This window comes from Bufo gargarizans, chromosome 7 (genome assembly GCF_014858855.1).
Source record: "Bufo gargarizans isolate SCDJY-AF-19 chromosome 7, ASM1485885v1, whole genome shotgun sequence".
Classification (NCBI taxonomy): domain Eukaryota; kingdom Metazoa; phylum Chordata; class Amphibia; order Anura; family Bufonidae; genus Bufo; species Bufo gargarizans.
The window spans coordinates 19,920,981-20,133,340 of NC_058086.1; the positions used below are offsets into that span (position 1 = coordinate 19,920,981).

The 212,360-nt window shown below is 44.4% G+C and overlaps 1 protein-coding gene across 4 annotated transcripts; it reads left to right on the forward strand.

Annotated features, from left to right (window-relative positions):
* Nucleotides 1–25,567: 25,567 nt before the first annotated feature.
* LOC122943069 (inter-alpha-trypsin inhibitor heavy chain H3-like) lies at nt 25,568–191,408 on the forward strand. 4 transcript variants are annotated; one of them, XM_044300477.1, is made up of 24 exons: nt 25,568–25,695; nt 35,172–35,189; nt 35,764–35,930; nt 36,619–36,723; nt 38,049–38,211; nt 39,980–40,090; nt 42,852–42,977; nt 47,127–47,243; nt 48,479–48,647; nt 65,291–65,416; nt 79,230–79,411; nt 104,169–104,354; nt 107,386–107,522; nt 115,695–115,855; nt 117,677–117,712; nt 126,080–126,115; nt 130,313–130,348; nt 134,476–134,493; nt 135,728–135,760; nt 154,062–154,175; nt 157,998–158,199; nt 158,865–159,037; nt 169,997–170,108; nt 191,014–191,408. In XM_044300477.1, exons 1-24 carry the CDS (start codon nt 25,603–25,605, stop codon nt 191,153–191,155), a joined length of 2,763 nt encoding a protein of 920 aa, XP_044156412.1. In that variant the 5' UTR covers nt 25,568–25,602; the 3' UTR covers nt 191,156–191,408. The 4 variants fall into 4 exon arrangements, with proteins under 4 accessions (XP_044156412.1, XP_044156413.1, XP_044156414.1 ...); XM_044300478.1 differs by lacking the exon at nt 134,476–134,493; XM_044300479.1 differs by lacking the exon at nt 130,313–130,348.
* The last annotated feature ends 20,952 nt before the right edge of the window (nt 191,409–212,360 follow it).

Here is a 212,360-nt window from a genome sequence, read left to right on the forward strand (position 1 = left end):
CGATTCTCCCTATTATGATATATGGCGATACCAACATGAGGAAGAACGTGACTATACGTTTATCTCCTCGGAGCATAGCTCCCAATCACAAATAGATTATATATTAGTCTCCAGAAACCTGCTGCGCATGGCCCTGAGGTCTGACATCAGAAGTGCTATGTGGTCAGACCACGCACCTGTGAGTATAATGAATGAGGATGGTTTTCCTACTCCCCCCCCCCCCCTCCACAATGGAAAATGAATACATACTTACTTAAATGCCGTGAAAGATTTGAAGGGTTTTCTGTCACCTTAACCCTAAGTTCAGACCTGAGCGTTTTACAGCGCGTTCCTACGCGCTGTAAAACGCTCAACAAGGAGAAACCAATGATTCCCTATGGGAATGGTTCTCACCTGGGCGTTTTACAGTGCGTACGATCGCGCTGTAAAACGCCCGACGCTCAAACAAGTTCTTGAGCTTTTTTTGGGGCGTTTGTCGCGCGTTCCCGCACATAGATATTCGGGAACGCGCGACAACGTGTGCACGCCTGTCTCTGTATGCGCGATTGTAAACAGAGCGCTCGTTTCAGAATGCTCAGGTCTGAACCCCCTGTAAAGGAGTTTATGAATTTCAATGATACCCCTAAAATTAATATAGACACTTTATGGCTTACACATAAAGCATTTATGAGAGGGGTCCTACTGCAGTCAGCAGCAAGCTTGAAAAAGATTAGGGACAAGGCAATGCAGGAAGCTCTCACACAACTGAATGAAGCAGAGCAGAGACATAAGTTTCATCATAATGCCCTGTCTTTAGCTGCATTACAGAACTGTAGGTCTTCTCTGAGGTCCATGCTTCTGTACCATCAGGAGTTAGGGATGAGGCGCCTAAAATCCAATTTTTATCATACGGGAGATAGAGCTGCTGCACTACTAGCACGTAGGTTAAACCGCAGGCAGGCAGAAGCTAGGATTGATGGACTGCATTATGCTAACTCACTGATCACCCACCCGCAAGACATAGCTAATGCTTTCGCATCTTATTATTCCTCATTGCATAAGGCTTGACCATAACACCGCCAGCCTATTTCAGCTAACATTTCCTCTTTTTTGGACTCATTATCTCTTCCCTCCCTGTATCCTGATGCCCTACGCACTTTGAACAAACCTATAACTAAACAAGAAATCCTTACAACTATTAAAGCCACACTAATCAACAAGGCACCGGGGCCAGACGGATTCCCAGTGGAATACTACAAAACATTTCACTCCACACTACTTCCCTATTTGGAAAAACTTTAAATTGGCTTTATGTCTTCTGGTTACATACAGTGGCCCACCTACAGGGGGGGTCCAGCGGGTCTGGACCCCCCCCTAGAACAACCAGACAAAATATAAATTTTTTTATCCTTCAGGGCCGCACCGCCGATCGCCACAGGTGCGCGCGGCCCTGGATGTAATTGCGGCGGTGGTGGTGGGAGGCAGTAGGAGATGAGCGCTTCCATTGTGGAAGCGCTCATCTCCATATCTAATCCATCTGTATCGCCACCCTTAGGACAGCGATACAGATGCCTGTGCTGCGTCAGGGGAGGGAGAGGTGTGTCCCTCCCCTGTTCTTCTGATAGGCCGCAGGCACTAATGCCTGCAGCCTATCAGAGGCCGGCTCAGGCGGCGGGATGACGTCATCATCGCGCCGCCTGAGCCGGGCAGCACACAACAGGGACACAGGCCGGAAGAGGCCTGCATCGCATCGCTGCTGATGGAGGTAAGTATCTGTGTATTTTTTTTTTTAGAGGGGGGGAGGGGAGCTGGCACTAAAGGGGAGAACGGCACTATGGGGCATCTGGTGGCACTATAGGGGCATTATTTGGGGGCACTAAGGGGAAGTGGGTGTTCTAAAGGGGCCTTTTTTTCTTATTGGCACATGGGGGCATTATGGCATCTTGTGGCACTAAGGGGGCATTTTTTACTGGTACATTATGGGAGGCACTGTAGGGGAGGGCGGCACTATGGAGGAGTGGAGCACTATTGGGGCATATGGTGGCACTTTGAAGGGGCATTTTTTACTGGCACATTATGGGGCGACACTATGGGGACGGGGGAGAGGAGCAATATGAGGGCATTTACTGGGGCACTATATAGGGGTATTTTATACTGGCATACATTATGGGGACATTAGCTCAACAGCGTGCACTTAGCGGGGGAATTTCATGTACTGTCATAGTGTAGGGAGAATTATTAGTAGTAGGAGTTATTATGCTGAGCTTTGCTAATACTGGGGGGCTATGAGGAACATGATTACTAGTATGGGCACTATAGGGGCATTATTACTACTAAGTGTGCTCTGGCAGAGAATTATTTCTATTTTGGGGAGCCTTGTTACTTTGGGGGGCACCCTGCCACAGTATCAGCTTAGCACAATAATGTTTGGGGGACATTATCTTTATACTATTAGTGTCTGGGCGCAGTTATTTTTTTTAGAGCACTGTGTGCCAATAATTGTTAGAGAGGACACTATCTGTGTGGTAGTAGTATTTCCAGGGGGATGTTTCTGCAGTATAGTATTGGGGGCACAGCGGGCACAGTATTGGGGCACTATCTGTGTGGTAGTAGTATTTCCAGGGGGACTATTTCTGCAGTATAGTATTGGGGGCACAGCGGGCACAGTATTGGGGTGGCAGGAAAGGGTGTTCAGAAGATGTGAAGATGATGGAAATGTGGGAAACTAATGTCTGTTTGTCAATCTCTGCAGAGACGGGAGATGGCTGAAAAATCACCATGGCGGTCTGGTCTGAATGGAGAAGATGAGGAAAGAGAACGTCTACAACAAAGGGGACATCACTGGATGTAAGAGGTATGGGGCGCTATGTAAGAGAGGAGATGCTCCGGCTCACCCCCTGCCATTTGCAGAAGGAGGATTCAGAGCTGGGTGAGGACGGTCAAGGGGGGCAGCAGGCCACGGGCGGGTGGCAGATGGTGGGGGGAATCACAGGCCTTGAGTAGGGTCTGGGGAGGGAGGAGAGTGGAGGAGCTTCCTGTCTGTAGCCGGCTGTCTATTGTATAATGTGAAGCAGGCAGTGCAGCCAGGACAGGTCTCCCCTCTCTCCATATGATGTGTAGAGACAGGCCACAACTATAGAATGTCAGCTGTACAGTTTTTGTTGGGAGTGGCCTATTATATGTAGGAAGGGCTTTTAATAATGGGCGGGGCCCAAAAAAAAAATCGCGCTTCGCATTGTTATTTTCCTACAGAGCTTTTAGAATCACCAAGTAAAAGAATCAGCGCAACACACTACACCCCTTCCCTGCATTTTTAAATATAAAGGGGGCTTTGAAAAATTGAATTAGCACAGCGCACTACACATGCCACATTTTTTTGACTTTCGGACCCCCCCTAGACAAAATTCCTGGGTGCTCCCCTGGTTACATATCCCCTGACATGCTTTCAGCCACAGTGGTTACCTTGCCTAAACCTGGGAAATCTCTTACCGCCTCTGAAAATTTTAGGCCGATTTTCTTACCCAATACTGATCTTAAAATATTCGCTAAATTACTAGCTGCTCATATCAACGCTTTTCTGCCTTCCCTGGTTGCCTCTGACCAGGTAGGCTTTGTGCCTGGCAGGCAATGCAGGGACAGTACTAAGCATATGATCAACTTGCTCCAGATCGCGAATTGGTCCAGGACCCCCATTGTCTTTGTCTCTTTGGACGCTGAAAAAGCATTTGATAGAGTTCATTGGGGGTTCCTGGACCAAGTGCTTAGGAAATTCGGATTCCAGGAATACATCCTACAAGCTATATCCGGGTTGAACTCCACTCCCTCCGCAAGAGTCTTGGCCTCGGGTTTTCTATCAGAGACTTTCCCAATCATTAACGGCACCAGACAAGGATGCCCGTTATCACCCCCTTTCACACTGGCTATAGAACCGTTGGCGGAATTATTCCTCACAAACAAGGAGATCTCAGGGGTTCTGGTAGGGGCACGTTCTCATTGTATTGGGCTCTATGCCGATGATGTTATCTTTACTTTATCAGATCCTCTTAAATCCTTAGAAGCGGCTTCCAAAATACTTACCCAATACTCCTCACTATCATATTATAAGCTTAATATCAACAAAACAAAATGTACTGCACAGAAATGTTCCGGATACTCTAAGACTTGAACTCTGTAACCATTATCAATATAAATGGGTTGAAAAATTGTTTACCTACTTGGGGGTGGAGTTGACTCACTTCCTCTCTGGGATGGTTCGCTTTAATATCAAGAGTCTAAGATCAGAATTGCAGAGGGATTATGCTAAGTACTCCAAGGTACAACTATCCTGGATTGCAAAAATAAACACGGTTAAAATGTTAATACTACCAAAAACTTTATATAAATTTTGCTGCGTCCCGCTCAAAATACCGAAACATTTAATTGAGCAGCTGCAAGAGGACATGTCCTGTTTTATATGGGGTAACTCCCGACCCAGAATTAATAAAAAGGCACTATACTCTCCCCCTCCGTCTAGGTGGATTAGGTGGCCCTGATTTGTACAATTACTATTTAGCCAACCTAATGGATCAGGCCATGGAATGGTGGTCTCCAAACGCACCTCACCAATTGTTACATATAGAGAAACACTTTGTTAATGGCAGCATATGGGCTGAAACCATATAATTGCTCTCTACGTTTAAACACTATGCAAGGTACCTTTTTTGCCTGGCCAAAATTGCTTAGGTCTAGAGCACAACCAAATTTGGACATCAGATCATTCCCTATCACGACTATAGAATATCATATCCCTACACTCTCACTTACTAACTGGTTGAATTGTGGTGTGGGTACCCTAGATTGCCTATTTAATGCCTCAACACTGAAGGATTCTGAAACACTACACTCTACTTATGCATTACTTAACTCTCTATTTTCTCAGTATTTGCAGATCCGTCATTTTCTTTCTAACATCCCCATTCAAGTAGAATTAGTTAACGAGTAGAGTTGAGCGGACACCTGGATGTTCGGGTTCGAGAAGTTCGGCCGAACTTCCCGGAAATGTTCGGGTTCGGGATCCGAACCCGATCCGAACTTCGTCCCGAACCCGAACCCCATTGAAGTCAATGGGGACCCGAACTTTTCGGCACTAAAAAGGCTGTAAAACAGCCCAGGAAAGGGCTAGAGGGCTGCAAAAGGCAGCAACATGTAGGTAAATCCCATGCAAACAAATGTGGATAGGGAAATGAATTAAAATAAAAATAAAATAAATAAAAATTAACCAATATCAATTGGAGAGAGGTCCCATAGCAGAGAATCAGGCTTCACGTCACCCACCACTGGAAAAGTCCATTGGCATATATTTAGGCCCAGCACCCAGGCAGAGGAGAGAGGTCCCGTAACAGAGAATCTGGCTTCATGTCAGCAGAGAATCAGTCTGCATGTCATAGCAGAGAATCAGGCTTCACGTCAGCCACCACTGCAACAGTCCATTGTCATATATTTAGGCCCAGCACCCAGGCAGAGGAGAGAGGTCCCGTAACAGAGAATCTGTCTTCATGTCAGCAGAGAATCAGTCTGCATGTCATAGCAGAGAATCAGGCTTCACGTCAGCCACCACTGCAACAGTCCATTGTCAGATATTTAGGCCCAGCACACAGGCAGAGGAGAGAGGTCCCGTAACAGAGAATCTGGCTTCATGTCAGCAGAGAATTAGTCTGCATGTCATAGCAGAGAATCAGGCTTCACGTCACCCAACATTGGAACAGTCCATTGGCATATATTTAGGCCCCGGCACCCAGACAGAGGAGAGGTTCATTCAACTTTGGGTAGCCTCGCAATATAATGGTAAAATGAAAATAAAAATAGGATTGAATGAGGAAGTGCCTTGGAGTACAATAATATATGGTTAAGGGGAGGTAGTTAATGTCTAATCTGCACAAGGGATGGACAGGTCCTGTGGGATCCATGCCTGGTTCATTTTTATGAACGTCAGCTTGTCCACATTGGCTGTAGACAGGCGGCTGCGTTTGTCTGTAATGACGCCCCCTGCCGTGCTGAATACACGTTCAGACAAAACGCTGGCCACCGGGCAGGCCAGCACCTCCAAGGCATAAAAGGCTAGCTCTGGCCACGTGGACAATTTAGAGACCCAGAAGTTGAATGGGGCCGAACCATCAGTCAGTACGTGGAGGGGTGTGCACACGTACTGTTCCACCATGTTAGTGAAATGTTGCCTCCTGCTAACACGTTGCGTATCAGGTGGTGGTGCAGTTAGCTGTGGCGTGTTGACAAAACTTTTCCACATCTCTGCCATGCTAACCCTGCCCTCAGAGGAGCTGGCCGTGACACAGCTGCCTTGGCGACCTCTTGCTCCTCCTCTGCCTTGGCCTTGGGCTTCCACCTGTTACCCTGTGACATTTGGGAATGCTCTCAGTAGTGCGTCTACCAACGTGCGCTTGTACTCGCGCATCTTCCTATCACGCTCCAGTGCAGGAAGTAAGGTGGGCACATTGTCTTTGTACCGTGGATCCAGCAGGGTGGCAACCCAGTAGTCCGCACACGTTAAAATGTGGGCAACTCTGCTGTCGTTGCGCAGGCACTGCAGCATGTAGTCGCTCATGTGTGCCAGGCTGCCCAGGGGTAAGGACAAGCTGTCCTCTGTGGGAGGCGTATCGTCATCGTCCTGCCTTTCCCCCCAGCCACGCACCAGTGATGGGCCCGAGCTGCGTTGGGTGCCACCCCGCTGTGACCATGCTTCATCCTCATCCTCCTCCACCTCCTCCTCCTCCTCCTCATCCTCGTCCTCCTCGTCCTCCAGTAGTGGGCCCTGGCTGGCCACATTTGTACCTGGCCTCTGCTGTTGCAAAAAACCTCCCTCTGAGTCACTTCAAAGAGACTGGCCTGAAAGTGCTAAAAATGATCCCTCTTCCTCCTCCTCCTCCTCCTCCTCCTCCTCCTGGGCCACCTCCTCTTCCATCATCGCCCTAAGTGTTTTCTCAAGGAGACATAGAAGTGGTATTGTAACGCTGATAACGGCGTCATCGCCACTGGCCATGTTGGTGGAGTACTCGAAACAGCGCAACAGGGCACACAGGTCTCGCATGGAGGCCCAGTCATTGGTGGTGAAGTGGTGCTGTTCCGCAGTGCGACTGACCCGTGCGCGCTGCAGCTGAAACTCCACTATGGCCTGCTGCTGCTCGCACAGTCTGTCCAGCATGTGCAAGGTGGAGTTCCACCTGGTGGGCACGTCGCATATGAGGCGGTGAGCGGGAAGGCCGAAGTTACGCTGTAGCGCAGACAGGCGAGCAGCGGCAGGATGTGAACGCCGGAAGCGCGAACAGACGGCCCGCACTTTATGCAGCAGCTCTGACATGTCGGGGTAGTTGTGAATGAACTTCTGCACCACCAAATTCAGCACATGCGCCAGGCAAGGGATGTGCGCCAAACCGGCTAGTCCCAGAGCTGCAATGAGATTTCGCCCATTATAGCACACCACCAGGCCGGGCTTGAGGCTCACCGGCAGCAACCACTCGTCGGTCTGTTGTTCTATACCACGCCACAACTCCTGTGCGGTGTGGGGCCTGTCCCCCAAACATATGAGTTTCAGAATGGCCTGCTGACGTTTACCCCGGGCTGTGCTGAAGTTGGTGGTGAAGGTGTGTGGCTGACTGGATGAGCAGGTGAAAGAAGAGGAGGAGGAAGCCGAGAAGGAGGAGGTGGCAACAGGAGGCAAAGAATGTTGCCCTGCGATCCTTGGCGGCGGAAGGACGTGCGCCAAACAGCTCTCCGCCTGGGGCCCAGCTGCCACTACATTTACCCAGTGTGCAGTTAGGGAGATATAGCGTCCCTGGCCGTGCTTACTGGTCGACGTATCTGTGGTTAGGTGGACCTTGCTACAGATGGCGTTGGCAGTGCACACTTGATTTTATCGGATACTTGGTTGTGCAGGGAAGGCACGGCTCTCTTGGAGAAGTAGTGGCGGCTGGGAACAACATACTGTGGGACAGCAAGCGACATGAGCTGTTTGAAGCTGTCTGTGTCCACCAGCCTAAATGACAGCATTTCATAGGCCAGTAGTTTAGAAATGCTGGCATTCAGGGCCAGGGATCGAGGGTGGCTAGGTGGGAATTTACGCTTTCTCTCAAATGTTTGTGAGATGGAGAGCTGAACGCTGCCGTGTGACATGGTTGAGATGCTTGGTGACGGAGGTGGTGGTGGTGTTGGTGGTACATCCCCTGTTTGCTGGGCGGCAGGTGCCAACGTTCCTCCAGAGGCGGAGGAAGAGGCCGAGGCGGCAGCAGCAGAAGAGGCCGAGGCGGCAGCAGCAGAAGAGGTAGCAGGGGGAGCCTGAGTGACTTCCTTGTTTTTAAGGTGTTTACTCCACTGCAGTTCATGCTTTGCATGCAGGTGCCTGGTCATGCAGGTTGTGCTAAGGTTCAGAACGTTAATGCCTCGCTTCAGGCTCTGCTCACAGCGTGCAAACCACTCGGGTCTTGTCGTCAGCACATTGTTTGAAGAAGTGCCATGCCAGGGAACTCCTTGAGGCTGCCTTTGGGGTGCTCGGTCCCAGATGGCGGTGGTCAGTAGCAGGCGGAGTCTCTTGGCGGCGGGTGTTCTGCTTTTGCCCACTGCTCCCTCTTTTGCTACGCTGTTGGCTCGGTCTCACCACTGCCTCTTCCTCCGAACTGTGAAAGTCAGTGGCACGACCTTCATTCCATGTGGGGTCTAGGACCTCATCGTCCCCTGCATCGTCTTCCACCCAGTCTTGATCCCTGACCTCCTGTTCAGTCTGCACACTGCAGAAAGATGCAGCAGTTGGCACCTGTGTTTCGTCATCATCAGAGACTTGCTGAGGTGGTATTCCCATCTCCTCATCATCAGGAAACATAAGTGGTTGTGCGTCAGTGCATTCTATGTCTTCCACCGCTGGGGAAGGGCTAGGTGGATGCCCTTGGGAAACCCTGCCAGCAGAGTCTTCAAACAGCATAAGAGACTGCTGCATAACTTGAGGCTCAGACAGTTTCCCTGATATGCATGGGGGTGATGTGACAGACTGATGGGGTTGGTTTTCAGGCGCCATCTGTGTGCTTTCTGCAGAAGACTGGGTGGGAGATAATGTGAACGTGCTGGATCCACTGTCGGCCACCCAATTGACTAATGCCTGTACCTGCTCAGGCCTTACCATCCTTAGAACGGCATTGGGCCCCACCATATATCGCTGTAAATTCTGGCGGCTACTGGGACCTGAGGTAGTTGGTACACTAGGACGTGTGGATGTGGCAGAACGGCCACGTCCTCTCCCAGCAGCAGAGGGTCCACTAACACCACCACGACCATGTCCACGTCCGCGTCCCTTACTAGATGTTTTCCTCATTGTTATCGTTCACCACAACAACAAAAATATTATTTGGCCCAATGTATTGAATTCAAATTCAGGCCTTTTTTTACAGACACCTAACACTATCTGGCTATCTATTTAGGTACCGTATTACACTAATACAGGCACAGCAGTAACCACAGATTTAGCTGACAATGAATTTGAGGCCTAGTATTTAGGCGTTGGGTGACAGGTATACGTTTTACGGACAGAATTAGACTTGGAAATGCACAGTAGTGTGTGTGTGAAGTTATTCAGAATGACCCTATGTGCACCTTGAATCTGATATACCCTTTTAGGGATAAATTTAAAGTAGGCCTGATACAGCAGAAACCACTAAATTAGGAAATTGCTAAATTGGGAATTGTATTTCAACCCAGAACAAAAAATGTGCTTTGACGGACACTAAATAACTTGCCCAGCCACAACAGTACAGCAGTAACGACAGATTTAGCAGGATATAAATTTGAGGCCTAGTATTTAGGCGCTGGGTGACAGGTATACGTTTTACGGACAGAATTAGACTGGGATATGCACAGTAGCGTGTGTGTGAAGTTATTGAGAATGACCCTATCAGCACCTTGATTCTGATATACCCTTTTAGGGATGTATTTAAAGTAGGCCTGATACAGCAGAAACCACTAAATTAGGAAATTGCTAAATTGGGAATTGTATTTCAACCCAGAACAAAAAATGTGCTTTGACGGACACTAAATAACTTGCCCAGCCACAACAGTACAGCAGTAACGACAGATTTAGCTGGATATAAACTTGAGGCCTAGTATTTAGGCGCTGGGTGACAGGTATACGTTTACTGACAGAATTAGACTGGGATATGGCCAAAAAATAACCACACTATTGATGGTTAAATGCACTTGGTGTGACAGCTTGACCAACCACACTACTGAGGGTTAAATGCACTTGGTGACAGGCGCAGCTTGCCCCTGATGTAGTATATGGCCAAAAAATAAACAGACTATTGCTGGTTAAATGCACTTGGTGTGACAGCTTGACCAACCACACTACTGAGGGTTAAATGCACTTGGTGACAGGCGCAGCTTGCCCCTGATGTAGTATATGGCCAAAAAATAAACAGACTATTGCTGGTTAAATGCACTTGGTGTGACAGCTTCACCCTGATGTAGGATTTAGCCAAAAAACAACCACACCATTGAGGGTTAAATGCACTTGGTGACAGCTTGCCCCTGATGTAGTATATAGGCAAAAAATAAACAGACTATTGCTGGTTAAATGCACTTGGTGTGACAGCTTCACCCTGATGTAGGATTTAGCCAAAAAACAACCACACCATTGAGGGTTAAATGCACTTGGTGACAGCTTGCCCCTGATGTAGTATATGGCCAAAAAATAAACAGACTATTGCTGGTTAAATGCACTTGGTGTGACAGCTTCACCCTGATGTAGGATTTAGCCAAAAAACAACCACACCATTGAGGGTTAAATGCACTTGGTGACAGGCGCAGCTTGCCCCTGATGTAGTATATGGCCAAAAAATAAACAGACTATTGCTGGTTAAATGCACTTGGTGTGACAGCTTCACCCTGATGTAGGATTTAGCCAAAAAATAACCACACCATTGAGGGTTAAATGCACTTGGTGGCAGCTTGTGCTGGCGCAACACAAGACACAAAATGGCCGCCGATCACCCCAGAAAAAAGTGACTGAAAAACGCTCTGGGCAGCCTAAAAACAGTGAGCAATTCAATAGCAGCAGTTCAATCATCCACAGCTGCAGATCGATCACTGGATGGAGTCTTTTGGAGGAGTTAATCAGCCTAATCTCGCCCTACTGTCGCAGCTGCAACCTCTCCCTACGCTAATCAGAGCAGAGTGACGGGCGGCGCTATGTGACTCCAGCTTAAATAGAGGCTGGGTCACATGGTGCTCTCGCCAATCACAGCCATGCCAATAGTAGGCATGGCTGTGACGGCCTCTTGGGGCAAGTAGTATGACGCTTGTTGATTGGCTGCTTTGCAGCCTTTCAAAAAGCGCCAAGAAAGCGACGAACACCGAACCCGAACCCGGACTTTTACGAAAATGTCCGGGTTTGGGTCCGTGTCACGGACACCCCAAAATTCGGTACGAACCCGAACTATACAGTTCGGGTTCGCTCATCCCTATTAACGAGGATTCACTCTACAGGCTACTTAAGGATGATAATATCCACCGCTCCAGTCTCTCAGTTTGGTACTCGATCTTCCTTTCAGCCGCTGGTAGGGGTAAATAACCCTTTATGCTAAAATGGGAGACTAAGCCGGGGGAAGAATTCTCATTGGATTCATGGACAGATGCTATGTACTGGTCTATGAAGTGCTCTAGGTGTATTAATCACTCGGAACAGGACAGGAATTTCACTCTGCCAGGAGTATCGTACAGGCGCAGTCACTCAGCGATACTGTACCTGCGCAGGATTTCAGAGGCCAAGAGAGGAGGAAGCAAGGACGGTGCAGTGAATAAATTAAATTACGTTGTGGGGAGGGCGGCGCCGTTCGGCAAGGATGTGGGAGGACATTTATTTCTTAGGAGGCGTGCTGGGCTTGGGAGAAATGCGGGCTGGGCACTGCAGGGGGGCATTACTGGGCACTAGAGCAGAGTAATAACGCCCCTCTGGGCAACTTGATACTTAATTTGCATATCAGAAAAATCGCTTTTTAATCAGAATGAAAAGTGAATAAAAGAAAGAAGACACATGCTGGAATGAAGGTACTTTATTGCACATTGCTATGTTAACGGTTTTATATGGTCAAAATAGGTGACTGATTCCCTTTAAACAGAACAGTTGCATGGAAATAGATATGCACATTATATAGGACCTCGAAAATAATACATGGGATGACATTAGGTTAACTATAGGAGATAGTAGCGAGGCGCAAAGGTGGTAATGCCATTCTGGGGAGTTACACATGCAGGGTTGTCAACCATCCCAAAATTTCTGGACAGTCCATAAAAATAGGTGACTTTTTTCCTGTGTCCGTGAAAACAATATTTGTGTTCATGATTTTTTTGAGGCTGATGTTACTCAACTACTTATTTTGGTGGTAATTATCCTCATTTTACAGCTCACGGTAAATGCTGGTAGTGAGTTATTATCAGTATATTGAGCTATAGACAGGTATTGCTTATAGGAGAAGAAAATAGGTTCTGGTCCGCGCTTCTCCCTGCAAACACGTAGCTACTTGTGCACACAGGAAAAAATGTGTTTATCACAGGCAGACGCCCTGTTCCTCGCTCCACGCTGCCCAGCGAAATCTCATACACTCCAGCACCTTTAAAGAAACACCAACATAGTGCAGCGTTCACGGCACTTTTAAATGAAAACCTATTTATTGTACTCACAAACAAGCACTTAATATCAGCCCGACCCGGGTTTCGCCCAATGGCTTCGTCAGGGGCTCTACATAGCATAACACCGGCACCTATTTAAGTCCTCCATTAACCACTTCCATGTCAAACCTCCTATGATGAGGTCAATCTTTTTTTTTTTTTGACAATTAGGTGGCTATACCTCCATTATATAGCATTAAAACATACAAAGTAATGTTGTAAAATCCACCATAATTTCATAAAAATCTTCTATAAAACATATTATCTAAAAATAAATAGAAAAACACTTAAATATTCACAGTTTCCAAGCAATTACCATTCCCTACTTCTATAGCTATATTTTACCTATTAGGGAGATAATTAAGAACTACCTATATAAAATCCTACATAGCTGCTCTGATGTCCCAATCGATGTTCAACCCATTTGGTTCGAGGGTGCCCATGTCATAAATCCACTGCGCTTCTTTTTTATTTATCTGTTTGACAGGGTCCCCACCCCTCCAATGTTTCACAACCCGTTCCACAGCCCTGAATTTCAGACCAAAAGGTTTTTTTTTATGGAAATTTTTAAAATGTGCCGAGACACTATGTGTCTCCAAACCTCTCTTGATGTTACCAATATGTTCACTTACTCTGATTTTTAATTTACGTAAGGTTCTTCCTACATATTGTAAACCGCAGGGCATAGATCACACCTGCGGTTTCACAAGACATATTGCCCTTAATTTTAAACTCCTTTTTATTCACTGCAGACACAAGTTTATTTTCATTCAGAATTCTTTTGTTTTTCTTATTCCTATTCTTGCAGCCCATACAGAAGCCACACCACGTAAAACGGTCAGTCTCTCTGGTGGTCTTTGTCTGTTTATCTATGCAGCTGTGGACGATTTTATTTCTTAAAACGGGTGCCCTTTTAAAAATAAATGGAGGTTTTTTGGGGACTAAGTCACCAATGACCGGGTCACTTTTCAGGATATTCCAATTTTTTCCTATTATTCTTTTGATCTCTGGACAGGCTGAGGAATATGTTGTTAAGAATGCATATTTGTATTGATTATTTTCCTGATTATTAGTATTTTTGGTTGCTACTTTGTTTTCTCTAGTATCAATACTTTCCCTAACTTTCTCACTCTGTCTTTCTAATAAATCTGCTGTATATCCCTTTTCTTTAAACCTTTCCAGAATAACTTCACTTTGTGCGTCATAGTCCTCCAATTTTGTGCAATTCCGTTTCATACGTTGGAATTGCCCTTTTGGGATATTTTTGATCCATGGGTTGTAGTGACAGCTGCTACTATCAATATAGCTGTTTCTGTCAGTTGCTTTAAAATAGGTGATAGTTTGTATCTCACCTTGATGGAGGGAAATTTCCAGATCTAAAAACTGCACTTTTTCTTTACTGATGTTTTCTGTGAAAACAATGTTCCACATGTTGTCATTAATATATACCAAGAATTCCCTTAAAGCTGACTCCTCCCCCTGCCATATGCAAAGGCAGTCATCTATGAATCTCTTCCATATGCATAGCCTTCCTTTTATTCTAGATGAAAACAGCAAGCTATCAATATATTTGTGTTCCCAATAGGCCATAAAAACTTGGTGCGAATTTCGCGCCCATTGCGACTCTGGAAATCTGCACATAAAAATCCTCCTCAAACCAAAAATAATAGTGTTTTAAACAATAATTGATGCACTCTAAAATAAAGTTTTTTTGAGCCTCACCCATCTGATTATCCTGGTCCATAAAAAGTGATCTGAACAGACCAAGAAGTGGAGCCTATTATTAGGCTTAGTGGTCAGTGCGAAAACTGCAGGATTTTATGATTCTTGTTTAAATATAGTTATTGACATCGAAAATTAAAAAACATATTTAAAAATGTGATTTAAACGATAGGTCACGTGCTGTGGACGCAAATTGTGGTCTGCAATGCACGGGCACCGACCATAAGGCCGCTGTATGCGGACAAAGGACCCATTTACTTCAATTGGGTGCACAATCCGCATCCAACGGTCCATACCGCAAAAAATAGTGCATGCACTACTTTTTTGCGGTGTGGCGGCATGAACAGAAACCAGACGGAAGCCCCCGGTAGTGTTGCCGTGGGGTTTTGTGCCTCCGTTCTGCACTGCACCTTTCAGATTTCGGACCCATTCAAGTGGTGCACAAACTGTGCACAAGCGGCAAGTGTCTGTATATTGCGGACCTGCTGTTTTCGGGCTGCAATACGGGCATGGTTGGGCAACGCTCATGTACATGAGCCCTGAGGTAGAGGAAACAAACCTTTTTGGTGCCCGAGGTGGTACTTTCAAAATGCCCCCTCCAGCCCTTGTACTTCTACATGATAGTTGTCAAATGGACTAGCACTAATTTAATTTACCCTTATGATAACACTTCCGAAAATATCATTTAATACCTCTTAAAGACTCCTCCTTAAAATTCAGGAATTTGGGGAAGGTAGAAAGAATTTTATCATGCAAAAGTAAAGTATCTAATACATGCAATCCCTGCAATAACAGACATGAGTAGGACCTTCTGACTCCAGGGAGTGCTGTCGCATGGGGGCGTAGGAAGCGGGGGGGGGGGGGGGGGGCGGGGGGGGGGACAGGGGGGGACGGATTCCCCCAGGAAATAATGCGGGGGGGGGGGACAGGTTTGGTCAAATCACCCGAGAAAGTACCCGGAATAACTGAAATATATGCCAAACGTTTGGTTAATTTCTGTGACCTGATAAACAAAGAACTGTTCCTTTTTGCATATTTTTTTGTTGTGCTGTGGGGGACACTTTACAAAAGAGACTGGATTACTGAAAGGACGAATATCCTCATCTCCATCTTTAATACATGTTCCATCGCAGTGAGTTTTACGCTTCAGATACTATTTTTGTGGTAACACTTCTATTCTGCAATAGTTCTGCAAAGCATTTACATTCAGAACTGCTTGTCTAGCACCAAATCCCCACTCCACAGCACACATCAATGTCAAGCAGGTTATATCATGACGAGGATAGAACAGAAACTTCCAAACACAGCAACAAGTCAGGCGATCCACATAGCACAGTCACTGACACTGACAGGTAGTTTTGGATTCCCTGGAGTTGACACCACACACAGTATTGCTAAAACAACAAAATAACAATAAAAAACCAAGATCACGCAGCGTTGTACATGAACGTAAAAACACCAAGTTGGAGCTCACCTCACCGTACACCCCCGAGGAGCACGGACACAGAACCGGAACCAAGGCTGAGAAATAGCGAAAAAAGTAGATTGTCCAGCTTCACCTCGCATATGTTTGTACGACACTGCAACACGTACAAATGCGGTGTCCGCATTTGAACATCCCTTTGGACCTAAGCCAACATTGTTGCGGTACCGTACCATCTGAAAACCAACTCGGACTAAGTTTTTGAGAAAGTGTTGGCGCCTTGCGGGCAACACATTTTATTCCCTTGTCCACAATCGGTTTCCAGGCGGCATCTGTGCGCAAAACTGTCAGATTCTTTCTGACAATCTTGCAGACATCCAGATATTCAAGACTATAGTTAGTTATAAAGAATGGCATTGCGGTCTGGCCCCCTTGTTTTAAACCTCTGTATTTTTTATGTTTAGAAAAAACAGGTCTCGCCTGGGTAATGCAAGAGCTGTTTTTTTATCTGTGTCTATTAAAAACTAGCCGTAACCTCTGATCTGCAGCCGGGCAGTCAACTTTTCTGCCTCTCTAAGGAAGGTGGAATCATCTGAGCAGTTCCTCCTTAATCTGAAAAATTCACCCCTAGGGATGTTTTTAACCACGTGTTTTGGATGACAGGACAGGGCTAATAAGGTGGTATTGCCCGCTGTCTCTTTTCTATAAGTGCAAGTGGTTATCTCAGATTTTTCCACATCACCATGGAGAGTAAGATCCAGAAATGAAATAGTATGCACATGAAAATCAACCGTAAAGCTCAGATTCATTTGATTATCTCTCAAACAGTGGTATGGCCGTCACATCCGACGACCAGATGAACAACAGGTCATCTATGTAACGGCCATACCACTGCAGGGAGGAAGACCACGGGTTACCACAGGAAAACAAAAAACGAGACTCCCACCAAGACATGTATATGTTCGCCAGTGAGGGCGAAAATTTAGCGCCCATCGAAACTCCAGTACATTGTGGGTATAGCTTCTGGTCGAACATAAACACATTGTGTTTGAGCAAGAACTGAATCACATCACAAATATAAGCAATGAATTCCAGGCTATAATCTGAGTACACATTTAAAAACCATTTGGTTGCGGCAATAGCCTGATCATGCGGGATGACTGTATAAAGTGATGTGACATCAGCTGTTATCCAAACAAAATCCGGGTGCCATTCGAAGTCATAAAAGGATTGTAACACTGACCTAGTGTCCAGCAAGAAACCAGGCAAGGTTTGCACTAATGGTTGTAAGAGACTACCCATTCTGACATTCTTTCAGAGTATGAGCCTATGCCTGCAACAATTGGTCGCATCAAAGGAGGAAACACTGGCTTATGTATTTTCGGGAGTGAGTGAAATATCGGAGTGATAGGAAAAGGAACATAAATATAGTCTGCTTGTCTCTGATTAATGAACCCTCCACTCACTCCAACATTTAACAACTCCAGAAGTTCCTGCTGAAAGCGGGGGGTGGGGTCACTGGATAGCTCTGTGTATGTGTCCGGAACCCCCAGCATAAGGAGATTGTGGGACCTATACACGGAGCGATCCATGACCACCACCGCACCCCCTTGTCTGCCTGTCTAATAGAAATATCTGGCATAGACTCCAATTTAGATAGAGCCAGTCTTTCCTCAACAGTTAAATTATTTCTGTGTTGTTGCTGACATTATCCTTTAACCGGAACAAATCGCGCTCCACCAACTCTTGGAAATTATCCAATGCAGGTGAGCGCGACTAAATCGGATAAAAGTCAGGATTATGTGTCAAAAAATCATCAGAACAATTAACAAGAGTATCAGTATCATTGCACCTTGAGCGACACTCTTGAAGTTGGGATGTGACACTAAGTTCCTGAAAACTGAACATGGTATGGAGTAAACTATTGTTGTCCTGTGAGGGACCTTCGGGTAATGAACCCCCCCTAGATGAGAGCTGATTATTCACAGTTACAGTGTCATCACATTCCAAATTCCCAAAAAGTTTTTTGACTGTCAAATCTCTGGCAAATTTATTTACGTCAAGAATGGTTTTATAAATGTCAAAATGAACTGTGGGAGAAAATGACAGACCCCTGGAAAGTAAGTCCAATTGCTGCTGAGACAAAATTTTAGCAGAGATATTCACAACTTGCAAAGTTTCTACATCTTTTTGTGTCGCGACGGATACCGCATACTTTTTCTGGTGTTTGCGGCCAGCTCGCTGTTTTTTTTAGGTCTTGCTGTCGATTCATTCTGGGCGATCGATGTAAACCGAGCTGTGGATGAATTATCTCTTGTGGCCCCCTCAGGTGCGGAATCAGACGAATCCGGTTCCGTTGAACTGAAGCCCACTTTCGGGGCTTAGAATTTTCTGTTGCGCTGTGATTTCCTCATGATTGAACGCGGTATGTTTGATTTATTTTCTGTTGTTTTATACACCACATTGGTTTTGTAATCCTGCAGGTCACGGTTGAACTTCTCCTGTTTTACTGAAATCAAAGTCTCTACCAATTTTAACAGGATCTTTTCTAACTTATCCAGATCCTGGAACAGGTCATTGTCAACCATAGGTGTTATAAGCTCCTGTAGCTTTTATTTCTTCCCGTAAATTGGAGAGTAAGGCCTCTTTCACACGGGCGTCTTTTTTTTGCCCGGATAAGAGCCGGGTGCGTTGCGGGAAAATGCGCGATTTTTTCTGCGCAAGTGCAAAACATTGTCATGCGTTGCACTCGCGTGAGAAAAATCGCGCATGTTTGGTACCCAAACCCGAACTTCTTCATAGAAGTTCGGGCTTGGGATTGATGTTCAGAAGATTGTATTATTTTCCCTTATAACATGGTTATAAGCGAAAATAATAGCATTCTGAATACAGAATGCATAGTAAACCAGCGCTAGAGGGGTTAAAAAAAATAAAAATTTTTTTAACTCACCTTAGTCCACTTGCTCGCGAAGCCCGGCATCTCCTTCTGTCTCCGCTGCTGATGAACAGGACCTGGGGTGAGCTGCTCCATTAAATACAGGTTAAGGACCTTCGATGACGTCACTCCGGTCATCACATGGTACGTCACATGATCTTTTACCATGGTGATTCACCATGGTAAAAGATCATGTGATGACCGGAGTGACGTCATCGAAGGTCCTTAAGCTCTATTTAATGGAGTAGCTCACCCCAGGTCCTGTTCATCAGCAGCGGAGACAGAAGGAGATGCCGGGCTTCGCGAGCAAGTGGACTAAGGTGAGTTAAATTTTTTTTTTTTTTTAACCCCTCTAGCGCTGGTTTACTATGCATTCTGTATTCAGAATGCTATTATTTTCCCTTATAACCATGTTATAAGGGAAAATAATAATGATCGGGTCTCCATCCCGATGGTCTCCTAGCAACCATGCGTGCAAATCGCACGGCATCCGTACTTGCTTGCGGATGCCATCCGATTTTCACACACCCCATTCACTTCTATGGGGCCTGCGTCACGTCAAAATCGGAAAATATAGAGCATGCTGCGATTTGCACTGAACGCACAAGTGATGCGTTAAAAACATCGCTCATGTGCACAGCCCCATAGAAATGAATGGCTCAGGATTAAGTGCGGGTGCCATACGTTCGCCGCACGGATCGCACCCGCACGGAAAACTCGCCCGTGTGAAAGGGGCCTAAAAGTTCTTCCTGTGTGATAATTAGTTGCATAAGTTTAAAAGAACATTCTGATAGAATTGATTGCCACTCAGAAAGAAAATCATCTGAATAAATAGTTGTTGGATATTTTTTCAACCTCAAGCCACGTGGAATAATTTTTTTATCCACATATTTTTTCAATGCAGTCGAGTCCCACCATGTGCGCATTTCGCGAACCAGCAGCAATTCAAGAGAGCTCATTTGGATTTTCAGATCCAACGTATGTTGTGAATCTATATCATCATCATTAAAAATAGAGTCCATTTTTTTTAGCCTTTCTTCACAATCCTCAATGCCTCGTAGAGAGGTATACGGAGCAGGAGTTTGGTTCATGTTCAGACAGCACAATATAATCCAAAGGTGTGGGAGCACACCAACAAGTTCCTTTGTACATGAACGTAAAAACACCAAGTTGTTGCTCACCTCACCGTACACCACCGAGGAGCACGGACACAGAACCGGAACCAAGGCTGAGAAATAGCGAACAAAGTAGATTGTCCAGCTTCACCTCGCAGTGCGTGTTTTATTAGGAAACGTGCTTAAAAACCAAACATCAGCCTCATTTCATCAACATGTTTCGGATCAATATATATTACAGATCCTTCCTCATGGCACAGAAAATAAGACTGACAAATCTTATATACAGAGTAAAAGCAGTGATTCAGCTGTGGATTATTAATTGGCAATTAGACTGCTTTCACCCCACCCACAGCATATACCACTGAGACACAGGAACAGAACTGCATGAGAAGAAGAGAAAAAAAAAAAAATATATATATATTTTCTCCTTTCTCTTCCTTCCATGCAAGAACTGTTCCTAAAGGACAAGAGAAGAGGATACATCTAATAATGCAATATTAAATCTTGTCTTTGATTAAGGCCCAAAGGTATACAGGACTGAAATCTAAAAATTCAATAAGCTTCTCTATTGAGAAGAGCTTTCCTATGGTCTCTGCCCCGTTTAGGAAAATTAACTCGTTCAATGCCCTGAACTTTCATGCCAGCAATATTGCCCTGATGGCAAAAGGCAAAATGCTGGCTGACTGCTGACACATTTTTTACAAAAGCATGAGATATATCTGAGATATGTCTGCATATCCGAACTTTCAGGGCATTGGACGTGCATCCCACATATTGCAATTGACATGTAGAACAAGACACACAATACACCACATGTGAGGTATTGCAGTTGATGTATTGTTGTATCTCAAATGACTGCTGGACTGCACCAGAGGCCACAACCCGTACAAATGCAACACGTAGAAATGCGGCGTGAGATTTTTCACACACACACTTAAAATTTAACGATATAAACAACTCGCAGTTTACTGAATAAGAATGTACCCAGCGAGCAAAAATGCTGTCCTCCCCCCCCCCCCAGATTTTTGGGGGTTCCTACACCCATGGTGCTGTGGGTGGGACACTTTACAAAAGAGACTGGATTACTGGAAGGACGGATATCCTCATCTCCATCTTTAATACATGTTCCATCGCAGTGAGTTTTACGCTTCAGATACTATTTTTGTGGTAACACTTCTGTCTGCAATAGTTTAGGAAGTTCTGCAAAGCATTTACATTCAGAACTGCTTGTGTAGCACACAATCCCCACTCCACAGCACACATCAATGTCAAGCAGGTTATATTATGACAAGGATAGAACAGAAACTTCCAAACCCAGCAACAAGCCAGGCGATCCACATAGCACAGTCACTGACACTGACAGGTAGTTTTCCCTGGAGTAGACACCAGACACAGTATTGCTAAAACAACAAAAGAACAATAACTCACAATAATACAGCCGCCTGGACAGTAAAGCATTGACATGGTCATCGTTATTTATATAGGACGGCCCAGCATTCCTTTCTAAATCTCTCGAATGCTGCTAAATCCGGACTACATTGCAGAAAGGAAAAATGTCTTGTTCTATATTTTGTAAAAGTTCCTTTCACTTTCACTTGTATTTGACATTTATTTATCTGAAATTTGCTTTTTGTTATAAAACAGCTGCAGGTAAATCACTGTAAACCAGACACAATACCATGTAGCGCTAGCTTAGCTGAATGTAATGATGCTTTTCACTTGCTTCATTCTGGAGAAACAGTACTTTTAATCCATATGCAAATGAGCAGTTAAGTGCACTGAGGGCGGACCCAAGCCGCTCTGTGCACCCTTGATCCTACTGCTGCTTGCCAGCCTCTCTCTACTGCTTGATTGAAAGGGCCAAGTTCCTCAATAATAATCTCACCTGGTCCCTGAAATAAAGAAGCAGAGGATGATCTGACAGCAAGCAGGAAGAGCAATGGTTTGGTCCCGCCCTCAGTGCACTAAACTGTTAATTTGCATATGTAGAAGTACTTTTTCTCTAGCATGTATCCTTACATACTAGTCCTACAAGGTATTGTACCTGGTTCAACCGCGACCTATTCCCTTAAAACCATCAGAGAGTAATGGTACATGATGATCATACAGGATCACAAATTACAATAAAGCATATCAGTTCCACAATACAATCTCATGTATAAAAGTATCATGTATTTCCTGTTTACCCTTCAGAATGAAGAAGTAAACCAAATTGGCTGTAATTAATCTTTTTATAAAAAAATATATTTAGAACTGGAATTTTTTACTGATTTTGTAACTTTTTGATATTTAATTTGCTTTCAAGCAGTCAATCTGTCAAATATTTATATTAATTGCAATGATAATGCATCAAAATACATTTTAATTGATTACAAAATATTCAATTTGTCTAGCCATTTAAATGCCATTTAATTTTTTATTTATTTATTTTTTGCTAATGTGAAGGGACAGTGACAGGGAACATTTTTGTAATATATTTTATTTAGGGAAAACGTTTATTTATGCTAGTTAACTTGGGCTGAAATGTCCCTTAGCAGCTCTCTCCCATGAGCGTTGCTAAGGGACATCCATCTCCTATAAGCATAGTACTGTGCGGACTAGAGAGACGGGCTGTGCTGGGAGCTGCGGGCCTCTGCCTGCCCTGCTCGCTCACAGCCTGGTGGGCACAGGAGCCTTATGTGTTAAAATTAAATATACATTCCCTCTTTTTATTAAATATAATGGACTTGTACACTCTGTATGCAGTGTGACCAGCGCTGTCAGTGAGCTGCTTTCCCTCTGCACTGCCGGCGTGCTGACTAATGAACCAGCCGCTGGGAGCGATGCAGGCAGGCAGGCAGGCAGGGGGAAGCTCTAATACAGTATATAAGGACAGTTATGTACAGTTATGTCCCCATCAGGCTGTGAGCGTACAGGGCAGGTGGAGGGCCGCAGCTCCCACACAGCATGTCTCTCCTATGCTCATAGATGGATGTGCCTTAGCAACACTCATTTGACAGAGTGCTGATAAGGGACATTTCAGTCCCAGTTTTCTACTAAAAATAAACGTTTTCCCTAAATAAAGTATATTACAAAAATGTTCCCTGCCACTGTCCCTACACATTAGCAAACATAAATACAATACAATCAGAGTGGTCCCTTGACGGCAATCGATCCGATTGGTTAGTTTGTGCAGACTAAAAAATCGGATCGCGGCAGTGAAAAAATGCCTGTTCCAGGCTCTGATCTGCACTCTCAGGTAGTATCCTTGTGCCCCCCGATCTGTGACCCCTTCCTGTGTGCCTCTAACCCCCCTGTCCCCGCCTGCACCTGATGCGGTTCCCCCCGCCTCCATCCATATTCATGCAGCCTGCCCCTGATGTGGTCCACCCCCTCCCAGCCCCATACATTCATCTTGCCCCCATTTGTGTCGCCTCAATGCTGGCCGTACCTTCCCCCTTTCCAGCGCTGCCCCCTGCCCTCTGCCCCCGATGCTGTGTTTGATGGCGGCGGCTCCATTTCTGAGCCGCCACCATCAGCAGCGAGTGTCAGCTCTATGCTGATACTCTGCTGTAACCCCTTAGATGCCGCGGCAGCGGCATCCATGGGGTTAATAGGGGGAGGGGGCTACCTCTCAACCATCGGGGCTGCCGCACTGCGATGGCAGCGCCCGATGGTTGCCATGGTGGGTGAACGTTGTAAAAATAAATAAATAAAAACTGTTCCAAAACAGCCAATTTTTGGGTCACCTTGCCCCATAAAGTGTAATAATGAATGATAAAAAAAATCCTATGTACCCAAATATGGTACCAATAAAAACCTCAACACTTTCTGTAAAAAACGAGCCCCTGCACAAGACGATTGGCAGAAAAATAAAAAACATATGGCGTTCAAAAAATGGACACACAAAAACATAATTTCTTTTTCAAACATGCTTTATTATGTAAAACTGAAACAAACAAACAAAGAAAGTAGACATATTTGATATCATTGCGTTCGTAGCAACCTGCTCTATAAAAATAGCACATGATCTACCCTGTCAGATGAATCTTGTAAAAAAAGAAAACGGTGCCAAAACAGCTATTTTTCGGTTACCTTGCCTCACAAAAAACGTAACATAGAGCAATAAAAAAATCATATGTACCCCAAAATAGTACCAATAAAACTGGCACCTTATCCTATAGTTTCCAAAATACGGTAACTTTTTGGGAGTTTCTACTGTATGGGTGCATCAGGGGGGCTTTAAATGGGAGATGACATCTAAAACCAGTCCAGCAAAATCTGACTTCCAAAAATCATATGGCGCACCTTTTCTTCTGCGCCCTGCCGTGTGCCCTTACATCAGTTTACGACCACATGTGGGGTGTTTCTGTAAACCGCGGAACCAGGGTAATAAATATTGAGTTTTGTTTGGCTGTTAACCCTCAATGTGTTAAAGAAGAAAATGTAATAAAATGGAAAATCGGCCCAAAAAGTGAAATTTTGAAATTTCATCTCCATTTTCCTTCTAACCTTCTAACGCCTTCTAACGTCCTAAAGAAATAAAATGACATTTCCAAAAAGATGCCAACATAAAGTAGACATATGGGAAATGTTAAGTAATAAATATTTTATTAGTTATGACTTTCTGTTTTAGAAGCAGAGAAATTGAAATTTGGAAAATTGTGAATTTTTCCAAATTTGGGGTAAATTTGGGATTTTTTCATAAATAAAGGATAAATATATTGACTCAAATTTATGACTATTATGAAGTACAATGTGTCACGAGAAAACAATCTCAGAATGGCTTGGATAAATAAAAGTGTTCCAAAGCTATTACCACATAAACTGACGCATGTCAGATTTGTAAATTTTGACCTGGACACTGGGGCATCAATGACCCTTAGTCATGAAAGGGTTAAACATCATCTGCCCTTAATAACGAACAATGTTTGGAAGCTTTGGAATATGAAAAAGCAAAACTTGTGCTGGCGTGGTGTGTTTTTAAACACGCTGTATGTTAATGCCATCAAACGTGCTTTTACCCATAGCTATGTATGTCAGTATCTCAGACACCATTTACTATTGCTGTCATTGTGTTCCAGAGCTTGAGGAGGGTGGAGGGAAAAAAAATTTTTTATAAAAAATAAATGTGAAGAAATACATTTTCCTAGGAGGCTAGAGGAAGTTACATACCAATTTTCAGGGCAATTGAAGCAGTCTGAACCAAAATTTTTCATAAATTTGGCGAACCTGAACCAAATCTCAGTGGTTTGCTCAACAACACCAGACCATAAATCCAAACAAATACAGACCCAGAACAAACTAAATGATTAAATCTAAACCTCAGAATAGTCCCCCTTAATAAATACAGACCTCAGACCACATTCCCTAAAGACATAAATACAAACCTCCGACCTGTCTCCCTAAATATATACACATTTCAGACGACTCCCTAAATAGAGACCTGAGACCAGACCCCCCTAAATAAATACAGACCTCAAAATAGATGCCCTAAATACATACAAACCTAAAACAAATGATCAAACCACCTAAACAGATACAAATCTCAAACCAAACAACCAAAGTAAACAATGATGCCAGACAAGTAGACCCTCTGCATTCAACAGAGTTTATATAAATAATGAATAAAGGGAGTGTTCACAGGGTTTTGCATAATGAAAATGTAACTTGCTGTTACTTATTAACAGTTTCTCGGACAGTTTGATATAATTTGGTTTCAAGCAGCCCAAAAATTTATTTGCAAAATGAGTCGTCTTCTGCTCAGTTTTGCTTTGCTGTTTTGTGCTTTATCTCCAATAAACAGCGACTTTGTGATCGATGGAATAAGAAACATTCAGGTTTGTATAGCTATTATATTGTGTTATGCTTACAATGTAATGCTCCAGAGGTTTATTTTAGAGGATGCTAAATGTAGACCATTGGGTTAACATAGTTTTTTTATGAATTTCTGATCACAGCAAATAGTTTTATAGATTAACTCCTTAAGAACCATGTAATCTTGGATTTTAAACCCATGGTACAGCAGAGGCTATAGTCCCTTTTCTGAAACTATATCTAGTGGCAGAGGATCACTAAGTAGAGAATGATCTATAAATTTAAGATCTTTAATAGTGGGACAACCCCTTTAACCCTGTGGCACAGTAATTTTTTTATTTGAATTTTTTTGCTAATATTCGAATATCAAATATTTTTTTAGAATATCGGCACTTCGCTAATTCATGAATATTTCGAATATAGTGCTATAAATATAAAATTTTTTTGTTATATTTTTTCTTTCCCACTTCCCTAAAGTTGTTCTTACCTGTCCTTAGGATTCCTGGCTTCCTGGCTGCTCCAGTCAGTGCCCGTTGCCACTTCTGCCGACTTCCGTGCTCATGGAGCCTCCCCATCACCATGGGAACGTCTCCATATACTAGAATGTACTGTCGGATTTGAGAATTACGTTGAAATCGCAATTCGATTAATTCAAGTTATAACAATCGAATTTCGATTTCAACTTAACATTGCTATATTCCATATCAGGTATTATAATTATTCTATTTATTTTTAAAAAAGCAAAGTAATATAATCGCATAGCGAATTAAACTTAGCTGTCTCTATAGTAAACTTTCCTATATGATTGCTAGAATTAGCGAAGTTGATGAATAGGTAGCTAAAACGAAGATGGAGAATACTTTGTTATCTTCGTTTTGTGGAATATAACGAATACATTCGTCATATTCGCTAATTCTACCAAGCCAACCATAGTAAACCAGGTCCAAGTTGAAATCGCAATTCGATTATTATAACTTGAATTAATCGAATTGTGATTTCAGCTTAGCACTGCTATATTCCATATTAGGCTAGAATTAACAAATATGGAATATAGCAGTGTTAAGTTGAAATCGAAATTCGATTATTATAACTTGAATTAATCGCATTGCTATTTCAATAGGAGAGTAGCCTTTAAGTTAAAATCGCGATACGCGATTATTTAAATCGCATATTAATCGCGATAACTAGAATAATTACGAATATTCGATTTCGACGAATATAAAACTAATATTCTATCGAATATTCGCGAATTTCGCCGAAATCAAATATGGCACCTGCCGCTCATCACTACTCCCCTCTTTGAGAGCCATAACTTTTTAAATTCTCTGTTCACATAGCCATATAAGTGCTTGATTTTTGTGGGATAAGTAATACATTTTAATGCCAAAATTAATTTAAATGATCATGTGTTGACAAACAGGAAAAATATTTGTGGAGTTAAAATAAAGAAAAAACAAACAAACAAACAAACAATTCCACCATAGTTTTTTTTGTTTTTTGAGCTTTGGTTTTTATGGTGTTCACTGTGTAAAAAAACTACATGTTACCTTTATTCTGCGGGTAGGTATAATTATAGTGTTCAAAGAAAAAGAAACACAGTCGGCACTGCACCGTGCGGTTTTTGAACAACTGACCGGATTTCACACTTGTCATGGCTGCTCACGCGGTACAATGGTGGTGCTCTGCTATATAAAGTGTTGAGCTTAATTATAAAAAAGTGAGATGATAGAAGAAAAGCGTCACTCGCCAATTCCTATACCAATACTAATTATAGCTATACCAAATTTATGTAGTTTTTGTTTTGCTTTACTGCTTTTAAAAAAATATGCCTGTGTCTCCATATTCCGATATCTATTACTTTTTTAGAATTGTGTGAGAAAATAATCAAATGCCTTGACTGCGTCTAGTGAAGCCAAAGCCCAATCCTTATTCAGAGAGTATCCCACCTGTGTAACTACCTGAACCCGTCTAATGTTCTCAGTAGTGGACTTACCTGGCATAAAGCCCCTCTGGTCTTGATGGACCAAAGACAGAATTGCCCGATTTAAGCGGGTGACCAATACTCTGGTCAGGATTTAGTAGTCTACATTCAGCAATGCTATGGGTCCTATAGGAGCCACACTCTAGAGGACTTTTATCAGATTTGAGTAGGAGTATAATAGTGGCTTCCATTAATGAATCCAGCAGGTGGCCCAGTTCCATGGCTGAGTGGAGGGTAATTAACAACTGAGGAGCTAGTACTTCTGCTCCTTTGGGAGCCCATCTGAGCCAGGGGATTTCCCTTTATTTAAGTCTGTTATGGCTTTCTGTATTTCTTCTAGGCTAATTGGCAAGTCCAATTGAGTTCTTTGTGCTACAGTTTGTTTAGGAAGAGATATACCCTCAAAATACGTGGCTATCTCTGTTTCAGATGTTGTTATGCTGGATTTATATAAGTCTTTATAGAAATGTGTAAAGGTGTGAAGAATTGCTTCCTGCGTGCAGAATTCTTGTCTTGTAGAGTTCCTGACTGCTAAAATTGCTGAAGAGGTTGAATTATGATGGATTAGTTGAGCCAGTAGTTTAGCTGACTGATTACCTAGCTCGAACGCTGTCTGTTTCATAAAACTTTGTTTCCTATCTGCTTTGTCTTTAAGTATTGCTAGGTATTGTCTACCCGCCTGTAGCCATGCACTCCTGTTAGTGTCTGTTGGATGGTGAATATATTGCTGTTCCAGTGTAGTGCACTGGGAATCCAGCTCCATCTCCAAGTGTTTAGTGTCTTTTTTTTAAATATAGGATATACTGGAGTGTAAGGACCCTCAAAGAAATGCTTTTAAGGTATCCCATACTAGGGCTAAATTGGGTTTGTCTGCATGTATCCGTGGAACCCAATAAATTTAACCAAAATGGATGTATATTCATTGTATACACTACTGAGGGGGTGCCACATATCAGGGTACCCAGCACCGGTGAGTGGTCTGATATCCCCCTTGGCAAGTATAATATAGAGCAAAGGTTTAACATTGCAGTCTCATTACCTAGCATATAATCAATTCTGGTTAGAGAGTCGCGACTGCCACTATGACAGGAGTATGTCCTAGCACTAGGGTATTTAGCCCTCCATAAATCCAGCCATCTAAAGCCAGTTAAGAACCTGTGGAGTGGTGAGGGACTTCCCGCACTTGTCGGATCCACCATATCCAAAAGACGATCTAGAGAGGAGTCCAATAGCATGTTTAGATCTCCCATACAAAGTACCCTAGCACGTGGGTAAGTAGCCACAAAAGTAGCTGCCAGGTGCAAAAGCTGCATAGAGCCGGGAGGAGGATTATAAATGCCTAATAATACATATTGTACATTGTCACTAAGAAAGTGGACAAAGACATATCTGCCTTCTGAATCAGTGACTAGGTATTTTACCTCGCAGCGTAGTTGTTTGTGAATTAACAGGGACACTAAGAGGAAGTGTGGTAAGAGTGTGCTGCCCATTGAACCCAAGGTTTCTGTAAAACCCGAGATGTATTAGCGGTAAGATGTGTCTCTTGGAGACATAGGATCTGAGGGCTTGAGTTTTTGACAAATGCAAGTACCATGGATCTCTTTTGCTGTGTGCCTAGTCCCCTGACATTCCATGATAAGATTTTAAGCTCAGCCATGGCTTTCTAGGTACACGTGTATCATCAGGACTGGGACATAGTGCAGTGGGTGTATTAACATGCAACAGTGCTACATACATAACAGTAATTAACCAAGGAAAACGTAATTTTTATAAAACCGGAAAACAATCTAAATCCCTGATGTTATTCTTCTGCAAGTATAGTGTTAGGTCTGGGGTGATCTCTTACTCTGGACTATAGGCCAGTAAACCGGGATGCCTCTGCCTACGATGATGATTGGCAGAAGCATGCAGCGGCATCTACAGCATTAGTATATCCATTTGGGTAATTGTATATAGTTATCAAGACCCTACATCTTTAGCTAATGTACAGTAGTGGCCAAAAGTTTTGAGAATTACATAAATATTGAAAATTGGAAAAGTTGCTGCTTAAGTTTTTATAATAGCAATTTGCATATACTCCAAAATGTTATGAAGAGTAATCAGATGAATTGCATAGTCCTTCTTTGCCATGAAAATTAACTTAATCCTAAAAAAACTTTCCACTGCATTTCATTGCTGTCATTAAAGGACCTGCTGGGATCGTCTTGTTAACTCAGGTGAGAATGTTGACGAGCACAAGGCTGGAGATCATTATGTCAGGCTGATTGGGTTAAAATGGCAGACTTGACCTGTTAAAAGGAGGGTGATGCTTGAAATCATTGTTCTTCCATTGTTAACCATGGTGACCTGCAAAGAAACGCGTGCAGCCATCATTGCGTTGCATAAAAATGGCTTTACAGGCAAGGATATTGTGGCTACTAAGATTGCACCTCAATCAACAATTTATAGGATCATCAAGAACTTCAAGGAAAGAGGTTCAATTCTTGTTAAGAAGGCTTCAGGGCGTCCAAGAAAGTCCAGCAACCACCAGGATCGTCTCCTAAAGAGGATTCAGCTGCGGGATCGGAGTGCCACCAGTGCAGAGCTTGCTCAGGAATGGCAGCAGGCAGGTGTGAGCGCATCTGAACGCACAGTGAGGCGAAGACTTTTGGAAGATGGCCTGGTGTCAAGAAGGGCAGCAAAGAAGCCTCTTCTCTCCAAAAAAAAACATCAGGGACAGATTGATTTTCTGCAGAAAATATGGTGAATGGACTGCTGAGGACTGGGGCAAAGTCATATTCTCCGATGAAGCCTCTTTCCGATTGTTTGGGGCATCAGGAAAAAGGCTTGTCCGAAGAGCTACCATCAGTCCTGTGTCATGCCAACAGTAAAGCATCCTGAGACCATTCATGTGTGGGGTTGCTTCTCATCCAACGGAGTGGGCTCACTCACAATTTTGCCCAAAAACACAGCCATGAATAAAGAATGGTACCAAAAAAACCCTACAACAGCAACTTCTTCCAACAATCCAACAACAGTTTGGTGAAGAACAATGCATTTTCCAGCACGATGGAGCACCGTGCCATAAGGCAAAAGTGATAACTAAGTGGCTCGGGGACCAAAACGTTGACATTTTGGGTCCATGGCCTGGAAACTCCCCAGATCTTAATCCCATTGAGAACTTGTGGTCAATCCTCAAGAGGCGGGTGGACAAACAAAAACCCACTAATTCTGACAAACTCCAAGAAGTGATTATGAAAGAATGGGTTGCTATCAGTCAGGAATTGGCCCAGAAGTTGATTGAGAGCATGCCCAGTCGAATTGCAGAGGTCCTGAAAAAGAAGGGCCAACACTGCAAATACTGACTCTTTGCATAAATGTCATGTAATTGTCGATAAAAGCCTTTGAAACGTATGAAGTGTGTGTAATTATATTTCACTACATCACAGAAACAACTGAAACAAAGATCTAAAAGCAGTTTAGCAGCAAACTTTGTGAAAACTAATATTTGTGTCATTCTCAAAATCTTTGGCCACGACTGTACACTAAATGTGATCAAATGCTGCAATGAAATATATCCAAACATGTCATATAGACCAAACCAGTTTGTTGACGTCTTCTAGTCACCAGTCCCTAGGTATGCCAAGATTCTCAGCGTCTTGGGGATCTTCGCCGTAAGGCCAGCCATTCAGAGACTTCTCTAGGAGATGTAAAGAAGACCGCTCTGTCGCCATCCACCACTCTGAGTTTTGCAGGACAGCCCATGGAATATGGGATGTTGGCTTCTCTCAGGCGCCTCTTGACATCCATAAAGGTGGCACGTTGTTTCTGCAGTTCCATGGAAAAATCTGGAAAGATGCACACCCTGGCATTGTCATATTTAATTTCATGCCGTCTTCTGGCTAAGGCTAGTATACAGGGAGTGCTGAATTATTAGGCAAATGAGTATTTTGACCACATCATCCTCTTTATGCATGTTGTCTTACTCCAAGCTGTATAGGCTCGAAAGCCTACTACCAATTAAGCATATTAGGTGATGTGCATCTCTGTAATGAGAAGGGGTGTGGTCTAATGACATCAACACCCTATATCAGGTGTGCATAATTATTAGGCAACTTCCTTTCCTTTGGCAAAATGGGTCAAAAGAAGGACTTGACAGGCTCAGAAAAGTCAAAAATAGTGAGATATCTTGCAGAGGGATGCAGCACTCTTAAAATTGCAAAGCTTCTGAAGCGCGATCATCGAACAATCAAGCGTTTCATTCAAAATAGTCAACAGGGTGGCAAGAAGTGTGTGGAAAAACCAAGGAGCAAAATAACTGCCCATGAACTGAGAAAAGTCAAGCGTGCAGCTGCCAAGATGCCACTTGCCACCAGTTTGGCCATATTTCAGAGCTGCAACATCACTGGAGTGCCCAAAAGCACAAGGTGTGCAATACTCAGAGACATGGCCAAGGTAAGAAAGGCTGAAAGACGACCACCACTGAACAAGACACACAAGCTGAAACGTCAAGACTGGGCCAAGAAATATCTCAAGACTGATTTTTCTAAGGTTTTATGGACTGATGAAATGAGAGTGAGTCTTGATGGGCCAGATGGATGGGCCCGTGGCTGGATTGGTAAAGGGCAGAGAGCTCCAGTCCGACTCAGACGCCAGCAAGGTGGAGGTGGAGTACTGGTTTGGGCTGGTATCATCAAAGATGAGCTTGTGGGGCCTTTTCGGGTTGAGGATGGAGTCAAGCTCAACTCCCAGTCCTACTGCCAGTTTCTGGAAGACACCTTCTTCAAGCAGTGGTACAGGAAGAAGTCTGCATCCTTCAAGAAAAACATGATTTTCATGCAGGACAATGCTCCATCACACGAGTCCAAGTACTCCACAGCGTGGCTGGCAAGAAAGGGTATAAAAGAAGAAAATCTAATGACATGGCCTCCTTGTTCACCTGATCTGAACCCCATTGAGAACCTGTGGTCCATCATCAAATGTGAGATTTACAAGGAGGGAAAACAGTACACCTCTCTGAACAGTGTCTGGGAGGCTGTGGTTGCTGCTGCACGCAATGTTGATGGTGAACAGATCAAAACACTGACAGAATCCATGGATGGCAGGCTTTTGAGTGTCCTTGCAAAGAAAGGTGGCTATATTGGTCACTGATTTGTTTTTGTTTTGTTTTTGAATGTCAGAAATGTATATTTGTGAATGTTGAGATGTTATATTGGTTTCACTGGTAAAAATAAATAATTTAAATGGGTATATATTTGTTTTTTGTTAAGTTGCCTAATAATTATGCACAGTAATAGTCACCTGCACACACAGATATCCCCCTAAAATAGCTAAAACTAAAAACAAACAAAAAACTACTTCCAAAAATATTCAGCTTTGATATTAATGAGTTTTTTGGGTTCATTGAGAACATGGTTGTTGTTCAATAATAAAATTAATCCTCAAAAATACAACTTGCCTAATAATTCTGCACTCCCTGTATTGTCTCTATCTTTGCAGTTGAGGAACCTTGCAGGCATGGGTCTAGGTGGGGCCCCTGGTGGAGGAGGTTTTGCTGGCACTCTGTGGGCCCTTTCTACCACATATGCTGAAGAGAATTCTGCATCTGGAAAAAGTTATTTCATCCATTTTTCTATAAACTCATCTGGTGCACGATCTTCCGCTCTTTCAGGGAGACCAATGATTCTGATATTGTTTCGGCGGAGCCTATTTTCTAGATCGTCAGCTTTCTGTTTCCAGAGCTCCGCTTTCGTGTTAAGATCAGATATGGATCTTGGAACAGTAGCTGTGGCATCTTCAATGTGGGAAATACGCTCTTCTGCATGTTGGACTCTTTCCCACAAGTTATGCAGATCTTGGCTTAACAGTCCCAGGTCAATCTTGACTTCATCTAATTTCCCTGTAAGGGATGTCTTACATGCTGTAATGGCTTCCAGGACTTGAGCGGATACTTGTTTAAGCGTGGGCTCCTCATGGTCTTCCTCAGAGGAGGTAATAGGGGTCGGTAATTCTGATGCCGTGCTTGCACTGGTATGCACATTTCGATGCGGTAATGGTGACTGTGCACCTTCATCTGGTTGTCTAGAAAATTCACGCAATTTTTCTGCGGCGCTCTGTGTTTTTTGTGGCCCCATTGTTATATCAGGTTAGCAGCCAGTATGCACTAGTGGAGGCCAGTTCCGGTAATCTAGGAGGTGCAGTGTATTTTATACAGTAAGTCTGCTGGCAAGTTCAGGATTTCCTCCCTATATACGTTTTGTGCTGTTATTTACAACCCAGTGGTCTGGGTATAATATTAGGCAGTCTGTATTCTCCACTTTGGTCTTATAATGTCAGAGATATTGTGTTTATATTACATAAAACAGGGGGTACTGTGCCCTTGTATTTAGGCAGGAGCCTGCGTTTATCTAATCTCCTTCCCCCAGCGCTGCTGGGATGTTGTTAAGATGGCTGCCTGGTGGGAAACCGACGGAGGCCCGCGCGCGTGGTTGGTTCCTGCTCCTCCACCTCAGGGATCGTGTCGGCAGCTTCCTGGTCTCTTCCCTTTACTCCTCACCAGGTCTGATGTGTCGGAGTGCGTGGCAGGTCTTCTGTCCTGATCACCTGCGCAGATCTTAGGTCCAGGTCTAGTGGGCCCAGGTGTTCCCCAGGTCCCCCTCCACATCCTCCGGCGTGGATCACAAGCCCTGACTCCTAGTGCAGCTCTTTCCATGTGGTCCGCCGGGTAGGTCTGCGCAGCGCTGGGTCCCGTTTATTGTAGGGCTCAATCAGGGGTCAATTTAGCTAGAAATGGCTGTGAGTTGTCCAGGATTTGTCCGGGTCTGCAGTGCCTACCACGGAGATCCTTCTACATGTGTCCAGCCATCTTGGCTGCTGGCCCCGCACCACCCCGGATACATAGAACTTTTTGATCACTTTCTACTCAGTTTGGTTCATGGAGTGAGGTGGCAAAAAATGGCAAGTTTTTTTATTTATTTATTTATTTTGGAATTCACTGTGCAGGATACTTTTATATTTTAATAGTTCAGACATTTCCTTTTATTTTTATATTGTTTTCTTATAGTTTTCTTATTGTTACATGTTACATTTGGAAAAGAGGTGATTTGAATTTGTAATATTTTAAAATATTTTTTAAAACAATATTTTACTTTTACATTGCATCTAGGGCACTTAAACATGCGATCGTTGGATGATATACTATAGTATTACAGTCTATGATGCTTGTGATGTCTTTTTGTTTTTACAGCAACATGATTAAGAGAAGCCTTGTTTTTTGAGCAACATGCTGTACTTTCTATTTTTACCATTTTGAAGTATGTAAACATTTATGTATAATTTTATTAATATATTTTGGATACAAGAAAAATAAATTCCTATTTCCTTGTTTTTTTTCTTTACCCTGCTTGATGATATAATGTGATTCTTCAGTGAGCAGGCAGCTCATCTTGTTTAGTTTAGGAAGGTGGAGAGCAAGGCATTTTCTCTGATAACACCTATTACAAAAACAATTTATTTTCTTTATCTCTTTTTGCTTTACAGAAAAGAAGCACTGAAGAGGTAAGATACAGTACAAACACAAATCATCTAGTTCTGTGTATACTGCATACAGTATATACTGCTTTAAATAAAAAGTCACATGGTGGGACTGAAATGTTGCATTTAACACAAGTTCTATACCATAGATTAATTCTGTCCTCAAGCTTTATTTTTTGGGTTATTTCTCCAACACACACTGCTCTAGCATTTTAAAAACTAATCCACATAGATAAAATTTTAATGCCTCCTTTCCATACAAAACTCTGCCCACTTTCCAATAAGCCCTGCCCCCTTTTTGAGCAAGTCGGAAAAGTGTAGAAACCCTAGTTGCGCCAAATTAGACCACTGTTTAGATAGATTTTAGTCTCAGACACATTAGTTATTCTGGGCCAATGTCAGTTTTCCTAAGTATGAACATTATAGTGTTGGCTAAAAGTAATGATGAAGGTGATAAACCATAACGTTGTTCTATCTGGTTAAGCATACGATTTACACTGTTACAGTAGCAGACGAAACAAAAAAGCAATATACATTGTAAATTAATTTCTGCATATAAATATAACTTACGCACATCTATCCATTCTGTGTCCTGCAGCCAGTAGATGATATAGAAGTCTACAGTATAATTATCAGCAGTCAGGTGACATCTCGCTTTGCCCATAATGTCATCACAAGCAGAGCTGTTAATCGAGACAGCGTGTCCAAAGAAGCCTTCTTTAATGTGGATCTGCCCAAAACAGCTTTTATTACAAATTTCAGCATGTAAGTACATGTAACATACAAATATGTGTGTTGCACATTTTATCTAGGGTAGATGAATGGTAATATTTGGATATCAAACACATCATGAGACCCTACATATAAGGACTGGTACTTATGCAGTTCCCTTACAATTTTTCACATTATAAAAGGAGTCTTCAGATAATTTTTTGATATATCAATCAGATATTTTCTTGCCGTTATAGCCCTGCTGAGCCATCTACAAGATGACCAATATAAGATTACCATATAATTAAAGGGCTTGTCCAACAGTTTAAAATTATAAAGTCTCAGAATGTTGTCAAATAATAAAATAAGCAATACCCTCCGATCCTGAACTCTCTCACCCTTATGACCCTTCCCAGTCCCTTGCTGGCCTCTGCTTGATCACTCATCAGTCATTGGCTGCAGAGGTGGCCCGCCTAAAACAGGGATCGGCTGAGGGGTTATTTCCTGTTTGTTTAGATGGGACCATAAAGCATTGGAATGCGAGTACCAGGGGCTCAGTAAGGTCCATTATTTTATTATTTTATACCATTTAGAACCCATTTTTTATCTCCCAGACAACCCCTTGAATATCGTTTGAGGGTCCTTTAAAACAAACTATTGTTAAGAATTGCCTTGCTATTAAATAGTATTTCATACATACATATATATACATATATATACCAATTTTTATTGGTTATTCCAGGATAATAGATGGAGTCACATATCCAGGAGTAATTAAGGAAAAGGAAGCTGCTAAGAAACAGTATGATAAAGCTGTATCAAGGGGTCAAACAGCCGGACTAGTCAGGTAAATGCTATTTCTTGTTGCGTGCAATCACTGCATAGATGGAACGTGAGGATATTAAAGGGTGATGACTGAAAATAAGGCTCAGATATTGCACTTACTTTGATACCACTGCTGAAATAAAGGGAACGTCACCAGGAAAATGCAGTGCAATCTGCAATTACCAAGTTACAGCGCAGAAGGAACTGAGCAGATTGATCGTTTTATAGGAAAAATACAGCAAAACTTGTAATTTATTCATTTCTGGACTCTGGTGGGCCAGTCGTACCCTGTGTAAATACAGTCAAGCATGTGCCATCTTTCCCAAGTGTATGAGCATTAAGGAACACTGCACAAGTACTGGACGTCATCTGTTCACACTTGCACAATTTCTGCACAGAAGAGTAAGGAGTAAAGATGCAGTGTCTTCTCTTTTATTCCCAAGGATCCAGCTCATTAATATTTATATATTCAATGCAGGACCCTACTTTTAGTAATGAGTAATAAAGCATGTTAAAGGAGGGAACTGCAGTGAATAAATGAATATTAATGAGCTGTATTCACAGGTTGGACCTTGTAGTTGTTAGAGCACGTTTGAATGGACCAACTCCTATTTTATATGTACCATAGTGCCATCGCCACAAAGAGGATACTGCTTATTACTATTCCTTTAAAGAGTCCCTCTCAGAAGGATCAACCCTATTAAACCAGGCATACTGTCTAATGGGGTTGATCATGCTGATGAAACTGATACTTGTCTTGTGGATATCGGTTGCGGTGTTCCCAAGAAATAGGAATTTCATTATTTATGCAAATGAGTGTTTCTATGCACTAAGGGGCGGGGCCAATCCCCCCTGTGCATCTTAGCTCCCCAGCTTTCCAGTGCTAGCCACGCCCCTTGATACACTGAAGTCCTCATTTGCCTAAAAAATAATGGTCTTTTTTCTCTGGAACACCATAACCAATTTTTACAAGACAGGTATCATTTTCATCAGCAGGATCAACCCTACCAGGCAGTATGCCTTATTTAATAGGGGTGATACAGTTGACAGGTGCTCTTTAAAGAGGGGCCTGAAATGGCCTGAATAACCTTATCCTTCTTCTGGTCACAGACAGCTGCCTTTACAGGTAGCTTGTCCACTGGACCTCAAAGACCTTGATGGGGAGCCTCAGGGTTCAACAGAACCTACTTTGGGGAAATTTGCCACTAGTTTTATTTTTTGCATAATTTTTCATAAATATGCCCCAGTGTGTTATCATGTGGGGAAGTACTGTATGATACCACATATATAGTGTACCACATATGTGACATACTAATATAAAGTTATTTTTACTGCGGGTCTATACAGGGCCTCTGGAAGGAAGACGGAGAAGTTCACTGTGTCTGTTAATGTGGCTCCAGAAAGTAAAGTCACATTTGAGTTGGTCTATGAAGAAATGCTGAAACGTCGCCTTGGAAAGTATGAGATGTTCATCAAAGTTCAACCAGAAACTCTTATAAGAAAATATGAGGTACGGCTCCTGCAGAAACATTTTAAATGAGATAAAAATATAATTCAGAACAAGTTTATTATTTCTTTAACTTAATAACATTGTCCAATAAATGTACTTTATGACATGTAGTCCTGGGTTTGAAATCCATGACACTGCAAAGATTTACCTCTACTCTGAAATCTAGAGATGGTCGGGAGCTCGGTTGTCAGAGACAGCCAGAAACCTTGGAGAGAAAACAGAAATGCATTGTTTCCGTCGCCTATTTCATTGCAAACATAGCACTTAACAGGATTGGTGAACTGTATTCATTTTATATATGGTGCACAAGAGGTTAAAAATAGTAAAAGAAGCCATACTCACCCTCACCACTCCCCACGGACAATGCTCCGGTCTCCACTGCTCTCCACTTCCTGGTTTAAAAAAAAAGTGAGTTGCCTTAGCCGTGATGGGCTGAACAGGACATTTTCAGCAGGTTGAATCGGGACCAGGAAGTGAAGGGGAGCAGGGACTGGGGCAGTGTCACAATGGGAGTGGTGGAGAAATTGGTGGTGGTGACTATGGCTTCTTTTTTAATTTTAACCCACTGCAAGCCACATAAAAAAAAAAATGAATACTGTTGGACAAGCTCTTTAATGAGTATTGAACCCAAAGATGTTTGTCAATTGCCCACTGCATGGCAGAGCTACTGGGAGTACAAAAGGAAAACCCATACAAGAAAAAAATTTCCTTACAAACCCATGACGCACCAAAATTACCTAGAACTAGACATATTGTATGACTGAAACTGCATTTTAACTTTGGGGTTTGATGAAAGTTGACTAAAAGAAAGATTACAGATACAGTTTTCTATTAGACAGTGTCATAAATCTCCCTCTTTGTTTTTATAGTGATTTTACTGAATAAAACGACAAAAATGCATGTTTTTCTACTTTCTGTAAAATTTACTCTAATAAACAAAAAATATATTTTATTATATTTATTCCAATAAAAAAAAACGCATAATAAAAAGCCCTCTATGATATAAGAAATATTAAAACACCGAAAAATATGTAAATAAAAATGTTTGGTCATTGAAGGGAATCTGTCACCAGCAACCTCATTATGTAACTATTGGCATAGACACATAGCTGTAGTTCACCATATTAAAGTGCTATTCTGTTGATCTAAGGATTTGTTTCTGAGTTATGATGCAAATTAGGCTACTTTCACATTAGCGTTTTCAATTCCGCTATTGAGATCCGTCATAGGATCTCAATAGCGGAAGAAAACCCTTCCAGTTTTGTCCCCATTCATTGTCAATGGGGACAAAACTGAATGAAACGGAATGCACCAAAATGCATTCCGTGCCATTTGGTTGCGTCCCCATGGAGAATAAAAAAATGCTGCAAGGAGCGTTTTTCTGACTACAATGTGGTGCGGAAGTGGTGCGGAGCAAGACGGATCCGTCCTAACACACTATGTAAGTCAATGGGGACGGATCGGTTTTCTCTGACACAATAGAAAACGTCATGGCTATAGAAGACATAATACAACTGGATATGTTCATGACGGATGCAAGCGGTAGTATTATCGTAACGGAAGCGTTTTTGCAGATCCATGACGGATCCGCAAAAAACGCTCATGTGAAAGTAGCCAAAGGTATTTGGTTCAATGACGGAGTCACTGTTGCTCTTGTTGCAGCCAAACTCCGCTCCTTTCTGTGAAATACATAAAAATATCTGTAAAAATCAGTTCCGCTAAATATGATTTCTTTAAACGAGTAACATTGTTACCACTTGTATTACAGATTGAAGTAGACATACATGAACCTCAAGGTATCAGCTTTCTAGATGCTCAAGCGACTTTTTTAACAAATGACCTACTACCTACTATACAAAAATCCTTTTCTGGAGAAAAGGTAATATGTTACGTGCTGTAGAAAAAGTTACATGTACCTGCAAAGAGACTTACCCATAACTATTTATCTATATAATATATACCTTTCGTGGTACCAATTGTTCCCTCCAACATTTTTAGCTGATGGGGCACTTAGGGACCAGGGCACCAAATAATTAGCCATTATTAGCTACTATAGTCATTAGGTTTATGGTAACATCCTGGGGTCTAGGACATTAAAGGGATTAATATCTGCAACCATGATAATATAAAGTAGTGTATGGGATTAATGTCTGTTTCCCTGGTGTCTTGGGCAAACAGTTTACTGACAAGATCCCTAGTGGTCTAGGTCTAGAACAGATAATTAGTTATTATTAACAGAGCAGGGAATAATAACAGTATCCCTTGTGGTCTAGATCAGTGAGGAGTTAATGTCAGTATCCCTGACCTCGCATAGCTGTTGTCCAGTAGTTTACTCACTTGGCCAGGTTCCAAGGTTTTCTGTGTAACAGAAAGTTTAACCCTGATTAGTCAGTTTCCTGCCTGTGTTGATTACAGAAATCAGTGCAAAGAGGGGATAGAGAGGACTGTGCAGATGTAGTTGATCAGCCACATAATTCTCTCAGTGATTGGCATAGATATATCATGAGGACTTTGCCACATTTCAGGGAGTATAGCCAGTATAGGCAGAGCACATTTTTACTGGGTAAGGGGAGATTCTACTCTATGCTTAAAGAGGGTGCTTCTGGAATTAAGAAAATTACAACGTTACTGAAAATATTGCTTTATTATAAGCATTTCCTCAAACACATTTCATTAGTTATAATGGTTTGTTTGTCTATAGAGTAATCATCAGGGAAAATAAAATGGCCGCCATCCTATTAGTACACACAAAACCTGTCCTAATCCCACAACAGGACAAGCTACTTCCCAACACTGAGCTAAAGAGCTCATCCTCCTCTCTGCTCTCCTTGTCAGGGGTTATAATCCTGAAAACAGATTATAAGATCTTCAGTTCAAATCTCTGTATGGAGTTCATGAGGAGACATGAAGTACAGAGAGGACGGACAGGACAGACTTTGGTAATGTGGGGCTGTGATAATGGAGACTCCATACTAGTGCTGCTGCTCATCAACCACACCCCACCCTCCTCTCTGTACTTCATGTCTCCTCATGAACTCTATTCCTACAGATATTCAGCTGAAGATCTTATTAGGGCTCCTTCACACTTGCGGCAGGACGGATCCGGCAGGCTGGTCTCCCTGTCGGATCCGTCCTTCCGCTGTTTCGCCGAGCCGCCGGACCGCCGCTCCGTCCCCGACTTCTTGCATGTCCGACTTTTTAGTCCGGCGGCTTATGCCGTGCACCGCCGTGCTGCACCGGAGCTCAGCCCCGTCCCTATTATAGTCAATGGGGACTGAGCGGTGGTCCGGCGATATGGCAAAACAGCGGAAGGACAGATCCGACAGGGAGACCAGCCTGCCGGATCCGTCATGCTGCAAGTGTGAAGGAGCCCTTAGCTATATTCAGGATCATAATCCCTGACAAGCAGAACAGAGAGGGGGATGAGGCAGCTTTTTACCTCAGTGCTCTGAAGTAACTTGTCCTCCTGTGTGATTAGAACAGGTTTTGTGTGTACTAATAGGACAGCTGCCATTTTATTTCTTCTAATCATTAATCCCTAGACAAAAAGAGCCATAATAATTAATGAAATGTTTTTAGAAAATATATTTATAATAAAGTAATAAGTATTTTCAGTCACTTTATCTTATTAATTCCCGGAGAGCCCTTTGAGCAATCCAGTTCAAACTCTTGTTTCTCTTTTTTAAATTCTTGCATTCCAAGAGTTATTCTTTATTTTTTCCACCCCTGAAGGCTTTTTTAAAAAAAAAATATTTTTATATGAGTCATATTTACTATTGGCATAATTTTAAATTGCATATAATTTATTTATTACCTTTTTGTTGTTTTTTTTATTTTTTGGGGGGTTAGAAAAAACCCTGAAATTTCCCTATTGTTTTTGTTTTTTCACTTTTTACATCATGGACTGTGCAATATAACAAACATTTTATTCTTATTTATAACTTTCATTTATTGTCAGGATAATTCTGGAATTACCAAAAGTATATAGGGGGACATGTATTAAGATCGGTGATTGATACACCCGTCTTAATCCCTGTGCTCTGCCGGTGGATGTGCCAAAATTATGTTGAGGCGCAGCCTCTACATAACTTTGGCATTTGCTGCAGCTCCCTTGCTGGCGTAGATATTTAAGATCATTTTCCACGCCATTTTGCCACAAAACACCTTCGCAACAAAATCTGTGACATAAATACACCAAAAAGTGGCTTGAAAAAAAGATAATTAATGACCCCCATAGTATTTTTTTACTGATTACTGTTGGTGAACAAAAGCATGTTTTTTTTGGCAAAATGTTTGTGCTTGTGCCGTCAACGTAGTTATGTGTTTGTTTTTGCGGGAGGAATTGTAATTGTTTACCACCATTTGGGGGTACATATTTAATGTTTAATTTGAAGGATTTTTTTGGGGGTGGTGCAGTAATTCTGCAATTGTTTTTTGTTTTTGTTTTTTTGCAGAAGACAATCGCATGTTCTGTAGCTTTTCTATTTAGTGGGTTTTGTAGATTGTCTCCGGTTGTTAATATATAGATTACCGTACCTGCCATTTAGAGCAATAGGTAATTGTACCTTCTCACATGTGTTAACATACAGACACTTTTAGGACACTAATTATTATGGTTTCTTGTCTTCTATTGTCTTCAGGGCCATGTCTCTTTTAAACCCACGATAGATCAACAGCGTTCATGTGCTGACTGTGATACCACGTTACTAGATGGAGATTTTACTGTGACCTATGATGTTAATAGAGAATCCCCTGGAAACATACAGGTGAGGTGTAATGATCACAGCTGGCCATACACAAAACATTCAGGCTACACCTGCTAATATGGATGAAAATGGAGCAGCATGGCAGTTCCCCGAATCTGTATAGTTGAAGAAAGACTGTCGGGACTTTTGGCCATGCTAAATTGGTGACAGCACTAGGAAGAGGCTGGGGAAAGCAGTACAAAAATACCATTTGAGGCATTTTTCTTATCAGGAGTAATGAGAATATGAAGGTTTATTGTGCCAAATACTGCTGTTGCAAGTGCCCAGGGGCCAGGGATTCATTGTGAAGTGCTCTCTGCATAGAGCTGCTTCACATCCCCTCCCTTCTGCTTTGAGTGACTTCTGTAGCGGTCTCCTGGTCGGATACTACAGCTGTCACTCAGAGCAGAGGATAAGCATGTGGAACAGCTCAGTGCCTAAACAACTTTAAAATGAATCCCCTTCTGCAGCGCACTTGCAAGAGCAGAATAAAACTTCTTATTCTTACCACTCCTGATCAGAAATCAAGATCCACAAAAGGTATATTTGTACTCTTTTCCCTGGCCCTTACTTTGTGTCCTAGTGGTGTCTACAGCTTAGCATGGTCAAAACTGCTGACAGATTCCCTTTTAGATTAATTCACATGCTGTCGGATTGGTGTGAGTCTTCAGTGCTGATTCCGCACTAAAAATCCTTAGCCATTTACAGTACAATATATCTGGATGAAGTTTAAAAAAACTTATTCACATATGCTAGAAAATATACATGCAGAACTGAGGGCATGCTGCAGATTTTCTAATTCTTTTGTGGTTTTGTTAAGGGTTTTCACCTTTGCTAATGCATAAGATGAAATTGACACCAAAATCTGATTGTAAGATATTCATATTTCAACATGGATTCATCACATATTTGCATCATATCTGCAACTTAAATTGTCCACCGCTTCTTTGTGTTGGATTTCAACACTCCTTTTTCCCAGGAGATAAGCCATTGTCAGAAATGTCTGTCAGCCTATACCCTTCTCCTTGTTGAGATAAACTTTCACATTCACTAGTCTAAGCATGCATGTTTATCAGAAAGTTGGGAGATATAACTTTCACCAACAGATTATCTGACCAATATCTGTCCAATCAGACCAATAGTTGGTGTTGTGAGGGGTAGCTTTCTTTTAGGGGATCATTCACACCCATACGGCCTCAGGACACCAGGTTTCAGGTCCAAACAGTGCATTTATTGTGATACACCAATAAAAGCAAAATGACAAAAATAATAAACACTCGCCCGTCCAGGCTCTAACTAAACATAATATTCCTGACTCACCTAAGTCCCTGTTCACACCCTGTGAACACATGTGGCTTTCTCAGCCAATGTCCCACAGCCTCCTGGCTGTACAGAGCACAGTACGCCCACTGTCTCCAGTCCAGTGTCTCTTGGGGAATAGTGGTCTCTCAGTCCTCCTGGCTTGGACCACACAGAGCCTCCAGGCCTCTGTCCACAGGCAACACACTCCCCCAAAGTTAAGGCTAGTGCCTAGCCTCGTGGCCCCTCAGCCCACACGGCTGAGACCACTCACACATAGCCTCACCAGGACTCTACTTCACCAAACACTCCAGAGTGAGCCACACCCAAGATCCAGTAGCAGGATTAAATAGGATCCCTGGACATGCCCTAAGTCCCGAAATGGAGCATGGGGAACAGGCACCCACCCAACACATTGCCTGTTCCCAGTAAAAGCTCGCTCTGAAATAGCTGAACCAGCTACACTATCTATATGGTGTCCCCCAACTACTTTAGTGGACACCTTAACAAGGGCTTTTACTCCACCAAGGCTGGGCCCCTTGCTGACACGCTCCCGGTGCACACAACACCCCTTTTATCCTGCTTCCCTGTAACTTTACTGCACACCTCAATGTTCACATTGCCACAGTGTGTATAACAAAATATCTGTGTGTTTAATTGGCCACCTGACCAATAATCGGTCAGATGATCTGCTGATGTAATATAGCCCTTAGAATGCTTCATGGTCCCGTAATAATTTATTAACCTATAGGCTTATTTTACATAAAAAAGTGACTAAATATGAAGCTAATATATTTGTAATGGGGTCAGAGTCAGACCATACAAAAAGGGTTCATTTTTTAAAAAGTGGCTTGCGTAGATCCCACTCTTGGATGGCAGAAGGAATCAGGCAACCAGTATATGTCCCTCAATGAGGGCACAGGGTTAGTTAAGGGCAGTAGGTTAAATCAGTGTACTGCCTCAATAAGAGGCAACAGCTCTCCTTCTGGTTTGGCGCTGCACCCAGCTCCATGGGAATCAACACTCTTGCTCTGGTCTCCTCCAAGTGGAAGCAATGAAGATGGTTGTATCTGCAGTTATCACCATGGCTTTTTCATCATCTGGCCCAATACCATACTGCACACTCTCCAGCTGGGTTGTAGTATATCTGTGCCCGCAACCACCGTGCACACATTCTTCATACATGATATGCCTTTCCTCATCATTCAGGGTGGCTTACAAGCAGCAGGTTGGCTGGTCTAGGTCACAGGTGACTATTATACAGGTCATCATCACTATCAGGTTGTGCAGCTTCTCTCTATCCCTCAGCTCCATCTTCAACTCCTCTGCGGTGCTAAGCTGCATCTTTTGACCTACTAAAATTTCCAGCTCAGGCATCTGACCATGATGATAGCCTGCACTTCTATTTATCCTTTCATAGTCATGTTTTCTAACTACAGCCTCAGGGCCTGCACAATGAAGTCATGTGACCAAAAAGTCCTTGTGCAGCTAACAGCATACTATCCAACAGAAATATTATAATTGGGCAACAGTTGCAGAATATTCCTACATTCCTGCCAGATTATCTGTCACTGAGACCTGCCTACACCCATTTTTATAATGTGTCAATGAGGCTGACTATCAGGCTTCCTCAATTTGGTCCTAATATGTGCCCTATAAAAAAAAAACACACTCACCTATCTATGGACCCACTGTGCCTGTGCTGCTGTCACATTCCTGGTCGCTTCTAGTCTCCGCAGGGCCAGGAAGTGTCTTGTGGCAGCTGCAGCCAATCACAGGCCTCAGTGGCCTCATATGTTTGAATAGTATGTATAATAATAGTATAGCATCACAACTGTGAGGTATCATAGGGTCCATATGGGTTTTTAACCCCCGAAGCTGGACAACCCCTTTAAGGAAATGTATCAGTAGTGTCATTGATGCATGCAATTAGAACTGGCCAAGACAATACAAATTACAACAAATATAATAACATAGTGTCACATGTTGCATGTTACAATTTGGTGTGCTACACATTTCTATAAACATTACATTTTGGGGAGCATATATTACCAGGACACATAAATTGGCTCACACCTTTGTGTAACATTGTCCGGGTTCAGAGCTGGCCCCATGCAGCCCCTCTAAGATGAGCATCAGAGCATTTCACTGCATTTTCGTTAGATCCGGTGACGTACTGCATCTCTGCTAGTCAGAGGCTTCCACCTAACAGTGTTCCCGGTGACGTCACTGGCACTAATGGGCTGGCTTTAGAGCTGCCTTAGCCTTTTAAACAGCTAGGGCAGGGCCGAAGCTCACCCATTAGTGCTGGTGATGTCACCGGGAACACTGCTAGGGGGAAGCCTCCGCCTAGCAGTGTAAAAATATAAACAAAAAATCCCTTGCCCTGCACATCGGCAAGGTAAGGGAGAGCATCGAAGCATGAAATGCTCCAATGCTTATCTCAGAGGAGCTGCCTGGGGAAAGAAGGGAATATGTGCAGGTTCAGCTCTGAACCTGGACAACCCCTTTAACTATAAGCATAAGTAAACATTTTAATAACCAGTATATTGTGATGGCCTTGCTTTCTATAGCCTGCTATACATACTAATTAATATTTTGCACTCACAAATAGTGTTCCTCCCTTTTCCAAAGCTCTCAAATTAAGGGTAAAAAGGGTCAAAAACACATCATAATTTGGTTCAAGCTATATAATCCATTTTGCCAAATTTTTTCTTAATAAATCTTCATTGTAAACTGGAGTTATATTCACTTCTCTACTAGGGGGTTAAAAGATGGAAAAGGTCTCAACAATGCGATACTATCTGCAGTTGCCCATAAAGTGTAGAATCACTTTTGATATGAAAATAACTTGCTATATTTGTTTTTTAGGTTGTCAATGGATATTTTGTTCACTTTTTTGCCCCCCCTAAATTGACTGGTGTACCAAAAAATGTAGTTTATGTTATAGACAGAAGTGCATCCATGTCCGGTAGAAAAATGGTGCAGGTAAGAAACTGCATTGTGTAAATCATTTTGTACTTTGTGTGTTGCAATATCATTCTTAATAACCACTTTAAAGTAAAATGTAAACCTTTTGACGTCTAGATGACTTCTGAAGATCACAAAACAAATCTTCACTATTAAAAAGGGTTTTCCAGGAGTAGAATAAGGATTACCTATTCTCAGGATAGGTCATCAATATCTGATTAGTGGGGGACTGACACCCTGGCACCAGGAAGCTCTGATACAGTGTCATTTTTCTAAAGCGATCTAAGACTTCCTATACAGTGTGATAGTATTCTATTGCAGTCTGTGGTACAAGCGGTCAGAAGATAGTAAGATCAAGTAATAATTGCATTAAAAAAATTGTAAAATATAAAAAACACAAAAATATAAAAAAAATATGAATTCACCCGCATTTCCCAATTTTATATATAAAAATAAACAATAAAAAATAAACATACTTGGTATTGCCATGTTCAAAAATACCCAAACTATCAAAATATCGAAAAATATTTATTGTAAGTGTGCAGTGAGCCCACAGGGGGGAAAGCTGGGTGGAGGGGAGTGGTAGTAGTGGGACTAATAGGAGTGATGGTGGTTTACAGTGGTTGTCCTCACTCCAATGATCCCTAGGGCCATGAAGTGAATGGAGGGGTGCTATCCTTCTTCCCCTCAGGGCACACCCTGGTATTGGGACTCCTGCCTGATGGTGGCTAGGGCGCCCTTAATGTTAAGTAGATGGGTGAAAGGCATGAGGAAACATGTAGGTAGGGGCCGGCGGATGATGATGGAGTCGATGATCAGGTCAATTAGATTACAATAAACACATTCTTTCTTTACTGAATAGATGGTGGGAGTTGCAGTACATATAGCAGTAATAGGCACAGTTCTGGGGCATATTACAGAGTTTTCTTTATTTCCACACACCACACAGTAGAAAAACTAAAAAGATAGCAAAACTATATAAAATAGAAACTATGTAAATTATATATATATTGATTATTTTTTTCTTTCTCCACAAGTGGTCTCTAAAAAATGTGTATTTGACATTTTCTTCAAAAGTTTAAAAATTACTGCAAACCTTACCAGACTATTAACATCTCCAAAAATGTAAAGGAGGTTAAAAAAATGATACCAATATAAAGCAGGCAACTAGTAAAGTTAACATATAGTATAGTAATTTGACCTGCTGGATCTCATTTATTATATATCAAATTAACCAATGTATCTGTATACAGACAAAAGAAGCCCTTCTCCAAATTCTGAATGACACGTCAGAACATGATCACTTTAATTTCATACTGTTTGACAATAGAATTTCTGTGTGGAAGGATTCTTTGCTCAAAGCAACTCCAGAAAACCTAAAAGAAGCTCGAGAATTTGTCAAGAACATTAATACTGGTGGCTGTAAGTAAAGCATATTTGCAATGTAAAATTCAAATTCTACTTAACTGAATGCAACTGCAGACCCACTGCACAAAGATTTAGACAGTGTAAACTATGGGTGCATTCACACAACCGTATGGCCGAAGAATGGGTCAGCGATCCGCAAGATACAGCAAAAAATAGAGCATCTCCTATATTTTGCGGAGCAAAGGCATGGATTGAAAGCCCACGGAAACACACGGAAGCCCTTCCGTGGGCTTTTGAGTCAATGCCTCTGCACTCCAAAAGATAGGACATGTCCTATCTTTTGCTGTATCTTGCAGATTGCAAACCCGTTCAAGTCAATAGGGCTGCACTGTGATACAGAGTGCACGTGGCCTAAACATGGGCACGTCGGGCATACGGTCGTGTGAATGGACCTTAAGGATATGGCTACATATTTTGGAAGCCAAAACCAGGAGTGAATTCAAAAAAAGAAAAGTCATATCTGTCAGTAGATAGAGGGTATATGTTTCGTCAAAGTGACAGGTACCACGCCCCTTTTACACGCCCCCTTTTATATCGCTTGATACCATTTTATATCAAATTGATAGTGTTTGATATAAATAGTATTCGCCCCTATTAAAATTTATAGGGGGGCTATTAAAATTTATAGGGGTGCTATTAAAATTTATAGGGGGGCTATTAAAATTTATAGGGGGTGCTATTAAAATTTATAGGGGGGCTATTAAAATTTATAGGGGTGGCTATTAAAATTTATAGGGGGGGCTATTAAAATTTATAGGTCACGCTATTAAAATTTATAGTGTCCGATATTTTAATATAAGAGTATTAAAAATCAAACGATGACAAATATAATTTGGTTAAAAAGCTTTATTCATTTTTCTTATTTGCAACATTCCTGTAGGGACAGACACGTTTGATTGTAATTACAGCATCGTATACATAACCGTTTCAGGCGTTTTGTTACAAATGATCTCACAATACGGTCATTTTTTCTAAAATCGTTAGTGAACATTTTTAACACATTTTCAAAAGATATTCCTTTAGCTAGACATTGCAAGATATAGATACAGTAATGGCCGCAGACCGTACTAACGGCGTCTTGTATTTGTCTGTTTTGATACCTTATAGTCTTAGAATTTTTATATAAAAACTGCATAAAGTCGCCCGGAAATATTTCATTTGCGGGGGATAAACCATAACTATCAAAAAAAATAGATATATCATTCGGGTATAATATAATTAAAACCCAATGCTTCCCCCGCTGATACGAATTATCCGTATTTACAATGTATGCTGCGGGCCGGTCGATGATTTTACCCCCCGGTAATAAATCACTCGGGAATACACCTTTAAATATGCGCCTGGCGTTAATATCAGCTTTAATAACACACGCAATTTCATAATTATTCATGTCTATTGAAAATCATATAATACCTCCCGCCGATTATTTATTTCAATAATATTTTCATGAACTGAATATACAATCATATTAATTGTGTTCGCAATCGGTTCGGCAAATCTAATTTCAGCTCGCAGATTGCCAGTTTTTACTAGAGAGAAATGACCGCCGGGTTCCTGATCCGGCGATAAATCAAAAGCGAACAAAGTGTAACCGTTCAAAGACTCTACGTCTCTAGCGTTTAACAGTCCCAACAAAAATACTGAGGGACAAATACACGCTACGCGTGACAAATGCACACGACTGATTACGCATCTTGACGCTCTTGAAAAAGAGCTGCTACGCCGAGACTGACTAGTGATGACTGGTGGAGGTGGACGCCCTTTTAAAAGCACAAAAACAACTGCTATGGTTAGAAAGTTAAAAAAGGCTATAAAAATCTGTTTTTCCGTTAAACGTTCTAAAAGAGCTAGAGAAATAAGGCGTCGCCGGCGTAACAATGGGCCGCCGGCTCGTCCGAACAAAATAGTTAGCAAAAAAAGACAGGAGGGTCGTAACAAGACTGGTGCGTCGGCTCGTCTGAATGCTGGCCAAACACATCAGCAACCGCAGTCCGCGCAAGCGGAGCACAGTCGGCCAAACAGCTCGCCCCCTAATAGACCTTCAAACACGCAATCAAAGCGCAGTCATTCAGGTGACAGGCCCTATAACACGGCTATTACAGACGACCCCCCTGAAATACAAAATGTTAGATCCGTTTATCTAGAACGTGTATATCAGCAACAGCGTGACTTAGCGAATTTTAACAGTACCATGTACACGGAACATTTCAGATTCGCTAACCTCGAAGCCATTCGCTCGTTTGTAGACGCTCTTGATGCAATACACGCTGCTATACAGACATTGCTAGATAGGATTTTACGGGACGCCGATCCGGGTGATTTCATACAACTGCGTTTAGACGGCGGCGAAACGTTTGATTCGATTTTTTCTAACAGGTATTCTAGAGATGGATTTAGAGCCGAAACATTTCTGGACAATATCGCTAACGCTTTACAGAGTAACGCGGAGTGCATAGCCGGTAATACACTTAAACTAGTTGTTATCATTGTCAGGTGCCGCCGTGGTGGGGCCAGAAGGCGTTTGGGCGGTGTAGCGTATAGTCGGATTATTGAACGTAAAAAACAACATTTATACGATTTTAATAATTACGATAATAACGTCTGTCTGGCCGCTAGTGTTTACGCTATTTTGGAGGGGGCTGCTTTGGGCGATGCCGCCTTGTTAGAGAAAGCGCGCCAACTGCATAGCGACTTACAAATACCCGAGGGGTATTTGGTGTCTTTTACTGACGTTGCTGAATTTGAAAAAAAATTAAACATCACAATTAAAATTTTGTACCACAATAGGGGACAGTGGCGTTATTATCACACAGCCCGCACCGTTAAAGAAAAGACCGTCTATATATTGCACCATGAAAAGCATTATTATGGCATAAAAAATCTAAAAGCCTTTATCGGCTTTGATTATTTTTGCGATGTTTGCTGCACTGTATACAAACATAAATACCGACACGGTTGTATGCAGTTTTGTAAAGCGTGCCAGAGCCCGAATTGTTCGGAGCAGTCTAATAATACACGTTGCCCGATATGTAGGACGTATTGCCGTTCAGCGGCATGTTTTGAAACACATAGAAACCTGGCACTTAGTGATAAAGCTCTTTGTAAGAAAAAAACTTTTTGCGGATTTTGTTACAGCTATATAGACAACGGCGATGAACACAAATGTAGCGGTTTAAAATGCACCATCTGCAGCGGGCAGGTTGACAAATTTGACGACCATGTTTGTTACATGCAGCCATACAACCCCCCAAAAATGACTGACAAGTACATCTTCTACGATTTTGAATGCATGCAAGAAACAGGCGTGCACATACCCAATTTCATTTACGCAACCGCACTATACGGCCCCAACTCCTGGCAGTTTAGCGGGAAAACCTGTACGTTTGACTTTGTACGATTTTTTGCCGACGGTAAGTTTTCGGGTTTCACGTTCATAGCTCACAATGCAGGCCGCTACGACGCTTATTTTGTTTTACAGGCGCTGATTAATGAAAAATTTAAAATTGATATTATAAATCAAGGCGGTCGGTTAATGTGCGTTACCCTGAAGGATTTAAAAATTAGGTTCATAGACTCTCTGAATTTCATGCCTATGAAGCTCAGCAAGATGCCCGAGGCTATGGGTTTTTCAGGCGCCAAGGGTCACTTCCCGCATTTTTTCAACACGGCCGAAAATCAAAACTACATAGGCGCCCTACCGGCCGCTAGCTATTATGGCGTCGAATACATGATGCCCGGTGAGAAAAAAGATTTCACAGATTGGTATGAGAAACATAAAAATGATACCTTTAATTTTCAAAAAGAGTTAAAAGCTTACTGTAAGCAGGATGTTGAGGTTTTGAGAAGGGCTTGTGAGTGTTACAGGGACACGATTATGGCCATGACTGAGCAAAAAGTGCTGCAATACATTAAACGTGAAAATAAATACAGAACGGTCACTAAATGTATTGATCCACTCCAGCTTATCACACTGGCATCCGTGTGCATGGCCATGTATCGGTTTAAATTTCTACCCAAAAATACCATAGCGATTGTACCTGCAGATAATTACCACAAGACCCAGAAACGCTTTTCAACACCCGCTATACAATGGCTCATGTACCTTGAACATGCTGAAGGCATTTCTATACAACACGCGTTAAAGGGCGGTGAAAAAAAGGTCGGTAAATATTTTTTGGACGGGTATGCTTTTGTTAACGGTAAACACACCGCTTTTGAATTTCAGGGGTGTTTTTATCATGGGTGTCCTGTGTGTTATAACGAGCGGGACAGCAATGAGCTTACTAAAACGTCCTACGGGCAGCTGTACCAATCTTTCCTAGTCAGGAAAAGTCGACTACAGCAACAAGGCTTTACGGTCCGTGTCCTGTGGGAGCACGAGTGGCGCAAAATGATTGCAAACGATTCGTTGGTCAAAGACTTTCTGATTAAAATGAAATTCCCGACTCCTTTGGATCCTCGTGACGCGCTTTACGGAGGGCGCACTAACGCCATTAAACTTTACCACAAGGTGCAGGCCGATGAAACAGTGCATTATTACGATTTCACCAGTCTGTACCCTTTTGTTAATAAAACTAAGACTTACCCTGTAGGACATCCAAAAATCATTTATGATCATTTTGGATACATCAAAAAATACTTTGGCATTGCACGAGTTAAAGTGTACCCGCCCAGAGATTTATTTTTTCCGGTCCTCCCTGTAAAGCTAAATAAAAAACTAATGTTTCCACTATGCTACACGTGCGCATTGAGCTGTCAGAAAGATATTTGCAGTCACACAGACGATGAGCGGTCCCTAACCGGTACATGGTGCACTATAGAGCTAGTTTTAGCTGTTGAAAAAGGTTACAGGATTGCCGAGATCTACGAGATCTGGCATTTTCCAAATACAACAGACGATTTGTTCGCCCCGTACATCAAATTACACCTCAGAGATAAACAGGAGGCTTCCGGTTATCCCAGTTGGTGTAAAACGGATTCTGAAAAAGCCGCTTACATAGCGGCATTTTTAAAAAAAGAGGATGTCTGTTTGCGCTCTGATAAGATAGCTGTAAACCCCGCAAAAAGACAAATTTCAAAACTGTTCCTAAACTCTTTGTGGGGTAAGTTTGGCCAGCGTTCTAACTTGTCACGTACCAGCATAGTCACGGACCCTGACGAGCTTTTCAAATTAGCTTTTGTGCCGTACTACGACCTCTCCGAGGTTAATTTCATCGATGACGATACGGCCTTAGTCAATTGGCGCTATGTAAAAGAGCGCTACACACACAACAAAAACACAAACATTTTTATAGCCTGTTTTACAACTGCCTATGCCAGACTCGAATTATACACGCTCCTAGACAGGCTACAGGAACGTTGCCTTTATCACGACACAGACTCCGTCATATTCGTGAGTAAGGGGTCTGACTGGACGCCAACCTTGGGTGATTTTCTCGGTGAACTAACTAGTGAAATACCCGACGATGCCCACATTACCGAGTTTGTATCCGCCGGCCCAAAGACTTACGGCTACAAACTTAACAACGGGAAAACCGTATTGAAGGTTAAGGGTATAACACTCAATGTCGCTAACACACGGCTTGTTAATTTTGACAGTTTAAAAGACCTTGTGTTGGATTACTCACACAACAACGACCCCGAGACGCAGAAAACAATAGGTATCGAGCAAGACGGCATTTTCAGAAATAGGAAGCGGTTGACCATAGAGACAAGACCATTACGTAAAACGCAAAAGTGCGTCTACACAAAGAGACAGCTGACGTTTGACTTTACAACGCTGCCTTTTGGCTATTAAACATGACTGCACAATTTCAACACCCTTTTTCGTGTATTCTAGCAGGACCTTCAAATTCCGGAAAGAGTTTTTTTGTTAAAAATATATTAATGCACAAGGATACGTTAATGTCGCACAAACCTGATAATGTCATTTGGTTTTACGCCTGTTGGCAGAAATTGTATGATGAACTAACCCGTTTGTTTACAAATATCAGGTTTATCGAGGGGGTCCCGCAAAATTTTACAGACGCTGATCTATTTCCAACGGACAAGGTAAATTTGGCGGTTGTTGATGATCTTATGGAGGCGGCTTGTGAAAATCTTGAAATACAAAACGCATTCACCAAATACGTACACCACAGAAATTTGAGCATTATGTATCTCGTTCAAAACGTTTTTTGTCAGGGTAAGAAAAGCCGAACCATAAATTTAAACACTAAATACATGGTCCTTTTTAAGAACCCTCGTGATAAATTACAGGTTATTACGTTGGCTCGGCAGATGTACCCCGGTAAAACACGTTTCTTTTTAGAAGCTTTTGAAGATGCTACACACAAGCCTTACGGTTATTTACTTGTAGATTTAAGATCTGACACGCCTGAGGACCTGCGACTCAGAACCGGTCTATTCCCGCCAGATCTGCCTGTAGCTTATGTGTGCAAACAGAAGCTCTAAAATGCGGTATCTCACATCTTTACGGTTATTTTTGTTAGTTGCGCTGGTGCTGTAAGGATGTCGAACAGGATCCGGCGTAATTGGGACCTTTTAAAAGCATTAGTCAAAACAAATCTGAAGGCCCGCAAATCAATATTACGTAACGCCAGTAATGATTTGATATCGGCTATTGGCGAGATAGCGCTCAACATCCTTAAAGGAAAGATCCCCCTTAAAGAGCGTCAAAAAAATATATTGAAAAAATGGCGTAGGGCTATAAAGAAATTAAGCGATAAAAAGTACTCCATTAAAGGAAAGAAGCGCATTGTGAACCAGAGCGGCGGTTTTATAGGAGCTTTGCTAGGCTTTGCTATACCTTTAATCACTAGCCTGATAGCTAATACAGCCGGTGGTTCATAATGCAGTATGCAGAGAAAATGTTCCTGGTTTCCAAAAATGAAATGGACAGGCTTAAAAATACCTCCGTAGATTCAATAGATATACGCCAAACAGCCATACGGCGCTTAGATGCTGAGATTAGCGAAATACTCCACAGAAATGACCTTTCAGATGATGCAAAAATTAAGAGCTACACCGTCGTGTTACAGAGGTACTTAATGCTCAACAAACAATCCGGTAAAGAAATGCCTGGTATAACCCTGATTACACAGCCGCAAACCGATCAACAACAATTGCCAAATGCAACCTCGAGCAGCCCCGATACTAACGAGATACTTGACAGTATTAACACACGTTATAGAAAAAATGCCGAACTATTGTTAAGTAAACTGTACCGCTCTGGTAATAAGCCGTACTGGAACGCTATGGGCGAGTTCATTTACAAAGAACAAACTGTGCCCGGATCCAACATTATTGACCTGATTCGAACAGCTACCCAGAGTCACGGCTTGCCTAATATTAAACCGCACGGTTGGGACTATTTTATGGAGACTATCGCACAGCTGAACGCACCTTCAACTGTTATCGGTAATACAAGAACAAGAGAACTTTTCGATAATTTGAAAAAGCGGTCGCTGAGTGAGCCCTTTGACGTTGCTCGAAGCCCTTTTACACCCCCGGGGTTATTAAGATCATCTACTGTATCGCCGCGTGGCTCATTACTACCTAAAAAGAGGCTATCGCCCTTGTTGCAAGCTGCTTGGTTAACGTTGTAAATTTTCTTACTTTGGCGATTGTATATAAATTTTGTTTGTATTAAACATCTTATAATGTTTTTATTTGTTTTACATAAATTTTTACTTTGTATGTATATAAAATGTATTTGTGTGTAATGTCTTATAATGTTTATTTTACCATACATAAACTGTTTAAAATAAAAATGTATTCAGTTTTTTCTTTTTACAATAAATATAATAGCTTGAGTATTTAAAATTGTATAAACAGTTAGGACGTGTTGTTGAGTAGACGCTGTTTAAAATACCGCTAAAATGACAGCAAAAAGCAAAATATTGCGAAAACAGTACTACACGCCAAAAGCTGCCGGCTCTTATGGGGGCATTGACGCCTTATTCAGAGAAGTACGGAAATTTGGAATAAGAAAAGACGCTGTCAAAAACTGGTTGAGTAACGAGGATACTTACACATTGTACAAGCCTGTTAAAAAATCCTTTACAAGAAACAAGGTTATGGTGTCTGATATAGATGCTCAATGGCAGGCAGATCTTGTGTCGATGATGGATTTTTCTAAAGAAAATAATGGTGTAAAATACCTGCTGACGGTCGTTGATATTCTATCTAAATATGCCTGGGTGGAGTGTCTTTCAAATAAGGCCGGGGCTACCGTGGCTACCGCTTTTGAGCAGATATTTAAGTTAAGCGGTCAAACTCCCCGAAAGCTACAGACTGATCGGGGCCGTGAGTTTATAAACAAACCTATGATGCGTCTTTGTGAAGCCTATAAAATACATCATTTTTTAACTACAAACGCTGTTAAGGCAGCGTTGGTCGAGCGTTTTAATAGAACGCTTAAAACTAAAATGTGGCGCTATCTTAGAGAACAAAACACGTACAGGTACATCGACAAGTTGCAAGACTTGGTGTATAGTTATAACCACACATACCACAGAACTATAAGGCGGCGCCCCGTCGATGTGACAAAAGAGAACTCTTTAACCGTTTGGAAAAATATCTACGGGTGTTACGATACTATTAAAAAAGTTAAACAGGTATTAAAAATAGGTGATCACGTCAGAATTGTTCGTTATAAGGGTGTTTTTACAAAGGGTTATGAACAAACCTATACGGACGAGATATTTAAAATTCACGCTGTAAACACTAGGGGCCTCAGACCCCTTTATAAGCTGAAAGACCTGGCCGATGAGTTCATTGAAGGATCGTTCTACCCGGAAGAAGTCCAAAAAGTAACTCTCGACAAGCTACGCGTTTACAGGATAGAAAAAATACTGAAAAAGAAGAAAACTCGGGGTAAAACGTTGTGTTTTGTAAAGTGGATAGGTTACCCTGACAAGTTTAACTCCTGGGTACCTGAAAAACAGTTGATGCGTCTGTAAACTATGGAGGACGGATCGTTTTTTATCACGCTACCTTGCAACGCCTCCGCCAAACTTTATCCCGAAAACAGCATAGCCGATTACACCACTAAGTTAGCAAAAGCGGTGCATCTTCGCGGCCCTTACGAAGTAGCTTTAGTGGAGATTCAGTATCCACATACGTGGGAAACCTTTGGCCCCGGAGATGGTGTATTCTACGTCGCACAGCGCGACGAGCCAATCAGCGAGCTTTTTGTTAAATCGGGTTATTACGCCAATATGCACGATCTCATCAAAGCCATTAATAGCAAACTTGAATCTATAAAAATACCTCCCGATCAATTGCGTCTAAGATACGACGATATTGACCGAACCGTTTATGTACTGAATTCACCAGCTTACAAGTTCATGCCTTGTGTGAAGTTGGGGAATATTTTGGGGCTGTCGGGGTATTCGAAAACGCCGCTTCTCAAGAATGTCGACACCGAGCACATCACTCTCCGCTACAAAGGACCAGGCTTACCTGTTTTAGAACATAATGTTGGTGGTATAAAGGGGCTCGCTCTAGTTTCATCAAAAGAGAAAAAAATTAATTCCGATATTAAAGCCGGTTTTTACACATTATTTGTATGCTCCGATATCGTCCAACATCAACTTGTTGGCGATAGTTATGTACAACTTTTAAGAACTGTCGAGTTAGGCGGCAAAAATGGTGATATAGTCACGCAAAAGTATCACAGGCCGGACTATATACCAGTTTGTAAACATCATTTTGACACGGTTACAATATCAATACTGACGGATCAGGCTAAACCTGTTAAATTCAAATACGGTAAGACTATTGTGCGATTACACTTTAGACCGCGCGCGGTGACGACACACTAAAATGTTGTCCCAGAGAGTGTACGGTGACCCGGACGCTTATACGCATTATTACATAACGCAAGCCGGTCATGGCTTGGACGGCTTTCACGGTACTGAATTCATGCATGGTTCTGGACTCGCCGGGTTATTTCGGGGCCTGTTCCGACGTGTCGTTCCCCTATTTAAGAAAGGTATTGAGCTTGCAAAACCCCATGTGAAAACAGCCGCCCGTAACATCGCTAAAGACGTTGTCACTACGGCTTCGACCGCCTTTATGGATCGTATAAATAGGTCGGCTCAGAACCAGGAGGGCTCTGGTGTCGTGCAAATACGTAAAAAAACGCGTAAAAGAAAACGTGAACGTGCTGCCATTGTCTTACCAGCTTTTATGAATAAAGTAGCACAACCTAAGAGACGTCGCCGCCAGAAAACAAGAAGTCGCTCACCGAGTGACATCTTCTAGGCAACCGCTATGGCTTTCGTGCATGACGCATCCGCCGAGTACGCCAAATCAGAGCTGGATATCTTTCAAATACCCCCTACTCAAACAAGCATTGAAAAATCGCTTTATGTGGAGGTGCAGCCAATCGCCGCAATCACTGACAATGCCCCTTTGGAATTCTACATCACGGGCAGCGGTGAATATTATTACGACCTTAATAACACATTGTTACACGTCGTTTGCAAAATCGTTAGTCCTGATAACACACCCATACCGGAAGGATCCCGCGTTGCACTTATTAACTACCCTATAGCGAGTCTTTTTAACCAACTGGATATAACGCTCGGCGACACGCTGATTTCAAGAAGCGACAACCTTTATACGTACCGAGCGTATATAGAGGCCCTAATAAATTATAATTCACAAACTTTAGCGTCCCAATTTACAGCCGGTTTGTTCTATAAAGACACAGCGGGCCATCATGATGACCGGGTTCTCGACGGGCGTAATGAAGGCTTCAGCAAGCGAGCAAAGTATTCAGCCCGCTCTAGGAGTGTTGAATTAATGGGACCCATTTACGCCGATATATTTAATCAACCGAAGTTAATACTGAACGGTTTAGATCTAAAGATAAAATTGACAAGAAACAAAGACACTTTCTGCCTTATGTCGGCCGAGGCGGCACATTTTAAAGTACAAATCCAGCACGCGTCCTTGTTTGTCAAAAGAGTACAAGTATCGCCCGCTGTAAGAATCGGGCACAGTCGCGCTCTGCTAACCGCTAACGCAAAGTACTCGATCGATCGGGCAGCGCTTAAAGTGTATAGCGTACCCGCAGGTACACGCATATGTAACCACGAGAATCTTTTCCTCGGCAACCTACCAAAAACAGTAATACTAGCGTTTGTGGATAACGAATCATTTTCCGGGAGTTACCAAAGAAACCCTTTGTGCTTCAACCACTATAATGTGAATTATGCAGCCTTATATTTGGATGGTCAACAGATACCGGCAAAACCTTTTCAACCTAACTTCCAAGACGAATCAGCTGTTCGTGAATATATGTCACTAGTACATATTTCGGGGAAACACAAGGCCGACAATGCTTTATCCGTTGATCGACACAAGTTTTTGAACGGTTACACTTTGTTTGCTTTTGATTTATCGCCGGATCAGGAACCCGGCGGTCATTTCTCTCTAGTAAAAACTGGCAATCTGCGAGCTGAAATTAGATTTGCCGAACCGATTGCGAACACAATTAATATGATTGTATATTCAGTTCATGAAAATATTATTGAAATAAATAATCGGCGGGAGGTATTATATGATTTTCAATAGACATGAATAATTATGAAATTGCGTGTGTTATTAAAGCTGATATTAACGCCAGGCGCATATTTAAAGGTGTATTCCCGAGTGATTTATTACCGGGGGGTAAAATCATCGACCGGCCCGCAGCATACATTGTAAATACGGATAATTCGTATCAGCGGGGGAAGCATTGGGTTTTAATTATATTATACCCGAATGATATATCTATTTTTTTTGATAGTTATGGTTTATCCCCCGCAAATGAAATATTTCCGGGCGACTTTATGCAGTTTTTATATAAAAATTCTAAGACTATAAGGTATCAAAACAGACAAATACAAGACGCCGTTAGTACGGTCTGCGGCCATTACTGTATCTATATCTTGCAATGTCTAGCTAAAGGAATATCTTTTGAAAATGTGTTAAAAATGTTCACTAACGATTTTAGAAAAAATGACCGTATTGTGAGATCATTTGTAACAAAACGCCTGAAACGGTTATGTATACGATGCTGTAATTACAATCAAACGTGTCTGTCCCTACAGGAATGTTGCAAATAAGAAAAATGAATAAAGCTTTTTAACCAAATTATATTTGTCATCGTTTGATTTTTAATACTCTTATATTAAAATATCGGACACTATAAATTTTAATAGCGTGACCTATAAATTTTAATAGCCCCCCCTATAAATTTTAATAGCCACCCCTATAAATTTTAATAGCCCCCCTATAAATTTTAATAGCACCCCCTATAAATTTTAATAGCCCCCCTATAAATTTTAATAGCACCCCTATAAATTTTAATAGCCCCCCTATAAATTTTAATAGGGGCGAATACTATTTATATCAAACACTATCAATTTGATATAAAATGGTATCAAGCGATATAAAAGGGGGCGTGTAAAAGGGGCGTGGTACCTGTCACTTTGACGAAACATATACCCTCTATCTACTTCTGTCCGTTAAACTTTTTCTCCTTTTATGACCACCCCTAATTTTTGCTTTCAAAACTAAATGCAGAAACCTGGTCATGTGGCCATATCCTAAGGCTAGTTTCACATCTGCGGCAGAGGCTCCGGCAGGCTGTTCCAGTAGGGAACAGCCTGACTAAGGTCTGTGGATCCGGCATTGCTGGATACTGCCTCTGGTCCCCCATGACCCCTTTTATCCGTCTGATTCCTGACACTCTATGCTGCAACTGCTAGCTGGATTACCCAGCCACTAGTGATGGCCTTGCGGTTTGCCTGGCGGTCGGTTCGTGACGAACTTTGCACATTCCCGATCTGCCGAACATGCAAACATATGGCGATGTTCGCGCGCGACATATTCTTTTGCATTGCGCCAAACTTTGACCCATGACACATCCATCATGTGGGACAGGACAGCCAATTGAGATGTTTCAGCACATGGAGACACGCCCACCCTATAACATAACCTAATCTGGCAGCCATTTACAATTCTGTATTTTGTCAGTGTAGGGACAGGTTGATTTGTGGAGCAGGGACAGGCTGTTAGGGACACCAAACACTAGCTAATAGGGCCACAAAAGTCCTTTTAAGGACTGGTATAGGTGTGCCATCGATAGGTGTGATACACAGAGGGGTGTGATATACTTATAATATACTTTTTAATATAGAAAGTATATTATAGTGCATTTGTACTGTGCAGCAGCTGTGTGCAGTTCTGCTATGATACCGCAGCTATATAGAGGGACAAACGCTATAGGAACAACTAATTGCAACAGGTGTGATATACCAGTTGTCCCCTAAAAAAACTGATTGAGGCAGGGGTGTGATATACCTATAATATACTTTCTATATAGTGCATTTGAACTGTGCAGTAGTTGTGTGCGGTTCTGCTGTGATACCGCAGCTATATAGAGGTTCAAATGGTATTGGAACAACTAATTGCAACGGGTGTGATATACCTGTAGACCCCCAAAAAAACTGATTGAGGCAGGGGTATGATATACCTATAATATACTTTCTATATAGTGCATTTAAACTGTGTAGCAGTTGTGTTTGATTCTGCTGCGATACCGCAGCTATATAGGAGGTTCAAACGCTATTGGAACAACTAATTGCAACGGGTGTGATATACGGTACCAGTTGCCTCCAAAAAAGAGCTAATTGAGGCAGGGGTGTGATATACCTATAATATACTTTCTACAGGTCCTTCTAAAAAAATTAGCATATTGTGATAAAGTTCATTATTTTCTGTAATGTACTGATAAACATTAGACTTTCATATATTTTAGATTCATTACACACCAACTGAAGTAGTTCAAGCCTTTTATTGTTTTAATATTGATGATTTTGGCATACAGCTCATGAAAACCCAAAATTCCTATCTAAAAAAATTAGCATATCATGAAAAGGTTCTCTAAACAAGCTATTAACCTAATCATCTGAATCAACTAATTAACTCTAAACACCTGCAAAAGATTCCTGAGGCTTTTAAAAACTCCCAGCCTGGTTCATTACTCAAAACCGCAATCATGGGTAAGACTGCCGACCTGACTGCTGTCCAGAAGGCCATCATTGACACCCTCAAGCAAATAGGCTGTTCCCAGAGTGCTGTATCAAGGCACCTCAGTGGGAAGTCTGTGGGAAGGAAAAAGTGTGGCAGAAAACGCTGCACAACGAGAAGAGGTGACCGGACCCTGAGGAAGATTGTGGAGAAGGACCGATTCCAGACCTTGGGGGACCTGCGGAAGCAGTGGACTGAGTCTGGAGTAGAAACATCCAGAGCCACCGTGTACAGGCGTGTGCAGGAAATGGGCTACAGATGCCGCATTCCCCAGGTCAAGCCACTTTTGAACCAGAAACAGCGGCAGAAGCGCCTGACCTGGGCTACAGAGAAGCAGCACTGGACTGTTGCTCAGTGGTCCAAAGTACTTTTTTCGGATGAAAGCTAATTTTGCATGTCATTCGGAAATCAAGGTGCCAGAGTCTGGAGGAAGACTGGGGAGAGGGAAATGCCAAAATGCCTGAAGTCCAGTGTCAAGTACCCACAGTCAGTGATGGTCTGGGGTGCCATGTCAGCTGCTGGTGTTGGTCTACTGTGTTTTATCAAGGGCAGGGTCAATGCAGCTAGCTAACAGGAGATTTTGGAGCACTTCATGCTTCCATCTGCTGAAGCTTTATGGAGATGAAGATTTCATTTTTCAGCACGACCTGCTCACAGTGCCAAAACCACTGTAAATGGTTTACTGACCATGGTATTACTGTGCTCAATTGGCCTGCCAACTCTCCTGACCTGAACCCCATAGAGAATCTGTGGGATATTGGGAAGAGAAAGTTGAGAGACGCAAGACCCAACACTCTGGATGAGCTTAAGGCCGCTATCAAAGCATCCCGGGCCTCCATAACACCTCAGCAGTGCCACAGGCTGATTGCCTCCATGCCACGCCGCACTTGTAGCAGTCATTTCTGCAAAAGGATTCCTGACCAAGTATTGAGTGCAGAACTGAACATAATTATTTGAAGGTTGACTTTTTTTGTATTAAAAACACTTTTCTTTTATTGGTCGGATGAAATATGCTAATTTTTTTAGATAGGAAATTTGGGTTTTCATGAGCTGTATGCCAAAATCATCAATATTAAAACAATAAAAGGCTTGAACTACTTCAGTTGGTGTGTAATGAATCTAAAATATATGAAAGTCTAATGTTTATCAGTACATTACAGAAAATAATGAACTTTATCACAATATGCTAATTTTTTTAGAAGGACCTGTATATAGTGCATTTGAACTGTGCAGCAGTTGTGTGCAGTTCTGCTACGATACCGCAGCTATATAGAGGGACAAATGCTATTGGAATAACTAATTGCAATGGGTGTGATATACCAATTGCCCCCCCAAAAAAACTGATTGAGGCAGGGGTGTGATATACCTATAAAATACTTTCTATATAGTGCATTTGAACTGTGCAGTAGTTGTGTGCAGTTCTGCTGCAAAACCGCAGCTATATAGAGGTTCAAATGGTATTGGAACAACTAATTGCAACGGGTGTGATATACCTGTAGACCCCCCAGAAAATTGATTGAGGGGTGTGTTATACCTGCTTCCACAAAAGACTAATTAAAGGGTAAGATATAACTGCTTCCACCAAATATTGATTAAGGCCTGCAATATACCTGCTTCCACAAATACTGCTCTTCTCTAGGGACTTAGGCACAGGGTCATTTTGAAAATGACAGGCAGAGGAAGAGGCAGGCCATTCCACAGGGGTGGTAGGGGTCAGCGCCGGTGCAAGTAGGAAGTTCTAGAAGGCGCGTGCGATTACTTCAAAGGAAGCACCAGAGTTGGTTGTGTGGCTCACTCACCCTTCCGCTTCTGCACCCTCCTCATCCTCTGTATCTGCACCCTCCTCACTCTTAGCTGTGTGCACTCCCAAATCCACCACCACCACCACCATTTCTTTTTTGAATTTGGACTCTCCTGAGCTGGTTTCACCATGGAAACATATCGCTCTGCTTTGTTTCCATCCTGTATGTAGTACTTCCTGTTGCTGTAGCCAACTAAACCCATGATGCATTTCTCCTTTCTCTGTCACACTTTGTGCAATGACCCTAACAACACCGAGCTAGTTTATAGCTCCCTTCCACCCAGATAGTTTCATAGACACATGTCCCTGTTGCTGCTTTGACAAGCCCATGGACATAGCATCACAGGAAATAAGAAAGGGCTCCATGGACATGGTCATGTGACCACAACCCAAAACGGGACATAGGAGCAACAAAGGTAAAAGAAATACGTTACAGAATTACAACTAACATTATAAATGGATATTTTAAAGGATGTTGATACAAATAAAAAAAGAGTATGCAATGGTAAAAGGCAATATAAAGTGCACATGTTCTTTACAGATAGAGGTTGGACCCTCAGAACTATTTTCACTGATGGGCACAAGAAACCTGATTCCAGTTCTGACTGAGCAGATTGATTATTCCATTTGGGTTACTTAAATGTATAAGTCATTGTCAGCCAGCATGCTACGTATGTGTTAACTGTATACATTGATTGCATACATTAACATGAACATTAACATGTTCAAATATCTTGCTTCACCATAGGGACAAACATTAATGACCCTCTACTGAAGGCTGTCGAGTTATTAAATACAGCACACGAGAATAAAACTGTTCCTGAAAGAAGTGTTTCCTTAATTGTCCTCCTCACAGATGGTGAAGCCAATGGTGGTAAGTAAGACAATATATGCTGTTTTGTTCAGATCATTGAAAAAGGATATTCTTTAGTAAAGACGTTTCTGAGTGATAGATATTGATGACCTATCCTTAGGATATGTCATCATTATCAGATCTGCGGGGATCTTACACTCGACCTATCCACCGATCATCTATTTGCAACTGATTCCAGACCTAACATAGAGAACAGAGCAGAAGCAGAGAACCCCATACACTGTGTAGAGACCATGTGCCGCAAGCCCCGATGGAGCGGAGTGGAGGATGGGAATGGTAGTGGTTCTGGCTGCAATACTTATACACACAATCCTCACACTTAGGCTGAGTTCACACAAGCGTGTCCGGATTAGGTCCGGATGCGTCCTGGTGTATTGCGGCAAACCCGCGCGAGTATGGTGCAATGTGGTTTGCACGCGCGTGATAAAAAACCGACTGTGGTACCCAGACCCGAACTTCTTCACAGAAGTTCAGGTTTGGGTTTGGTGTTGTGTAGATGTTATTATTTTCCGTTATAACATGGTTATAAGGGAAAATAATAGCATTCTGAATACAGAATGCTTAGTAGGTGGTCAATTGAGGGTTAAAAAATAAAAAATAATTAACTCACCTTCTCCTCTTGATCGCGTAGCTGCCGTTCTCTTCTTACTTCTTTAATAATGAGCTGCCGGCTAAAGGACCTGTGATGACGTCAGATCACATGGTCCAATCACATGGTCCATCACCACGGCATAAGTGATGCGTGAAAATCACAGCTCATGTGCACAGCCCCATAGATATGAATGGGTCCAGATTCAGTGCGGATGCAATGCGTTCACCTCCCGCATTGCATCCGCGTGGAAATCTCGCCCGTGTGAACTCAGCCTTAGTCTTCCTAGATGCAGGGCAGTGATAGGAGGGTGTGCTCTTTCTTCCCTCCGGGCATACCCTGATGTTGGGGCTCCTGCCTGCTGTTAGTTGGGGTGCCTTGATGTTAACATTTTGTATGGGTGCAAGGCAGGGCATGCAGGTGCTGTGGCTGGCGTTTGATGCTGGAGTCAATAATCGGGCCAGCTGTAGGAAAATAAGCATCTCATTTTACTTAAGTGCAGAATGGGAGTTGTAGTACGTCCAATGGTATCAAAACAGAGCTCCAAATAATTCACAGTGCAGATCTCCCCAAAAAGCAATGCATGGATTTGAGCAAAGATGAGAACTGTAGTACTTTTTCCCTCTTTCTCCTTCTGCAGAATCTATGGTTTGCAATATTACTCTTGCTGTAATTTCCAACTAAGGCATACGGTGGGCCAGATCGTGTGAAGGGTGTTTAAGCAATGTCCCTCTCACGGAAGAAAAATCTGTAGCAGCCTTAAACAGCAAAATACCTTACTGACTGACTCCAATGCTCGGCCATGCAGATTCTGGACCTTCTCTTTCTATTCCCTTTTCCTGGAGTACTGTAAAGTACTGATGGCTTGTTTGATGCAAATATCCTCAGAGGCAGTGATTCTCTGAAACCTCGTATTCTGGGAAGTGAGCACATGTCACAGCTCTCACTTCCTCTACTAAATCACAACTACCCAGACTCAGCTAGGGTCGGATCCACACCTAACTTTCTGCAGGGCTGAGTCAGAATTATTAACCCCATCTGATCCTCACAAAAGCTATACTGTGTACAAGGCATTGGCAGATGATATTAAACAGCATTAAATAGATTTAAATAACATGGGGTACTGCACATGCCAGGGTACTGCGGCCTAGCTCAAATTCACTTGATGGAATTTTTTTTTCATTTGGTTTTTACTGGACAAAAATGCAGCAAAATGTAAATCCAGTCTCAGTAATAAAGAGCTAAAGTAAAAAGTAAAGTAAAATATTCAGCAATAGCAGAAATATTCATTAGGGTACTTTCACTTTAGCTCTTTATTCTGTCACCGGAACTGCCTGCCGGATCCGTCAAAACGTATACAAACTGATGGCATTTGTCAGACGGATCAGGATACTGATCCGTATGACAAATGCATTGAAATGCTGGATCCGTCTCTCCAGTGTCATCCGGAAAAACGGATCCGGCATTTATTTTTTTCAAATTTTTTGTGGTGCAGACCAGAATACCGGATCTGTCAATCCGGCAATTTGAATGCCGGATCCGGCACAATTACATTTCAATGGAAAAAAATGTGTTCCAGAATTTTGGACAAAGATAAAACCACAGCATGCTGGGGTATTATCTCCGTCCTGAAAAGTCAAAAAGACTGAACTGAAGACATTCTGATGCATCCTGAACGGATTGCTCTCCATTCAGAATGCATTAGGATAAAACTGATCAGTTATTTTCCGGTATAGAGCCCCTAGGACGGAACTCTATGCCGGAAAAGAAAAACGCTAGTGTGAAAGTACCCTAACAATTTAACTGCTTTCCGACCATCTGTTGACGATATACATCCAGGCAGTCAGCATATACAGTGGATATAAAAAGTCTACACACCCCTGTTAAAAAATGTCAGGTTTCTGTACTGTAAAAAAAATGAGACAAAGATAAATCATTTCAGAACTTTTTCCACCTTTAATGTGACCTATAAACTGTACCACTCAATTGAAAAACAAACTAAAATCTTTTAGGTGGAGGGAAGAAAACCCCAAAAAACTAAAATAATGTGGTTGCACATCCCCAAAAACCTCTTATAACTGGGGATGTAGCTGTGTTCAGAATTAAACAATCACATTCAGAATCCTGTTATATAGGTGTCAGCATACACCTGCCATCATTTACAGTGCCTCTGATTAACCCCAAATAAAGTTCAGCTGCTCTACTTGGTCTTTTCTGAAAGTTTCTTAGTCGCATCCCACAGCAAAAGCCATGGTCCACAGAGAGCTTCCAAAGCATCAGAGGGATCTCATTGTTAAAAGGTATCAGTGAGGAGAAGGGTAAAAAAGAATTTCCAAGGCATTAGATATACCATGGAACACAGTGAAGACAGTCATCATCAAGTGGAGAAAAGTGACATTACCAAGAACTGGACGTCCCTCCAAAATTGATGAAAAGACGAGAAGAAAACTGGCCTGGGAGGCTACCAAGAGGCCTACAACAACATTAAAGGAGCTGCAGGAATATCTGGCAAGTACTGGCTGTATGGTACATGTGACAACAATCTCCCGTATTCTTCATATGTCTGGGCTATGGGGTAGAGTGGAAAGACGAAAGCCTTTTCTTACGAAGAAAAACATCCAAGCCAGGCTACATTTTGCAAAAACACATCTGAAGTCTCCCAATAGCATGTGGGAAAAGGTGTTATGGTCTGATGAAACCAAGGTTGAACTTTTTGGCCATAATTAGAAAAGATATGTTTGGCGCAAAAACAACACTGCACATCACCAAAAGAACACCATACCCACAGTGAAGCATGGTGGTGGCAGCATCATGCTTTGGGGATGTTTTTCTTCAGCTGGAACTGGGGCCTTAGTTAAGCTAGAGGGAATTATGAACAGTTCCAAATACCAGTCAATATTGGCACAAAACCTTCAGGCTTCTGCTAGAAAGCTGAACATGAAGAGGAACTTCATCTTTCAGCATGACAACGACCCAAAGCATACATCCAAATGAACAAAGGAATGGCTTCACCAGAAGAAGATTATAGTTTTGGAATGGCCCAGCCAGAGCCCAGATCTGAATCCGATTGAAAATCTGTGGGGTGATCTGAAGAGGGCTGTGCCCAGGAGATGCCCTCGCAATCTGACAGGCTTGGAGTGTTTTTGCAAAGAAGAGTGGGCAAATCTTGCCAAGTCAAAATGTGCCATGCTGATAGACTGATACCCAAAAAGACTGAGTGCTGTAATAAAATCAAAAGGTGCTTCAACAAAGTATTAGTTTAAGGGTGTGCACACTTATGCAACCATATTATTTTATTTTTATATTTTTTCTTCCCTCTACCTAAAAGATTTCAGTTTGTTTTTCAATTGAGTCGTACAGTTTATAGGTCACATTAAAGGTGGAAAAAGTTCTGAAACGGTGTGTAGACTTTTTATATCCACTCTCTACATGGACTTTTCTAAATGTCCTTGCAGAGACCACAGCTGCATGCTAACTGTGCAGCTGCAGGAGCAGGGAGCCTGCTGTCAGTGATAGCAAGGCTTCCCAAAGAAAAAGCAGGGATGGTTTCCCACCGTTCCTGCCTTCCCTATCACTCTAAACACAGCGCTCAAATGAGTGCACTATATAGAGTTCAAGCAGCGGCAATGTTGCTTCCTGCTCCAGTTCCAATGGTCATGTGATTGCAGTCTGCTGGGAGCCTGCACAACCTACTGGGTCTTAGCAGACCCAGATGACCTTTGCATTGAGGTTGTAGAGCCCTCTCTGGGGGCTGTATTCCCCCTGTAAATGGAGCTACTGTGTCAATCCAAGTTACAGGAGAAACCAGCAAAAAAGTTAAAAAAAAGAATATAATGTTAGATGTCCTCCAAGGGTTTTGTATGACCTAATTGGGGAGGGGGGGGGGGGGGCACAAAGTGTCAAATAATAAAATAATAAAGAGAAAATGCAAAAATAAAAAAGCTTCCACACAGCAGCTTTTAGCCCCACAATCTGCGACTATAACCTATACTTCTCATATATTAAAATGACCAGTATGGAACGGGGATATAATTAAAAAGAAATATTGCAATCGCACACATCCTATTAACAAATAAAATTCAAGAACTGTTAAATACTAAAAAAAAAATTTTATTTTTTTTTATTTTTATTTTTTACATTTTCTTCTTTATAAAAAGCCTCGTGTATGGCTTTAAAAATGAGCAATTTTTTTTTACAGAACAGTAAAGGACACATTATGGCTTTCAAAGATACATGTACTAAAAAAAAAAAATGAAAACGTACCTAGTCAGGAAGGGGAATAAATAGCCTGGTCTTGATCTGGTTAAAGGGTTTGTCTCATTAAAAATATTCTACAGTTTTCAAACCAGCACCTGAATCTAAATTCTGTTGTAACTGCATGTAATTACAGATATAGCCACTGAGTTATTCAATAACATGTATCTGTATAGCGCCACCTGCTGTTTATTTATTTATTTTTCTTAATTCTTTGCCTTACTCACTGAGATGGCCGCACATGATCAGTTAAGTTTCATCCTTTACGCCCCCTGAGCTGTGATAGAGAGAGCTGAGACACGCCCCCTGAGCTGTGATAGGGAGAGCATGGACACGCCCCCTGTGCTGCAGCACAAAAGACACTCCCCTTGAGCTGCCAGCTTGATATAAAATCTAGCAGAGCAATGACTGGGGATATCTCTGGATCCATGTGATGTACAGGGCTGGTTCTAGTATTATTAGAAAGAGATTGTCATCGACTATGTTATATCTGATTTTCATTCTTTACATTAATCATGGGATAACCCCTTTAAGCATTTCAGATGAGTGTGTTCATCCCATGAAACACACTCTGTGTTAAAGGTCAATCCAAAGACCTAGAGCAACGTGTAGCAGCATCCAAACAGTAAGGGATGGAGCTATCTCAAGGTAGAGGTTAAGGTTCAGGAGATAGTACATAAGGCCAAAAAAAGACATTTGTCCATCCAGTTCGGCCTGTCATCCTGCAAGTTGATCCAGAGGAAGGCAAAAAATTAAAACCCTGTGAGGTAGAAGCCAATTTTCCCCACTTTAGGGTAATAAAAAATTCCTTCCCGACTCCAATCAGGCAATCAGAATAACTCCCTGGATCAACGACCCCTCTCTATTAGCTATAGCCTGTAATATTATTACACTCCAGAAATACATCCAGGCCCCTCTTGAATTCCTTTATTGTACTCACCATCACCACCTCCTCAGGCAGAGCGTTCCATAGTCTGACTGCTCTTACCGTAAAGAATCCTCTTCTATGTTTGTGTACAAACCTTCTTTCCTCCAGACGCAGAGGATGTCCCCTTGTCACAGTCCTGGGGATAAATAGATGATGGGATAGATCTCTGTACTGACCCCTGATATATTTATACATAGTAATTAGATCTCCCCTCAGTTGTCTTTTTTCTAAAGTGAATAACCCTAATTTTGATAATCTTTCAGGGTACTCTAGTCCACCCATTCCAGTTATTACTTTAGTTGCCCTCCTCTGGACCCTCTCCAGCTCTGCTATGTCTGCTTTGTTTACAGGAGCCCAGAACTGTACACAGTACTCCATGTGTGGTCTGATTAGCGATTTGTAAAGTGATAGGACTATGTTCTTATCACGGGCATCTATGCCCTTTTTGATGCAACCCATTATCTTATTGGCCTTGGCAGCAGCTGCCTGACACTGTTTTTTGCAGCTTAGTTTGCTGTTTATTAAAATTCCTAGATCCTTTTCCATGTCAGTGTTACCAAGTGATTTACCATTGCATTATTTCTTCCCATGTGCATAACCTTACATTTGTCAGTGTTAAACCTCATCTGCCACTTATCTGCCCAAGCCTCCAGTCTATCCAGGTCCCTCTGTAGTAGTATACTGTCCTCTTCAGTGTTAATTACTTTGCACAGTTTAGTGTCATCTGCGAAAATTGATACTTTACTATGTAAGCCTTCTACAAGATCATTAATAAATATATTGAAGAGAATAAGGCCAATACTGACCCCTGAGGTACTCCACTAGTGACAGTGACCCAATCTGAGTGTGTACCGTTAATAACCACCCTCTGTTTTCTATCACTGAGCCAGTTACTTACCCACATACAGACGTTTTCTCCCAGTCCGAGCATTCTCATTTTATATACTAACCTTTTATGTGGTACAGAGTCAAATGCTTTGGAGAAGTCCAAATTTACGACATCCATTAAATCGCTGCTGTCAAGTCTAGAACTTACCTCCTCATAGAAACTGATTAAATTAGTTTGGCATGACCGATCCCTCACGAAGCCATGCTGATATGGCGTTATTTGCTTATTTCCGTTGAGATGCTCTAAGATAGCATCTCTCAGAAAACCTTCAAACAGTTTACCCACAACGGATGTTAAACTTACCGGCCTCCCATGTATGTACTGAATGTATTTCTTTGTTCGTTACTTTATGATTTATTTTTGTTGTTTATTTCATGCTATGTATTATTTTACCGTAATACGGTTCGGTTGGCGCTGCCAATGTGGCTATGTGAAGTGCCAACTATGTAACTGTTCGTTGCTGATCAGTGTTATGTCCAAAAAGTCAATAAAAACGTATTGATTGAAAAAAAAAACTTACCGGCCTATAGTTTCCAGGCTCTGTTTTTGGACCCTTTTTGAATATTGGCACCACATTTGCCATGCGCCAATCCTGTGGGACATTCCCTATCAGTATAGAGTCCGCAAATATCAGAAATAAGGGTCTGGCTATGACATTACTTAATTCCCTTAGGATATGGGGGTGTATGCCATCCGGTCCTGGCGATTTGTCTATTTTAATCTTTTTAAGTCGCTGTTGTACTTTTTCCTGGGTCAGACAGGACACTTTTAATGGGAAATTTATTTTTACATTCAGCATTTCATCTGACAGTTTATTTTCCTCAGTGAATACATTGGAGAGAAAAATATTTAACAGCTTTGCTTTCTCCTCGTCGCTCTCTGAAACTCCCCCCTCATTACTCTTTAAAGGGCCGACACCTTTAGATTTATACTTTTTAACATTTATATAATTGAAGAACATTTTAGGGTTAGTTTTACTCTCTTTGGCAATTAATCTCTCGGTCTCTAGTTTGGCTGCTTTTATTTGTTTTTTACATGTTCTATTTTTTTCCTTATAGTTTTTTAGTGCTTCCGTGCTACCCTCCTGTGTTAGTGATTTATATGCTTGCTTTTTTTTTTTGTCATTTATTGCTTTCTTTACAGTTCTATTTATCCACATTGGTTTCTTTTTGTTCCTTAACCTTTTATTCCCATACGGTATGTACCTCTCACAATTAGATTTTAGGATACTTTTAAAGATATCCCATTTTGTTGCTGCATTTTTATTTTTGAGGACTTTATCTCAGTTAGTTAGGCCTATGGCCTCTCTTAGTTGGCAGTTTGGTATTTTTGTTCCTCCCTGTAGAAACGCTCTTTTGAATGATAATTGGAAGGTTATTACTTTATGGTCACTATTTCCCAGGTTTCCCCCAACCTGCACGTATGTTGTTCTGTCAGGCCTATTGGTTAATACTAAGTCCAGTATGGCCGTCCCTCTAGTCGGGTCCTGAACCAGTTGGGAGAGGTAATTGTCTTTGGTTATTGCCAAGAACCTGTTTCCTTTATGAGATATACAAGTTTCAGTTTCCCAGTCTATATCTGGGTAGTTGAAGTCCCGCATAATAACCACCTCATTATGATTTGCCGCCTCGTCTATCTCGTTTAGTAGTAGATTTTCTGTGGACTCTGGTATATTAGGTGGTTAATAGTAAACTCCTATTAGTAATTTATTATTGTTTTTAGCTCCATGTATCTCTACCCACAGTGACTCCACATGTTCATGTCCCTCACTTATATCTTCTCGGACTGTGGGATTTAGACAGGACTTTACATAAAGGCAGGCCCCTCCCCCTCTCCGGTTTTGACGATCCTTTCTAAACAGACTGTAACCTTGTACATTAACTGCCCAGTCATAGCTATCATCCAGCCATGTCTCCGTTATTCCCACTATGTCATAGTTCTCCTCACACATCACTAATTCCAGCTCCCCAGTTTTATTAGTCAGGGTTCTGGCATTAGTATACATACATTTGGTAGGTTTATGTATATTTTTTTACCCTACACCTTTCCTTCTGAACTGTTCTAGTCCCTCCTTCGATTCCTCCCCCAGTCCTATTACCTTGCCCCCGGTCTCTATCTGCACTATCTTCCCCTCCTATAATGAATTTCCCTCCCCCAGTCCCTAGTTTAAACACTCCTCCAAACTTTTAGCCATCTTTCTCCCCAACACAGCTGCCCCTTCCCCATTAAGGTGCAGCCCGTCCCTACGATAGAGCCTGTAGCCGATAGAGAAGTCGGCCCAGTTCTCCAGGAACCCAAACCCCTCCTTCCTACACCAGTTCTTGAGCCACTTGTTAATCTCCCTAATCTCCCGCTGCCTTTCTTGTGTGGCCCATGGTATAGGCAGTATTTTGGAAAATACTACCTTTGAGGTTCTTGCCCTAAGCTTTTGACCTAAATCCCTGAAATAATTTTTAAGGACTCTCCACCTACCTCTAACTTTGTCATTGGTTCCGATATGGACCATGACCGCTGGATCTTCTCCAGCCCCTCCCAGTAATCTGTCAAACCGATCCGCGATGTGTCGAACTCTAGTGCCAGGAAGACAGCACACTGTTTGGCTATCACGGTCTTTGTGACAGATTGACCTATCTGTTTCCCTAATAATGGAGCACAGTTTTTTATTTAAAGAGCACCAACTGGCCAAGGTGATGTCACTTACAAAATTAATACAATATAAAGAGGGTTGTAACCTGCGTTCCATCTCAGTTCGCAGGGTGTGATTTATGGGGCTAACCAGTTCTAGCCAACGTCTCAAATGTATCATTCACCTGTTAATAGACAATCTCAACTAAAAATAACCAAGGGATAGGTTCCTTTGGAGTAGGGTACCAAAAATTTTGAAGATTTACTGTAAGTACCCCCAATCACCATATTACTTTTACGTATTGTGGTTTATGCATTAAACATATATAAACTGTGTTTGGTTTGATGACTGACTAGTGGTGCCCCTGTATGTTTATCCACTAGCCGGGGCCACCTACTCTAGGGACCTTTACCCCTGTGTTATTTTTTTGGTGATATTTTCATCATTAAATCAATAACTTTATGCAGTTTACTCCCTTTGGAGACCAGTGATTTGTTAACTGTTCACCAATCACCAGTCATCTGGCTTTGGAAGATGTAGTAGAGGAAGGTAACCAATAAAGGGGTTGTCCGGGTTCAGAGCTGAACCCGGACATATCCCCATTTTCACCCAGGCAGCCCCCCTGACTTGAGCATCGGAGCAGTTCATGCTACGATGTTCTCCCTTGCCCTGCGTTAAATCACGCAGGGAAAAGGCATTTGCTGGAGTTCCGGTGACACACATAGGGCTGCCAGGCGAAGGCTTCCACCCAGCAGTGAACCCAGTGACGTCACCGGCACTGATGGACGGGCTTTAGTGCTGCCCTAGCCTGAAAAACGATCAGCAGGCACCCTGGGTCAATGCCGAGGGAGGTCCTGTGACCCCCCATATCGCTGCGGATTAACTCCTTCTATGCCGCTGACCGCGGCATAGAAAGGGTTTGTGTTTGAGTGAGCCCATCGAATCCCTGCGCTGCTGTGGCAGGGACTCAATGTTTCAGAAGGCAACCCAATGCCGTGCAGAGGCTTCCCAATGCCTTGCACGACATCGGGAACTGTCTTCTACGGGAGTCAAGGAGATCCAGCCTCAGTGTCATACACTAACAGGCAATGCATTACAGAGGGGATCAGAAATAAAATAAAGAAAAAAAAAGTTAAAAAAATGTTTTTAATAAAATTAATAAAGAAATAAAATTAATAAAGTAAAAAACTGAAAAAAAAAAAAAAAACACACATATTAGGCATCGCCACATCCGTAATGACCGGCTCTATAAATATATCACATGATCATATATCACATGATCCACCCTGTCTGATAAATACCATAAAAAAAATAAAAAATAAACGGTGATAAAAAAGCAATTTTTGTCACCTTACATCACAAAAAGTGCAACACCAAGTGATCAAAAAGGCGTATGCCCCCCAAAATAGTACCAATCTAATCTTTACATCATCCTGCAAAAAATCAGCCCCTACCTAAGACAATCGCCCAAAAAATAAAAAAAACTATGGCTCAGTATATGAAGATACTAAAACATCATTTTTTTTGTTTCAAAAATGAAATTATTGTGTAAAACTTACATAAATAAAAAAAGTATACATATTAGGTATCGCCGCGTCCGTAAGAACCTGATCTATAAAAATATCACATGACCTAACCCCTCAGATGAACATCGGAATTTTTTTCAATGTCAGACTAATGCTGTGCAGCCACAAAACTAATATTACTATGCTTTGCCAGATTTAGCATGAAGTCATTTGTGTCAGTCACAGTGCTACCATAACAGTGACAGTGCTTCCATAAGAGCTATGCCATAGTGTATCTGTTAGTGCAGCTATAATGCTGCCCTTAGTACCAGCCACATTAATTCTATGAGTATGTGCCTCAGTGCTCCCATTAATGTTTGCTATTATACCTCCCATGTGGAAAATGTGCTCCTGAATTGTTTTTCCAATCATCAAGAGAACTGTGCAGTTGTACAATAGCTGCAAGGTCCTCTCTACCCCTCCCTGCACCCATCTCTATGATCAGTGCAGGGCAGAAACATCAATGTTCAGCTTCCTGCAATGGACTATTGAGCAGTCTGTGTGAGGGGAGGGATGGGGAGCAGTCTGTGTGAGGGGAGGGATGGGGAGCAGTCTGTGTGAGGGGAGGGATGGGGAGCAGTCTGTGTGAGGGGAGGGATGGGGAGCAGTCTGTGTGAGGGGAGGGATGGGGAGCAGTCTGTGTGAGGGGAGGGATGGGGAGCAGTCTGTGTGAGGGGAGGAATGGGGAGCAGTCTGTGTGAGGGGAGGAATGGGGAGCAGTCTGTGTGAGGGGAGGGATTGGGAGCAGTCTGTGGGGGTGGAGCCAATAAGAACAATATGTCGGGAGAGGGAGAGAAGTCTGTGATGGGGCCATAAGAAGCAATCTGTGGGGAGGAAAATGGAGAGCAGTCTGTGAGGGGGTTGTAAGAAGCAGTCTGTGTGAAGGGGCCATGGGAGTACTATATGTGAGAGAGTAGGGGGCATGTGGGAGCAGTCTATGTGAGAGAGTAGGGGGCATGTGGGAGCAGTCTATGTGACAGTGTAGGGGCATGTGGGAGCAGTCTATGTGAGAGAGTAGGGGGCATGTGGGAGCAGTCTATGTGACAGTGTAGGGGCATGTGGGAGCAGTCTATGTGAGAGAGTAGGGGGCATGTGGGAGCAGTCTATGTGACAGTGTAGGGGCATGTGGGAGCAGTCTATGTGAGAGAGTAGGGGGCATGTGGGAGCAGTCTATGTGAGAGAGTAGGGGCATGTGGGAGCAGTCTATGTGAGAGAGTAGGGGCATGTGGGAGCAGTGTATGTGAGAGAGTAGGGGCATGTGGGAGCAGTCTATGTGAGAGAGTAGGGTCATGTGGGAGCAGTGTAGGTGAGAGAGTAGGGGCATGTGGGAGCAGTCTATGTGAGAGAGTAGGGGCATGTGGGAGCAGTCTATGTGAGAGAGTAGGGGCATAGGGGAACAGTCTATGTGAGAGAGTAGGGGCATGTGGGAGCAGTGTATGTGAGAGAGTAGGGGCATGTGGGAGCAGTGTATGTGAGAGAGTAGGGGCATGTGGGAGCAGTCTATGTGAGAGAGTAGGGGCATGTGGGAGCAGTGTATGTGAGAGTGTAGGGGCATGTGGGAGCAGTGTAGATGAGAGAGTAGGGGCATGTGGGAGCAGTCTATGTGAGAGAGTAGGGGCATGTGGGAGCAGTCTATGTGAGAGTGTAGGGGCATGTGGGAGCAGTCTATGTGAGAGAGTAGGGGCATGCGGGAGCAGTGTAGGTGAGAGAGTAGGGGCATGCGGGAGCAGTCTATGTGAGAGAGTAGGGGCATGCGGGAGCAGTCTATGTGAGAGAGTAGGGGCATGTGGGAGCAGTCTATGTGAGAGAGTAGGGGCTTGTGGGAGCAGTCTATGTGAGAGAGTAGGGGCATGTGGGAGCAGTCTATGTGAGAGAGTAGGGGCATGTAGGAGCAGTCTATGTGAGAGAGTAGGGGCATGTAGGAGCAGTGTATGTGAGAGAGTAGGGGCATGTAGGAGCAGTGTATGTGAGAGAGTAGGGGCATGTGGGAGCAGTCTATGTGAGAGAGTAGGGGCATGTGGGAGCAGTGTATGTGAGAGAGTAGGGGCATGTGGGAGCAGTCTATGTGAGAGTGTAGGGGCATGCGGGAGCAGTCTATGTGAGAGAGTAGGGGCATGCGGGAGCAGTCTATGTGAGAGAGTAGGGGCATGCGGGAGCAGTCTATGTGAGAGAGTAGGGGCATGCGGGAGCAGTCTATGTGAGAGAGTAGGGGCATGCGGGAGCAGTCTATGTGAGAGAGTAGGGGCATGCGGGAGCAGTCTATGTGAGAGAGTAGGGGCATGCGGGAGCAGTCTATGTGAGAGAGTAGGGGCATGTGGGAGCAGTCTATGTGAGAGTGTAGGGGCATGTGGGAGCAGTCTATGTGAGGGAGTAGGGCATGGGGGAACCTTGAATGAAGTTAATCTTCATGTGGATCCACCAACACAACCACTGCGCATCGGTAGCAAAAATCCAAGTGTTAGACACAGAACATCTTCGCATTTGTGATGTATAAACTAAGCCTAAAATAACCAAGATAATTTCATAGAAGCAGCAACAGAACCAACCTTACTGATTAAATCAGGCTATATTCCCATCTGTGTTGAAGGCTTCATTACAGATTTATTCACGTTTGACAGAAAAATAAAAAATACCTAGGAGTGACAGTCTCTTCTTCAATCAGCTCTCCCATTCAGTAGATACGAAGAATGACTCTACCAGCTGCTTAGAGCAGTCCAGCCTCCAAGCAGCAGAATCATCAGTTGTCCCCACCACCCCTTCTCCTTCATCATTTCAGCTAAAGAAGTAGTGGCCAGCTGCCTGCCACCTGGCCAACATTCATACCCGCTGTGTCCCTGAACCAACCATCATCCAAATTTCTGGCACAGAGCCCTTCCACCTCCCGTCCCCCAAGTAGGTGCACTCGTTCATACCAGTGTATAGAAATACAGGTGACATGTGTAAATATTTTATTGACTTTTAGGTGAAACAAATCCTTCAAAAATCCAGGAAAATGCAAAGAAAGCCATTCAAGGCAAATACACCTTGTACAGTCTTGGTTTTGGCAGTGGAGTTGATTATGCTTTTCTGGAGAAGTTAGCACTGGAAAATTCAGGAATCGCCCGTCGCATATATGAAGACTCGGATGCAGACTTGCAGTTGCAGGTAATGTGATGTTCTGCAATGTTCATCATAAAGGTAATGTGTGACCTATATATTTTTTTTCTGCCAGTTTAACCCAGATAAAAACACATATTCTTATTTTAAATCTGTTTTTATTTCCTCAATTTAGATTTTTTTTTTTAATCCTATTTCCTGAACATGCTTATGCCATTTTACCTAAGGCTACTTTCACACTAGTGTTTCGGATCCGGATAAGTTAAGTATAAGTACAAGGGCATGTGTATAAGACACAAGCAACTTACCGACTTCAGACTAAGTTCCGGAGTGTGCGCAGTGAAAAGATCTCACCAGTAAAGGAGCTTAAGTTCTGGCTCATGCGCAGTGATAACACTTCACTGGCAAAGGAGCATAAGTCTGGACACATGCGCAGAAATTTGGCCCGAGCTTAATATGAGTGAAGTCCCATGACCTGCGCAATGTTAGATAACAGTGTCCTCACTTTCTAAGTTCAAGCGCAATAGCTAGTTCAAACTCAGCGTGAACATGAGTTCTATGACATGCGCAGTAAAGATAGAAGAACCGATCTGTATTTAAGTTGTAGCGCATGAGCAAGGGACACTAAGTGATGATTGGCGCACAATGAGAAAGGAGTGGTTAAGACACACAGTGGACATTCTGATTGGAGAGGAGAATCAACTTTGAAACAAAGTAGTCACTAATTAGCTACTAGGGCAGTAACATCACAATAGGGAGGTTTTAAAGCTTGGATCCCGCCCCTTCCTTCACTAGCAGACTGCCCGAAACCACTGAAGACTCCAATGAGTTGGCGAAACATGTCGGGGGGGGGGCAGCTTGTAAAATGTTTTTAATCAGCGAGCGTACCTCTGATCTGGCTGCACTGTACTGATAGCATAGTCCAGAAGGGTTCTGGTCAAAAGAGATAGGGACACACACTACGCTTCAGTATCTTTGCTATTCAATGCACTGTGAATAAACAGTGCCAGCATTGGTTATAGGGCAAATAAGAGTCAGTTCGGTGGCACCGCTGAGAGTTTTAAATTACATTTAAGTTAGAGTAAACAATTTCATGATAGGAAATAAATGTTACGTTTTAGGAAGCAATACTGGTAGCACATGTACAAACCGGGTTCCAAAAAAGTTGGGACACTATACAAATCGTGAATAAAAACTGAATGCAATGATGTGGAGGTGCCAACTTCTAATATTTTATTCAGAATAGAACATAAATCACGGAACAAAAGTTTAAACTGAGAAAATGTACCATTTTAAGGGAAAAATATGTTGAATCAGAATTTCATGGTGTCAACAAATCCCCAAAAAGTTGGGACAAGGCCATTTTCACCACTGTGTGGCATCTCCCCTTCTTCTTACAACACTCAACAGACGTCTGGGGACCGAGGAGATCAGTTTCTCAAGTTTAGAAATAGGAATGCTCTCCCATTCTTGTCTAATACAGGCCTCTAACTGTTCAATCGTCTTGGGCCTTCTTTGTTGCACCTTCCTCTTTATGATGCGCCAAATGTTCTCTATAGGTGAAAGATCTGGACTGCAGACTGGCCATTTCAGTACCCGGATCCTTCTGTTACGCAGCCATGATGTTGTGATTGATGCAGAATGTGGTCTGGCATTATCTTGTTAAAAAATGCAGGGTCTTCCCTGAAAGAGATGACGTCTGGATGGGAGCATATGTTGTTCTAGAACCTGAATATATTTTTCTGCATTGATGGTGCCTTTCCAGACATGCAAGCTGCCCATGCCACACGCACTCATGCAACCCCATACCATCAGAGATGCAGGCTTCTGAACTGAGCGTTGATAACAACTTGGGTTGTCCTTGTCCTCTTTGGTCCGGATGACATGGCGTCCCGGATTTCCAAAAAGAACTTCGAATCGTGACTCGTCTGACCACAGAACAGTCTTCCATTTTGCCACACTCCATTTTAAATGATCCCTGGCCCAGTGAAAACGCCTGAGCTTGTGGATCTTGCTTAGAAATGGCTTCTTCTTCGCACTGTAGAGTTTCAGCTGGCAACGGCGGATGGCACGGTGGATTGTGTTCACTGACAATGGTTTCTGGAAGTATTCCTGAGCCCATTCTGTGATTTCCTTTACAGTAGCATTCCTGTTTGTGGTGCAGTGTCGTTTAAGGGCCCGGAGATCACGGGCATCCAGTATGGTTTTACGGCCTTGACCCTTACGCACAGAGATTGTTCCAGATTCTCTGAATCTTCGGATGATGTTATGCACAGTTGATGATGATAGATGCAAAGTCTTTGCAATTTTTCGCTGGGTAACACCTTTCTGATATTGCTCCACTATCTTTCTGCGCAACATTGTGGGAATTGGTGATCCTCTACCCATCTTGGCTTCTGAGAGACACTGCCACTCTGAGAAGCTCTTTTTATACCCAATCATGTTGCCAATTGACCTAATTAGTGTTAATTGGTCTTCCAGCTCTTCGTTATGCTCAAATTTACTTTTTCCAGCCTCTTATTGCTACTTGTCCCAACTTTTTTGGGATTTGTTGACACCGTGAAAATTTGAATCAACGTATTGTTCCTTTAAAATTATACATTTACTCGGATTAAACGTTTGATCTGTCATCTACGTTCTATTACAAATAAAATATTGACATTTGACATCTCCACATCATTGCATTCAGTTTTTATTCACAACTTTTTTGGAATCCGGTTTGTAACTAAGAGACAATTTTTGGTCCCTAGGACCATCTGTAAATAAGGATTGTCAAAGTGTCTCAACATGTGTGAATGGGTCAGCTTGATAAAGTATATTAGGACGGATCCGTTTGACTGCGCTTCGTCAGGTGGACAGCAAAACGCTGCAAGCAATGTTGTGGTGTCCGCCTCCAAAGCGGGATGGTGACTGAACGGAGGCAAACTGATGCATTCTGAGCAGATCCTTTTCCATTCAGAATGCATTAGGGCAAAACTGATCCAATTTGGACCGCTTTTGAGAGCCCTGAACAGATCTCGCAAACGGAAAGCCAAAACGCTAGTGTGAAAGTAGCCTAAGCTGTGCATAACAGCTTCCAGATATATGCTTCACAGCAGGCACCATGGGCGGATTGGCTATAGACCTTACAGGGAAATTTCCTGATGGGCCGATGCCCAGGGGGCCGCCTGAGCCCTCCTCACGGCCGTCCAGTGGATGTTTTTGGGGATGTATTTTGTGCTGCTGGCAGTATTTTGTGATGGACTGTGGTATTTGGCTCTGTTGGGGTGGTATAATGTGCCACAATATGGTATTGCTGGCCCTGCCTTTTTTAGGGCAAAACCCCTACTTCTATGACCTGCTGGGGTCCAAATCAGATAAAAGTATATTCGGGAGAGATAAATGACACAGGTTCAAGGTTGTATCAGAATGATCTCTCACCTCTTTATTGGGCGGATACAAAATATTTATACCCATTTTCTAGAACTCAAGCCAAACACAGATATCGTTATTTTACGTAAGCATCACATGATTAACCCTTTCACGACCGCAATCTGTATATATACGTGATAGCTGCACATACCCCGTGCAGCTACCACGTATATAAACGTTCTGGCAGCTCTTTAATCCAAGCGCTGCAAAGCGCTTGGATTAAAGCTTCTGCCCCTGCCCTGTATGCTGTCACGGACAGCATACAGTGCAGTAATGCCGGCAAGGGACCAATCGGAGTGGCCCCTTGCCGGCAATCGATCCGATTGGTTAGTCTGTGCAGACTAACCAATCGGATCGCGGCAGTGAAAAAATGCCGGTTTCAGGCTCTGATCTGCGCTCTGCAGATCAGAGCCTGAAAGCCGATAGTGTTCCTCATGCCCCCCGATCCTCCAAGCCTTTGGTGCCCCCCTGTGGTCCCCCCCTACCCTGATCTGTGCCTCGCTGATCTGTTCCCAGCCGGCGCTCATGTGCTTCCTCCTGCCCTGATTGGCATGCGGTCCGCCCCCTCCCCGCCCCCTGCATTAATTTTCTGGCCGCCCCTCCTGCCCCAGCCTCCCTCAATATTGTCCCTACCCCCCGATTCCCCATTCTGTGTGTGTGATGGCGGCGGCTCCATTCCTGAGCCGCCGCCATCAGCAGAGTGTCAGCTCTATGCTGACACTCTCCTGTAACCCGATAGATGCTGCGGTTGCGGCATCCATCGGGTTAACAGAGGGAGGGGGCTCCCTCTCTCCACCATCGGGGCTGCAGCGCTGTGATCGCAGCGCCCGATGGTTGCCATGGCAACCGGACGCTTTGCAAAAGCGTCCGGTTGCCATGGCAAAGGTGTCCAGTGCTGCCACCTACAGGCAGTCTGGAAGTATTATACTTTGCAATGCAAGAGCATTGCAAAGTATAGTACAACTATCAGCCCCACTGGATCTTCAAGATCCAAGAGGGAACTGATAAAAAAAAAAGTGAAAATAATAAAAGTAAAAATAAATCAATAAATAAATTAAAATGTAAATAAAAAAAAAAGACTGCCTTTTCCTATAAAAAAATGAAAAAATAAAATAAAATACACATATTAGGTGTCACCGCGTCCGTAACGACCGTCTCTATAAATATATCACGTGATGGACCCCGTCCGATAAACACCATAAAAATAAAATAAAAAAAAACAGTGCCAAAAAAGCTATTTTTGTCACCTTACATCACAAAAAGTGCAACAGCAAGCGATCAAAAAGGCTTATGACCCCCAAAATAGTACCAATCAAACCGTCACTTCGTCCCGCAAAAAATGATACCCTATTTAAGACAATCGCCCAAAAAATAAAAAAGCTATGGCTCTCAGACTATAGAGACACTAAAACATCATTTTTTTGGTTTCAGAAATACTATTATTGTGTAAAACTTAAATAAATAAGAAAAAGTATACATATTAGGTATTGCCACGTCCGTAACGATCTTCTCTATAAAACAATCACATGACCTAACTCCTCAGATGAACTCTGTAAAAATAAATAAATGAAAACTGTTCCAAAACAGCCAATTTTTGGGTCACCTTGCCCTATAAAGTGTAATAATGAATGATCAAAAAATCCTATGTACCCAAAAATGGTACCAATAAAAACCTCAACACTTTCTGCAAAAAACGAGCCCCTGCACAAGACGATCGGCAGAAAAATAAAAAACATATGGCGTTCAGAAAACCAATCCAGCACAATCTGCCTACCAAAAACCGTATGGCATTCCTTTCCTTCTTCGCCCTGCCGTGTGCCTGTACAGCAGTTTACGACCACATGTGGGGTGTTTCTGTAAACCGCGGAATCAGGGTAATAAATATTGAGTTTTGTTTGGCTGTTAACTCTCAATGTGTTAAAGAAAAAAAATATATAAAATGGAAAATCTGCCAAAAAAGTGAAATTTTTAAATTTCATCTCCATTTTCCCTTAATTCTTGTGGAACGCCTAAAGGGTTAACAAAGTTTGTAAAATCAGTTTTGAGTAACTTGAGGGGTGTAGTTTCTACAATGGGGTCATTTATGGGGGTTTCCACTATGTAAGCCCCACAAAGTGACTTCAGACCTGAACTAGTCCTTAAAAAGTGGGTTTTGGAAATTTTCTTAAAAATTGTAAGAATTGCTTCTAAACTTCTAAGTCTTCTAACGCCCTAAAAAAATAAAATGACATTTCCAAAATGATGCCAACATAAAGTAGACATATGGGGAATGTTAAGTAATAAATATTTTATTAGGTATCACTTTCTGTTTTAGACGCAGAGAAATTGAAATTTGGAAAATTGTGAATTTTTCCTAATTTTTGGTAAATTTGGGATTTTTTCATAAATAAAGGTGAAATATATTGACTCAAATATATGACTATCATGAAGTACAATGTGTCACGAGAAAACAATCTCAGAATGGCGTGGATAAGTAAAAGTGTTCCAAAGCTATTACCACATAAAGTGACGCATGTCAGATTTGAAAATTTTGACCTGGACACTGGGGCATCAATGACCCTTGGTCATGAAAGGGTTAATAATAATAATTTATTTTTTGATGTTTGCAAGTCAAGCATATTTAATTACAAAAACCCCTTATCTTATCCTTCAGTTATTCATCCTTGAAAAGTATCTAGAACCAGTTGTACTCCCAGAACATCAGGCACACATAGTTCTGAGAACTAACAAGAAATTAACTTTGTTTGTCTCAAGTACACACGGCTCAGCAATTCTCAATTCTGACCTAAAATAAACCAGCAAAGTAAGATGGAATCAAGGAACAATAGACTGGAAGGGACCTCATTGATGTCTATGGGAGAACATGAGCTGTGACTAGGCTTGAGCGAATCGAGCTTCGGATCATAGATCTGAAGTCGATTCATTCAAACACTTTGGTTTTAATGCTGTCCAGGGACCTGTCTCTATACGGCATTAAAATGTATTGCCTCCGTGCAGGCAAAATTTGTTGCACCCAAAGTCGTGCGATACTTCGGTAAATTAATTCGGTAATCACTTCTGCATCATTAAAAACATATATATATATTTTTTTTTTTACATTTAAAATGAGCAATCCCAAGGCAAAACATTTCAATGTTGTACGGAGCTCCAGACAGCATTAAGATCGAAGTGTTTCGATTTCAGATCTATGATCCGAAGCTTGATTCGCTTAGCACTAGCTGTGTCCTGTGCAGAGGTCAGGAAGGTTAGATAAACTGTGATATCTATCTATTGTGAATAGTGGATCCTGTGTTATCTAAACAAAGGTGATATCTGTTTTTGTAATCCTGCCTGTGATGATAATGAGAGAACTGCTAAAAAGTGATCTGTACAGAAAAGGAAGTGCCTTGTGCAAAAACTGCAGGATTTTAGTATTTTTTAAATGGAAAATAACATCACCAAAGATTCTTTCAAAATAAGTTTAACATAAAAAAACTGATTTAAACTATAGATCATTTTCTGATCATACATTCCCTTTAATATATATTGGGCCTACCTTGAAACAGTGGAACCTTGCACTGCAACCAAACTAGTGTCGCCTAAAGTGAGGTACAGGGTCTTAAACTTAAAGTGGGGTAAAAGGAGGTTTAGATTTAATTATTTGTATCTCTGGGTAACAATCCTCAGAATAGACACTGAAGGTCAGTGAGACATATCAGAGGTGAGGCACAGAAAGGTAGTCAGGAAGCAGCCATGGGTCAGAACTTGGAGGTCATTGAGATACGTCAATCCAGAAAATTAGGCAAAGGCAGAGTTAAAAATCCAAGCTGGAGGCCAAGCTTGATATACAAATAGATGGCTATAAATCCAGAGTTTCTAGGAGTGGCACTGGAGTTCGGAGAGATATGTAACAGTATTCCCTCCTCTTAGGGCCCACTCCAATGAATCCCTTGTGTCTCTTGACATAGTCCTTGTCTGTGACCTGTTGCAGTCTCTGTTTCCAGAGGGAACTTAGATCTGTGAAGCAAGCATTGACCGTGAGTTCAACATACAATTCTTTTACAAAGCAAAAGAAAGAGTTAGTCACATGCAGCGAGCCCAGGAGGAGCCCAGTGGATCTGGCCATTACAGCCAATCACAGCAACTTTCCTCACACTGTTGCTCCCTAGGGCTGTGAAATGAAAGGAGGGTGCACCCTTTCTTCCTTCAGGGAACACCCTGGTTCTGTGACTCCTGGTTGATGGTAGTTGGGGTGCCTGTGATGTTAAGTGTTAGTATGGGTGCAAAACAGGATGTGTAAAGTGTAGAGTTGAGCGAACACCTGGATGTTCAGGTTCGGCCAAACTTCAAAAGAACTTTTGAGCACTAAAATGGCTGTAAAAATGTAATGGAAAGGGCTAAAGGGCTGCAAATGACATCAAAATATGGTTAAGAGTATGGCAAGTGCTCTGCAAACAAATGTGGATAGGGAAATGACTTTAAATAACATAAAATACGTTTACATTTTTTTTAATTTTTTTTAATTAGGGTACACCCCAAAACATTGGGAAATACAACCTGTGATAACCCCCTCCAGTAGTGATAAACACACGTTCAGACAATACACTGGCTGCAGGGCAGGCCAGTACCTCCAAGGCATAAAGGGTAAGCTCAGGCCATGTGCCCAATTTGGAGACCCAGAAGTTCAAGGGGGCAGACCCATCATTCAGTACTTGTAGGCGTGTGCACACATACTGCCCCACCATGTTGCACGTCCCCGTGATGTCCACGATCTAATTGGATATCTTCTCTATCAACTTTCGATGTTCTTTTATGCGCCTATCATGGTGATCACGGGTGGTGGGGAATCAGGGTTCCAGGCCGGAGAGGGAGCCTGAGAAAGGGATACCACATCCAAGGGAGGTCAATGGATGAAATTAAATGTAATTGAGCGGAAATGTGGGACAAAGTATTGAAGCATAAGCTTCCAAGTCAAGGAGGGGGCGCGCAGCAATTACCCACTCCTGACTCGGGGAGTTAGTGACGATAAATAACAATACAGGACTCTTAAGATGCCCTGTTATTGGAATGATTAATAAAAAAATATAGGGAATGTCACTGGGGTATTTTGGATTTGGAAACGTTAGCCAGGAGAGGCCCTGCTGCCGCTTTGTTGAATCTAAATAACTTCTGCCTGATCGCACATCCCTGTGATGTCCATGATCCATTTGGATATCTTCTCTATCAACTTTCGATGTTCTTTTCTGAGCCTACCATGTTGATCATGGTTATCAGCGAATCAGGGTTCCACGCCAGAGAGGGAGCGTGAGAAAGGGAGACCTCATCCAAAGGAGGTCAATGGCTCCAATGGGATGAAGCAGAAATGTGGGACAAGTTATTAAAGCAAAAGGATCGAATGAAAGGGCCAATTAAAGACGAATTTTAGAAATTTAAGTCTCTGTCACCTATGCAGAGCAGGGGTTTTTCATCGCCAGAAATGGATAATGTCACCCACCAATGGAACAGATTATTTTTAAAAATTCACGGCAAAAATTGTAAAATGTCAACCCAAGAATGTAAAAATTAGTGAAATTTATTAAGCTGTCAACTAGGTATAGCAGTGGTATATCACACCTAAAAATTTGTGAATTTCACCCGAAAATGTAACAGACAAATTAGTGAATTTTTTTAACCTGTCTACTAGGTAGAGCAGTGGTATATCACACCCAAAAATTGGTGAATTTCACCCGAAAATGTAACAGACAAATTAGTGAAATTTTTCTACCTGTCTACTAGTTATAGCAGTGGTATATAACACCCAAAAATTGCTGAATTTCCCCCAAAAATGTAACAGACAAATTAGTGTATTTTTTTTCCTGTCTACTAGGTATAGCAGTGGTATATCATCACACCCAAAAATTGCTGAATTTCACCCAAAAATGTAACAGACAAATTAGTGATTTTTTTTCCTGTCTACTAGGTATAGCAGTGGTATATCATCACACCCAAAAATTGGGTGCAGACCCATCATTTAGTACGTGTAGGCGTGTGCACAGATACTGCTGGACCATGTTGGTGAAATGCTGCCTCCTGCTAAGACGTTCCATATCAGCTGATGGTGCTGGTTGTTGTGGCGTGCTGACAAAGCTTTTCCACATTTCGGCCATGCTAACCCTGCCTTCTGAGGTGCTGGTGGTGCCCCAGCTGCATTGGCGACCTCCTCCTCCTCCTCTGCCTTCGTCTTGTGCTTCCACTGTGCCCCCGCTGTCAGGTGGGAATGCCACAAGAAGTGCGTCTACCTGTGTGCGTTTGTACTTGCGCATCTTACGATCACGCTCCAGTGAGGGACTTAAGGACGGTACGTTGTCCTTGGAACGGGGATCCAGCAGCATGGCCACCCAGTAATCAGCACAAGTTAGAATGTGGGCAACTCGGTGGTCGTTTCGGAGACACTGCAGCATGTAATCACTCATGTGTGCCAGACTGCCCAGAGGCAACCAAAAGCTTTTCTCTGTGGGAGGTGTATTGTCTGTGTCCTCTGTATTCCCCCAGCCACGCACCAGTGATGGCCATGAGCTGGTCTGGGTGCCACCCTGCTGTGAACATGGTTCCTCCTCCTCCATCTCCTCCTCCTCCACCTCATCATCCTCCAGAACTGTGCCCTGGCTGGACAATTGTGTACCTAGCGTTTGTGGGTGCAGGAACCCACCCTCGGAGCCACTTGTGAATGACTGGCCGGAAACCCTATGAAATGATCCCTTTTCCTCCTCCTCCTCCTCCTGTGCCACATCCTCTTTCATCATCGCCAGTAGCGTTTTTTCAAGGAGGCATGGAAATGGGATAGTAACGCTGAGAACGGCGTTATCGGCACTGGCCATGTTTGTGGAGTACTTGAAACAGCGCAACAAGCAACACAGGTCTCACATAGAGGCCCAGTCATTGGTGGTGAAGTGGTGCTGTTCCTCAGAGCGACTCACCCGGGCATGCTGCAGCGGAAACTCCACTATCGCGTGCTGCTGCTCGCACAGTCTGGCCAGCATGTGCAAGGTGGAGTTCATCCTTGTGGGCAAGTCGCATATGAAGCGGTGAGCGGGAAGGCCGAAGTTACGCTGCAGCGCTGACAGGCGAGCAGCAGCAGGGTGAGAACGCCGAAAGAGAGCACAGATGGCCCGCACTTTATGCAGCAGCTCAGACATATAGGGGTAATTTTTAAGGAATCTCTGCACCACCAAATTCAGCACATGCGCCAGGCAAGGGATGTGCGTCAAACCGGCTAGTCCCAGAGCTGCTACGAGATTTCGCCCATTATCGGACACCACCCGGCCAGGCTTGAGGCTCACTGGCACCGACCACTCATCGGTCTGTTTTTCAATGCCCGTCCACAGCTCCTGCATGGTGTGGGGTTTGTCCCCCAAACAGATAAGTTTTAAAATTGCCTGCTGTCGTTTACCCCTGGCTGTGTTGAAGTTGGTGGTGAAGGTGTTACGCTGACCGGATGAGGAGCCAGTAGAGGATGAAGAAGTGGAGTAGGAGGAGGAAGCAACAGGAGGCAAACTGAAGCGCCCTGCAATCCTCGGTGGTGGAAGGACATGCGGCAAACTGCTATCCGCCTCAGGCCCAGCCGCCACTGCATTTACCCAGTGTGCTGTTATGGAGATATAACGTCCCTGACCGTGCTTACTGGTCCACGTATCCGTAGTGAGGTGCACCTTGCCACAGATGGCGTTGCGCAGTCAACACCTGATTTTGTTCCCCACTTGGTTGTGCAAGGAAGGGATGGCTCGCCTGGAAAAGTAGTGGCGACTGGGCCCGACGTACTGTGGGATAGCCACCGCCATAAGGCTTTTAAAACTCTCCGTCTCCACCAGACGGAATGACAGCATTTCAAAGGCCAGTAATTTTGAAATGCTGGCATTCAGGGCCAGGGATCGCCGGTGGGTAGGGGGGTACTTCCTCTTCCGCTCCAATGTTTGGGAGATGGAGAGCTGAACGCTTCTGTGGGACATTGTGGAGATGCTTGGTGACCCAGATGGTGGTGTTGCTGGCAGATTCTCTGTTTGCGGGGTGGCACTGTCACTCCAGAGGTGGATGAAGAGGCCGAGACTACAGCAGAAGGGGAAGCAGGAGGAGCCAGAGACCTTTCTTGGTTTTTGAAGTGTCTACTCCACTGCAACTCGTGCTTTGCACTTAGATGCCTGGTCATGCAGGTTGTGCTCAGGTTGAGAACGTTTATGCCTCGCTTCAGGCTCTGATTGCACAGTGTGCAAACCACTTGTGTCTTGTCATCAGCACATTGTCTGAAGAACTGCCACGCCAGGGAACTCCTTGGAGCTGGCTTTGGTGTGCTCGTAACTTGCTGCAGTGGGCAGTAGAAGGCGTACTGTCTAGGGGACGGCCGTTCCGCTTTTGCACCCTGTTCCCTCTTCTGCTGTGCTGGTGGCTCTGTGTGACCATCGCCTCTTCCTCTGAACTACACAGGTCACTCGCATGACCTTGATTCCATGTGGGGTCTAGAACCTCATCGTCCTCCACATCATCTTCCACCCAGTCTTCACCCCTGCCCTCCTTGTCGGTCTGCACACTTTCGAAAGCCCCAGCAGTTGGCACCTGTGTTTCATCATCATCCAAGACGTGCTGCGATGGTCCTCCCATGTACTCATCTTGAAACATAAGTGGTTGGGCATCGGTGCACTCAATCTCTTCCACTTCTGGGGCAGGGCTAGGTGGATGGCCCTGGGAAACCCTGCTAACAGAGTCATCAAAAAGCAGAAGAGACTGCTGCATGACTTGGGGCTCAGACTGCTTGGCTGATTTGCAAGGGAGTGAGGTGAAAGACTGATGGACATCGGCTGCAGGTGCCAACTCTGATCTTTTAGCAGGAGACTGGGTGGGAGACAATTTGAAGGATCTGGAGGCACTGTCAGCAACCCAATCTACCATCTCCTGTACTTGTTCTGGCCTCACCATTCGTAGAGCCACATTAGGCCAGACCAAATACCGCTGCAGGTTCTGTCGCCTACTCGCACCTGAGGAAGGTGTTTCACTTGTGCGTGTAGCTGGCACAGATCGACCACATCCTCTTCCTGCAACAGGAGCTCCACTAGCAGCACCACGACCGAGGCCACATCCCTTATTTGATGCTCTCCTCCTATTTCTCAAATTTAGGATCTTGGACTAAATGGGTGTTTTTTTAATAGCGGAATAGAACAACAGTATCTAAATGGTGTATCTCACACGTACAGATGCAGACTAGGACGCAATTTAAGATTTTTGCCCAAAATGGATGTTTTTCTAATAGCAGAATAGAACAACACTATCTAAAGGGTGTATATCACAATGACATATGCAGCAAAGGCTGAAAAATGTAGTTTTGTGCCCTAAATGGGTGTTTTTTTAATAGCAGAATAGAACAGCAGTATCTAAATGGTGTATCTCACACGTACAGATGCAGACTAAGCAGCAATTTAAGATTTTTGCCCAAAATGGGTGTTTTTCTAATAGCAGAATAGAACAACAGTATGTAAAGGGTGTATCTCACAATGACACATGCAGCATAGGCTGCAATATTAAGTATTTTGCCCAAAAAGGGTGTTTTTTTTACTAGCAGAATATGACAGCTGTATATAACGCTTGAATTTCAGACGTGCAGATGCAGCAAGGGCTGTAAAATTGTATATTTTTCCCAAAAAGGGTGTTTTTTAAAACCCAGAAAATTATAGCTGTAGTTCTAGCTTAAATTGCACACTGACTAATGCTGAAAAGGCACCAGATGTAGGATATTGCCAAAAAAGGGGTGTTTTTTTAAAACAGATTATTATTGCAGTATTTCAAGCTTGGATTTGAATGTCACAAAAGCACATATGCAGTGCTGGTGCACTGAGCTTGCATAAAATGGCCGCCGCCGCCTAACTAACAGACTAATAAAAGTTATTTTTCTCTGTCACTGGGCTCAGGGCAGGGTAAAAAAATTGTGCACTGCACCCACACAACAAAATCTATGTAGATCGCAGAGTTCAATTGGAGTTCTGATTAAAGATTCTGTCCTATTCTCTCCCTCACAGCAGCAGCATCCTATCCCTACACTAAGCACAGCAGAGTGACGTGCAGTGCTACATGACTCCAGCTTATATAGAGGCTGGGTCACATGCTGCACTGGCCAATCACAGCCATGCCATTGGTAGGCATGGCTGTGATGGCTTCTAAGGGCACACAGTTAAACGCTTTTTAGACAGTTAAACGCCTTTCAAAAAGCGCCAAGAAATCGCCAAACACCGAACCCGAACTTTTACAGAAATGTTCGGGTTCGGCTCCGGGGTCCAAAAATAACTTTACAGTTCGGGTTCGCTCAACCCTAGTAGAGTGCAATGCCCGGCATATGGTACAGGAGTCAGTAACCAGGCCTCTCCTTACTGGAGTGCAAATTAGGAGTTGTAGTACATCCAACAATAGCAAAAACACAGTTCTCATAATATACAGTGCGTATCTCCTCAGATGGTTTAGTATGGAAAATTTAGTATGGAAATTATCGTACTCTTTCCTCTCTATCTTTCTCAAGTATCTTCCTGCAGAACCTAGTTCTAGTTATCTAGTAAACAAGTCATGTCCAAGTGTGAAGGGTGTCCCAACAGTATTCCCCTCACTGCAACAAAGTCTAAATAGCTTAGGTAGCAGAATCCCTTACTGATTTCAATGCTCAGCAATGCAGATTTCTGAATTTTCTTGTCTCTTTCTTCCTTTCTGTAGATCTATGTAGCTTTAATCCAGTCCTTGGAGGAATTGAGTAAATGCAGTTGCTGCAAGCCGTAACTCTCTAGGCTCAGCAATGGGCAGATCCAACATCCACACCCCAGCTTCCTGTAGGGGACTGTGCAGGTGTTGATTAACCCTGTCACTCCCATCCATAACCTGCGCTGCCGGAGGATGTGCCTAATTTACGACAAGGTGTAGGCCTCATAATAATAATAATAATCTTTATTCATATAGCGCCAACATATTCCACAGCGCCTTACAATTCAGGGGTTCATGTACAAACAAAAATACCATAGTAACAGACAAGTCGATTATTACAACAAGAGGAATGAGGGCCTTGCTCGCAAGAGCTTACAATCTATGAGGGGATAGGGGTGACACAAAAGGTAGAAGTGCTTGTTATGTATGATAGTCCAGCCATCTTGGGAGAATAGGGGAGCAGATATAAAGCCACATGAGCCGGTCAGCAGCCAATATACGAAGTGCTTCTGGGCGCAGTGGAGGCTCAGCTTCAGGGAATGATAAATGGGCTATGGAAGGTTAGATCAAGGGAGGTGATAGACCACCCTGAAAAAAATGTGTTTTTAGCGAATGCTTAAAACTGTGCAAGTTGTGATTAAGCCTGATTTCTTGGGGTAGAGCATTCCAGAGAACCGGTGCAGCTCGGGAGAGAGAGGTTCGGATTTTTGTGGAAGTCAGTCGTAAGTCATTGGCTGAACGGAGAGCACGGGTAGGGTGCAGTGGCGTAACTACCAGGGAAGCGGCTGCTTCGGGGCCCGGGCTGCCAAGGGGCCCGGCGCCCAGCGTGTGTGTGAAAGTTTATTTTCAACTTGATTAATTATTCGATTCTCATTCTTCACAGCAGGCGCAGCGGCGGCCGGGCCCCCCCCCCCCCCCCCACCTAATGTGATCGGATCAGATCATGATCTTTCAATCATCTTTCTATTCTTACTGTCTCCAGTCTCCTGAAGTCTGCGCCTCCTGTCACTTACTGCTGCCGCCTGCCGCTCCCTGCTCTGCTCTTAACCATCAGTATGTTGGTGGGCTTAATACAGTCTGCGCGCTGCGCAGACTTCAGGAGACTGGAGACAGTAAGAATAGAAAGATGATTGAAAGATCATGATCCGATCCGATCACATTAGGTGGGGGGGGGGGGGGCCCGGCCGCCGCTGCGCCTGCTGTGAAGAATGAGAATCGAATCATTAATCAAGTTGAAAATAAACTTTCACACACACGCTGGGCGCCGGGCCCCTTGTCTGCGCAGCGAAGTCTGCGGCCCCGAAGCAGCCAGGAGGACAGGAGGAGCTGCGCAGGCGGCAGCAGTAGAGAAGAAGAGGCAGAGCACTGAGAGCAGCACCACGTCCACGTCAGGTCCGGCACCAGCAGTCCAGCGCCCAGCCAGCCCAGAGCCAGAGTGTGGTAGCTAGTAAGTTGAACTTGTAACTATTTTGTCTTTGTGACTGACTGAGGTTGGGTACTAATGGAATATGGCTACTCTGTGGGGGCTGGGGCAATAAAGGGGCAATGGGCATTCATTGATTGGCATAACTAGTGTGTGAACACTAATGGGGAATAATAATAACAACATTTTACTGTGTGGCGTGGGGGCAATAAGGGATGCTGGGCCTGGGAGCATAACTACTGTAAAGGGGAAATAATGGAGCATAACTACTGTTTGGGGGTACTAAGGGGCATACATACTGAGTGAGTGGGACATCCGACGTTGTGTGGAGAGTGTAGGAGTCTTACAAGCTGCTGCTGAGGGAGGGGTTATGGGGAAGTTGCTCTGGGCATTCATAAATTTGCTCTGGCTGGGCCCCATACATTTCTAGCCATTGTCTGCGCCTCCCTGGCCCCTGGCCCTTATCTGTGCCCCCTGCCTTTGTCTGCGTACTGGCCCCTGTGTGCACCTCCCTGGCCCTTATCTGCGCCCCCCCGGCCCCGGCCCTTGTCTGTGCCCCCCTCCCTCCGGCCCTTGTCTGTGCCGCCCTGACCTGTGCCCCCCTGCTTGCTGTTCTGCCATCTACTACTGCTTATTTTATTGCTCTTATATATGCAGAGGGTGTGCGCTTATATGTGCCATAATAACCACTAGTACATGGCAGAACTGCGGGCAGAAAGGGGAGGCTGCCATGTACTGCAAGCTAAAGACATTATCACCCCCCTTGCCAATGTTTTATATAAAGATAAATAAATAAATAAACAAAACAAAAAAGTCTTCCCTATTAAAATATAAAAAAATACTAAAAACATGGTTTTGGTGACCATAAACCCCCCCCCCCCACTCCTCCCCAACACTCACACGCACACACCAAACAAAAAAAAAAATGAATAAGGGCCCATGCACACGACCATATGCCCTTATGGTCGAAGCGCGCTGGGGGGGGGGCCCTTACAAAAATTTGCTGTGGGGCCCAGTCACTTCTAGTTACGCCCCTGGTAGAGTGGTAGACAGAGATGAGGGAAGAGATGTAGGGTGGTGCAGCACTGTGAACGGCTTTGTGGGTGAGGAGGACGAGCATTGGATTCTATAGTGTATGGGTAGCCAATGCAATGACTGACACAGGGCGGAGGCATCAGATTAGCGGTTGGACAGATAGGTGACCCTGGCTGCTGCATTAAAGGGAACCTGTCACCTCAACTATGCTACCCTCACTGAGCGTTTCTAAATGATCATTGTGTTACCCTAAACATATAAATTTAACTTTCAATTTTATTTGCAGACGAATTCAATAAGTATTATGCATTTATATAAGTATTCCCGCCTTTTATGCAAATTAACATAAGAGTCAAATCTTACTTGTGGGAGGAGCTAAGCGAGGGACAGAATAGGCATGCCTACCGATTGTCCTAACCCAACTGGCTGGAGTGTGCCCGGCGCCAGTGACGAGGTACAGCCTGAAATAGTGGCCAAAAAGAGAACTGGTACGTAGTAGGGAGTGAAGCATTTATTGAAGCATAGTGTGAACTATAACGCCAAGGAACAAAAGGCTCTGGAGATCTCCGCCCGTGGATTCGGAATGTACCTTGTGAAGCAGGACGACCGCCAACGACCCATCTTGCGGATGACATGCGCTGGTACCTGGTGACTTGATGCTGCGGATGCGGCCCCTATGCGGAAGGAGTGCCCGGATATCGTGCTAGGATTGAAACCCAGCCCTGCGGCCAGGGTACGGATGTTGGAGATGAACAGGGTAGAAGACAGGGGCCTACCGTTGATCGGGAGCAATGGGTCGTCTAGATCAGAAGATTGAAGGGAGGCCAGGAGCTCCTTGAGCACCTTGATAGGACACCAGCAGGTGGCCGTCGGGAAAAATTCCATCTCTGTGGGAGGACCGGTCTGACTGGTCTTTGAGGAGGGGATGGATAGGATGAAGTGATCAGAGTGCCAGGTGAGATGCCGCCTGAGCAGGGTTGTGCGGGAGATGGCGCTGCAGGTGAACTCCCCGGGCCTGAGGAACCCATAGAACCCGAGGTACATGGCCGCTTTGGTGATGATGCTTGCTGGTTGCCCAAAAGGAAGACCGTCTAGGGCTGCGGATAACTTGCGGAAGAGCTCACCTGACACCGGCTGCCTGCATACCTGGACCGCCGTGCTAACCTTCTGAATGCCCCTGAGGGTGGCTTTGATGGCCTGATTAGAAAAGATGGATCTGGCAGAAGGGTCGCTGAGCCTCCGGTGGTGCTGGATGCCGGCCAAATACAGCTTGATGGTATTAAAAGAGAGGTGGCGGTGGGTGTGGCAATGGGCTATGAAGGCCATGATAAAGGTGACCTCGTCCACCTCCCCCTGTGGGTGGGTGTCAGTGAACTGTTTAAACAAGCTGAACCCGGCGTCGTAGTTCCTGGCGGTGTTGGCGGCTAGCGACCGCTGGACTAATGACCGTGCGGTCGCTATCAAGGGCTCTAGTTCAGCAGGAGGGCGCTGTATGGCGGAGCTGGAATGCCGACGGGATCTGCCTCCGGGAGTTCCTGGAAGAAAATATCGAAGTTAAACCGTGACAGGGCGTCGGCCGCCACGTTCTGCGTTCCCTGGACATGGAAGGCGAAAACGTGGAAGTTAAACTCCAGGGACAGCCAAACAAGCTTACGCAGCAGGGCCATGATCCTGAGGGATTTTGCCCTTCCCTTTGAAATGACCTCAACCAGGACCTGACTGTCCGTTCTGAATATCACTGACCTGTTTGCCCAGAGCGGACCCCAGATGTGGGCAGCCGCCACTATGGGGTACAATTCCAATAGCGGCGAGGACCTCATGGCCTCAGCCTCGGACAGGAGCTCCACAGGCCAACTGCCGACCAACCACTGCGGGTAGAAGATGGCTGCGAACCCGCGGGAGGCCACGGCATCGGTGAAAACCGTGGGGGACGCCGCGTCCGGGGATGGTACAAATAACGAGATACCGTTCCACCCGGTCAGGAACGCTCGCCACATTCGAAGGTCCGCCATGGCGTGACCGTCCAGCCGGACGGTGGAGTCCTGATCCGGAGCGGTTGGCAGGAGGTGGAGGAGCCGGGAAATAAAGGACCTGCCCTGCGGCATAATTTTGAATGCGCAGGTGAGGAACCCTAACAGGGACTGGAGCTCCCGCTTGGACAAAACCCCGGAAGAGGCCGCGGCTGAAACGGCGGCTTTGATTTTTGCCAGCTTGACTGCGGGGAGGCTGGCCTGCATGCGGACCGAATCCAGGGTGATGCCCAAGAAGGTAACCCTGGTGCCTGGACCCTCTGCCACGGGGACCTCGAGGCCGGCGAACAGTTGGAGCAAACTCGCCAACCCCGAGGGGGGGCTCTCGGGCCTCTCGACTATCAGGAAATCATCCAAGTAATGTATGACCATACCTAGCCCCCCATGATGGACAAGGATCCAGTGCAGCGCACAGGCGAACCTGTCGAACAGCCACGGGCTGCTTTTTGACCCAAAGGTGAGCCGGTCAGCAAAATAGAACCCGTCCGCCCAATGCAACCCATAATATCGCCATAGCTGAGGAAGAATGGGGAGCAGCTTGAAGGCGTCCGCGATGTCGGCCTTGGCCAACCAAGCACCCTCCCCGGCCATCCGGATGTATTGAATGGCCTCATCTATGGATGCGTAGGACATCGAGAATTCCTCTGACGGGATCAGGGAGTTGAGGCTGGGAATCGGCGACATGTGAGGCGCTGACAAGTCGTAAATCTAACGTTTTTTATTTGAGGCCTGCTTGGAGACCAGGCCAATAGGGTTTATCCTCCAAGTAGCAAATGGGATGACTTTAAACGGGCCTAGGAGAAAACCCTTCCGAACTTCGTCCTGCAACAGGGTGGTCACCGCTTCTGGGTCTTGAATGGCAGACTGTAGGTTCCTTCCCTCCCAGGACACTTGAGGGAGGGCCACAAAGCCGGTATCGAAGCCCCCCTTGAAGCCGGCGAGAAGGAACTCCACCGCCTGGCGATCGGGGTGGTCTTGCAACAGGATGCCCAAGAGCTCAATATTGATGTCGGCCAGTCATAGCGTCTTACGCTGCCTCTTCGGGCAGCTGGAGCGGGGGTGGGCCCTGAAGCAGAGGGAGCAGACGTGCAAGGCCCTGCAGCTGTTGAAACCACAACCCCCGGCGTTAAAGTTGTTGCAGACCTGACTTTGTCCTAGGTAAGCAATGGGCCTTCCCAGCTTGTCCGTGGACCCTTGGAACCGCTGTGCGCCGGAGGGGCCAGGCAGGGAACCTTCCCGGCCCGAGGTGGGGAGGTTGGGACACCAGTCGGCCGTGTGCTGGATGGATTGGCACGCTGCGCACGTGGGGGCCTGCAACCCGGCAAAATGACGACAGAACAGCTCCATGTCCAGGTTCAGCCCAGTCCGTGATGAACTGGAACTGGGCGAGGGCGGCAGCCGCCTTGGCTGAAAAAGACCTGTGGTAGTCGTAGAAGTTCGACCCGCCGTATTTGTAACCTAAGTCAGTGACCCGGTATAAATAGGAATCCAGCTCCTCACGCCTGTGTGGCTGGCTGCCGCAGATGGTATCTCGGTAGAGGCTAAACGCCAGGACGAATTCGGGGATTGAGAGCTTACGGTTCAGGCGGGCATCCTTGGCCCGCAGAACCACCGATACCTCCCCGCAATTAATCACCTTATTTTCTGACACATCTTGTGATGCAATGAGAATGGACGCCAGGTTGACGTCCCTCCCTGCTAGGATGTCCCTTTTCAGGTTGTCTGGGATGAAATGCGAGGGGGCAATCTGGGAGCTGGTACGGACCGTACCTGGCGCCGACTCCTGGGATGTAGATGGTAAGGCCGGAAGGGCTGGGGAAGGTGGTGCCGCCGGCCGTGACTCCAATTCCCCCATCCTGGTTTGGATGTCCGCCACCGAACCCGCCAGACTGCCGATGGTGGCCTGCAACTGCAGGAGGGCTAGCTGGATAGAGGAGAGAGAAGGTTGGTCACTTGAGCCTGACGGTGCCGTCATCAGGAGACGGTACAGCTCCGCTTTCCTCGCGGAGGCGGGATGGTGAATTCCTCTCCTATTGAGCTCTGCCACCAGTTTCGGGATGGTCCAGCTCCGTAGAGAGGGGTTGCTGGCGTGCCCTGATACGGAGGTCCCGGGTAAAGATAAGTTGTCATCCGACTCCGGGGCCTGCGACATCTTCAAGCTGCATGGAGGAGGCATGAAGGTACCAGATGAGATTCCATCCCCCTCCCCCAGATGACCGAAGACGCGTTGCCGGAGAATGGTCTGACCGCGTGGAGGTGCTCGCTACTTACCTGAAATGGAGCGAACCGCGCTACTGATTTCCGAGGTGAAATGGAGACCTATGAACGGGAGTTTGTGACAACGAATACGTAACGCAGCGGCAAGGTGTACAGCAGCCTCGTGGCTGGATCTTACCTGGACAAGGAGGAGACTTTGGCGTAACGAAAGTAGCTAGCTCGCAGTCCTGGAGGCCGAGACCCTGTTGTACGTGAAGAAACAAGCTTTGTTTGAACCGATACCCGGCGAGGGATACGAACAGCTGGACCCTTAAGCAGCGAAAAGGGTGCGTGACCCTGACCCAAGTGAACTTGGGCCGGAATCACGCGTGAGTGACCCCGGGAACACATGACACCCAGGTTGTACTGCTCATGCCCCCTGACCCACACACCCAGGGAACACATGCCCCCTGAACGGACAGGGAACCCATGCCCTGAACGCACAGGGACACTAGAAGCCCGGCCAACCACGGGGATCCATGCTACCCGAGCGAACAGGGCACGCATGACCCTGAACGAACAAGGAACACCCGGCCCCTGCGTGACCCAGGGAACACGTGACCCAGACATAGGGCCGGCGGACACCATGCCCGAATGACTTAGGGAATATGACACCAGAGCGAATCGGGGAGACCTTGCACATGAGCGCTTCAGGAAGACATTACACCCGAGCGATTCAGGAAGACATTACACCTGAGCGATCCAGGAAGACATTTACACCTGAGCGATCCAGAAAGACATTTACACCTGAGCGATCCAGAAAGACATTTACACCTGAGCGATCCAGAAAGACATTTACACCTGAGCGATCCAGAAAGACATTTACACCTGAGCGATTCAGGAAGACATTTACACCTAAGCGATTCAGGAAGACATTTACACCTGAGCGATTCAGGAAGACATTTACACCTGAGCGATTCAGGAAGACATTTACACCTGAGCGATTCAGGAAGACATTTACACCTGAGCGATTCAGGAAGACATTTACACCTGAGCGATTCAGGAAGACATTTACACCTGAGCGATTCAGGAAGACATTTACACCTGAGCGATTCAGGAAGACATTTACACCTGAGCGATTCAGGAAGACATTTACACCTGAGCGATTCAGGAAGACATTTACACCTGAGCGATTCAGGAAGACATTTATACCTGAGCGATTTCAGGAAGACATTACACCAGAGCGATTTCAGGGAGACATTACACCAGAGCGATTTCAGGGAAACATTACACCTGAGTGATTCAGGAAGACATTACACCTGAGCGATTCAGGAAGACATTACACCTGAGCGATTCAGGAAGACATTACACCTGAGCGATTCAGGAAGACATTACACCTGAGCGATTCAGGAAGACATTACACCTGAGCGATTCAGGCAGACATTACACCTGAGCGATTCAGGAAGACATTACACCTGAGCGATTCAAGAAGACATTACACCTGAGTGAAACAGAAGACATTGCCTGAGTGATCCAGGAAAAATACACCTGAGCGAAACAGGGGGACATTGCGCCCGGGGCGAATCGGGGAGGCATTTACCTCTGAGTGACCAGGTAGACCAGTACCGGAGATGCAGAACCGGGGAAACGGCCCCCCCCCCTCTCTCCCCCCTGGGAGACCCAATGGCGGCCGCACCGGGGGGAGGCCCAGGCACCGCCGGACCCCGGAACAACCGCCCCCAGTCACCCAGGGGGTGAGACTGGCCAATGGCCTGGTGTGGGCGGCAGCTGGCCTGCCTGTCATTGAAACGATTCAGCTTGTTTACATAATTTTTTTATTTATTTTTTTGGCATTGCGGGAGTTAATATGAGCAACCACCTGCCGAACATCTTACTCCATTTTTTTTTTCTTTTTTTCCCCTTGGCATTGCGGGGGTTAATATGGGCAACCACCTGCAGACATCCTTACTCCATTTTATTTATTTTTTATCTGCCGCCGGCCGGCACCTGGACGCCGGGCGCCGCTGATCCCGGCACCCCCGCAATGGGCTCCTGGCACTATAGGGATAGAATAATAACATTTTATTGCACCAGCCTCAACGCACTGGGGGAGCGATTCCCCAACACCGTATACACACAAAGGAAGCATCGGCCAGTATGGCGTGGATGCATGGGCACAGCGGCCGTGAGCCGTCTCCGCCCGCCGGCCAGCCTCCCCGCCCTCCCCCCGCCCCCAGGCGGTGCGTCATCTCGCAACGCCAAGCGCCGGAGAAACAGCACAGGGAGCGGGGAGCCCCGCAATGAGCACAGACTGGGGCTGCAGCGGAGGGCAGAGCGGGGCTTGACGGGCAGAGCGCCGCCGACCCAGGAAACGAGTTGCCGGTGGCGGCGCGCCTGGCCAGCCGCAGAGCGGCTATACTTACCACAGGGAGATGCGGCTGGCTGTACGACGACACACCGACGAGACGACCGGAAGTGATGTCAGGCGCTGGGCTGCTGCTGCTCAATCCACGAAAAGTAAGCAACAACGGGCGCCCTTCCTGCTTGTAGGAGGGGGTTTATAAAGGGTGAGCACACTCCTCCCACAATTACAGGCTGCAAGCAGCCTTCAACATTTGTGTGACCAGAGAAGAGTCATATTTTCAAGCTCTGACTCATCTCATCTCAGGTTAATTTGCATTTGTATCAAATCGTTTTTTTTAACACAATAAAAGCACACAGAGCTATGGGGACTGGGTATTGCGGATGTGCTAGCGGCCATCTAGCAATCCATGTCCTCAGCTCTATACACAAAATCCCGGTGACAGGTTCCCTATAAGAATAGATTGGAGAGGGGAGAGTCTGGTGAGGGGGAGGCCAATTAATAGTGAGTTGCAGTATTCAAGGCAACAATGAGAGTTTTTGTTGTTTCCATAGTGAGAAAGGGGCGGATACTAGAGATGTTTTTGAGGTGCAGGCGACATGAACGGGAGAGAGATTGAATATAGGGGGTGAAAGAAAGATCAGTGTCAAAAGTCAACCCCAGACACCCCGGGCGTGCTGCCTAGGAGTGATGACGGTGTTGCACACCGAGAGGCAGACATCAGGTTTAGGTAGCTTAGTAGATGGAGAGAACACAAGAAGTTCAGTTTTTGAAAGATTTAGTTTCAGATAGAGAGAGGACATAATGTTAGAGACGGCAGAGAGACAGTCACTGGTGTTCTGTAATACAGCAGGTGTGATAGTCATAAATTAGGCACATCCTCTGGCAATCCATACACCTAGATTGAAATCTACTACAGCCACTGATTAGAGTAAACTGGTGTAAATGATAGTGAATTTGCTGGGGCATACATCATGCCCCAACCCAGCCCCCACCACTGCCCAGTGTAGTGAGGACAGCGCAGAAACATTGCATGCGCTTACATTTAGACACACAGGCATTTGAATGGAGGAGACGTCACATGGAGGTGATTTGACTGGTCATATGACCCTCTATCAGCAGCCATTTTATAGATAGGACCTCTGTGTGCATAGCACAAAAAACTTGGCAAACAAGAGAACAAACCTTATAAAATATAGAAAAAGGCACAGAATTTCAACAAAAGCTATATTATCAGTAACCGCCATATAGTAATCCTACAGACACATTGGTCACAAGCAGACAGACACTGGCCAACCCCTTTAACTTTCAGCAAAAAAGGTTGTATATTGCACAGTAATGTATGATTTTCCAATACACTATCCGTATCAATTATTCACAGCTTTCCAAATCTGAGTTACTTCATTGGACAAACATTTATACTGGGCTATGAATGGTCAAAGAGATGCACTGCTCATTACTATCTGTAAAATCATCAGGGCTATGTCTATGAGCCGAGCACCATTATGTCCATTACATGTCCAGGATAATGAAGGGTTTTGCTGAATAACTCCAAGCAGAGATTTTACAAATTGTGAGATATTGATGCTGACAGTATACTGACGGTATGTGGATCATACATACTCGTTTCTTTACTTTTTTTTCTTCTTTTTTGCACTTTAGGACTTTTATAATGAAATTGAAAATCCAACATTGATTGACATAGAAATGCAATATCCTGAGAATGCTATCGCTGACCTCACTCAGAACAACTTCAAACATTACTTTGAAGGGAGTGAAATTGTGGTCGCCGGACGTGTAACAGATAATGACTTGAATTCATTTACTGTGGATGTAAAGGCAAAGGGGGTAAGTGCAAACTGTATGCTGTAAGCACATACAATGTTTTCCAGGCTTTTCAAATTGATGACCTTAGAATAGGTCATTAATATAAGATTGTTGGGGGTCCGACACCTGGCACCCCTGCCGGTCAGCTGTAGGAAGAGAAGGCATGCGCTCCTGCCTATATTCATGCTCACTGTGGATATAGCAGCGGGGAGCAGGAAGAAAGACGCGGGACAGAACGTGTGCACGGCGTGTGCCTTCTCTTCATACAGCTGATAAGCGGGATGCCAGGTGTCAGAACCCGACCGATCTGATATTTATGAGGATAGGTCATCAATATGAAAAGCTTGGAAAACATCTTTAACTTTCTCTATGAAATGAGACCTTTGGTCGAATGGTATGATGGCCAATGTTCCTAATCACTGCTTTGAGATGTTCTTTTACTAAATATTTGACTCAAGCAAAGGTCTATTAAAATCAATAGCAGTTGAAATGTTGCCAGATTTTCAGTAACAGAAATTTCTGACCAGTGCCAAAGAGATTTTAGAGCTGCTTTATTCAGAAAACCCAAAATACAAGATAAAAAATTCAATATCACAGACTCCAGCAATGCGATCTTCTCAAATGTATCTATTGCAAATAAAAAAATAGTTTTCCCTTTTAAAGCTAACATTTTCATCTTATACAGAATTATGCAGGTGAGAGCTGGGACTGTGCCCATAAGGTTTTTTTACCCCATTTTTCTTCTCTCTATTTACTGACATAGATGAGTGCACAAAGTTATCCTAAAGGGTTTTGTGGAATTACTGTGGTGTTTAACACATATGCTCATGTAGTTACATATTCCCCTTGCTTTTTTTTTTCAATTTTGACTCTCCTGTATGAATCCTCTATGTTGCGCTTCCTGTTGCTTTATCCAACCAAACCCATGACGCTCTTCTCCTTTCTCTGCCACAGTTCCAGCACCCCCACTAACACCACCCAGCTAGTTTATAGCTCCTCCCACCCAGCTAGTTACATAGGCACTCCCCTATCATTGCCCCTAACAACACCCAGCTAGTTTATAGCTCCTCCCACCCAGCTACTTACATAGACACTCCCCTATCATTGCCCCTAACAACACCCAGCTAGTTTATAGCTCCTCCCACCCAGCTACTTACATAGACACTCCCCTATCATTGCCCCTAACAACACCCAGCTAGTTTATAGCTCCTCCCACCCAGCTACTTACATAGACACTCCCCTATCATTGCCCCTAACAACACCCAGCTAGTTTATAGCTCCTCCCACCAGCTACTTACATAGACACTCCCCTATCACTGCCACTAACAACACCCAGCTAGTTTATAGCTCCTATCACCCAGCTACTTACATAGACACTCCCCTATCACTGCCCCTAACACCCAGCTAGTTTATAGCTCCTCCCACCAGCTACTTACATAGACACTCCCCTATCACTGCCACTAACAACACCCAGCTAGTTTATAGCTCCTCCCACCAGCTACTTACATAGACACTCCCCTATCACTGCCACTAACAACACCCAGCTAGTTTATAGCTCCTATCACCCAGCTACTTACATAGACACTCCCCTATCACTGCCACTAACAACACCCAGCTAGTTTATAGCTCCTCCCACCAGCTACTTAAATAGACACTCCCCTATCACTGCCACTAACAACACCCAGCTAGTTTATAGCTCCTCCCACCAGCTACTTACATAGACACTCCTCTATCACTGCCACTAACAACACCCAGCTAGTTTATAGCTCCTCCCACCAGCAACTTACATAGACACTCCCCTATCACTGCCCCTAGCAACACCCAGCTAATTTATAACTCCTCCCACCAGCTACTTACATAGACACTCCCCTATCAGTGCCAATAACAACACCCAGCTAGTTTATAGCTCCTCCCACCCAGCTACTTACATAGACATAGTCTGAAGAAGGAGCACTGTGCTCTGAAAGCTTGCAATATGACTTTTTCTGGTTAGCCAATAAAGGTATCACTCCTATAATGGTTATTTCACATGAACGATACAGATCGTGTCAGGATCTGTTCAGAAAAAAACTATGGTTTTGTACACAAGTTGAATCCGTTTTTTCTGCAATTGCATTCAGTTTTTCTGTTTTTTTTTCTCCAAAATTGTACCTGGATGGCATGCATTTTTCTAGAGCGTGAAGAAAAAAAAAATGGAAGAATCTAAATCTCCTAGAAACCATCAGTGAAAAACGCATTACATTCAGATGCCTTCCGTTTTTCACACAAGCCCTATTCACTTCTATGGGGTCAGAGCTGTGTGAAAAATGCAGAATATAGAACATGCTGCATTTTTTCCTGAAAGCAGAGATAAGTGAAAAACAATACTGATGTACACAGAGGATTCAGGCCAGATGCTATGTGTTCACTACACACATCACATCCGGACAGAAAACCTGCTCATGTGAAAGAGTCCTAATGCTTTTGTATTCATTAACACAAAAGTATTCAACATCACATAATAAAACGTCTACAGAGGATCCAAAACCTCATCCAATATAAAACATCCACACAAATTGTTGCAAAATAGAGATATAAAATGGCTCAAATGGTAAAATTTGACAAAAAAAAAAAACAATACACCAAAAAATTAACCGAATAAAGATCAACCAGTAAAAAAAATAAACAAAACTAGATATATAAGATCTGGGGGCTACTTATTTTTCTTGTTTTATCATATTATTATGAGCAACAGGGTGGTGAGATGATATGGATAGCGTGTAATTTCTTGGATGGGATGATATACAACATGGTGTACATTTTGGATGATATGAAAATAAACAAAGCCTCCCCCTTTGTCTCTAGTGGCCTCTCAAGGATTTGAAAGTTAGGGCGCTTGCACAGTTGGTGGGACTGTCTAATCACCCTTACCTTTAAAAAATTCATAAACCTAAATATTATATATCCATTGCATATATGATAATTGTAAATCTTCACAACAAATGTGATCAGTATCCATGCCCCTTTATTCCCAGTATTTCGGTAATGTGACTCAATGTTGTATTTGTAATAGGCGGATGAATCTAAGAAATACACTGAAAATGCTCACGTTCAAAGCGAGGATGATGTGAGCAAACAGAAATACATCTTTGGTGACTTTACGGAGAGACTCTGGGCATATCTAACCATACAGCAGTTATTGGAAAAACGGTAAGTGAATGGCTCAAGTAAAGTAGTTCATATTTCAGCATTTTTATTTTTTTATATTTTTTTTAATATATAAAAGCCTTCTCAAATTGGAAATGCCAAAGAAGGGTGAGGCAAGATACTTTAAAAACTTTTGACAGATCCAAAGGGTAGGGCCAGTAGTAGTCCTATGAAACGTCACTTGAGGAAGAGAGCCACGAGTAACATATAGAAAAACTCCAGGGGATCGGAGAAAACCTCTCTATGAGGGGGGCACCATAGCAGAACTTTGTATGTGTCTCTGCCCCACCAATTTTTCCAGTATGCGTGCGTCAATTACTCCCAGTGTCACAAACTTAACTGTCTGGGCCCCAGCGGTGATATCTCCAGCTTCAGTGCGACCATACCGGGAAAGGCGGGCTGAGTTGCCACGTCCCCTGTTGACGCAAGAGCATCCTTAGCAACAGGATGTAATGCTCTGTTTCTCCCCACAGCGGGCATGTGTTGGAGGACATTAGCAGTGGGTTGATTGCTCAGCTATAGGGATGAGCGGACCCGTGGATGTTCAGGTTCGCCGGGTTCGGCCAAACTTTGGGTCAAAGTTCGTGTTCGGGACCCGAACTTGACCCAAACTCGAACCCGGACCCCATTGAAGTCAATGGGGACCCGAACTTTGGTGCACTAAAATGGCTGTAAAAAAGTCATAGTAAGGGCTAGAGGGCTGCAAAAGGAAGCAAAATAGGGGTAAGAGCGGGACAATTGCCCTGCAAACAAATGTGGATAGGAAAATGACTTAAAATAACAGAATATAAAAAATAAAAATATCTTAAACTAGGAGACGGAGGTCAAAGTGGAGTAGGAGGAGGCGGTAGACGTGGTGGTGTAGGTGGAAGCGGCGGTGGAGGAGAAGATATCCAAGACTGTTTTTTGTTTTATTTTCTTCTTTTTATTTATTTATTGTAAAAAAATTTGGAAGGCCCCAAAACATTGGGAAATGGAAAAGAGAACGCAAAGAAAAGTGCGTTGCAGTATAACTGGCTGGGTGCAGCCGGTATACTTGTCTATTCAGCACAAGGTACGGACAAGTCCTGTGGGATCCATGCCTGGTTCATTTTAATAAACGTGAACTTGTCAACGTTGGCTGTGGACAGGCGGTTGTCTATGATCAGCCCGCCTGTAAAAGTCTCAGTCTCCACCAGACAGAATGACAGCATTTCAAAGGCCAGGAATTTGGAAATGCTGGCATTCAGGGCAATGGATCGATAGTGGGTAGGGGGGTATTTCCTCTTTCTCTCCAGTTTTTGGGGATGGACAGCTGAACGCTTCCATGGGACATTGTGGAGATGCTTTGTGACGGTGGAGGTGGTGGTGTTACTGCCACATCCTCTGTTTGCAGAGTGGCAGGTGCCACTGTCACTCCGGAGGGGGAGGAAGAGGCTGAGACTGCAGCAGAAGAGGAAGCAGGAGGAGCCTGAGATCTTTCGTGGTTTTTGAGGTGTCTACTCCACTGCAGCTCGTGCTTTGCATTTAAATGCCTGTAGGTTGTGCTCAGGTTTAGAACATTTATGCCTCGCTTCAGGCTCCGATTGTAAGGCGTGCAAACCACTCGTGTCTTGTCATCAGCACATTGTCTGAAGAACTGCCACACCAAGCTCCTTGGAGCTGGCTTTGGTGTACTCAGTCCCTGGGTGCGGTGGGCAGTAGCAGGCATAATGGCTAGGGGACAGCCACTCTGCTTTTGCACCCTGCTCCCAATTTTGCTGTGCGACTGGCACTGTGACCACTACCTCTTCCTCTGAACTGCACACATCACTCGCATGACCTTGATTCCATGTGGGATCTAGGACCTCATCATCCTCCACATCATCTTCCACCCACTCTTCCCCCCTTGCCCTCTGTGCTGGTATGCACACTGCAGAAAGCCGCAGCAGTTGGTGCAGGCGTGCTGCAGTGATCCTCCCATGTCCACATCCTGAAACATAAGTGGTTGGGCATCAGTGCACTCAATCTCTTCCACTTCTGGGGCAGGGCTAGGTGGATGGCCCACAGAAACCCTGCCAGCAGAGTCATCAAAAAGCATAAGAGACTGCTGCATGACTTGGGGCTCAGACTGCTTGGCTGATTTGCAATGGGTGAGGTGAAAGACAGATGCCCATGGGCTGCCGGTGCCAACTCTGCGCTTTCAGCAGGGGACCGGATGGGAGACAATGTGAAGGAACTGGAGGCACTATCAGCCACCCAATCTACTACTATGCTTGTTCTGGCCTAACCATTCGTACCCCGGTGTTCGGGCCTACAAAATAACGCTGAACGTTTTGCCGCCTACGTGCACCTAAGGAAAAAAATGGGTATATGTCACCCACCGATCTAACAGATGGATTAACTATATTATTTTCCCTGTCACGGACGCAGTGCAGGTGTACCTCACACCAAAAATGGATATGTCAGTGTCACCCACCGAACTAACAGACGGATTAACTATATTAATTTCCCTGTCATGGATGCAGAGCAGGCTTACCTCATACCAAAAATGGGTATATGTCACCAGTGTCATACTGGGGTGCCTAAGATCCATCAGTAAAATTTATTTTGGGGGCCCACCCTATGGATACATTAAAACATTACCTGCTGACGCAGCAGCAAGATGCTGCCAGGTGATTTAATATGGGGCTCTCTGCAGCAACTTTGAGAAGGTAGGTCCTTGGGAAAAGAGAATACTGGCTAGCTTTACTCTATACCTGTCACAACCAGACAGCTGAGAAGCTCTGACAGAGGCCTTTCAGAACCTCCTCCTTGAGTTTCTGTGTTGTGGTATTCAGCTCCTCCTCTCGTTAGCCTCTCTCAGCTGTCATGTGTTGGACTAATTGCTTCCCTTTAAATTCCTCCCCAGAAGGCTTTTCTGGGCGGCTTATACTACTTCCTGGAGTGTGTGTGCATGCTGACTTTGTTCTCCTGTTTGCTTCAAAGCTAAGTGTTGTACCTTTATCTGTTATTTTCTGTTTGCTGGATCCCAGGTGACCCTGACTCCCTCCGTATCTTGTGTAGGGAGCCAGTGGTCGTGTCCCCTCACTATTGTAGGGTGCTCAGGGCTTTATAGTCAAGGTTCGTGGATATGCAAATCTCCACCATTAGGATCTTTGCAGAGGCTGAGCAGCCAGGGAAAGTGCCAGGTCTTCTGCAGGGGTCTCCCTTGGTTCCTTAGCTTTTGGATCCAGTGAGTCATTTATACATGTTGCTTTGCCTTGTTTCCTGTACACCGTCCGTGACATTATAAGCCGCCATAACCGTCTCAAGCATGGATCCGGTTTCACTTTTGGCTGAACGCTTCCAGGGTCTTTCATTGGAGGTAGCTGATCTCCGTAAGACTTTTTCTCAGCTTCAAGTGACCGGTTCAGCTTGCGTTCATGGAGTTTGTTCTGAGCCTAAGATCTCGCTCCCGGATACGTTCTCCGGGGGTAGTGAGAATTTTGTGCGTTTTAGAGAGGCTTGCAAACTCCATTTTCGCCTTCTTCCCCACTCCTCTGGTGATGAGGAACGGAGGGTGGGGATCATTATATCGCTGCTCAGAGGTAACGCTCAGTCCTGGGCCTTTTCGCTGCCGGAGGGGGCACGGCCTCTCCGTTCAGTGGATGAATTATTTTTAGCCCTGGGTCAGATATATGATGATCCGGATCGCATTGCTCTGGCTGAGTCTAAACTACGTCTATTATGCCAGGGTAAACAATCCGCAGAAATGTACTGCTCAGAATTTCGGAGATGGGCAGTTGATACTGGTTGGAATGATGCTGCGCTCCGAAGTCAATTTTGCCATGGTCTTTCAGAGGGATTGAAAGATGCATTTGCCTTTCATGGGAGGCCTATTTCTTTGGACTCTGCTATGTCTCAGGCCGTTCGTATTGACAGGCGTCTTAGAGAGAGAGGAGAGATGTCCCCTTCCTGTCATACTCAGTCCCAGGACAGTGCAGCGGTCCCATTCTGTGCGCAGGGGTCTCAGTCGCCGTCAGCCTTCTGGGGAGGAATTTAAAGGGAAGCAATTAGTCCAACACATGACAGCTGAGAGAGGCTAACGAGAGGAGGAACTGAATACCACAACACAGAAACTCAAGGAGGAGGTTCTGAAAGGCCTCTGTCAGAGCTTCTCAGCTGTCTGGTTGTGACAATACCTAGAAGTCATCTCAGCTCTGGGGAGTTTCTTTAATAATCTATCAAGTTTTTTATATGAACATAGGCTGGTTGAGATGCTGTACATTGAATATATGTATGTAGTGCAGTGAGTCTACTGTGTTATGTGCCATTTGTGCAGGGGGAGGGAGACTAGGGGCCCACCTTGCTCAGGGGCCCACTGGGGGATTCACCTGTACCCCTGTGGGCCAGTCCGAGTCTGTATGTCACCCATAGAACTAACAGACGAATTAACTATATTAATTTCCCTGTCACGGATGCAGTGCAGGTGTACCTCATACCAAAAATGGGTATATGTCACCCACTGAACTAAAAGACAGATTAACTATTATATTTTTGTGTCAGAGGTACATTGCACCCACAAAAAAATCACTATAGGTCACCCACAGAATTTACAGCCAGATTAATTATTATATTTCTGTGTCAAGGGTGCAAAACTGGTGTATTGCACCCACAAAAAAACACTATAGGTCACCCACAGAATAAATAGCCAGATGAGATTCCTAACACTCTCCCTCACTTTAGCTGCCTGCTTCCTGTCCCTGCACTACTCAGAGCTGATGGGCGGTGCTACACGTAATCCAGCTTGTATAGAGGCTGGGTCACATGATGCACTGGCCAATCACAGCCATGCCATTAGTAGGCATGGCTGTGATGGCTTCTAAGTGCCCACAGCTTAAAGGATTGTTGATTGGCTGCCCTGCAGCTTTTCGACAAGCTTTATTAAATGCCCGAACACCGAACTTTTGCTGCAAAGTTCGGGTCCGGGTACCCAAACTCGCAAAGTTTGGTACGGACCCAAACTTTGCAGTTCAGGTTCGCTCAACACAACTCAGCTGCTCTATTCCTGTGTGTTGTGTTCTGACTATTGGAGTGCCGAGTCCTGACTTATCGGGTTCTGATCCCGGGATTCGGTGCTTTAAACCCCTTCCTGGCCATATACCACTGCCAGTGATAGGTTTTCACTCCCTAGCTGTGCTCCCAGTGCGTTAGGGCTTACTGGCTGTGTTCCTGCCTACTGTGCTGATACCCAGGCAATGCAGAATGCAAAGAGCAATACCCCAGGTTTCTGATGAGTTTAATTGTTGTTTTTAACTATGCCTAAGAAATTTTAATTAAAAAAAGTAATAAAAAGTCGCCCTCTGCCTCACCTGCTTTATACTACTTCTATGTCAGAAAAAATGGAAAAGGTGCTTCATAAACATAGCGCTCATTCCCAAACATCATATTTCTATATATTTACACAAGACAAACTGGCATAAATACATGATAAATCTCCTGGTTTCCTTCTATTACAATTAAACCTACAACACACCTCTCTGTCTAACCTAGACAGCAACGCACACCACCTGTATATCATCTAATCTATAAGCAAAAAAACTCAAGTGGGAAAGATATATCAAAATATCACTTTATTCTCAAATATAATAAATAAGGGAAAAGACAGGATGGAAAACAGAATTCAGAGAGCCGTAGGGCAGTATACACAATGCGGGACCATGTATGTCCACACAAATAAGCATTGATAGCCTACAGGTAAAAACAATTATCCCTCGACGCGCGTTTCACCTCAGCGTTTCACCTGACGAAGCCGCTGAGGTGAAACGCGTGTCGAGGTCTGCGCTCTCGGGCTTACACTTGCGCTCATCATGTCCTCAGGTACGTTCCATGTATAGTACTATGGTGTATCTAGACATGGTTTCATTTCACATCCATATTAGGCCCATGATATCATCTGTGGGATATTGTTGTAATCTGACATCCAGTGACTGCACTTATATGTGATATTCATTGTATTATACATGCTGGAGTCTTGGAAGTCTATATATGTACACATTACTTCTGTTGATGTGAGGTCCATGAATAATCAGTAATCTAATTGATCCTGCTGCATAGGATATATCCCCTTGTTGGTTCCTATAATTATCCATTTTCTTCTTTATCTTCTATGCAGGATTGATTATTCTTGAGCCATAATTGTTTTTACCTGTAGGCTATCCATGCTTATTTGTGTGGACATACATGGTCCCGCATTGTGTATACTGCCCTACGGCTCTCTGAATTCTGTTTTCCATCCTGTCTTTTCCCTTATTTATTATATTTGAGAATAAAGTGATATTTTGATATATCTTTCCCACTTGAGTTTTTTTGCTTTTTTTCCCCCTTATATTACAATGCTGTCTGCCTGTAGCCAGGAGTTTAGGCAGATACAGTTGACACCTATAAGTCAACTTTCGACCCTTTACGTGGGCCTTGAAAAATGACTTGGATATTAAATAAGGCAGCACCTCATCTGCAGAGATCTGTTTCAGGGTGTTTGCCCCTCATCAGTGCAGAGCAGAGAGTACTGGCTTAACTGGGTTTGAGGCCAAGTCAGGATTTGGGGGATACTATTTAAAGGCCCATTTAAAGGGTTGAACATTGACTTATAGGATAGCTGCCTTACATCTGGTGGCATTAGAGGCAGAGCTTAAGAGCTCATTTGCATCCCTTTCTTTCCCAGAATTCCACAGGAACTTGTATGGCCTATAAGTCTCCTTATGCGATTAAGGCGCTCTCTCCTCAAGGAGAGATAGTACCCCCCAAATCGAGGATTGATTGACATTTTGTGTAACTTGTAATATATTAATTTAAATCTCTGCTCTTTCTGGGGTTATGAGTCCAACGGGTGCAGTGACCCTCTGTCTGTCAGCTTTCTCTGTATAAACACAGGGAAGGTGGTCAATAATTAATCCCACTGGAATTATGAATCCAGAATGCAAAGAGAAAACTTGTTATACTAAATCATTACCCACAAAACTGTATTTCAATCATCTCAGCTTACATTGTTCTATAACGTGATGCTTGCAAATACGGCAACATGTTCATTGTGAAAGGCTAGTTTTAAAGGGGTTTTACCACCACTAAATGTTTTAATCACTTTTGTAACTGACTGTGTTATAAAAAAAAAACTCTCCAGTTGTGAGATTTTCCCTTTGCTTTTATTATATTGGTGCCCCTGGTGTTTAATCTATTTTGTGATGTGCCCGTCCACCTAGTAAGCTGGATGAATATAGTTGCACATGCTTTGTTCCATCCTTCACCTGTCCCCAGCCATATGTACTGTTAGAAGCTGTAATAGCTACATGGACAGACATGCAGCAGAAAGGACATGCCCCCTGAGCTGCTAGTCTGAAGAGAACCTAGAAGAGCAACTGGAGCAATGACTGAGGAGAGCTCTGGATCCATGTGAGGTACAGGACTGGTTCTAACTTAATTAGAAAGAAGTTATGTATAATAATGTCTGATTTTAATTTTTACTAAGTCTTATAAAGGGCACATGAAAAAATGGCGCATACGGACGAATCACATGATTAAATGCCAAAATGTATTCATATCTGAAATACGATCACAAAAAATGTTAAAAACCATTTCAAACAATGTTACATTGTCAGACAAAGACCCAAATACATGAATGTATAATACTTGGTTGTAGTCCTTTTGCACATGAGCAGCACCCTTGTTTTCAATAGGTTAGTGATTGTGCCCACTTTCTACTACTCTTACATTGATTTCAATTTTTACATAAGTCATGGCATAACCCCTTTAAGTATTCTAGTATTTTTTAATATCTATTAGCATGAATGGTTTTTGCACTGTATATATTATGTTATATGGCAAGCAAACATGATTAAGGGCTGTATTACACTAGCCGATTTTTCGGCCGATGATCGGCAATGAGTGTTTACATAAACGCTCATTAATGATCATCTTGCAGTGTAATACTGCAATCATGCTGTCTAATAACGATCTGTTGCCGGCAAACAACTAGGCAGTATGGGGATGAACGATGGCATAGCAATCGCTCATCCCCATGCTGCGGAGGAGACCCCTGCAGGTAATATCAGCGGTCTCCTCTGCCAGCTAGCAAGCGAATACCGGGAGGGAACCTGACAATCACTTGCTCAATTGGTCTGTCTAATACAGGCATTAGTGTCCACTGTAGATCTCTGAAACTATTTTACTTAATTTAAGGCTTTATGCAGACCCATCAGAGAAAGCAAACCTAACAGCGCAAGCGCTTGATCTGTCCTTGAAGTTCAAGTTTGTCACTCCTTTAACATCAATGGTGGTTACAAAACCAGAGGAAAAAGACAAGGAAGAAGAAACATTAATTGCTGATAAATTTGTGGACGGTAGGAACTTTTCATATAATCAACAATATCAAAATACAGTCAGTAACCTAAAGGGGTGTTGTGGTTATGTCAAGTTATCACCTATGCAGAGGATGGGAATAACTATTAGATAAGGTGTGCGCACCGATATGAATGCTGGTGCTTGTCAAGCATGTGCTACGCCACTCCATTCATTCTCTACGGGACTTCTGAAGATTAAGGAATACAGCAAAAGATGAGACTAGAAAAGTCGATTTTGTGGATTTTTTGCCCCTTAAATTAGGCACACAAAGCTTGATTACTGACAAATCTACCTAGGTTAAGGGTATCCAGGCACTAGGTTAAGGGTATCACAAGATATGGCCTCATGCACACGACCGTTGTGTGCATCCGTGGCCGTTGTGCCGTTTTCTGGGTTTTTTTTTCGCGGACCCATTGAAAGTCCGAAAAAAAATCGGAAAATGCACCGTTTTGCAGCCGAGATCGTGATCCGTGTATCCTGTCCGTCAAAAAAATATGACCTGTCCTATTTTTTTGACGGACAACGGTTCACGGACCCATTCAAGTCAATGGCCCCCCTCCCTCCCCTGTAGTTAACTCATTGGTGGCCAGTGGGCCCCCCTCCCTCCCCTGTAGTTAACTCGTTGGTGGCCAGTGGGCCCTCTCCCCTCCCTCCCCCTCCTAATTAAAATTTCCCCCCCTATCATTGGTGGCAGTGGAGAGTACCGATCGGAGTCCCAGTTTAATCGCTGGGGCTCTGATCGGTAACCATGGCAACCGGGACGCTACTGCAGTCCCGGTTGCCATGGTTACTTAGCAATTTGTAGAAGCATCATACTTACCTGCGAGCTGCGATGTCTGTGTCCGGCCGGGAGCTCCTCCTACTGGTAAGTGACAGGTCTGTGCGGTGCATTGCCTAATGATCTGTCACTCACCAGTAGGAGGAGCTCCCGGCCGGACACAGACATCGCAGCTACGGACCCCGTTTTTGCGGACCGTGAAAAAATACTGTCGTGTGCATGAGGCCTATATCCCCAAATTGTAACCAATAGCAAGTAGGAAGTGCCAATCACAGCATATAGACAGTACTCAATGGATACTATATTGTTTTGAAATATATTGAAATATATCGAAGTGTATTTTAATGCTGAATTTTATGTATATTTTTATGTAATTTACCATTATATCGAGTAAAATATCAATTTAGACTATACCAGATGGTGAGTGCCTGTTTTTATTGAGAATTTTGGATCTACAAATGGAGTTCATCACCCAAATCACAAATCAAATCAACTAAAAAATAGCTGAACAAGAATATAATTTGTGTTTTGGAATGGCCAAGTCCGGGCCCTGACCTTAACCATATGGAGATGCTGTAGCATGTGCTGAAGATGGCTGTGCATAACAAGGCCTCCCAGAAATATTGATGAACCGAAACACATTTACAGGGAAGAATGCTCTAAATTTTCTCCTAAATGTTTTGCAAATTTAATTTGCAGCCTCAGAAAACATTTGGTTTATTTTTTTTATTTTTTTAAAGATATTAATTGCATTATATATTAGAAACAATACAATTATTCCATCTTTTGCTATCTTTGTCTTATATTCAGCCATTGTATTAAAAATACTGGGACAGATTTACTAACGCTGTCCAAAAGCAGGGCTGTGGAGTCAGTGAGCCAAACTTCTTGACGTTGAGAGATCTAAAAGTTCAGCTGGTTCCAGGGGATTTATACTATAAATTAATGGAAACTACTCAACAGTTTTTAGGTTTATGTTCATGTATACCAACATTTCTTTACATACACCCTTTAATATTTCTAATGTTTTTCTTTTTAACAGGACAAACATCATCTTCGCATGTTTCACAAAGTCAGAGTAAGATAGCCTTTATCTACGAAATGTTAATGCAATCAACTAGTAATGTATGTGTGTGACCTAATTTTCACTCTGTGTTCTGTTTACACACAGCAACCATTTCAATTAGATGCACTGTCATCATTGAGAGATTTTATAGCTTCAAACCACCAAAGTAATCAATAACCTTACACAATGTGCTACTAATTAAAGTTGTTATTCAAGACTAAACTTTTTTTTATCAGACCTCTTCGTACTTACCTGGTCCCCACTGTTTGATTCCGGCTGCATAGCCCGTACAACTCCCAGCAATACTGTTAATGGGGTTATCCCATGAATGATGTAAACAATGAAAATCAGACATCTTATAGTCCATGACAATCTCTTTCTAACAAAGCTAGAACCAGCCCTGTACCTCACATGGGTCCAGAGATCTGCTCAATCATTGCTCTGCCAGATTTATATCAAGGCAGTGGCGTAGGGATCGCCATAGCAACCATAGCAGTGGCTACGGGGCCCTACGCCACTGGGGGCCCGTCCGGTCCTGTTGATTTATTTAATTTTTTTACATCCACTTGCCGGCCCGTCCATGTTCGGTCTGCGGCCCGCGCCGGCTCGGGCCTGGCTGGGGACAGGGAGAAGGAGTCAGGAGAGAGCAGGGCAGTGAGGGCACGATGGGGCCGGGCAGCAGATGAGAGAGGCCGCGGTGGAGGGGGTCGTGCCGGGGTCACGGGGGTGTGTACTATACCTGGTCCTGGAGTCTAGGAGGGAGTGGCCTCAATTCCTGCCACAGCAGTGTCTGAGACTGTTCAATAGTGAGATCACAGCATCTAAATGGTCAAAAACCCAGACGCTTGCGCTTCTAGGGGTGTTACCGGCATCCTCTGTGGCCAGTGAGGATGGCGGTATTTGATTTGAAGCATTCAAATGGCAATTCTTATTTTGGCCACCAGGTGGTAGGCCAACATAAGCAATAAACAAAAAAAGTAAAAAAAACTTTGAAAAAAAATGTAAAAAACCCTATACAGATGGGGTATCGTAATCGTACTGACCCAGAGAACGCTGTGGGAACAAAACCCGTAAAACAGTGGAATTACGTTTTTTTCCAATTCCACCCCATCTTGAATTTTTTTACTGCTTCCCATTACATGGTATGCCATAATTAATGGTGGCATTAGAAAGCACAACTTGTCACGCAAAAAATAAGCCCTCATACAGCTATGTGAACAGAAATATAAAAAAGTTAAGGCTCAAGGAAGATAGGGAAGAAAAATGAAAACAAAAAAACCTCCGGTATTCTAAGGGTTAAATCTAGCTGTATAGCACTACCTGCTGTTTTCTCTTTTTCTAATTTCTCTGTCCTGCTCACTGATTGGTTCTACAAGTTCTTGATTCGGTCTGAATTTCTCAAAGTATGGATTCACACAAAACCAATTTTTTTATGGTTCATGTCAGGCAAAGTCACAGAAAATAATGCACTATAATAATAGATGCAAACATAACATATGGACTAAGCCCTCACTCTAATGATAAAATCTGAGACTCTTAGCCAATACATTTTTATACAAAAATACATCTGTGCTCACTAGGGATGAGCGCGAATATTCAAATAGAGAAATATTCGTACGAATATTACAACTTTGTAAATTCGCAAATATTTAGAATGTATCAAGATATATTCGTTATAACGAATATTCGTTTTTTCTCCATCTGAACCCATTAGTCATATTAGTAATTTACTTTAATATCACAAAATTAATGCTAGTAATTTACTATCACAAATTTTGTGATAGTAAAAATTACTACTATCACTAATGGGTTGGCTTGGTAGAATTGTTGAATATAGCGCTATATTCTCTATCTTCGTCCATTCGACCAAGCCAACCCAATAGCATACAGCCCTTATGCGACCCGATTCACTCACATATTTAAGATCCGATTTATCGCATGACATAAACTATCCTGCATAAAGAGGAAAATTATAAATCAGTAACGATTCTCATTACTGATTTATAATTTTCCTCTTTATGTAAGATAGTTTATGTCATGCGATAAATCGGCAATTACACAACTGTGCTATTGGTTGGCTATGGCTATGGCTAATAAGTGTATTTTAAGAATATTCGCTATATTACTATAACTTTGTTTTTTAGAATATTCGTAATATTCTAAAAAACAAAGTTATAGCAATATAGCAAATATTCATAAAATACACATATAGACTGTAAATTAGCTAATATAGTGCTATAGTATTTTTTTTTTTAATAGTGTACATTTTTCAGTTTAGAAGTTCAGAAGAGGCAAAAAAAATTAGACTATAAAAAAAGATTATAGCATTATATTAGCTAAGTTACAGTCTATATGTGTATTTTACGAATATTCGCTATATTGCTATAACTTCGTTTTTTAGAATATTCGTAATATTCTAAAAAACAAAGTTATAGCAATATAGAGAATATTCGTAAAATACACATATAGACTGCAATTTAGCTAATATAGTGCTATAGCATTTTTTTTTAAATAGTGCACATTTTTTCCAAAACTGAAGTTCAGAAGAGGCAAAAAAAATTAGACAAAAAAAATAATATATATTATAGCACTATATTAGCTAAATTACAGTCTATATCTGTATTTGACGAATATTCTCTATATTGCTATAACTTTGTTTTTTAGAATATTCCGAATATTCTAAAAAACAAAGTTATAGCAATATAGAGAATATTCGTAAAATACACATATTAGCCTAGCCATAGCCATAGGAAAGTTGCCTTATACAGTTAAAAGAAAATTCACAATACGCGAATAATTAAATCGCATATTATTCGCGATAACTAGAATAATAACGAATATTCGATTTCGACGAATATAAGACGAATATTCAATCGAATATTTGCGAATTATCGCAAAATCGAATATGGCACCTCCCACTCATCACTAGTGCTCCCCTGCCCAGCGCCAAGGTTGTCTCAGTTCAGGCAGGTCCTACTCTAAACCTACCTATGCCGTTCTGCATTTGAAGGAGTGGCACCTTCAGGTGTGAATGCGCTCCTACTTTGGGAGTAGCATTCATGTGCACTTTTGCCCCACCTCTCTAAGAGGCGACCTTGATTAAGGTGCTACATATAGGTGTGTGTGCTCCTCCTCTCACCGGCTGCTGATGCACATAGAGGTAACTAGGAGCAACACCTATATGTGCAGGGTATGTGCTCGTGAACGCAAATGCATAACGGCATAGGTAGGTTTAGCGTAGGACCTACCTGAACTGAGACCACCTTGGGGCTGGGTAGGTGGGCACAGATGTATTTTGATCAAAATGTATTGGCTAAAAGTCTCAGATTTTATCATTAGAGTGAGGGCTTAGTCCATATGTTATGTTTGCATCTATTATTATAGTGCATTATTTTCGGTGACTTTATAAATGTAGCCATGTACATCCGCAACATTCATTATCATATTGTGCAGGATGTTTTATATCTTTTTTTCAGTGATTCATGTCAGGCAAACCAACAAAAGAGAGAGAGAGAAAGAATAGATGGAATCTCTGGTTGGGTACTATTTCTATTATGGAGACCAGTTGATATAGATGATGGCCATTGTAGGCTATACAAGCTCCTCTTGATTTCTGGGGAAAATATATACAAATTATCATAGTAAAACATCTGCTGGCATCATATAGGTTTAGGAACGCTAATTTAAATATCTTTCTCAGAAATCCAGAGGGGTGTTGCCTGGCCTGCAATACTGCGCACGTGTACTCGTCATACTAGGGGCTCTCCATAATAAAAAAAAAGATTATCCCCTAGACTAAATATATATATATATATATAAATGATAGAAATGAAGGCAGCACTCCAGTAAATAGTGAAAAGTGGACGATTTATTCACTCATCAGCTCAGCGACGTTTCAGCTCTCACTATGGAGCCTTTTTCCAGCTGAGTAACATGTGCCAAATTACATCTATATATAGTGCAAGTAATTAATTTAGTACAAATTGGTATAAAACATAATAAAGTGCAAATGCATATATATTACAACCATATCGTCAAATTGATCAATGTGACAAGGTAATTCAAAATCACAGCGTTTATCGATACAGTAATAAATGTTTCATAAGGTGAAAAGCCAGTACAAAATGACAAAAAACATCATAATTAATAATTACAAGTGATCAGTGAACATGTGTTAGATATAAAAAATTAAAACCTTTCGAATGTATCACAGCAGGCACGGTGAACATGGTTGGAGCTTGTTGGCGTCCGGAAAGGAACAAGGCGCATGCGCCGTTCCCACCACTATCGCGAGATTCGCAGTGAAAGTATGAGAGGTAAAAAACCACATCAAAGATGGCCACTTCGGAACATAACTTCAGGGCGCATGCGTGTGCCGAAACACCGCCCATATGATTTTGACAGATAGTATCATAGTATGTGAGCGCCGCAGAGAAAAAGCAGAAAGAGCTGATCCAAACATCAGGGGCCGGCGGGTCAACGTCGGTCACCGATGGGAAATCTGTATTTGCATGACGACACGGTTACCACACCGTCATCATCAAGCAATCCAGAATCACAGCATATCCGCTCCAAAATCCTCATAACAGTGTGGCGGAATCTATATACATAAACCACCACCATCTGCCAGAGGACCATGGAAAAAACTGCATCAGGGCTCAAGGTGTATCAATATCATCAATACAATATTTATATAATAAGCCAGCAACTGTCAGCGCAGTGCAGCCCAAGTCCCAGGAGGGGCTGAGGCTGTACCAAGTCTGACAGCGACCGCTCCAGAATATCAATTATAGATACCATAAGGTAAAAAAAGGAATAAGTAGAGAAGGGTCGCCAACAAGAATCCTACAATCATCGCCATGTGTGAGCATTCGTAAGTTGTATTTCAGAATCATATCCTACAGAGAAAAGGAACAAGAAGAAAATATTTCAGTTAATGTATAGCACATATAATTCTCCCAATACGTTATCAAACAATTGGAGAAAACAGCACGAAACGTGATTAGACAATCCTAAATTCTACATTTAGGCCATGTGGCTTGAGGGTACCAAGTGTGTAGATCCAAAAGAGCTCACGTTTTTTTAAAAGTTTAACTCGATCACCACCTCGCCTGGAGAGAGATATTTGCTCCAAGATCCTAAAACGAAGGTCATTCTGTGTATGTTTGGCTTCGGTAAAGTGCTTAGATACAGGGAGATCCATTTTTTGTTTTCTAATGGAAAATCTATGTTGGTTAAGTCGAGTCTTGACGTCCCATGTGGTCTCTCCCCGACATATAGGAGGCCACATGGGCACGTCAGTAAATAAACAACATAAGAAGAATCACACGTTAGGTACTGTCTGATCTTGAACCTCTGCCCTGAAGTGGGATGCACAAAGGAGTCACCTTTCTGCATCAATTTACAATTGATGCAGTTATAGCAGGGATAACACCCTTTCCGGGTAGAACCAAAATAACTTTCACATGTCTCCCTGTTGGAACCGATATCTGATCTGACTAATCTATCTCCTAAATTGGGACTCCGTCGATATGAACATAGGGGTGGTAGCTTGAACTCTTGTACTTTATCAAAATTGCTGGTGAGAATTCGCCAATGCTTTTTAATTATAGCGGCAATCTTGCCACTATTTGTGCTGAATTCTGAAACAAAAGGAATTCGGGCCTGGGGGCTTTTGTGTTTATTTAATCCACCTCTAATGGCATCTGTGGTGAGTGATTTAACTCTATTGATCTGGTCATGAATCAATTTCTTAGGGTACCCACGTGACTGAAATTTGGACCCCATTTCCTGCAATCTTCTATCTATTGTAGCAGGATTTTGGACAATTTTTTTGACCCTCAAGAGCTGACTAAAAGGAAGGGACCTAATCATGGGTTTAGGATGATGACTATCATAACGTAATAGCGTATTTTTATCTGTCGGTTTCACATATAGATCCGTTACTAGTTTATCATTGTGAATGCTGACTTGGGTGTCCAATAATTGCAAAGAGGTCATTGAATGCACCAATGTAAATTTGACACTAGGGTCAATTGTATTCAAGAAGTTGTGGAATGCGATGAGGTCCTCCGCGGCGCCGACCCAAACCAGGAAAATATCATCAATGTAACGCCACCACCCCAGTACATGGCTGAAGTGGTGGCTTACATAGATGAAAGATTCCTCAAGATGTGACATGTAAAGATTTGCATAGGTCGGCGCCACGTTGGACCCCATCGCAGTTCCACGTAACTGTAAAAAGAAGTCATCCTGAAATAGGAAATAATTCCTAGTCAGGATGAACCTCAGCAGAGAAATCAAGAAACGTTGGCAAATGGTACTATAATCGGTTTTGTGTAAAACCTGTTCAATAGCCTGTAGGCCCAATTTATGCTCAATGGAGGTATAAAGGCTTACAACGTCAAAAGACGCCAACCAACATAGATTTTCCATTAGAAAACAAAAAATGGATCTCCCTGTATCTAAGCACTTTACCGAAGCCAAACATACACAGAATGACCTTCGTTTTAGGATCTTGGAGCAAATATCTCTCTCCAGGCGAGGTGGTGATCGAGTTAAACTTTTAAAAAAACGTGAGCTCTTTTGGATCTACACACTTGGTACCCTCAAGCCACATGGCCTAAATGTAGAATTTAGGATTGTCTAATCACGTTTCGTGCTGTTTTCTCCAATTGTTTGATAACGTATTGGGAGAATTATATGTGCTATACATTAACTGAAATATTTTCTTCTTGTTCCTTTTCTCTGTAGGATATGATTCTGAAATACAACTTACGAATGCTCACACATGGCGATGATTGTAGGATTCTTGTTGGCGACCCTTCTCTACTTATTCCTTTTTTTACCTTATGGTATCTATAATTGATATTCTGGAGCGGTCGCTGTCAGACTTGGTACAGCCTCAGCCCCTCCTGGGACTTGGGCTGCACTGCGCTGACAGTTGCTGGCTTATTATATAAATATTGTATTGATGATATTGATACACCTTGGGCCCTGATGCAGTTTTTTCCATGGTCCTCTGGCAGATGGTGGTGGTTTATGTATATAGATTCCGCCACACTGTTATGAGGATTTTGGAGCGGATATGCTGTGATTCTGGATTGCTTGATGATGACGGTGTGGTAACCGTGTCGTCATGCAAATACAGATTTCCCATCGGTGACCGACGTTGACCCGCCGGCCCCTGATGTTTGGATCAGCTCTTTCTGCTTTTTCTCTGCGGCGCTCACATACTATGATACTATCTGTCAAAATCATATGGGCGGTGTTTCGGCACACGCATGCGCCCTGAAGTTATGTTCCGAAGTGGCCATCTTTGATGTGGTTTTTTACCTCTCATACTTTCACTGCGAATCTCGCGATAGTGGTGGGAACGGCGCATGCGCCTTGTTCCTTTCCGGACGCCAACAAGCTCCAACCATGTTCACCGTGCCTGCTGTGATACATTCGAAAGGTTTTAATTTTTTATATCTAACACATGTTCACTGATCACTTGTAATTATTAATTATGATGTTTTTTGTCATTTTGTACTGGCTTTTCACCTTATGAAACATTTATTACTGTATCGATAAACGCTGTGATTTTGAATTACCTTGTCACATTGATCAATTTGACGATATGGTTGTAATATATATGCATTTGCACTTTATTATGTTTTATACCAATTTGTACTAAATTAATTACTTGCACTATATATAGATGTAATTTGGCACATGTTACTCAGCTGGAAAAAGGCTCCATAGTGAGAGCTGAAACGTCGCTGAGCTGATGAGTGAATAAATCGTCCACTTTTCACTATTTACTGGAGTGCTGCCTTCATTTCTATCATTTATCTACAGTTGGGATCTTGGTCACAGGTCTCGTTGGAGGATTTTTTGCACCCACACATAATTTTGTGTGCTGCTTTCCTTTTTTCTCTTTTATATATATATATATATATATATATATATATAAATATATAAATATATATATATATTTATATATTATTTTATTTATTTTTTTCAAAACGTTTTGAAAATTTAATTTGCAGCCTCGGAAAACGTTTGGTTTATTTTATTTTATTTTTTAAAGATATTAATTGCATTATATATTAGAAAGAATACAATTATTCCATCTTTTGCTATCTTTGTCTTATATTCAGCCATTGTATTAAAAATACTGGGACAGATTTACTAATGCTGTCCAAAAGCAGGGCTGTGGAGTCAGTGAGCCAAACTTCTTGACGTTGAGAGATCTAAAAGTTCAGCTGGTTCCAGGGGATTTATACTATAAATTAATGGAAACTACTCAACAGTTTTTAAGTTTATGTTCATGTATACCAACATTTCTTTACATACAACACCCTTTAATATTTCTAATGTTTTTCTTTTTAACAGGACAAACATCATCTTCGCATGTTTCACAAAGTCAGAGTAAGATAGCCTTTATCTATGAAATGTTAATGCAATCAACTAGTAATGTATGTGTGTGACCTAATTTTCACTCTGTGTTCTGTTTACACACAGCAACCATTTCAATTAGATGCACTGTCATCATTGAGAGATTTTATAGATTCAAACCACCAAATTAATCAATAACCTTACACAATGTGCCACTAATTAAAGTTGCTATTCAAGACTAAACTTTTTTTTATCAGACCTCTTCATACTTACCTGGTCCCCACTGTTTGATTCCGGCTGCATAGCCCGTACAACTCCCAGCAATACTGTTGATGGGGCTATCCCAGGAATGATCAGACATCATATAGTCAATGACAATCTCTTTCTAACAAAGCTAGAACCAGCCCTGTACCTCACATGGGTCCAGAGATCTGCTCAATCATTGCTCTGCCAGATTTATATCAAGGCAGTGGCGTAGGGATCGCCATAGCAACCATAGCAGTGGCTACGGGGCCCTACGCCACTGGGGGCCCGCCTGGGCCTGTTGATTTATTTTATTTTTTTACATCCACTTGCCGGCCCGTCCGTGTTCGGTCCGCGGCCCGGGCCGGCTCGGGCCTGGCTGGGGACAGGGAGAAGGAGTCAGGAGAGAGCAGGGCAGTGAGGGCACGACGGGGCCGGGCAGCAGATGAGAGAGGCCGCGGTGGAGGGGGTTGGGCCGGGGTCATGGGGGTGTGTACTATACCTGGTCCTGGAGTCTAGGAGGGAGTGGCCTCAATTCCCGCCACAGCAGTGTCTGAGACTGTTCCATAGTGAGATCACAGCATCTAAATGGTAAAAAACCCAGACGCTTGCGCTTCTAGGGGTGTTACTGGCATCCTCTGTGGCCAAGCATTCAAATGGCAATTCTTATTTTGGCCACCAGGTGGTAGGCCAACATAAGCAATAAACAAAAAAAAAAACTTTGAAAAAAAAATTTTAAAAACCCCCATACATATAGGGTATCGTAATCGTACTGACCCAGAGAACACTGTGGGAACAAAACCTGTAAAACTGTGTAATTACGTTTTTTTTCAATTCCACCCCATCTTCAATTGTTTTTACTGCTTCCCATTACATGGTATGCCATAATTAATGGTGGGATTAGAAAGTACAACTTGTCCAGCAAAAAATAAGCCCTCATACAGCTATGTGAACAGAAATATAAAAAAGTTATGGCTCAAGGAAGATAGGGAAGAAAAATGAAAAAAAAAAAAAACTCTGGTATTCTAAGGGTTAAATCTAGCTGTATAGCGCTACCTGCTGTTTTCTCTTTTTCTAATTTCTCTGTCCTGCTCACTGATTGGTTCTACAAGTTCTTGATTCGGTCTAAATTTCTCCAAGTATGGATTCACACAAAACCAATTTTTTTATGGTTCATGTCAGGCAAAGTCACAGAAAATAATGCACTATAATAATAGATGCAAACATAACATATGGACTAAGCCCTCACTCTAATGATAAAATCTGAGACTCTTAGCCAATACATTTTGATACAAAAATACATCTGTGCTCACTAGGGATGAGCGCGAATATTCAAATAGCGAAATATTCGTACGAATATTACAACTTTGTAAATTCGCGAATATTTAGAATATATCAAGATATATTCGTTATAACGAATATTCGTTTTTTCTCCATCTGAACCCATTAGTCATATTAGTAATTTACTTTAATATCACTAAATTAATGCTAGTAATTTACTATCACAAATTTTGTGATAGTAAAAATTACTACTATCACTAATGGGTTGGCTTGGTAGAATTGTTGAATATAGCGCTATATTCTCTATCTTCGTCTATTCGACCAAGCCAACCCAATAGCATACAGCCCTTATGCGACCCGATTCACTTGCATATTTAAGATCCGATTTATCGCATGAAATAAACTATCCTGCATAAAGAGGAAAATTATAAATCAGTAACGATTCTCATTACTGATTTATAATTTTCCTCTTTATGTAAGATAGTTTATGTCATGCGATAAATCGGCAATTACACAACTGTGCTATTGGTTGGCTATGGCTATGGCTAATAAGTGTATTTTAAGAATATTCGCTATATTGCTATAACTTTGTTTTTTAGAATATTCATAATATTCTAAAAAACGAAGTTATAGCAATATAGCGAATATTCGTAAAATACACATATAGACTGTAATTTAGATAATATAGTGCTATAGTATTTTTTTTTAATAATGTACATTTTTCAGTTCAGAAGTTCAGAAGAGGCCAAAAAAATTAGACTATAAAAAAAGATTATAGCATTATATTAGCTAAGTTACAGTCTATATGTGTATTTTACGAATATTCACTATATTGCTATAACTTCGTTTTTTAGAATATTCGTAATATTCTAAAAAACAAAGTTATAGCAATATAGAGAATATTCGTAAAATACACATATAGACTGCAATTTAGCTAATATAGTGCTATAGCATTTTTTTTTTAAATAGTGCAAATTTTTTCCAAAACTGAAGTTCAGAAGAGGCAAAAAAAATTAGACAAAAAAAATATATATTATAGCACTATATTAGCTAAATTACAGTCTATATCTGTATTTGACGAATATTCTCTATATTGCTATAACTTTGTTTTTTAGAATATTCCGAATATTCTAAAAAACAAAGTTATAGCAATATAGAGAATATTCGTAAAATACACATATTAGCCTAGCCATAGCCATAGGAAAGTTGCCTTATACAGTTAAAAGAAAATTCACAATACGCGAATAATTAAATCGCATATTATTCGCGATAACTAGAATAATAACGAATATTCGATTTCGACGAATATAAGACGAATATTTAATCGAATATTCGCGAATTATCGCAAAATCGAATATGGCACCTCCCACTCATCACTAGTGCTCCCCTGCCCAGCGTCAAGGTTGTCTCAGTTCAGGCAGGTCCTACTCTAAACCTACCTATGCCGTTCTGCATTTGAAGGAGTGGCACCTTCAGGTGTGAATGCGCTCCTACTTTGGGAGCAGCATTCATGTGCACTTTTGCCCCACCTCTCTAAGAGGCGACCTTGATTAAGGTGCTACATATAGGTGTGTGTGCTCCTCCTCTCACCGGCTGCTGATGCACATAGAGGTAACTAGGAGCAACACCTATATGTGCAGGGTATGTGCTCGTGAACGCAAATGCATAACGGCATAGGTAGGTTTAGCGTAGGACCTACCTGAACTGAGACCACCTTGGGGCTGGGTAGGTGGGCACAGATGTATTTTGATCAAAATGTATTGGCTAAAAGTCTCAGATTTTATCATTAGAGTGAGGGCTTAGTCCATATGTTATGTTTGCATCTATTATTATAGTGCATTATTTTCGGTGACTTTATAAATGTAGCCATGTACATCCGCAACATTCATTATCATATCGTGCAGGATGTTTTATGTCTTTTTTTCAGTGATTCATGTCAGGCAAACCAACAAAAGAGAGAGAGAAAGAATAGATGGAATCTCTGGTTGGGTACTATTTCTATTATGGAGACCAGTTGATATAGATGATGGCCATTGTAGGCTATACAAGCTCCTCTTGATTTCTGGGGAAAATATATACAAATTATCATAGTAAAACATCTGCTGGCATCATATAGGTTTAGGAACGCTAATTTAAATATCTTTCCCAGAAATCCAGAGGGGTGTTGCCTGGCCTGCAATACTGCGCACGTGTACTCGTCATACTAGGGGCTCTCCATAATAAAAAAAAAGATTATCCCCTAGACTAAATATATATATATATATATATATATATATATATATAATATAAATATAAATATAAATATATATTTATATATTATTTTATTTATTTTTTCAAAACGTTTTGCAAATTTAATTTGCAGCCTCGGAAAACGTTTGGTTTATTTTTTATTTTTTTTTTAAAGATATTAATTGCATTATATATTAGAAAGAATACAATTATTCCATCTTTTGCTATCTTTGTCTTATATTCAGCCATTGTATTAAAAATACTGGGACAGATTTACTAACGCTGTCCAAAAGCAGGGCTGTGGAGTCAGTGAGCCAAACTTCTTGACGTTGAGAGATCTAAAAGTTCAGCTGGTTCCAGGGGATTTATACTATAAATTAATGGAAACTACTCAACAGTTTTTAGGTTTATGTTCATGTATACCAACATTTCTTTACATACACCCTTTAATATTTCTAATGTTTTTCTTTTTAACAGGACAAACATCATCTTTGCATGTTTCACAAAGTCAGAGTAAGATAGCCTTTATCTACGAAATGTTAATGCAATCAACTAGTAATGTATGTGTGTGACCTATTTTTCACTCTGTGTTCTGTTTACACACAGCAACCATTTCAATTAGATGCACTGTCATCATTGAGAGATTTTATAGATTCAAACCACCAAATTAATCAATAACCTTACACAATGTGCAACTAATTAAAGTTGTTATTCAAGACTAAACTTTTTTTTTATCAGACCTCTTCGTACTTACCTGGTCCCCACTGTTTGATTCCGGCTGCATAGCCCGTACAACTCCCAGCAATACTGTTAATGGGGTTATCCCATGAATGATGTAAACAATGAAAATCAGACATCTTATAGTCCATGACAATCTATTTCTAACAAAGCTAGAACCAGCCCTGTACCTCAAATGGGTCCAGAAATCTCCTCAATATTTGCTCTGCCAGATTTATATCAAGGCAGTGGCGTAGGGATCGCCATAGCAACCATAGCAGTGGCTACGGGGCCCTACGCCACTGGGGGCCCGCCCGGGCCTGTTGATTTATTTTATTTTTTACATCCACTTGCCGGCCCGTGCGTGTTCGGTCCGCGGGCTGGGCCGGCTCAGGCCTGGCTGGGGACAGGGAGAAGGAGTCAGGAGAGAGCAGGGCAGTGAGGGCACGACGGGGCCGGGCAGCAGATGAGAGAGGCCGCGGTGGAGGGGGTCGTGCTGGGGTCACGGGGGTGTGTACTATACCTGGTCCTGGAGTCTAGGAGGGAGTGGCCTCAATTCCCGCCACAGCAGTGTCTGAGACTGTTCCATAGTGAGATCACAGCATCTAAATGGTCAAAAACCCAGACGCTTGCGCTTCTAGGTGTGTTACCGGCATCCTCTGTGGCCAGTGAGGATGCCGGTAATTGATTTGAAGCATTCAAATGGCAATTCTTATTTTGGCCACCAGGTGGTAGGCCAACATAAGCAATAAACAAAAAAGTTAAAAAAAACTTTGAAAAAAAAATGTAAAAAAAACTATACATATGGGGTATCGTAATCATATTGACCCAGAGAACGCTGTGGGAACAAAACCCGTAAAACAATGGAATTACGTTTTTTTCCAATTCCACCCCATCTTGAATTTTTTTTACTGCTCCCCATTACATGGTATGCCATAATTAATGGTGGCATTTGAAAGTACAACTTGTCCCGCAAAAAATAAGCCCTCATACAGCTATGTGAACAGAAATATAAAAAAGTTATGGCTCAAGGAAGATAGGGAAGAAAAATGAAAACAAAAAAACCTCCGGTATACTAAGGGTTAAATCTAGCTGTATAGCGCTACCTGCTGTTTTCTCTTTTTCTAATTTCTCTGTCCTGCTCACTGATTGGTTCTACAAGTTCTTGATTCGGTCCGAATTTCTCAAAGTATGGATTCACACAAAACCAATTTTTTTATGGTTCATGTCAGGCAAAGTCACAGGAAATAATGCACTATAATAATAGATGCAAACATAACATATGGACTAAGCCCTCACTCTAATGATAAAATCTGAGACTCTTAGCCAATACATTTTGATACAAAAATACATCTGTGCTCACTAGGGATGAGCGCAAATATTCAAATAACGAAATATTCGTACGAATATTACAACTTTGTAAATTTGCGAATATTTAGAATATATCAAGATATATTCGTTATAACGAATATTCATTTTTTCTCCATCTGAACCCATTAGTCATATTAGTAGTTTACTTTAATATCACTAAATTAATGCTAGTAATTTACTAAATTTCACAAATTTTGTGATAGTAAAAATTACTACTATCACTAATGGGTTGGCTTGGTAGAATTGTTGAATATAGCGCTATATTCTCTATCTTCATCTATTCGACCAAGCCAACCCAATAGCATACAGCCCTTATGCGACCCGATTCACTCGCATATTTAAGATCCGATTTATCGCATGACATAAACTAACCTGCATAAAGAGGAAAATTATAAATCAGTAACGATTCTCATTACTGATTTATAATTTTCCTCTTTATGTAAGATAGTTTATGTCATGCGATAAATCGGCAATTACACAACTTTGCTATTGGTTGGCTATGGCTATGGCGAATAAGTGTATTTTAAGAATATTCGCTATATTGCTATAACTTTGTTTTTTAGAATATTCGTAATATTCTAAAAAACGAAGTTATAGCAATATAGCGAATATTCGTAAAATACACATATAGACTGCAATTTAGCTAATATAGTGCTATAGTATATTTTTTTTTATAGTGCACATTTTTTCCAAAACTGAAGTTCAGAAGAGGCAAAAAAAATTGACAAAAAAAAAAAAAGATTATAGCATTATATTAGCTAAATTACAGTCTATATCTGTATTTTACTAATATTCTCTATATTGCTATAACTTTGTTTTTTAGAATATTATGAATATTCTAAAAAACAAAGTTATAGCAATATAGAGAATATTCGTAAAATACACATATTAGCCTAGCCATAGGAAAGTTGCCTTATACAGTTAAAAGAAAATTCACAATACGCGAATAATTAAATCGCAAATTATTCACGATAACTAGAATAATAACGAATATTCGATTTCGACGAATATAAGACGAATATTCAATCGAATATTCGCGAATTATCGCAAAATCGAATATGGCACCTCCCACTCATCACTAGTGCTCCCCTGCCCAGCGCCATGGTTGTCTCAGTTCAGGCAGGTCCTACTCTAAACCTACCTATGCCGTTCTGCATTTGAAGGAGTGGCACCTTCAGGTGTGAATGGGCTCCTACTCTGCATGTGCACTTTTGCCCCACCTCTCTAAGAGGCGACCTTGATTAAGGTGCTACATATAGGTGTGTGTGCTCCTCCTCTTCACCGGCTGCTGATGCACATAGAGGTAACTAGGAGCAACACCTATATATGCAGGGTATGTGCTCGTGAACGTAAATGCATAACGGCATAGGTAGGTTTTGCGTAGGACCTACCTGAACTGAGACCACCTTGGGGCTGGGTAGGTGGGCACAGATGTATTTTGATCAAAATGTATTGGCTAAAAGTCTCAGATTTTATCATTAGAGTCCATATGTTATGTTTGCATCTATTATTATAGTGCATTATTTTCGGTGACTTTATAAATGTAGCCATGTTCATCCGCAACATTCATTATCATATCGTGCAGGATGTTTTATGTCTTTTTTTCAGTGATTCATGTCAGGCAAACCAACAAAAGAGAGAGCGAGAGAAAGAATAGATGGAATCTCTGGTTGGGTACTATTTCTATTATGGAGACCAGTTGATATAGATGATGACCATTGTAGGCTATACAAGCTCCTCTTGATTTCTGGGGAAAATATATACAAATTATCATAGTAAATATCTGCTGGCATCATATAGGTTTAGGAACGCTAATTTGAATATCTTTCCCAGAAATTTAGAGGGGTGTTGCCTGGCCTGCAATACTGCGCACGTGTACTCGGCATACTAGGGGCTCTCCATTATAAAAAAGAGTATCCCCTAGACTATATATATATATATATATATATATATATATATATATATATTTTTTTTTTTGAGAAACACACATTTGTATACTTGTCTCTTTCACTCACATATCATCTCTATCTCTTTTGGGACAAATCAAATTGACATACTTGAAATGAACCGAATCTTGCCTGGTTCACTCATCTCTACCCAGTTCCAGCTTTCAACTGCCACTAGCTGCAGCAGACAGGACATGCCCTCTAAGAAAGAACACAACCCTTAATCTGTCAGTTTGAAATAAATTTGGTAGAACAATTGGAGCAATGAATGGGGAGATAGATCTCTGGATCTATTTGAGGTACAGGGCTGGTTCTAGCTTTGTTAGAAAGAGGTTATCATGTACTAGAGTATGCATTTTCATATTATTTATCGGATAAACCCTTCAAGTATTCACAGCACTAAGATGAGTACTATATAATGAGATCAGTCAAAAGCAATTATCCTGCTACACAGTTTCCAAATAGCAGCCAGTTGGGTTGTTTACATGTACTGGAGAGAACCGAAAAACTAATTTAAATTTGCAGACTGAACCATTGCTCATCAATGGTGGAGCTTCAATATAATGAGTTGGTCAATAATAATGTGCTATTTTTATTTTTCCCTAGCGCAAATCGTTTCGACAGGTGAGTCTTTTTTAATTTTTATGTTCTTCGGCTTTAGGGGCACAGGTCCGCACCAAATGGGTTGTTAGATCCAAGGTTTGGCAACCCCTTTAAAACTGGCTATATGATTTTAGTTAGTCCAATTTTTTTTAATGAAAAGTGGGCTTCACAATATAATGTTTGTCGTGTGTGTGACACTGTTGCATTGGGTTGGACTTGGGTACCTCTGCAGTGTTTGCATGAAGTGCCACTTTTTTAATATTGCATTGTACTTATTTTAAAGAGGTTGTCTCATGAAAAATATTCTACAGTTTTCAAACCAGCAACTGGACCTGAATTATTTTGTAATTCCATGTAATTAAAAATTTAGTATAGTCACTGAGTTATTCAATAAAATATATCCGCATAGCGCCACCTGCTGTTTTTTTTCCTTATCTCTTTGTCCTGATCACTGAGATGGCCGCACATGCTTTTTTTCATCCTTCAACTGCCTTCTGAGCTGTGATAGGGAGAGCTGAGACACGCCCCCTGAGCTGTGATAGGGAGAGCTGAGACATGCCCCCTGAGCTGCAGACACTCCCCTTGAACGTTCAGCTTGATATAAATCTAGCAGCGTAATGAATGTGGGGATCTCTGGATCCATAGGAGGTACAGGGCTGGTTCTAGCTTTGTTAGAAAGGTATTGTCATGGACTATATGATGTCTGATTTAAATGTTTTACATTATTCGTGGGACAACCCCTTTAAGCTAAAAATCTTTTTTGCTATTAGTCTTTATTAAAAATATGGCTTCCTTTTTTGTGTACATAGCTGAGATGCTGTAGTAGCAGCCTGTGGATTTTTGTCTTTTCCATCATCTGGGGAGCAGACGGACTCCTTATTTCTGTTCTCTGCCCTTATAAAAACTAATTATAGCTCAGTTCTTATCTTACTGATAAGAATGTGGTTTAAATTAAATAAATATATTTGAAACATAAATTAAATAAATATATAAATATAATTTTGACGCTTTAGATGCCGTGATCTCACTTGATCATGGCATCTAAAGGCTTTAATTACCGCGATCTGCATTATGTACGGCACTGGTAGCAAAAGGGTTAAATTACAATTTCCAAATAGCAGCCAGTTGGGCTGTTTACATGTACTGGACAGAACTGAAAAACAGATTTAAATTTGCAGATTGAACCATTACTCATCAATGGTGGAGCTTCAATATAATGAGTAGGTCAATAATAATGTGCTTTTTTTTCCCCTAGCGCGATTAATTTTACATAAGCCTCCAGCTTTTGGTAAGTAATTCTTTACACTTCTAAAAACAACATAAAGCTTCGCACACTCATGGGCATATTTCAGCATCATACAACTGCCAAGATTTTGATAGATTTATACACAGGATTACTATATAAAATGTAAATATCCCTCAAACAAGTTGTGAAGTTATGCAATTGACTAAAGGGGTTGTTCAGCTTTGGAGCCAACAACCCCTTTGGTCCAGACCTGTGCACCTGAACATAAGAAAAGGAAGACTCACCTGTCTGCGGCCTTGCTGCTGCTCCATTTTGGGCCACTTCTGGTCTTTACCAGGCCAGAAAGCAGCTGTGTCCTGTGACTATTGTGGCCAATCATAGGCCTCAGTGGTCCTAGAAGCTTAAATGGTGCATCACTGCTGTGACTTAGTGTTCAAACCATTGTTTTCTCTGAGCCCTGTGACTGCTTGGTCCTGGTCCTATAGGGATCGGAAGCAACCAGGAACAGACTAGTGGTGGGACCATGGACAGGGGAGTTTTCTTTTTTTATGTTCTTCGGCTTTAGGGGCACAGGTCCGCACCAAATGGGTTGTCAGAGCCAAGGTTTGGCAACCCCTTTAAAACTGGCTATATGATATATGAAATACTGTAGTGTAAGTGTTCTTAAATAAATGAGTTCCCTTAATAAATATGGTTGTTAAAGGGGTTCTACGGGACATATCTTTCTTTTAGTTAGTCCAATTTGTTTTAATGAAGAGTGGGCTTCGCAATATAATGTTTGTCATGTGTGTGACACTGTTGCATTGGGTTGGACTTGGGTACCTCTGCAGTGTTTGTATGAAGTGCCACTTTTTTAATATTGCATTGTACTTATTTTAAAGAGGTTGTCCCATGAGAAATATTCTACAGTTTCCAAACCTGCACCTGGATCTGAATTATTTTGTAATTCCATGCAATTAAAAAATCAGTATAGCCACTGAGTTATTCAATAAAATGTATCTGTGTAGCACCACCTGCTGTTATTTTTTTTCTCCTTATTTCCTTGTCCTGCTCACTGAAATGGCCGCACATGCTCATTTTCATCCTTCAACTGTCTCCTGAGCTGTGATAGGGAGAGATGAGACACGCCCCCTTAGCCGCAGCAGAAAAGACACTCCCCTTGAACTTTACGCTTGATATAAATCTAGCAGTGCAATTAATGTGGAGATCTCTGGATCCATAGGAGGTACAGGGCTGGTTCTAGCTTTGTTAGAAATGTATTGTCATGTACTATATGATGTCTGATTTAAATTTTTTACATTATTCGTGGGACAACCCCTTTAAGCTAAAAATCATTTTTTCTATTGGTCTTTATAGAAAATATGGCTTCCTTTTTTGTGTACATAGCTGAGATGCTGTAGTAGCAGCCTGTAGATTTTTTTTGTATTTTCCGTCATCTGGGGAGCAGACGGACTCCTTATTTCTGTTCTCTGCCCTTATAAAAACTAATTATAGCTCAGTTATTATCTTACTGATAAGAATGTGGTTTAAATTAAATAAATATATAAATATATTTTTGACGCTTTAGATGCCGTGATCTCACTTGATCACGGCATCTAAAAACTTTAATTACCGTGACCTGCATTATGTACAGCGCTGGTAGTGAAAGGGTTAAAGACCTCTTGGGGGACATATTGTGTGGTAAAAATATATTTAAGTACAAGAAAAAAATAAAAAGGAAAAAGTGCAAGATAAAATTGTTCACTGTTCCCCAACAGTCTTATTTTTTCTATTTTAAAAATAAGTAATAAAGTGAGTATTAAAATAAAATATTAAAAAATACAAAACAAAATACAAATAAAAGGAAAAAAAAAGGAAAATGTGCAACATAAAAAAAGTCAGCGTCCTTCAAAGGTCTTTGAACCAAAAAAGTTACAAGTGTTTGAACCATGTGCGCTAAATCACAAAAAAGTGACTGGTCATTAAGGCTTTTTCAGGCCCGGTCATTAAAGGGTTAACCAATAAGTGCTTTCCCCACTAGTAAGGCCTCATACACATGACGTACCGTGTTGTGTGGTCCACAAAACACAGATTCCAGTCATGTGTGCTCCGCATTTTATGGAACGGAGCATAGTATGTGCAACGCACGGGTGGGTCCTGGGCTCCCTTTAAGAAAAAGTTTTTGTTTTGTTGTGACGCCAGTTGCATTTCAGCCATGAGGGACTGAGTCCCCCTAAGTAGATGGTATTGGTGATGGGTACCCAGGGTAGGAATGCCAGAATGGTGTAGGGAGGCCTAATGTCCCTTGGTGGTGTAGCACTTGTCACGGTGCTCCTACCTGGATATGCTGGAATCCCAAGCGTTGCCGTCCGTTGCAGAAAATGTAATGATTGAATGGAAGGAGGAAGAAATAAATTGGAGTCCAGACTTGGTATAACGTTGAACAGCAGCTTTACTTGAATAAACTTTCATCAGAGAAACAATCTTCCAACTTTATCTTGGCAACTAGCAGACTTTGGCATAAATTCTGGCAGGCGAACACATTCAGCACTGCTACATCAGTTACTCTTTGGCTCTGCTGTGCTATCAGGATTAAATAGGAACTTTTCCTTTCGGCTGTATGCTGCAACTTAACTTTGTAGTCTGACTCTGTCTTTATCTTTATCCAGGGGACTATACTTCCTGGCTTCTGAGGCTCTTTGCTCTTTTCTATTGTTCCAGCAGAGCTGACGGTGCTCTGCTGGCATTAGCATGCCTCGTCCAGCAGGGAGGAGCTCTCTGCAGCACAACCTCCCCTGGCAGGGGGTACTCCTGAACTGAACTTCCCTATCTAAACTCCTCCCTCTGACTAAAGAGGGCTAGAATTAAAAGAAAGGTTTCATTCTAGGTAAACTAATACTGCCAATGTGGTCGCCATCTGCTGGTGAACCAGGCACATTACATCAAACATAAAAATTGCATAGAAATACATACAAATATCTTGCAGGATCAGGAAATAAGTGCACATCATGACATTAAGTGCACATGATGACATTATGTTAACCATATATGATAGTGGGGAGACGTAAAATGTGGTAATGCCACTCCGGGGCGTTACATATGTGCACGAGCCCTTAGGGAAAGTGCTTACTGAGTATTGCAGGGCACCTACAGTATATCAGGGGGCAGGAGGTGGTAAGAACCAGTGAGCGCTGTCCTCTGCAGTGAATGAAAGCACTCAATTTTGAATAGCAGGCAGGAAGGAAATGTCGCCACTTAAAGGGGTTTCCCATTAAAAAATATTTTTTGACAAGTTCCTGTAACATGGTCCCTGAAACAGAAGATTCATAGTTTCCTGTTCCACGACGCTCCCACTATCTCCATCTTCCGGTCCAGAGCACCTCTCCAGCAAATGACTGACTTCAGCGGTGCAGCGCTTCTTGTGGCCACATAATCACTGAATCCAGTCATTGGCTGGAGCGGAGCAAGTGACTATGCCCATAGCGAACCAGATGTAAACAGGGTCAGGATCGGAAGATGGTGAGAGCGGGAGCGGCAGGGAGCAGGAAAGTATGAATCTTCTGTTTCAGGGCCATGCTGCAGGAACGTGTTAAAAATCATTTTTTACCGGGAAATATCTAAGTTCCTATTAGGGTCCATTCACACATCCGTAGAATGTGTCCGCACCCGTTCCGCAATTATCCGGAACGTGTGCGGACCCATTCATTCTCTATGGGGCAGGAATGGATGTGGACAGCACAGTTTGCTGTCCGCATCCGCATTTCCGGAGCGTGGCCCCGAACTTCCGGTCCAAAAAAAAACAAAACATGCCCTATTCTTGTCCGCAATTGCGGACAAGAATAGGCAGTTCTATGGGGGTGTCATGACCATGGTCATGGTCGTGACTCCTGTATCCGCAGGCTGTTGCCTGCGGTCTGGTTTGGTTGTTCAACCACAGATGAGGGCCGCTAGTATGTTGCCTCACTTGTGGTTGCCGCTGGCAACATGTAGCTATTTTGCAGTTTAGCAGCCTGAGCTGGTGCTAGGCAGCTTGCTGCAATGTGCATGCGGTTGCACCTGGAAGCCTATCTTTTTTAGGTGTGTCTTTTGTATGTCTGGTGTGCACAGGGTTTTAGTTATGTGTGCACTTTCTCCTTTAAGTGGCTGTCTTCCCTTCCCAGGTGTTAACTCCCTTCTTTGTGTGAACACTGGGTGTGTCTGTGTGTGGGTGTGGCTACATGGGCTATAAAGCCTCAGTTAAGATCAGTAGTCTGAGGGGTACTCCAGCCTTGTTTGTAAGCTGGAGGCACCCTCCTGGTCCCTTATACCATCTACCAGTGAGGGCCACCCTTGTGGTCATAAATGTTGTTATGTGATGTTAAGTTATGTTTATGTGGTGTCTGTTATAATTGCAGCTATGGTTCTGGGTTCCTGTGTGTTTGTGTGCTGTGTCCTTTTATGTCTGTGTGTGGACTTCAGCACTTGTGTCCAGGGATCCAGTCAGTGTGTCTGTGGCAGGTAGAGGTGGAAGTCTTTCACTCTCCTGCCATATCCATAGTCTGTTTATGTTTATATCCCCTTGCAGCTCGGTGTCACCACCAGACATCTGAGAAGCTCTGACAGACGTTCTTCAGAACCTCCTCCTTGAGGTTCCTTTTGTTTTGCTTTCGTTTTCTCATCTCGTTAGCCTCTCTCAGCTGTCATGTAGGTGCACTGATTGCATCCCTTTAAATCCCTTCCCATACTGCATCACTTTGCGGTTTATACAACTTCCTGGAGTGTGTGCATGCTGGATGCTACTACTGAGTCTTCTACAGATAACTTTTGTTCATTCATTTGTATTTTCCTGTTTGCTGGATCCCAGGTGGTCGTGTCCCCTCACTATTATAGGGTGTTCAGATGTTATACAGTCGAGGAACGAGGATATGCGATCATCTACCATTGAGATTTTTGCATAGGCTGAGCAGTTAGGGAGAGAGCCAGGTCTGTTGCAGGGCTATCCCTTTGGTTCCTTAGTTTTGGATCCAGTCAGTCGGATCTTCATTTTGTGTCTTCTAGTTTTCTGTACACCTTCCGTGACATTATAAACCGCCAAAACCGTCTTAAGCATGAATCCGGTTTCAACCTTGATTAACCGCATGCAGGGTCTTTCACTGGAGGTAGAAGATCTCCGGAAAACTGTCTCTCAGTTGGAGGTGACCGTTTCTGCTTGCGTTCATGGAATTTGTTCTGAGCCTAAAATCTCGCTTCCGGATACGTTCTCCGGGGGTAGTGAGAATTTTGTTCGTTTTAGAGAGGCTTGCAAACTCCATTTTCGCCTACTTTCCCATTCCTCTGGTGATGAGGAGCGGAGGGTGGGGATCATAATCTCGCTGCTCAGGGATAACGCTCAGTCTTGGGCCTTTTCGCTGCCAGTGGGGCCACGGCCCCTCCGTTCAGTGGATGAATATTTTTTAGCCCTGGGTCAGATATATGATGATCCGGATCGTATTGCTTTGGCTGAGTCTAGACTACGTCTTTTATGTCAGGGTAAACAATCCGCAGAGATATACTGCTCAGAATTTCGGAGATGGGCAGCTGATACTGGTTGGAATGATGCTGCACTCTGAAGTCAATTTTGCCATGGTCTTTCAGAGGGATTGAAAGATGCATTTGCCTTTCATGAGAGACCTACCTCCTTGGACTCTGCCATGTCTCGGGCCGCTCGTATTTACAGGCGTCTTAGAGAGAGAGGAGAGATCACTCCTTCCTGTCATACTCACTCCAAGGACAGTGCGGCGGTCTCATTCAGTGCACAGGGGTCTCAGTCGCTCTCAATCCCTTCTGAGCAGGGACCCATGCAGCTGGGTTTGCTTGCCTCTGACAATAGAGGATTCAGCTCTCATAGGAAGGTTTGTTTCTGTTGTGGAGGTATAAATCATTTGGCAAATGTTTGTCCCTCTAGGAGATTCAGGCAGTTTTTTGAGAGTAATAAAGAAACAAAAAGAAAAAAATCCTCTAAAAACGTTCCATCTGTTACTATTGGCAAGGTTAATGCGGAAATTGAAGGTTTTCCGTTTGCTTGTAGTTCCCGTTTTGTCCTACCTCCCAGGGTGGCGCTAGAGAGCAAGAACATTTTTTGTGAGATTTTTGTAGATAGTGGAGCAGCTGTCAATCTCATGGTTTCCAGGTATGCACTTTGGGAAAGGATATACCTGTTTTTGCTATTGATTCCGTTCCACTTTCTCAGAAATCGTTAAAGGGCATAGTTCACAATATCCATTTGATTGTGAGTGATACTCATGTTGAGGATGTGTCATGTTTCGTCCTAAGCGGGTTGCCTACTCCTCTAGTGTTGGGGCTACCCTGGCTCACTAAACATAACCCCACCATTGATTGGCAAGCGAGGCAAATAAATGGTTGGAGTGACTTCATGGCAAATGGACATAAATTTTTAGAATTTAGATTTTTTGGAAAATTTTCCAATATAATCAATTTTTTCCAGGAAAAAAACAAGGGTTAACTGCCAAACAAAACTCAAAATGGGTTGCCCTGATTCTGTAGTTTGCAGAAACACCCCATATGTGGTCGTAAACTACTGTTTGGCCAAACGGGAGGACATAGAAGGAGGGGAACACCATATATGTTTTGGAAGGCAGATTTTGCAGGACTGGTTTTGTTTATACCATGTCCCATTTGAAGCCCCCCCTTGCACCCCTAGAATAGAAATTCCAAAAAAGTGACTCCATCTAAGAAAGTACACCCCTCAAGGTATTCAAAACTGGGTTTACAAACTTTGTTAACCCTTTAGGTGTTCCACAAGAGTTAATGGCAGATGAAGAAACAATTTAGAAATTTCTATTTTTTGGAAAATTTTCCATTTTAACCCATTTTTTCCAGCAATAAAGTAAGGGTTAACAGCCAAACAAAACTCAATATGGGTTGCCCTGATTCTGTAGTTTGCAAAAACACCCCATATGTGGTCGTAAACTACTGTTTGGCCAAACGGGAGGACATAGAAAGAGGGGCACGCCATATGGGTTTTGGAAGGCAGATTTTGCAGGACTGGTTTTGTTTATACCATGTCCCATTTGAAGCCCCCTGTTGCACCCCTAGAATAGAAATTTCAAAAAAGTTACTCCATCTAAGAAAGTACACCCCTCAAGGTATTCAAAACTGGGTTTACAAACTTTGTTAACCCTTTAGCTGTTCCACAAGAGTTAATGGCAGATGGAGAAACAATTTAGAAATTTCTATTTTTTGGAAAATTTTCTATTTTAACCCATTTTTTCCAGCAATAAAGTAAGGGTTAACAGCCAAACAAAACTCAATATGGGTTGCCCTGATTCTGTAGTTTGCAAAAACACCCCATATGTGGTCGTAAACTACTGTTTGGCCAAACGGGAGCACGTAGAAAGAGGGGAACGCCATATGGGTTTTGGAAGGCAGATTTTGCAGGACTGGTTTTGTTTATACCATGTCCCATTTGAAGCCCCCTGTTGCACCCCTAGAATAGAAATTTCAAAAAAGTGACTCCATCTAAGAAAGTACACCCCTCAAGGTATTCAAAACTGGGTTTACAAACTTTGTTAACCCTTTAGGTGTTCCACAAGAGTTATTGGCAGATGGAGAAACAATTTAGAAATTTCTATTTTGTGGAAAATTTTCCAATATAATCAATTTTTTCCAGGAGTAAAACAAGGGTTAACTGCCAAACAAAACTCAAAATGGGTTGCCCTGATTCTGTAGTTTGCAAAAACACCCCATATGTGGTCGTAAACTACTGTTTGGCCGAACGGGAGGACATAGAAGGAGGGGAACACCATATGGGTTTTGGAAGGCAGATTTGGCAGGACTGGTTTTGTTTATACCATGTCCCATTTGAAGCCCCCTGTTGTACCCCTAGAATAGAAATTTCAAAAAAGTGACTCCATCTAAGAAAGTACACCCCTCAAGGTATTCAAAACTGGGTTTACAAACTTTGTTAACCCTTTAGGTGTTCCACAAGAGTTAATGGCAGATGGAGAAACAATTTAGAAATTTCAATTTTTTGGAAAATTTTCCATTTTAACCCTTACTTTATTGCTGAAAAAAATGGGTTAACAGCCAAACAAAACTCAAAATGGGTTGCCCTGATTCTGTAGTTTGCAGAAACACCCCAAATGTGGTCATAAACTACTATTTGGCTAAACGGCAGGACATAGAAGAAGGGGAAAGCCATACGGTTTTTGGAAGGCAGATTTTGCTGGACTGGTTTATTTACACCATGTACCCTTTCAAGCCCCCTGATGCACCCCTAGAGTAGAAACTCCATAAAAGTGACCCCATCTAGAAAACTATGGGATAAGGTGGTTGTTGTTTTGGGACTATTTTAGGGGTAAATATGATTTTTGGTTGCTCTATATTACACTTTTTTGAGGCAAGGTAACAAAAAAATAAAATTCTAAAATTTTTCTACATTTGCTATTTAGTTTTGTGGAACACCTAAAGGGTTAACAAAGTTTATAAAGTAACTTTTGAATACCTTGAGGGGTGTAGTTTCTTAGATGGGGTCACTTTTTTGGAGTTTCTAGTCTAGGCTACATCAGGGGGGGCTTCTAATGGGACATGGTGTCAAAAAATCTGCCTTCCAGAAACCATATGGAGTTCCCTTCGTTCTATGCCCGCCGTGCGGCTATATAGCCATTTACGACCACATATGGGGTGTTTCTGCAAACTACAGAATCAGGGCCATAAATATTGAGGTTTTTTTGGCTGTTAACCCTTGCTTTATTACTGGAAAAAAAGGATTCAAATGGAAATTTTGCCCAAAAATGGGTGTTTTGGCACCGTTTTTATTTTATATTTTTAACGCTGTTCATCCGAGGGGTTTGGTCAAATGTTATTTTTATAGCGACGACTTTTACGCACGCGACGATGCCCAATATGTATGGCTCTCAGACTTTGGAGACACTAAGCAGGCATCCTAAAACTGCGGCCCTCCAGATGTTGTAAAACTACAATTCCCCCCATGCCCTGCTGATGGCTGTAGGTTGTCTGGGCATGCTGGGAGTTATAGTTTTACAACATCTGGAGGGCCGCAGTTTGAGGATGCCTGCACTAAAACTAATATTTTTTTGGGGAAAAAAAATTGTTTCTGTGTCTCCAAAGTCTGAGAGACATAGTGTTTTATGTTCTCTAGGGGACTGTTGGAGATTATAAAAATTTAGTACTCCATGGAAGTGTGATACTCCCTGATGCAATCGATAACGCAGAGGCCCGGATGATCGGGGCAAGTGTCACACTGAGTAGTGGTGTCCTTCCGTATCCCCCTCTTGTGACACACTCTGCATCTTTTTTGGGTTCGTCCCTTCTTTCCAGTATGGGGGACCACACCTGGAAAGTGTTGGCCAGGGACGATCCGGGCGCCTCCAGTTCCCGAGGTACTCCGGCCTGCTCTTTCCCGGTCCGAAAAGATCAGGTCTTTGAGGACTGCCTCATAGAACTGGAGGAATGTCCCTGTGCTGCCAGCGCTTCGGGATAGTACAAAAGAGTTGTACATGGCAACCTGTACCAAGTAGACCGCAACTTTTTTGTACCATGCGGGGGTTTTGCGCATGGCATTATATGGCTTGAGGACTTGATCAGAGAGATCAACTCCTCCCATATACCGATTGTAGGCGACGATACAATCGGGCTTGAGGACCGTTGCCGCGGTACCTCGCACAGAGACGGGGGTGGTGCTGTTACCGTGGATTGTGGACAGCATAAGGACATCCCTCTTGTCCTTATACCTGACCAGCAACAGGCTTCCACTGGTAAGGGCACGGGTCTCACCCCTGGGGATAGGTACCTGGAGGGGGTGGGCAGGGAGGCCGCGTTGATTTTTTTCCGCACGGTCCCACAAGCGAACGTGGATCTGGCGGCAAGGGACCTGAACAAGGGAATGCTGGTATAAAAGTTGTCCACGTACAAGTGGTAACCCTTATCCAGCAGTGGGTACATAAGGTCCCACACGAGTTTCCCGGTAACACCCAGAGTGGGGGGACATTCTGGTGGTTGAATCCGGGAATCTCGCCCCTCGTACACACGAAATTTGTAAGTGTACCCTGAGGTACTCTCACAAATTTTGTATAGCTTCACGCCATACCTCGCCCGCTTTGTGGGAATGTATTGGCGGAAACTGAGTCTCCCCTTGAACGCAACGAGAGACTCATCAACCGCGACCTCCCTTCCAGGTACGTAGGCCTGCTGAAATGTGGCCCCAAAGTGATCGATGACCGGCCGTATCTTGTACAGCCGGTCATAGGCAGGATCACTTCGGGGGGGACATGCTGCATTATCGGAATAATGCAGACATTTCCGGATGGCCTCAAACCGGGAGCGTGTCATGGCCGTACTGTACAGTGGGGTCTGGTAGAGTATGTCCCCACTCCAGTAATGCCTGACACTGGGTTTTTGCACTAGACCCATATGCAGCACGAGGCCCCAAAATGTCCTCATCTCGGCTGCACTGACCGGCGTCCAGCCACCGGGTCTAGCCAAAAATGAGCCCGGGTTTTGAGCGACGAACTGTTGGGCGTACAGTTTCGTCTGCTCCACCATCAGATTCACCAGTGGGTTACTGAAAAAAAAACTAAAAAAGTCAATTTCAGTAAACCCCACTGTGGGAATCTGGATTCCAGGATTGCCAGCGAAATCCGGAATCTCAGGCTCAAAGTCCACTGGGGGACACCAGCTAAGTTCATCGGCAGGGGGTTCCGGTGAACTTATTTGGTGGGCCGGGAAACCAGTACGAACCCCAGGGCGGCTCGTACTAGGGTGGGCCACAGGATCCCTAGCATGTGGGGCCCCTGGCTCCGCCTGGCGGCGTCTCCGCTGGTGGGGGGGGGGGGGCTGGTGGTGGGGGGGATGCGGGGGGCAAGTGGCAGGGGGGTCTGGGGTCTGAAAGCTGAAACAAAAAAGTTTAGAATAAATGTGTTTTTTTTTTTTTTTTTTTAACTTTTCCCTTCTATCCCTGCCTAAAGGTGCCTCTCCCTCACTGACCCTAACCTACCTGGGTGGCGATGGGTGCAGGAGGGTGATGGATGCCGATTAGGGGGACACAGGAGCTGGTGCTGGACGATGCTGCACGGTCAGGGTGCTGGACAGGAAGAGGAGGGGAGAGAGGAGCGCAGGAAGTTTGAATCTCGCGCCTCTCTCCCCTGCACCAATCAGCACCCTGGACAGCGGCATTCAGCACCAGAGCCAGCACCGCCTCTTCAAATCCTCGGACTGCGATAGGTGGTGTATAATTACGCCACCGATCGCAGTCTTTTTCCGGTTCATCGGGTCACAGGACACCCGAATGGACCGGAAACGCAGAAAACCGCAGGTCTGAATTGACCTGCGGTTTTCTGCGATCGTCGATGCGGGGGGGTCAAATGACCCCCCCCCTGCATTGTTACAGGATGCCGGCTGAATGATTTCAGCCGGCATCCCGTTCCGATTAACCCCCGCGGCGCCGGCATCGCTATTTAAAGCCATGACGTACCGGTACGTCATGTGTCCTTAAGGGGTTAATACCCCTGAGGGCCATTTTGAGAATTTGGTTATGCCTTTTGGTTTGATGAATGCTCCAGCCGTCTTTCAGCATTTTGTGAACAGCATTTTTTATCATTTAATGGGGAGATTTGTATTAGTGTATCTAGATGACATTTTGATTTTTTCTCCTGATTTCAAAACTCATAAGGAACACTTACGTCAGGTCTTGCTCATCCTGCGGCAGAATAAATTGTACGCTAAACTGGAAAAATGTGTGTTTGCGGTTCCAGAAATTCAATTTCTGTGGTTTCTTCTCTCCGCTTCTGGTTTTCGCATGGACCCCGAGAAGGTCCGCGCTGTGCTTGAGTGGGAGCTTCCTGAGAATTAGAAGGCGCTGATGCGTTTTTTGGGTTTTGCCAATTATTACAGGAAGTTTATTTTGAATTATTCCTCTGTTGTTAAACCACTCACTGATATGACTAGAAAGGGGGAAGATTTTTCCTCCTGGTCGGTAGAGGCGCGTAAGGCCTTTTCTAATATCAAGGAAAGTTTTGCTTCCGCTCCCATCTTGGTACAACCTGATATTTCTCTACCCTTCATAGTTGAGGTTGATGCTTCTGAGGTGGGTGTGGGTGCGGTCTTGTCTCAGGGTCCCTCTCCTGTCAAATGGCGACCGTGTGCCTTTTTCTCGAAGAAACTCTCCTCCGCAGAGAGAAATTACGATGTGGGAGAAAGGGAGTTGTTGGCCATCAAGTTAGCTTTTGAGGAATGGCGCCATTGGTTAGAGGGAGCCAGACACCCTATTACCGTGTTAACTGGCCATAAGAATCTGGCATACTTGGAGTCAGCCAAGCTTCTGAACCCGAGGCCAGATGGTCTTTGTTTTTTTCAAGGTTTCATTTTGTTGTCACGTTCCGCCCTGGGGTTAAGAATGTGAAGGCGGATGCCCTGTCACGTTGTTTTTCGGGAGGTGGGAATTTTGAAGACCCGGGTCCCATTTCGGCTGAAGGTGTGGTGGTCTCTGCTCTTTATCCTGAATTGGAGGCAGAGGTTCAGGTAGCCCAGTCAGAGGCTCCTGATCTTTGTCCTCCTGGGAGGTTGTTTGTGCCTCTCGCTTTAAGACACAATATTTTTAAGGAGCACCACGATACTGTCCTTGCTGGGCACCCGGGGGGCAAGAGCCACAGTGGATCTCATCGCTCGGAGATTCTGGTGGCCGGCGCTTCGTAAGTCGGTTGAGGGTTTTGTGGCAGCCTGCGAGACTTGCGCTCGTGCCAAAGTCCCTCATTCACGGCCATCAGGTCCTCTCCTTCCGTTACCCATTCCTTCCCGTCATTGGACACATCTGTCCATGGACTTCATTACGGACCTGCCTAGTTCCTCGGGGAAGACTGTGATTCTGGTGGTGGTGGACCGTTTTAGCAAAATGGTGCATTTCATTCCTTTTCCTGGCTTGCCCAATGCTAAGACGCTGGCGCAGGCATTTATTGATCACATTGTCAAATTGCATGGTATTCCTTCAGACATAGTCTCTGATAGGGGCACACAGTTTGTTTCCAGATTCTGGAAGGCTTTCTGTTCTCGCTTGGGGGTTCAGTTGTCATTCTCTTCTGCTTTCCACCCGCAGTCGAATGGCCAGACAAAGCGCGTCAATCAGAATCTGGAGACATATCTGCGCTGTTTTGTAGCGGAGAATCAGGAGGATTGGTGTTCTTTTTTGTCCCTTGCTGAGTTTGCTTTAAATAACCGTCGCGAGGAGTCCATTTTTTGGTGCATATGGGTTTCATCCGCAGTTTGGAACATTCTCTGGAGAGGGGTCTTCTGGTTTACCTGATGAGGACAGATTCTCCTTGTCTTTGTCATCTATTTGGCAAAAGATTCAGGATTATCTAAAGAGCATGAGTGAGAGATATAAGCGTGTGGCGGATAAGAGACGTGTGCCTGGTCCGGACCTGAATGTTGGTGATCTGGTGTGGTTGTCTACTAAGAATATCAAATTGAAGGTTCCCTCCTGGAAGTTGGGTCCTAAGTTTATTGGGCCTTACAAAATCTTGTCCGTCATCAATCCTGTTGCCTACCATCTTGATCTTCCTCAGACTTGGAAGATTCATAATGTTTTTCATAAGTCCTTATTAAAACCTTATGTCCAACCCATTGTACCCTCGTCTTTGCCTCCTCCTCCGATTGTGGTTGATGGTAATCTTGAATTTTAGGTCTCTAGGATTGTGGATTCTCGTGTTGTCCGCGGTTCTCTCCAGTACCTCGTTCATTGGGAGGTTTATGGTCCTGAGGAGAGGATGTGGGTCCCAGTGACAGACATTAAGGCCACTCGTCTCATCAGGGCTTTCCATAGGTCCCATCCTGAGAAGGTGGGCTCTGAGTGTCCGGAGTCCACTCGTAGAAGGAGGGGTACTGTCACCACCAGACATCTGAGAAGCTCTGACAGACGTTCTTCAGAACCTCCTCCTTGAGGTTCCTTTTGTTTTGCTTTTGTTTTCTCATCTCGTTAGCCTCTCTCAGCTGTCATGTAGGTGCACTGATTGCATCCCTTTAAATCCCTTCCCATACTGCATCACTTTGCGGTTTATACAACTTCCTGGAGTGTGTGCATGCTGGATGCTACTACTGAGTCTTCTACAGATAAGTTTTGTTCATTCATTTGTATTTTCCTGTTTGCTGGATCCCAGGTGACCCTGACTCCCTTCGTATCAAGTGTGGGGAGCCAGTGGTCGTGTCCCCTCACTATTATAGGGTGTTCAGGTGTTATACAGTCGAGGAACGAGGATATGCGATCATCTACCATTGAGATTTTTGCATAGGCTGAGCAGTTAGGGAGAGAGCCAGGTCTTTTGCAGGGCTATCCCTTTGGTTCCTTAGTTTTGGATCCAGTCAGTCGGATCTTCATTTTGTGTCTTCTAGTTTTCTGTACACCTCCCGTGACACTCGGCCAGTTTAGACTCCTGTTCCTCCGCATCCAGGGGGAACAGGTGGTCTACCCAGCTCCTAGTTCAGGGATCGGCGGAGGGTGAGTAGGGATCCGAGGTTCCTGAGCATGAGCCCTCCTACCTTCAAGGTCGGCTCATGCAGCTATGAGTCAGGGTTGTATTAGGGATGCGTTAGGAGGTGACCTGCTCCCTTATTCTGTTGTCCTGGCCGAGCAGCGACTAACATCTCGTGGCATTGCACGGCTGAGGGTTTTCTCCATCCTCAGCCGTGACAGGGGGTTCCCGGCCGGGTGTATTGCGGATCCGCAATACACTACGGATGTGTGAATGGAGCCTTACACTGCACAATATTCGGGACAATTACTGGGAACAAGTGTTCATATATACACTCATTCCTGATATCTGGTCGGCTGATTTACATATTATATCAGGATGAAAGATGTACGATAATCGTCAGCACATCTCCCTGTGTAATCCGGAACGTACTGCCGATAATCAAGAGAACTGAATGAGGGAGAAATGACTGTGGTAGTGATTATTCCTCCCCATTCACTTTGCATCGGCCTGTGTAATAGGCTGGTGCAAATGAGCACTGATTAACCTTTTTCTTTCTTTTTGCGGCCCCTTGAAATAGAGCAATGTGACCATGGGGCCCCCAGACCAAAAAAGGTTGGGCACCCCTGCTTTAAAGGAATACTATGTGTGATGTGTGTAGATTTTTAGGTCATTTTTTTTACAATGCACAACGCATGGAAAATAAAGTTTTAGCTGGAATGCAGATTCTGGCAAAAATGAATTATGAAATACCACTACATGCAGTGGATGGTAGTTCTTCCGAGAAAATGCCAGTATTCACCACATTATAGGCAGGGCCGCATCTACCATGAGGAGAGATGAGATGGCCAACCTATGCAGAATTGCTGTATATTGTTTAATGGTAACAAATAGTGGAAAAGATCTGTGCACCCATAATCCTTTCCATTTAACACCTGCAGTGTTTCTAACCATCATCATCATCATAATTTATAACATCAACATATTCTACAGAGATGAACAGGTGGGATATAAAGTCAAATGACAAGTAATAAAACCAATTGAACTAACAAGGACACAAGCGAGAGGTCCCTGGAAAGCATACAGTCTAAATTCTTGCTAACATATTATACGTTTTATACGTTATCAATAAGTGTTGGGAAGATGGGAGGGAGCCTAGCTTCAAGATGAGACAACACAGTGTCTGTAGTCTGTTAACCATTGAAACACATAGGCCTGCATAGGAACTGTATACACAAATGCATTCGAACCATAAAAATAAATAATTGCAAAAGTGGACATAGTCTTTAACTCCTTCCCAACATATGCCAGGAAGGAATGTTAAAGGAATATTCCCATCTCTCTAAGATATGTCATTGCAGTATCCCAAACCTGGGGGTATCTGCAATTGCTGTGTATATAGTTTTGTAATGTATTACAATGTATGAATATTATATTGTTCATGTTGGCCATAACTTTCAGTAAGGAATAGCAAAGGAACAGGGCTAACCAACCTGTTCCAAACCCTCTTGGTAGGAGTGGGCAGGTCCTGCTTCCTGCTAGGAGGGGGAGATCCTGCTGAGAGACAGAGGAGAGAGGAAGCACACACCAGAGCTCTTCCTCTTAAAGAGGATTCTCCAGAGAGAAGACATTCTCAAGCAGATACTTGAGAGGAATCAGACAGCGGAAACCAGCATTAAAGACACTGCTGTGAGGTGTGGGACGGCAGCTGGGACACACATCACCCAGAATATTACTAGGCCAGTACTACGGTACATTAATGCCAAATTGCAGCCATCCAACCTGCCTCCATAATCCTTACTAGTGCCAGAGAGTTGCACTTGGAAATTGCTGTTTATGAAAGTGTCACGGACACTCCCTTGACAGGGGCCAGGAGATCACAGAGACTGGCAACACGTGGGTAATCTGAATGGTTCCTGGTTCCTTGGGGATCATTTGTGTCTGTGTTGTTTTGGTAATGACCACACCTCTGGCAGGTGTTGCTGATTTGGTCATTTAACTTCCCCTATTTATTACTGCTTACCCCTTCTAGGGGTGCGTTTTATAGCTTCAGTTTCTGGACTCTGGGCTAGCTGAGAGTGGGTGATTCTGTGTGGCTGTCTACAAGAAACATTAAGTTGAAGGTACCTTCTTGGAAGTTGGGTCCAATATTTATTGGTCATATAAGATCACTGCTATAATTAATCTTGTAGTATTTCATCTTGAACTTCCCCAGGCCCTGAAAATTCATAATGTATTTCACAAATCTTTGTTAAAGAGATATGTTGAACCTTTGGAGCCGTCTTCCTTCCCACCTGCTAGTGTCATGGTAGACGGTAGTTTGGAATTTCAGATCGCCAAGATAATCGTCTCTCTTCAGAATCTTGTCCACTGGAAGGGTTATGGACCTGAGGAGAGGATATGGGTACCGGCATCCGATGTGAATGCCAGTCGCTTGGTGAAAGCCTTTCACAAGTCTTACCCGGATAAGGTTGATCCTGGGTGCCCAGAGGTCTCCCGTAGAAGGGTGGGTACTGTCACGGATACTCCTGTGACAGGGGCCAGGAGATCAGAGAGACTGGCAACACATGGATTAATCTGAATGGTTCCTTTTGGATCATTTGTGTCTGTGTTTTTTTGGTAATGACCACACCTCTGGCAGGTGTTGTTGATTTGGTAATTTAACTTCCCCTATTTATCACTGCTTACCCCTTCTAGGGGTGCGGTTTATAGCTTCAGTTTCTGGACTCTGGGCTAGCTGATTGTTGGTTCTCAGTTGAGCTCCTGGCGCTGCCTTTACTCCACATGAAGTTAAGTGTCGCGTTTCCTATTTGTATTTTGTGTGTTTTTTCCCCCTATCTGTTGTATCCAGGCCGGAGGGAGAATCCTGTTCATCCTTCTGGTGGAGGAATAGGTTGTCTCAAGTCCTGTCACTATACCTGGGCCCTACAGGGTGGGTTAGGGCTCTAGGTTCCTGTGTATGAACTTTCCTACCATCAAGGTCAGTTCATACTGATAGTTAGTCAGGACTTAGATTAGGGTTGTTCTAGAAGGTGACCTTCTCCTTTACACTAGTTTCCAGGCCACCTGTGCTCGGTGTGGAGTATTCTACCCACCCGCATCCCTGACAGAAAGTATCACCTACTAGAAAGACTGTTCTGTTTACTTCTGGCAACTTTCTTCAAAATTACCTTTTCACTGCACTGATCCCTATGGACCAATGGCTTGAGGGAGTACCACTGTGACACAACACTTAATAAGGGCCACTATCACACCCATCCTCTGCACTGGCTCCGCAGGGTACGCTGCACCATCACTTTATGATCAATAGGGGTCTAACCTCTGGGTCCCCTGCCAATGCTGAAAATGTAGCACCTCTCTATTCAAATGAATGCATCAGGGTGCCATTTCCTGCATAGACAGGTGGCCAGGAGTGCCCAGAGGTTGGACCCCTACAATCATAAAGTGAGTGCATATGCTATTTTTATACTATCACTTCATAAGATGGGAATACCCTTTGACTATTTTTATTTATTTTATGCACTTATATAGCGCTACCATATTCCGCAGCGCTTTACAGACATTAGAATCCAACTGGCCCCAATGGGGCTCACAAGCTATCAGTATGTCATTGGAATGTGGGAGGAAACCGGAAAAGCCACGCAAACACGGGGAGAACATACAAACTTCATGCAGATTTCTTTCTTGGTCGGATTCTAACCTAGGACCCCAACGCTTCAAGGCACCAGTGCTGACCACTGAGCCACAGTGATGTCACATCCATGTATATGATGTAATTGTATAACTGTATTGTACCTGAGCTCTAGCACTGTGCGCTCATCTGTGCTTTCTTATAATACCCTCTGTTTCTCAGCAATAACTTTCATAATTGGATTATTCTCCTAACTGGATATTTCTATTAACAGTGGATTCTGACCCTCATTTTGTGATAAATGTTCCACAAAAGAATGACGTACTGTGCTTCAATATTCAGGAGAAGCCGGGTGTGATCCTGAACCTTATTGAGGATAGACAACTAGGTATGTAATGAAACCTGACAGTCAGGGCTCATGCACACGACCGTATGCCCTCCGAGAAATACAGTCCGTGAGCGGGCCATATGTCCCGAAGCGGCATACATCGTGCGCACGGGAGTACACAGCATCATAGATTACAATGATGCTGTGCACATCGTGCTGCCTGCGGGACTATTGTCCTACACTCATATGATCTTATGAATGCGGGACTATTGTAATCTATGATGCTGTGTACTCCCATGCGCATGATGTATGCCGCTCGGGGACATATGTATGGCCCCCTCACGGACCTTATGTCTCGGAGGGCATACGGTCGTGTGCATGAGCCCTTAACGCTTAAAGTAGTTTACAATATAGCAAAAAAAAAAACATCTGAAGGCAAGGAAAATGTGATAAAATAACAAAAGAACTTATACTCACCTGATAAACCCCACTGCTCCAGTGCTCTGTGTATCTGGTTGCAGCGATGACATGCCCATATACTTACGTAACCACTGCAGCCAATCACCAGTCTCAGTGGTCCTGTGTCATGCTGCAGCAATCATGTGTCTATACGGGCATGTCATCTCTGCAGCCAAATACATAAGGACTGGCGGGAAGCACTGAAGCTGCACGGGATTTAAAAAGCTTCTTTGAGATTTTCATCTGTGGATAGTTCTGTGGAAAGAGAAATATATAGTATTAACTGGTATGGAAATAGACAGTAGCAGCGGTACCCTTAGGGGAGTAGGGTTAAACTCCTAAATAAGGTAAAGTTAAAAGGATGCGGGAACCGCGCTCTAAATACAAAATGAATGTCAGTGAGTCTATCCTGCAAATATACGGGAAAAAAAGAAGTCCAGTTAATGAAGATGGAAAGTTCTCTGGAACAAAATGTTCATAAGATATTTAAACAGTTCCCCTGCTACTGATCCATAAGTAGCATAACTCCGGACCCAAAAGAGAGGTGAACGCTGCTGGACAAATGTCAGTAATTCGTCCACAGACGACTCCTGCAGATCCACAGATCTCACGCTGAAAATCCAGCCTCTGAATCCAACCACCGTACCTTCAAAGGAATAAAGACAGATGGTGCAGTACCCTCGGTATCTTCAATAGTAAGATTTTTATTGTACTTACAATCAGGAAGTATAAAATTTGCACATATAAAAGGCCCGACCCGGGTTTCGCTGTTCGCTTCGTCAGGGGCTGCGGTATACTGACCGCTGCAAACCACGAGTGGAAATACTCTCCCACCCCGGAACTGAAACGGACTTCCGTAATCAGTCACATGACAATCACAAAGTCGGCTGTTCAGACTATAAAAGTGCATTCAAAATAACAAACACATATAAATACAAATTCACATATAAATATAAATAGACATATAAAATGTTCATAGTATAAAATTCATAAAAATCCATGTATAAAAAATCGAATATATAAAACGGAAATATAGATATCATATGGATCAATAAATAAAATAGAAGCTAAGTGGATTTTTGAGTTGGGCACTTTACAACCGCGAGGACTGAATATCGAGTGGGATATTAAATCAGTCTGTATGGCTTGATCCATATGATATCTATATTTCCGTTTTATATATTCGATTTTTTATACATGGATTTTTATGAATTTTATACTATGAACATTTTATATGTCTATTTATATTTATATGTGAATTTGTATTTATATGTGTTTGTTATTTTGAATGCACTTTTATAGTCTGAACAGCCGACTTTGTGATTGTCATGTGACTGATTACGGAAGTCCGTTTCAGTTCCGGGGTGGGAGAGTATTTCCACTCGTGGTTTGCAGCGGTCAGTATACCGCAGCCCCTGACGAAGCGAACAGCGAAACCCGGGTCGGGCCTTTTATATGTGCAAATTTTATACTTCCTGATTGTAAGTACAATAAAAATCTTACTATTGAAGATACCGAGGGTACTGCACCATCTGTCTTTATTCCTTTGAAGGTACGGTGGTTGGATTCAGAGGCTGGATTTTCAGCGTGAGATCTGTGGATCTGCAGGAGTCGTCTGTGGACGAATTACTGACATTTGTCCAGCAGCGTTCACCTCTCTTTTGGGTCCGGAGTTATGCTACTTATGGATCAGTAGCAGGGGAACTGTTTAAATATCTTATGAACATTTTGTTCCAGAGAACTTTCCATCTTCATTAACTGGACTTCTTTTTTTCCCGTATATTTGCAGGATAGACTCACTGACATTCATTTTGTATTTAGAGCGCGGTTCCCGCATCCTTTTAACTTTACCTAGTTCTGTGGAAAGGTCCTCAATATGAGATCAGCAGAAGTCCAACTCCTAGCACCCCCAGAAATCCGTTGTTTGAGGAAACCGCAGTGCTCAGCAGAGCTCTTCTGCTTGGTATTGCAGCTCAGCCCATTGCACTTGAATGGGACTGAGCTGCCCCTAGGCCATGTGACCAATTAATGTGAAATCACTGGTCTAGGAAGAGACCTAAGCTCTCACACAGCACCGCAGCCTCTTCATACACTTGATCGGTGGGGGTTCCAGAAGTCGAACCCCCACTGATCTGATATTGATTACCTATCCTGAAAATAGGCCATCAATATCAAATTATTGGAGAACCCCTTTAAGGCCTCTTTCACACTTGCGTCCCAGATTTGCTCCGGATGAGTCACGGGTGCATTGCGGGAAAACCGAGCGAGTAGGCATGCAATTGCAGTCAGTTTTGACTGCGATTGCGTTCCGATGTTCAGTTTTTTCCACGCAAGTGCAATGCATTAAGCAACCGCGTGAGAAAAAACTGAATGTGGTACCCAGACCCGAACCTGGACTTCTTCACTGAAGTTCGGGTTTGGGTTAGGTGTTCTATTCATTTTATTATTTTCCCTTATAACATGGTTATTCTTAGTTTGCGATTTATGGGTCAAACTTGTACTTAACCAGTATGTAATCTGAAGACTGTGCTCCATATCCCTCAACATAATGCAAACCGTTTTAGGAATATAGAACGGCTTTTGAGCTATATCAGTTATAGTGCACTGACACTAAGTAGAAATTGTTTTTTGTGTGTAATAATTAAATTGTCTGCAACTTGGAACTTATGGCCCTTTATTTGACACTTTGATATACTCCTTGGTGTCCTCTACCATATAAAGTTGGTCTGCTGCCAAAATGCTCTATATCCCCGCTTTCATGAAAACTGCATTATTCCCCTTTCTTGTTTTAGTGACTGCCTCTCACAAACTCAGTTCTCAGTGTCTGCCAATACCCAACAGTTAGCTCAGTCAAAAAAGTGACCCCTTAGTATGTCAGGAAAAACCCATACTTTCCATTTTTCCAGGAGGTTCAGAGTTCCCACCCTCAGCCCCCGAAGTATTATCTACCACAGTAGCCTCTTCCACTGTTTCCAGAGCCTCCCATCCTTACTCTGCACTATTCTGTTAAAGGAGTTTTCCCACTTTACCCTAAGTTCAGACCTGAGCGTTTTACAGCGTGTTCCTACGCGCTGTAAAACGCTCAACACGGAGAAACCAATGATTCCCTATGGGAATGGTTCTCACCTGGGCGTTTTACAGCGCGTACGATCGCGCTGTAAAAAGCCAGACGCTCAAACAAGTTCTTGAGCTTTTTTGGGGGCGTTTGTCGCGCGTTCCCGCACATAGATATTCGGGAACGCGCGACAATGTGTGCACGCCTGTCTCTGTATGCGCGATTGTAAACGCCCGTACAATCGCGCATACAGAGCGCTCGTTTCAGAACGCTCAGGTCTGAACCCCCTGTTACACATTGATTGCACATCCATACAATCTCCCATAAAAGCTTGATCACACCCCATGAATCCTCCATGTCTTTTCTAGGTATTGCAGTCAATGGGGAACTTATTGGAAACAAGAAAATCAATAATGTCATATCAAATGAAACCTATTTTGGAAGATTTGGGATCGTAAACAGAGAGATCAAGATAGAAATTGAGGTGACCACTGACAAAATCATAGTTCTGAACCATAAAAACAAGAAAACGTTCTCGTGGCAGAAAACAGGCTCTATAAGCAAGGAAGGGTAAGAAACATATTACTGTAATATTCCTATAGGCGATCTCTAATTTACAACCCTTTTTTTAAGAAGTAAGATGCAGCAGTGATCTGCTGATTGATTCCGGTTGTGCTCCATGAAGTTGCTACCACCCACATGGGTCTTCATTGCAAAGTCATCTGGTCCACTTAATTGGTTAGTCTACTGTAAATGTTTGTTCACTTCTATGTAGGGCAAGGGCTCCTGCACACGACCGCGTGCCGGCGTTGCCTGTGCTGCGGACCACAAATGCACTTGAATAGGGTCTGTTACCTGCATCCGACAGTCCGCACCACAAAAAAGTAGTGCATGCATTACTTTTTTTGTGGTGCGGAGGCTTGTACAGAAAACTTCTGATCCAAGCCTCCATTCCGCACTGTATCTCCCAGATTGCAGACCAATTCAAGTAAATGGGTGTGCATCCGTTATACAGTGTGCTCACGGCCGGTGCCCGTATATTGCAGACCCGCTGTTTGCGGGCTGCAATATGGGCATAGCTGGCACATTGGCATGTGCATGAGCTCTAAGGTGGGAAGACCTACATGGATCCCTGTTCCCCAAGCTGGTCATTTAGGTAGCCAGAAGTAGCAGAAATTATGCCATACATTTCAGGTGAAATAATCTGTATAATTTCTATATTTCTACTCTTCCAGGTTTAATCTGGTGGTGAACAAAAGAAGTAATGTGACCTTGTCATTTGGAGAAGGAGCAACATTTGTTATAATTCTGCATGAAGTTTGGAAAGGTCACTCTCTCCACAGGGATTTCTTAGGTTTTTATACCTTGGATGATCATACATTTTCTAAAGGAGTCCATGGACTTCTAGGTAACATTTAATTGTGTATTATACAGGCAGAGTGAATTCACACATTGCATATTTGCTGAGGATTTTTTGTGCGTCTTTCACAGTGAGCATGAGCATTTTTTTGTCGAAGTTATTCATGCTGTTTTTGAGCCAAGATCAAAAGTGAATTCAATAGGAATGGAAAAATACACACTTAGAGCAGCACAGCACCAAATTAAGAAAAAAAAAGGCAAAAATGTGCAGCAAAAAAGAAAACGGTTGCATGCCTCCAAAGATGCCAAATCCAAGTCCTCACCAATTCCAGATGAACACAGAGAAGGCAGCACTCCAAAAAGAATTGAAATTTATTTACCCTATATCGGCAATGTTTCAGCTGCTGAATGCAGCCATTTTCAAGCATACAAATGTGGTAAATACTCAGGTATATATAGGTGGAATACAATCAGTGGCGTGTCTAGCTTTCAAATTTTGGGAGGGCACACTGGGGGCCAGGACAAAAGTAGGGGGGCAGCTATAACAACGAGTACGCTTAGAAATGCTGCGATACTTTACCCAATACCTAAAACCGCAACAGGGAAGAAAAGTCCTGCTGTCTGTGGTTTAAAAAATAAATAAAAATCACTCAGATTTCAACATGTCCTAGTTGACTGTGGTAGACACTTTTATAGGGAGGGGGATCTGTGGATGACACTGCTATGGGGGGGGGGGATCTGTGGATGACACATACCGTATATAGCATCTTATGCTATATGTGTCAGCCACAGATCCACCCCATGACAGTGTCATCCCCATTTCCCCCTCTATAACAGTGTCATCCACGGATCCCCCTCCCTATAACAGTGTCATCCACAGATCCCCCTCCCTATAACAGTGTCATCCACAGATCCCCCTCCCCATAACAGTGTCATCCACAGATCCCCCTCCCCGCCTCTCACAGGAGTGTACATTTGACATTTCTAAACTGTAATCCATATCCTGCCGTAACTTTAACTTTAAATCAGGATTAAGCGGCCGCTCATCTCTACTAGTACATTAACCTTACACCACTCGGCTAGCTTCGGTAACAGGGCCAGGCTACAGCCTACAGGCACTGCCTGTTAGTTGTGCAGTTCTGCAGGTCAGAGCATACGGATTACACTCCTGTGAGCGGTCCAGTGGCGGATCCAGAGCCTGGTCTCGGGAGGGCCACTTCCAGATTATTTTCTGTCCGCCACCACAGAACAAGGGTGCTTATAGAACAACCTACACAGTGTAGAGGTATACTGTATATTGTGTGGCACAGTGTAGGCTATATGTGTATAACATAAACATATTTCACATGAAAACTTACAATTACTTGGCTTGGCCCTTGGGGATCTCGGACACCACTTCAACACTTTGGCCAGGGGCTCGGCAGAGCTGATGTGTTTTATCCTAATGAGAAAGATTTCATAATAAGGATTTGGAGAAGGGGCAGAGGGATAGCAGAGCAGAGAGAGGCTGGTGCTGCTACTAGGGGGTCATACCATGGGGGAGTAATAAAACCCACCATAATGCCCCCCCAGTATAAATAATTCTCCTTATAATGTGACAATGGAAAAAATACCCCCTTGTAATGCCCCCAGTTGAGCTAATGTCCCCCATAATGTGCCAGTATAAAATACCCCTATATAGTGCCCCCAGTAAATGCCCCCATAGTGCTCTTCTCCCCCCTTCCTCCTAGTGCCCCTCATAATGTACCAGTATAAAATGCCCCATATATCGTGCCCCAGTAGATGCCCTCAGTGTCCCCCATAATTTGCAAGTATAAAATACCCTTTCTTAGTGCCCCCCGTAGATGACTCCATAGTACTCCTCTCCTACCTTCCCCATAGTACCCACCATAATGTGTCCCAGTATAAAATGCTACTGTACAGAGCCCCCCATATAAAATACCCCTTCTTTGTGGCCTCAGTAGATGCCCCTATAGTGCCCATCAATAATGTGCCAGTAATAAGTGCCCCCAATAACGTGCCAGTAATAAGTGCCCCCAATAGCGTGCCAGTAACAAGAGCCCCCCATCACGTGCCAGTAACAAGAGCCCCCCATCACGTGGCAGTAACAATAGCCCCCCAATGTGCCAGTAATAAGAGCCCAGCCCCATCACGTGCCAGTAATAACAGCCCCCCCAATGTTCCAGTAACAAGAGCCCCCCATCATGTGCCAGTAATAAGCCCACCCATCATGTGCCAGTAATAAGCCCCCCCATCATGTGCCAGTAATAAGCCCCCCATCATGTGCCAGTAATAAGCCCCCCCATCATGTGCCAGTAATAAGCCCCCATCATGTGCCAGTAATAAGCCCCCCATCACGTGCCAGTAATAAGCCCCCATCTCGTGCCAGTAATAAGCCTCCCCATGTGCCAGTAATAAGCCCCCCCAATGTGCCAGTAACAAGAGCCCCCCTAATGTGCCTGTAAAACTATTGTAAAAAACAAACAAAAATAAAAACCCACTTATACTTACCTTCATGTCAGCGATGCGATGCAGGCCTCTTCCGGCCTGTGTCCCGCGCTGTATGGCTCAGGCGGCGCGATGACGTCATTGCACCGCCTGCGCCGGCCTCTGATAGGCTGCAGGCACTAGGCCGGCAGCCTATCAGAGGAAGGGGAAGGGACACGCCTCTCCCTCCCCTGCCCCGCCGCAGCACAGGTAGATGACTATGGAGATGAACGCAATGGAAGCGCTCATCTCCCGGTGCCCGACTACGGCGGCTCACTTGGGGGGGCATTTTAGTTGGGGGTGCACATGGGGGGCACAGCGTCATGTAGGGGGGGCTGTGGCCCCCTCTGGTCCCCCCCTGGCGACGCCACTGAATACGATTAACATCAATTAATATAATCAAGATAAAAACACATCAAATATCATACACAGAATCAATTCCAGTCAGATGCATGGTATGCAGGAGCGTAACTATAGAGGAAGCGGCTGCTTTGGGGCCCTGACCCAGAAGGAGCCCATCCAGGTGAAGGAGGACTAAAAGATTTTGTCAGGGCCCCCTCAACAGTATTACAAAATGAAATTATATATAGTGACAGTATAGAAAGTGTAAGAAATGGAGGAACAGCTGCCGGGCCTGGTCTGAGAGAGCGATCTTAACTAGCCACAGGAATGGGGGCGGCATGAAAGGAAGGGGTTGCAAAAAAATGACTGGGGGAGAGGGGCCCCATTCAAAAATTTGCTGTGGGGCCCAGTCATTTCTAGCTATGCCACTGATGGTATGGTAGTGTAAATCAATATAATCCCTGTGATATAATAATGTCACAGTGATTATATTGATTCACACTCTCATACCATGTATCTGACTGCGTATGATATTTGATGTGTTTTTATCTTGATTATATTAATTGATGTTAATCGTATTCCACCTATATATACCTAAGTATTTACCACATTTGTATGCTTGAAAATGGCTGCATTCAGCAGCTGAAACGTTGCTGATATTGGGTAAAAAAAACTACAATTCTTTTTGGAGTGCTGCCTTCTCTGTGTTCATCTGGAATGGGCATGGAAAATATAGAAAAAAGACTGCTGGACCCACTTTCGCCTTGGGAAAAAAAAAAAACAGAAGGCGAAATTCCCTTTCCTCTAAAAAGTAAAAATTTTATATGAGAAGCCACTCTCGGGATACATGTCCTAAAAATGAAACGTCAACATGTGCAGAGTTTGTATATTCAACTTTTTAGAGTTCAAGAGTTATCAGTCCTGTACATGGAATCTGCTGCGTGAAAGAGCCAAACCCCGTTCCGGACAGCAGAGACACGGAGTAATAACATGACCGATAATGCTCCGTGCCTCTCTGTGATCTCTTTACTATGAAATCACAGTGACGACTTTATCTCACTGTGATTTTGTAGTAAAAAGATCACAGAGAGGCACGGAGCATTATCAGTCATGTTATTACTCCGTGTCTCTGCTGTCCAGAGCGGGGCTTGGCTCTGTCACGCAGCGGATGACACGCACGGGATCCGTTCGTGTGAAACAGCCCTTAGGATTTCAACAATACCAAACACGTATCTTGCGTTTTCTTTTTCTATTACCTTAAAGCAGTGATGCCCAACCTACGGCCCGCGGGCCAAATCCGGCCCGCGATGCTGTTTCATGCGGCCCGTGCGACTCCCTGAAAAAAGTCTAAGGCGTAACAATACGCCTTAGACTTTTTCCCCACATTAATCAGTGCAGTGAGCGCTGTGAACGGCACAGGCAGCGCAGCGATGCTGCCTGGGCCTGACATAACCAATAACAAAGCTCCTTACAGCAAGAAGCTTTGTTATTGGTTTGTATGAGTGCGCCACAGCAATACAAGTCGGGTCAGGCAGGGTAAGCCGGCGGGAGCTGGAAGGAGGAGGGGCCGGCTCCCGTGTTGGCTGTAGTAAGGAGAGCGGGGCACGCTGCCGGAGGACCTTGGGCAACATGACAGGGCTGCTGGAGAGGTAAGGAGCGTGGACTCATGTGACTGGTCCCCGGTCACCCTCTCCCCCCCCCCTCCTACTATCACCCCACTAGTGACCCTGCTCTCCCCTCCTTCTGTCACCCCACTAGTGACCCTGCTCCCTCTCCTCCTGTCACCCCACTAGTGACCCTGCTCCCCCTCCTCCTGTCACCCCACTAGTGACCCTGCTCCCCCCTCCTCCTGTCACCCCACTAGTGACCCTGCTTCACCCTCCTCCTGTCACCTCACTAGTGACCCTGCTCCCTCCTCCTCCTGTCACCCACTAGTGACCCTGCTCCCCCCTCTTCCTGTCACCCCACTAGTGACCCTGCTCCCCCCTCCTCCTGTCACCCCACTAGTGACCCTGCTTCACCCTCCTCCTGTCACCTCACTAGTGACCCTGCTCCCTCCTCCTCCTGTCACCCCACTAGTGACCCTGCTCCCCCCTCCTCCTGTCACCCCACTAGTGACCCTGCTCCCCCCTCCTCCTGTCACCCCACTAGTGACCCTGCTTCACCCTCCTCCTGTCACCCCACTAGGGACCCTGCTTCCCCCTCCTCCTGTCACCTCACTAGTGACCCTGCTTCACCCTCCTCCTGTCACCTCACTAGTGACCCTGCTCCCCCCTCTTCACCCCACTAGTGACCCTGCTCCCCCCTCCTCCTGTCACCTCACTAGTGACCCTGCTCCCCCCCTCCTCCTGTCACCCCACTAGTGACCCTGCTTCACCCTCCTCACCTCACTAGTGACCCTGCTCCCCCCTCCTCCTGGCACCCCACTAGGACCTGCTTCACCTCCTCCTGTCACCTCACTATGACCCTTCTCCCCCTCTTCAACCCGACTAGTGACGCATGTTCCACCCTCCTCCTGTCACCCCTCACTAGTGACCCTGCCCACCATCCTCCTGTCACCCCACTATGACCCTGCTTCACCCTCCTCCTGTCACCCCACTAGGAACCTGCTCCCCCTCCTCATGTCACCCCACCCACTAGTGACCGCTGCCTTCACCCTCCTCCGTGTCACCCACTAGTGCCCTGCTCCCCCCTCCTCCTGTCACCCCACTAGTGACCCTGCTTCACCCCTCCTCCTGTCACCTCACTAGTGACCCTGCTCCCTCCTCCTCCTGTCACCCCCACTAGTGACCCTGCTCCCCCCTCCTCCTGTCACCCCACTAGTGACCCTGCTCCCCCTCCTCCTGTCACCCCACTAGTGACCCTGCTTCACCCTCCTCCTGTCACCCCACTAGGGACCCTGCTTCACCCTCCTCCTGTCACCCCACTAGTGACCCTGCTTCACCCTCCTCCTGTCACCCCACTAGGGACCCTGCTTCCCCCTCCTCCTGTCACCCTCACTAGTGACCCTGCTTCCCCCTCCTCCTGTCACCCCACTAGTGACCCTACTCCCCCCTCCTCCTGTCACCTCACTAGTGACCCTGCTCCCCCCTCTTCACCCCACTAGTGACCCTGCTCCCCCCTCCTCCTGTCACCTCACTAGTGACCCTGCTCCCCCTCCTCCTGTCACCCCACTAGTGACCCTGCTTCACCCTCCTCCTGTCACCCACTAGTGACCCTGCTCCCCCTCCTCCTGTCACCCCACTAGTGACCCTGCTTCACCCTCCTCCTGTCACCCACTAGTGACCCTGCTCCCCCCTCCTCCTGTCACCCCACTAGTGACCCTGCTTCCCCCTCCTCCTGTCACCTCACTAGTGACCCTGCTCCCTCCTCCTCCTGTCACCCACTAGTGACCCTGCTCCCCCCTCTTCCTGTCACCCCACTAGTGACCCTGCTCCCCCCTCCTCCTGTCACCCCACTAGTGACCCTGCTTCACCCTCCTCCTGTCACCTCACTAGTGACCCTGCTCCCTCCTCCTCCTGTCACCCCACTAGTGACCCTGCTTCACCCTCCTCCTGTCACCCCACTAGTGACCCTGCTCCCCCCTCCTCCTGTCACCCCACTAGTGACCCTGCTCCCCCCTCCTCCTGTCACCCCACTAGTGACCCTGCTTCACCCTCCTCCTGTCACCCCACTAGGGACCCTGCTTCCCCCTCCTCCTGTCACCTCACTAGTGACCCTGCTTCACCCTCCTCCTGTCACCTCACTAGTGACCCTGCTCCCTCCTCCTCCTGTCACCCACTAGTGACCCTGCTCCCCCCTCTTCACCCCACTAGTGACCCTGCTCCCCCCTCCTCCTGTCACCTCACTAGTGACCCTGCTCCCCCCTCCTCCTGTCACCCCACTAGTGACCCTGCTTCACCCTCCTCCTGTCACCTCACTAGTGACCCTGCTCCCTCCTCCTCCTGTCACCCACTAGTGACCCTGCTCCCCCTCCTCCTGTCACCCCACTAGTGACCCTGCTTCACCCTCCTCCTGTCACCCACTAGTGACCCTGCTCCCCCCTCCTCCTGTCACCCCACTAGTGACCCTGCTTCACCCTCCTCCTGTCACCTCACTAGTGACCCTGCTCCCTCCTCCTCCTGTCACCCCACTAGTGACCCTACTTCCCCCTCCTTCTGTAACCCCACAGGGAAGGAGCTGAACAGACTCCACCGACTATGATGGGATCCCTTCAGTTTCCGTTTGCGATCCTGTCTTTTTACCGGACACAAAAGTGCTGTATGCAAGACTTTTTTGTCTGGTCTTTCAACAGAATCTGCAACAGAGGCTCCAAACGCAGATTTGAAGGCTCCGTATTATGTATTTTAGTAATGCTCACACGTGCCCCCTCACAGTGTTTGCATTTCTTTCTGGCAAAGCTACCTGGTTCTGGCCCGCGAAATTTTTTACCATGTCTAGTGCGGCCCTCAGACGAAAAATGGTTGGGCACCACTGCCTTAAAGGGTTTGTCTGGGCTAGGAGCCAACAACCCCAATGGTTGAACTAGGGATGAGCGAATCAACTTCGGATGCTGCATCCAAAGTCAATTCGCATAAAACTTAGTTTTAATACTGTACAGAACAAGCGCTCCATACAGTATTAGAATGTATTGGCTCCTATGAGCCAAAGTTATTACTTTGCAAAGTCTTGTGAGACTTCGGGTAATAACTACGTAAATTAATTTCTACTTTTAAAAACCTTTGTACTGAACTTGGGTTCGGTTCCAGGCTCAAAGGAGCCAATACAGTCTAATACTGTACAGAGCGCTCGCTCCATACAGTATTCAAACAAAGTTTTATGTGAATCGTCTTTGGATGAAGCATCCGAAGTCGATTCGCTCATCCCTAGTTGGAACCTTTGGCCAATAAAAAAAAAATCAAATCACGTCATAGGCTTGGTTTCCTGACTACTTCGGCCAATCTCAGCAATCATGGGACCAAAACACTTTGGGGGTCATTTTTGACCTGATATATGCAACTTTTATGGCGTATATCTGGCGCAGATTCTGCGACTTCTTTCCCGCTCACTCCAGGTTGGGCCAGGCCGGTAGGTCTGTCTCAATCAAAATTTTCTACGCCTGGTTTAGGTGAAGAAAATGGTCTAAATGTAAGACAGCTAAGAAGCTGTCTTACATTTAGAATCGGAGCTGGATGTGCCGAAGTTATGCAGAGGCCGGTGCCACTACATCTACCGTCACCTATAGAGCTTAAGAAAAAAAAAAATGCCATAGAAACTGCTTGTCATTTTTCCATCTTGCATGTAGTTTTATGTTTTTTTGTGGCTACATTTTTCTAAAACGGACAGATAAATAAAAAACACTACCTAATTAAATAACAAAAACACCAGTAGTAAAAATTAAATGCTTGTGCGTCTTGCGTTTCATATTTCCCATCGACCTTCAGCTAACATCAGAGGCTGCTGTTTTTACTGCAAGAAAAAAAAAAACACCACTAAAACACAAATGTGCAAAAAATGGCATTAAAGGGCTTCTGTCACCCCACTAAAGTGATATTTTTTTTTTTGGGCTAGTGAAATTAGTTATATTGTGATATATGACAATATAATTGTGTTACTTACTTTGATCCAGCAGTTTCTGCAAAAAACGAAGTTTTATAATATGTAAATTCGGTCTCTACCAGCAAGTAGGGCGGCTACTTGCTGGTAGCTGCTGCAGAAATCCGCCCCCTCGTCGTGTTGATTGACAGGGCCAGCCGGGATCTCCTCCTCCGGCCAGCCCTGTCGGCATTTCAAAAATCGCGCGCCTGTGTGGATTCGGCGCAGGCGCTCTGAGATGAGGAGGCTCGTCTCCTCAGAACTCCCTCAGTGCGCCTGCGCCGATGACGTCTTCTATTTCGGTGATGTCATCGGCGCAGGCGCACTGAGGGAGTTCTGAGGAGACGAGCCTCCTCATCTCAGAGCGCCTGCGCCGAATCCACACAGGCGCGCGATTTTTGAAATGCCGACAGGGCTGGCCGGAGGAGGAGATCCCGGCTGGCCCTGTCAATCAACACGACGAGGGGGCGGATTTCTGCAGCAGCTACCAGCAAGTAGACGCCCTACTTGCTGGTAGAGACCGAATTTACATATTATAAAACTTCGTTTTTTGCAGAAACTGCTGGATCAAAGTAAGTAACACAATTATATTGTCATATATCGCAATATAACTAATTTCACCAGCCCAAAAAAAAAAAATCACTTTAGTGGGGTGACAGAAGCCCTTTAAAAACCTATGTGTGAACCTACTCTATGAGCGGTTTCACATGAATGACTCCATTGCGAGAATCTTGCTCCGTGTGTGAGCGTGATCCTCAGTTTTAGACTTGCAGGATTGCACAGCATTAGGTGTGCTGCCCGTTGCCGTATTGCGGACCGCATTTGCGGCTGTGGAATACACAGGCACCGTTCCGTGTGCATTCCGCATCACGGATGCGGACCCTTTCACTTCAATGGGTCCGCAAATCTTGAGATGCGGAACGGAACACTATGGAAGCACTACTGAGTGCTTTCTGGGGTTCCGTTTCGTGCCTTTGCACTGCAAAAAGATAGAACTTGCTATATCTTTTTGCGGAACGGACGGATGGCGGACCCATTCAAGTGAACAAGCCCTTATCATGATTTATAATGCTGTGCGCCTCTGCTTGACCTTACGTCTAAAGGAACATAGTGACATAATGCTGTCAGTAAGATCCTGTAGCAGAGGCACAAGGGCATTATAAATCAGCAATGGACTCGCTTGTGTGAAACAGCCCTAACGTAATAAAACGCTTTGCACTTGCGCAGAAAAATAGCTCATTTTCCAGCAACGCACCCGCATCTTGTCCAGCCCTCACACGCGACGCCCGTGTGAAAGAGGCCTCAGAGGATTGAGTTCAGGCCAGAGGAGTTGGTGGGGGAGAGGTTTAGTTAGCTTGATCAGCCTGCCTGAAAAGATGTGATTTTAAGGCACGTTTGAAGGTGGAGAAGTTGTGAATTGACCTAATATTCCAGGGCAGAGTATTCCAGAGAGTAGGTGCAGCTCGAGAAAAGTCTAGAAGACGAGAGTGAGAGGTACGAATTATGGAGAATATTAATCTTAGGTCACTAACAGAACAGAGAGCACGAGTAGGGTGGTAGACGGAAATGAGGGAGATGTATGGAGGTGCAGCACTGTGGAGAGCTTTGTGGGTGAGGGTGAGAAGTTCTCTATTCTGTGGTGGATGGGCAACCAGTGAAGTGACTGGCACAGACTAGTAGCATCAGTGTAGCGGTTGGATAGATGAGCCTGGCTGCAGCATTTAGGACAGACTGAAGGGGGGAGAGTTTAGTGAGAGGGAGACTGATTAGTAATGCGTTGCAGTAGTCAAGACTAGTGTTGCTTGCGAATATTCTAATTGCAAAATTTGCGAATATCTAGAATATAGTGCTATATCTTCGTAATCGCGAATATTCTAGATTTTTTTTTCATCAGTCCTCATGATCCCTCACTGCTTCTTGCTTGTGGGCCAATGAGAAGGCGGCAATATCTTTGACTTTAGGAGTAGTGTTGATCACAATTTTTTGTATCTTGAATTTGTATCACAAATTTTCCAATTGCCAATTTTTGCAAACAAGAAAATAATGACTGGAGATCACGAATTCTCGAATTTGCGAATATATGATTAATATTTGCGAAATATCGCAAATTTGAATATTGCCCCTGCCGCTCATCACGGGTCAAGACGAGAATTAATCAAGGCAACAACAAGAGTTTTTGCCGTTTCCACCGTAAGAAAATGGCAGATTCTGGCGATATTCTTGAGGTGCAGACGATAAGAGCCTGTAAGTGATTGAATATGGGGAACAAAGGTAGCGGGCTGCCCCGGAGTTATGATAGTGCTGTAGACCGAAATTGAAATATCAAGTTTAGGTGGGTTAGTAGATGGGGGAAAGACCAGAAGTTTAGTAAATCACAAATCCATGAAACTGCAGAAATACAAACTCTGATTTGATTTTTTTTTACTTACAAATATATGGTGAAAGCATGATCTTTACAGATACATGGTTCCTGCATTCCCCCACCATCTGTGGCTGTGAAAGGTTTATAGTAGTATTTACAATGTGCCAACTATTTTTGTAATTTAATGTAATCTATTGTTATGTGTTTTCTCACTCTTGGGTTAATAATGGTTTACTTTTCAAGGACAATTTTTTCATGGAATCAATTATGAAATTTCTAATATTCACGAAACTGAAAATCCTGACAAACCGGATGCAACAATGAAAGTGAAGAACAAGCTGCTGACAGTGACCAGGTAAGGAATATTTATGGTTTCAGTAGATAATCACAAAACGTGAGTAATAAAGTGGGCAACCAGTAGATCAGAATCTGCTGTTGAAAAGAAAATCTTTCAGCAGGATCCACCCCATTAAACCAGCCATAATGCCTGGTAGTAGGGCTAACTCTGCTAGTTAAGAACATACCTTCCTTTCCCAGATCCGTTGCTGGGTTTAAGTGCTTTCAAAAATATGCAAATAAGGGCTTAAGTGCACTGGGTGTGGACCCTAGCTCCTCCACTCTGCTTTCCTGGACCCCTCCCAACCTATATGTCCGCCCCTGTCAATCAAGTGTTTAGGAAAGGAGATTGGAGGAGCTAGGGTGCACAGAATTTAATGTAATGTAATTTAATTTAAATACACTTATTCCTCCTAAATGCAGCAATGGATAGGTGAAAAAAAAATTCATTTTTTTTTGCGGTGCGGACGGATCACGGACCTATTCAAGTGCATCCCGGCCGCCGCACGGACGTTACCTGTGTATTGGGGACTGCAAATTGCGGTCCCCAATGCACAGAACGGCCGCACGACGGCCGTGTGCATGAGGCCTTTGTGTGCGGTCACTTTTCCCACACAGATTAGTACAGTGTGACGACACACAATGCTATGTACACATATAAGTACACAGGGGGAAGATTTATCAAAACTGGTGCAAAGGAAAACAGGCTTAGTCGCCCATAGCAACCAATCAGATTCCTCCTTTAATTTTCCAATGAAGCTGTTAGAAATGAAAGGTGGAATCTGATTGTTTGCCTGGGGCAATTAAGCCAGTTCTACTTTACACCAGTTTGATAAATGACTATATACAATATATAAAGAAAAAAATAACAGCACCCTCAAACACTTTATTCACTCCTGTGGTCGCAATGTTTTCAGCTCATTCACAGAGTCTCCTTTTAAGCTATAAGCTAAAAACGATGTGACTAGCTTTGAGTGAATTTGTGTTTCAAGTTCAGCTACCACGGACCACAAGGGTCTATTCACACATCCGCAACTGTTTTGCGGTCCGCAAATTGCGGATCTGCAAAACACGGACACCGTTCATGTGCATTCCGCATTTTGTGGACCGCACATTGCCGGCACTATGATAGAAATGCCTATTCTTGTCCGTGGCTGCGGAGAAGAATAGGACATGCTCTATTTTTTTGCGGAACGGAAGTGCGGATGCGGAAAGCACATGGTGTGCTGTCCGCATCTTTTGCAGCCCCATTAAAATTGCAGAATGGACCCATTATTCAGACGTTTGAATGGAACCTTGGTTATGGTCCGTGGTAGTGGAATCCATAACGGAATTCTTACATAAACCGAACCTGAACCTTGTGCGCAAAACTTGAAACACAAGTTCGCTCATCCTTAGTCGCGACCACAGGGGTGAATAAAGTGTTTTTATTTTTACTAATTTTTTGTGAGAGTGCTGGCATTTTTCTTTGTAATTCTTATATTGTCCTGGATTTGTTGCTTAATCCATTGGCCTGCACCTCCATATTTATATTTGGATATATATATATATATATATATATATATATATATAGTAAATAATTATTTTGCTAGAGGTAGTTGTGTATATATTACTCTTTTTGTGAGGCAAGGTAACCAAAAAATGGCTGTTCTGGCACAGTTTTTATTTTTAGTTTTTTACAATGTTCACCTGACAGACTAGATAATGTGATAATTTTATAGAGCAGGCCGTAACGACGCGGCAATACCTAATATGTCAATTTTTTTATTTTATTTTGAATTTACACAATAAAAAAAAAATTACAGTATGTTTTTGTGTTTCCATTTTCTGAAAGTCATATCTTTTTAATTTTTTGGGGCGATTGTCTTAGGTAGGGTCTTATTTTTTGCTGTATGAGATGACAGTTCGATTGGTACATTTTGGGGCACATATGACTCTTTGATCGCTTGGTATTACACTTTTTGTGATGTAAGATGATAAAAAATTGCTTTTTTGGCACTTTTTTTTTGTTTTCGGCGTTCACCAGACGGGTTGGATCACATGCTATTTTTATATAGCAGGTTGGTATGGACACAGTGATTCCTAATATGTGCATTTTTTTAATTTTATTTAATACAATAAAAGCATTTTTGGAAAAAAAAATCATGTTTTTGTGTTTCCATTTTCTAATAGCCATATTTTTTTTTATTTTTTGGGCAATTGTCTTAGGTAGGAACTCTTTTTTTGCAGGATGAGATGATGGTTTGATTGGTACCATTTTAAGGCACATATGAATTTTTGATCGCTTGGTAAAACACTTTTTGTGATGTAAGATGATAAAAAATGGCTTTTTTGGCACATTTTTTTATTTTTTTTATAGCGTTCACCAGACAGGTTAGATTACATTATATTTTTATAGAGCAGGTCGTTATGGATGTGGCGATACCTAATATGTGCATTTTCTACATTTTATTTTACACAATAAAAGCATTTTTTTTAAATGTTTTTGTGTCTCCATTTTCTGAAAGCCATATTTTTTTTTATATTTTTGGGCTCATTTTTTGCGGACTGAGGTGACAGTTTGATTGGTGCTAACTTTGGGTACATATGACTCTTTTGATCACTTTTTATACCTTTTTTTGGGAAGTGAGGTGGGCAACATTTCAATTCTATCATAGTTTTTTTTTGGGGGCGTTCACCGTGCAGGGAAAATAACATTATCCTTTTATAGATCAGGTCGTTACGGACGCGGCGATACCAAACATGTTTAGTAATTTATTTATTTTTTAACCAATTACGGTGGGTTCATATCTGCATTCTGGATTCCGTTAAGGCTTTCCGAGTATAACGGAAAATAACGAAATCCATAAGACGGACGTCAAAAACCAGGACATATCCGTTCTGCTGCCCATAGACTTGTATTAGGACCGAAGTCAAAACGGAAGCCTTTATAAGGTATTCCGTTTTGCTTTCCGTCCTAATACAAGTCTATGGGCAGCATAACGGATCCGTCCTGGTTTCCATCATGCAGAATGGACAAAAAAGGCCTGTCGACAGGACAGGACTTTGTTTTCTGTCTTGCCTAACAGGAGCCAGACGGATCCGTTATGATTACCATAGACTTCTATTAGGAAGGATCAAAACGGAATGCTTCTTAAAGGGAACCTGTCGCCTCCAAAACACATTGTAAACCAACATCATTACCTTACGGTAGCCCCTAGTGTGTTCCAAATCATGTTTTTCATACCTCCACTGGTTGTTGTATACTTTATAAAAACACAGTTTTAATCTGTGTTTTCGCTATCCTCAGAGTCAGCTTGAAGTTAAGGGGGCAGCGGCCTCCTTGCTTCAAATCAAGCTAAGGCCGCCCTTACCCGTCCTCCCTTTACTGTCATTGACATCCTGCTGTGAGGCTGGGATCGTGCAGGCCTCGCGCATGCGCGGTGCGCTCCTTGTCACTGCGCGATCCCGTCTCTGGCTCCCGCACTCAGCCGACCTCTTTGCTCTCTCTGCGCATGCGCCGGGCTTTTTCCATCTTTCATGCGTGCCCGGCGCATGCACAGAGAGAGGAAAGTGGCCGGCTGAGTGTGGGAGCCAGAGACAGGATCCCCTCTCTGCGCATGCGCCGGGCACGCATGAACGAGGGAAAAAGCCCGTCGCATGCGCAGAGAGAGAAAAGAGGTCGGCTGAGTGCGGGAGCTGGAGACGGCGGCCCGATGGTTAGCCCCTTATATAAAGCGGACCCTAGGAACCAAAGCATGGATGGGGTTAAATGGCTGACATGGGTGACAGCACCAATGTCGGCCATTTCAAGCAGATTGTCAGCTGTGTTATACATGCTCTCCTTATCCATCCTGAACAGGGGAGGGGGGTCTTGGCTTCTGCGCTGTCCTAAAGTAGGAGTAGGGGTCTCCACTCGGCTATCCTGAACGGGGGGTAAGGGGGCGACTTGCACAGCTCGCCGCTCAGCCATCCTGTACTGGGAGGGGGTGGTGTTGTGTCCATACTGAACAGGGGGGATGGGGATAGGCGCATGTTCCCTACACTAACTCATTAACCATTCAAGCATCGGGCCGCTGCCACAGCAGAGCAGCTGCCCAATAGTTAGCCCCTTCCACACTCAGTTCCCTAATGACCACGGCATGGAAGGAGTTATGTCTGCAGTTTGAAGCAGACTGTCAGCTGTATGTTACAGCTGACAGTCTGCACTGCTCTGCCATCCTGAAAGGGGGGTAGGTAGAGGAGGGAGAGCCGGGCTGGGACAAGGTCCACCACCAACAGAGGCTGAGCTGCCCAAGTGCGCCCCCCCCCATCTACCCCACCAGACAGATGTTATTTATTCCTGCAGCTCTAATGCTCTGATGATCACTTATCAGTAGATGACTCAAGTCAAGCCCCCCCACCGCCATTTAGATATGTATGTTTGTTATTAATCCTCATCCACCCCATCAGATGACGGATTCTCTGTAAATTCACTGAGTGCATAGGAAGCACAGCAGGCTGTAGAACAAAAGCGACAAAAGAAAGCTAAATATAACTAATTGGAGAAATGATTTTCTCCACAAAATAAATAAATTAGTGTAAAAAATTATTATTTTTTTTACAAAGGTGTCCAATATCCTTTTAAGGGTTTCTGTCACCTAAAAATGGGTATTAAACTGTCTGACATTAGCGATAAGTGCTAATGTCAGCTGAATATATCTATATTAGTGACATCTCCCTGCCTGAAGTCATTACTGAGAAAAACTAACTTTTATAATATGCTAATTTTAGACATTTACTAAACTAAAAAAGAGTCTAAAGATGTGATAAATCTTGAAAATTATCTGTCTACCGTCAATTCCAGCGGCTTAAAGAAGTTTTGAAGTTTTGCAAGAAATGTAGGGTTTCTGCCCCCTCCACCACCACCACACACATACACACACTTGGCCAGACCTGTAAAAGGGAAAGAATACTTAACTGTTCCCCAGCACCGACTCCCTACGCCTTCTCCTCTAGGCCTGGGCTCCCTTGATGTCAATATTCAGTTTGACAATTTCATGATTTTCCTATTACATGACGTAAAGTCATGATTTTATTAAAGACACGGAGGCGAGTATTGCATATAACTCTCTTTACTGTTACCATAGCAGCAAAGAAGAACATGTCAATCAAAAGAAAAAACCATAACAACTGACTCCTCCCCTCTATCCCAGTATATATTGTCTCTCCCCTCTGGGATCATCCTCTTTCTTTGAACAGCAAAAAACCGCAGACATCGACGGAAACTGGAACCATCCGCAAGCCGATTGATATTCCTGACCCCGAAACGACCAGGAACTCGGATCCACCGAAAAACCTAAACGGCAACAGCGCCAACAGAACTGGAACCATGGATGAAGAAATCAATCAACCTGCAGGATAAAAATAAATACGAGGTAAAATCACATGAACATGGCACGAAACCAAGAAAGATGTAGTGTACACATGAACACATCAAAATGGGCAGTAGTATGAACAATAGGACAAGTACAACAATACAGTTGAACATAACCAAAAACTGGGTGGGAGGGTGGGCAATACTCGCCTCCGTGTCTTTAATAAAATCATGACTTTACGTCATGTAATAGGAAAATCATGAAATTTTATCACAAGACACGGAGGCTCCTATTGCAAGTTTAAAGCTGAGATACGACAGAATGAAAGGCATGTGACTCGGGACGAAAGTAAAATTCCCTAAAGGTGGAGACCCTGGACCAATCCGCCACGCGCAAAACGTCCTCCAGCCGGGCACCTGAGACCGACATGGACGTAGCGGAAGCACTGCGAACCGAATGCGCCGTGAAGATAGAGGTGTCAATACCCGCCAGACCCAGAATCTCCTTAACCCAACGAGAGAGGGTGACACTAGAAACGGGGGCATAAGGCCTCCGAAAGGAAATAAACAAATTAGGGAAAGAAGGATCCCGCAGGGAAGCCGTCCTAGACTCATACTCCTGAAGGCAGGCCACCGGGCACAAAAGTGGGGACTGCCGGAACGCTGGGTAAGACACAGAGCGGATGTTCGTTTTGGTGCGCCTAGAAATGTTAAACAAGACCCCCTCCGGAGTGAAGGATCGGGCATCGTAATCCAGAGCCCGGACATCCGACACCCGCTTACAAGAAATGAGGCACAAAAGTGTAACCAACTTGGCAGACAAATGTCGCAGAGACAGCTGGTCATTGGGGGACCACGAAAGGAGAAAGGACAGAACCAACCCCACATCCCAAGTGGTAGAAAAGCGAGGTCTGGGAGGACGAGACAAACGAGAACCCTTCAACAAACGGCAGACTAGAGGATGCTGTCCAGCAGGACAACCCTCAAAACCCTCGTGTCGTGACGAGATGGCCGACCTGTACAGATTAATTGTACGGTAGGCTTTGCCCGCATCGAATAAAGAGGATAAGAAAGACAGGACCGACACTACAGGTGCTCGAAAGGGATCCAGATCCCGTTCTCCGCACCAGCGAGCCCAAGAGTCCCAGGCGGCTCGGTAAGCACGTCTGGTCCCTGGAGCCCATGCGTTTTCCAGAAGGAAAACAGTCGTGTTCGAAACTCCCGACAACATGTCGGAGCACCCGAGATCCTGCAAGCGAGAAGACGAAGAAGGCGTGACTGAATGCGGGGGTGGGAGTCCCCCGAGGGGGCCCGCAAAAGATGCGGAAGGTCTGGAAGGAGGAGCGGAGTGTCCACCAGCATATCCAGTACCATCGGGAACCAGGGCTGAGACCGCCACAGAGGTATGATCAAGATCAATTCCGCTCGTTGGCGCTGAACCTGAAGGAGGACCCGGGAAATCAGGGTAAAGGGGGGGAAAGCGTACATCAGTGAACCCCCCCACGGTTGGAGGAAGGCGTCTACTGCCTCCGCCAACGGGTCCGGCCGCCAGCTGAAGAACCGGGAGGTCTGGGCGTTCAAGCGGCTCGCGAATAAATCCACCGATGGAGGACCCCAGCGAGATGACAAAGCTAGGAACACCTCCTCGTCTAGCTTCCAGTCGCTGGAATCCGAAAAGTAACGTGAATTCCAATCCGCCACTACATTGCGGAGGACGGGAAGGTGTTCCGCAACCACCACGATACCCCTGGCGAGGCAGAACTCCCAAAAGTCCTGTGCCAGGTACGTCAGAACTGACGAGCGCGTTCCGCCCATCCCGTTGACATATCTGACTGCGGATACATTGTCCATCCGCAGTCTGATACAAGTCGTGACAGTGCCATTCGCAAAACTGCGAATCGCCAGTGACCCTGCCAGCAACTCTAGGCCATTGATATGAAGACGAGACTCCTCCGGGGACCACGGACCCCCGGTGGAAATCCCGTTGCAGTGAGCTCCCCAGCCGTGTAAGCTGGCGTCGGACTCGATGATCAGGTCCGGCGAAGGACCCAGCAAAGCCTTGCCATTCCAAACCGATAGATTCTGGATCCACCACCTCAACTCGTCCCTCGTCTCCGTGTCCAACGTGACCAGGTCCGAGTATGTGGATCCCGCCCGAAGATGGGCAATTTTGAGCCTCTGGAGAGCCCGATAGTGCAAGGGTGCAGGGAAAATGGCCTGGATAGAGGATGCCAGCAGGCCAATAAGACGCGCCAGGTGTCGCAACGACAACTGCGGTCGAAGAAGAGCGTGGCGCAGCTCTTTGCGAATGGACCGGACCTTGGACAGAGGAAGATGAAGAGACAGGGACACGGAATCCACTCTGAATCCCAGGAACTCCATGGACGTAGCCGGAGTGAGGCAAGACTTCTCGTGGTTTATGATAAAACCCAAGCGGGAGAGGAGGTCGGTGGTCAAGGTGAGGTGAGATCGGAGAAAGGATGGACTGTGCGCCATGATAAGGATATCGTCGAGATAAATTATCATGCGCACCCCTCTGCTGCGGAGCCAAGATACCACCGGTTTCATCACCTTGGTGAAACACCACGGGGCGGACGAAAGACCGAATGGCAGGCAAGTGAACCGCCAAATCTGGTCTTCCCAAAGGAAGCAAAGCAGGTCTCTGGAAGACGGGGCAACCGGTACCGTAAGGTAGGCATCTTTGAGGTCCAGTTTGACCATCCAATCGCCGGGTAGTAGCATATCCCTTAAAAGATGGATGCCTTCCATCTTGAAATGCCGGTACTGAACCAGTGAGTTGAGGGCCTTCAGGTTGATAACTGGGCGCATTTGACCGCCCTTTTTCTGAACCAAAAACATGCCACTGACCACCCTGTCGGGGTGAGGAGAGGTGCGCTCTATCGCCCTCTTGTGGACCAACCCCACCAGCTCCCTGTGTAAATGACGCAGAAGGGAACCGGTTAAGTGGATGGGGCGGGGAGTGGGTAGTTGGCTCGGTGAACCCACCAAGTCTATCGTGAATCCCCTGATGGTCTGGAGTACCCACTGGTCTGAGGTGATCTCGGACCAGGCATTGAAACAGAAACGGAGTCTGCCCCCGACACAACCTGTTGAAGAAAGCACAGGAATCACTGGTTGGGGACTCACCAACTGGACGGCGATAGGACGGGGTCCCGCGGTAATTCCTGGATCGACCCGAAGAGCCCCTGGATGGGAAAAAGGACGGCTGGTGCCTTGGGTCCTGGAGGGAGGATCGATAGCTGAAGGAGCCTCGTCCCGTTCCGCGGGAGTGGAAATCCGACCGGCCGGACAGACGGCCCCTAGAACTGCCGGCCCTGCTGGAAAAACGGTTGTTGAAAACGCGTTTCATTGACGTTTGGGCCTTGTCTAACGCCGTAAAGGCCCCGACGTATCTGCCCAGTTCCTTAATGAATGAGTCTCCAAATAAGAGACCCTGGGCATTCTTGCCTGCCTCAGACAAGGCTAAATTGGACAGCTTCGGTTCCACCTTCATCAGAATGGCCTTTCGTCGTTCGATGGCCAGAGAGGTGTTCACGTTGCCCGTGATGCAGATGGCCCGTTGGACCCATCCGCCCAATTCAACCGGGTCGACTGGCCTGCCCTCCGACTTAGCGGACTCCGCCATCTCAAAGATCTTGGCGAGGGGCCCCGTGATGTCAAGGAGTTTGTCCTGAACGGCCCGCAGAGCGGAATCCAACCCCTTTTTCGGGTTGAATTTCGTTTTGGTGAGGAATTGGACCATCTTCGGGTCCACCGTTGGCGTCTCACATACTTTATTCAAAATTAGAGGCCGAGGGCATTCTGCCCGCAATTTGTTCCGGGACTCCTTACTCAGAGGAGTACGGATTTTTGCCTCTAAATATTGAGCCACCGGAGTGGTGGGGAGCCATTCCGCAGAGCGGGGATGATGGAGTTCGTCCGGGTTAAACAAAGGAGTACCCAGGGAGTCAACCATGAGGTCGTCTGGGAGAGGCTGGTTTCCCTGTACGGAAACCGCTGGTATGGACGGCCCGGGGACAGGTGATATATCCAGGGGATCAACCTCAACATCCTGGATTTCATCTAAAGAGTCGTATAGAGACTCATTACGCGCCTCCTCGTTCGATTCTTTCTCAGAATCAGACAGTGGCTCAGGCATAGTCCTGGCCGATTTCCATGCACGAGAGCATTCTGCCTGTCGTGCGCAGGCTCTTTTCCGCGGGACAACCGCGTGGTCACGTGATGGATTACCATCGGTTCTTAGAGTTCTGGAGGCAGATGGTCTGGCGATATCCACAGCCTGGTCCTGCATGGAGCCAGCGGGATGTGCACTTAGGGCCTGAGAAATCGACTGAGACAGTGCTGAGGACATAGAGCCCATCGCCGCCATGATTGCGTCAGAAATAGACTGCTGCAGCGCAGTATGTTCTGATCCCTGCGGATCTGCATTGCGGGTGGGGGCATTGGTGGGGACAGGGGGCGTGCTAGGGGCATCCTGCCTGGAAGAGGAACTACGGCGAGACATGATAAGTGGTAGGAGTTAGTCACCCCAGACCACCAGAAGGACAGACCTGTAAAAGAAGGAAAAACGCTAATGAGGGCCTGCACTCAAGAAAGACAAACTAAAAGCGCCGATAAGGGAGCCCAAGCTTACCGAAAAAGTAGCAGGTAGATGTCACAGGGACCGGAGTGGGACAGCAGTCGCAATATGAAGAGCGCTGTGAAAAGCGCGCGTCACAACCGGAAGGTAGAAGGCGGGAGGCGGGAAGAAGGCCCGCGATGCAGGCAAAAAACCCTAGAGCCGTGGGAGTCCGAAATCCCGCCTATCGCGAGATCTCGGGCGAGCGCTGGGGAAAACTAAGATGGCGGCCGAAATCTCGCGAATCGCGAGACTTCGGCCGCAACGGAGAGCACAGAGGCAAATAGCAGGCACTGGAGACCGGAGACCGGGACTGGAACGGAGAGATGAAATGGGTAAAGCCCGCGGGTAAATAACCGAGTAACCGCAAGTAAGGGGGAAAACAACTGACCCGGCGAAACACCAAAGAAGGGGCAATAACTATATAAACATAAAATTCAGTAAAATTCCCGCAGAACCACAGGTCCCTGGGGAATAAGGTGACCAGGGGATATCTGGGCAAGTAAGCAAAGAGGAGAAAACCCTAAAAGGAAAACTCCAACACACAGAATGATATATAGCAAAAAGAAACTACTTATCTGCCATGGCAGCAGCAAAGAAAGAGGATGATCCCAGAGGGGAGAGACAATATATACTGGGATAGAGGGGAGGAGTCAGTTGTTATGGTTTTTTCTTTTGATTGACATGTTCTTCTTTGCTGCTATGGTAACAGTAAAGAGAGTTATATGCAATAGGAGCCTCCGTGTCTTGTGATAAAATCAATGGCTGCAGCTGAGATTGGATACCCTTGCTTGATGTGATCATTAGTCATGATGTAAGGGAAGACCATTAGTCATGATTAGAGTTGAGCGAACACCTGGATGTTCGGGTTCGAGAAGTTCGGCCGAACATCCCGGAAATGTTCGGGTTCGGGATCCGAACCCGATCCGAACTTCGTCCCGAACCCGAACCCCATTGAAGTCAATGGGGACCCGAACTTTTCGGCACTAAAAAGGCTGTAAAACAGCCCAGGAAAGAGCTAGAGGGCTGCAAAAGGCAGCAACATGTAGGTAAATCCCCTGCAAACAAATGTGGATAGGGAAATGAATTAAAATAAAAATTAAATAAATAAAAATTAACCAAAATCAATTGGAGAGAGGTTCCATAGCAGAGAATCTGGCTTCCCGTCACCCACCACTGGAACAGTCCATTCTCAGATATTTAGGCCCCGGCACCCAGGCAGAGGAGAGAGGTCCCGTAACAGAGAATCTGTCTTCATGTCAGCAGAGAATTAGTCTGCATGTCATAGCAGAGAATGAGGCTTCACGTCAGCCACCACTGCAACAGTCCATTGGCATATATTTAGGCCCAGCACCCAGGCAGAGGAGGGAGGTCCCGTAACAGAGAATCTGTCTTCATGTCAGCAGAGAATTAGTCTGCATGTCATAGCAGAGAATGAGGCTTCACGTCAGCCACCACTGCAACAGTCCATTGGCATATATTTAGGCCCAGCACACACACAGGCAGAGGAGAGAGGTCCCGTAACAGACAATCTGGCTTCATGTCAGCAGAGAATTAGTCTGCATGTCATAGCAGAGAATGAGGCTTCACGTCAGCCACCACTGCAACAGTCCATTGGCATATATTTAGGCCCAGCACACACACAGGCAGAGGAGAGAGGTCCCGTAACAGAGAATCTGTCTTCATGTCAGCAGAGAATTAGTCTGCATGTCATAGCAGAGAATGAGGCTTCACGTCAGCCACCACTGCAACAGTCCATTGGCATATATTTAGGCCCAGCACACACACAGGCAGAGGAGAGAGGTCCCGTAACAGAGAATCTGTCTTCATGTCAGCAGAGAATCAGTCTTCATATCATAGCAGAGAATCAGGCTTCACGTCACCCACCACTGTAAGAGTCAATTTTCATAAATTTAGGCCCAGAACCCAGGCAGAGGAGAAAGGTCCCGTAACAGACAATCTGGCTTCATGTCAGCAGAGAATCAGTCTTCATATCATAGCAGAGAATCAGGCTTCACGTCACCCACCACTGTAAGAGTCAATTTTCATAAATTTAGGCCCAGAACCCAGGCAGAGGAGAAAGGTCCCGTAACAGACAATCTGGCTTCATGTCAGCAGAGAATCAGTCTTCATATCATAGCAGAGAATCAGGCTTCACGTCACCCACCACTGTAAGAGTCAATTTTCATAAATTTAGGCCCAGAACCCAGGCAGAGGAGAAAGGTCCCGTAACAGACAATCTGGCTTCATGTCAGCAGAGAATCAGTCTTCATATCATAGCAGAGAATCAGGCTTCACGTCACCCACCACTGTAAGAGTCAATTTTCATAAATTTAGGCCCAGAACCCAGGCAGAGGAGAAAGGTCCCGTAACAGACAATCTGGCTTCATGTCAGCAGAGAATCAGTCTTCATATCATAGCAGAGAATCAGGCTTCACGTCACCCACCACTGTAAGAGTCAATTTTCATAAATTTAGGCCCAGAACCCAGGCAGAGGAGAAAGGTCCCGTAACAGACAATCTGGCTTCATGTCAGCAGAGAATCAGTCTTCATATCATAGCAGAGAATCAGGCTTCACGTCACCCACCACTGTAAGAGTCAATTTTCATAAATTTAGGCCCAGAACCCAGGCAGAGGAGAAAGGTCCCGTAACAGACAATCTGGCTTCATGTCAGCAGAGAATCAGTCTTCATATCATAGCAGAGAATCAGGCTTCACGTCACCCACCACTGTAAGAGTCAATTTTCATAAATTTAGGCCCAGAACCCAGGCAGAGGAGAAAGGTCCCGTAACAGACAATCTGGCTTCATGTCAGCAGAGAATCAGTCTTCATATCATAGCAGAGAATCAGGCTTCACGTCACCCACCACTGTAAGAGTCAATTTTCATAAATTTAGGCCCAGAACCCAGGCAGAGGAGAAAGGTCCCGTAACAGACAATCTGGCTTCATGTCAGCAGAGAATTAGTCTGCATGTCATAGCAGAGAATGAGGCTTCACGTCACCCACCACTGCAACAGTCCATTGGCATATATTCAGGCCCAGCACCCAGGCAGAGGAGAGAGGTCCCGTAACAGAGGATCTGGCTTCATGTCAGCAGAGAATCAGTCTGCATGTCATAGCAGAGAATCAGGCTTCACGTCAGCCACCACTGCAACAGTCCATTGTCATAAATTTAGGCCCAGCACCCAGGCAGAGGAGAGAGGTCCCGTAACAGAGGATCTGGCTTCATGTCAGCAGAGAATCAGTCTGCATGTCATAGCAGAGAATCAGGCTTCACGTCAGCCACCACTGCAACAGTCCATTGTCATAAATTTAGGCCCAGCACCCAGGCAGAGGAGAGAGGTCCCGTAACAGACAATCTGGCTTCATGTCAGCAGAGAATTAGTCTGCATGTCATAGCAGAGAATCAGGCTTCATGTCAGCCACCACTGCAACAGTCCATTGGCATATATTTAGGCCTAGCACACAGGCAGAGGAGAGGTTCATTCAACTTTGGGTAGCATCGCAATATAATGGTAAAATGAAAATAAAAATAGGATTGAATGAGGAAGTGCCCTGGAGTCCAATAATATATGGTTATGGGGAGGTAGTTAATGTCTAATCTGGACAAGGGACGGACAGGTCCTGTGGGATCCATGCCTGGTTCATTTTTATGAACGTCAGCTTGTCCACATTGGCTGTAGACAGGCGGCTGCGTTTGTCTGTAATGACGCCCCCTGCCGTGCTGAATACACGTTCAGACAAAACGCTGGCTGCCGGGCAGGCCAGCACCTCCAAGGCATAAAAGGCTAGCTCTGGCCACGTGGACAATTTAGAGACCCAGAAGTTGAATGGGGCCGAACCATCAGTCAGTACGTGGAGGGGTGTGCACACGTACTGTTCCACCATGTTAGTGAAATGTTGCCTCCTGCTAACACGTTGCGTATCAGGTGGTGGTGCAGTTAGCTGTGGCGTGTTGACAAAAGTTTTCCACATCTCTGCCATGCTAACCCTGCCCTCAGAGGAGCTGGCCGTGACACAGCTGCCTTGGCGACCTCTTGCTCCTCCTCTGCCTTGGCCTTGGGCTTCCACTTGTTCCCCTGTGACATTTGGGAATGCTCTCAGTAGCGCGTCTACCAACGTGCGCTTGTACTCGCGCATCTTCCTATCACGCTCCAGTGCAGGAAGTAAGGTGGGCACATTGTCTTTGTAGCGTGGATCCAGCAGGGTGGCAACCCAGTAGTCCGCACAGGTTAAAATGTGGGCAACTCTGCTGTCGTTGCGCAGGCACTGCAGCATGTAGTCGCTCATGTGTGCCAGGCTGCCCAGGGGTAAGGACAAGCTGTCCTCTGTGGGAGGCGTATCGTCATCGTCCTGCCTTTCCCCCCAGCCACGCACCAGTGATGGACCCGAGCTGCGTTGGGTGCCACCCCGCTGTGACCATGCTTCATCCTCATCCTCCTCCACCTCCTCCTCATCCTCGTCCTCCTCGTCCTCCAGTAGTGGGCCCTGGCTGGCCACATTTGTACCTGGCCTCTGCTGTTGCAAAAAACCTCCCTCTGAGTCACTTCGAAGAGACTGGCCTGAAAGTGCTAAAAATGACCCCTCTTCCTCATCCTCCTCCTCCTCCTCCTGGGCCACCTCCTGTTCCATCATCGCCCTAAGTGTTTTCTCAAGGAGACATAGAAGTGGTATTGTAACGCTGATAACGGTGTCATCGCCACTGGCCATGTTGGTGGAGTACTCGAAACAGCGCAACAGGGCACACAGGTCTCGCATGGAGGCCCAGTCATTGGTGGTGAAGTGGTGCTGTTCTGTAGTGCGACTGACCCGTGCGTGCTGCAGCTGAAACTCCACTATGGCCTGCTGCTGCTCGCACAGTCTGTCCAGCATGTGCAAGGTGGAGTTCCACCTGGTGGGCACGTCGCATATGAGGCGGTGAGCGGGAAGGCCGAAGTTACGCTGTAGCGCAGACAGGCGAGCAGCGGCAGGATGTGAACGCCGGAAGCGCGAACAGACGGCCCGCACTTTATGCAGCAGCTCTGACATGTCGGGGTAGTTGTGAATGAACTTCTGCACCACCAAATTCAGCACATGCGCCAAGCAAGGGATGTGCGTCAAATTGGCTAGTCCCAGAGCTGCAACGAGATTTCGCCCATTATCACACACCACCAGGCCGGGCTTGAGGCTCACCGGCAGCAACCACTCGTCGGTCTGTTGTTCTATACCCCGCCACAACTCCTGTGCGGTGTGGGGCCTGTCCCCCAAACATATGAGTTTCAGAATGGCCTGCTGACGTTTACCCCGGGCTGTGCTGAAGTTGGTGGTGAAGGTGTGTGGCTGACTGGATGAGCAGGTGGAAGAAGAGGAGGAGGAAGCCGAGAAGGAGGAGGTGGCAACAGGAGGCAAAGAATGTTGCCCTGCGATCCTTGGCGGCGGAAGGACGTGCGCCAAACAGCTCTCCGCCTGGGGCCCAGCTGCCACTACATTTACCCAGTGTGCAGTTAGGGAGATATAGCGTCCCTGGCCGTGCTTACTGGTCCACGTATCTGTGGTTAGGTGGACCTTGCCACAGATGGCGTTGCGCAGTGCACACTTGATTTTATCGGATACTTGGTTGTGCAGGGAAGGCACGGCTCTCTTGGAGAAGTAGTGCCGGCTGGGAACAACATACTGTGGGACAGCAAGCGACATGAGCTGTTTGAAGCTGTCTGTGTCCACCAGCCTAAATGACAGCATTTCATAGGCCAGTAGTTTAGAAATGCTGGCATTCAGGGCCAGGGATCGAGGGTGGCTAGGTGGGAATTTACGCTTTCTATCAAATGTTTGTGAGATGGAGAGCTGAACGCTGGCGTGTGACATGGTTGAGACGCTTGGTGACGGAGGTGGTGGTGGTGGTGTTGGTGGTACATCCCCTGTTTGCTGGGCGGCAGGTGCCAACGTTCCTCCAGAGGCGGAGGAAGAGGCCGAGGCGGCAGCAGCAGAATAGGCCGAGGCGGCAGCAGCAGAAGAGGTAGCAGGGGGAGCCTGAGTGACTTCCTTGGTTTTAAGGTGTTTACTCCACTGCAGTTCATGCTTTGCATGCAGGTGCCTGGTCATGCAGGTTGTGCTCAGGTTCAGAACGTTAATGCCTCGCTTCAGGCTCTGATGGCACAGCGTGCAAACCACTCGGGTCTTGTCGTCAGCACATTGTTTGAAGAAGTGCCATGCCAGGGAACTCCTTGAAGCTGCCTTTGGGGTGCTCGGTCCCAGATGGCGGCGGTCAGTAGCAGGCGGAGTCTCTTGGCGGCGGGTGTTCTGCTTTTGCCCACTGCTCCCTCTTTTGCTACGCTGTTGGCTCGGTCTCACCACTGCCTCTTCCTCCGAACTGTGAAAGTCAGTGGCACGACCTTCATTCCATGTGGGGTCTAGGACCTCATCGTCCCCTGCATCGTCTTCCACCCAGTCTTGATCCCTGACCTCCTGTTCAGTCTGCACACTGCAGAAAGACGCAGCAGTTGGCACCTGTGTTTCGTCATCATCAGAGACATGCTGAGGTGGTATTCCCATGTCCTCATCATCAGGAAACATAAGTGGTTGTGCGTCAGTGCATTCTATGTCTTTCACCGCTGGGGAAGGGCTAGGTGGATGCCCTTGGGAAACCCTGCCAGCGGAGTCTTCAAACAGCATAAGAGACTGCTGCATAACTTGAGGCTGAGACAGTTTCCCTGGTATGCATGGGGGTGATGTGACAGACTGATGGGGTTGGTTTTCAGGCGCCATCTGTGCGCTTTCTGCAGAAGACTGGGTGGGAGATAATGTGAACGTGCTGGATCCACTGTCGGCCACCCAATTGACTAATGCCTGTACCTGCTCAGGCCTTACCATCCTTAGAACGGCATTGGGCCCCACCATATATCGCTGTAAATTCTGGCGGCTACTGGGACCTGAGGTAGTTGGTACACTAGGACGTGTGGATGTGGCAGAACGGCCACGTCCTCTCCCAGCACCAGAGGGTCCACTAACACCACCACGACCATGTCCACGTCCGCGTCCCTTACTAGATGTTTTTCTCATTGTTATGGTTCACCACAACAACAAATATATTATTTGGCCCAATGTATTGTATTCAAATTCAGCGGGATATAAATTTGAGGCCTAGTATTTAGGCGCTGGGTGACCGGTATGGATTTAGTGACAGAATTAGACTTGGAAATGCACAGAAGCGTGTGTGTGAAGTTATTCTGAATGACCCTATGTGCACCTTCAATATTATATACCCTTTTAGAGATAGATTTCAAATAGCTCTGATATAGCAGAAACCACTAAATTATGAAATTGCTAAATTGGGAATTGTACTTCAACCCAGAACAAAAAATGTGCTTTGACGGACACTAAATATCTTGCCCAGCAACAACAGTACAGCGGTGGGTAACGAGAGATTTAGAGGGATTTAAATTTGAGGCCTAGTATTTAGGCGCTGGGTGACAGGTATGGGTTTAGTGACAGAATTAGACTTGGAAATACACAGTAGCGGGTGTGTGTGAAGTTATTCTGAATGACCCAATGTGCACCTTCAATATTATATACCCTTTTAGGGATAGATTTCAAATAGCTCTGATATAGCAGAAACCACTAAATTATGAAATTGCTAAATTGGGAATTGTACTTCAACCCAGAACAAAAAATGTGCTTTGACGGACACTAAATATCTTGCCCAGCAACAACAGTACAGCGGTGGGTAACGAGAGATTTAGAGGGATTTAAATTTGAGGCCTAGTATTTAGGCGCTGGGTCACCGGTATGGATTTAGTGACAGAATTAGACTTGGAAATGCACAGAAGCGTGTGTGTGAAGTTATTCTGAATGACCCTATGTGCACCTTCAATATTATATACCCTTTTAGGGATAGATTTCAAATAGCTCTGATATAGCAGAAACCACTAAATTATGAAATTGCTAAATTGGGAATTGTACTTCAACCCAGAACAAAAAATGTGCTTTGACGGACACTAAATATCTTGCCCAGCAACAACAGTACAGCGGTGGGTAACGAGAGATTTAGAGGGATTTAAATTTGAGGCCTAGTATTTAGGCGCTGGGTCACCGGTATGGATTTAGTGACAGAATTAGACTTGGAAATGCACAGAAGCGTGTGTGTGAAGTTATTCTGAATGACCCTATGTGCACCTTCAATATTATATACCCTTTTAGGGATAGATTTCAAATAGCTCTGATATAGCAGAAACCACTAAATTATGAAATTGCTAAATTGGGAATTGTACTTCAACCCAGAACAAAAAATGTGCTTTGACGGACACTAAATATCTTGCCCAGCAACAACAGTACAGCGGTGGGTAACGAGAGATTTAGAGGGATTTAAATTTGAGGCCTAGTATTTAGGCGCTGGGTCACCGGTATGGATTTAGTGACAGAATTAGACTTGGAAATGCACAGAAGCGTGTGTGTGAAGTTATTCTGAATGACCCTATGTGCACCTTCAATATTATATACCCTTTTAGGGATAGATTTCAAATAGCTCTGATATAGCAGAAACCACTAAATTATGAAATTGCTAAATTGGGAATTGTACTTCAACCCAGAACAAAAAATGTGCTTTGACGGACACTAAATATCTTGCCCAGCAACAACAGTACAGCGGTGGGTAACGAGAGATTTAGAGGGATTTAAATTTGAGGCCTAGTATTTAGGCGCTGGGTCACCGGTATGGATTTAGTGACAGAATTAGACTTGGAAATGCACAGAAGCGTGTGTGTGAAGTTATTCTGAATGACCCTATGTGCACCTTCAATATTATATACCCTTTTAGGGATAGATTTCAAATAGCTCTGATATAGCAGAAACCACTAAATTATGAAATTGCTAAATTGGGAATTGTACTTCAACCCAGAACAAAAAATGTGCTTTGACGGACACTAAATATCTTGCCCAGCAACAACAGTACAGCGGTGGGTAACGAGATATTTAGAGGGATTTAAATTTGAGGCCTAGTATTTAGGCGCTGGGTGACAGGTATGGGTTTAGTGACAGAATTAGACTTGGAAATACACAGTAGCGGGTGTGTGTGAAGTTATTCTGAATGACCCAATGTGCACCTTCAATATTATATACCCTTTTTGGGATAGATTTCAAATAGCTCTGATATAGCAGGAACCACTAAATTATGAAATTGCTAAATTGGGAATTGTATTTCAACCCAGAACAAGAAATGTGCTTGAACGGACACTAAATAACTCGCCCAGCTACAGCACTAGGGACAGATTTAGCTGGATATAAATTTGAGGCCTAGTATTTAGGCGCTGGGTGACCGGTATGGATTTAGTGACAGAATTAGACTGGGATATGGCCAAAAAATAAACAGACTATTGCTGGTTAAATGCACTTGGTGTGACAGCTTCACCCTGATGTAGGCTTTAGCCAAAAAACAACCACACCATTGAGGGTTAAATGCACTTGGTGACAGGCGCAGCTTGCCCCTGATTTTGTATATGGCCAAAAAATGAACAGACTATTGCTGGTTAAATGCACTTGGTGTCACAGCTTGACCAACCACACTACTGAGGGTTAAATGCACTTGGTGACGGGCGCAGCTTGCCCCTGATGTAGTATATGGCCAAAAAATAAACAGACTATTGCTGGTTAAATGCACTTGGTGTGACAGCTTCACCCTGATGTAGGCTTTAGCCAAAAAACAACCACACCATTGAGGGTTAAATGCACTTGGTGACAGGCGCAGCTTGCCCCTGATTTTGTATATGGCCAAAAAATGAACAGACTATTGCTGGATAAATGCACTTGGTGTGACAGCTTCACCCTGATGTAGGCTTTAGCCAAAAAACAACCACACCATTGAGGGTTAAATGCACTTGGTCGCAGCTTGTGCTGGCGCACCACAAGACACAAAATGGCCGCCGATCACCCCAGAAAAATGAGACTGACAAACGGTCTGTGCAGCCTAAAAACAGTGAGCAATTGAGGATCAGCAGCTCAATGATCCACAGCTGCAGATCGATCAGTTAATCAAGTCCTTTGGAGGAGTTAATCTGCCTAATCTCGCCCTACTGTCGCAGCCGCAACCTCTCCCTACGCTAATCAGAGCAGAGTGACGGGCGGCGCTATGTGACTCCAGCTTAAATAGAGGCTGGGTCACATGGTGCTCTGGCCAATCACAGCCATGCCAATAGTAGGCATGGCTGTGATGGCCTCTTGGGGCAAGTAGTATGACGCTTGTTGATTGGCTGCTTTGCAGCCTTTCAAAAAGCGCCAAGAAAGCGTCACAAAAGCGCGAAGAAAGCGACGAACACCGAACCCGAACCCGGACTTTTACGAAAATGTCCGGGTTCGGGTCCGTGTCACGGACACCCCAAAATTCGGTACGAACCCGAACTATACAGTTCGAGTTCGCTCATCCCTAGTCATGATGTATCGACATCAAGGGAGCCCAGAAGAGCATCGCAGGCCTGGAGGAGAAGGAGTGAGTATCTATTCCTATGATTCTATTTTGCACCATTCCTTTATTTCTGCTAGAAGTTATGAATAAATTACTAGAAGTTTGCAATGAAGGTCCAGCTGGGTGTTAGCAGTTGGGGGGGGGGGGGGGTGTCCCTGCACAGTCTGATATAATCCAATCAGTGCTGCTGCCGGTGTAAGACTGTGCAGGGACACCCCCTCAACTAGGAAACACCCACCTGGACTTTCATTGCAAACGGCTAGTAATCCATTTATAACTAGCGGCAATAATACAGGAATGACAGATCATAAAGTCATAAGAATAGATGCTCCAGAATTGTTATTACATAGGAATAGAAATTAATAAAACAAACATGTCAGGAGAGGTGAAATGTTCCTTTAAGCATAAATGAATAGTAGCATGTCTGATTTTACAATTATATTTTTACTTCCATAATTTACTTTCATTTTTAATTATTCTTCTATATGCTTGTTGATTTTATTACTTGTATCATTTTTAGGGGTGTACAAAGAGACTACCGAAAAGATCACAAGAATGGCATTAAAATTCCCTGCTGGTTTGTGCATTTCAATGGAGAAGGTCTGATTGATGGAACCCATACCGATTACATTGTACCTGATATTTTCAGTATTGCTTATTAGAAGTGATTACTGTAGAGATTCAATATGTAGACACCTTCAGGAAAATATTTTATGATTCCATTTTACTCATTTTGGGTTAAAATCATGTTTTTAATTGGTCTGTATTAAAAATTGTAAGTAGTTTTTGTGATACCTGTGGTTAAAAATCAGTTTATATGCTGACTATTCCTCCTGAGTTCCATCAGCTGACTGTTCATGTAGAGTTCTTATCTCTGATCTCAGAAACACTCAGTATTAAAGACTTGGAAAAACCCTTCAAGCTGTGGTGCTCAATTTCTTCAGTGTGCAGACAAGCAGCATTTCATTGCAAATATCTTACTAATCTGTATTGCATTTTCTTTCTTTCTCGATTGGTGGCCGCATTGCAGAGAGTCAAGTTTTTATTTTATGCAGATGAGCTTCTTGGTGCAACAAGAGTGTCACCATTGCACCCTGCTCACTTTCCCTGCTGGCCGTAGCCCCTTCCCCCACGCTTTAAGTGACAAAGCCAGACAGTGGCAATGTTATCCCGCCTGGCCCTGCATCCTCATGATTGCATTTTCACCTGGGGGCAGGGGCGTCGTTAGGTCAAAACATTCGGGGCTTGAGCCCCGGATGTTTTGTCCAGTGCCCCGAATGTTATGCTGGCCTGGTAACATTTTTTTTTCATTTGGCTATTCCCCACCCCCCTTGTACTTGTTCTGCTACTTGCGGGCTGCGCGGGCAGGAGTTCAGTCACTTTGGTGCGCAATCCCGTCCTGCGGCACGTGATCCCGCGAGACCCGCTGCTGTAGGTCACAGGTGTTGTGGAAATTTTATTATGCGGACATTTTATCTTAGGATGTGTGTGTGTTTTATAGATTGTCATCATGTCTCTCAGTGGTAATGGTAGATTATTGTATACATGTGTTTGTATGGGGTGTGTCCATTGTCTGCACAGCCACATTGGCTGCCCCTCCCTGTCCTTTGATATGTCATCACTTCCTGTATCCTTGTCTTGGGCCAGCCCCTTTTACACCTTTTGTTTTAGTCAATAAAGGACGCACTGGGCATGGAGGAGGAAAGAGATGGTCAGGAGAACTGAATGAAGATGGTAGCATTTGTGTGGTTCTCTGGCTGCGGCTGATGGAAGATGGAGTTGCCTTTTCCTTACACTAACTATGATGCGGGCTGATTACAACTATTAATATTTTACCACAACATGTCTCGCGGGATCACGCGCCGCAGGACGGGATTGCGCACCAAAGTGACTGAACTCATGCCCACGCAGTCCGCAAGTAGCGGATCAGTGGAACAAGTACAAGGGGGGTGGGGGATGATCTGTGGGGTTGCCCAGACGGCTAGGCCCTTCACAGTAGTAATTAACCCCTTTCAGCAGTCCCCATTTTACTGAAGGGGGGACTTCTGAAAGGGGTTAATAACTACTGTGAAGGGGGGACTGCTGAAAGGGGTTAATAACTACTGTGAAGGGCCTCCCCCCAGTGGCAATAGGGGCGTGGCCTCACGGGGTCATGGTACAGTGGGCTTGTGCCCCGGATGTTTTCAAACCCTAGCAATGCCCCTGCCTGGGGGACTGGCGCACGCTCAGTACAGGCCTAAAGCTTGCAAAGTCTGCACTGTGCACACGCTGATGACGTCGCTCTACAACAGGAAGAGGCAGACGTTGGCATCAGCAAAACATCATTGTGCATGCGCAGTACAGACTTCTTCTGACCAGCAAGCATTAGGCCTGAACTCCCGATCCCCGTAGCAAACATGCAGTCGCGACAATACAGGGCCACGTCACAAACAGCAACTCCTTGGTGCAACAGTGATGCCCTCATTGCACCAAGGAGCTGATTTGCATAAAATAAAGACACGGGCCACCGATATGGGGCAAAGTGCATTGAAATCAGATTCCTTTTAAAGAGGATGACAACTTGGAGCAAAATGTTAAAACCCAATTCCGTTAACAATGTAAACATAATGAGAATTAATACTGAGGTTTTATTTTTTTTAAATCACCTTTACCATTCTGTATTAGAGAAGATGCATGTACTGTAACATAGAGACCATCAGTAATTAAACCAATATTATACAGTATATTAAATAATGCATCATTTCTACCTATTTTGAACAGTAATGGAAGAAAACATATATGATTTAATTAGATCTTCTTGCTTTTATTACTAGTCTTGCATCAAAGGGGTCGTCTGAGATCTGAAAAAATTTGAGCTGCACAGACATGGTATCAGAATAGAAAAAAAGTGGTTTGCATCCAGAGCAGCTCCCGGTCTCACTGGAAATCAATGGCCTCAGCGGCGATGTGTGCAGGCCTCCCTATATAAACTAGGATGCTCTAACCAATCACTTCTCTTATCTCTCTGCTGACTGTCCGTCTGTCCCTTAACCTCATCACTGCTGCAGCCTGGTCATCAGCCTCAGTGTAAACTGTTCGAGTGACTCACGATTCTTTTAATTCAAAGAATCAAATGAGTCTCTAACTAAGTCGGAGCTTTAGACTCTTTTAACCTGAGACTCATTTGATTCTTAAACTCCCTCCTGTACAGTGTGTGACTCTGAGCTGCTTGCCTGAGCTCTGATTGGTTGCAGTCCGGGGTGGGCGGGGAGGGTAGGGGCTGGCTTACACTCTAGGACAGCGGAGGCGAACCTATGGCATGGGTGCCAGAGGCGGCACTCAGAGCCCTCTCTGTGGGCACCCGCACCCTGGAAAAAGTCTAAGGTGTACCAATATGCCTTAGACTTTTCCTGCCATTTATCAGCGCAGGTCGCACTATGAACAGCACAGGCAGTGCTAAATGATAAAGTACATGGATGATATACTATATTGGACTGTAGTATTCAGGTTAAATTGCCGTGTTGGCACTGTGCCATAAATAAGTGGGTTTTGGGTTGCAGATTGGGCACTCGGTCTGTAAAAGGTTCGCCATCACTGCTCTAGGATCAGATTACACTCCTCCCTCCCTGCTGCCAGTATCTCTGCTCTGCTATCTGACTGAGCGGCCTCACACGGATCAGCTCAGTCAGATGAATTGACTCCTCCGGTTCAGTGAACTGAATCGATTCAAAAGAACGATTCGTTCATGAACCGGACATCACTAGTATCCGGGATATATTGTTTCACATGCGGGCGTCAGGGAGCCGCTATCTAATAGCGGGAGACTCCCTGAACGTCCGGGAAACTTGAGATCCCTGCCACCATATTGTTTTATTTTAGGTAATGGACAACCCCTTTAAGGTATACATATAAAGCATAACACAAATGAAACATTACACATATTACACGACATCAACCCAGAACCATTCACAGTGACCCCAGCAATGGCATCCACAGGCCACCCCAGCCAGTGACATACAGTACTGTATGCATACATCCACTGTACTGTGCAGGGTGAAGGAGACCATCGTGCATGTTGAAATGTGTTTGTAGGGGGGGGGGGTTATCAGGTTACAGGAAGTGTTTTTTGTTTTTTTATTCTGTTTATTTTATTCTTGGTTAGAAAGGTCTGTTTGTTTTCACCAGAAACCTTGTGAAATGCAGAAAATATTGACAGAGCAGCTATAAATGTATCGTCACTGACAAATATGGGTGGAAAGTGCACATTTCATAAGGGCAAGATACTGGCGCGTTTCATCAATGTATCTTTTACAGATAATAGATTAGCAAAAAGAAGGTCAGACGGAAGGCAAGAATACAGGACTGCAGGATAAGCTACATGTAGGGTTTGATCAGGGGCGTAGCTATACGGGAAACGGCTGCTACGGGGCTGAACTCAGAAGTGGCCCGCCCAGGAGGAGGACTGAAATATATTATTTGTTACTTGGTTGGACCGCCCTGCTTCAGGATTAACAGAAATTTCACACTTGAAACCGGTCAGATAAACATGAACTTGGGAAAGCAAACAGGCCAAACGAAGCCTTTCCTCCTCTCCCTTCCAGGCTTCTATGGAAAACCAAGGATGCAACAAATAGTAAAGTACCGTCACATCAACTGGAGTAAAAAGGGTTTATTATACTCACAATATAAAGGCAAAAAGCAAGGAGTGTATACAAAGATCAATCACTCGACCCGTGTTTCGCTCAATCGAGCTTGGTTTAGGGGTATCTGTCCTGCCCATTCCAAGGCAGTCTTTTAAGCAGCCAGGTAGGTCTGCACCCACCTCTCCGAGACGTCATGGACCCAATCACATTACAACATTAAAAACCTTCAATATTAAAATATCAAGGATGCAACAATACATAGTTAAAAATACTCCAAAGAACTTATTACTCTACAATAAAGTTCATAAAAACAAACCACATTTCATAAACGAACTTCATATCTCCCGCATGTTAGTTTATAATATTCCTTTCAACCAATCCTAGACCCCACACACCGCAGTAAATCCGACTTCATTCGCTATGATGCTTCTACGTCGCTCATCACATGGTCTCATTCCTCCTATCCCCACTCTCTCTAATGTTCATCCTGGCCAATCACAGGTTACACATCCCTTGGACCGCCCCCCTTCATTCATAAAACCGGCCCCCTCAACAGTATTATACAATGACATTATATACAGTGACATGACATACAGTATATACGTATAGGAAATGGACGAAGCGGCTTCTCAGCCTGGTCTGAGGGAGTGATCTTGACTGGTCACAGGAGTGGGGGTTGCACGAGAGGGGGTTGTGAAGAAGTTGCTGGGGGGGGGGGGGGGTTAAAAAATTTCTAGTTACACCACTGGTTTTGATTGTGCTCTGTAGGGTTATAGACACAGACTCTACATAACAGCAGAGCATAATTGTGTACACTGTATGTGTATATTTTGTTTAGCTTAATGCTTATTTAATCCCTTCGCACCCAGTGATGGACTGTTATGTCACCGAGCAAAGGTATTTAACACTCAGAGCCGCAATAGTGCGATGATGTGGGCTCAGGTGCTGTGCTTGTGTCATGTTAAAGGTATACATATACATGGTTGGCATCACCACGTCCATAATGACACAGTCCATTAAATGATCCCATTATTTCATCTGCCCAGTGATGGATGAAAAAAAAAAAAAAAACTATGACAGGATTGTAATTTTTTGGTCACCTTGCAGCCATAAAAAAAAAATGAACACAAAATGATCAAAAGGTCACATGTACTGTATCCTAAAATGGTATGAATAAAAAAGTACAGATCACCCCACAAAAAAATGCTCCATTGCAAAAAAATAAAAGTTATGGGTGTCAGAATATGGTGACACAAAGCAATCTTTTTTCAAATAAAGTGGTTTTTAACTTATTTAACCCTCTCAGGACACACCATTTTAATATTTTCATTTTCATTTTACCTTCCTCACCTTCCAAGAGCTCGGATTTTTTTGTTTTCTGTTCACAACACGACCGTTGTTGTTTTGCGGTCTGTTTTTCACGGATCCGTTCAGTATCCGCGGCTTTCTTTTTCTCTGATTTAGGGTGCATTCACACGACCATAAGTGTTTTGTGGTCCGCAAATTGCAGATCCGCAAAACACAGATACTGGCCGTGTGCGTTCGGCATTTTGCGGACCGCACATGGTCGGCGCTATATAGAGAATGCCTATTCTTTTTCACAACCGCGGACAAGATTAGGACATGCTCTATCTTTTTTGCGGGACCACGGAACGCGGTGTGCTGTCCGCTGTCCGAAATAAATGGGTCTGCACCCGTTCCACAAATTTGCGGAACGGATGGGGATCCATTTATACGGTCGTGTGAATGCTCCCTTAAGTCCTCTTCCATTCCGTTATTCCATAAAACATATCCGTATGGTTTCTGTATGTGATCCGTTTTTTGCAGATCGGAAATGGAAACAGTAACTTATTAATCACCAAACACATGAGCGATATGGACTGAGCATAGCATTTCTACGGTATGGATCCGCAAAATACGGATGACATATGGATGTGTTCCGTGTGCGTTCCGTATTTTTTGTGGATCCATTGAATGGGGCCTCGGACCGTGATTTGCAGACAATAATAGGACATGCACTACTTTTCTGCAGAACGGAAATATGGAAACAGAATGCACACGGAGTAGCTTCCATTGTTTTTGCGGACCCATTGAAGTGAATGGTTCCGCATATGGTCCGCAAAAAAAAGGAACAGAAGCGGAAAGAAAATACGTTCGTGTGCATGAGCCCTTATAAGGTTTTGTTTTATGCGGAACAAGTTGTATTTTTTATTGACAGTTGGCACTGTTTAATTTACCAGCTTATATTGGAAAAAAAAAATTGTGAGTGACGTATGAAAAAAAAGACTATTCTGCCAATGGATGACCAAATGAAACATTTACAGCTTTTGAAATACAGAGATAAAAAAAATCACTGGAGCAGGGGCATAGCCTTAGTGGAAGCAGCTGCTACGGGGCCCCAAACTCAGAAGGGGCCCACAGGGGGAGGACTTAAAGATTTTATTATCAGGGCCCCTCAACAGTATTATACAATGACATTATATAGAGTGACAATATATACAATGACATGACATACAGTATATATGTGTAGAAAACGGACAGAGCGACTGCTGGGCCTTGTCTGGGAGAGCAATACTGATTAGCCACAGGAGTGGGGGTTGCCGAGGAAGGGGGTGTTCAAAAATTTGCTGTGGGGCCCAATCAGTTCTAAAGTCACTGCATATAAAGATAAAGTAGGGTAGGTATAAATATAAATCACTGAAGCTAGTAAATGTACCCTTTAAAACGTCACTTTTAATATAATAGTTAAAATAAAACCCACCAAAATGTAACAAACAAATATGTATATAAGATAAATAATGTGAATATTGGGAGAGATAAACCACTGGAACTTCAGATCAAGTCATTAGAGGCAAAAAGCAGAGGGGTTACCGCCATGCGGTTACTCACGGTACCGTAGATCATAGGTGGAGTAGCATGGAGAATGATGCATTCAAGACTTGATCACCGATTCTTTGTAGATGCCAAGCGGTGGTTAATCAGAAAGACCCAGCAGTGATATTGGATATAAAGGAAGCTGAAAGTTCACATGCACTAATAGGCAAGAATGGGATAGCTATCCCTAACAGCCTATACTATCCCTACCTAAAGCAGGACAGTACCCCAAGATAGGAGAACTATCCTATTTATGCGTAGCCCCTAGAATTAGAATCCCTGCCTAAAATATCCCAGTGTGAGTAATGCCTATAAAACGATAGCCAAGAAGTCCAGTGAGAGTCCCATTCAGATCAATATCTCCCGAAACTAAGAGCACAATGGCTGTGGCGATAGTGGCCAATGTGATGACCAGCGGCACGCATAGATTACCACCACCAGTTTAAATACCCACTCACCTGATGTGACCGTATCCTGATGTTCTTACTGCGCATGCGCGTGTCGGACATCAATGCATGACGTCACGGTAAAAGCCCGAGTTCTCACGAGAATCTTGGGAAACAGGGCGCATGCGTGAGGACTCAGCAGAGCCCGTGATCACGGGTCTCGCGATACCTGGAGCCCTGGCTGCAAAGAATATGTGTAACTGCGGAACGAACCTAAAACCTAGCATCCTCGCAACCAAACAATGCAATCAGCGTCCACCAGATAACAAGATGGTTAGGGGTAAAGATATAACAATAAATAAATTAATAATAAATATATTGTTATCATTGGCACTAGAATTGTGGGTAAACAAAGTCAATGAATATAAAAGTCTGGGAGATTTTTGATCAAAAACAGACAGACCAAAAATATGGTAACCAAACAAACCGATTATCATTGACCAAAAGAGATGAACAAAGGTGGAAGTTAGATCCAAAGGGATCAAATAAATCCTAATGGACCAAAAGTATATAGTGAACACATAATGGATAAATATTGAAGGGCAGAACCAGGGTATATATCATAGCAAAAAACAAGTATAAGATATAGATTTATTGAGACCCAAAGGGGTCATAGACTTGAGTCTAAACGTCCATGCTGATTGTAGAATAATTTTGTCAATATCACCCCCCTCTAGGTGATGGACGCACCTTTTCAATTACACAGAATTTGAGTACCTTTGGATTGCCATTGTGTATTTCATGCACGTGCCGTGAAATGGGGGTATCTTTCTTATGTCTGATATCGCTGAGGTGTTCCTCAACTCTCCCACGTAATTCCCGTGATGTCTTCCCTACATATTGAAGCAGACACGTGCAGCTACACAAATAGACCACACCTGATGTTTTGCAATTGGCAAATTCCCAGATATTAAATTCCTTATGTGTAACCGCACTCACAAATTTCTTGGTTTCTTGGTCCTATCAATATATGGACAAGCAATGCAGCCACTACATCTAAACATACCACAAATCTTAGTAGTCAACCAAGTACCCTGCTGTTTAGGGAGTGAATAGTGGCTATGTATAAGGCGATCTCTTAGGGATCTACCTTTTCTGTAGGAAAGTTTGGGATGATCGGGTAAAATATCTCTCAGATCTGGGTCCATTTTAATAATATCCCAGTATCTATTAAGAATCTCACGCACCTTTCTACTTTTGTTGTCAAAGGTCCCTATAATTCGCAGGGATGAGTTAAGTTCATTTCTCCCAGTTGACCGTGGGATCAAAAGTTCAGACCTATCCCTATGTTAAGCATGTTTAAAGGCCTCTGATAGGACCTGTTGAGGGTAGCCCCTTTCTATGAACCTATTTCGTAAATCCCTAGCTTGATGGTGAAATTTATTCACGGTAGAACAGTTCCTCCTAATACGAAGGTATTGTCCCTTCGGTATAATACCACGTCTAAGGCTGGTAGGATGATGACTCTCCCAGCGAAGGAGACTGTTGGTAGCAGTGGGTTTTCTGTAAGTCTGTATGAATGACACCATCCTGTAACCTAATAGCAAGATCAAGAAATTATATATGGTCATCATGGAGTTCATGTATAAAATGCATTCCTATACAGGTCCTTCTAAAAAAATTAGCATATTGTGATAAAGTTCATTATTTTCTGTAATGTACTGATAAACATTAGACTTTCATATATTTTAGATTCATTACACACCAACTGAAGTAGTTCAAGCCTTTTATTGTTTTAATATTGCTGATTTTGGCATACAGCTCATGAAAACCCAAAATTCCTATCTAAAAAAATTAGCATATCATGAAAAGGTTCTCTAAACGAGCTATTAACCTAATCATCTGAATCAACTAATTAACTCTAAACACCTGCAAAAGATTCCTGAGGCTTTTAAAAACTCTCAGCCTGGTTCATTACTCAAAACCGCAATCATGGGTAAGACTGCCGACCTGACTGCTGTCCAGAAGGCCATCATTGACACCCTCAAGCAAGAGGGTAAGACACAGAAAGAAATTTCTGAACGAATAGGCTGTTCCCAGAGTGCTGTATCAAGGCACCTCAGTGGGAAGTCTGTGGGAAGGAAAAAGTGTGGCAGAAAACGCTGCACAACGAGAAGAGGTGACCGGACCCTGAGGAAGATTGTGGAGAAGGACTGATTCCAGACCTTGGGGGACCTGCGGAAGCAGTGGACTGAGTCTGGAGTAGAAACATCCAGAGCCACGTGTACAGGCGTGTGCAGGAAATGGGCTACAGGTGCCGCATTCCCCAGGTCAAGCCACTTTTGAACCAGAAACAGCGGCAGAAGCGCCTGACCTGGGCTACAGAGAAGCAGCACTGGACTGTTGCTCAGTGGTCCAAAGTACTTTTTTCAGATGAAAGCAAATTTTGCATGTCATTCGGAAATCAAGGTGCCAGAGTCTGGAGGAAGACTGGGGAGAGGGAAATGCCAAAATGCCTGAAGTCCAGTGTCAAGTACCCACAGTCAGTGATGGTCTGGGGTGCCATGTCAGCTGCTGGTGTTGGTCCACTGTGTTTTATCAAGGGCAGGGTCAATGCAGCTAGCTATCAGGAGATTTTGGAGCACTTCATGATTCCATCTGCTGAAGCTTTATGGAGATGAAGATTTCATTTTTCAGCACGACCTGGCACCTGCTCACAGTGCCAAAACCACTGGTAAATGGTTTACTGACCATGGTATTACTGTGCTCAATTGGCCTGCCAACTCTCCTGACCTGAACCCCATAGAGAATCTGTGGGATATTGGGAAGAGAAAGTTGAGAGACGCAACACTCTGGATGAGCTTAAGGCCGCTATCGAAGCATCCTGGGCCTCCATAACACCTCAGCAGTGCCTCAGCCTGATTGCCTCCATGCCACGCCGCATTGAAGCAGTCATTTCTGCAAAAGGATTCCCAACCAAGTATTGAGTGCATAACTGAACATAATTATTTGAAGGTTGACTTTTTTTGTATTAAAAACACTTTTCTTTTATTGGTCGGATGAAATATGCTAATTTTTGGAGATAGGAAATTTGTGTTTTCATGAGCTGTATGCCAAAATCATCAATATTAAAACAATAAAAGGCTTGAACTACTTCAGTTGGTGTGTAATGAATCTAAAATATATGAAAGTCTAATGTTTATCAGTACATTACAGAAAATAATGAACTTTATCACAATATGCAATTTTTTTTAGAAGGACCTGTATTATTGTCATTAAGGACCAGCATAAATTCCTGAAAGGCCTCTCTGGGGCCACTCCATAGGACAAAAATGTAATCTATGAAGTGGCCCCAGAAAACAATATGAGATGTCCACCACTGATCAGCGGCAAAAACAATAGTGTCCTCCCACCAGCCCAGAAACAAATTAGCATAGGTAGGCGCACAGGCACTACCCATTGCAGTGCCCCTGAGCTGGTGGAAGAACTTAGGGCCAAAGAAAATAATAATGTCTCAAGACAAAATTGAGGATATCAACCACAAATTCGTTGTGTGGTATACAATGCATGTCACTTGACTTAAATGTTGCACTGCTATTAACACTTTGTCATGGGGGATGTTGCTATACAAAGCCTCGACATGTATAGACGCTAGAAAGACATCATTCTCGACCACCAATCCCTCCAACCTATTCAACAGGTCTATGGTATCCCTAATATAGGACGGAAGGGCCACAACAAACTCTCTTAGAACATTATCAATATAGATACCCACTCTGTGATATAGGGAGTCGATCCCTGCCACAATAGGGCGCCCTTTCAAAGGATTAACTCCCTTATGAATCTTCGTTAATATGTAAAAAGAAGGTATCTTAGGTTTATTGTTAAACATATATTTCATTTCTTCATGAGATATAAGTTGGGCATCCAATGCTGAAACCAAGATTTTTTCCAGTCTAAGTTGGAATGTGAAAGTAGGGTCTCGTTCAAGTTGGATGTAGGAAGATTATCTTTTTTAGAATCAGTTCTAGTTACACCACTGCACTGGTGCCGTAAAGAGGACCTTTCACCTGGATATCCTTAATCTAATTATTATCCTACCTTATAGTGTGGCCCCCACTGATGTCTTGGCACTTTTTTTCCCTCTAAAGAACCCCCTGTTCGTCCGCTGTGGTCCCCGTATCTTTTGGCGCCTCATATGCTAATGAGGCGACCCGGTATACTAGGCGTGGACTTGTATTTCTCCTGGGCGTGGTTATCTTCTCCCTGTCTGCGAGCACATCCAATCAGAGCGCCCCGCTCTTAGCCGGGGAGAAGGAGCTCAAGTTCTCAAGAGAATCACAGCTCCTTCTCCCGCGATAACTTGAGCTCCTTCTCCCTGTGATTAGATGTGCTCGCAGCCAGGAAGATGATAACGGCGCCCAGGAGAAATACAAGTCCACGCCTAGTATATTAGCATATGAGGCGCTAAAAGATACGGGGACCACAGCGGACGAACAGGGGGGTTCTTTAGGGAAAAAAAAGTGCCAAGACATCAGTGGGGGCCACACTATAAGGTAGGATAATAATTGGGATATCCAGGTGAAAGGTCCTCTTTAAATACCCAACTAGGCTGCGTCCATAAGAGGTTAAAGTGATTCTCTGTCTTTTATCATGTCATTTAAAGGGGTTATCTCATAATTAATGTAACAAATAAAAATCGGACATCGTATAGTACATGAAATCCTTTTTCTAACAAAGCTAGAACCAGACCTGTGCCTCACATGGAGAGATCTCCCTAGTCATTGCTCCAATTGTTCTGCTAGATTTAGCATTCAGCTTATGGAGCATGTCCTTTATCAGAGGGCATGTCCTCTCTATAGCAGCTAGTGGCAGTTGAAGGATGGAACTGAGCATGTGCATCCATGTCAGTGAGCAGGACAGAGAAATTAGAAAAAGAGCAAACAGCAGGTGGTGGCATAGATTTTGTTGAATAACTCAGTAACTATAATACATTTTTAGAATATTATTTGTGGGACCATCCCTTCAATTATTGTGTTGCCCGGATAGAAAGATAACGTGCTGGCTACCAGCAGTGGCCACTAGGGGGAGGTCAGAATCTAACTGCTATATTATGTAGCTGGGAGTGTGCAGTAAGTGTCTGAGCTCTCTTAGCTGCATGTGCAATCTACAGGGGCGCACTCGCTGGGGGCTTCTTAAAGTACATAGTTTGTCGTGACGCCAGTTGCAGTGAAGCAACAAGAGCACAGGGCCCCCTTTATTGATATGGATGCTACCCAGGGTAGGAATGCCAGAGTAGTGTAGGGTGGCCTAATGTCTCTTAATGGTGTTGCACTTGTCACGGTGCTCCTACCTGGATATGCTGGAACCCCAGGCGTGGCCCACCGAAACTGCAGACTAGGGATGGTTGATGAAGGGGATGATAAAATGAATTGAGTCCAGACCTTGTGATGACGCTGATAACAGCTTTACTTGAATAAACTCTTCTCCAAACAATTTACAGACTTTGTCTTGGCTTCCAGCAGGCTTTGGCATTAACTTTGGCAGGTAAACAAACTCAACTCTGCTACACCAGTTTCTCTCTGGCTCTGCTGTGCCAACAAGCTTACTGCATAACTTTGCTTCTGTCTTTATGCTGCAACTTCTCTCTGTAGTCTGTCTCCAGTTTAATACCAGGGAATTTATACCTCCTGGCTTCAGAGGCTTCAGGCTTTGGCCTCTGTGTCCAGCGAAGCTTAGGGTACTCTCGCTGGCTTAGGCAAGGCTTTTCCAGGAGGGACGAGCACCTGCTTTCTTCCCCAAGCAGGGGGTAAGCTGAACTAACTAACTCTGACTAACTAGACTCCTCCCTCTCTTGGAGAGAGCTAGAATGGAAAGAGGGGTTCCATTCTAGGTAACATAGCTCTGCCAATTATGCCGCCATCTGCTGGTGAACCAGGCATATTACACTTAATCATAACAGTTGCATGGAAATAGATATGCACATTATATCGGACCTGGAAAATAATACATGGGATGACATTATGTTAACCATAGGAGATAGTAGCAAAGCGCAAAGGTGGTAATGCCACTCTGGGGCGTTACACATGCAGGGTTGTCAACCATCCAGAAATTTCTGGACAGTCCATAAAAATAGGTGACTTTTTTCCTGTGTCCTTGAAAACAATATTTGTGTTCATGATTTTTTTGAGGCTCATGTTACTCGACTACTTATTTTGGTGGTAATTATCATTTTACGGCTCACAGTAAATGCTGGTAGTGAGTTATTTTCAGTATATTGAGCTATAGACAGGTAATACTTGTATTAAGGCTGGTTACAGCCTGCATTTGTGGGAGGGGCTGCTGACTATATGTTCCCCACGCGTCCTCACCTGGAGGACGTCTGCTTCATGCAGCTTCCTCGATCCGTCCCGTCACTTCCGGTCGCAGCGCGTCTCTTCCGGGGCTCCTCCGAGCGGCGGTCACGTCCTCCTTGCGCTCCGGACCCAAGCGCTTCGTCTCCCCCACGCGTCGGCGGGATGGGTAGGGTCCGGCCTGCGGGCTACCCCCTCCTCGCGGTCCCTCCCATCCTCTGGCTTGGGCGCCGTCCCAGGCCGGCGTGCGCTCCGGCGGGGGGCGCGCGCCGGAGCTTCTCGGCCGGGCCTGGGCTTCCGGTCACGTGATCAGCGTGCGTTCCAGCTTGGAGCGCACGCCGGAATCCGGCCGGGCCCGGGCCCGCGGCGTGAACTGGGCCTAACCTACCCTCTTTCCTCACCTCCGTCCTCTGTTTTCATCTTTTCTTACATATTGTTGCTGGTACAGGGAGACATTATTTGCCTTATTAATAGAAAATGCTTGATTTGCCTGGTATGCATTTTTAAAAAAAACATGCAAGATATTCCTATTGACTTATTTTTTGGGAGATATCCTCTGTTGGTGTGTGCATTCTCATCATAGTGGATTTGGATCTTTCTGCCTTGACAACTTAGCCCATGTGTTTTATGCTGTTCTACTTGTATAGCCACATGGGTATGACTGCACGGTGGGGTCGTGTGGTGCTTTCGATGCGGCTGCGCTGTGTTTGGGCATCATGCAGTCGTGCGGGACATAGCGGGTTCTCGGGCTAATGAGGCCTCACTGTCCAGCGGATCTGTATTGTTAATGGCCGCGTGGCACCGTCAATACTGCGCGGCTTGTTGATGGTGCAGAACAGTGTGGTCTCATTGGTTTTATTGGGGCCTGCTGCGGCCCGTGTGGCAGTTTGCTCGGCCACGGCGTGGCGGAGTCGCGGGCGCCAGGTGACCGTGCGTGTGATCATACTCTTAGGGGTGTTTAGTATTTTTCACTTTAAATAGTAATTTGGAAACACTGTTCGATCACATGTGATGTTACTTCTAGCAGCCGATTGCCGGTCCTTTACAGACAATGCTGGCGGAGCCTGCAATGCCACGTATCCTCTCCTGTGATCACAGCTAGGGCAGCGTGCGAGTCCTGTGCGTATCTAGTGCCGTGTCTGCCGCCCTCCTGGGCGCATGCATCGGGCACCATTGTAGTGCCGTCCTTGCATGCTCAGGTTTGGCACGGCTGTCCCGTGCGGCCCTCCTGGGCGCTTGCGTGTGGCACCGCCGTGTTACACCTAGGTGCTGATTATTGCTTGTTGTCTATCCCTGGGTCTGTTTTCCTTGCTTCTTATCTCACTCGCACACATCATCCGTAGTCTTCCTGGATCGCCCAGGCTCGTTCCTGCCTCTGTCATCCTGGTTCGCCCAGGCTCGTTCCTGTCTCTGTCATCCTGGATCATCCAGGCTCGTTCCTGTCTCTGTCATCCTGGATCACCCAGGCCCACACTGCCTCCGCCATCCTCCTTTGCTCCCCATCCGGTTCTCCGGTCCCGCATCCTCTTTCTCTTCCCTGCTCTCCAAAGCGATGTCTAAGAATAATGATAATATCAAAGCCAACTGGTACAAGTTCTTCTTTAGTACAACGGACTTGGGGGTATCTACAAATGTAATCAGGTATAATTGCATGTATTGTTTCTATTTTTTCATTTATTTTGCAGTACATCCTAGCCGAGAAGCCGTGGTTAGCAGGCACGGGGCTGGCCGGCCTGTTTCTCCATTTCGATAAAAAAAAAAAAAAAAAAAAAAAAAAAAGAGAAAAGAAGCTTCAGGAACACAGCGGAGAGACCAGACGCCGGTGTGATCATTAAGGTGCTGCCTTGCGGACGCTGCTGCAGGGCTCTGGAACTGCGATTCTGGTTCCCATCGTCCAGGCTACCGCTGGCCCAGGTTAAGTAAGTTCGAACCTCCAGTGGACCCCCATTCCCACAACTGCCCCTTAGTCGCTGCACAATCGCTCTCTGCCTCCTCGACTGGAACCAGAAACTGCACCTTCCACCGCTGCTACCAGATGTAACACAGGTTATCCCCTCCGGGGTAGCTAACTCCATGGACGTCTTTTTAGTCGTGGGGTTTCTGTTACTGTGCCATTTTTCCGGTTTCCTAATGTACCATTTTTGGGCAATCTTTTCTATAACAAACAGGGCTGCGGTGCTGTCGTTTATTCAGCCCTCCCGATCTGAAGTAGCGGCTCATCAGCTTCCCGAATTCTTCAGGTATCAGGTATACGCCTTTTGTCTGTCTTCCCTGTCGTCCTGGATCACCCAGGCTCTCTCTGCTCCTGTCATCCTGGATCGCCCAGGCTCGCTCTGCTCCTGTCGTCCTGGATCGCCCAGGCTCGCTCTGCTCCTATCGTCCTGGATCGCCCAGGCTCGCTCTGCTCCTGTTGTCCTGGATCGCCCAGGCTCGCTCTGCTCCTGTTGTCCTGGATCGCCCAGGCTCGCTCTGCTCCTGTTGTCCTGGATCGCCCAGGCTCGCTCTGCTCCTGTTGTCCCGGATCGCCCAGGCTCGCTCTGCTCCTGTCGTCCTGGATCGCCCAGGCTCGCTCTGCTCCTGTCGTCCTGGATCGCCCAGGCTCGCTCTGCTCCGGTCGTCCTGGATCGCCCGGCTCGCTCTGCTCCTGTCGTCCTGGGTCGCCCAGGCCCTCTTTGCTCCTGTCGTCCTGGATCGCCCAGGCTCGCTCTGCTCCTGTCGTCCTGGATCGCCCAGGCTCGCTGTGCTCCTGTCGTCCTGGATCGCCCAGGCTCGCTCTGCTCCTGTCGTCCTGGATCGCCCAGGCTCGCTCTGCTCCTGTCGTCCTGGATCGCCCAGGCTCGCTCTGCTCCTGTCGTCCTGGATCGCCCAGGCTCGCTCCGCTCCTGTCGTCCTGGATCGCCCAGGCTCGCTCTGCTCCTGTCGTCCTGGATCGCCCAGGCTCGCTCCTGCTCCTGTCGTCCTGGGTCACCCAGGCTCGCTCTGCTCCTGTCGTCCTGGATCGCCCAGGCTCGCTCTGCTCCTGTCGTCCTGGATCACCCAGGCTCGCTCTGCTCCTGTCGTCCTGGATCGCCCAGGCTCGCTCTGCTCCTGTCGTCCTGGATCGCCCAGGCTCGCTCTGCTCCTGTCGTCCTGGATCGCCCAGGCTCGCTCTGCTCCTGTCGTCCTGGATCGCCCAGGCGCGCTCTGCTCCTGTCGTCCTGGATCGCCCAGGCTCGCTCTGCTCCTGTCGTCCTGGGCCGCCCAGGTTCGCTCTGCTCCGGTCTCCCTGGATCGCCCAGGCTCGCTCTGCTCCCCCAGGCTCGCCCTACCTCGGTCATGCTGGATCGCCCAGGCTCGCTCTGTCTCTGTCATTCTGGATCACCCAGGCCCGCTCTACCTCGGTCTTCCTGGGTCGCCCAGGCCCACGTTGCCTCTCTCATCCTGGGTCGCCCAGGCCCATGTTGCCTCTCACATCCTGGATCGCCCAGCTTACTCTTCTGCCGTCACCTGGACCGTCACGTCACTAACTACCCACTGCCTTCCCGGTTCACTCAGGTCATTTAACAACCCAGCTCCGGCCTGAATCACTCGTGCCCTTGTTACCTCCCGTGGCGGTCGGTTCAATTAACTATTTCCCTCCTACAGCGGGGGTAGTCTTCTTGCCCACTTATCCAGGCCTACCCCGCACTGGCTCCAGGCACAGTTCAGCCAGATAGTTCTTGGAGGGTGATAGGCATCCCTCCTGACTCCACGCCAATGTTCACCTCAGCCCCTACCACAAATAATCTTTATCATTCATTATGGGTTTCTAATTTGTCTGTAAAAAATGTTGTCTGTCTGTGATTTTGGGATAAGTTGTCCAGAAAAAAGCATGTTCATAAATGAATCACAGAAATTAGCAGGAGGGGTTCCAAGCGCTATAAAACATATCAAAGGGGTTCGTCATATGAAGATAACTCCTGACTATATGTATTATTAGGGTCTATGGACATTATGCTTAGGATCCTTTAGTAGCCAGAACAGAGAAATACTCCATAGGATCAGCTCCCATTCTGGTGGACTTGTATCTGTCCTTGTAATATATGGATGACCATATTATTTGGCCGCCATGTTATACTACATATCTCCAACAGTAGAAATGCCCACCTCCCTGTCTCTCCCCATGGCAAAATCAGCTTTGTGCCAAAAGCCACCACATGTTTAAGGAGGTTTCTGCTCAGAAAATGCCTTTCAGAATTAAAGCAGTTTTTAACTTATTTCAACATGAAAAAGACAAAATAGTAGTCAAACGTGGACACTGACTTTAAAGCAAATGTGTCACCAAATTTTTATCTGCCAGTTAAAACCAGATACCAGCACACGTCCTTTTTTGTAATCTGTTTTTATTTTTTGATTGCAGATTTATTCTTTCTATTTTCTGAACATGATTATGGATGTGATCATCTTGTCTGATCTGTTCTTAACAGCATTTAGAAAACATTAAGAAAATTGCTTTATGGCAGCTCCATGGTTCATAGACACAATGGTCAGGAGAGGACCTCATTGACTTCTATGGGAGAGTTTTCTGGACATGCTCTGTGCCCTGTACAAAGCTCATTGTACAAGGAAAGAATAGATTAGATATGAGAAAGTATTGTGAATGGTGGATCCTGGGTTATCTGTCATTCTATTCCTGCCTGTAATGATATCATCTCTGTGTACAGATAAGCAGGTAACTGCAGTAAAGTGATCTGTACAGACCAAGAAGTGGAGCCTATTATTAGGCTTAGTGTTCAGTGCGAAAATAGCAGGAGTTTATGGTTCTTGTTTAAATATAGTTATTGACATCGAAAATTAAAAAAATAACAAAAAAAATATTTATAAATGTGATTAGAACGATAAGTCATTTCCTGATGACACATTCCCTTTAAGGGATTATGCAACACAAATGTGTGTCGGCCAGGCCCGTGCTGTGGACACAAATTGCGGTCTGCAATGCACGGGCACCGACCGTAGGGCCGCTGTATGCGGACGAAGGACCTATTTACTTGAATTGGGTCCACAATCCGCATCCAACAGTCCACACAGCAAAAAATAGTGCATGCACTACTTTTTTGCTGTGCGGAGGCATGGACAGAAACCAGACAGAAGCCCCCCGTAGTGTTTGTGGGGTTTTGTGCCTCCGTTCTGCACTGCACCTTCCGGATTGCGGACCCATTCAAGTAAATGGGTCTGCATCCATGATGCAGTGCACAAACGGCAGGATTCGGGCTGCAATACGGGCATGGCCAGGCACACAGTTTTTTTCTCCTACCTTTGTTGCTGTTGTCTCCGGGCCTGCGCTGCTCGTCCGCGCTGTTGGGGGAGGCGACGCCATTTTGCTCGCCTTTTCTCCCCATCTTCTCCGTTCCCCTCCTCTTTTCTCGCCAGATCTCGGGAGTTGGTGCTGCCGCGAGATCTCGCGGGATTTCGCTTGCTAGTGGCTGTTTCAGGAGCGTTTTTTTCCTCCGTCTCAGCTCATCTCCCGCAGCGCCAGCCCTGTGCCCTTGGTCTGTACTTTTTCCCTTATCTTGCGTCTTCTGCTCCTACAGGGTGACTAACCCTCAGTATGTCGCGCCACTCACGCTCCCGTTCTCCTAAGGTCGGCCCCCCTCAGGACCTGGAGTCCAGAGGCCACATTTCCCCCTCCCCCAGGAGGTCTAGTGATCCTTCCAGGGATCCTCCTGTGCTGGACACCCAGAGCTTGGCAATTCAGCACTCCATATCTAGCGCTATTATGTCAGCCATGGGCTCCATGTCCTCAGTGATCTCACAATCAGTGACCCAAGCCCTAGCTATACAGCCTCATGCCTCCAGAACAACAGAGAATTATGGTATTGTCCCATCCACAGACAACGCGCTAAGGTCGCGTAAAAGAGCCTGTCCGCGCCAGGCGCAATGTGAGCGAGGTTGGAAATCAGCGCGGTCACAGCCCGAACGTGTTTCCGACTCTGATAGAGAGTCTGATGAGGAGGCACAGCACTACTCCCTGCATGGTTCAGAGGAGGATTTGACGGGTGTTACTGTTGACCCTATTGAGTTGGATCTGCCACCACCTCCTACTGAGGCATACCCGGAGGCCCCTTCTGGGTCCACTGATCCTCTTGTGGATCCGTTGGGGGATCCTATGTTTGATCCCAATGCACTACACCACCCGCGGTCTTCTGAGTGGCTTCCCGCCACGCATGTAGCTCAGTACATTGTCGATGACCCGCAAGCCCCTCACTAAAGGAGGCATGTACCAAGCTGTGTGCTGAATGTCCTAGGCCCTTGATCCCTCAAAGTTTGTGAGACGCCGGTGGTAGACCCGAAAATGGTCCAGTTCTTAACTAAGACCGGGTTCAATCCCCGCAAAGGCCTGGACTCTGCCCAACCGTTTTTCAGCCAAGGCCGGCAGTTTCAGGGGCCGTCTGCCCGGCCGTTCCTCCTCTTATGCCTGTGGTACGGGCAGAGGCTCCTTCGTCCACAGACCTTCGTTGCAGGGCCAGCAACATCAGCCCGCCTTCTTCCCCACCCGGGGCGGCTACAACTGCGGCAGAGGATTCCGTGGACATCCTAGCTCCAGGAAACCATATGGTGAGTCATCTAATCCCTATTCCTCTGTCCAACTGTCAGGTGGGGGGAAGACTCCAATTATTTTCCCATGTGTGGAAAAAAGTGTCTTCAGACCCGTGGGTTCTGTCTACGGTCAGGGGATTCGTGATCGAATTGGTGACCAACCCTGTGGGTCTTTCTCCTCCATGTACCCATGTGCCGGCCGGGTCCGCTCGCGCCCTCATCGATTCAGAGCTCACGGTCCTTTGGGGCAAAGGGGCAATAGAGTTGGCTCCCGCGGACTCCTTCGGGGTCTTGAGCAGCATCTTTTTAGTTCAGAAAAAAGGGTGTCAGATGCGCCCCGTCATCAATCTGAAGGCTTTGAACAATTTCGTCAGGTACCGCCATTTCAAAATGGAGGGGATCCACCTCCTGAGAGACATGCTCCTTCCAGGGAATTGGATGGCGAAAATAGATTTGAAAGACGCTTACCTCACGGTTCCGGAATCAAGGGACCTGTTACGTTTTGCCTGGAGAGGTCAACTGTGGCGTTTTACGTGCCTACCCTTTGGCCTCTCGTCCGCCCCATGGTGCTTCACCAAGCTGTTGCGCCCAGTGGTGGCCTGGTTGCGCAGTCGTGGGGTGCGTTTGGTGATATACCTGGACAACATATTATTCATGGCATCCAGTCCGGGTTCCCTCCTGTCCCACCTTCGGTTGGCCACCGCCCTCATCTCCGATCTGGGATTTATCATCAATCAGGAGAAATCTTGCTTGATTCCTTCCACCACTGTGGAGTTTTTGGGTTTCCAGATCCAGTGCATCTTACGCCGATACTATCCTTTTGGATACAGAGACCAGACACGAGTTGAGTTGGTGGATTCACAACCTCTCGATGTGGAACGGCAGAGCCATTTTTGGGCCTCAGCCAGATCTTATCATCGAGTCGGACGCCAGTCTCCACGGGTGGGGCGCACATTGCAACGGCGTCTCCACCGGGGGTCCGTGGTCCCGGAGCGAATGCCGGCTCCACATCAATTCCCTGGAACTGCTGGCGGGATCCCTGGCGATCCGCAGTTTTGTCAACAACACGGTCAAGGT

Coding starts and splice junctions, on each gene's coding strand:
- LOC122943069 (XM_044300477.1), top strand. CDS start 25,603: ATGAGTCGTCTTCTGCTCAGTTTTGCTTTGCTGTTTTGTGCTTTATCT. Junction 35,931..36,618: donor TTTATTACAAATTTCAGCAT/GTAAGTACATGT, acceptor TGGTTATTCCAG/GATAATAGATGGAGTCACAT. Junction 154,176..157,997: donor TATTGAGGATAGACAACTAG/GTATGTAATGAA, acceptor TGTCTTTTCTAG/GTATTGCAGTCAATGGGGAA.